The following is a 288358-nucleotide window of genomic DNA, read 5'->3' as shown; positions in this document are numbered from 1 at the left end:
TGAGGGGATTTGTGAAGTGGTGTTATTTACCACAAACCTCCCACTACCCACTTTTTTGGTGGAGAGTGAAATAGAAATATTTAATACATCCCCATCCTAACAGGAGTGGTGACAACAGGTAATTCTTTACTACCATGCCCCTGCCACAGTGATAGCCTCCCAGAACTCAAGATAAGTCTGTCCTCCCCCTACAAATGTTACTGTGTGTTTTAGAAAGTCAGGTAAAAGTGCTGTTCCTTCACAGCCTGTGGTACTTCTGACGTGTTTTAAAACATGTGACTCTAGAACATGGTGTAGTTACTGCTGCCATAGTGCTTTGGGGTATCAACAATTTCCCTTTCTCTCAGTAGCAGAATGATCTGATGCCATGAGATACTAGATTTTTTAAAATTTTATTTTATTTTATTATGTTAGTCACCATACAGTACATCATTAGTTTCTGATGTAGTGTTCCATGAGACTAGTTTTTTAAAGCACCTTCCCTCAGGTTATTTTGTAGCTGCAGAAACAGACTTATTTTCAGTGGCTAATTTCCCCCCAGAAGTCCCTGAAATGGACTCGTTAAGGACTGGGGGGTGGGGGTGGGGGTGGCGTGGGTGGGGAGGGCAACCTGGCTCTTTCCATTCTTACTGACCCCCTCCCCAGTCCTCCTTTCTCACCCAAGGGAGTTTATTATTGACCGCAGGTAGGTTTGAGGTCAAGCAAGAAAAAATGAAAACTGAAAATATATTTAGTATAGGAGAAAAACACACACAAGCATTCCAGGGAAGAAGATCCAGAATGCCTGGAGGAATCTTGGGTCCACCTACGTCATGTGCTAGCTGAGTCACCATCAGGAGTTACTGCAGCTTTCCAATCCTCAATTTCTTCATCAATAAAATGAGAATTAAATGGGACAGTCTTCTTTAGAGTCTTAGCATGTCAGCATCCCGTGGAAAGGTTGAACATGGATTTAAATATGAAAGAAGCTTTGACTGTAGAATTTCTGGCATCAGAGCATTTCACCACATTTGAACCACTATTCTGACCCTGATAGGCCTACCTAGTGTGTCTGAATGAGGAAACAAGTAGGCTTTCACTTTGTCCCCCATTTCCAATGCCTTGTCACCTGTTTCACTTCTTCCTACCTAGGCTCTCAGGGACTCTCCACCCTTGGCTCCCAGTCTACATCTGCCCTCTGAAAAGCCACAGGAACTCACCCAGACTTTTTGACGCATTCCTAAATGTTTCCATGATTATTTTAGTCTTGAGTCTTGAATAATAAACCTTCATAGCCAAGATAGTGACAGGATCCCATGTGAATTGTGCTGTGGCCATTCGAACATACAGATACCTCAACGAGAGGTACCATCTGAACTGTAAGAGGATAGAGTCAGATGTATTACTATCTATAGAAGAGCATTTAAATATATATTTTTATTTTTTTCTTAGTATTTCCATTCTTTGTTAAGTCTGAAGGATATGAAGTAGAAGGAAGAGAGAGAACGTGCATAGAACACAAGCACAGATTGACATAATATGGACACCTTCTGCTAAACAAGCAAAACCAACTTATAATTCAGTTACATTTGGATATGGCAGTTTTTTTACTGAAACAAAACCATTGAGGAATATGATAACATTTAGTCAAACTCATGAATGAATGAGGCATTGAAAAAGGAAAAAAATTAACAACAGAAAATACCACCTTTTATTTATATAGCACTCTGCATATTTTAAAGATTTTTTATGACAAATAAAAGACTGAATCCCACATTACTTGTGAAAAGAAAACAGGGAGGGGATTTTTATCCCAATTTATGGATAAAGAAACCATTTCAGGGTCCAAGGTTATGCAATAAATAAGAAGTTCCTCTCTGTGGCAATTAGGCTTATGGAAAAAGTGGTCAACAGAGTCTAGAAGGTTGGTGTTTTTGTTTGTTTGTTTGTTTGTTTTCCAGACTGGTCGATCCTAAATTCAATCCAGAAAAATAAGATAGGGTAAAGCAAGTGAGTGCAAGAAGAGAAAAAGAACATTTCTTTTTTTGAAATGAATTAAATGCAACTACAGTTATCAGAATCTGAATATGCAAAATCTGAAATTAGCCAGTACTAGAAACTCACAGTACCAATTTGGATTTCTAAGACTCACAAAACAGTGAAACCTGTTTTTGTACTTTTAGATTAATATACTAACTTTGTTTTCATAAGTTTAAAATAGTTGAATAAATACATGTCTATTGACATGGAATGATATGGTGATGTTCATTATATATTTTTAGGGAAAAATATGAAATGAAATGTGATTCTGTTCCTGTTTAAAATATATATATTTACTTATATTTGGCATTCAACAATAGAAAAAAAGCCTGAAATAGCAACATGAACATTTTTTTCAGCTTTACTGACGTATAATTGACAAAATTGTAAGATATTTAAAGTGTACACTGTGCTGGTTTGATATATGTAAACATATAGATGTAAACATTGTGAAAAGAGCACAAACATTTAATATTTCACTTAGCATAATATTTTCCAGTTTCATATATATAGTTGCAAATGACAAAATGTCATTCCTTTTCAAGGCTGAATTAATATTTCATTATACATATACACATCACATTTTTTGTTCTGTTCATTAAAAATGTTAACCTCAAATATTTCACAGTCCAAAGAGAAGACTGCCTTTGCCTGATCATTTTATTCTGGAGGTGATAATATGATTTAGGGGCTGAAGTCACAACAACTTTCAGATCATGGAGAATCATACTACAAGAAAACATTGTGTTCTTCATTGGTTATTGGAATTCCTTTTGTAGAGATTCATCTATACAGACTTCCTTTTCCTTCCTTTCCTTTTCCTTCCTTTTCCTTACTAGTTTTGTGCTTCAGGCAAGTTTTTCAACATTTCTGTGCTTTAAGTTACTGAATTATAGTAACTATCTCCTAGGGCTCGGTGAAGAGTACATGAGATAATGCAGAGTACCTGAGTGAGCATGAATAAATGCTCAATCAATTTCATTATCAATTGGCAGGTCTGATGACTTGATTGCAAGCCCAAGACAATGGTAGTCCTTAGGAGAACAGAGAAAGATGTTGGATTAATAATTAATAAGATGAATTGATGGAAAGTAAAAGAGGCTTTAAACAATGTTGGTATTTAATATCTCACTTATTACACAATCCAATGCTAGCATTTCTAGAGTTGGTGCTTAGTGCTGACACCAAAGACTCAGGAGCTCTGTTATCCTCAAATATTATTTGTTCTGTGTATGACGTATGCTGCGGCTCTATATAGAAAGCAGATGATGGAAACCAAATCATCTGTAAGGAAAAATTTTCCTAGGAACAATACCCCATCCTTCTTCACCCCCAAAGATTTTACTTTATGCCTCACTGCCCAGAAATGGGTTGTGCAGCCACCCATAACTGTGGAAGAATCCAGAAAGCAAAAATATGGTAAAAGAGAACTAGAATGCGTTATTCATTCTCTTGAACTGGACACGTTGTTGTCTGAACAGAGTAGAGGTGACTTGAGCATGGATAGAGGAGGATGAATGGGACACTCTGGATATGCAGTGATTGTCATTGAAAGACTTAATTGGACATAAAATCTCAGTACCACTATGGCAGACATTTTGGATACCATTGATCCCAGGAGCTTGATATTCAGTGGTGGACATGGCCTGTGAATGTCAAATCATTAACGCTGTGGCATATTTTGCCTTGCCTTTTTGGAAAAGGTATTACAAATGTTATTCTTTACAATATAGCTCAACTTGTGTAACTGGTTATAAATTCTGGGCAAGGTATACTTCTAGGTGGTATGGAGAAGTACCTACAATTAAATAAATGCTTTTAATAATAGTGCCTCAAATATGATCAGCATATCTCAGAGGATTTTACAAAGAACTTTGGGGTTTTGGTGGGGACTCTTTTTCTTTTTTTTTTGCTTACTTAGGTTTTACAGTGAAGACTAAACTTTTTTAATTGATTTTATTACTTGTTTCACCAAAATCTCATTTTGCAATGCTTTGCACATTACCACATAGCTTCAGAGCCTGAAATTATCCCTAATTTAGATTTATGGGAAGAGTTTGCATATTTTACAAACATGGATTTTCTTCTAGTTCTAACAAAGTGCATTTATTTTGTGTACAAACAGTATATCTGTTTTGGAATGCTTTTATTTAAATTCTAATGATTTATGGGCACTGGGGTTTGGCTGCCCATGTAGCATTTTATCTGGCCCTTCCTAGAACCTTAACTCTTTAATTGGGCAAGGCCATACTGCCGAAGCTCATTGATCACTCTCTTTTGGCTTTGACATTATCTCTATGGGGGCAAAGGGGGGAACAAGGTTCTATTTAGTTTTTGTTTGCTTTTATTATTTCCTTCAACTCTCTGGCTGGTTATTGCATTCCTGTATCATTTTGAAATTTATAGTCTATTTAATAGCGTTTTTATTTTTTATGATTATGTCAGTCTTACCCATAAGAGGATCTTAGGGAATATGTTTTCAGTTTCTTTCAATAGCAACCACATCTAGAAACTACCTAACTGAATTATGAGTTTTATTTTTTTACCGGAGGGAGCTATGAAACAGAAATGATTTTAGATGTAGATTATAATAATAATTTAGAGGCATCTTTATGATATGTGAGTTTCATATGACTCTCAAGCCTAGTGCTCCTTTGATTATTACTGTTCTAATAGAGCACTGCAAAACTTCTAATAGAGCACTGTTCTAATAGAGCACTGCAAAACTTCTAAACGTATCCAGTAGCAATCTCCACTTCAGGGGTAGGTGCAAGGAAGCAGGGTATGCTTAATACTGAGTCGTTCACGAAAATGTCAAGAACAGTCTGTTCAAACTGTCCCAAAAGGCCGCACAAATTGGTATTTCTTCTTCAGAGATTAGGTGTTTACAAGGATGAAAACATTAAACCATCATTAGTTGGGGGGGGAGATAATTTATTAGAAGGGTACAGGGATGTTTCAGGGGAGCACAAAGTCCTGTTATGGAAGACCAGATCAAGAAACTAGTAAGTTATCTGGGAACAAGGTGTCCTCCTGTCTGAACCTCCTCTATAGAAATGTGAGAGTGGGTCATCCTCATAAATGGATACAGACATATAATGGTAGATTAGGAAGTCATAATGAGTCATAATTAGAAGTAACATTATAAAATGTATACCATGTCCCAGGCCCCCTTCCAAGTGCCCTACCTATACTGGCTCATTGGATCATCACAATGACCCTCTGAAAGATTAAATTGATCAGGGAGAAGTTCAGTAACTAGCTTAAGGTGGCATAAGTTGGTAAATAATAAAAAGTGGAGACCTGATTTGACCCCAGCTACCTAGCTTCAGATATAAGTTCTGTTTCTTCTGTTTTCTTCTCTCTCTGCTGACCTTTCTTTTCTATTTTTTTCTGCTTCAGCCTGTGCCAGATTGCCCCAGTCCCAATACTGCACATTTTCTGGTTCAGATGTCTGACAGAGATTGACTAGATTCTCTGGGTTCTAATTCTGAATTTCTGAGAAACACAGTCTGTTTGGTCAGTCGGGTGAACAGCTCAATTGACTCTGGAGAGGGCAATGGGTCATATGATTCGGACCTAGATGCCTCGTTTCACTGTGAGTGATGAGGACAGATCTTATAGAGGGGATATGGCTGAGTAGTCCCTTGCAAAAGCTGTGTCTTATAATTTATAACTAGTAATATAAACATCCACATCTGGGGAGGTCATTCACATGGTCTCCAGTACTTCTTTATATATCTTCAATTATTAATTTTAAATCAATTTAATCCATATTTCCCTTATATTACTCTAGAAAATCATTTTATTTCTGCCTTTTTTGCATCCATTGCTCTCCAGATTAGAGTAAGTTTAGAAACCAAATAAACACAATGAAGATCTAGCAGTCTCAAGTTACCCTTAAAGATAATAGCTAAAATCAATTACGTTATTTAATCCTCACAACAAATCTATGAAGCAGAATCAGTACTATTCCCATTTTAATGATGAAGAAACTGAAGCAAAAAGGTTCAAATGAATAATCCAGCTCACACAGAAAGTGACAGAACCCAGGTCCAAACCTAGTCTGAGTTTAAACAATTATACTACATTAACACATGTGCTTGTTTTTACTTATTTCAGCCAGTATTTGCAGGGTGGGGGGCAGGCCCCCATCTAAAAATACCATAGCAATCTCAGACATAAAAGTGGTTCGTAAAACAAGATCTTCCCATGTGTTTCTGCATCTGCTCACTCTCAGAGGAAGTATCTGCCATGAATCTTTACAACTTCTTGCACATCTGGCAGCACTTGTCTCATCCCAGAGAAGCTTTGGGAGCTGGAAGCAGTTTACCTTTGTGGCTGAAATGGGAGATGGGGATCTGAATTCAGGCCACCAAGATTGGAATGCTAAGTACATTTCTTAAGCGCTGTGTAAATTTCAGCAAAGAACCAAACTGCTCTAAAATTCATTTTTAAAATCTGGGTGTTGATGCCTACCTCCCAATTTCTGTGAGGATTAAATGAGGCATGATACACATTTAGTTAATTTTGCTGCTAATTTTAGGGCATACTCATTGCTTAGTCTCAACTGCCTCCTGTCTCTTCCTTTTCTCCACCTACCAGTGTTTAACACCATGGTCCTCACTGGCCCTCGCACATTTTAACATTAGAACTTCTACTTTGTGTGGCTCCTCAGTCTGCTGTCCTGTATATCTTCTGCTGTCAAATTGTAGCTTCTGTAATAAGTGAATGAAACTCAAGAACTCGTAAATCTCTCTGATTTCTCTGCATAGGAAGACTCAAGAGGCAATACTGTGATATTTTAACTGGTCTTTGGATTTGCAAAAAGCCAAAGAAATCATCCACTGGAAATAGCTTCCAAGGAGAATCCAGCAGAATAGAGAAATGTTAGGTCATCTCTGGCTTTTTTGAGAGCACTATGAAATATATTCAGCCATCACTGATTTTTCGTGGGTGGAATATTTAGGAAATATGACACTTTACGTTCTAAAATTGTATTTTATGATCAGCAGAATCTGTGAAGTCTTAAATCTGCATTAATAATAATACAGATCTAATTTCTATTGCTCTTAGTTTTTGTAGAATACTCTTATATAAATTTTTCCATCAGCCCTTACAAAAATGAAGTATTTGTTATTATCCCTATTTTATAGATAGGAGAATTGGTTTCCAGAAAGATTAATGGCTTCTCACTTCATTGTTCAAACCAAGGGCTCCCATGCCTTGCAGCATATGGCTTGACAGCACAGAGTTTGGAATCAAAGGGACTGGTTTTCATCTGAGCTTGCAGGGTAGCAAAAATAAAGATAGTAACACCTCCTTCATAAATGGGAAATGTGTTTGGCTGCAAGTACCAGAAAGCCAATTTACAGAGATGCAACCGAGTTGGGGATTACAGATATCACACAAAAAGAGATGTGGGCCCAGGACTGGTTTCCTCCTTTGACAGTGTTGTTGACAACCAATCTGCAGTTCCCTTGGCTTTTCCCTATCCTTGTCACCTCTTCCAGAGCTGCAGACATGCTGCCTGTGTCTCGGGTAGAAATAAGAAGGATGAAATTTTCAGTCTCTTTCTTTCCTTTCATAGACAAAGCAAAAGCTTTGCTTCCTAGAGCCTCCCCATGGACTTTGCTGTTCTGCCACAGTGTGCACTGTTACATCACCACCACCTGCTGCAAGGGACTCTGGGAAAAAGAGTGTTGACCTTGGGGCTGGCAATGTTGCTGCCCACAACTAGAATGGGGTCACTGTTAGTAAAAAATGGGGGGGGTGGATCTTACCAGGACCAGCAAGTGTGTCTATCTCACATAGCTTTTAGACATATTTTATTTAGTGTATATTATTTTGTTATAGAATAGGTATGTAATAAATAGTATTATATGTAGTAGCATCTATAAGATTAATAATGAAAAAAATGACAGCACTGTTTTTTTTTTCTTTCTTCTCCTAGTCTTTTATTTGTTAAACAGTAGCCTTTAATAATAAATGTCAGAGGAAAGCAACAAACAAAAGCAGGGGATTTGCATAGTGGATGGGAAATGACTGTGAGCCATGGCAGACCAGAAGTTCCTATTTTTTGTTCTGTGGGGCCAGAAGTCTGCAAAGTGGTGTGCTCATCTTTCTTCTCCCCCACAAAGGTCTCAAACAGCTTAGATGGGAGGCTGAACGCGATGACTGGTCCTAATTTTTGCTATTCAACCATTTTTCTTGATCTTGCTCTCTGACTCCATACATTCCAGACTGTTCAATGGATTTGTAATAAATTTCCAAGATGAAGGGAAATTTCTTGCTCATTGTTTGCCAGAAATCTTGGCTTGTGTTCATCTTATTAAACAAAAAATATGCTCCAAAAACGCCCAAGAGTTCAACTACTAAAACTCCTTTAAAGATCTTCTTTGCCACTGCTTCCATAGTGCAGGCCATCCTGAGGTGCTTACACGCAGCTGTTTTTTTCATAGACAAAAAACACCTTTGAAAGAAAAAAGTGGTAGTTGCTAATAATTATCAAAGTCGAATGTTACCTTATATTTTTTATTGTGTTGAATTCTTAATATCTTTCATCTTGTTTTAGCCTCATAATATTCCTCTAAATAATAGTGGATAGTATAATTATTATAATTTACATGGGGTGCCCGAGTGGCTCAGTCGTTAAGCGTCTGCCTTCGGCCCAGGTCATGATCCCAGGGTCCTGGGATCAAGCCCCGCATCAGGCTCCCTGCTCAGCGAGAAGCCTGCTTCTCCCTCTCCCACTCCCCCTGCTTGTGTTCCTTCTCTCACTATGTCTCTGTCAAATAAATAAAATCTTTAAAAAATTATTAAAATTTACAGACAGGAAAACTGATCTCCACAGAAGTGAAGGGAATTGCTTAAATTAATGGCAGGGCATGTGTTTTTACTTCAAATCTTGCAGTCGGATCTGAATATCATGTACTAGTACTCAAAAGACACTCTTTCCTCCAGACTGATAGAGGCAGTTATAAATGATAAGTAATGGTCATTTTGTTGTTGATTCGTTACTGAAAAATTAAAGATAGATAATATTCTCTAGTAATATGATCCCTTGCAATTTAAAAAGTATTTTACTATTTGACATTCAAAAAACACAAAGTAGACGTTTGATTTGTATTTTTGCTCTCTATAGGCAAGTAAGTTTGTGACTCCTAATTAACTTGTAGAAAAGCCATTTCCTGGTACCAGTCACTGGAGCAGATGATAAAGCATTTTCCATTTTCATTTCTGAGATTTCCCTCGGTTCTTTATACATTCACGATATGAAAGAACTGGTTGTTCTCAACTGGTTGCCTTTAGTCTTTTGGGCAGTGATTGGCGTACACTAACTGCACTCAGTAATGACTGGCTAGAGATTTGACCTTATTAGCCTAGTCTGGGACAGAACAGAGATGTTGAATGAGACAGCTAAAAATACAGCGAAGGATGTAGATTTTTGTATGAAACAGGCCGATTCCGCACAGGCTCATCTGCCACCAGAGCTCAGATTTAAGCCGACTGAGAACCACTCCTTGACAGAGAACTCCGTACTCACCCACCATTAATAGTAGAGGAGGCCTTCTTCAAGGAGTTGACTTATCACTTCTTTTCCCCCATATAAATATAATTAACTATGAAAGGTGGTGATGGCAGCAGAACATCTGTCTTTAGCTTTCAGATTTTTCACAGTCTGTTGATTAGGTTATGTTTTGTATTATTCCAATGTCCACAGCTGTCAAGTGAAATGGGAGCAGGCCTGCCTGAATCAGGGAGCGGAGGTCTGCAGCGGCTCTTCACGTTCCACGTGGTAATAGCCAGTGACAACTTCTACTCCGAACAAATTGTTTTCCGTTGGTTGATGGGTCTCAGCTGTTCTAACCTGGAAAGTGATGAGTTTTGCTTTCATTTGGGCAGTAAGATCTGTTCAAATAGAGTTGCTGGCTTCTTTGGGTGTTACTGTTTGTTTGATTTTGTGTTTTTTTGAGCTATGTGTGTATGCACATGTAGTGGTGCTTTGGTCCATTTTGACAGCAAGTTCCAAACTTACCAAAGCATAATCCTATGGAGGCTTCCAAGGTCTGTGCTGTTCCTGATACATGGGAGGGAGTGATCAACCAAAGGCAGAGGAGCGTTTCAGACAGTCTCACTCCCACCAGGCTTTCTGAGATTGATTTCCCATCTTGACTCAAGAGCATTTGTTCTTGGGCTGATATGTTTTCCTTGTAAGTGAGGTTCGCTCACACCAATATCCTTGGTAATGCCGAACAGTGGAGTGGTAATTAAAATAATAAGATGGAGAAACACAGAGGGTCTTCCTTCAGGGTTATCAGATCTACTGAATTTATATGCTCTAAGTGTGAGCACATAGCATGGGAGTTGAGTATGTTTAAAATGGAAAAGTCGAGAAGATTTTTCCTCAGTGCCTTCAGGTTCCCTTCCCTTTCTACATATCAGAACATGGCCTTAGAAAAGGATCTAAATATACTTTGTCCCAAAGGTATAAATAATGCATGAATCCTTGGTTAGTGCACTTTAATAAGAAACAATGAAAAGTATCTACTGCTATTCAATACAAATTTCTGTGATGCTAGAAATGTTCCATAGGAAATCGCGTAGTATGCCAGAGGGACTCAACTTTTATTTTTATTTCATTTCAATTAACATAACTTTAAAGAGCCACATGTGGCTAGTGCCTGCCATATTGGAATGTGGAAATAGACCATTAATGTTGAGCTTTAAAGCCTTCAGCTATTTCAAATGAAGTGTGTTTTTTTAAAGAGGGTTTAATTATCCTGGCATTCCTGAAATGGTACCATTGCCACCTAAAATAGTAACACTGACCATTTCTAGTATCTAGCACAGCAGTATTAAATCATAGGCAACAGGAAGAATGAATGTATGAGGGGCGCCCGGGTGGCTCAGTCATTAAGCATCTGCCTTCGGCTCAGGTCATGATCCCAGGGTCCTGGGATCGAGCCCCGCATCGGACTTCCTGCTCTGCAGGAAGCCTGCTTCTCCCTCTCCTACTGGCCCTGCTTGTGTTCTCTCTCTTGCTCTGTCTCTGTCAAATAAATAAAGAAAATCTTTAAAAAAAAAAAAAGAATGAATGTACAATTATAGTACCTTAGATCTCCAGCGTCCCCTTCCTTTATTAACTTGATGATTACATTTAAAATAAAATGTCTGCATGCAACTGGCACAGAATAAATACTCCATTAAAGACAGCTATATTCCTTTTTACTATCATCATAATTATATGACATTCCTATACACTCTAATTGTACATGTGGTTTCAATCAGAATGGTCCTTGAATCATGGATGAATCCCATAAGTGATTCTGCACTTAATGTCACCAATGATAAAAGTGTCACAAAATTATTGTTCTAAAGATATAAGGGTCCCAAAGAGAGTACTAAAAACGTTGCATCCCAATCAGAAGAGCTTTTGCCGTATGTGATTCTATTCTCCACTCAAAATCAGCAATACTACTTATGAATACAGTTACCAATATCACAGAACTTTAAACTTTTAAAAAATCTTGTACCTCATTGTCTAAGTAACTAGTGCATGGTGAATTTGGTGGGGACAAGGAGGGGGAAGTTGACTGTAAACTATATTGATTGTTAATTAAGGGTGAACTGAATCTACCATCATTTCCACTGAGTACAGCTGTAATTTTCTGCCATTCATTCTCCCCGAAATGTATTTCCTAGTGTTTCCACCCATAGGACTTGCCAACCACTGCTCCAGGCACTGAGATTGGTGGAAACTTATCCACTGGTTATATTAACATGGGAAAAAATTCTACCACAGGCACTTAGCTGTCAGCCATATGATCTGAAGTAAATTCAATGGAATTGATTTATTTTAATTCTCAGTATTTCTAATTGGCCCCAAGCTGATTGCCAGTTAATGTTTATAACATTAAATTCAGGTTAACATTAAATTACTCTGTAATTTCGGGGCTCCTCAAATTGATTGTAACTTCTTGGCGACCATATTAAGATTTATTTTCTATTTCTCTGTGATGTATAGAATGGTTCTGATGACACAAAACATACTCAGTGGGCCTCTAGTAGATTAGCAAAGTGGCTGAATGCCTGGGAGAAGGGGTCAAGGTGATGAACTTTTTTGGTCCTATAGCAAAGACTTGCAGGTATTGTCTGCTGTGTACTAAGATGGAAGTCAGAAATTGCAATAGAGATCATCAAGTTTGTGAGGCCTGGAAACTGGTCACTGGGCAGGAGTATTGCTGGGCAGAAGGCCAGTGTTGGAGGTTGAGCCTTGAGAAATGTCAAACAAACCAGTAGGGCGAGGAAAACATGGCAGGCCCAAGAATCTCTTTAGGATAAAAAATAGAGATGAGGCAGAGTGAAAAGATGAGTTTGAGTCCTCCTCTGCTAGAGAGCTGAGCTTTGCTTCTGTAAACCCAGGCACTGCATCTGAGACTGGATAAGTAGGACGCCGGATTCAGTTTATTTTGTACATTTTTTTCCTTTGATAAAAATATAAATCTCTATTCACTCATTTCCTTCATTTACATTCACATTGATCTGTTAAGACAAGCAGTTGAGATGGGGATAATTTTCCAGTTGAGCATGTGTCAGCATGATGCTAAAAAATGTAGTTGGTGCATTGTACTCAGCGCCCCCAAAAAGTTGGATATATTTCCTTTTAAGTGAACAAGCCATAAGAGAGGAGATGTTAATAAATAATAAGGAAGGAAGGGATAATAACCCTTGAAAAAAATTAAAGCACGGGCTAGATCAGCAGCATTTCATTGAGCAGAATGATGGTCCTTCTTCCTTTTTCTGTTATAGGTTATAGGGAAGGAAAATCACATTGACTTGGTTCTGAAATTCTTGTTAGGGAAACCTGTTCATCTGAGGCCATACCTTTGTCTGTAGTGAGTTTTTACAAACAAATGAATTATAATCAGGAATTAAAGGAAGGCAGAGGTGGGATGGTTATTAAATAAATTGTAATCAGAAGTTAAATGAGTACAGGCCAGAGATCAAGGTTTGAATATTGGGACCTTGAGGAGCCAGAAGCTGCCACATAATACAATCACAACTTCATGCTTTGAGGGGGTCAGTTGAGTCGATGGAGAAATCAGGCAGCAAGGGCGTAAAAAATTCTGCATAAAACATTCTGTAATGAACATTCTCTGCTACAGGTCTTCGTTGTGTTTGTTCAATAAGCAGAATCTAATGCATGCTCTCAGAGAAAGCATAAAAGTTTCAAAGAAAGATCATTACAGTCACAAAACAACTCTCTTTAAAATACATATACATATGTACATGTGTGTGTTTCTTTCAAAACAGTATCTTATTTTTGTACTGTTTTATGATATGCTTTTCTCACTTACCAGTATATTCCTTATATAAATATTGAAATCTAAATTCATATTCATGGTTTTATATGGTTCCTACCAAGAAAAAATGTTGTTTAGTTTGTAACTGCCAGTTAATTTTTTTGACCTCATGATATCTGATAGATCACCATTGGAGCTAAAGACATAAGTGACCCAAGATTATCTCAAAGAAGCAAACTTTCACAAAGGTTTAATGGGCATCAATATACAGCTTTTCTCTATTCTAGTTCCAATTCTGCTCACACCTCTTACCGTGACACTCAAAGGCTATAATGAACAAGTATAAACATTAACAATGTTAGGTTTGAGGAGGGAAGGGTCTATGGTTTATTGGGTCTGGAGCCTCAACTTTTTCTGTGCTATTACATATTTGTAGGGTTTATTTCAGATTTCATGGGTTTTTATTTAAACATTTTATTGAGATAATTATAGATTTACATTCAGGTACAAAACACACACACACATACACACACACACAGTGATTCTTTGTACACTTTTCCCAGTTTCCCCCAAGGGAACCATTTTGCAAAACTTTAGTATAATATCACAACCAGGATATCGACCTAAATACAATTCACTGATCATACATAAATTTACCATTTTACTTTTACTGGTGTGTCTTGTAAGAATACACAATTATATTTTTTACTAATGTATATTTAGCATTTTTACTCTTTGGTCACATTTTCTAAATTTGAATATTTAATGCATTTTACCATTTTTTGATGTTAGATAGGATTTATGGTTTTTTTGTTTTGAGTATAGTTGAAATGTAATGTTACATTAGTTTCAGGTTTAGTTCTATTTTCCAGGTGTTTAGCCTTTTTTTAAAATGCCCTTTTCCCTTGGATTTGAACCGTTTACTTGATTGTATACTATAAGTGTAATATATTCTTTCCCCTGATTTTTCCAACAGGTGGCCCTGATGCCTCTGCCTTTTCTTGGCCTTGTCCCACATCCTTTAGTTACTATAGCTTTAAAATATGTTTTACTCTGTGGGAAAGACAATCTATTCCCATTACTCTATTTAAAATGAAAACTTATTTGCAATCCTTAGACATTTATTCTTCCATATAAATCATATAATTTAGCATTTGTTTTCATTTCTTAAGGAAATCATGCCAGTATAAAATTAATTTGTATTATGTTTGTAAATTAATACTTAGAATTTTTTTTTCTTCTTACAAATTTTACCATGTAAATTCTTGCCATTTAGCTTCATGCTGTAGCTTTACTTTTTGTTCATCTTTTTCATGGACCTTAGCAAAATTACTCAGTTTGCTCTATATGGGTTCTGCACATTTTGCAAGAGCTTCAGAGAAGTTTCCCTAGCTCTTAGATTGAATCATTAAAAATGGGTCTTCCCCACATGCTTCAGTACATTTCTCTTCTTCTGACTTAGTGACATGGTGGCCACGACTGTTACAGTGTTACCAGTAAGTGAAAGGAAGAGTGAGTAACATGACTGTTTCTTTCTGATGGAAACTCGGGGTCTTATTTGGATGAGACTCAAAGGTGTTGCTCAATGATTCCTGAATAGGTTAAATGATCTAAGAAGAGTACACAGCTTTCATTATAGGTTATATATCTCCCTCATTGTGTTCTCTCTGCAATCCCATGTTCTCCAACTCCATCTATGCCCTCATAATACAGAAAAGACACAATTAAGTGTGCTATTCCACTCTTAAATGGCAGCTCAGAGAAGTAGGCCAATGACTTAGGGGGGAAAGAGTCAAAGATAATTTAAGTAGACCATATCAAAGCAAACAGAGGATTTGGAAGAGGTTGCTTGGAATAAAAGCAACATTTCCCCACTACTTTTGCCACTTAAGTGTGACCATAGGACTAAGTTTTGACCAGTAGGATGTAAGCAAGAAGAGTGTGTGTGAATTGCAGGAAATATAGTCAGAGGAACATGGTTTGCTCATTTGTCTGCATTTCTCCTTATGGTTCTTAGAATACTGACGTAGTGGCTTCCTCCAGATTTTTTTTTTTTTAGTATGAAAGGAAAATAAGCTATTATCTTGTTAACTCACTGATATTTTGGATTTTGCTGATAATTGCAGCTGAATTTGATTTTAACAAATATAGGATGTGTCTTTTGCAGAAGAATTCATACATTAACAGCTACTGCCACAACATATCCTCAACAAATTACTGAACTTCATGAATGGAGAAAGAAATTTTCAGTCATCCAAGCAGAAAAACAACTCTCAAAGTGAAAAAAAAAAAATCAGGTTCATTTTCTAATTTTTTGCAACAATGTTGAATTTTTACAAAAAAAGGCCTAAGTCTACAAGTTCAGCATACAAGAGTTTATGACCAAACTATCATGACAAGCTGAGTTATGTCTTGTATCCAAATGTTAGAAGAAGACATTCTCAAACAGGGATGAACTTGGGAAACTATTGTACCTGTGAGAGAATCTTGGGGATAATTTATTTAAAAAAGACATAAAAGTAAGAAAATAAAAAACAAGAACACCTGACCATGAAATCTATCCATAATCATGAATGGGAACACCATGCTAAAAAGGGCTGATGCTGAATACTGGTGCTATTTAAATATTACACTACAAAGAAATTACATTGGAAGAAATGACGTTTTTCAATCATATGCATAATAAATGAGTAACAAAACTCCCACAGTGAGAAAGGGAAAAGTGGGAGAAATCATAAGCTCTACTTTTTGTTCTAGACCTATATATCAAGTCTTCTTGATATATTATCTTGGGCATCTTAAAGTCAATATATATAAAACCAGATTTGTTGTCTTTCTCCCCAAATGTGGCCCCTTTTCACTATTCCCTATCAGAGAATAATCATATCATTCATTCACAAACTTGTCTGAAAGACTCCACTGGTCACTTTTCATAAGCGGCCAAGTGTTCTTGGTGCTCAGCCTCAGGTACACATACATGCTCTTCCCTCTATTTATATCTTTCTATCTCTCACCTTACCCCTGTTCTCATTTCATCCCTGTAGACCTACAGTAAAGGTTTCTTTCACTTCTACTTCCCGGGACATGATCATAGGGCCACGACTCCTACAGATACCTTCCTTGAGTGGATAAATTCAATTCAGGTATTAAAGCTATGTCCTCAATATAATTTTACCAAAATAGGCACTGTATTGTGCCTCTTCTGTACTCTTGAGTAAGTTCTCAGTGTAGTTCAGAAGCAAGAGAGAGAGGCTTATAATTAATCTCTGCCCCCTCAAATCATATCATTATCTATTGTTTCTGCCCGTGTGGGTGAAGGGCATTTTACCAACCCACTGTAATTTAAGACTTTGATAACCTTTCTAAATCATTTGTTTTAAATATATCTCTTATATGGAGTATATAGGGTTTTGATTTGTGGTCCAACTGCTATTGTTTCTTTCAATTGGTATTGTAGCCAATTTATGAATGTACATATATGACAGATATGTTTAGGTTTAGATTTTTTGTGATATGTTCCTAAGTTTTATAATCTTTACATGGTGATTTTCTTTGCTATGCTTTGTGTATGTGTTCTGATAATTTTGAAGGTTTATACATTTTCTTCTAGTGGATTTCTAAAGGTAACTATAACTTTGTGTAATACTTTATATAATTAGCACTTTTAAAAAGTAATATCTATTTAACAATAATAGCATTATAATTTTACGTTCTCTTCATTTTTCTTTCTGTGACCTCCTATATTTCACTGAACTTCAGTCACAAAAAATTAAAGAATTAGTATCTATATTCTATTTCCCACCATTTGTTTGGTTACAGCATTCCTGCACTCTCAGTGTATATAACTAAATCTAAAAACAAATTTTCTGACTAAATTTAACCATAATCCCAACATTTCTTCTACCTCGGTAGCACAATTAAATGAATTCAATGCCACTTGTCTGTAGGCTTAGTTTTAATATTCAGTATGTTAATAATTAAAAAAATACAAATCATTGGGAAAATCATCTTTAAGTTAGCATTGGGATACTTGGGCAGCTCCCTAAAAGTATTAAAGTAGCAATTTCAATAGCCACCATAACATAACTAAAATATTTTAAAATTCCCCTCTATTCCTGTGTTTGGTTTGTGAATTGCTCGGTGTCTGTAGAGGAGATATGTTCATTACTAACATGCAGAATTCCAATAGAGAACATAAAATAAACAAAATGGTGGTTAAAATAATGGCTAAGAGTTGTGGGATCAATGGCCTGCTTTGAAGCCTAACTTTACCACCTACTATTTGAGAAAAGTACTAATATTTCCTATAAAATGGAGATTAGAAATAAGACCACAAGTTAAATGAGGATTATAAAAAAAATAAAGCAGGTAGAAAAATGTCATCACATAGTATGTACTCAACAAAGGCTGGCCATTATGGTATTATCCATCTTCTTAATGTTTGCTGGTCTGCTAGATGAGAAATGGTAGCTAGTTTTTTGAATTTGCAGCTTCCAGATCAATAATAAATTAAACATCTTTTTTAAAAACATGTTTATTAGCCATTTGTATGCCTTCCATGAGTTGTTTGTTAATGCTCTTTGCCCATTTTTCTCTTGGGTTATTTGTCTTTTTCAAATAAATTTGTCAGGATTTTTTTGTTTGTTTTTACATTAGACACAGTAACTTTTCTGGGTATTGTATCTTTTTTGCAAACTTTACTCTTAGTCTTGTGTTTATACTTTTAAAGCATTTTTGAATTAAAGTGATTTACATTTAGGAAAAGGTACATCTCAATGATCTTTCATAATCTGAACACACCTATGAGCTAGCACCTAAATCCCAGAAAAAAAGAAAATAATCCAGCAGTCCAGAAACCCCCTTCTTGGTCCATCCTCAGCAGGACCACATCTAAGTGTAACTATTATCTTCACTTCTGACAATATAGATTAATGTGTTTTCATGTTTTTGTACTTTAAATGAATTTGAATCATATACAGTTGAACTCTTTTGTGTCTGACTTCTGTCATTTGTAATTTAATTTTGTTTAATTATGGCACCTTTCATTCTAGTAGGATTTTTTGATGTTTTACATAATTTAATCCCTTAAAAACTCAGTGAAGTGAATAAAGCAAATACTTTTACATATGGTTGTAGAAAAGGGTGGACTAGTAAATTTTAGTATAATGTGATGTGTTTTTTTTTAGTAATTTCATCTCCTAAACCAATGTTTCTTAGAAAAGAGAATAAAAACCTTTTAATCATTGGGATTCTAATTTTCAACAATATTTCATCTAATCTTCATTATGTAGTCTTTAAAGATTTCTATAGTCTGGTTCACCTGACCTTTGCATCCATATTATGTGCTACTTTCTGAAGAAGTCTATAAAGGCAGGGCTGTCATTATCTTCCAAACCTGCAGTCTCTTTGCATCTTTCATTCTGTCGGGAGTTGCCCTCTTGGTGCCCCTTCACTATTCAAAGCCACATTATCCCTTTACCTAACTCTACAGTCATGGTGTCTTCAGGCCAATGCATATTTATTGAGTAACTCCGGTGTTTCACAGAGGTCCTGAGGTTAAAAAAAAAAGTGCTGAGAAGTCATTGTTATTAACGTGATCACAATCTAATAGGAGACACATTTAAATGCATATTTATAATTAAGTAAGTTTGGAAATAGGGATAAGTTATAAAATTTGTATAAAGGGAAGAGTGGTTCACTTTGCATACATCAAAACTCATTGAAAACTAAGAAGTGAAACTTGACAGTCAGAGTGATATATGATGAATGTGGAAAACAATGTCTATGAGTCCACATACAGGGGGAAGAGTGTTTTAAGAAGAGGGAACCGATTGTGGAAACCCACTGAGGACTGAACCATTCTAGCAGTTACATGTGGAAGTCCTTGTATCCTAATGAAGAAAGCAGAAATTGTTCCCCGTTTGGAAAAGAATCCACAAAGCATGAAGCAAGATTAGGCAAACAGGCATTTATTAAGAGGTAAGGTTGAAGAAGTTGATTGTGTCCATATTGTGAAGGAACAATAGCATCCATATGAATTTTCTCCTATTGTTGGTGAGGTGCCTAAAGAATATAAGGGATGACTCTACTTTAGGTAGATCACTCTGTACTTATGACAGGTACAAAGAGACAGGGTCAGGGGAATAGCTGTGCCACCAACTGAGTAGGGTGATGCATCTGAACTCTCTTACTAGAAACATCAGTCTTCTTGCTATCTGCCACCTGTCTCCTGGCAGCCCAGTCTTGGAGGGGGCGGGGGGGTGCCATGATCTGTACTCTTTATCTTCATGCCTAAGTGACTGTTAAATTTTGAAGAAAACACCACCATGCCTGTAGATGACAACTAAATCCGTGTCCACTATTGCAAGCATCTCAGTATCACTCAGCAGTCATTTCAGTTTTCTTCCTAGGAAGGATTGCTCTTATTCTTCTCAGTTACTTTTTTAAAATTTAGATCTTCTCTTAAACCTGTTATCCAAGTACATAATTTTATTCTCAGCAAACAAATTTACCTTTTGTTTCTTGAAGAATTTTGGAGACTTCACAAACAATTTCTCTAAAAACTTCCTCTCTTCCACCAAGATAAAAACTATTGCTTATTACTACTAGGTATTACCCAAAGGATACGAAAATACTGATTCAAAGCGGCACATGCACCCTGATGTTTATAGCAGCATTATTAACAATAGCCAAATTATGGAGAAATCCCAAACATCTACTGACTGAGGAATGGATAAAGAAGATGTGGGGTGTGTGCATGTGCGTGTGTGTGTGTGTGTGTGTGTGTGTGTGTATGTAATGGAATATTACTCGGCCATCAAAAGAATGAAATCTTGCCATTTACAATGACATGGATGGAGCTAGACTATATCATGTGAAGCGAAATAAGTCAGTCAGAGAAAGACAAATACCATATGATCTCACTCATATGTGGAATTTGAAAAAACAGATGAACATAGGGAAAGGGAAAAGAAAAAGGAAAAACAGGTAGGCAAGCCATAAGAGACTCTTAACTACAGAGAACAAACTGAGGGTTGCTGGAGGGGAGGTGGGCAGGGAATGGGTTAAATGGGTGATGGGTATTAAGGAGGGCACTTATTGCGATGAGCACTGGGTGTTATATGTAAGTGATGAATCTCTGAATTCTCTAACTAGAATTTAAAAACTTGAAACAAACAAAAAAACCTATTGCTTATTTATGGCTATATTTAACTCCTTCTCCTGGGGGAAGATGTCCCTTCTCCTGTATGAAAAAATCCCATCCAATTGTACCTATAATTCCATATCCCTGTATTTACCTGTACTCACTCATGTTCTCTGCTAGAGCTTCAATGTCTCATGTCCATTTTATTTACTTTAGCTTATATTATTCAAGACCACATCCTAAATTTAAACCTAGCACTACTGACATGTTTTTTTGCTAGATTAGCATTCATGCTTTATGTAAGGTGGAAGCAGTGAGCTCTTCTCCCAGTTGAAGAGACTTTCTTCCATGTGTCCTTTGCTCCCAGTACCGTTGGATGCCACCATAGAAATGTAATACTCTTCAGTTTACATGCTATGCATGGGAAAAGTTACATGTGAGTGAGGACCATCACCTGATGCTCCATTTATAAGCTTCTGATTAATTTCCATAAGTTGCCAGTTAAACATTTCCCCATGATGTGTCATAGCTAAATCTTGATTTCCATGCTGTCACTTGGACCCTAAGAGTACAAGTGGGATAACATTAAATGACCTTATTCATTTACCCCTGTGGACAACTCTTTCTTTGTCTGTGGGACTCTTGGGTAAATTAACCCTTTTCTTTCTCAAGCTGAACCTGTTTGCCCTTGGTTTCTCCTTGATTACAAATGCTAATAAATATTTCCTAGTTTTTGTATGTTTTTGGTCAACTAATCCAAATATGTTTCTTGGAAACCTTTGTGCCATGTACTGGTCTAGATTCTGAAAATATAAATATGAATAAGACAACTTTCCTGAACTTGTGGGTCTTAACATTTGGAAGGGTGGATGAGAGTGAGTGGCATGCAAACAGACAATATATTTTTTTAATAAATAAATGCACAAATGGATTTTTTTAAAGGAGCTAGGGCTAGCTAGGAGTAGCTAAAGTAATTTTGTTTTCTTCATATCATACTGCCTGAATAGTTTTCATATTTCTGTGCTTCCATTCTTTGCATCTTTGTGGGTATGTTCTGCAGACCTCAGCACGGGTCTCATTTATACCACCAAGGTTTTGCAGAATAATGTGATCATCTTTGACTTTGGGAAAATGTCTCTTAGATCATCGAGGTTCTATGCTACAAAGGGTCTTGTTTTGTTTTCATATCAGTTTGTCAATCTGTGTTTCAAAATACTGAAACTCTATTTCATTCCATTAAGCTAAGCTGGGATGAAAGCCCTTTCCCTTGTGAGAACCTCCCCACCCAGTTCTTGGCCTTAACTTTTGGTTTCCCACTTGTGCTCAGTATCAGTAGGATGGACAGGACCTGTGTTGTCCTGGCATCACGGTGCAGTGTTGAACAAGGTCTGTGATAGATGGGGCAAAGGACTTTTTTTTTTTTTTTCATGGAAAGGACTCTACACTGGAAGAAAGCAGCATGCTAATTTGGCAAATTCAGAAATCAGTCAAATCAATTAGGCAGCAACATGAGGACCAAATCTCTAGCTTGATGAACCATAGTTTGTCTTCCTACCATCTGTGTTAGCCTCCTATGTTTCTGTCAGTGGGAAAGATTTAAGTGGCTTCAGGAAGCTGTTTTTTCATCTTTTGTTTTGCTAATAGCGAATGAAAGAGCTTTGGCAAGGAAGTGAGGCTGATAACAATATGCTCAGATAGATTTCAGGCTTCTATCCAACATGAACCAGGTCTATACAGCAGAAGAAGAAAACCTTCAAGCAGATGATATGTGGAGCTTTAGAGATTTCAACCCCAAAATGGAACATTAAAATAACTCTTTCAGGCCATTTCTCTCTGGCCTTTAATGAGCCACTGCTGAGGTAGGTTTTGTCATTTCCACCTAAGGCTCACAATAGGCACTGAGTGGCCAGCAAAAGATTAATAAGATACAGAATGAAAAGTTGAGTGTTTACCAACAGCCCATATCCAACCTTATATTCAGGAATAGGTGGAATAAAAAGTGGATTGTAGAGAAGGCATATTTCACAAACATCAAGTCTTCACTGGACTTCTTTCTCTGTGCACCTGGTGAGCTAAGGCAAAACTCACTCCAGGTACTGGCGCAAAGCCCACCCTAAAGGAGTAAAATTTCTTCTTCTACTGTCAAAGCACTCACGTCATCTACTACTGACGGTTGACATTCACGCCTGTTTATACCTGTGATAGTTAAGTTTTTGTGTCAGCTTGACTGGGCCACAGTCCAATTGCTTAAGCCTTATTCTGGGTATATGTGTGAGGATGTTTCTGGGTGAGGTTAATATTTGAATCTATATACTGAGTAAAGCAGATTGCTCTCCCGGTGTGGATGGGCCTCATCCAGTTAGTTGAAGGCCTGAACAGAACAGACAGTAGAACAGCTGAACCTCCCACAAGTGAGAGGAAATTCCTCCTGACTTACTGCCTTGAGCTGGGACATCAATTCTTTCTTGCCTTTGAACATGAACTGAAATACTGGCTCTTTCTAGGTCTCCAGGATGCTGAATCAATCAGTCTTAATCAGTCTCTCTCTCCCTTAACTATTGGATCTGTTTCTCTGGAGAGCCCTGACTAATATAATACCCACATGGTTCTGTCCTAGGGCTGGTATATGTATTTTGAAGGGAAGGAAAATGGACATGAGGAGACTGAGGAACATTTCTGAGTTTTTAGAAGGCTCATCCCTCCCTCTGCTCTTCTTTGTTTCTCCTCTTCCCCCGACAAAGGGCCCTTGTTAATTTGCATAATGATCTCAGCAATATCTCTTTTCACCAACCTCCTCCAACATATTATAAAGCTAGCAGTTTTTATGTTACCACCAAGGCTCTATAACTGGATTCCTACTATTGCCCCCAAATACCTAACATTACACACAGAATAATGGCAAGTGTATCCAGAAATCATCTCAGCAGATTTCTGTACAGACCCAGAAGCCCTCATTCTTTTTATCCAGAAAGACAGTAAAATATATCCAAAGATTTCAGTAAACCAAACAATGATATGGTGGAGCATGACTCCGTACATACTGAAAGGGAAAGAAAGGAAGGTGATAAGGCAGAGAGAGGGGAAGGGAAGGAGAAAAGAAGAGTTTGCTTGCTTTACAAAAGCCATTATCACAGTGACATAATGTCACTATGGTTAGTAAGACCTAGCATCTTACTTTCAGGAGTTAATAAGCCAGTGATGGATGGGAATTGTACACAATTAACTCCAAGCATAAAATAATACTCTTAAGAAACTCTCTCAGCCAATGTGCTTGCCAGTGAATCTAGATCATTCCTAGTTTTCAGTAAGTGAAACATTCCAAACTTCAGGAAAGCTCTTCTTCTCTAATGTAAGTAGATAGCTGACTCTGACTCAAATAGCTTTCATGCAGCGTAGTATTTCCAGTGATAAAGCCAACAATTCCAGAAAACAGGGCTTTTTTTTTTTTTTTTTTTTTTTTTGCTAAAAAGAAGTGTAGGAAGAAGGGAGAATACTTAAGAAAGTGTACTTAGATTGTGTTCCCCTCTGTTCCATGTGTTTTGACATGATGACTGGTGTCTCAGGAGCTTAGAATTCAGAATTGGTCTTCCTGCATATCAGAATCTAAATCAGTTATTCCCATAAACAAGAAACTGTAATTCAAACTAATTTACATTTATTAATAAAATGCACTGTGGATAGACATTTCATTTTTTTCCTAGTAGAGTTGTCTTCCTAGTATACCTAAATTTAATATCAAATTATAATGTCTCAAGCACTAGAGTACTTTGCCAATTGTTTCTTATTCAGTCTTCATAATAAAAAGGAAAGATGAATGATGTTTTCTCTGTTTTACAGATGAGAAAACATGAGGCTTAGAGTTAAAATGATTGCTCAGTTGGTTAAGTATCTGACTCTTGGTTTTGACTTAGGTCATGAGCTCAGGGTCCTGAGATCAAGCCCAGTGTCAGGCTCAGTGCTCAGTACAGAGTCCCCTTGAGATACTTTCCCCTCCCTCCCCTCCCACTCTCTCTCTCTCAAATAAATAAATATATAAAAGATTTACCAAGATTACCCAGCTGGTAAGCAGAAGCACTAGAATTTAATCTCAAATTTGCTGGGCTTTGGGACATGGTTCTTTCTTTCTTTCTTTTTTTTTTTTAAGATTTTATTTATTTATTTGACATAGAGAGACAGCGATAGAGGGAACACAAGCAGGGGGAGTGGGAGAGGGAGAAACAGGGTTCCCGCTGAGCAGGAAGCCCGATGCAGGCCTCGATCCCAGGATCCTGAGATCATGACGTGAGCCGAAGGCAGACGCTTAACGACTGAGCCACCCAGGCGCCCCAGGGGACATGGTTTTGAAATCAAACCATGGAATCCTAAAGTCACACTCACATTGCAGTGGGCATCTAAGGAAGAGGTGAAGTGGTAGATAAATCAAGATGAAAAAAGTCCAGCTGTCCTTTCCATTCAATCATTTATTCATCAATTTGTCTATTCATGTATATTTAGCCTCACGTTGTACCAGTCATTGAGCAGGATGTCACAGCATATATATTAATGTAGTCCATGACTTCAAATAACTCACAGATGTTTCTTTTGAATTGGAAACATTTTGCTTTTACAGTTCTTCTTTCCCTCCTCAGCTTCTTCACTGCCATTCCCGTCCTTTGTTTACTCACCTCCCTTGTCCCCTAATGTTTAACTCTCTCCAGGTAGAGTTCAAACTTCATCTTTTCCAGAAAACCTGCCCTGAGCATACATACCCTGGACTACATGAGATGCAGCCCAGTAGTTAATTGCTCTCTAAATATTCTGTTGGATTTTTCCAAATGGACCTTAAGCTTATGGACAACAAGATCTGTGGATAAGACATTTTCCCCTCTATTAAAAAACACAATGCTAGACCCATAATAGCTGCTAAATAAATTCAGTATAATTTTAAGCTAGGTGCATTTCTTGAAATTCAGCCATACATTACTAGGGCATCACTGAAGTTGCCCATTCCCTTGTTTAAAACATTGAAATGCAAAAATAAATAGATAAATAGATAAATAAATAAATAAACATTGAAATGACTTTCATCCTCCGAGTTATCTAGGTCCTTCCTTAACTCCTGGTAGATATTCAGTCTCCAATCTTCTCTAATTTCTCTCAGTTCCAAGGAGAAGGATTCCATTAATTTGCAACCACATTTGTTCTCCATAACAAGAATGAACTCCTAAAGTCCCACTGGAAAGCAGGTAGCTGATTATCTAAATTGTTCTCATGCACAGCGATGTAATTTTTCATCTGGGCTTTAAAAATTGCAAAACATGATACTCCACACACAAAACTGCTGATGTACATTTTTTGTTTAATTTTGCCAAAAGCCTTGGGCTCAAATCTGGAAGAGAATTCCTCCTTTTTTTTCTATCAGCCAAGATTTTCTTTCATTGCTAGCACTCCGGAACCTTGTATCTCGTTGAGATTTGATGGTGACCTCACAGGTACCTTATTAATAATAAACCAGAGGGGCTCAGCAGAGCTTGGGTTTGGTGTAATAAATCATATTGTAAGTAAGTGCCGTGTTTGCAGTTTTGGAATTTAGAGGAATATAATAACCGAGATTGAGGGTCTGGCAGGTGGTAAGAGTTACTAGGGGTGGGGACTGGCCTTTTATGGGTCTGACACATGCTTATGGTTATTAATTACTTTTGCCTTTTACATTGTTAATTGCCAGTATTCTTTCCAGTTACAATGTAATTGAATTTTAAAAAACGAAGCCTCAAATATCACATCCAGATATTACATTGTGCCTTGACCTAAGGAAGTGTATACAGTTTAGGTTACTTGAAATAATGGATAATAAAGGTAACTAATGATATCCAAAGCAGCAAATAACCTAGTGTGGGAAATGCCAGGGGGTTGTAAAGGAGAAATAAGATCTCAAAAAGTTAACATGTGGATTTTTGCTAGTCAGTAGACCAGCATGCAATTCAGTTGTTCTGTTTATTAGAAAAATCCTTTCAGTCATTAAGGAAGAGCACTGCTAGTGTAGTTCCAAGTCCATGTGTTTTTAAAACACAGTCTATTTTCCATGCATTTTGTGCCCACACTCCTAGGTGATGATGGTGATAGCATTTGTTAAAAGCATGCAGTCATATGAACATTGCTATGTGGGCTCCTTAGAATAGTTCAGTGTTTTCTAACAACTTGGATGTGGACTTCTTGGACAGTCTAAGGAAAATGTGGACTTCTTTCTCATGCACATACATATAAGCATAGATACACTAGAACCTATCAACAAATTGGTAAGCACAGGTAGGGGATCCTTGGGTCTTCGCTTTGATGGATCCCAGAATAGTAATACCTGGTGCAGGAGTGGGCTGACTGGTGACCCAGCTATGGTAATGGATTATCATAATAATGATCCCTGGTTACTGTGAAAGATTAAGCCATGTCTTTTGTCCTTTCTTAAGAAGGCAGGTAGATGGGTGATTAATTTGTTGGTTAGAATTTTCAAATAAAGTAACTGTTCCTTAATTAAGCTTTATAGACCAAACTTTAATAGTGAAAATGCTATTTATTATAATGACAGTTTACTCTTTGACAGTAATTGCTAAATAAGGAGCTACTGTAAATCGAAAGACCACTTGCCCAGAGTTACCTTCTGTACATGGGAGGCTTAGAGCAAAGGAGCTGTTCTGTCAATCCTGCTACCTCCACTCGTGAAGTTAGAATGCCCTGCATGATTAGGCTGCATACATTTCTGAGAAAGGCCAAATTGCCCCACACTGTACTTATTAACATCTTGAAATATCATACTTTTCCAGCATCCCCTTACTCATCACACAGGCTACCTGAGACTTCATCGTCATCAAAGAGGAATTTGATTGGAAGCCCGAATTTCACATAATCATAAATTTCTCTTTGTTAAGATGAGAGAACAGAGGCTCCAAGAAGGAAGGGGAGTGATTCTTCGAAATCTCCACTAAGCATGAGATTGGAAATGAAAGTCAATCCAGTGTTCTCTCAGAATTGGGCTCCATGTAACTACTGGGAGTACAGTTCCTTGAGATTTAGCAAACCTGTGGTAACTGCTTTCAGGCAGAAAGCAGCCTGAAAACAACATTATTGACCTCTGTTAAAGAAAAGTCTGCTCCCAGATCTAACAAAAGTTCATGTCTAATGGATGTGCTCTTCAGTGCCTCTCTGTAAGGCAAGATGCCTTTAACAGCATCTTTGAAATTATAGTACTTTGTTCTAGTTTCACGGTAAATGCTCCGATGGCTGTGTGGGCTCTCTTGGGTTTCTTCTTTCTCTGCTGTGCTGTGAAAACACACACTGCATATACATTGTTATTATCATTGTTGCTAAGAAGTAAGAGAGCATGAGTTTCTACCCCATCATCTGTGCAGAGCAGAGCAGTGAATCCTACTGGAGCGTAATAACAATCTATAAGTAAACCAGTCATGGTAAAATCTATCAAAAATGTGGCAATTTACAAAAATATGTCCCTCAAGCACACCAAAGTTGTCATCAAAGTGAGTTAGCTGCCAATTAACTTCTACATCTTGCGCAAAGGGCACAGAATTCTAGTGTAAAAATAAAACCAGTTAAGGCATATCTACTGTCTATGAACAAATAAATCAGAAACAAAAAATGAACATACCACTTGGTGCTTTTCAATGTATGTTATCACCTTATGGAATGCTACTGTTTAGGCTTCTGATTTAGGAAATTACTTTCAAAGGAGACAATGATAAAGATATTTTTGCCTACAAATTTGAGCTTCAAATTTCAGCCAGTGAGCCCTTAATTGATTACCAAGTATGTTCTAGGCACTAGTTCACAAAAAGCAGGACAATTTGTTAAAAACTCTTAACACTACTATTCATTTCTGTCACAGATTACAGTCAGTATATTTATATTTTCAACAAATCATTCACTTTTCACACTGAGCATTCGGTTAATTCACTTTTGGCAAAATCACCTATATCCCAAATAGAAGTGTATAGAGGATGCTACATGTGCCTGAGAGAGAATGAAATGTTCAGGAAAGGAGGAGATAGTTGTACTGGCCCTTGAGGGATACTTAGGTTTCTATCATTTCCAGCCAACCTATTAGTGTGTTCTTGTTCTGCTTCACTTATTCAGCTGAATTCTCTCAAAAACAAAGAAATAAATAAAAATAACAGCTACCACCTCGGTAACCTGCCTCCCAACCCTGAGCTTACTCACTTTGATGAGTTTCTGCAACACTTGTCTGTGGCACAGAAGGTTGCACATCTTTCCAGCATTCCACTGTCCCGGTATCATGGGGAGTCTCTTGACACCTTATGACTGACTTTAGTACAAGACTTTCACATCACACTTCAGAGCTCATAAGCAAAGCATGTAGTCACTGAGGGTACAGAGTAATTTTCCTCTGCCCACATTTATTCACCCAGCTCTCAGCCCACCACTTACTCACTCATCTTGATGGTGACACCATGCATCATGGGCTCTTCCTGGAAAGGCTCTATGCACACCTGCACATCTGCTAACCAGTTTACCATAAAACCTTCCCTGGTCCCCTGTGCCTTTCAAAATAATGTTCTCACCTAAAATCACATCGCTCATCAGTTCTACTTCTTTTACTTTTTGATCATTTTCTTCAGTCACATAATTCAATAAATATATATTAAGCCTATTGTATTCTAGGTATTATTGTGGAAGCTTTGAAACAGCACTGAATCAAAAACAAAGATTTTGCCCTCTTTGAGTGTACAGTGTATTGTGGGGAATGAAATGATAGACAAATAAGTAGCATATATTATAATAAGTGCTCTGGAGAAGACCAACTTACAACAAATAGAAGGAATGCTTGAGTCCTGTGCAGTAGTAAAGAAGATGATCAGGGATGCTTCATGGAGAAGGGAATATTTGAACAAAAATCTGAAGGGGGTATAATTAGACAAGCATTTATCAAGCAGCTATTGTTTTACTCCTCCCTAAGATTATAAAATAAATAGATGATAGATCAGTCTCTTGATTCTATATTATTTCAATCCTGTATTAGGCATTAAACAGCTTGAGACCTATTCATTATTTTTATCTTTAGCATCCAATACAGAATCAGGTACTTAGTACTTATAAAAAGAACGGATGAATAGTTGAAGGCATGAGCATAAATGCTGATCTATCTTTTCTAAGCTTTTTAAGTCTTAGTCCCTTCCCCCCAAAAATGCTATGGAAGAGGCAGTAAGGTAAATCCAGTATTTCATGAGCTCCTCCATATTTCCCAGCCCCCCTTTGCAGTTAGCAGGGACAGATGCCTAGTTTTATCCAATAAAACACAAGCAGAAGTGAAATGTATCATTCCTAAGCCAAGGCATTTGGGAGACAATGCATGGCCTCCAGTGTTCTCTTCCCTCTATTCTGGAGATCTTGAAGGTCACATGTTGAAATGAGATTGTCAAAAATAGAATACTGTGGGTCACTGGATGGAGAAGAGTCTTATTAGCTTGCCTCAGATTTTAAGAGAGAGAAATAAACTATTTTGCTAAGTCACTAAGATGTTATAAATTACTTGCTACCATAACATTGTCTAGTTTATTCATTTCAAGTGGGTGTGAGCATATCATTGTTGGGAGTATGTAATCAGTCTTTTAGGCATCAATGAAAATGTAGCAGAACTAGGACTGAGTGCACTGAAATGTCTCAGTAATTATGTTGAGACATTTTAGTTAGTTGAAAAGTCTTAATATTAGTGTCAGTTCTAGGAAGGTAAGGGGCTCTTCTGAAGATATCCACGTGGCATCTGGAGACTCTATAATAATAGGGCCCCCACCTAAGTTTCTTTGATCCTTTAGTTGCTGTTCTATCCACTGTGAGTTGCATGGGAGAGGGGTCAAGAAATAGTAGCTTTGGCTTTTTTAAAATCTTGAAGTGCTTCTAGGGAAATGAGTGGACATGAAGCACTGAAACACTGCCTTGGGAAGGCTCATGTTGAGTATATACACTGCAGCTGACAGTTTATTCTCACAGTTTTCACTAGACTACCTTGCTGTCCTACGAACTCCTGGATAATGGGAGCTTTAATCTGTTACTCCCCAACATTCCTCACATCACTGAGCAAGAGAAGGATCAATAAACTATTGATAACTGTATTTGGTTGGTTAGTTCATTAGGTGGTTGCTTACTTGGGTAGTTGAAAATCCATGAAATGAATGGATGAAAGAAACCAGACTGGTGAGAACACAAATTTACTTTCAGATTATTTAGATATCTGAGTTTGAATCTGGACTTCTCAAATCCTAAATTTATCACTCATTTATTTTTCATTGGTATAGATGCTGAAGACCAAACCATCAGTAGGCATACTCATTTGCAAACAAAAGAAACTGACTCTGGATGATTTAAGCAGAAAAGATAGGTGAGTGGACAGCCAATATCAAGGACATAAACCCAAGGGCATGCTCAGATCACGTGCAGACCTGATATGTGAGGACACCAAACCCAGACACCACCCTGGGCACTAAGTGCTACAGTTTACATCACCAATACTCCCAGCCTTGTCCACTGGAAAGCACAACCAGCATCACTGTCACTGCTGCCCAGGCTATTCTCTCTGTAACCTCTTCCTCTCAAAGTTATTCAGTATCTCCTGTGTGTTCTTGATAGTCAATCTTCTAAGTATACTATTTGCTGCATTCATTTGTTTACCTCACCTTCATTTAACAACCCAAAACAATTGGCTTCTTGCTTCATCACTCCACAGATGCAGCCCCTTGACTAAGATCTCAGTGACTTTCTAATAAGTGCAATGACCACTTTATCCAACTAAATTCTCATAGATTTAATATTCTTGATCACTCCCTTTGTCATCAGCACCTATTTTCCTGCCCATGCCTTAAAATGCTAATATCCCAAGGGTACAGTCTGCAACCCAGATCCACTCACTATAAACTTCCCAGGGATCCCATCCACTCTTGTGATTTTAACTACCACCTACATGGTGATGACACCAATTATCAGCATTTCTAATCATGTCTTCTGAGTTTCAAACTTGCATATAGAGTTGCTGGTAAACATCTGTAATTGGATATTTCCCAAGAACTTTAAGATTAACATATCTTAAATTTAACTTACCATCCACCCCCAAAAATGATTTTATTTTTATGTTCCTTGACCCAATGAATGATACTTTCCTAGATTCCAAAAAGGTAATTATTCACCCAGTTTCCCAGCCAGAAACCTGGTAGTCATCCTTTTTCATTTTGCTTACCCCCAACATTAAATCAAACAACCTCATGTACAGTAGTTTTGTATTCTCTTGCGCCTGTTTGGTGAAAATGAATAACCTCTTATTTTAGGCTTCCACCATAAATTTCAATAAGTTGTGACATAGTCTTTGTTAGGTGGGACACATATTGCTGAATGGAGTGCCACTTGCTGTTCTTCTAAAGTGAAATCTTATTTAAAGTGGTAATATGGTTGAGTTTTTTGCCTCTGTGAAACTGATTTCTCTGTCTGTAACTGCAGATTTGGTCTTGAAATTAGGCATTCTAGGGTGCCTGGGTGGCTCAGTCGTTAAGCGTCTGCCTCCGGCCCCGGTCATGATCCCAGAGTCCTGGGACTGAGTCCCACATCGGGCTCCCTGCTCAGCGGGAAGCCTGCTTCTCCCTCTCCCACTCCCCCTGCTTGTGTTCCTGCTCTTGCTCTCTCTCTCTCTCTGTCAAATAAATAAATAGAATCTTTAAAAAAAAAAATTAGGCACTCTATGCTTATTAATTTTCACTGAAACAAATTATACTTCTCAGATCACTTATTTATCTGGCAAGTGTTGTTTGAGCATATACAATGGACAAGGATGTATGCTTGATAGTTGGGGGAAATATAAAACAGTTCCTGCCATCAAACAATTTACTATCTGTAGAGCCAGGGACAGATACATGTAACTATTTACGTAGGATAAAGGCCATAAAGGGGGTCTAAACACAATACTGTGGGAATTCAAAAAGGAAACCCTCTACCACAATAAGATCAGGGAAGGCATTGCTGTGAAAATGTCACTCTAAGTGGGGCCTAGGAAGATAGTGTTGAGTGGCTCAGTGGGAAACAGGCAAGCCTGTACGGAGTGAGCTTAGCAAAGTTTTTGAAGTTTGACTTGAACTTCAGCCCTGCCTGGGCCCATCAGCTGAGGATCTTATAGTCCAACCCCATCAAGGCTTACATGTTCCCAATGATATTAGTCATTCCTCCCCAACTCTCAGATCCGTCTGCCCTCCCAGGAAAACCCACAAATCCTATTTACTGTGTATACAAGGCAACAGTCCTGTCTCAGGTGTGAAGTGCAATCACACACATACACCAAGATTTGGCATTTGTTATTATAAATTATAGAGTATTATAACCTACTGCTCTCTCCCTAGTAAAACTGTCTTTGTAAATAAGAAAATGATTTAGGTTTTAGTCCAAGAGGAAATTATTATGGAGTTGTATAGAAACGTTAAAAAGAAAGATGCATGGTTTCCAGAAATGATCTGGATTTAAACTGTTTTTTCCAACCACTCTTGTTTCTCTAGGACAAAGATGGGGGAGGGGGGTCAGGAGGAGGCAATCTGAAACCAGCCTTGGCCAAGTTATAGCTGATTCTCAGTATATTTGATGAATGAATGAGTGTGTCTCTTTAGTATTTTCCAGAGACTCAGAAGTAAATTTGCCTGGTTGAAAAAGCAAGTGGGAACAGGAGCTAGAGTTAGGTGGGGCAGTTCCTGGGAACTTGGGGAGGGAAGATGTAGAAGAAAGAGTATCTCCTTGAAAACAACTCATTAATAGAATTAGCCTTGGGGAAAAAATAACTCAGGGTTGCAGGATGGTCTATAGATCTTGACTTGGGCTCCCACCTACCTCTAGACTCTTCAATATGTTATGGGAAAAGACCACTGGAAGTTGGCATTTGTTTTATTTTGCATCTGGTTAACTGACAACAAAAGCAATCTAAAGCCATAGACTTGAATGTTTTTCTGCTACCTATTGCACTCATACAATCCTCCTGCGTCATATGGGCCATGTTCACATTGGCGGGTCAGAAGTGTTGGCTGAACTGACAAAACCAGTGAAAGCCAGAGAACATCTAATGTGAAGGGGTGGGCGGACAGTCTCCCTCCTATCCAGTCTCATTCCTGTATCCTTGTGACAGGGTGATGCAAACTTGACCAAGTGGGAAAGGTTGATAGAGATTTATGTGCTTGTTTTACACTGGATCTCGTGCTAGCATAGCCTTGTCCAGTGATAGTGATCAAGACCTTCTCTAGGAGTACCGAGGTGACTGGGGATCAAACCACTCTGCTGTGGGTTAGCCCTAACAGACTCATGCTGCTGGACCCTGACCTCCAGGTGAGAAGCTCTCCAAAGCGACACTGACTCCATTCCCCTTCCTGACAGCTCCAAGGAGTCCCAGCTGTGCCTGTGATTGATTTCAGCAGGGCTCTCCAGCCACATTCATTTTGCCCAGAATCGGATGTTCTTGTTCACCATCCTGTGTTAATCCTCAGCACCAGAGAAGATACTCTCCAGCTGAATGCAGGAAACATGTTGAATTTTTGAATTAAAGTCATTTCGCAAAATGGATGCTGAGGAGGACCCTCTCTAAAATAATAAAAATGAGATAACCTTGTTAGTGATAAGTTTGCCCCCGGGCCAGTTCTCTGAAATGTTACTATTTAGCAAGCAAACTAGTCCTGGGTAAAGTGAGTGAGATATCTTTGATCTAAGTGTAAAATCTCCCCTTTTTCCCTTTTATAGAAGCTATGACAAAGCATCTGCAACAATCTGGCAGACTTTTGTTTGTGTGTAAAATATATATTGAATATTTAATTTTGCCAGTAAGTATTATTTATTTGTTTGTTTTTATGCTAAAGATGTGACAGTATTTTTTCAGCTTTATTGAGATATAATTGACATATAAAATTGTAAGATATTTAAAATGCACATCATGATGATTTGATATACATAAACATTGTGAAAAGTTTCCTACACATTCATTACCTCACATATTTATCTTTTTTTTTAGAACATTTAAGTTCAAGCCTCCTAAAATGTCAATTATGCAATATAGTGTTATCTACTATAGTCACCAGGTTATACATTAGATCCTCTGACCTTATTCATCTTAGAGCTGACGGTTTGGACCCTTTTATCAGCCTCTCCCTAATTCCCCTCTCTCCCAGCCCCTAGCGACCACTTGTCTGCTCTCTGGCTGGTTTATTTCATTTAGCATAACTCCCTCAAGGTCCTTCTATGTTGTTGCAAATGGCAGGGTTTCCTTCTTTCTTGTGGCTGAATAATATTTCATTGTGTGTATAACTTCTTTATCTGTTCATTCGCTGATGGGCGCTTAGGTTGTCTTCCAATCATGGTTATCGTGACTAATGCTGCAATAAACATGGGGGTGCAGAGATCTCTTTGATATTCTATTTTCATATCCTTTGGATATATATATCCCTAGAAGTGGGATTGATGGAGCACATGGTAGTTATATGTTTAATTTTTTGAGGAATCTCTATACTGTTCTCCATAATGGCTGCACAAAGAAAGTTTCTATTTGAGTATTTCAAGGGAATCCTCAAAACAGCTGCTAGACCATTAAAGAAGCAGAGCAGTGCGGCTGAGCATCGGGTTTGAGCCCTGCCTTCACTATTGACTGGCAATGAGAGCTTGGTCAAGGTACTCATTGTATTTATATATCAAAATTATTATAATAACAACATGTATTGCTTACAGTAATTCACACTATTATGTCTATGCAATGAGCTATCCATGGAAAGCACTTTTAAAATGCTTTTTGCAAATATAGAAGGGAGGGGGGGTGGGGGGTTGGGTTAGCCTGGTGATGGGTATTAAAGAGGGCACGTTCTGCATGGAGCGCTGGGTGTTATATGCAAACAATGAATCATGGAACACTACATCAAAAACTGATGATGTAATGTATGGTGATTAACAAAACATAATAAAAAAATCCTTACATTTAAAAAAATCTATTATTACAGTAGCTTTTTTAGATAAAACATTTGGCTACAAAATACCTGAGGGCTTCCTTTGTTCAATATTCAGAACAGAGTAATATGTAAATAGAGGCAGGTTAAAGGAATTTGATGTTGATGGACTAGAGAAAATAATCATTTAAGCATGTTTGGGGTGATGGGATAAAAGGAATCCAAATTCTTTTAAGATTCTATTCAGTGAGAGTTGGGTGGGGGAGAAGGGGGCTCTTATCCCAGCCTCAGCATGCCCATAAAGAACTTTTGAGGTCAGCAAAGAAGGAAAGCAAGAGTTTTTTTTTTTTTTTCCCTAAGATTTTATTTATTTATTTGAGAGAGAGAGAGAGAGAGAGAGAGAGAGCACACAAGCGGAGGGGGCAGAGGGAGAGGGAGAAGCAGGCTCTCAACTGATGGAGCCCAATATGGGCTCCATCCCAGGACCCTGAGATTGTGACCTGAGCTGAAGGCAGATGCTTAACCTACTGAGCCACCCAGGTGCCCCAAGAGTTTTTGGTTTTGTTTTGTTTTGTTTAAGCTTGAGCTTTAATCTCTGACAAGACTGACCACTTCCAGATCACTGTTGTTATCCAACCAGATGGCAGTGGTCTTGAGGACAGGCGTCATTTCATCTTTTCTGAAGCAGAACAGTAGAGTTCACAAGGTAGGTGTTTGATAATGACCTGCTGATGGATTCTCTTGCTTCATTTCAGTTCCATCCTTAAACAGAATGTAAAATGCCATTTGATGCCTGCAACATAGCAACACTAAATATGTTTATAGATTCGGTACCATGGATCTTGTGATATGAGGACCCAGTAAATTGCCCTAAGGAAACACTACCATGCAGGGCAGTGCCTCTGACCTGCTTTGGCTTGCTCGCATAAGCACAGACCCCATCCTCCAGCACCTACGTTTATTAAAGATGGAAGAAATACCTCTTAGTGCTTGTACCCAAACCTAAAACTACTGCTGCACTGCACAATAACGGTCTAGTGTTCCTTATCTCTCTTCTATTAATAATACATTAAACCTCAGTTATAAAAAAAACTCAGAAAAAAGAAAAAGATAATGATTTCTTGACAGATCTTGAATGAAAGGCTTTAGCACAGCTTTAACTGAGCTTGACACACCATTTTTTAATGTGCACGTTCCTTCTCTTTCCCAATCTCTTCATACTTAATTGAGAAGTCCCACTTAGGGATGAAGCAAAGAGTTTAATGAACCTCCTCCCTAAAATCATTAATTCAAAATATCTGATGTTGATTACGCATTTTTTTTTTTTTGGTAATAAGTACTCTCCCTGGTGATGTCTGCATAGAAATGGGCTGAATAACCATGTTTTATGAATAGAACCCACACTGTTCAAATTGGAATGTTTTATTAATCACAGTTCTTAAAAGATATTGAACATTGGAGGGGGTAGATCAGGAAATAAATAATACATACTCTTGAAATGGCCCTGAGATGAGTAGCTGTTCTCTTTATAAATATTACAAACCTCACATAATTCCTTAGGTAAAGACACAATATTCAACACACATAATGATAAACAACAAAAAACCAGCATTTTCATTTGAACCAGAGTAGCCCTGGTTGTGGTTTGCTCATCCTGTTAATACAGTATTCCCATAAGTCTTATTAACTAGGCTGTTAGTAGCCCCAAATAATAGATGATTATCCTGAGATACAGCAGTCGACCCACATTGTAATACATTTGGTCACTGTCAGTGATTAAATGATATGAAATTGGAGAGATAATCCATATGCAGGGAAGGTGATGGTATCATTTTCTGATCATGTCTAGTACAAAATTTGTTGGACATACATGTTTTCATAGCTTCTTTAATCATTTACTTATACAAATAGAATCTGGGTGTTGCTGAAATTTCAAAAATATTTTTTATTGCATTTATTCTTTAGTAAGAATTATTGTGGCATACATTATCACTGTGAAACTAATTGCTCTAATTAGCAACTGCTATCAGTGACAAACTAACACAGAGTATTCTCTTTTCCACAACTGTCATTAATAATTTGTTTTTTAAAGAAAAAGAAAGGAAGAAAGAAAAAGAAAAGTTTTCAAGTAACCATTGGTTTCTCTTAGACCAGAATGACCCATGTTTCTTTTTCCCTGACTTTTGGCTCCAGCTGCTGAGATCAGGGGTTGGTACTGGGGTACCTCAAATCCTGGGAACCCCTCCTCCCCAGTAGTTCTTACATTTCTGGCTTCTATTTTCACACGGATCTCCTATGATCTTTATAGCTAATTATCTGTTGACATATTTTAGGCTTGTCTTTTCAAGTAGAATGAGGCTGGCAACTATGTCTAATTCATTTCTGTAGGACCAATATTTGAGCCTGGGGTCATGTCTTTTTACAATGTCTTCATACAATAGTACATTCACAAAAAAAAAAAAAAGACAAGCTGGTTGGTTGGTATTTGAATGACAAATCAGTTTAGGATAAGCAAGTTTTTTCCTCTGAAAAATCAGAAAAGAAAGCATATCTGCTTACATTATGCTTAAGTAGAAATGATGTATCATATGTTTGCAATTCCTGATCTTGTTCAGATTGTAATAATTGTAGGTAGCCCTTCAAGTTTCTCTTACAGAGAATCGTACTTATGAGGAGACAGATTCTGCTTCATTTTATGAAAAATTTTTGAGGACCTACTATGATCAGGTCATGGAGGATGCAAAAATATGTAAGAGAAGGCACTGTCCTCAACATACACTTTGGAGAACACAGAGACATATGATAGAAATAAAACAGATATGATAGAATGAAAATAATTTTAAATAAGCACACAATAGGCTTGCTCCTGTCTGAAATTTAAGGTTGTTACACACACACCTGTTGAACTCACAAGCTCCTTGAGTACAGGATATATGTTTTTATTTTATTTTTTTATGTCTCAATTCCCAGCAAGTCCTACAAAGGAAATCATATTATCAGACATTTATCTAAAAAGGATACTCCCTATAAATTTCTCCTCTCTTCTGATAGTCTTTCTTATAATTCTACAAGCTAGTAACTGGCTCATATAGCCAACTCATATGGTAAGATTAACAGATTTATATCTGTATTTTACTTCTCATTGTGTGACTGGTACCTCAGTAGGAATAACACATGGAGGTCAAGAGGCAGATGTTCTCTTACAAATTGCTCAGCTTGCTCAAAAGGAACAAGGTGTTTGGCAAGGGAAGAAGTCAATTTAATAATAATTTATTTAATAATATTCTGAATATTTTATCTGCCAATGCTTTATTTTCAAATAAATTGAAAGTTCTACAAAAGTAAAAATATAGTAATAAATTGAATGAGTGACTGGATGGATCAACACTTTCTATTTTGTATATAAGAGCCAACCACAATAATAGGCATGAAATAATTACAAAAATGAAATGAACTTTGATTAATTTACTGCCAAATTTGCATATCTGTCTTGCTTTTTTATTGGGGCAGGGGAGAGAGGATTGTGTGTTGGAAAGGTGAGGTTATAAATGCAGTTACAGTAGCATTGCAAACATCACAAATCAAAGTGCTTTTTTCTGAAACTGGTCACTGGTGTTTGGTAAAGTTAGTCCTACATTATCATTTCCAAGCATTTCATGTTGAGTTCTGTGTTTGAGTTGGTTGAAATCCTTTCCCCATCCCATGTGTGTTTGAATGTATGTGATTTAGGGTGAGCAAACCCACCCCAGGAACTAGGCTAGAAGAACTGGACAGAGAAACTCTGCCCAGAGTGTGGCAGAAGCTTCTGGAAGGTACCCTATTTCACAGTAAGTTAAAATGCGTGGCAGTAACTGACAACCTAGCAAATCCCCACTTGATTTGTTCTTTTATAGAGTGAGTGCTCCCTGGGAATGAGAAAACTTATCCCCAAATCTTTTGTTAAACTCTTCCTGGGCTGTGCTTAAAGAGCATGAGCTGGTGTCTATTCTTGGGTTTTCTTGGTTTGTGTATTGTGCTGAGAACGTAGGAGATCTGGGCAAGCCACCTCCTCCCCCTGCATTAGAGAACATTACTTTCTGTAGACTCCAATAACATGCACACCTTCTCCCACTGCTTCACAAAGCCCTTTACATCTCCATGTAGTCTTCATCAGAGCTCCCTCAGTGAAGAAGGCAAGGAATGGAACCCTGACTTCATTTTGATTTATGAATCTGAATGTCCATAGAACTTCAGATAAATCCAAGTCTCTCCCACTACTGCAGTGCATTCAGCACAGTGATCTTGGGCAAGTCCCCAAACCTCCTTCTGCCTCAGTTTACTCATCTGTAAAATGGTGCCAGTCATGTACCAACCTTAGAAGATTGTTGTGAAGAGTGAATGAATGAGCATATGGTAAGGGCCTAGAACATGCCCTGGCAAATAGGGAGCATCGGATATATCTAAGGCATGGTGCTGATACTGCTTCCTGGGCAGCTGTATGGAGTTCCTTGGAGATCCACTGTGTCACTGTAGGAATGGGGACTGAGAAACCTGCATCCTTGGATTCCTGACCCAGGAGCTTGACAAGTCCTTTCCTACCCCACCTTCAGTAAAGGGCATCTTCTGGTTGTTCATGTACTGGGGGGGCACTGAACCCATCTTCTCCAGGACACACTGATCTTCTCTCCCCTGCTGCCCAGTGCAGGTACCCTGCACAGCTCACCACATCACCTCACAGGGTTCCTGTGCTTCTGCCCTGCTGTCCCACCTAGACTAGGAGGTCCCACCAGTTCTTGGTGTTTTATTACCTTGAAATTCTTTAATGTTACAGTTCACACATACAGAGTATATAGAGGCTTATTAAGGCAGTATCTGGTGGGAAATACATTTGTGTGTGAGGGGTTGCTACTGGGGGGCTGCATATTACTCTTCTCACCATGTGGGCACCAGAATTTGATGGTAATTGTACACTGTACCCTCCTTACCCTAAAACCTATATTTAGCAATCCCTGAAGGGGCTCTCAGAACTGTACATAAAGGCAATAAAGATTAAGTAACAATGGCTAAACCCAGTTGATAGAAATAACTCTGTGTAGTTTTCTAACTTAGCATAATTATGTATTTAGCAAACTATAAATTGATGTTGGACGTGTGCAGAGATGTTTCTTTCATTGTTAAAGCACTGCAGAGGCTTTCAAACTACTTTATTCTATTCTATTCTATTTTTAATATATTACTTTTTTTACCTACATGCCTCTTTCTTTAACAAAATCTTATGCTAAGAACCAAGTACCTAAACAAAAGAGAGAAGAGACAGAGAGAGAGACAGAGAGAGAGAGAGAGAGAGATGTGTGGGTAAGAGCAAGGGGGTGGAGAGCTGCTCTGTCTAAAGAGGGAGCATGAGTGGCAGTCCTAAGCTCTCCCCAGGCATCTCCTGGGCACCATCCATGGATTTTTAGGGAGTAGTGGAACCTACCAGCTTTAAAGAGAATGAGCTGTGGAATGGAACAAGTCTTGGTCTGTCACTTACATGCAAGAAAATTATGGAATGGATAAGTCACAGGAATAAAAGGCATGGCATGAGAGATCTAATCAATGATAATGTGGTAGCATTGTGTAGTGACAGGTGGTAGCCACACTTGTGTTGAGCACAGCATAACATATAAACTTGTGGAATCACATGTTGTACACCTGAAACTAATGTAACATTGTGTATCAAATATACTAAAAAAAAATGGAAAAGAAAAGTACTGGAAAGTCTAAGATCTGTAAGCTACAAGATAAAGATAATAGTCAATATATTACCTTCAAGTGTTGGAAGAATCAACCAATATGTGGTAGAGGATAGAGCATGTCCTCCTACAAGACAGAGACTATTCTTTTCAATATTTCATGTCACGGGAAGCCATGTGCTAGCCTGGGTTGAAATGGCTGCTTCCTTCCGTAACATGGTTGTCGCAGGCCCTAGTGAAGAAGACAGAAAGAGATCTTTAATCATTTACACCTGATGCTCATTCTTCCTAATGCTCTACTTGCATTACCACAGCAAGTCCACAAAGTGCAGACTAAAAATTCTATCAAGCAAAGGTGTGCCTCCTGGCTGGTATTCACTGCTCTAGAGTAAGCCTCACCTCCTGAGGGTGATGCCAAAGTGGTGAGACACATCTGTACCTCTGCTCACTCCTTATCTGTTATTTTTATTTTTACTCTCAGATTTCCTTGAAAGTACTCTAACATGGATGATGAAAGCACACTATAAATGGACCTCAATGTAAGAGAAAACTTTCACTACTCAGGCAAAGGGAGGCAAATGGTTTCATTACTACTTGTGGCTAGAGTTCCACAGAAGAGCTGTCTAAATTGGTTAATAGTCATTATCGACATGACCTGATGATCCAGGTAGCCTGGGGACTCAGGACCATGCTGGGACTCAGCTAGGCAGGTCAGAGTTCTGCATTCATCATCATTTCTGCCTCTAGACCTCCGCATGTCTTGCTGATTTCAGAAAGTAAGTAACACAGTGTGCCTTGGTTGTGCTCAGACAGGAATCAGGGCAGGGTTTCTTGCTCTTTAAAGTGCCCTAACATTGAATGACAGCTCTCAGTAGCCACACCCAGTTCCCTCCTTCTGGGTACACACAGCCAGCTGGGAGGATCTGAATGACTTCTGGCTTGAGGTGATATACTGAATCCTGGAAGCACAGTCACTGTTAGGATATGGCCTATATCATTGTTTGATCATTTTCATATACAGAGCACACTAACAGTTTTCATGCTTACTATTGTAGAGTACATGGGCCCTGGGCAGGGCACATAGCAAAGCTCACTTAGGATTTAAGAATGGAACCATTTTAAATATGACTCAAGTGTGCATTTTTTGCCATTAGAAATGCTTCAAATGAGGTTTCCTTCTCTCTTTCTCAGGTGGTTCACTGTGAGGGAATTTGGGGTGGTCTACAAATTGCAATCTGCCCTCTTTCCTATTTTCTTTTAAGTTCCCAAATGGAAGTTTTTCACCTATGGACCTGTTGGTAACCTTGGGGCTCTGCCAGGGGAGAAAGGAGAGAAATTAGCTCAGAGTTCTCCTCCGGCCACCAGAGCAGTTCGCAGAGATGCAAGGGTAGGCAGAAAGTCACCCTGGGCCCCATAGTCCATCCTATTACCATTGGACCTTTCTTTTCTGACTGCAATTTTCACCTCACCCAGGTGCGAAAACCTTTCCTGGGGAGAGGAAGATGCAAGTTCCTCTATCGGCAGCAGGTTGAAGTCACTGTCCTCCTTGTTACTGAGCAAGTGGGTCTGTGACTTGGCCTCTGATTTTGCTCAGACACTTGAACTATTCATACTCTATTAGACACATATGAAGGAAGGAAATTGGACTTTCTCAGGTTGCAGATGTATCAGCAGGGATGTATGACTGAAAATTAATTCCCTGACACAGACTGATGAAGACAGCAGTTTCCTGAAATACTGAGAGGCATTTTATATTTTTTATAACACATGATCTCAATGTTACATATTTTCCCTAGTTCAAAGTGCTATTGATATTTTGACAGTGGGACCTGGAATATTCCATTTTCACACACACACACACACACACACACACACACACACACACCTTTCTTGTTAATTAGTCAAGATGTCAAGAAATTGGTCAGTGTGTCTAGTAATGAAAATACTTCAATGAAATCTATGGATCTTTTAATGAATACAGAATGTCACTTAACTATGAAGTGCTAGATGAACTTATGCCTTTTGATATCTAGAGTTTAGCTACAACTGAAAACTAAAAGTCCCTTCTCTTAGTGTTTTTATGTATTGCTAAAATCTACTTTTTTACACATGAATAATAGTGTAAGCATTGCTTATCACTCAAGATTCATTCATGATGCACTTGGTGGATGCCATTCTTAAGCCAGCCATGCTTATTTTTAAATCTGATCTTGTTTTTCATTCTTACTCTTCCTATGCTAAAGTCTCATGAAATCTCTGGTCATTAAATTTTATATGGCACTCTTATCCATGGCTTCTAGAGTAAGTCTCTTTATTTTTCTGATCCCTTGTCCACTTAGTTGAAAGAAAGTAACATCTGCTTTATCTTACATCATTGTTTTGATGAACAAATTGCTGACATATGTTAGAGAACTTCAAAACCTGTGAAATATTATACAAATGTGTAGGACTATTGCTATTACTGTGTTATTATATGCACCCATATTGTGCTTTGTGGCAGAAGCAAGAATCTAATCAAGATGATTAAAATCTGTAACATGGAATAGCATTCGGAAGATGCTCAGCGTATTGGCTGAAAGACTGAAGGATTTAATAAAAGTTGGCAGGATTCTCTTGACTGTGCCTCAAGGCCAAATAATTGGGATCTTTCTATGCTGCAAACACTTGACATCAGAGAGGACTTTTAGAAACCACGAAACATGTTGGAGAAAAAAGGCAGAAACAAAATCAGCAAGACACAAAGGTTACAGACATCCCCAAAATGCATCCAAGAACAACTTCTCTTCAGCTCTAGCAACAGCCCATAGCAGGGCTGAAGTCAGAGGTGCAAAGCAGTAGTTCTTTAAAATACTGAGTAATACTGGTGATGTGAGGCTTGTGGTCACATATAAGCTAGATCTCTGCATCTCTCTGGGTTTTAAACAAATTGCTTTGTAGAATGAGTCTTGAAAGGGATTAGAGCAAACCAGCCAATCTTATTACAAACATATGAAGCAGCTCATTGAACCCCCAGTAATGGCTTTTCAGAACTGATTTTGGGGTGTGTGTACATGTGCACACACACGTGTATGCCCTTCTGAAAACCAAAGGCATTATAACCATTGGCTAGTGTTTCTGAAAGCAATTCTCTCTACAAGTTAATTCATTTTGTTTAAGATAAAATCTGGAATGGCAATTAAACAAAGCACCCTGTAGTTGTTGGAACAATGACAGGTTACTTACATTATGCTTATTGGTGGATAGAATGGGGAGAGAAAATGTGGATAAATGAAGCACCAATGACAAGGGAGGAAGTAACTGACAGCACTCTGACTTTAGACTGTGTTATTTCGGGGTTAAAATGATCACTGGGAGAACCAATAGGAAAAGGAAGTGGACAGTTGCAGCAGAATCTAGAGAAAAAGGTCCTCCTTTGAGCTATTTTCAGATACTAAGGTACTTACTCATTTGTTAGAGTATGGAGATTTGCAGTGCAGTGGCCACTGATGGCTTTCAGAGTTAATAATCCCTACAAAGCTTCAGAATATATTACCTTGATCTTTGAGTATGCCAGTGGGGGACGGGGGGCGGCGCTCAATCTCCCTCTCTGTCTACAGGAAGGAGCTATTTGGAAGTTCTCAAAGCAATCTCTTGCATATAGGCAACTCCTTAATTGTTGTTCTCCTTCTCTGTTTAACCTGTTAATGTGAAAATAGGTATAAAAATATAAAAACTGTTTTATACTGTATCCAAACATGAAGTAAGCTTTCTTGAATCTGTCCATCTCTATTTTGTCCTAGGCATGTGGCACCATAATTGGAGATGCTAGAGTAACAGTATAAGAATAAATTCCATGTCTTGAGCTTGAGGAATTAATGTTGTGTTGACACCTGTGTATAAATGGTAAAAATAAATAAATAAATAAATAAATAAATAAATAAATAAATAAATAAATAAAAAGGGGATGCTACAATATCTATTACACATGTAGTACACTCCAAATTACCTAAGGGTTAGTCAGGCTTAGAGTCAGGTATGTGAGGGGAATTCAGGGGACTTCAATTCAGTAAATATGTGTCAAATACCTCTCCTGTCTCTTCTTAAACACTTAGGACATCAAGATGAGTCCATTGCAGCCCATGTTTTCTGCTTGCTTATAAATCTTTAAGAAAGGATTGGACAAATAGGAAAATGAAAGTAAAAGTATAATTAGTAGGTGGGCTATTATTTCTATATGAGGGAATTGGAAATGAATTGAAGTTGACTCCAGAAACAGCCTGCCTGCAACATTTTAACCCTGATGCCATTGCTTTCCTAAATGAAAGGTCCAAATAGCCCGGTACTTTCCATATTGAAAGTTGGGAAAGAGATGAGCTGGGTCAGCTCTATCTGATAACTGACTGGGTTTTTTTCTCTAATGCTCTTTGTCTTTTTTTTTTTAATTTTTTTATTGTTATGTTGATCACCATATATTACATAATTTGTTTTGGTGTACTGTTCCATGATTCATTGTTTGTTCATAACACCCAGTGCTCCACGCAGAATGTGCCCTCCTCAATACCCGTCACCAGGCTAACCCATCCCCCCACCCTCCTCCCCTCCAGAACCCTCAGTTTGTTTTTCAGAGTCCATCATCTCTCCTGGTTCGTCTCCCCCTCTGACTTACTCCCCTTCATTCTTCCTCTCCTGCTATCTTCTTCTTTTTCTTTTTTCTTAAAATATGTTGTGTTATTTGTTTCAGAAGTACAGATCTGTGATTCAACAGTCTTACACAATTCACAGCGCTCACCGTAGCACATATCTTCCCCAATGTCCATCACCCAGCCACCCCATCCCTCCCACCGCCCCCACCACTCCAGCAGCACTCAGTTTGTTCCTGAGATTAAGAATTCCTCATATCAGTGAGGTCATATGATACATGTCTTTCTCTGATTGACTTATTTCACTAAGCATAACACCCTCCAGTTCCATCCACGTCGTTGCAAATGGCAAGATCTCATTCCTTTTGATGGCTGCATCGACAGATGAATGGATAAAGAAGATGTGGTATATATACACAATGGAATATTATGCAGCTCTTTGTCTTTTTGAAATCTCACTCCCATGGGTTGAAACATTCTGGAATGCTTTCCATAATGCTTTCCATTATTACTCAAAAGACCTATTGTTCACAGAGGGCAAGAGTTAGAAAGAACAAGTTTGGCAATCTCACTGGTATGGAAACCAAGACCTACTATTCCTCTTCATTTTCCTCTCCTTGACGTGCCAACAAAGTATTATTAAGCACTATTTCTCAGAGAAGTGAGAAATCATGCTTGGCTTGTACATCAGGAAAGACTTCACAGGGTAGTTGGAATTTGAAAAGAAATCTAAATACAGATTAAGATTTTCATGGGAGACAGAGTGGAGAGAAGATATTTCACTTGCAGAGAGTATGAATGGAGATACAAAGATAAAATAGTGTGAAACATGATAGGGACAGTGTGTAATTATATTTTGCGGGAGCTTAACTATGTATTGATGAAAAAAATGAAGTAAATTCTGGAATGTAGGTGTCAACCATGCTTTGCACAGTTTTAAATGCCAAGATGTATGTAAAAGCCAGTAGACAGGGAGAGAGTCATAGAGGTTTTATTGGAGATAGTAATGCGTTTGAAGTTTATCTTCACAAAATTAGTATGGCTGTCATACGTGAATTATCTAGAATAAGGCAAGTAGGTATTAGAGAAACCAATTAATGAGCTATTAAAAGAGCCAAAGCAAAATATAATAAAAGTCTAATTAATTCGATGGCAATGGGCAGGGTGACGGGTGGGTAAATGAGATGAATATCATGAAGGTAGAATTCTGCATGACTTGGCATATAGATTTGGAATATAGTGAGTGGCTCTAATGAATGTAAAGAAAAATGGAAGGATAAATGAATATGACTCCAGGAATTGGTTGTTTAGGAACAAGAAAGTGCCATTATTGGAAACTAGATAATCAGGTGGAGAAGCTGGTTGTTCCAAACAATGAATACCTAGCTACATGGAGGGCTAGATGTTTTAGGAACAGGAGTACATTACTTGCAAAGGCATATTTTAGAATGATCAGTTTGGTAGGAGTGAGAAGATGGATTGAAAGGGGTGAGTGCTTTGAAGAGCAGTTGGTTTATCATTATTAGAAGCTTCAAAAGGATCACCCCAAAATGGCGGGATACATAGCTAGGAAATAATGGGGCATCATAATAAACAATGATGATTTGTGAGTACAAAACTAAACAGACTTTATGTCTAGCAAGTGGTTATTCCCACTGATTTTTAAGAAGAATTTTCAGGGGCATAGAACCTACATAATTTACATATGGAAGTCAGTTTTCACCAAAAAAACAAAACAAAACAAAACAAAAAAACAGTCCTTACTAATCCTTCTGGAAGGCACACACGTATCCACAGGAGAGGAGGGGAGAACTCCATGTATTTTCATTGAGGGCCCCCCCATAGTCAAAGGATAAAGACAAGAAAGACACATATTGATAAAGATATTTTAATAACTGGAAGGAAAGGATAACACTTTTCAGCTTACAGAACTTGAGTACAATTACCTGACATCTATTTTTTAAGAAAGAGAAGGAAATTTAATTGAATGCACAGTTAGACATCTATCAAAATGAATTTTCTTTAAAAACCTCATATAACAATATCCCATTTCTCTCTCAGCATAATGATTTCTTACCAACAAAGCCTGTCAGTGTTTCCTAGAAGCAATATTGAAGTGACTTCTTGCTGGAAATTCAGCAAATGAACTTTTTCTGCTCCCAGAATCTCTGTCCTCATTAGGCTAGTTAGAAATTCGCCCGGGGCTCCCAGCCCTTCTTCTCTCTGATGGATACTAAGTGTAGAGGAGCTAATGGACACTTTAACTGTTAGGGGGCTTTCGATTCAATCCCTTGCAGCTTGGCAGCTCATTTCAAGTCCTTTCAGAGGAGCGGCAATCATATGCTCAAATATGACGGTTAGATATGGGCTGGAAGGGAAATAGCATTTTTCCCCCTCATCATGAGAGATGCTTTTTAAAAACAGGAAGTCATTCCTAAGTTTTCCAACTGGTTGGAACCCTCACCCATTCAAGAAGTCCCTCCCACTGGATGTCCCTGTAGCAATTTGGTCCTTGTAAGGAGAAAAGCGGGGAGGAAGGCCCTTCTCTAGTTCCATCTATGTTGACACAACCTCCTCCTATGGGCCGTGATGTCATATATTTCTTCTTTAAAATACCATCTAATAGCAATTGCTAATAGAATAAAACAGCCTGAAAAGTTTGAATTTCAAATAAATGAAAACTGACAAGCACCCTGTGAAATGAACCATGTTTCCAGGTAAATGTGTATTATCTGAATAGGTGTAATTAGCAGTTTTCCCAGTTACCTTACCTTTCACCCCTACCCTTCTTGTCCCAATATCAGCACCAATAAAGTGGTCAGTGATTGCTCTCTGATTGTCTGTGTCCCCTGTTTCAGCATTTAGTTGGAACGTTTTTAAGTCATTGTTTCTTTTCTTCTACTTCTCAGTTCTCCCCCATCCAGCCTGGCACTGAAGCTCAATTTTGCAATTCTTGACTGCATTCTTAATCTACAGGTTAAATTTGGTTTGGGGAACATTGCCTTGATGTTTCAGATGGCTTAGATTCAATAATCCACAAATGTCTAGACATTCAAATGAGGTCAGGGAAAAAAAAATCTATTCTTTGAAATTTATTTAGCAATTTCAGACATTGATTTGGAGAGTGTGTCTTCCACAGGCAACCAAAAGAGAAATTTGTACTGGTTCTAAATATGAATCAAAGTGGCAAGGCCCAGATTGTCTTATCTTTCTAAATATAAGCCTTTTGGAATCTATAAAGATGCTCCTGTGAATTTGGCTGGTGCTGAAGTGTCAAGGCACAATTTATCCAAAATGACTGCCATTGCCGGGAGTCCAGAGCTGAATGTAAAGAGGCACTGTCTTGCCGAAGCATTGGGGTTCAAAATTCAATATTGATGGGATTGTTTTCTCCAGACTGTTACCTCATGATTTCTTCAAGTCTACTGACTATTTTTTCTTGGGAAAAAATATGATATGTTTTGTCTGGTGGCTATAGAACTTAATGGTACAAGATCCAGCTCATGTGTCTCCCAAGACCGTATAAAAATCAAAGGCTTTTGAATCTGTGGCAATCTATATGCCACTGCTCTGGCAATAGCATGTCTCATTGTTAACTCTGATGGCATGACCTAACATAATATGACACACAGTAGAAGAAGTAATGTGACAAGTGGATCACACAAGCAATGCTGCACATGAGAAATATGACATCTTATCTGAAACCAATCCTGCTTTTAGCAAAGATACTACCTCAAAGGGCACATCACTTTTGTCTACATCCTTCATGCTTTTTGATAATATGAGATTCATGTAAAGACCGTATTGGCTATGGACACAGAAGTAAGCAGTCTTTAGGCAGTGACAAAAGTCAGTCTATGACAGCTGACATGTTCCAGCAATCAGTCAGAGGAGGTGTAATTAGGCAGTGGGCATAAAGAGGGGCTGCCGAGATCCTACACTACCAGGTCTCTAGGACTAAGAGCTACAACAAAGCAGTCAAATTATTCCTGAAGAGGATAGTTGGGATGAATGCTGTTGAGAAAGCATTAATCTGTTCTCTAAAGATTTCATTGCAGAGTTTCAGAACTTGCTCCTAGTTCATTTCCTCATTCAATTAATGTAATTCATGTATATATTACATGTATCAGTCAAGGTCCTGTCACAAAGATAGAAACCACTCTTAAGAATTCCAAACGGAAGAAAATTAGGTATAGAAACGTATTTACAAATTGTTGGAAGAGTGAAGGGGGGGATATTGGAGGGGGAGACGGACCATGAGAGACTATGGACTCTGAGAAACAAACTGAGGGTTCTAGAGGGGAGGGGGTTGGGGGGATGGGTTAGCCTGGTGATGGGTATTAAAGGGCAGGTACTGCATGGAGCACTGGGTGTTATACACAAACAATGAATCATGGAACACTACATCAAAAACTAATGATGTAATGTATGGTGATTAACATAACAATAATAAAAAAAATTGTTGGGAAGGGTTATAGGGAAATATAGAAAAGAGTGGTGCTACCCAGAGATCAGAAAGCAGAGGAAGTCACTACCCCCTCCTCTCAGGGCTAGAGAAAGAAAAGTGAGAAAGTGGAATTAATTCCTTAACCCAAGCCCCAGATGTTATTGGAGCCCACATTTTCCCTTTCTTTGGTACTTCTGTAACTAAGACCCAACCCCAGAATCCAACGGATAAAGGAGTCCAACAAATGTAGTTTCTAGACTTCCAGCCCCACAATACAGAGCAGAGGATGCTTGTCAGGTGTTGCAGGGGGTGGGGAGGGGGTGTTTAGTACAAGACAGTATCTGTCATATTATGCTTTAGTCGTTGTACTAAAGGTAAGTAAGGCGATGAGATATATACATACACACACAACAAATTGTGAATGCACTGTAGGTAAGTAACAGGTAAATGCTCATTTATTCTGAGCTATCTTCATACATCTGGGATTGGACAGTAATACCTGATATGCATTTGCATTAGTGGGATGCGGAGGATGCAGCATTATCTAAAGATACGATACGCTTAGCTACAGTGCACATCAAATGCTTTAATATGGCTTATACTTTAATCCTATTTGCCAAAGGTTTGCAAATCATTTTAGCACTATAATTCTCAAAGTTTGGATTTCAAATAGTGGGTTAAAACTTATATTTTGTTATTTACTGTCTTCTCAACTGAGTCACAATAAATACTGGATATTTAACTTAAAGATTGACCCTAATACCCATGGAAGAGAGACACATATTTAATATGTTACTACAAATCTTGTAGAACACCACATTTTTCTTTTTAGAGCAGCAAAAAAATAGGGGAAAAATTATGGAAAATTAAAGAATTTACATTTAAGTCGCAAAAAGAATTTCCTACAAGAAGCTTTTTTTTACATGGCGCAGAAATGCCTCATTAGATTGATCATCAATGGGAAGTGAGGTGTTCCACTTAGCTGGTTTCTTCACATAAGCAAAGACTACCTTTTTAATTTATTTTTAATCATTGCAATATTTTTAGAGTTTATTATTTTCCTGCATACAAAATTAATATGTGACAAAGGAGTTGGATCAAGATTGCAAACTTAGGTCATTTTTTTACTTCCACTCCCACTGAAAGGGAACTGAAATGATAGAAATACTCTTAAGAAAGAATGTTTCTGTATAAACACTAAGAAATAAAGTATCTGAAGCATAAACATTCTTCACTTCAAAGTGCAAGGTAAGATTATCTTTATTCTGAAGATACAGAACTTTTTTTTTCCTTTAAAGCAGTGCCACAGTTTTAAGTATTTTGTCAATGATCAAACAGCATGTAAAGTGGTGTATCCAAGATTTAATCTAAGTCTGTTTGCAACTAAAGGCCATGCTCTTTATTTATTTCTCTTTTTAAAATTTATTATTGTAGCTTAAATCATCAAGAAGGCATGATTTAAACTAGGGCTTAAAAAGTGGAAAGAATTTTCACATTCAGAATGACAAAGGTAGGAATACTAAAAGGTGAGAAAAGTTGGAAAACAATTCAGAAGTAAGAAATCACATAACATTTGGGAAGGCAGTCATAGTGAAGATACTGCACCCCAAACTGATGGAGGTAGACATGCTTCTGTAGGAGTTGAATGTCATTAAAGCTGACACATCTTTGTAATCTAGAAATGCATTTTTGGAATGGAAGAGATTATAAAAGTGGTAAGGCACAGTAAGAGAATTTGTTGATTGGAGGTGAGTTGTATGGGGAATAAAATCAAGCTTCATTTAGGGGAATTTTTGAAGAAGTAGATAAATGCAACACAAAGACATATATGGCTGATTTAAATAACACTCATATTACTAATTATCACATTAGTCTAAGAAGTAAGTACACTCCTATTTTCAGAGTAAAATGATAAGTTTAATTTTGAATATGTTGAGAATGAGGGGATTACAGGTTACCCAGGAGATGATGTCCAATAGACAATTTGGATTTAGAGCCATCAGATAGCTGAGGGCTGGATTTTGGAGTATTCTATAGAGAAGTGGTCCTGTATCCAGTACATAGTAATTGCTCAGATATTAATTAAACTGAATTGAATTGCATTGAACTGAATTGAATTGAATAGGGTCATCAAGTACATCAGAGAGAAAGCAGTCAAACAATTAGCAGGAAACCAACATAGTTAACTTGTTGTGTTACAGAAGTATAGCGGGAGTAATAAGGTATTCCATGGGGTAAGGCAGGGTACATGCTGGAAAGAAGGCTCTGGAAATGGGGACACAAAGTGGTCAGTATGGTAGCCATAGTTCAAAGAATTCTGGAATGTGCGAGTGATTTTGCATTAAAAACCTGTTTATTGAGTGTCTACTATAGTAAATAGAGCAAATAAAATACTGAGATGCTTTCACATGGATGTAGATGCTTCCAGTTTGCAAGGCAGCCAGGTGCTAATACAGAACTGAAGTGAATCCATCGCAGAACCTGCCCTTGAGGAGCTCACATTTGTCTATGGGAGATGGAACACATGCAAGAGTAGAAAAGTAAAAATGTCTGAAGAAAAGACAACGAGTTTGCCTTTTCCCCAGACATTCCTATTCTAGTAACATCTGGTCTGTCATCCATTGCTGATGACTTAATGAGAGCTTAAAATACACTCCTCCTTTGTTAAGACTGTAAGCTCTATGAGGTCAGAGACTGTGTCTGCCTTGTTCATGCTGCTTCCTTGGCACATAGAATAGAACCTGGCACAAGGTTGCTCAATAAAACATTTTTCAATTAAAAAAAAAATGGATGGATGGTTGGATGGAAGGATGAATGCATGAATAGACAGATCCCTGACCACTGTTTATGTAAATACTGCTTCACATCACTCTGTTTCTTTTTTTCGTTGTATTTACCCATCGACATATTTCTCCTATTATTTCAATACTTATTTTTGAAAATACAAAAGGTAGTAAAGTACTCAGCAGCTCTCCTGTTTGAAATCTGCCACACTGTATCTTTCAACCTTGTGTCCTTGATTTGTTCCTTCAACATCACAGCTGTAGCTAAGGTACCTTAAAATACAATAAAAGATAGTTAGATTCTTTTGAAAGATAGAAAATGCAATTTTCTTCACTTTCTCAAAATGATATAGCTTTTGAAAATATTAGACTTTTGACCAACTTCTGAATTCAGAGCTAAAGAGTTGCCTTTCAATTACTTCCCACATGAACATAATGTGATTTGATATTGTCACCTGGTTTGGATAAATGGGAAGTTATTTGCAGTTAGTCTGAGAGGTACTGAAGGACTCTTTTTGGAGAGTTGATCAGATTTTGCTAGACTTTGAAGTCCTTGGGGTCCTTGCAACCACCCAAGTACATCAAATTATTTGAGGTAGATGAGAAAACTTGTTTTGATTAAATTGAGACCGTTCTCTGACTTTCTGAGCCTTCAGATAAGTTAGGGACTAAGGCACACTGCACGTGTCTCTTTCTGAAATGTTTTCCACCTTAGTTTTTATATGACAGTGAAAGCACAGCTCTGAAACACATGAAGAAATCTGAGGATTCTGTAGAGACAGGAGTGGTGTGACATAAATCTCAGGAAGGTATCTTCATAAATGTCCCGGTCGATTTCTGCTATCTTGTGAGGCTGGGCACTGCATTTCTATCAAAATCCAGTCAGGAAACCTTCTGAGATGACTTCATGAGAAACCAATACTCCTGCAGATTGGCCCAAAGAAGCCATACTCCCATGGGTCATATTATACTTTTAAGGATTGTTGTGCTTTAAAATTATATTGTAAATGCATGACTAAATTTATGTACATTTAGCATCAGTACTAGGTGTTAATAGGCTTCATGTGAGAAGGGACATTGAGCCCACTCCTGGGAAGTTTTTGTCTAGGGACGTCAGATAGTCCTATATCTACAGAAGTATATGGTAAAGAAAGGGCAGAGAATAGGTTATGTTCTGACATGTCAGCATTTTTTTTTTTTTCCCCAACAAATTCCATGTCCTGGAGAAAGGAGAGAAATATTTATACAATAAGCATGTGAGTGTCGAAGGCCAGGTGTATTCTAGATAAATAGAAGAATTCTAGATAAATAGAATTTCTAGTGATAGAAACAGTGTTGGGGCAGACATCTAAGGAGGGTAAGGAGGGAGAAGGCAGTGAAGCCATGTCTAGCAGGAGTGTCCGGGGAATTACCACAGGAGAAGCAGAGGCATCTGGATATGTCCATACTCACAGATTTTTCTGTTTACCTTTTGTTTGTTTGTTTGTTTGTTTGTTTTAATACTTTTTATTATGTTATGTTAATCACCATACATTACATCATTAGTTTTTGAGGTAGTGTTCCATGACTCATTGTTTGCGTATAACACCCAGTGCTCCGTGCAGTTTGTGCCCTCTTTAATGCCCATCACCAGACTAACCCATCCCCCCACCCCCTCCGCTCTAGAACCCTCAGTTTGTTTCTCAGAGTCCACAGTCTCTCATGGTTTGTCTCCCCCTCCGATTTTTCCCCCTTCAATTTTCCCTTCCTGCTATCTTCTTCTTCTTCTTCTTTTTTTTTTAACATATAGTGTATTATTTGTTTCAGAGGTACAGGTCTGTGATTCATCAGTCTTACACAATTCACAGCGCTCACCATAGCACATACCCTCCCCAGTGTTTATCACTCAGCCACCCCATCCCTCCCCCCCACCATTTCAGCAACCCTTGGTTTGTTTCCTGAGATTAAGAATTCCTCATATCAGTGAGATCATATGATACATGTCTTTCTCTGATTGACTTGTTTTGCTCAGCATAATACCCTCCAGTTCCATCCACGTCATTGCAAATGGCAAGACCTCATTCCTTTTCATGGCTGCATAATATTCCATTGTATATATATACCATTTCTTCTTTATCCATTCATCTGTCGATGGACATCTTGGCTCTTTCCACAGTTTGGCTATTGTGGACATTGCTGCTATAAACATCACGGTGCACATACCCCTTCGGATCCCTACATTTGTGTCTTTGGGGTAAATACCCAGTAGTGCAATTGCTGGGTCATAGGGTAGCTCTATTTTCAACTTTTTGAGGAACCTCCATACTGTTTTCCAGAGTGGCTGCACCAGCTTGCATTCCCACAACAGTGTAGGAGGGTTCCCCTTTCTCCGCATCCCCGCCAACATCTGTCGTTTCCTGACTTGTTAATTTTAGCCATTCTGACTGGTGTGAGGTGGTATCTCATTGAGGTTTTGATTTGGATTTCCCTGATGCCAAGCGATTTTGAGCACTTTTTCATGTGTCTGCTGGCCATTTGGATGTCTTCTTTGGAAAAATGTCTGTTCATGTCTTCTGCCTATTTCTTGATTGGATCATTTGTTCTTTGGGTGTTGAGTTTGATAAGTTCTTTATAAATTTTGGATACTAGCCCTTTATCTGATATGTCATTTGCAAATCTCTTCTCCCATTCTGTTAGTTGTCTTTTGGTTTTGTAGACTGTTTCTTTTGCTGTGCGAAAGCTTTTATCTTGATGAAGTCACAACAGTTCATTTTTGCCCTTGCTTCCCTTGCCTTTGGCGATGTTTCTAGGAAGGAGTTGCTGCGGCTGAGGTCGAAGAGGTTGCTGCCTGTGTTCTCCTTTAGGATTTGGATGGACTCCTGTCTCACATTTAGGTCTTTGAACCATTTTGAGTCTAATTTTGTGTGTGGTGTAAGGAAATGGTCCAGTTTCATTCTTCTGCATGTGGCTGTCCAGTTTTCCCAACACCATTTGTTGAAGAGACTGTCTTTTATCCACTGGACATTCTTTCTTGCTTTGTCGAAGATGAGTTGACCATAGAGTTGAGGGTCCATTTCTGGGCTCTCTATTCTGTTCCATTGATCTACGTGTCTGTTTTTCTGCCAGTACCATACCGTCTTGATGATGACAGATTTGTAATAGAGCTGGAAGTCCAGAATTGTGATGCCACCAGCTTTGCTTTGCTTTTTCAATGTTCCTCTGGCTATTCGGGGGTCTTTTCTGGTTCCATACAAATTTAAGGATTATTTGTTCCATTTCTTTGAAAACAGTAGGTGGTGTTTTGATAGGGATTGCATTAAATGTGTAGATTGCTCTAGGTAGCATTGACATCTTCACAATATTTGTTCTTCCAATCCATGAGCCTGGAACGTTTTTCCATTTCTTTGTGTCTTCCTCAATTACTTTCATGAGTATTTTATAGTTTTCTGAGTACACATTCTTTGCCTCTTTGGTTAGATTTATTCCTAGGTATCTTATGGTTTTGAGTGCAATTGTAAATGGGATCGACCCCTTAATTTCTCTTCTGTCTTGTTGTTGGTGTATAGGAATGCCACTGATTTCTGTGCATTGATTTTATATCCTGCTACTTTACTGAATTCCTATATGAGTTCTGGTTTTGGGGTGGAGTCTTTTTGGTTTTCCACATAAAGTGTCATATCATCTGTAAAGAGTGAGATTTTGACTTCTTCTTTGCCGATTTGGATGCCTTTTATTTCTTTTTGTTGTCTGATTGCTGTGGCTAGGACTTCTAGTACTATGTTGAATAGCAGTGGTGAGAGTGGACATCCCTGCCATGTTCCTAACCTTAGGGGAAAAGCTCTCAGTTTTTCCCTATTGAGAATGACATTCACTGTGGGTTTTTCATAAATGGCTTTTATAATATTGAGGTATGTACCCTCTATCCCTACACTCTGAAGAGTTTTAATCAAGAAAGGATGCTGTACTTTGTCACATGCTTTTTCTGCATCTATTGAGAGGATCATATGGTTCTTGTACTTTCTTTTATTAATGTATTGTATCACATTGATTGATTTGAGGATTTTAAACCAACCTTGTAGCCCAGGAATAAATCCCACTTGGTCGTGGTGAATAATCCTTTTAATGTACTGTTGGATCCTATTGGCTAGTATTTTGGTGAGAATTTTTGCATCCATGTTCATCAGGCATATTGCTCTGTAATTCTCCTTTTGGATGGCGTCTTTGTCTGATTTTGGGATCAAGGTAATGCTGGCCTCATAAAATGAGTTTGGAAGTTTTCCTTTCGTATCTATGTTTTGGAACAGTTTCAGAAGAATAGGTATTAATTCTTCTTTAAATGTTTGGTAGAATTCCCCTGGGAAGCCATCTGGCCCTGGGCTTTTGTTTTTTGGGAGATTTTTGATGACTGCTTCAATTTTCTTAGCGGTGTTAGGTCTGTTCAGGTTTTCTATTTCTTCCTGGTTCAGTTTTGGTAGTTGATACATCTCTAGGAATGCACCCATTTCTTCCAGATTAGCGAATTTGCGGGCATGTAGTTGCTCATAATCTGTTCTTATAACTGTTTGTATTTCTTTGGTGTTGGTTGTGATCTCTCCTCTTTCATTCATGATTTTGTTGATTTGGGTCCTTTCTCTTTTCTTTTTGATAAGTGTGGCCAAGAGTTTATCAATATTATTAATTCTTTCAAAGAACCAGCTCCTAGTTTTGTTGATCTGTTCTACTGTTCTTTTGGTTTCCATTTCATTGATTTCTGCTCTGATCTTTATTATTTCTCTTCTCCTGCTGGGTTTAGGCTTTATTTGCTGTTCTTTCTCCAGCTCCTTTAGGTGTAGGGTTAGGTTGTGTATGAGACCTTTCTTGTTTCTTGAGAAAGGCTTGTATTGCTATATACTTTCCTCCTAGGACCGCCTTTGCTGCATTCCAAAGATTTTGAACAGTTTTGTTTTCATTTTCATTTGTTTCCATGATTTTTTAAAATCCTTCTTTAATTTCCTGGTTGACCCATTCATTCCTTAGTAGGATGCTCTTGAGCCTCCATGTGTTTGAGTTCTTTCCGACTTTCCTCTTGTGATTGAGTTCTAGTTTCAAAGCACTGTGGTCTGAAAATATGCAGGGAATGATCCCAATCTTTTGGTACCGGTTGAGACCTGATTTGTGACCTAGGATGTGATCAATTCTGGAGAATGTTCCATGGGCACTAGAGAAGAATGTGTATTCCGTTGCTTTGGGATGGAATGTCCTGAATAGATCTGTGAGGTCCATGTGGTCCAGTGTGTCATTTAAAGTCTTTATTTCCTTGTTGAACTTTTGCCTAGATGATCTGTCCTTTTCAGTGAGGGTGGTGTTAAAGTTCCCCACTATTGTTGTATTGTTGTCAATGTGTTTCTTCGCTTTTGTTATTAATTGCCTTATATAATTGGCTGCTCCCATGTTAGGGGCATAGATATTTACAACTGTTAGCTCTTCTTGTTGGATAGACCCTTTAAGTAGGATATAGTGTCCTTCTTCATCTCTTAGTATAGTCTTTGGTTTAAAATCTAATTTGTCTGATATAAGGATAGCCACCCCAGCTTTCTTTTGGTGTCCATTAGCATGCTAAATGGTTTTCCATCCCCTCACTTTCAATTTGGCAGTGTCTTTGGGTCTAAAATGAGTCTCTTGCAGACAGCATATCAATGGGTCTTGTTTTTTTATCCAATCTGATAGCCTGTGTCTTTTGATTGGGGCATTTAGCCCATTTACATTCAGGGAAACGATTGAAAGATACAGGTTTAGTGCCATTGTATTGCCTGTAAGGTGACTGTTACTGTATATTGTCTGTGTTCCTTTCCGGTCTATGTTACTTTTAGGCTCTCTCTTTGCATAGAGGACCCCTTTCAATATTTCTTGTAAGGCTCGTTTCGTGTTTGCAAATTCCTTTAGTTTTTGTTTGTCCTGGAATCTTTTTATCTCTTCTTCTATTTTCAATGGCAGCCTAGCTGGATATAGTATTCTTGGCTGCATATTTTTCTTGTGTAGTGCTCTGAATATATCATGCCAGTCCTTTCTGGCTTGCCAGGTCTCTGTGGATAGGTCTGTTGGCAGTCTAATGCTTCTACCATTGTAGGTTACAAATCTCTTTCCCTGAGCTGCTTTCAGGATTTTCTCTTTGTCTCTGAGACTCATAAGTTTACTATTAGATGTTGGGTTCTTGACCTATTTTTATTGATTTGGAGGGGGGTTCTTTGTGCCTCCTGGATTTTGATGCCTGTTTCCTTCCCCAAATTAGGGAAGTTCTCTGCCAAAATTTGCTTCAATATACTTTCTGCCCCCCTCTCTCTCTCTTCTTCTTCTGGGATCCCAATTATTCTAATATTGTTTCATCTTATGGTATCATTTATCTCTCAAATTCTGCCCTGGTGATCCAGTAGTTGTTTATCTCTCTTTTTCTCAGCTTCTTTATTTTCCATCATTTGGTCTTTTATATCACTAATTCTCTCTTCTGCCTCATTTTTCCTAGCAGTTAGAGACTCTATTTTTGATTGCACCTCATTAATAGCCTTTTTGATTTCGAGTTGGTTAGATTTTAGTTCTTTTATTTCTCCCAAAAGGGTTTCTCTAATAACTTCCATGCTTTTTTCAAGCCCAGCTAGTATCTTTAAAATTGTCTTTCTGAACTCTAGTTCTGACATCTTACTAATATCCGTATTGATTAGGTCCCTGGCAGTCGGTACTGATTCTTGTTCTCTTTTCTGAGGTGATTTTTTGCATCTTGTCATTTTGTCCAGAGGAGAATAGATGAGTGAGAGAACAAAATGCTAACAGGGCACCAACGTCCCCACAAAATATACACTAAACAAATCAGAAGAGACCAGAAACCAGGGGAAAAGAAGGGGAAAGAAAGAAAAAAGAAAAAACAACAAAAACAAAAAGATAAAGATAAAAAAAACAGAATATGATCAAATATGATCAGGCTGGTGCATAGATCAGTGTCACACACTAGAGTTTGGGTGTATTTTGGTCTGTTAGAAAAAAGAGCCTCCCAAAATTTTAAAGAAAGAAAAACTTATATATGTACAAAAATAAGGATAAATATGATGAAGGGATGGAATATGACTGTAAAGATTAAAATTATAAAAGATTTTATAAAAGGTATTGATAAGATAAGAAGTTGCTTGAAAAAAGAAAGAAGAGGATTAAAAAAAAAAGGGAGAGAGAATGTGATCGGGCAGGAGACTAGAACAAAGCCATACACTAGAGATTTAGGGTATATTTTGGTCTTTTTGAAGGAACTGTATCCCAAAATTTTAAAGAGAGTAAAACTTGTATATGTGTGTGTGTGTGTGTATGTGTGTGTGTGTATATATATACATATATATATGTATATGTATATATACACACACCAAAAATAAGGTTAACTAGTATGAAGGGATTGAATATGATTATAACAATGAAAAATAAAAAATATTTTTTAAAAAAGGGTTGATAAGATGTGGTTGAAAAAGGTAAAAAGAAAAATTTAAAAAAAAAGAAGAGAAAGTTAAAAAAAAATTAACTTTGAAAGACTAAGGAATCATGGGAAAAAAGCCATGAATTCTATGTGCAGTATTTCCCTAGCGCTGGAGTTCTGCCGTTCTCATTGATCGGTGAACTTGGTCTTGGCTGGCTGTTCTTGCTGTTCTTCTGGGGGAGGGGCCTGTTGCTGTGGTTCCCAAATGTCTTTGCCGGAGCCAGAATTGCCCCTCCCTTGTCGGTCCGGGCTAGGTAATCTTCTCGGGTTTGCTCTCAGGAGCTTTTGTTCCCTGCAAGCTCTCGGTACAGCTTTGGAGGACGAGACTGACCATGGCGGCCTCCCAATCTCCCCGGGAGGAGCTGAGAACTCGGGGCCCTGTTCCTCAGTGCGCCCCCAGAGAAAAGCAGTCTGTCACTCCCGTCTCCCTGGTCTCCGGCCGCACTCCGTGCTCACCCGGCCTGTGACCGAGCATTTGTATCTCTGGCACCGGACCCCGTATGGAGTCTCCAAACCCAGCAGATCCCTGTGGTGTGCTCCTGCGCCGCTCTTCCCCGGGGAGGAAGGTGAGTCTCCCTGGATCTGCCGCTTGTTGGGTCCCTGCTGGAGGAGCAGTGACCCGACTGTCACCGATCACAGTTTATGGCAACCCCGAGCTGAGAGCCCGCGCCTCGGCTCCGTCTCTGCAGCCAGCTTCCCCGCTCCGATCCCTGGGAGCTCTGCTGCACTCAGGCACCCCCGGTCTTTCTGTGACCCCGAGGGTCCTGAGACCACACTGTCCCGCGAGGGTTCCACCCCCCACTTAGCCACTGGAGCGACGTCCCTCAGCGGAGCCAACTTCTAAAAGTTCCGATTTTGTGCTCCGTGGCTCTAGCACTTGCCAGAAGGGTCGACGGAGGCCCCCTCCCCCACCGTCCATCCTCCTGAATATCGCCTCGGATTCACTTCTCCATACGTCCTACCTTCCAGAAAGTGGTTGCTTTTCTTGTTCAGAGAGTTGTTGCTCTTTTCTTCAATCTCCTGTTGAATTCGTAGGTGTTCAGAATGGTTTGATCCCTATCCAGCTGAATTCCTGGGACCAGATGAAATCCAGGTCTCCTCTTTCTCTGCCATCTTGCTCCTCCCTCCTGTTTACTTTTTTATTATCCAGATGGTTTTCTGCTAAGTGAAAATGCTAAGACTTGATCTCTACACATTCAGAATCTACTTTATGTCCTTGATATGGAAGAACATTATGATAAAATAATGTTTGAAATTAAATCTGTAATACTTATGGTTGACCCCTAACTTTATTTTTTTTTAGCACATAGCTCGTGCCAGTTCTATGCCTTTATATTTATGAACTAATGTAAACCTCAGAACAGTTTGATGAGATTACTACTATTACCTCTATGAATAAACTAAGGATCAGAAAAGGTAAATAATTTGCCCAAGAATACTCAGGGAATCAAAGGCAGTGTTAGGAACCAAACCCAGGCATTTGTACTCCAGAGTACTAAATCACTATGCTGTGATTTTAGTTTGTTCAATATCTCTGTCACATATCTTTAAATAACAATGAAGTTTTTACAACAAAATAACTCTTAATAGTTTCATATTATTGTTTGTTAGGAATATATAACGTTATTTACTCAGCTCTCTCTTTGGTCAACAGTTAGATTGTTTTCCATTTTTGAAAAATGCTATGATAAACAAACCTGCATGAATTTTTATCTTTGCAAGCACACCTCCAGGAAAACTCAGTTCTTAGCAGTGAAATGACTGGATCAAAGGATATGCATATTTTTAAGGATTTTGACATATGCTATCATAAATCACTCTCCAGAAAGATTGTCTCAAATTGCATTGCACCATCAGAGACTGAGATGATCAATATCCCTAAGCACCAGAAATGATCATCTTTTCTTTATCTTTGATAGTTGCTAATCTCAGTATAACTCACTGTAGTTTAATTTTGGAATTTTTGATTGTTAATCAAAAAAGTTGAATTTTTTCATGTATAATGTTAATTATATCTCCTTTTTTAGGAATTAAGTGATCCCATTGTTTAATTTATTTGCAGTAATGTTTGTAGAGTACAGTTATCATCCCTTTATAATACTTACTGAAAATATTTCCCTAGAGATTTAATTTTATATTTTTTAGATGTAAAGAAGCTTTTTGAAAATTTACACAAGTACATCAGTATTTTTCTTCAGAGTATAGGCACTTGTTTGAATGGTTAGAAAACCTTTCTCTAATCTCAACAGTATATAATTGTTTGCTCTTACTTTGTATTGTTCCTTACAGTCTTTTAAAAAAAACTATCTGTGACTTATTTTGATGAATGAGCTGAAGTTGAAGTAGGCAGCTTGCTTTTTGTTTTTCTTCAAATAATTAGCACTTGTCATGTTTATCAAGTGACTTTTTAGCCACTAGTCATTATGATCGTAATTTTTATTCGTACTATTAACCTGAATTATTGTGTTATTAACATATAATATTAATGTATGGAGCAATGTTGAAACACACAACATTAATTTAGGTGCTAATATGAATCAGCTCTTTTCCTTGAGATATTTATCTTAATTATCGTGGTGTTTTTATTTGGCAACTAGAAAATATCTTGCTTTTAATTACACGAATAATGCAGACTTATTGCAGAAACACATCAAACACAGTAGAAGAAAAAAGACAGGCAATCCTTGCTATTAGGTTTTTACATTAGACCCTTCCATCTCTGTTGACTGTTGTTTTTGACATGCATTTTTCAAGACACTATACATCTTGATTTACAATCTAATTTTAAATTCAGTCATAGCAGAGTTTTTTTTCTCTACCTAGATAAATGTCTTAAAACATCAAGTATAATAAGTATATAGTTTGACACACACACAAATGCACTGCAGTCTATTCAACCAATCATAGATTTTTTACATTTTGTCATTTTCCAGTGTTGCTTTTATAAACAATAATATAGCCTTCATATATCTAAATCTTTGGGGAAGGGTACGCTTGATTTTAAGAAGAATAAAGCATATTTTTTCTTGGGAGTTCTAACACTTTTCCCCTTCATTCTGCATAGCATACCTCAACAAAATTCCTCTTCCTAAAGCATTGTTTTTAAATGGAGGAATAATTTATTTCCAGTGAGGTGCATTCATTTGAAGTGCACTGCTTTTGAGATCCTATTTACATATAAGCCTGTGTAACCACCACACAGGAGGCTCTGTCTGGCCTGTGCCACTCAGGATCTATCTATCCTCAGATTTGTCTCTCAGCTTCCCTGCCTGTTCCCCAATTTTCCTTAGCTGGAAGCCTGGAGTGCTGGGACTTAGGATGTCTTTGCTGCCCTTTGCCCCATTTCTCTGAGGAAGGAGGATCTTCCAGCACTACTTTTCTTAAAGCCCCTTACCTTTTGGATACTCCTCCAGTGCTCCATGTAGGGACATAGGGATATGTTGGCAAGGTGATGGATTCCTGCTTGGTGGCTTGCCATTTGGGGATTCTACACTATTACACCATGTCAGCTCACACACACAGTCAGTTCACAGCCTGATGGATAGTCTGTTGGTCTATCCCCTTTTTTTCCTAATTGGATAAATTTGACTTGTAACATTGTGTAAATGTAAGTTGTACACAGTGTTATTTTTAGTAACATCTATATATTGCAGTACGGTTGCCATTGTAATGATATTTATCACATTATGTACTTATGGTATAATATTGTATATATTCAATAAACTGTACATTAAATCTCTATGGTTATTTGAACACTTGAAATACATCTGTACTCTGAAACACAATTAATGTTATCCTACCACCCCCCCATCCCCTGGTAACCACCGTTTTACTGTTTATTTTTCTTTAACATGTTTGATTTTTTTACGATTCCACATTAAGTGATATATAGTACGTGTCCTTCTCTGTCTAGCTTATTTTGTTTAGCATAATGTGCTCGAGGTCCATCAATGTTGATGTAAATGGCAGGATATCCTCCTTTCTCATGACTTAGTAATATTCCATTTTGTATATACCATATCACTTTTATCCATTCATCCATAGATGGGCATTTGGGTTTTCCATATGTTGGCTATTTGTGAATAATGCTGCAATAAACATGGGGGTACATACATTATATCTCATCAAATTCATGTTTTCATTTATTTTCTCTATATTCCCAGAAATATAATTGTTGGATTGTATGGTAGGTCCAATTTTAATTTTGTTGAGGAACCCTCCTATTGTTTTCCGTGGTATTTGGACTAATTCACATTCCCATCAACAGTATATAAGGGCTCCCTTTTATCGCATCCTTGCCAGCACTTGTTGTCTCTTGTCTTCTTGATGATGGCCATTCTTTTTTAAAGTAAGCTCTTTTCCCAACATGGGGCTTGAACTCACAGCCCTGAGCACATGCTCTACCGACTGAGCCAGCCAGGTGACCCTTTGATGATAGCCATTCTAACAGATATGAACTGATATCACATTGTGGTTTTTATTTGCATTTCTCTAATGATTACTGATGTTTAGCATCTTCTCATTTGCCCGATGTCCATTTAGATGTCCTGGTTTATCCCTTCTTAGAAGATTCCTCATCTTTCTGTATTGGCAAAGATAAGAGAAATGGTCGCTTCCTTCTTATAAGAAAGCCACTCTCATTGTTTAGTTCATTTCAGTTTCTTTGCATCTTCAACTCTCAAATGTTTTTCAAAAACTATGATATTATAGCTTCTCAGGCTTGTTTTGGTGTTTGGTGTGAACTCTATTGTTTCCTGTAATTTTCTACATCAGAACCTAGCACAGGACTCCTAATGTTTTAACCTTGAGATATAGATATATATCCTTAACTTTGTCTATCTAGCCATATATATACATACATATATATATATACATATATATACATACATATATATATATACATATATATACATACATATATATATATACATATATATACATACATATATATATATACATATATATATACATATATATATATAGCTATGGTTGTAGCTTATTTCTCTATTTCTCATTTATAATGCTAGGAACAGTATATTCTCTCATTTCACTTATGATTCTTGCAGGAATTTGTTCTGTTATATGGCTCTTTTAAAAATTTTAGTTATTGAGTAAATCAGTTTTACTATGACTTCTTTCTCTCATTGTATCAATCATGTTTCTATCTTAAACTCATTTATTCTGGTATCATAATATTTACTGTGTTGCTTTTTTCTAATCTTAATTAACTTAAATATTTTATAAGCTTTAAAAATAAAAGTATGTAAATCTATAAAATTTCCCCTAGTTATACTTTTGTTTCTATCTTAGAAGTTTTGGTAAAGGTTTCTCACAGTTCTTAGTTTTAAATAGATTTTTTTTCACTGTTTTGTTCATTTTTGGATGAAATAATTATTTAGCAGAGTGGGTTTTTTTTTCATTTCCTAGTTATTGGGTATTGGGATATATACTAGTAAATAATTACATTAGTGTTTCATTGCATGTAAAGTATTTACTGCTTAGAGTTTAAGTTTTCTTTACTGAGTAGAATATGATCAGTGTTACTCCTAAATATTCTGAAGGCAACTGATAAGCATGTTTAGTTTTGTTTATAAGACATAGATTTGAATATTTACCAACTAAATCAAGTCTGGTAATTTATTCAAATTCTCTCTATTTTTATTCTTATATACCATGTTTCTCAATGAAAGGAAATTATTATAAGCATAACCTGGTGACCAGGTGATTTAGAGAGCAGAGGAAATGGAGGTGAAGCTAACATTCAGACACCTGACAGAGAATAGGATAGAATACTAAACAAGAGTTGTAGTGATGGAAAGGTGATTCAAGCAGTCGATAAATTATCAAACTCAAAAGATAAAATTTTGACCTTATATTGATATATACTTTACCCTTTCAAAGTTATTTTGTATGCATTTTCTCCTGTATTTAGAAGAACTAAATGTTTGGTTAATATAGTTTCTTTTTTTTAAAGATTTTTTATTTATTTGCTTATTTTAGAAAGAGAGAGAGAGAGAGCAGGGGATAGGGGCAGAGGGAGAGATAGTCTTAAGCAGACTCTGCGCCGAGCATAGAGTTCAACATGGGGCTTGATCCCATGACCTTGAGATCATGACCTGAGATGAAACCAAGAGTCAGATGCTTAACCAACTGCACCATCCAGGTCCCCCTGGTTAATATAGTTTCAAATTCATAGATGTGGAAACTTACAGAAATTAAGCAGTTTTCGATATCACACAACTTTTAAGTGGCAGAGCCAAGGACTAAACTAAATTTTTCTAACCATTAATTGTCTTTCCACAATTTTGGAATTGTCTACATAGTTTAAAAGGTCTTGTTACTAAATGAATTGGAAAAAAATTAAAAAGGTGTAGAAGGCTAGAGGTTGGGTTAATTCAGTAGCTCTTCCAGGATCCAGGTTATTTTCATTTTTCCCCTCATCATTCCCAGCAAAGTTGACTTCTGTTCTTAGGCTTATCCCCTTACATCCTCAAGATAGCTATCATGGCTACAAGCATCACATCCTCATAACATCTAAATAAGCCCCTTTCCCCAATAAAAGCTGTCTCCCTTCCTCGTGCCACCTTTTAAGAATGAAGAAACCTTCCTAGAATACTCCTCAGTGGCCAGAATTGCATAGCATGCCCAATCCTAACTAATTATGGGCAAGTAAAATGAAATTACTGTCATTAATTTATACTTACCAAGGTTTAGACCATGGGACATTAGAGGCCGACTTCTGATCCCAAAGAAAAGAAACAGAAAAGAAAAAAAAGTATACATTTCTATTGTCAAGAGCAAGGCAGAGGAGTGGCTTTGGGTAGATGACAAACAGTGTCTGTGGCACAGATACAAAGATTGGAGATAAAGTGAGAGGATGAGCCAAAAACTATTACAGACCACACATCTGGGGAAATGAGAAAATAGATTATTATTGAGAGAAATATGAAAGAACAAAGAGATGTCAGTCTTGACAGAAAGATGATAGCTTTGGTTTGGCACAAGTTGGTCAGAGATGGGATTTTTAAAAGGAATTGCAGGTGCATAGTTACAAAGATTTGAAGCACACAGCAGCAGTCAGAATACGATATTGAATCTTGAAAACTTCTTTATAGATACGTTTGTCAATGCCATGGAAGTAAGATTACAGAGAATGACACTGGAAAAGAACAAAGACTAAGCATTAGGGATTATCCCTAATTAAGACTACAAAGACTGAATAAATGAAAAAGATAAGGGTGAAAACAGCGTAGATATTATTTTTAAAAAGCCGATGCCCCTCTATCGCAAACATAGACTACCAGACTCATCATTGAATTATTAACATCCTCCATCGTTTTTCTTCTCTATAAGCAAATATTTTAAAATTTTTAGGTGTTCCATCTTGTGGCTCTACATCATTTATTTAATCATTCCTCTCTTTTGGGATATTTACTTACTTACAGTTATGTTTTTTTACATCTGCTCCTTTAATCTAGTTTCAGTTTTCCACCTCAGAGTCTGAGCCAAGAGGTATATAGTCCCAGAGCAAAAAAATAAAGATATTTCTAGCAAGACAATTGCCTTGAAAACAATGATTAATATAGAGGAAAAACTGCTTGAAATTCCTTTGGTATATGATGAAATAAGCTTGATCTACTGAGGTCATATATTCTCTCACTCAGTTCAGAGTGATACATTTACACTCACTAAAGCTTAACCACAAGGTTGGATTCAGGAAGGAGAATGTGATGTAAAGAAAATAAAAGTAAAATCCTATCCTTCTTGTTCTGAAGTATTGTGCAAAGAAAAGAAGACAATGGAAGAAAAAGTAGTTGATCAGATGGGTTTCCCAATATTCCTTATTAGATTTAAACCCACAGAGGTCAAAATGAGTCATATTGATTGAAAAAAATGGGGGGCTCAGGAGGCAACGCTTCTTCATTTGGTCCTGTACAAATATGAAGGAACCCTGAATAATGGATAAACTTTTTACTCAGAGAGAGAGGATTCTTGTTTGCTTTCCTAAGCTTCCCTTAATTCCTATGTGGCCTGGACACTGTGGCAGGGGCAAGGTAACCTTATGACATAAGCTGAAAATGGACTAATAATATGGTAGGTTGTGTGACAGAGAAAGTGACATAAAATTGGAAATATCTAGAACCTGAACTAGATCTGAACAATTAAGTTAGCAGAGAGATCATTAGGGTTTAATTGAAATCCCAAGGGACTGATTTACATTTTATCAACTAAAGATATCAGCAATAAGTGCCAGAAAAAAATGCAAATGGAAATTATGATTGCTGTCTCCAAAGTGGCCACTGTCTATTTCTTTTCTATATCTATTTCTTTTCTCCCTGTATATGCGATTACTTTGTTAAGAAGTAGAGTATATGACTATTCCCTTTGAATCTGGATTTTCCTCTGGGAACTTGTTTCACCAATAGAACGTGGTAAAAGTAATGCTCTAGGATTTCTGAGGCTACATCATTAGGGGCTTTGAAGCTTTCAACTAGGTCTCTTGGAACTTCAGGTACCACATTATGAGAAGTACAAGGCACATAGAGACGGTTACCTGTGGGCTTTCTGTCTCACAGCCTAAGGTGAACCTCATCCATGGACAGAATCAGCTGTCAGCCATGTGAGTAAGCCATCTTGGACATACATTCCAGATGAGACTTTAGATGGTCCCAGCACTGTAGCTGCAATCCTGAGAGACCTGAGGATAGAACCAATCTACCCACAAAACTAAGAAAGAGACTATCAATCTTTATTTTAAGTCACTAAGTTTTGGGGTGGTTTGTAACATAGCAAAAGATAACCAGGGCAGATGAGATCAGTCCAAACATCCCAACAGAGGCCTCAAGAGCTAAGCTCAAACTGGATCTTGGGGATGGCATTTTGGCATGAGGACTCTTTCACCATATAGGCAAGAGGTCATGAAACCATTTTCCCAAATGCATTTTTAGTAGAGCAGGATTAGGGGACAGGCATAAGGAAAACTGAATATTTTTCCCCAGATACTAGACATTACCTGAAATAATTTTGAAATTACCATATTAGGTTAAATACTAATGAAGATTAAATATAGTAAGTGGAAGCACTGATGAGGAAGAAGAGATCATGTACAGGCATATAAAGAAAATGTATTTTATATAGGTTGCACTGTAATCAAATAGAACAGGAATCAGTCCATTGCAACCTGTTTTTTGTAGATAAAGTTTTACTGGAACACAGCCATGCCCGTTTGTTTAGGTATCTTCTGGAACTGTCTTAGAGCTATTAACAGTTGCAGCAGAAACTGGGCTGCAAATTCTAAAGTATTTACTCTCTGGCACATTAAAGGAAAAGTGTACTGACCTCTATATAAAATGAAAATTGGAGCCGCAATTCACACACAGATTTTAAATAATTTTTGCAATTATATTTTCAGGGTAAATTTCTAGATGGAGAATTGCTAGGCCACAGAGTTTGTGTAACATTAAAGTCTTTCATATATTTTGGTTCTAATTTATCTCCAGAAAAATGGTGTCAGTTTACATATAATTGTATCAATATGAGATGGCTAAGTTCTCTATATCCTCATCAGTCTCATAAAATTTAACTTTTGAGTCATATAAAAAAGGAGGAGGAGGAGATAAAGCTCTTCTATGCAAATCTTTATCATTATTTAGGATACTTCCTACAAGCAAAATACAGGGTCAAGGGACAGTGTATTAAAAGTGTACTAGGTCCCTTTTTATATATTGCCAAATTAATTTCCAGAAGAATTATACCAATTTATGCTCCTCTTTATAATGTATGAAATTGATGTATTTCACTTAACTAATAAATACATTAGATAAATGGACATATTTATTTCATGTAGTAGTGTCAATTGAGTTGTTCACATGTCAGGCAAAAACTGTATCCCATATTGGTTTTTGTTCACCCTTTATTCCTCAGTAAATCTCAATATTTCCTATACGGTTATTAATCATGTTGATTTATATAAAAGTTCTCTTATGGTTTTCTGGCCAGCTTTTCTTTGTTTTCCTAATTGTGTTTTCATATATAACACAAATTCAAGAAGTACATTTTTAAAAATATGCATATGCATTTATTGCTGGACTTACTATTCCATTTCTGTGTTGATCTACATCTATACTAGTACTAATCAGAAATAGATATTATAGATTATTATATGTTTTGGCATCTGGTAAGGCTTACATTTATTCTTTTTAAGTTTTGGGTTATTCGGATGCCTTTTCTCTTTCAGATTATTTTAGAAACACGCTGTCAAAGTCCATAAAAATCTTTTTGAGATTTGCATGGATATTGACTTGGTATGTTTGCAATTTTATCCAATTTTCTACTGAGATGTTTGTCACAAAAAATATTTTGAGTTGATTACAAATTAAATAATTATTAATATTTGTGAGAATTATAACTACCTTTTAATTTTTAAAAGTTTTTTGACACAAAGTTTTTATCTTGATTAGTTCATTATATTGATCTTTTAAATTGTGTATTTTTTCCTTTGTTGACATATTTTACTTTCTTGACATATTTCAGATGGCAAATACTCTACTGCATAAGTGGTTAAATAAAAGTTTTACCTTCAGAGAAAGAAAAATGATTGTTTTCTATAATATAAATATAAACCATAATGAAAATATTAACTAAAAATAAAAACTATAATACAATCTGTTGGGATTTTTTAAATAGTGAGGCTAGGTTGGGTATAAATAGAGTATTTTGAGGAATTCAAAGAGTGCACATAAATAAATTTGATAGGGAAGAATTGTTTTAGGTCCAGACTTCATGGCACTCAGGCCCCATTGGTATCTGACACTGAGTCTGGGGTTCATGAATTCATGGTGTTTCTGACTCATTTATATATCAACCCAGTTGTATCCAGGAGAATAGAAGCAGGCTCTCATTCTCAGTCCTACTGTGAGTTTTTTATCTGTAGGTTATGTCTAAAGATCCTGGTCTCTCTTAAGTATCAGCTGCCATATATTTCTTTCTACTGTATCAGATATTTCTATGGCCTCTTTAGTTGACATGGTTATCTTACTATATAAAAATTACTTTGATTTGAGATATAGATTATCCGTTGCCTCTTCTTAGTCTGAATATAGACTTGTGTGTGTCACTTCAGAAGCCAGGAGGAATGGGGCAATCTAACAGTAGGATGCTATGAAACTCAGAGTAAATCTGAGCACTGCTAATGGAAATACAATAGCAGTAACAGGGCCTTCAGTAGGCCTGTAGAGATTAAGCTATCAACCAGCAAATGCTCATCTTAATTCTCCTTAAGATTGGTCTGCCAGTGCAGCTGATATCAAGATTCCTAAAAACTTCTGTGAAGACAACTAAAAGTTAATATTAGCCTTTGCAGTAAACAAAATACAACAAAGCAAAATACAACAAGCTATGCAGCTTGAGATGCAAGGACCTAGGGCCATCAACCCAGGTTGCTTTTTTTTTTTTTTTTTTAACATTCTTCTCCCATCCCTACCAAGGATGAAAGGCAGCCATATTTTTTTCTATTTTTAATTTATTTTTAAATTAGCTCTTTAATCCATTTTGAGTTTATTTTTTTTATTTTTTTTAAGATTTTATTTATTTGACAGAGACAGACAGAGCAAGAGAGGGAACACAAGCAGGGGGAGTGGGAGAGGGAGAAGCAGGCTCCCCGCTGAGCAGGGAGCCCGATGTGGGGCTCGATCCCAGGATCCTGGGATCATGACCTGAACCGAAGGCAGACGCTTAATGACTGAGCCACCCAGGCGCCCCAATTTTGAGTTTATTTTTGTATATGGTGTTAGACAGCGGTCCAGTTTCATTCTTCTACATGTAGCTGTCCAGCTTTCCCAGCACCATTTATTGAAGAAACTGTCTTTCCCCATTGAATATTCCTTCCTCCCGTCTACAGCCATACCACCCTGAATGCACCCGATCTCGTCTGAATATTCTTGCCTCCTTTGTGATAGATTGACTGTATAATCATGGTTTTATTTCTGGGCTCTGTTCTGTTCCATTGTTCTATGTGTCTATTTTTTGTCCCAGTACTATACTGTTTTATTATAGATCTCTCATATATCTTGAAATCTAGTATTGTGAAACCTCCAGCTTTGTTATTCATTCTCAGAATTTCTTTGGCTATTTGGGGTTTTCTGTGGTTCTATGAAATTTTAGTATTATTTGTTCTAGTTTTGTGAAAAATGCTGTTGGTATTTTGAAAGGGATTGCACCGAATCTGTAGATTGCTTTGGGTAATATGGACATTTTAAGAATGTTAATTCTTACAATTCATGAGCATGGGATATCTTTATATTTGTGCCACCTTCAATTTCTTTCATCAGTGTTTTATTGTTTTTGGAATACAGGTCTTTCCCTTCTTGGTTAAGTTAATTCCTAAGTATTTTAGTGTTTTTTGGTGCAATTGTAAATGTTTTCTTAATTCCCCTTTCTGTGACTTCACTTGGTGCAATTCGGTACGTTTGGGGCAATGTAAATGTTTTCTTAATTTCTCTTTCTGCTACTTCATTATTAGTGTACAGAAATGCAATGGATTTCTGTATTTTGATTTTTGTATCCTGTGACCTTTCTGAGTTCATTTATCAGTTCTAGTAGTTTTTTTGGTGGAGGCTTCAGTGTTTTCTGTGTATAGTATCCTGTCATCTGCAAATAATGGCAACTTCTTTGCCAATATGGATGCCTCTTATTTATTTTTCTTGTCTGATTGCCGTGGCTAGGAATTCCAGTACTATGCTGAACAAAAGTGGTGAGAGTGGACATTCTTGATACTAAACCAAATACAGACACCACAAAACAAACAAACAAGCAAACTATTGGGCAGTATCTATCCCTGGTGAACATAGATACAAAAATTCTCTACAAAATATTAGCAACCTGTATACAACAATATGTCAAAAAGATCATTCACCATGATCACTTGGGATTTATTCTGGAGATGCAAGTATGGTTCAACATTCACAAATCAATCAACATCATACACCACATCAACAAAACAAAGGATAAAAATCATATCTCAATAAATGCAGAAAAAACATATGACAAGATTCAACATCCATTCATGATAAACTCTCAAGAAAGTAGGGTTAGAGGGAACATACCTCAATATAATAAAGGCCATGCGTGAAAAACCCACAGCTAACAACAAAGGCAGCCATCTTTGATGATGATCTTGGCACCATCCTATAGTCCCGAAATGTAAAAACAACTTTGCCCAGGATGCCAGAATTATTTGACTCTCTGCTATAACTGTTATGTTACAATCCACATAGCCTTTGAGCATTTAAAAAGCTTATTGGAGAAAATGGAGCCTCAGTACTTTCCCTAATTTTAGGTAAAAATTAGTGTCTTCCTCTGACTCCAAGCTGGACGTTTAATGTTCTTATTTTGGAAATATCAGAACATGTGCAGTGTCCCAAATGGCCCTGGCCTTCACTTTGCTACCACCTTTGCTCTGATGTCTCCTACCATAGCTTTCTTCTCTCGCTATTGTTCTAATTCATATTTCAGTTTGCCTATGTCCTCATTCCCTTAACTTTCTCTCAGATTTGGATTCCAAGTTATTTTAGCTCTAGTTTTGCAGTCTTCCCAGGCATAGCACACCGCTATGAGTATCATCTTTTTTAACTAGCTCATGAACTTGATAGTGGAGGTACAGACATTAAACAGTCTTATTTTTCTCCAAAGATTATTCCCAACTGTGCTGTGAAAGTATTTTCTTCCTACTAGGAAATATATATCCTAATAATATTTTGGGGGAGATTTGGTAACTACCTTATCACTTAGTCAAAGTCAGTCCCCTTCAGTTTAAACCTAAAACCACATGTCTGCATCAAAGCTGGTTCTTTTCCATTGCTAGCCACAGTTGTGACTCAGAAGCCCTGAAATGGGGAGAGGTTGTGGCCCAACTCTGTCCTACAACCATTCAACAATATTAATTGAGTAATTATTGTATGCAAGGATCGGATCTAGGCAATTAGAATTCATCAGTTACTCTTAGAGCAGGGCCTCTTAATAATTTGTGGGGCCCAGTGCAAAATGAAAATGCAGGGCTCTGTCCAGGGACTCTCTGTCTCATGAGTCCACTGCACCAACTCCTCAGAGATAGGTAGACCAAGGGCTTTAAAATTCTGCTGAGAGGGGCTCCTGAGTGGCTAAGTTAGTTAAGCATCCGGCTCTTGATTTTGGCTCAGGTCATGATCTCAGAGTTATGAGATCGAGCCCTGCATCAGGCTCCATGCTGACTGTGGAACCTGCTTAAGATTTCCTCTACCCTTCCCCTCTTCTCTCCCTCTCTTAAAAAAATACACTTAGAAATGTCCTCAGTACGTGGACTGGGAGGTGGGAAGCCCCACATTTGTTCAATGAATGTATCTTGCATTGCCAGCCCAAGGCAAGAACCTCTGCTGGCTCACCTAGATATTCTGCTAGTCTTGCATCTGAACCCTCCTGATACCCAGGTTCCTATTGGGCTGGAGGGCAATGGTGAAACACAGGCTTCTGTGCCACCACCACTCCCCCAGGGTACAGGAAGGCCAGGCAGTGCCAAGAATGCCAGAGACTAGGAAACAGGCAGCCTTAAAACTTACTCTGGAGGCAGTAGGTAACAGGAGTCAGGGCAGCACGTTAGGTTAAGAACATGAACTCTAGAGCCAGACTACCTGGAACTGGAATATGAGCACTTACATACCAAATGAGTAGCCATGGGTAAGTCATAGAACCCTTCTCAGTGTAACAAAAGGATGAAAATAATATTTCCAAATTATAATGTTACAACATTGTTGTGAGAACAAAATGAGCTCATATACAAAGAGCTTAGTATAGCACCTAGAATCAAATAGATGCTATACAAATGTTATTGCCTTATGATTATTACCTTTATTATTGTTTGCCACCTACCATATATTGCCTTGTGTCATTGTGACTTGCCAACATTTAATTATCTTAAGCTTCTTGAAGCTTAAAATGTCTCATTTTCATTTCAATAATTATAACAATTCCATCTATTCAACACATGTTTATTGGGAACTACATTAGGCACTGGAGAAACAATGATGAGCAAGATAGACATTATCTCTACTACCTGGAGCTTACAGTCCAGGAGAAATTTGTTTAAACAAGTAAGTATAATTAGTCTAATCAGTGTTAGTAACTATAATAGGAAACACAACATACTGTGAGGATACATAGCAGTGGAATCCAGACAAGGGGTTACTACCTACTTTGAGACTCTATTTACTCAAAAATATTGTTGAATGGTTGTATACCAGAATCAGGTCACAACTTCTTCCATTTCAGAGCTTCTAAATCATAACTGATTAGCAATGGAAAAGAGACATTTTCGATATAGATATGCATTTCAGGACTCATATAAAAAGTGGTATTTACACCAAAATGGGTAGGATTTGGAAAGGCAAATAGGAGAATAGAGTAGAGGTTGACTTGGGAAAGAGTAGTCCAGGAAGAAAGGAGATAAAATTTTAGAGGTGTGGGGAAACATGGAATATTGGGTAAGATAGCCATCTTTAATAACGATCTTGGCACCATTCTATAGTCCCCAAATGTAAAAACAACTTTGTAATACCATGTAATTGAAGTCAAGTCAAGAACACCCTTGGGGTGCCTGGGTGACTCAGTCAAATGTCTGACTCTTGATTTTGGCTCAGGTCATGATTTCGGGGTTGTGGTATTGAGCACTGTGTCAGGCTCTGCACTAGGCATGGAGCCCACTTAAGATTCTCTCTCTCCCTCTCCCTCTGCCCCTCATTGCTTTCCACCCCCACTACTCATGCACATATGTGTGCTCTCTCAAAAAAAAAAAAATTTATGAGACATTTTAGTGGGTTTAGACTATAACTTAAAGAAAGACACTATTGAATGATTCAACGAAGGAATAAAAGAATCATATTTGCATCACAAAAGGATCATTCTCTCCTCTTTGTGAAAAAAAATGGACTGAAGAGATGCAGAACTATAGGTAGAGACAAGGACTAAGAATTAGTAATCTAGTCAGTGGAACTGGGCTGTAAGGATAATTATAGCTAGAATGAAAAAGGAGGGATTGATTAAAGTTAAGTAGTAGAATCGATAGGAATTCTTGATTAACTGGATAGGATTATTGAGGGAAAGTAAAGACTCCAGGATTACATCTGGGTTTCTGTTGGTGGTGACAATTACTGAAATAAGCACAGAGAGGAAAGTTTGGGGGTGGCTAGTTGGGAGCTCAGAGTAAATGGCAATGGTTCTGTTATCTCTGAGTGGTAATGTCCAGTAGGGAATTTGTTGTAAAAACTTAACAGTATATAACCATCTCATGTACATGATATTATCTGATTTCCAGAGTCCTCAGAAATAAGACTGACATGACATTTTAGGAACTAAACTGAAATCTAGGCAAATGAGATAATCATCCATGTTCACCCAGAAAGTAAAGGGGATGGGCAGGAAAGAAACTGCCCCCTATTTCTTGTCTAATGCTCTTTGCTCTGTGGCTTATGATCTCCCAGAAGGCACTACGCAAGAGCTTGCCGAATGGGTGAATTTTAATTCTTTATATAGAATATAGAGTAAAATACTATTTTACCTCATATATTGTACAAGGTTATTTGTAGATATTGAAGGATGAAGTGAGCAGACCATGAAAAATGAGAAAAATTATAAAGGACCTGAAAATAAAACTTCTACTTCATTGGAAAGGCACCTCCATTATTTGGCTTTCAGCACATTTAATTCTTGAAGAATGTGTGTCAGTGCAAAATGATGTCAAATTGCATTTTTCCCCATGCTGTTGTTGGAATGCTGCTTTTTAAAGTGCTGATTACACATTAATCAACGTTATGTAAAATAAATTGTGGGAGGTGGTCAAAGAAAAGCAGAAATAATATTTCCTGAGTGGTTGCCCTCAGTATCATCACAAAAATGACATCTCATATAAGGTTAGAACAAGGAGCACATTTACAGAATAAATTGTAAACAAGATTAAAGGAAATAGCAGTGAAGAAAAATAGGGGGGGGTTATGACACAAGGAAGAGAAAAATGTTGGACAAAAAGTGAAAAATTATAAATGGTGGCACATAAACATTGCAGTTTAGGACAGGGAAACGATCTGAATATAGAGAAACAAGATTGGAAGATGGTTGGAGAAATAAATCCCAGGCAAGGACAGGAGAGGGCTATGTGACTGAAAAATGTCAGTCTGACGTCCTTCTAGAAGAAGTCGGTCCCTCCCAGGACCTGACACTGTGCTGAAGTGGACATGGCCAGAGCAGCTGTGACAGCTCTTCTGGTTTCCATCATTCCCAGTACCATCTTCTAAGCCTTGTTAATTGCATGTCTACAAGAATATTTTCTCTTTTGAGGTAAAAAGAGAGTTCAAACTCTGTCAATGTTAACTTAAAATCTTGTTTGTAGTTCTTGTGTCTTTAGACTATGATCTAGATTAATCTAAGGCCCAATTACTAGAATACAGATGTGTGATCTGAATGAGGGAACTATCAATCTTAGGACTGTCATTGACTTTATCTATGTGATTAGCTTTGAAAATAGCTCCTTGCTAGGTCTCTGAAAGGCAGGAGAAAAGAAGGAAGACTTTTTACCTGAAAACTGGCAGTCCTTGGCTCTTGCTAATCACAAAGACTCCAAAGATGTCATCATGCCCTCAAAAGGAAGGAACAAGATGTGCTCCAAAACCTGAGGATATGATTTCCACAGAGCCCTTTCAGATTCTAAGCCCCAGTTACTAGTCACTTTGCCCTTTCTGGGGATCCAGATATAGTGGAGGGACATCAAGTCCAGGAAATAGATGACAAGAGCTATTTTTATCTGTGGCTGGAAAATTCTGATTCCAAGGAGCTTCTTGATTTCACATTGATAAAATACAAAATGATCTGTGAATGCAGTGTGAATAGAGAATACAATATTAGTGCAAATTCACATAAATACTTTAAAATGGTTCTCAAACTTAACTGTGCATCAGAGTCATCTGGAAAGTTTGTTAAAACATTGCTGGGCCCCACCTCCAAAATGTCTTAATCAGCAGGTCAAAAGGTAAGGACTGAAAATTTGTATTTCTAACAAATTCCACGGTGATGCTGATGCATCTCAAAGGACCACCTTTGAGAACCACTCCTCGGTATCATACAGTGATGAGTGGCAGTGCCAGGACTGAAGCTGGCTTAACCTCACAGCCAGCACAGACCTCGCTCCATGGCAGTATGCCCCTTCCCCCTGCATGCTACATGGTCTGTGCATTCATCAATCTATTTGTTCATCTGTCCCAGCATTTCCTAGTTTGGCTTAATTAAGCTATTATTCAACAAGACAGAGGAGGTCCTGTGACCTCTAGCCAATTCTGTCTGCTTCGTTTTCAGCATCACAGTCTTCAAATAAACCACATACACATGTATGCACACTATTTAAACTGGCTAAGCTCTGCCAGTGGATTACTCTTAAACTGCCCGACCTATGGGGTCAGATAAGTTCAAAGGTGCAGAGTAACAGAATATGGTCTACCCCTTTGGGTACTCTTGATCTACCCACCGTAACCCATACTCAGGAACATGTGAAAAGCAAACAGTCATCACACATGGTCATTTCCATGAACCACCCTGAGCGTGATTCAACCCCATCGGCCCTGTTACTCTGCACTCTCAACTTTCATATTTCAGCTCCCTTTAATCTCTGTACTTTTGCCCTCACCTATGCTCATTCTTGTATGTCACCTATTCAGAAAGTGGTTCTTTTGATTTTTAGTTTTTGAGGTAACCTACTTTTCAAACAGGATTTTTGACGTTTACCTTCTGGAGCCACCCACTCCCATGTGGGTAACAAACCTAATGACAAACAGGGTGCTGCTGGCTACCCACCTGTCACACCTGTCCTTCTGCAGATGGGTGCTGGCTATAGAGGAGGGTCAGAGAGAAACAGCACGTTGTGCCCACAGACAAGACACTGGTGCTAAAAGACAAGACTCCTTTGAGAATGCAGCTTCAACCCCGTTGCTTTCACTCTTGTTACCAAACTGAAACCAAATGGGATACCCAGGTAAATCTAAAGTTTTGAAGCCACTCCGTATTTACCTCTTGAGGGACGCTTTCTAAAGCATCACAGCCCCAAAATCTGCCATGTGAATTTCTGATAAGGACTGCAGTAGCTGTGAAGTGTGAGCTCTTGCCAAGCCCTGGCTAGAGCACTTCACTTGTATTACGTCATTTAAGAACTGCAATGCCTTTGGCGCCTGGGTGGCTCAGTTGGTTAGGCGACTGCCTTTGGCTCAGGTCATGATCCTGGAGTCCCGGGATCGAGCCCCACATCGGGCTCCCTGCTCAGCGGGGAGTCTGCTTCTCCCTCTGACCCTCCCCCCTCTCGTGTTCTCTCATTCTCTCTCTCTCTCAAATAAATAAATAAATAAATAAATCTTAAAGAACTGCAATGCCTTTATCAGAGGAGTATCCCCCCCCGCCACATTTCACATGTGAGGAAGTTAAGACTTAGATGTTAAGTAACCCGTCCAAAGTTACCCTGGTAATCAGGGTCACAGCTAGTATTTCAGCCCCATCCGTCAGATGCCAGGCATCACACAAGCCAGGGTGTGAGGTCTGGTTTCCTGTGGCACAGACAGCCAGTCACGTGGCACTTCCACAGTTTTTGATTGACAGATTGGAGATGAATATCTTATGAACACATGTACCTCTATTCAACATGGACATGTGGTACAACAGTTGGGTTTCCAGCCAGCTGTGTGCAAGGATCCATTGCAGTGCAGAGGTGAGAAAAGGAAACCATGGAACTTGGTCCCTACCTGAGGAAAATGTGTATATGCAAATAAGCTGTTGCAGAAGTGGATGGAAGAACCTATGACTAAGAGGCCAAATGTATGCAAAGCAAACTATAAAATATGTATTTTAGCTAAAACTGAGAACTAAAAAAAGAGGCTAAGTAGGCTAAATAGTATAAAGGAAGATCTTCCAAAATCAGTGGCAGAGCTGCCCCCAGCTCAAATGGTGACAGACTGACTGCCTAATGTCCTAGGGACTTAGGCATGTATCTGTTGCACTGGGGGTATTTACAATGCCCTCTCATTTTAATATTTATTTAGAAGTTAATTACTGTCACTGTCAGCTCTTTTATCTCAACAGCAATTCAAAGAAATGTATTCAGGCATTATGTGACTTGTAAGTAAGATTAACAAGAAAGTTCAGAGGAGTGTAATAATCAAGGGATTTGGCTGTTAATAAAGAACTTAATGAAAAACAAATGAGTTAACACCACATTGAATCTGAATTTGGCTAAAGCAAATTCCAGAATTACATACAATACGCTTTCTTAAGCGTATGTCATTGTACACCTAGAATCAAAAACTAACGACCAGTGACCACATTCATGTGTCAATGGGCAATGAGAATACCGACTTTGAGGATTATTTTAGACTCAAAACCCAGGGCTTTGCCTGTATTACTTAAACCTTTAAGTCAACACAAATGTGCTTTCAGGTGGGTTTCATTGGATGTATTATCTGCATTATGCCCTCATGCACACAGACACACACACACAGACAAACTGACACTCTACTGATGAGTTGATAGAGTATATTACTCTTGCTCTACAGATGGCTAAAGGGATTAAGCAAGTATTGTTGCTGCAGCATGAGGCTGAGCCTTTGTATTCATTTATAAAGTTAGGGAAGTCACTGAAGAGAAAGAAAAATCATGCAACTGGAATGGAGAAGAAAAGCTCCAATTATAGTTCCAGAATTGGCTTGCCACCTTTAGTGTTAACAGAGTGTGCACGTTTCTCAGAAGTGACACCTGCATTGTCTATTGGGAAACATTTAATCCCTGAAGTTGCATTAAGGAGGCTGGTGAGCATACAAGTGAATAGAAATGATGTCAGTTCTTTCTGATAGAAGAAGCTGCACTAATTTAAATAGGAGCACATCAGAGGGTTCTCTGGACCCCTCTTAATTTGATTTCAGTTACAATGTACCATTCTGCCCCTGAAGAATACTGGAAATTGCATAAACATGACTCTTTGAATGTAGGTATAGTTCTGATGTTCCCACTGCCCTTTGTATATGCCTCTATCCATGATTTGATTAGCTTGTCTCTCTTCTTCCAGAAGGGAAGGCATTTTGTTTTATTTAACATAGTGTGGCCACTGACCAAAGTGTGCTGAATGCATATGGTTGGCACCTGGGGAATGTTTGTGTCATGAATGGCAGTACAGTTACAAAAATACCTCTTTGTCTCAGGGTCACATCCCACAGCTTCACCTACCATAGACCACAGCTGAGAGGCCATAAAAAGTTACTCTGAACAGTTAGAATCGAGGTGACGGTGAGGCCAGTGATTAAAATCTGTGCTTTACCTGAAGGAAATTCTCTTGAGCCTCCCCATAATATCCAACATCCTGTTCTTATTTCTGTCCCTGGTAATCATTGCAGTGCCTGAACATAGTTGGTGGACAATATATGAGTGTTGCACCAAGACAGCATTTTATATATATTGAGAGATTTCAACTGGAAAATGTTGAATGTGCTTAATGTGTGGGCACTTAAAAACATAAGTTCTGGTAATCTGATAAAGCATTTCATGGTACTAGCTGATTCTCTTGTGATTTAAACAAAGAAACAAACAAACGAAAAAGAGTTTTCATATTGACTACTTCCAGGCAGCATCATTTTTTTTTTTTTTTTTTTGGTTCCAATCAGGAGGAGACCTGGGTTGCTCAGCCTGCTGCTGAGTTTGGTATGAGAGTATAAAGTCAAGACAGATGCAGATGCTAACAGGATGCTGACACCTTTTCAGATAACTGGCTTCATCTGTCTGCCTGTTTGTGGGGAGAACTGATTATCAGCCATGTGCAAATGCAGGGGAAGCGATCTGATCTCTGTGCTGTTTTACACCAAAGGCAGAGCCATCTCTCTATCCCACATTCACTCAGCAAGGCAGGAAATATAATTAAGCTTTCATGCATATTCCCCCAGTACCCTACATAATCATTCAATCATTAGAGAGAAAAAAAAATGAGTCCGTGTCAGCAATGCTTGCTTGTTTGAAGACACTACATAAAACTGAAGAGCTCTGGGAGGCAAAAGAGGGGATGTGAGGCATGGGTGTAGATAGTGGATTTCTCAGGGAAGTAAAAGGGAGGCTGAAGACAATTGTGGGCAGTTATTCCACAATACACACAAAGTGTATTTAGTCAGTTAAACATAATCCAGAGAGGTTTTTAATTTAAAAAAAATTAACCTCAACATTGAACTGCTTAAAAGAGTACAGAGTCCTTGGCCTCGGTTGGGTGGTCAGTATTGCTAGGGTATGGTAATCACTAGTTAGCTGGACCTGGAGTGGCAAGGGACTTCACTGAGTTTATTTGTAGAAGCTCTTCACACAAAGAAACGTTACTGTACCAACAATCATAAGACCTGATTTGAATTCTAGGTTTGTTAATTATCATGTGAACTTAAGCAAATTATTTAACCACTAGAGCATCAATTTCCTCATCCATAAAATGCATGTGCTAATACCTAATCATAGTATGATTGTGTGGATCGAATCAAACAATGTATTATATTTAAAGCAACCCATAGACTGCCTAGACCTCTATAAGCCATGATTGGTTTTACCAGCCTTTTGTTGACATTCCCAGAATGTGCTCCATGAAACACTAGTTATACCAAATGTAAATATATAGAGAAATACATTTAGAAAGTACTACATACTAGATCTTCTTTTTGATGGTTATAGGGCACGCTAGAATTTTAAAGGCTCTGAAAAGGCCTGAAATTAAAGCAATAACAAAAAACACCTGTGTGCCTAACCCAGCATTTTACAAATGTATTTGGCAATCTGCCCTGTGTTTCTCATATTTAATTCTTACTAATATGTCTAATTAGTCATTAATTGTGACTCCTATGTCATGGAAATGTGCCACAGATTATATTTTGGGGAAGTCCACTTTGTCCAAATTCTTTCGTTTCCAGGTCTCTAAAGTTCCTGAATAAATAAATCTTTACCTTATACAGGTTTCCCCTGCTATCTGAAAGTAGAGCATTCCTGTGAAATCTTTCATAAGTTATAATGGCAAAAAGCAAACAAGCAATTGCCATTAATTTTTATGGACATTTTTTGAGTGTTCCCAAACCCAAAAAATAACCTTTCTTAGGTTTTTCTGGTATCTTAGGACACATCTTGCTGACAGAATCACAAAATAAATTGAGATAAAACACACATGCTCACAGACACAGTTCGGAGCCTTGGCATCTTGAAGCTGAGATGTTGAGTGTGATTCCAGAGGAAGGAGCTGGGTGGTACCCCTCTCACTGCTCGGGCTATGAGCTGCCTCTATAACAGCTTGCTACAAAACAAATGCTGAATACGATTTTCGCTTTTAGCCTTTTTTCGTAAAAGCGAAGAGCATCTTTGAATTTCTTTCAGTTAGCAAGAACAGGTACCAATGTTGAGTCTTTCATAAAAGCAAAGTGGTGTAACATGAACTTTCAGGTTATGGCCCTTGCCACGGGGCACTTCATATCACATTGCACTGGAAGACAGACTGCTCTATAACTGCATTTCAAATCTGGCTTCATGGCTGCAATCAGCTAGGGTGCTTTAAAAATTACGGATGCTTGGGCCCCATCCCTAGAGATTCTCAAATAATTGGTATACATGGTGGACTGGGAACACTGTTTGAAACACAATAGGTAATTCCAAAATGCAGCCAAGTTTAAGAACTAGTACCAAAAAAAAAAAAATCATCCCAGGGCTATTATTTCTAACACTGTTGACATATTTTTCACTCCAATCTGAGAGTAAGCCTGCAGTCTTTCTGACAAAGCTCAAGGGTATGGTAAACATTCAGTGATTATAAACACTATTATTCATGTTTTAATTAATTCAGTTAACACGCATACTCTGGTCACAAAGTCAATAGCCATGTTCAACAGGTTTTGTCCAGCCTTTACTTCTGGCTGCTGCAGTTCTCAAAGCTCTCTTGTGTCTCTGAACTACTACTCATCTGATTGTCTTTTACCATGCAAAATAGCATATGCAGCATTCTGCCCAGTTACTTTTTTTGTATTTGTCTAGCTCACTCTTCCCTCCACCTAAGCTGAGACCACGAACTTTTAAACTCAGACACCAGCTATGAAGCATGAAGCCAGAGATAGCATCACACAGGAAAGAACAAGAGCTTTTGGAGTAAGATAGACATGAGTGTAAACACTGAGTCTCCCTCTTATCAACTGTGTGCTCTTAGACATTTTCTTTAATTTATCTGAGCTCAATTTCTTTATCTATAAAATAGGGCTGATAATATTGACCTGGAAGAGTTGTTATGAAGAGCCAGTGGGATAAGGTCCTCAGAGTTCATACACGAGGGCATAACACATGAGAGAGAATCAAACAAAGGAAGCTCTTACTACTATCCATGTTGACCATCTTGAGACCTCAGTTGATTGCACCCCCATGTGTAGTGAGCAGGAATGTTGACTCTTCAGAGGGAAATCTTGCAAAATTCCTAACTCTGGGCCCAGAGCAAAGACTTCTGGCATTTTATACAGAGTGATTTTCCCTGAATTCATTATTTTCCTGCTACTAAAAAAAAAAAGAAGAAGAAGAACTGAGGGGGAAAATTAATGTGGTCACATTAATACATGAATATGGAGAGGGGTTATATTACTATTTTGGATAAGTGATGTCCTTAAATAGAAATAAATCTGATAAAATTTTACTTCCATTGGACTTGAAGGTATTCCCAGTAAATACCATTAGAAGCCAAGAGAGAGAAAACATGAAAAAGATTGGAACGCAGTATAATGAACACATTAGCAAGTTATTATTCATGCTAATGAAAACTATAAAGAAACTGCCTTTAATGACACAGGGAGACCCCAGAGCTTGTGGGGGTGCATGTGGTTACAGTATGGCCTCAGAGGCTTAGGGCTCTAGCTGGATATCTGTGCCAGACCCAAGAATGTAGTCATTTGGCATTTATACTTCATTAGTCATTACCTTCCCATCTATTAGTAGCTCATTGAATTCAATAAACATGCTCCATTTCTGTTTTGGTTGGGCCTTATTGACTTATTCCTGGACTAGCTATATGGAACTTGCTCCCTAGAATGGAACCAAAGTTGGGTGTAAAGAAGTGGCCTTATGGCCTTAGCTTCAGCTGTTCTCAGTATGGCCACACAAGGTTCAGAGCAAAGGTTATCATGTAGAGAAGCAGAATGGGAAAGGAAGGCAGGAAATCACCAACCAATCTCTGGTGACACGTGTGGGGTAGCATGCCTGCATCTTTGATTGCCTGATGAGTTAGTCTCTAATATTCTGAGGCCTTTATCTGGGGACTGTGAGCCCTTCCCAAAGATACCCAGGCAGAGAGGGCAACAAGATCAGAGTCTTGGCACCACCAGCAGAAGGGTTTGTAATCAGTGATGTCCTCTTCAACAGGGTATCCAGGATCTGTAGGTATACAGAACCTCAAGAGGACTCTCCACTCAACTCCTGCTATATAATGGGTACCCTAGTCTAGTCATCGGAGAATATGCCAAATTCGCATGTCAGAAAAAAACAGAGTGTTAATGCTTTTTTAGCACAGTGTCTGGCAAATATTTAACACTCAATAATATTAGCTATTATTATTATTATTATTATTATTATTATTACTATGAAACAAAGGGAAGGAAGTATAATATCTAGTGATATAAAAAGGTCTAGTAAGATAACAAATGGTCAAATGTCATTGGCTTTAGCGATATGGAGGTCTTGGTAACCTGATAAAAGCACTTCTGGCAAAGTACACTGAGTAGTGAATGGAAGGGAAGGAAACTGGATGGAGAGTAGAAAACCTTTTTAAGAAATTGGCATGAGAAGGATCTGCAAAAGGCTAGGCTGCATCTAGGGAGGGAACACCAGGCAGTAAAATCATTTTGTTTTTTAAAAATTTTTCTCCCCTAGGATAGGGAGTTTGTGGTGATGCTGAAGTATGCATGATTCCCAGCAGTTCACCTGCACCTCCCCTACTACCTGGTCTTGTCAGCTTGAGGTCCCAGAGGCATTCATGACTTTCCTGTTGTCTAGGTACCCTCCAAAAGCAAGACCTTCTGGAAGAGTTGGATATCTCTGTTTAAATTGCTAGTCCACAGGAAAGATGCAAGAAAGGAGCAGAATGATGAGTTTCTTTCCTCTGTGTTCTTTACACGCAGTTGTGACCTGAAGCCGAAATGTTAGCAGCCTTTTCTTTCTTAAGTTATGACTCATTTACTCCTCTTTCTGGAAATCCAGAGGGACTGGGTAGATCATTTGGCAGAGGCCTGATGGCCTGAGTCTGAAAAAGGCTGTAGAGTTGCATGTAAGGCAGCTGTTCCAAGGGTGAGCAAAGAGCAGTGTTGGGTTGAGCTCCCTGCCCTGGAGAATGACAACTCTGTAGTCTCTCACTAGAATCAGGCTTTCTGGAGGCTGCCTGGTCTTTGTTTGAAGTCTTAAGTCTTAAATAGATTCCTAAGAGGGGCATGTGGGTGGCTCAGTTGCTTAACCGTCTGATTCTTTTTTTTTTTAATTTTATTTTTTTAATTTTTATTTTGTTATGTTAGTCACCATACAATACATCATTATTTTATTTTATTTTATTTTATTTTATTTTATTATGTTATGTTAATCACCATACATTACATCATTAGATCCATGATCCATTGTTTTCGTATAACACCCAGTGCTCCATGCAGTACGTGCCCTCCTTAATACCCATCACCAGGCTAACCCATGCCCCCACCCCCCTCCCCTCTAAAACCCTGTTTGTTTCTCAGAGTCCATAGTCTCTCATGGTTCATCTCTCCCTCCGAGCTCCTCCCCTTCATTTTTCCCTTCCTTCTCCTAATGTCCTCCATGCTGTTCCTTATGTTCCACAAATAAGTGAAACCATATGATAATTGATTGTCTCTGCTTGACTTTTTCACTTAGCATAATCTCTAGTCCCATCCATGTTGATGTAAAATTTGGGTATTTATCCTTTCTGATGGCCGAGTAATATCCCATTGTATATAAGGACCACATCTTCTTTAACCATTCACCTGTTGAAGGGCATCTCAGCTCTTTCCACAGTTTGGCTGTTGTGGACATTGCTGCTATGAACATTGGGGTGCATATGGCCCTTCTTTTCACTCCATCTGTGTCTTTGGGGTAAATGACCAGTAGTGCAATTGCTGGGTCATAGGGTAGCTCTATATTTAATTTTTTGAGACACCTCCACACTGTTTTCCAAAGTGATTCTTGATTTTGGCTCAGGTCATGATCTCAGGGTCCTGACCTCAAGCCCTATCTTGACCCCGCATGGAGCTCAGAGTGTGGTTTTCCTTAGGGTTTATTTCCTAAAATTCTCTCCTGTAAGTGTGTTAGTGATTCTTTTCCCCTCTTGTTGGTCACATTTGCAATGTTTCCTTTTCTATTTTTTTCCAATATTTTCTTATTGACAAAACAGCTGTTGAGAGCCCCTGAGCTTTTGGGCTCAAGAGTGTATAAGTGAATCCCTGTATTCTATGATTATCCAAACCTGGCTGGTTGGCACAATGGGCAGTGCTCATTATCTAAATGATGTATCTCTGTTTTGAGAAGATAACATGACTGAGACTTTGGAAACTTCACAGATGTTGATTAAAAAATGAACCCTATGCAAAGTTTATTCAGTTTTTAAGTTAAGATGATATGTTCTTTTAAACTCTCCTAGCTCTCTACTGCCTTTAATCCCAAGTCCTCTGACATAGCAAAAAACTCTCTTACAACCAAGTCCTGACATACTTTTCTAACATCATCTTTTGAGGTTTTCTGAACGCTGTGTTCTAAGCTATAGTCATACATATTTTCTTTGCATTTGCAAATGCTATTTCCTCTGCCTAAGTGTCCCTAGTTCCACACCTAAATCTAATTGGAAATTATTCCTAATAATTTTATATATAATTCAAATATTAACTCTCTTGTAAAATTTCTAGCAAATCCCTACATAGAAATCTGATTTATACATACCTGTACCTCAGTTGTATTACATTAATTTTAATTGGCTGGTTTCATTCACTGTGGGCATCTTACATTAATATCTGATTCCAAATGTCTGAGTTTCTTGTAAATAGCAGTTAATAAATGAAATGCTTAAATTATTTATTGCTTACTCAAAGTAAATTGATCATATTATTTCCAAACCTTATTTAAAATGCTATGGTCACCAATCCTTGACCAGCTGGTTGTGTCTGACATCCTCCCAAAGGAACATCCTTAATTTAGGTCTTTGATTTCTTTTAAGAGAATGTCCATTGCCTTCAGAGAAATCAGAATGTGAATGGTTAGCTTCTGATTTCTTGGTAAGCTGATGATCCCAAATAAAAATGTGGATAAAACAACAACAACAAAAAACAAACAAACAAAAAAAACAAAACATAAAAACAAAAACTTAGTGCATATCTGTCTCATCTTATTCTTGCTAAATATGGAAAGAATCAAGGAAGGGGTAAGCAGCTGGTCCAAGCAGTGATCTGGAATCCATACAGGACTAGAATGTAGGTCTCCTGATCACTATTCCTAGGATTATGGAAAAAAAAATTAGATTAGGATATCTCAGTCCTATTTTTGGTTATGCCATCAATAAGCTGGGTAATTTAAAGCAAGGCTCTTATATTCTGGGTTTTGGTTACTTAATCTGCAAAATGAGCAAAACCACACCTGTATTATAAAAATGTTGTGAAGATTAAATGCGATAAAGGAGAGGCAAGGAACACTCTGTAAATCACAAAATTATTCTAGTTAATGCCTTTATGGCAGATAAAGAACCCTGTAGGTCACAGCTCTGATTGACTGTCATTGGCTTTGCTTCTTCCATAATGGGAAAATTTTCTCATGGAGTAATCATTACAGCTTGTCAGGAATATGCCTATATGTCCCTCCCATTGTACCACGCACCACTCAAAGGAGTGGTATCTGAATGACTGGATTTCAGGTATCTGGGGGAGAAGAGAATGAAAGGTCTGGGGCACAGTGGTAGAGTGATTTTCAGGGAGCTCATTATTCGCGATGTCTCATCTGATCCCAGCAAGCAGTCACCCTTTCTAGGTTATGCTTCACACACCCAACCAAACCTTCTCTCTAACCACCAGGACTGCTGGGCTTTTCCTTTAGCCTTTCTGTTGCTGATAAATACTTGTACAAAGATGGCAACAAGGGTAGGACACAGATAGCTTCATAGCTTTCTGTGTTTTGTAGTGAGGGTGGTGGGGTAGAATACTTTATAGAGAAGAATTTAATATATGTTCATGTACAAAACCTAGTTTTCAAATCTATCTGTAAAACCCATGCCTCTTCTACCTCTTCACACCGAGAATAGTATATATTGATATCTGTATCTATATATAGGTAGTATATTCTATCTATCTGTCTGTTTATCTATCCTTCTAACCACAATAAAAATACAGGGGCAACATTGCATTTGCCTTGGCAATCACTATGCAGAGCTGGCCAACTCTTCCGTACCCTACAGATTGTAGTCTTTAATCACCTCTTGTCCAGATTGCTAATATTGACAAAGGTATATATGCTCTCTGTGTGTGTGTGTGTGTGTGTGTGTGTATGTGTGTCTATTAGCTAACACTTCCACAGATACTGCCTGATGGAAAGGGACATTACTTGGTTGATACCTTGTTATCTTCTTATTAATGAGATGCCCAAAGCTCATATTAACTCCCTAAGACTTTGAAGATAACCTCAATAGGTTTTTCTGAAAATCAGAGCATTATAACCACTAGCTTTTAGCAACCTATATTGAAATTTGGATATAAAAGTGATCCCATTTTCTTGCCCTGTTTTATTTCCCCCTTGTGGCTCTATTATCACCAAGGGACACCCGGATTTATCTGCCTTAATAATATATTTCATTGTTTTCCATAGAACTAGAGATAAATGGATTTATAAAGAGAAATGGAATTGGATTTTTCTCCTTCTTTTGATAACTTAGTAGGAATTCCAAAATTATTACTTGGGAGATTTTCCTCACTGTGACTAGATTATTGTCCGTGCTACATTTTAATTTCTTCTGCCCATATCAACATATTTTTTAAAGATATGACTATTTAAAGATACATTGTATTCTCTTTCTCTGGATATGAAGAAAAAGAGTTGAACAAGTTTCTGTTAATTAAAAGTGTGTGCTGACATATGTTAAGAAAAAAGAAAAAGAAGAAGATAGCAGGAGGGGAAGAATGAAGGGGAGTAAGTTGGAGGGGGAGATGAACCATGAGAGACGATGGACTCTGAAAGACAAACTGAGCATTCTAGAGGGGAGGAGGGTGGGGGGATGGGTTAGCCTGGTGATGGGTATTAAAGAGGGCACATTCTGTGTGGAGCACTGGGTGTTATGCACAAACAATGAATCATGGAACACTACATCAAGAACTAATGATGTCATGTATGGTGATTAACATAACAATAAAAAATTTAAAAAAATTGTGTGCTGGAGGGAGTGAGATACTTGTGGGTCATTCTTTTGGTGGTTAATTTTGTGGTCAGTAAGCGGTGCCCTGTAGCACCTCATGTCTGATTCACTATCACTCTGGACATTTAAATGTTAGTTATCGGCATTCTTAAAATTATTGTATATGACTTTTCCATGCCTGGTTCCCTGGACATTATAAGCCATGGCTACACTTGTGTTCATGAAGATATCACAGCTCCTATTTCTTTTCTGATGGTAGGATACATACTTCATGCAGAAGTACACCTAGTTGATTGATAGTGTTTTCCAATCTGCTGGGTTATTAGAGGAAGGAGCTATAGAATGAAGAGATAGATGGAGGGACTGGAAACTCAATGTATGACAGGGCAAGGAAAGAAGGGCCAGAAGTGGGGATATGGAGCCCTAAAGGAGCCACAGAGAGGCTAGCATTTTAGATTCTGCTAAGACACTTGGACATGTAAGGGCAGACAGTCGGCTGGAAAGCTAACTGGCACACCAGAGTATGCTCACACAAAATTACCTTCTTGATAATGAACCTTAACAGACTTCCCCCAACTTGGGTGTGTGTGTGTGTGTGTGTGTGTGTGTGTGTGTGTGTGCTTGTGTGTGTGTTTCATGACTTATTAAATAGATTAGCTACATTGATTTTTACTTTGAGATTTCCAGGCAATCACACAATACTTGAATTTTTCAATCATGTTGCTACATTGTATGTTAATAAAAGCCAATAGCAAACATTTAAAAAGTTTTCCTAGATTAAGGCCCTTCCAAAAATCAATAATCTCATTGACACAGTTCAAAAAGCTATCAATTCTGAGGACCACTAATGGCTGAAGAAAGCATGCATGTAAACACCACTAGAAAAATCAATGTTCTCTCCAACTCATCAATAATTCTTGATGGAAACTGGAATTATAAAAATGTAACATTTGTCTCACACCTTAAGCAGGAGAAGTATCCATATCAAACTATCTGATGTCCTGGTGTCCAGGACAACTGTGGGTTAGGTCTTGTTGATCTGATAACTTTTGCATGGATGATACTTTATGGGTTCTAAGATCACAGCGTCATATGTACATCACTCATTTGATAGCCAGAGCAAACCTGTGAAGTTTGGTATTCTCACCTTATTGCTGTAAGACAACAGAAGAAGGTATTCTCACCTTATTGTTGTAAGACTTCTCTTAAGTCTCAGAATAAGAGAAGTTGTACATTGGCTGAGACACTTAGGGGGTAGCTGGGAGTAAAGCTCCTCTGATTCCTATGTTTTTGCCCTTGTTGGTGATGGGTGCCCACGCTACTGCAATGGGGCATGCAATAATTATTTCTTATTTACCAGTTCTCAATAGGCTACAGGTAAGCAGTTTCCAGGGAAACCTGGAAACTAGTACAGGATCCAGAAGGGTCAAAGACACAATGCACCTCACCTAGGTTTAAAGAATTAACATAAAAGAGTATTCATTGAAGGATAGTACTTTCTCATGCCCTTCTGTTGTCTCAGTGGTTACTGGAGTATGTCTGCTCTCTCAAGTGGGAGGTATTTGGCATTTCTTCCCATACATTCCTATTTTAGAGGAGATCATGATAAACAGAGCTCACCTTAGTGAGATAGCCAGCTACTAGCCACAGTGCTGCCTCTTCTAGCAATGAAGAAATTTTTTATCCTCTAACAGTGTAACTTCTCTGTAGCAGATTCTGTCTTTGGTTGAATATTTTTACAATAGAAATTTTTATTAAAATGAAAAGAAATGTTTACAAATGAAATGAAGCCTCACCCTCAAAGAAACAGAAGTAATAGGCGAAAGAAACGATCCTGGGAACTCCTCAATGTAATAATGAATTCAACATTCTTCAATCAAATTTAAAATTTAATTATAGGTAATTGTTCTTTTTTTAATGAAGTACTTTTGACATAATGCTCCATTATTATATAATTAGATAATTAACTCCATTAATCACCTTACAACTTATTTTTCCCTGTTTTCGTTAAATATTTATATACTGTGCCCATTTTTACAGCGACAAAGCTCACCATAATCAAGAATGTGAGTCAGGGTGAGCAATAAAAGAGCTTGGTGAAGGACAGTCACTGTGATTTCCCCAAGTGTACCTTTCATGCTCCTTGATTTATCAAAAATTAAATGTTTGCAAAGTACCTTCTATATTCTCAAACCTGTAACAGGCACTCAACATTTCTTTTACCATTTGCTGACCATCTAATATGTGTCATTCATGCATCTCACTGGCCTGGATTTGAAGGAAAGGGATAACAAGAGATGACTAAGGCATAACATTTGACCTAAAGGAGCTCATAATTTATTGATGGAGAATCCATGAGGGATGTTCATGGCTCCTTCTCTTAAGAAGTTCACAGTATAAAGTAGGAAGTCAAGTGTAAAATCTGTCACAGATAGGAGAAACATTAGATTTAGTGCCCCAAAAATGGCAGGAGAGTTTTTCTGGCTGTATCCAATCTTCTGGTGACCTTGACCTGGTTACATTTTACATATTGAGTTAACTCTGCATCACATAGGGGTCCTTGCAGGTCTGTGGTAGACAGCTCATGTCCCTGTTCACATTGTTGCTTCTTAGTTGATATATTAGCATGGCATGATATTCATTTTCCATGTTTGTATATGACCAAAGAATTATGTTTAAAGTGCTCTTACTTTGAGTAGGGACAGTTATCTAACCCAGCTCTGCAGCCTTCCACTGTATAATCTTAGGCAGCTTACTTAACCTTTCATACCTCAAGTTTCCTCACCTGTAAAATGGGATATTCAAAGAGCATGAAAATTTTAGAAGTTAATAAATATAAATCACATCAGTTTCTAGCACATAGCAAAAATGCAAAATAAGAGATATTATTTCTACTCTATTATTTAATTAGTATTAACCAGGGATGTAATGAAAACAGACTCCATCAATATCTTCTTTCCTATCCCAAACTTGCATCTGAATATCCACGAATGATTTTCATGGGAATGGTTTAAGGGGCTGTGTGTATTGAAAACCTTCTTGTTTTTAGGAGGAAAGAAAAAGAAAAGACATTTGAATTGACTGTTGTCTTAATGTATCTTCTTCATTGTTTTGATTGTCTTAATGGTTATTTCCCACTAGTGAGCATTCTCACGGCTAAAGCAGTCTTACAAAAAATAATAAAAGAAGAAAAGTAAAATGAAAAGGATGAGCAAGAAAATAGGAAAGTAACCTTCTCTTATTGCTGACTTACTAGAACTTTATTGTTTTACTGCTTCAATTCTACTCACGTGGTTACTCTAGATTCTGTACAACTGATTTGTTGTCATTTTAGAGAATCCTTCCAACTTTGGTAAACGAGCTGAAACCTAGGTATTGAGACTCTCTTCTGGAGGAGCTGTCTGCTTTGGGAGAAAGTTCCTGAAGAAAGCCTTTAGGAATCTCAACATTAGTTGAGAAATCAAGTGATTAAATATTGTAGTAACAAATGTTTTCTCTTGGAACGGTCCCAGAATTTTTTTTTCTTTTCCGTAGTTAATAAGAAAGAAAAAAAAATCATACTCTCAAAGGAATACCATAATGAACACCTTAATAGAGTGTACTGTGGGCTTTGTGCTAGGTTCTCCATGATGTGCTGAACCATGATGAGCGTGGTAAAGGTAGGTTTACTGGGAAAAGCGAAGCTTCCCTCAGATTGGCCCTCTCCTCACACACCAGTGGAAGCTGCTACTTGCACAAGAAAATACAGCCCATCAGAAATGAGAGGTAGAACTGGATATTTCACTAGGATACTGGGAGAGATTGGACAAAAATTGACCCAGGGCTTTTTATTTATCTTGTCTCTAAAAGTACTAAAATTTCTTCAAAGTTGAGGTTCACGTATTCTTTCTTTTATCCAAGTACCTAGCTCACTGGTGATGCTCAGCAAGGAATTATTAATTTGTTGATTGGTCATGGGTAGAAACTAAGGTGACAGATGCTGAAATTTAATGATGAGTATGTGGCAAGAGATCTGGAAGTTTCTATACTTTCCTTATGTGACTTAATCCTCACAGCAATTCTCTCAGGTCAACAGCAACACTCCCAAGTTGTGGATGAGCAAACTGAGACGCAGATAAACTAACTAAATTTTCCATAATCAAAACTATGTTTCTATCTCAGTTCTATCTTTGCACATTACCGGGGAGGGGCACAAAAATGAGGTTTATACTACAAAATAATCACACCTTTTGCTTGTTTATTATTTCTTTCCCTGTTAATCACTAATGTTAGAGCCCTACATCTTTTGCGTACAATTATTCATTAAGGTAGCAGAATTCTTTGAGGATTTAATAGGAAGAAGGGCTACAACCTGACTTAAGAATAAAAAGTCCAAGAAAATACTCCAAGACAAAAACATACAAATAGTATTCTGGAGGCATTCTTCCAGCTTAACCAAAATGGATCCACCTTTAAATCCAGCTGCTGAGGATGCTAAATTATGTTCAATTAACTGCACAGATTCCAACAGATCCCTAAGCTTTTAAGTTGTGCTCTTTTTAAATTGCTTAACGACCCCAGGGACTTCTTGGGGGGTGGGGAAAAATGGGAATGGATATTGATTAAAAGCAGTCATTTATAACTCATCAGATGACTGAATGTAGAGCTGTTGGGAAAAACTGAGACCTCCTTTCCACAGGCGTTTATAATCTAAGCTGATGGGAGACACCCAGGGCTCAGAAGCAAAACCAATCTCTATGAACCTCTGTTTCACAATCTGTAAAATAGGAAAGCAAACAAATGCCGCCCCGCCCCGCCTTAGCAAAAGGAGAAAAGGTGTATGACAGTCACATGTTGAAGCTCAGCAGTTCTGAGTTCTCTTCCTTTCCCTCCTAATCTCATCCCTGTCCCTTGGTTATTGGTTGAGGTGCTGTTTGCAAGGCAATACTGTTTGTGAAGGTTACTCTGTCAAGCAGCCCTTTTCCTCTTTTCTACTCCATGAAAGAGTGAAACAGGCCCTTTAAATCCACAATTCCTACCAATTTCAAAAAGCACTTTTCACAAATGGGTAGAGCTTCAGGTACAGGGAAGGGCCGATGGGCCAGAATCATTCAGTAGAACCCCGTGGGGGTTGGGGAGGTGTGAGGTTTTACCTAGGGTTTAATGAGGAAGTCTAAATGTCTGATGGTCCTGTCCTGGCTAAGTTAAGTGCAAGCCAGACTGCCTTGAAGGGGGACCCTTATATCACACCAGTTAGTCGATAAGCAGGGGAGAGTTAGTGATGGGAAAGACCAATTTCTCTGCATGGAATGGATTCAAATGCACAGGAAGTACCAGGTCAAAAGTGAAAAGTGGTGCTTGTTCATTCCTCTGGCAGAAGTAGGATCATAAAGGAGGAGGAGTTACACTTTGCAAGAACTGAAAAGAGAAAGGATTCAGAAGACATATCAACCAGCTCCAATGAAAGGCAGCTGCACTGCACTAGACTCCTATGACTACAAAAAGTTTCAGGCTGATGGGATAGCTTCATTCTGATGGGGAAAATAAAAATTATTTCCTCTAGTTCTGGCAGCCCAGCAAGGAAAAAGAGGTATTAGCAGAAGTCTGAGCCTTCGGGGGTCTGGCCCACATCCCAGCCATATCCTGAGAAAATGGCAGGACTTCCAAAAATTCTTGTGGCAGGCATTCTCATTTCCTGTCCTAAATGGTTAGGCCATCTGGAATGTCTATTATGGAAGCATTAAACTTATGGAACTGTCCTCACGGGCTCTCAAAACCACTTCAAGTATTCTACAGAATAAAAATAAGTCGAATAAACATAAACTATGCAGATTACCAACTCTTCTAGAGGAGGAGGCACAAATGTACTGAAGTCATATGGAATTATCAAAATATAAAAACTAAGAATTTTAAAAGTGAATTTCATTGAGTGATTTCAAAGGGTAAACTTAAGATACAGAACTGAATCTAAGATCAGGACATTTTGGCCATGGTCTTCTGGAGTTCCTAGAGCTACCTGACTTATGTATGTTAATGGTCTCCACACAGGCAGGACAAGCCCCACCTCCCAAAAAGCAGCCAAAGTGCTTTAACAATGGAGAGGCGGCATATCATCTGTCTATACACAAGACAGCATTACTCTTCTTTAGATGTCACTGCCATTTTAGATGTACATGTAAAGGAACTGACAAGTAAAAATATGAAACAGGAAAATCTAGTCATGGTGCAGACATGCCCACACATAATATAATCGTTTTCTCTGTATAACAAATTACCACAAACTCAGTGACTTTACACAATAACATTTACTACCTCCCAATTACATACATCAGAAGTCCAGGCAGGCCTGACTGAGCTCTCTGCTTTAAGGTGCCAGAAGACCAAAATCACAGTATCTTCTTGGCTGGGCTTTAACCTGGAGCCTCTGGGAAGAGTCCAGTTCCAGGCTCATTATGGCTGCTGGAAGAATTCAGTTCTGTGCGGTTGTAGGACTGAGATCCCCATTCTCTTGTTGGTTATCAGCTGACTCAGGTCCTTAAGGCCACTTGCATTCCTTTTCATGTGGCCTTTTCTGTCTTCAAACCAGTAAGGGCCACTGACTCCTTCTCACCCTTAGAATCTCTCCTGACTTTTCCTTCTGCCTGCAGTCTGAGGAAACACCTCTGGTTTTAAGGTGCTCACATTACATTACTCCCACATGGATAATCTCCCTTTTGCCATATATGGAACATATTCACAGGAGTAATGCCAGGAGGCAAAGATCATGAGATCACCTTAAAATTCAGCCTACCATACATAGCTTGTGACTCACTGTAGAGACAGAAACAACTCTGAGCTTTCCTACCAAATGACGACTCTGGTTAAAGAGAACACCAGAGAGGAGGCAGCCTGCATTTTTGTGTGGAATGTATAATCACAGGTAGTGTGATATAGGGTGGTAGTTGTGGTTGTTAATCTCACATGACTGCTGCTTAGTATCCTTTAAAATGATCTCGGGCATATGTTCTACCTCTGCCCATAGAGTTCCTCCACCTCTTGACTGCCAACCTTATCCCATCCCCCATCAGAAAAGTGTCAGGCCTGAATCTTGAAGAAACCTCACTTTCCTCTGGCCACAGTGCTCTTCTGAACACAATTAGTGCTGTTGATGTTGCTCTGTCCACATTGATTTGCCTATATAAACCTTTTCTCTTCCAGTCTACTCTGAGCACCTCAAAGGCAGTTAGAGTGTCCGAGGAGATTGTACTCACCTCTGAATCCCCTTGTAAATCCTGCCCAAAAACTGACACTGACCCAGAACAGGGGCTCAAGGAATGATTGTAAGATTGAGATAGGTAGTGCCATTACTCTGTACTGTGTTATGTATAGGCAGTAAATTATATGCCCAACAGCTTTGCATGCTGTTATGTTAGTAAAACAGATTAAGGTTTTAAGTCCCACAATAGCCAATCAATATATATTGCAACACAGAATCCATACACTTCTAAATGAGTTTGTACAGTTCAGTTACCTTCTTTCCCCATTCAGGTAATACAATTCTCATATTTAATCTGTTGGCTGATATGTGAGCCCTCAGAAGCCAGGGGATTATCTTCTTTGCTCCTGCAAATGATATCAGAATTAGCTACAGTGAATATGTCAGTCTCACTTGTCCTACAGGTAACCACATGATGTGGGGAGTAGGCAGCTATGGTCAATGAAGTAGCTCTTGTCCACTCAGGTTATTCCAAACACAAATCAAACCATATCAATGTCATTTCAACCCAATGAACAGGAAATTCAGGGCCACCTATCAAAATGTGATGTGAAAATCTAATAGGTATAGCCAGATCTATGACAAAGGACTGGATAGGGGACATACCTACAGGGCTTCAGTGCCAGGTAGCACTTGGGTGTGCAGACACTTCCACCCAGAATATGGCATTTAACTGCTGCCCATAAAGCATAAGGAGCTGCTTCTCAGATATACAGGGTCAGAGTGGGAACATAAGTATGCATCATCGGGGCAGCACTGAGGAACCCCCTGATTGCAGAAACAGAATATCTCCAGTGACATGCACTTAAATGTTGTCCGGAGGCTAACACAGACCCAGGGACTTTTGTAGAATAAAATATGATTGGAGAGCTGCCATGTGAAAGAAGGGGTGGGGGAAAACTATTATGACTTTGAATCATAAATGATCTGTCCATGGAGGGTCCCTGAGACAGGCTAGCCAGACTCTCAAATGACCTGCCTCTACATTTCCAATAGATTAAACAGTGGACAGATGTCCCAAGGAATGAGAAACAGTGGCCAGATTTGGATACTTAGAAGTATTAAACTCTGTCTTCATTGGCCTTTCTGGTGCTTCAGCAAGGTCACTGAGGGCAATGTAGTAATTTGACACTTGGTATAGATGCTCTCTATACATTGGTTAGGCATTAGAATATGCTAGGCTATAAATGTAAAAAAAAAAAAATAGATGAGCTGTATATAAACTGATGCTATAGGGAAAAACCAGAAAATGAAGATGGCTATGAAGGTGATGTCTTTATTGTTTACCATTATTATAGCTTACCATCTATTCCATTCTAAGAATAATCCCTGGCTTTATGCTTAAAAAGTTACAAACTAAGTAAATGGACTTCTTAGAACTTCAGCATGAGCCCCTTTACATAGGGCTCAAAAGCTGTTCAGAAAACATTGCAAGTGTATTTTTCAATGAATAAACACATCATTGAAGTAGTTCTACATAGACCAAACTTTATAATATTTTGGTTGAAGTGTTTGGGTTTTGTTTTGTTTTTTTTCCCCCAGGGAGCCCTCTTGTGGGTAAAAAGAATATTACTGAAACATAGATTATCAGTGACTTGGTTGGAATTGAGTTGGGAAGAATGCTTCGTGTTTCATTCATGATAAGCCTGAATATGTATGCACTTTTCTGCCCCCATGTTGTTTCTCCATTTTTAACTTCCCAAATTTAATTTTAGAATCCTTGACTTCCAAGCTTTCAGAGAACTTAAGGTCATCTGGTCTGGTGGCTCCCAAACCAACTAATCATCATTATCATCTAAGGAGCATTTAAAAAGTACATAGCCACATATCCTCGGGTTACACTCAAAGATATTCTGGGTTGGTGTGTCTGGAAAGGGGCTGGCAATAACTAGTGTTTTAAATACCCCCCTGGTGATTCTGATTAGTAATCAAACTTAACACTGTCCAACTCCCCTTCTGATTATACTTGCTGCAACACGAGGGAAATTCATCCTTAAAGTTATTCATTTTCTCACCAACTCAACTGTGAATCTGACAGGGATAAGGTCCTGCTTGACTTCCTGTCCCCTGAGAACCTAGTGTAGTGATGAGTAAAGAGTAGATACTCAATAAATGTTTATTAAATTGAGTTAGGTAATTCTAATCTACTAATCAATAGTGTTAATATAATTGAAACCATAGTCCCAATAGATTTGTACTTTGGAAAAGCTTAAACAAAGAGATTTCAGTATAAAATCTAACAATAATCAATCAGTTCAATGACCTTACAGAATCCAGGAGCATTCAAACAAGTATCATGTGTATTTGGAGTCCTTATGTTGAATGGTGGGAATAAAGTTGATATTTGTTTCCCCTCACTTATATTTTAAAAGAATGTGGTGTTATATTTCAGTTAAAGTTAATAAAGTTTTTCAGCCCTTCTCACCATTCAGTGTAATGTACTTGTATGACTGCTGTAATGGAAAAAGACAATCATGGGTACTCTCAATTATATGCACAATTTTGAATTCCAAGAAAATAGGAAGCAAGTTACCATGCATTTACCTTTACAAATGCTGGGATGAGGCAAGATTGGATATAAGCAATTGGATCTGACGATAATATATTCCATTTGCAATTGTTAGAGATTTATGCAAGATAGCAGGCAACATCTTCCTTTTGAATTTCAAATGCTGTATAACCTTTTGAAGATAACAAGGTATATTCAGCCGAAATAATGGTAGGAAATTTATAACACAGACCACATAATTAGTTGTTATTTTTTGCAAGAATCATATACTCTGATAGGAACATGGCTAGGAAAAAATAATATATGCTCTTTAGTAAAATGTAAGCTCCTCCCCCCTCCCTTCCCCTCCCCCTTCCCCTCCCCTCCCCCTCTCCCCTCTCCTCCCCTCACCTCCCCCTCTCCCCCTCCCTTCCCCCTCTCCCCCTCCCTTCCCCCTCCCCTCCCCTCACCTTCCCCCTCTCCTTCCCCTCCCCTCCCCCTCTCCCCCTCCCTTCCCCCTCTCCCCCCCTTCCCCCTCCCCTCCCCTCACCTTCCCCCTCTCCTCCCCCTCCCCTCCCCCTCCCCCACCTCCCCCCTCTCCTCCCCTCCCTTCCCCCCTACTCCCTCCCCCTCCCCTCTCCCCTCCCCTCCCCTCCCCTCCCTTCCCCTCTCCCTTCCCCCTCCCCCTCCCCTCCCCTCTCCCCTCCCCTCCTCCTTCCCCCTCCCCTCCCCTCCCCTCCCCTCCTGACCAGTCCTGTCTTGTCCTGTCCTGTCCTTTAGCTGAACAGCTTGGTACATAGGGCACCCAATAATTTAGAAGAACATAAATTAAATGTAAAAGCATTCTGAAATGTTTATGAGCTCTGTTGGATTCTCTGGTTTATTTCTAATGTGTATCCTTACCAAAATAGAAAATTATATGGTTCTGGGTTAAATTCTTTGGCATGATAGGCATCCATCAGTCCCAAACCTAGCAATTCAGTGTAAGAAGAAAGAAACATGAATTCATTTATCTTAGAGTGACCATTCTTTACATGATATTTTCCAGCAGAATTCAACACCTTACCTTCAGTTTCAGAGTAAAGCTACTTCCAAGCAGCTTTACTCCAACAGGAGTAACTCAACGGGTCTTCCCCTAGAACCATGGCCTGGCAATTCTGTTCATCTAGGATAATTTTAAGCTGCTATTTCCAGATATGACCACTAACTCCTGGTGTAGCTGAGAGCTCATGCAGAGTAAACTACACTGAGTCTTCACATAGCTCTAGAAAGTTCTCCAATGTGCAGCAGCTACTACTAAGTGATTTTATCCATCTCTGCCATTTCAACTTTGTCTGGTGTTCAGAGAGAGAGAGAGAGAGAGAGAGAGAGAGAGAGAGAATCTTCTGTCTCATTTCACCAAGCTCTTATTCTTGGTGAAATGAGGTAGAATGATTCTCATTTTGCTCCCTAGAAGACCCTTTCAATTCCAAGGGCTGAACCAGTAGCTTTAAAGGCACTTCTTTTATACCAGACCCTTGGTGCAATTTCAGAGGAAAACCCCTTGACTCCTTGGCTATTCCCTGGCCACCTTTCTCCCGCTTGTATATAGCCAGAGAAAACATATTCCTAAACATAGTCCCAGCTAAATAGTCATTTACTTCTCTTTACATTCATCCAGTGACTTATCTAAGTCCTGCTCTGTTAAATATTAAATGAGGGATGTCTGCCTCCCTCCCCACAAAACAAAACACCCTCTTCCTTGAGGAGACAAAAACAAACAAACAAACAAAACGTGCTAATAGTAATATAAGTTCTCATAAAATAACAGCAACAAAAAATACTGTATAGACAATAAAGTTCTACACACATGAATGGGAATTCAGCACATGACATGGTTAATGTGGTTACATGTTCCAGAATACCCAAGGGAAGCCTTGGGGAGAAAGGGAGATGTGAGTGGGAACTTGGAGGATCAATGAATTTCCATAGTAGAAACAAGAGGGGAAGCATCTGAATATCTTTTTTCTGTGGAAAACCTTGCCCTCTCAAGCAAGAGGAAGTCCAATCTGGATGCCGCTCTTTAAAAGGAACTGATCTCTCGGCTGTTCAATATTTTCACATACATAGTTGTTGGCTGGGTATACTCAGTCTTATGTCTGTCCTTAAATTAGAACTTAAATGTCAACATTAAGACAACAAAGCTTTAGTTGAAAATGGTTGGGCACACACTACTGAATATAAATTATATACTGTTTGCCAAACACACGACTTGGGAGCATACAGATACTTTCACATTACAAGTGACATCCAGAAGTAACTGCATTATAATTCTTGTGTTAACTGTAATGCTGATGTTCCGGAATTGAGTGATTGAGATCTGGACTTTACTCCTGTTTCCTAGTCCTGGTTCTGTAATTCTCTAGTTGGAAGATCATTTCTTTTGATGAGGGTTTTTCTTTTCCTTCTTCTCCTCCTTCCCATCTCCTTCTCCTTCCCTGTTGCAGAACACTGGTACTACAAAACTTAGTGTTTAAAGTAAAGACCCTTTTAGTTTCCATAACAGCCCCCCCATTAATATTTCAATTCTGGCTGTTTCTGATATTATTTGCTATTGTGTATCAGTGAGAAAACTCAGTCAAGGCCTAACGCTTCCAGTGCAAACATTCTGCTATTGCTCTCCACAAATTGCTTGTAGATGGGTTTTTACAAAATGTTTTCTGTTGCAATAGTAGAAAAGGTATTGAAAAACTTCCTGGCTTTAGGTAGAACAAAATATCTTTTATCCTGAGTACCCAGGGGAAGGTGTGTTTTTCTTTCTGTAATAATTGGGCTCTTAAAGTTTGCAAGGACGAATACTCTCTGGTTACATTAGTAAGGGGGGTTCCTGCATGGATACCAACGAATAGTTCATGTCATGAGACTTAAAAAAAATCACCTAGGTAGGGTACCAAGAAAGAAATTGTGTGATACCAAGTATTTTGTCATGAGTCACTTAACAGGCACACCTTCAAAGAGAGAGGATCTTTATGGATCAGTCACTCTTCAGTATGAATCACCCCAATGAATAGAAGTTTTCACCAGAACTTTTATTTGTATTAATCCAAGAACCTATTATGTGCCTGACACTGTCCTAGGTACTGAGGCTTCATTGTTCTTTAAATAATACCCTACCTTCTTTGAGCTTACATTGTAGTAGTCTTTCACTTAAAAGAAATTTAGGCTTTTTTTTTTTTTTTTTTTTTTTGTAGCTGGCAGTACTTCAGTACTACTGCTCAGGCAGTAATAACCAGAATAGCACAACTGGTTTCACTTGACCCAAATGGTGGTAGCCACTATAATGTTATACAGACAAGACCTCCAAGACATCTTTTTTTTTTTTTTTATTAGAGGGTATTTTAGCTTTATGAACTCTATGAGCATTGCTCCAGGGACACATTCTACTTCAGAACTCTTTTCTCTATGGTCTTTCATGCCCTCAGCCTCAAATGACCCTCCAAGAGGAACTGGAACTAAGTCTGGATCTTTTCTGAAAAATAGTAATGTGGTTTCTTACGTATTTTATTCCCATAGTCATAAATATTAGTAACCTAAAAATATATAGTAAAGATACAAAATAAGCAATGATTTAATCATGAAAAACATGACTAACATAGTTTTACTGAAAATAAAATATTTTTCAGATACACAGACACATCCCTTTACAATTCAGAAAATAAATTTATATGCATTTAATTTCACCTCATAACAGATCTGGGAGACTGATTCTGGAAGCATTACTGTTCCCATTTTACAGATGAATAAACAAAGCCTCATATTGTGGAAACAGAAGAGTTAGAATTTAAACTGTACTTGCCTGGCTAGAAGCCCACTTCTATTTCCATATTCTGCTGCCCCTAAAACTGCTAATTTGATTCAACAAATATTTATTAAATGCATGATTGAGTTTTATTTCCCCCATGCTTGCTGCTTGATTGACTAGTGGTTAGAACTGATTGGTGTAAGTAGCAGATTCTACTAAGCAGCTTTCATAAAGGAAAGGGGCATTTCTGTGCATGATTTTAAGCGATAATATTTAAACAACAACAGGCTTGCCAACATATTAAACACTCAGAGATAAGTACCCCATAATAAATTTATACCCGGAGTTATTTGAACAAATCATTTGATTTGATTAGTACAGATATAATTTCAATGCTTAGAACAACTAGAAGTGACTTTTATGAAGGACCCCGGAGCTTGGAGCCTGGAGGTAATAGGAACAATGTGTGTCTGAAATCTCTAATCTTTACCTCCCCCCATCCTCTCAGATCCCAGAATTCTGTTGGTGGCACCTTTTGGCTCCCTCACCTTTCTGATGATCTATAAGCATGTATTATGAGGCATCCATTTTGCTTTTTTATCACATTGCATTTTTCATGATTTATGAATACATAGTATATCTTATGCACAGTATGATTAGGAGTAAAGAGTGTTTTCCTACTTCTTGAGGTACCCCCTTAGCTTTTAGCACAGTAGTGGTACTCACTACATTTGGGGAATAAGATTAAAACATCACCAAGCAATAGAAATGCCCATTATGGAAGTAATATAAAAATGCCAAAACCCTAGTTCTCAATTCACTTCTCTGCCGCTGGAGTCTATTAATTTGGCTGATTAGGTTCTAAACATGTGCACCCATGTTTCTAAGGAAAAAAAACATGGAAAGAATTTGTAGTCTTTTTAAAGAAAACATTCTACTTATTGATTCACTAAAATACTCCTTTTCCCAGAACACTTTCCCATGTTTGTTCTAAGGGAGAAATGTGGTATAAAGTCTTCAGGCAGAAATTAAAGAGAGAAATATGCTTCCACTGGGATCCATTGACTATACATTTGAATAATTCTGAAATGGAAAGAAAAGTGTTCATTATTATCCTAATTCTCAAGTGTTATGTTTCTTCCCTTCAGGGTTATATTAGAAGCAGTTTCTTATGGGTCATGAAATGGTAGCCTGAGTCTCAGGAATAGGCTTCCACAGGGTCAAGGCTGAATGTCCTTGAAGAGGAATTAGAGAAATTTTACACTTGGCATCCAAAGAAAATGTGGGCAAGCCAGTGGAGGTGGATATTAAATGAGCAACATCTATGGAGCATTTTCTGTGTGTTAGGCACAGTCCCAGTTGCTACATATCCAGTATTTTATCCAGTATTTTATCCAACCTACAAAAGTCCATTGCAAATAACTTACTGGGTTCCTATTTTACGACTGAAGAAAATACCTTTTGATGATTCCAGTTATTGGGACACGAGTATAGTACCTCATTATAATCTGTGCTTCTACAGACTGTCTTAACACAAACTTCCCTGTCAGCCTGACCAAACTGAACAAGGTTTGTACATCTCTTAATAGCTTATTTGCTCTCAGAAGTGCTTTAACTCCATCATAGTTGAAGTTCATGCCTTATTGTGATGGTATATAGTCAGAAATATAATGTGCCTCATTTTGGTACTTTTTAATTTTGATCTGTTTTCTAATTAATAGAAAAGTTGCAAGAATAGTATGAGGAACTCATGTATAATCTTTACTCAGATTTCTCATATATATATATATATATATATATATATTAGTTTTTATTTAAATTCCAGTTGGTTAACATACAATGTTATATTAGTTTCAGGTATACAATATAGTGATTCATCACTTCCATACATCACCCAGTGCTCATCAAAAATGCACTCATTAATCTCCATCAACGATTTCACCCATATCCCCACCAACCTCCACTCTGGTAACCATCAGTTTGTTCTCTATAGTTAAGAGTCTGTTTGTATCTCTTTGTATCTCTTTTTTCCCCATTGCCCATTTGTTTTGTTTCTTAAATTCCAAATATGAGTGAAATCATATAGCATGTCTTTCCCTGACAGACTTATTTCACTTAGTATAATACTCTCTAGCTCCATCCATGTTGTTTCAAATGGCAATATTTCATTTTTATGGCTTAGTAATATTCCATATACATATATCACTTCTTTATCCATTCATCAGTTGATAGACCCAGGATGATTCTGAAATTTGGCTGTTGTAGATAATACTGCTATGAACATCAGGGTGCATGTATCCCTTTGAGTTAGTATTTTTGTATCCTTTGAGTAAATACCTAAGTAGTACAATTGTTAGATCTCAGGGTAGTTCTATTCTCAACTTTTTGAGGAACCTCCATACTGTTTTCCAAAGTGGCTGCACCAGTTTGCATTCCCACCAACAGTGTAGGAGGGTTCCACTTTCTCTGCACCCTTGCCAAAACCTGTTGTTTCTTGTACTGTTGATTTTAGGCATTCTGACAGGTATGAAGTGATAGCTCACTGTAGTTTTGATTTGCATTCCCCTAATGATCAGTGATGTTGAGCATACTTTCATGTGTCTATTGGTCATCTGCATTTCTTCTTTGGAAAAATATCTATTCATGTTTTCTGCCCATTTTTAAATTGGAGTACTCATTTTTGGGATGTTAAGTGTATAAGTTCTTTATATATACTGGACACTAACCCTTTATTGGATATGTCATTTGCAAATATCTTATCCCATTGTACAGGTTGTCTTTTAGTTTTATTGTTTTTTTTACTGTGCAGATGCTTTTTACTTTCATGAAGTCCCAGTAGTTTGCTTTTGTTTCCTTGTCTTAGGAGACATATCTAGTAAGAAGTTGCTAAGGCCCATGTCAAAGATGTTACTGCCTATGCTCTCTTCTTGGATCTTTATGGTTTCAGGTCTCACATTTAGGTTTAATCCATTTTGAATTTATTTTTGTATGCTGTAATAAAGTGGTACAGTTTCATTCTTTTGCATGTTGCTGTCCAGTTTTCCCAGCACCATTTGTTGAAGATATTGTCTTTTTCCCATTGAGTATTCTTCCCTGCTTTGTGAAAGATTAATTGACCATTCTTTGCTTTTTCAAGGTTGCTTTGGCTATTTGGGTCTTTTGTGGTCCCATACAAATTTTAGGATAGTTCCGTGAAAAATGCTGTTGGCATCATGATAGAAACTGTATTAAATGTGTAGATTGCTCTGGGTAGTACAGACATTTTAACAGTATTTGTTCTTCCAGTCCATGGGCATAGAATGTCTTTCCATTTCTTTGTGTCATGTTCAGTTTCTTTCATCAGTGTTTTATAGTTTTCAGAGTACAGATCTTTCACCTCTTTGGTTAGATTTAATCCTAGATATATCTTATTGGTTTTGGTACAACTATAAATGGGGTTGATTCCTTAATTCCTCTTTCTGCAGCTTCGTTATTGTGTATAGAAATGCAACATATTTCTGTATGTTGATTTTGTATCCTGTGACTTTACTGATTTTGTTTATTAGTTTTAGCAGGTTTGGTTTTTTTTGTTGTTGATTTTTGGGGGGTTTTCTACATATAGTATCATATCATCAGCAAATAGTGAAAATTTTTCTTCTTTCTTGCCAATTTTTTGTCTTTTTGTTGTCTGATTGCTGTGGCTGGGACTTCCAGTACTATGTTAGGTAACAGTGGTGAGAGTGGACATCCTTGTCATGTTCCTGACTCTAGAGGAAAAGCTCTCAGTTTTTCCCCACCGAAGCTAATATTAGCTGGGGGGGGTTCATATATGGTCTTTATTATGTTGAGATATGTTCCCTCTAAGCCTACTTTATTGAAGGTTTTTATCATGAATGGATGTTGTACTTTTTCAAATTTTCTGCTCTATTAAAATGATCATATGGTTCTTATTCCTTCTTTTTATTAATGTGATATATCCTGTTGATTGATTTGTGAAAATTGAACCACATTTGCAACCCAGGAATAAATCCCACTTGATCGTGGTGAATGAGTTTTTTAATGTATTGTCAGATTCAGTTTGCTAGTATTTTGTTGATAATTTTTGCATCCATGTTCATCAGGGATGTTGGCATGCAAGTTCTTTTTCTTTGTGGTGTCTTTATCTGACTTTAGTGTCAGGGTAATGCTGGCCTCATAGACTTACTTTGGAAGTTTTGAAGAATAGGCATTAACTCTTCTTTAAATGTTTGGTAGAATTCACCAATGAAGCCATTGGACTTTTGTTTGCTCGAAGTTTTGTTGTTGTTTTTTTTTTTTTTTTTTGATTACTGATTCAATTTCTTTGCTGGTTATCAGTCTATTCAAGTTTTCAATTTCTTCCTGTTTCAGTTTTGGTAGGTTATATGTTTCTAGGAATTTATCTATTTCTTCCAGGTTGTACCATTTGTTGGAATATAGCTTTTCATACTATTCTCTTATAATTGTTTGTATTTCTCTGCTGTTTGTTGTTATTTCTCCTCTGTAATTTGTGATTATATTTATTTGGGTCCTTTCTCTTTTCTTTTTGATAAGTCTGGCTAGAGGTTTATCAATTTTATTAATTTTTTCAAAGAGCAAACTCCTGGCTTCATTGGTCTGTTCTATTGTTCTTTAGTTTCTATATTATTTATTTCTGCTCTATCTTTATGATTCCTTCCTTCTGCTGGTTTTAGTCTTCATTTGTTGTTATTTTTCTAGCTCCTTTAGATGTAAGGTTAGATTGCGAGTTTGAGATTTTTCTTACTTCTTGAGGTAGGCATGTATTGCTATGTATGTCCCTCTTAGTATCATTTTTGCTGCATCCCAAAGGTTTCTGACCATTGTGTTTTCATGTGTTTTTAAATTTCTTCTTTGATTTCCTGGTTGACCCACTTATTGTTTAGTAGCATGTTGTTTTACTTCCATGTATTTGTGGTCTTTCCAAATTTTTTCTTGTGACTTCTAGTTTCATAGCATTGTGGTGAGGAAAAAGCATGGTATGATTTCAGCCTTTTTGTATTTGCTGACACCTGTTTGTGACCTAATATGTGATCTGTTCTGGAGAATGTTTCATGTGTACTTGAAAAGACTGTGTATTCTGCTGTTTTAGGTTAGAGTGTTCTAAATATATATGTTAAATCCAACTGCTTCAGAGTGTCATTCAAGGCCACGGTTTCCTGGCACTTCAGAAAGTATCTCTGATAAATGCTGCATTCACTCTGCTGTTGTGTTTTGGCTGGTCTATCTTTCAGGTGAATTGTCTGCAGAGGCTCTCCTTACCTGCAGGGCGCAGTTTGGTCCCTGGCCTGAATGTGATGAGTTTTAACTAGATGTGCTCTGGTCTGCTTGTGAAATGAGACCTTCCACCAATTCCACCAGAACTGAGGCCCCGCAGAGCACTCTGGTTGGGAGATGTGGTGTGGGCACGGGTTTGTGCTGGTCTTCTGGGGGAGGGGCCCACCATACTGAGACTGAGGCAAGTTTTATTGAGAAAAACAGTCCCACCAGAGCACAAGGGGGTGCGTCTTGGTTTAAGCAAATTATGTAGCCAGTGTCTATGCTGTGCTGCTTCCCACAGATAGCTCTGGGTTTATGCTGAGGGGCAGGGGAGGGAAATGATACCAGCCAACTCCTTTGTTCCTGGTGAGGTATCCCCAGAAATGCTGCCTCTCAGGGATGTGCTCTGAGAAGAGTGAATAATCTCCCCACTGTGTACCCCAGGCATTCTTCAGATAACTGTTTCCACAGCGTCTGCCCTCAAGTTTTTTTGCCTGCCTTCTCTTCAGGAGCAGTGCAGTGCCCTCCAGGCTCTATCCAAGCCAAGCCTGCCACTGACCTTTAAAACTCCAGGCTTTAAGCCACAGTGGTTGCAAGAACTCACAAAAGTCAGACCCTCTTGTTTTACAAGCCAATGACTTTAGGGAAATATTCTCCATGTACATTCCCCTGTGTATTCCTTTCTCTCTCACCCTTCTTGAAGACCATGGCTCCCTCCTCTCTGCAGCACCTGTGATCCATTTATCCCCTAAACCACATTTCCACACTCTCTACCTTCTTCAGTGTGGCTCCTTCTGTCTTTTTAGTTATGGAGTTTGTTCTGTCAGTCTTCAGGTCAATTTCTGGAGTATTTAGGATGATTTGATAATTATCTGGTTGTGTTTGTGGGACAAGACTGACCTATGGTCCTCCTATTCCACCACTATCTTCCTCTAGTCTCTCATTTGTATTCTGACCCATTTTTGGGTCAGAATGATAAAACAAATGATATTTGTTTTATCATTCTCTCTCTCCCTCTATCCCATGTTTTATATTATGTGCATATATGCATATTTCTTTTCTGATTCATTTGAGAGTAAGTTCAAAAACTTCATATCCATTTGTTCCCATATACTTTAGAGTGTATTTTCCAAAAGCAAGGATACATTCTTAAATAACCATAGTATAGGTATCAAATTCATAAGATTAAGAATTAATGCAATACTATTATCTAACTTGTGACCCACATTTAAATATCATCAATTTTTCATGAATCTCCTTTTAATTGTTTTTCTCAGTTCAGGGTCTAATCCAGAATCATATGTACTTTTAGTTGTCTTGCTTATTTGTTCTTTAATCTGTAACAGTTACTTATCCCCCCGCCCCCCACCTTTTTTTTTTGGTCTTTCTTTGGGCAAGTTTGAACACACACATGCTGATTATTTTGAAGAATTGCCCTTCATTTTGCTTTGTCTGATATTTGCTCTTTTTTAGATTCAGGTTACACATTTTAGCAGATATATTATACATGCAATTTTGTGTCTCTCTCAGTGTGTCATAGCAAGAGATACATGATATTGATTCATCCCAGTATTGATATATTGATGATATTAGCTTTGAATCACTTGTTAAATTGCTGGCCTTCCCTATAAGATTACTATTTTCCTTTGTAATTAATGTAATTTATAAAGATATACTAAGTAATTTATGGTTGAAATGATGTAACTACTCTTTTATCAGATTTTTCACCTGCTTATTTTAGCATCCATTACTGATTTTTCTAACTCCATTACTTCTATAACTATTAGGTAGAATTCCACTCTAAGGGAGACTTTCCTCTTCTTCATTTATTTATACGTTCATTCATTTATTTATACCACTCTACGGACCCGTGAATTCTTGTTTTATTCATTAGATTACAATCCATTCGTTGCTATCATTCTTTATTTTGAGGCTCAAATTGTCCCAAATTTGATCAATGCAAGCCCCTACAAGCTGGCTCCTGTGTCCTTTTAACATGCCTTGTGGTTCCTAGAACATCCATCACTTTCTGGTTCAAGTTATTCTTTTGTACTGTCTTTTAAAGGGCTGTGTCAGACTTTCTCTAGTTACCCTAGATGTACTTTCTCTTTATTGCTCTCTTGTCTCAGTTTACTACTTGTGGATACTTTGAAAACACACTGTACTACCTGGACTAGTCTTTCTCTCAGTGACTGAAGTTAAACATGTTCCTAGTTCCCTGGATCATGTGAAATGGCAGGCTAGTTCCAAAATCAAGTCCTCTCTGTTCTGCATGTGCTCTAAAAATGTGAATGTCAGCATTTTGGACAGTGCTTTAAATTTCTAATTTGCATCCTTGCCTCTATAACCTCCCCTTGTGGCAGATGTAGTGCTACGTGGCTCAGAATATATTTCTTATGAGTTAATTAAAAGGCCTGTAGAACAAAGGTTCTGTACTTTCACCAACAATATGAGTAATGCAAATACAAATGATAACAGCAGGTTCAGAGCATATCATGTGAAAATGGAGTGCCAAGGAGAGGGTCCTAAGAACTTCTACATACCACTGACTGATTCAGTGGGAACGAGTAAAGTATATCTTGATACTTGACACCTGTTACTTAATTGCTGCGACTTTAGAAGTCATTCACCATCTCTGATTTTTAGTTTTTTCATCTGCAAACAATGGAAAATGTGACACTTGTACTTCCGAATTTGAAGAAGTTCTTAATAGAATGCAACTGTAAAGATAAATAATGTGTTGCTAAAATACATACTCAGTTTATTGAGTTCATTTTGATATTTACTTTGTCAAGTTAAATGCACTACATAAACATGTGTAGGGCTGTCTAGAAAAAAATGTAGAACTAAGTGGCAAGTCCATCAGCTATCGTGATATTGACAAAGCTGCATAGATTTTTTATATGACAAAGGGGGTCACTATACTGATACATAGTCTGTGCAATATAGCATAGGTATTTAGTATGAAACTATGTCAGCAACTCTTCAAGCATTCAGACCCTAGTGCTTTCAAGACTGGGGCCAGAAGAGAAACTCAGTATCACTATTCCCCCTGATAATTATTCTGCCTCCTTACTAATCATCTAGATGTAATGTTTCCACCATGAGAGGAATTGATTGGCATTGTTTTTCATAGGTCAATGAGAAGAAAACTTACTGAGTAGAATTTGATCCCAGATGCCTCAGAGACTGCCGCCATCCACCTTCTCTAGGTTACATGTTACCTTTATAGTTCACTTTGGCCAGGATGAAAGGGGTAGTTTTACTGAGTCACTGTGGCAGGGCATGTAACCTAGGAAGAAATAAACTTCTTAAGTTCACTTTCCTTAAGGGAAATGGAGCATAAATGGAGCACCATGGGGTGTGAAAAACACTAGGGTATTGCTCCATATTGGTTCATAAGCACAGAAAAATGTTTCCCAGAAGACAAACAGACAAAATCCACTATCCTGCCAAGTACCTTGGCTCTGATTTGTGCCTTATTTTAATGATATACTCTCTTACAACTTCCTCCTTGAAACTGAAATAGCTTTGCTTTTGGATATTGTGCCATCATGTTAATTGATTATGATATGTTGATAACATAGCAATGAGAAGATCCATAACAAATGAATTGTACCATGCCTGATAAATATTTACTGCTGGTGTAACCAACTATCTCACTGCATGCCATATAGCAGATGCTCAATAGATGCTGGATTCTTTTATCTCCTTGAACACATCTAGTTTTACATATGTGCTTTGCCTAGGATAATGTTTTCCAAATTCTAGAAAAATAAAATCAACAGAATCAATTTTATCATGATATAGTATGGCTTTTCTGAACTGATCATGTTATGTGAATTAAGAGTCAGAATTCTGAAAATTATTTTCCACAGCCAACTACTTAGTGCAAAGTGCACCTAAAGGTGTGTTCAAGGATTCATGTTATCTGACCTCAATTCTAAATGACAAAAGTAAAACTCAACTGTAATTTGTTTGCTACATATTATAAGCTAATGAGAACAATGACCCAAAAAAGTACCTAAGGCAAGCACTGTGCCAATAGCAATAAATTCCAAGACAACATGCCTCCCCATAACTAGACCAGTCTCAAGCCATAGAGCCATACATTAACTATGTAAGCTAATAAGCTATTCAAACATTTTTTTTAACCTCAAACATCACAAATCTCTCGTTTTTCCCCTCTTCTAAGAATACATTCCAAAATAGAGTGCCTTCAATAAGAAATCTCACATTTGTTTATATGTTACCAGAACATATTTTGATACATATTTAGTTATTAAATTACTTACATTTATTACAGTATATGAATGATATAAAGTAATAATATTCACAGTTTTGAAATGTCAAATAAAACATTTCCCACAAATATACCTGCTTCTTAGGCATACAATCTTAAACTTTATTACCTTCTCTCATAAGTCAAAATAAACATGTACAAAAGTGCTAAAGTCTTCATATATAAAGTCTTGATATATAAGGGAATGTTATAAAAATGTTATAAAAATATAATGAATGATTTGTCAACATTATACTGAGAACTCTTTACTAATGCTGCTACAGAGAGCTAAATCTTTTTCATAATCTGTAGGTCAAATCCCATAATAGTTAAAGTCAAAACAATGTATCAAAGTGAAATTAAAGGAAAGTTCAGTCAGTTTTATTTTCCTTATAATCAGGACTTTATAACATAGAAAGTGAAATAACATCTTATGAAAGGAGAATCAAATTATACTTTTGTTTTATTAGCAGCCCTGTTTTAAGATTTCACATCTTACAGCTAATTCACTGCAACTGATTTTTATGCAAAAAATATCTATTTTTAGATCCTCCCATTAAGCTACATTGAAACATCATACTGGGGAAATGATTATTAAAATATGATATATATGTATAATTTTTCAAGTATAACCTAAATTTGCTAATTTTGATATAGTTGCTAATGGTAACTAATGTGTTTTGTCTGTGTTTACCATTCTGCCATTTAAATGAAGAAAGCATATGCTTTTCTCATTAGGAAAGTTGGCATGAATATAATTTAAATGGCCTTACCCAAGGCTTTTTAGTTGGAAAGGGTAAATATCTTTAGGCAGTCTCTGGATTAAAATAAAAAAACCAGCTCCCCCAAATGCCTCAAAGCTGGATCAGTGGCAAGTCAGTCTTGATGAGCTTTTGTAAAGCCGGGCTTTTATTCTTGGCAACAGGAAGAAGGCCTTACTGGACTTATCTTTTTCATTTAAAAATACAAACAACAAGGCTATAGCAAACAAAGCCATTTCCAGTAAGCACTGACATGATTTAATAATTGAGGGCTAAACACTATAAAATTAAACTATTTTTTCCTATTCCCTCCACAAAATATAATTGAGCTTTTAGGCTTAACATTGACAAAACAGATCCATGAAATACATAAAATTCCTGACAATAAATTGTACATCAGAGATAAGAAAAACACATTCTACTTAGGGGCCAAGATGATTCATGAGTAATGGACATTTGGGACTTGCAATACCTTTGAATCACCTGGTTAAGGATGCATAATCTCTTGATGGTGTCTTTGCTTCTGTCTTGCCTTTGCACACAAGTCTATTATTCACATAGAAGCTAGAGAAATCCTTTTAAAACAAAAATCAGTGCATATCTATCCCCTGCTCAGGGATTTTCCATGAGTTATTTTCTCTTTGTGGGACACTCTTCCAGAGATATCAGTATGGTGGACCATTTCATGCCATTTAGGTCTCTGCTTAGATGTCACCTCCTCAGAAAGTTCCCTAAATGCCCTAAGAGCAAATGTTACTCTGGCTTACTCTGCTTTATTTTTCTTAACACTTTCCAGAAACAGATACTTAAGTATTCATTTGTTTATCTGTAATGTAACATACATAGTCACCACTGTATCTCCAACACCCAGAACAGGTCTAGCACATTCTGGATAATGAAAAATATTTGTTGAATAAATGAAGGAATAGATACTCAAAATAGACCAGTCCAAGAACATTAAACTCACTAAGAGGGTGCATTGAACAAAGGAGGCGTAGCTACACAATAGTCAAGACTTGGCAGGAGCCAAAGAAATGATCTAAACCATTTCTAAAGTTGAAGTGGGCAAGTGAATGTTTCAGTTTGGGGAGACAATTAGAGAATATTTACAGTTTATTAGAGCAATCCAAATTACTAAGGAAATGAGAAAATCTGCAACTGTTCCTTTCCCCAGTCATCTTTTTTTGTAAGATTTTTTTTAAAGCATAAGTATATGAAAACTAGACTATTTCACAGAAATAACTTTGCAAAGGTTTTGCTGTATATATAGTCTCCTTCTTGCCATTTCTGAAACAGTCTTCATCTTTATGGCAGAAGTAAATTTGAGATCAGTGAGTCTTTTCTTTTAAAGTTCACTTGCATTTTGACCATGATCTCTTAAGGCAAAAAAAAAAAAAAAAAAGCTTTCTCCAGTGCCAATTTTTTTTTTTTAATCTCATGTCATAATTACACAGTGATCTCCTTAAGTAAAGGAGCTGTTTCATTCTTCTCTGTATATCCTCTTATTGTAGCACACTCCCTCATATAGAAACTGTGGTCAAGAAATATGAGCTTTTGATGTTGTTGGATGAATGATTCAAGACTTAGGTGCAAGGCATGTACGTTAGCAGTTCCTGGGTTGGAAGAGGAGAGATAAGGAGAATCTTGCAAAAGAACTTCTTACCAATTCACTCTAGGACAATGGAGACTAAATGATCCAAAGATCTTTGACTCTAGAAGTGTAGTAAGGTGGGCAAGTCAAAGTTGAAGAAAATTCATTAAATTCAGGTACTTCTTGTAGATCAATATTAATGCCTGCAAAACTGGATGCTGCAGTCTCGAGTACCAGGTTCATTTTTTTCAAGGAAGCCAAAGGAAACTTTCCCATATAAAGAATATAAATTGTACAGAGTAATGAGAAATAAAGCTAGAACCAGGAAAATTATAAATAGTCCAGGTCTAGGGACAAGGCAGTCCTATGTTTAGAAGAAATGAGAGATTCAGGACAGGCTTGACATCAGTGAGACAGTGAATGGTAGAAAGATGATTCAATTACTGTAAAATGGTGTAAGGGTCTTAAGTAGAGAGTGGTCCAGACTGCTTCAAAGGTCTGTGTGCGTAATGGGTTCAGCCACAACTCAGAAGATAGTAGCTGTTGGAACTACAGGGTAGGAAGAACACAGTGAAAGTGTGGACTATGAGTCTCATAACTCTAGTCACTTGCATCTGATATTCCATTAATGGGCAGCAGACAAGGATACTTAGAAAAGAGTTTAGATCTGAGTATAAAGACCAAGCAACAAGATCTGGAAACATAGGCTGGGGGTTGGGAAAATTTTCTATTAAAAAACAATGCAAATTGGGTGCCTGGGTGGTTCATTCAGTTGAGTGTAGACCCTTCCTTTCCCCTCAGGTCATGATCTCATGGGCCTTGAGATTGAGCCCCCTGTTGGGCTCTGTGCTCAGACTGGAGTCTGCTTGAGATTCTCTCCCTTTGCTCCCCCTCCCCCACCGCTTGTGCTCTCTTGCTCTCTCTCTCTCAAATAAATAAATAAAAATCTTAAAAAACAATTCAGGACTTCCTCTTTTCCGGCTGGAACCATGGAGGGTGCAGAAGAGAAGAAAAAGAAGGTTCCTGCTGTGCCAGAAACCCTTAAGAAGAAGCGAAGGAATTTCGCAGAGTTGAAGATCAAGCGTCTGAGGAAGAAGTTTGCTCAGAAGATGCTTCGAAAGGCAAGAAGGAAGCTCATCTATGAAAAAGCTAAGCATTACCACAAGGAATATAGGCAGATGTACAGAACTGAGATTCGAATGGCAAGGATGGCAAGAAAAGCTGGCAACTTCTACGTACCTGCGGAACCCAAATTGGCATTTGTCATCAGGATCAGAGGTATCAATGGTGTGAGCCCAAAGGTTCGAAAGGTGTTGCAGCTTCCTCGCCTTCGCCAGATCTTCAATGGCACCTTTGTTAAGCTCAACAAGGCTTCAGTTAACATGCTAAGGATTGTGGAACCTTATATAGCATGGGGGTACCCAAATCTGAAGTCGGTGAATGAATTGATCTACAAGCGTGGTTATGGCAAAATCAACAAGAAGCGAATTGCCCTGACAGATAACACATTGATTGCCCGATCTCTTGGTAAATATGGCATCATCTGCATGGAGGATCTGATTCACGAGATCTATACCGTTGGAAAACGTTTCAAAGAAGCAAACAACTTTTTATGGCCCTTCAAATTATCTTCTCCGCGAGGGGGAATGAAGAAAAAGACCACCCATTTTGTAGAAGGTGGAGATGCTGGTAACAGGGAAGACCAGATCAATAGGCTTATTAGAAGGATGAACTAAGGTATCTGCCATGATTATTTTTGTAATCTGGCCAGTTAATAAATGACTACTCTCATGGAAATGTTCTGTTGTCTTGGTGACTTTTTGCTAGCCTGACTGCTGTCCCTTAACTATTAAAGCAAATCTTGGTGTGTGATAAAAGTCATCAGCCTTTGCATGCAAAACTAGGGTCTAGTTTGTATCTTGGTGGAAAACATTCCTTGGGTTTATTAAAGACTCTTCTGTACAAAGAATATATCTTAATTTTTCACTTTTGAATTGTGCCACTGAGTTAGCCAAGATGGGTCTGTTCTAAGAAAACCTATTTCATAGGCCTTTGCATGATTTACAAATAAAAATACTGTTGCTGAAAGAAAAAAAAAAGAAAAAAAAGAAAAAAAAGGAAAAAAAAGGAAAAAAAAAGAAAAATAAGAAAAAAAAAAACAATTCAAATCTTGGTTAAACTATAGAGCAGAGCCACCCAATAGACCTTTCACAATGGTGTCTTCATGGCCACTAGCCATGTGATTATTGAGTATTGAATTGTGGCTAGTGTGACTGAGAAGTGAACTTTTAATTTAATTGTAATTTTAATTTAAATGACCATGTGTAGCTAGTGGCTGCCATATTGGACAGCATCAGGTCTAGGGTTTAACTGACAGCATGGAGACTCAGAAAGCAGTGGCAGACCACTGATGAGGTAGAAATAGAGATAAAGCATTACAGGATTGCTTAGAAGTTTTAATTTTCAGCAATACATATGTGTTTATTCACATTAGTCCTATTTCATATCTAGATTGTTCTAGGAACTTGGAAGGAACTAAGCCTTTAGGGACATCATTGTATCATTGGCTTTTTGGAGGTCTGGGGAAAGGAGAGGCTTCGATACACTTAATTGTGAACTCCTTGAAGTCAGAAACTGGTTTTGCTGCTGTTGTTTTTTTACTGCTATATTCACAGCCCCTAGGAAGTAGGCACTTAATAGATAATTTGCTTCAATAATGAATAAAATAGCATAGTGTCTGATATTCCCTGCATCAATGAATTTGTGGAGATGGATTCTGGGAATCATGGAGGCTTTCTGTTGGCTCTGTAAAAAAAAACTTAAATGACAAAAAACAGGCATCAATTTCCCCTTTGGATAAATTTATTCCTGGTTATTATGGCATCTTAATATTATTATTACTAGCAAGAAAGAATAATCATTGATATTGCCATTTGCAGCATGGGGGAGATTTGACAATCTTGACAACATTGGTGAAGGAGGGACTTCAAACAGGGCTTGCTTTTGAAGGAATGATGTGCTCCCTTACCTACTTCACAGAGATGTTGTGAGAATTTATAAATATTTGGTCACTAAATGCTCATAAAAATGCCTGTTAAATGCCTCCAGAGTCTGTCACAGAAGATGCTTGTTTGAATGCTTAGTGGATGCAGTGCTGTCAGTGAAAAGGCAGACACTCACTGAGGAAAGGGCATTCATACTTTTTTAAAAAATTTTTAATGCTTGTTTTTCCTTTTCTGACTATGAAAACAGAGGATGCCCATTAAAAAAAAAAACAGTAAAAGCTGAAAAGGTTAATGAAAAGAGTGAACAATAACTTCAAATCAATTATATATATTTATATATATATATATCTACGTTTCTGTATAATATATATCTCCTTTTCTCCTTGTCTATACATACTCAAACACACAGTCAAGTGCACTTTGAATATTTTGTACTATTTTCTACAAGTATTTTTCTGAGTGTGTATGTGTGTTAAAATGCTTAACAGTTCTGTATTCTACTTTTTCACTTTTGATGATGGTGGACAGTCATCTACAACATGAATTTTAATTAGTGCTTATCAGTCTCTCATGCAGATATTCTGTAGTCTCCAACTGTCTATTGTTAGATACTTGGATTGTTTTCATTTTTACACTACGATAATTTTAATGCAATAATTATTTTGCACAACCTCTTGCCTATATATCTCTTTCTCTCTCCCTTTGTCTCTCTCTCTCTCTCTCTCTCTGTTTACATAGATTACCTAAAGTGATATTGTTGGAGTAAAGGATAAGTATCCATTAAGGTTCTTGGCGAATTTTGACAATTGTTTTATAGTAGGTAACCCAAATTTATACTCAATTTAAGAGTGTATAAAACTGCTCATAAAATTCATTCTCTCTAGTATTGAATATTTTAAAAATCTATTTTAATATAGTGAATGAAAAAATCAATATGACTTTAATTTGCATCACTGATTACTTGTGAGGCTGATCTTTTTAACACATTTTCTGGCCTCTGTAAATTGTTCATGTCAAGTGGCCACTTTTTTAAGTTTTTATTTTAATTCCACTTAGTTAACATAGCCTTATCAGTTTCAGGTATACAGTATAGTGATTGAACAATTCCATACATCACCTGGTGCTCATCACTACAAGTGCCCTCCTTAATCCCCATCACCCATTTAACCCATTCCCCCACCCAATTGGCCTCTGGCAGCCATCAGTTCTGTAATTAAGAATCTACATCTCAGTTTGTCTTTCTCTTTTTTCCCCAATGCTCATCTGTTTACTTAAATTCCACATATGAATGAAATCATATGGCATTTGTCTTTCTCTGACTGATTTACTTCGCTTAGCATTATACTCTTCTAGCTCCATCCATGTTGTTTTAAGTGGCAAGATTTCTTTCTTTACCATGACTGAATAGTATTCCTTTGTATATATATGCCCCACGTATTCTTTATCCATTCATCCATTGATAGACACTTGGGCTGCTTCTATAATTTGGCTATTGTAAATAATGCTGCAATAAACATAGGGGTACATGTATCCCTTTGAATTCATGTTTTTGTATTCTTTGGGTAAATATCAATGTAATTGCTGGATCCCAAAGTAGTTCTATTTTTAAATTTTTGAGGAACATCTATACTGTCTTCCACAGTGGCTTCCAAAGTGGCTGAGCCAGTTTGCATTCCCACCAACAGTGCATGAGGGTTCCTTTTTCTCCACATCCTTGCCAACACCTGTTGTTTCTTACATTGTTGATTTTAGGCATTCTGACAGGTGTGAGGTGATGTCCTATTGTAGTTTTGATTTTTTTATTATGTTAATCACCATACATTACATCATTAGTTTTTGATATAGTGTTCCATGATTCATTATTTGCATATAACACCCAGGGCTCCATGCAGAGTGTGCCCTCTTTAATACCCATCACCAGGCTAACCCATCCCCCCACCCCCCTCCCCTCTAGAACCCTCAGTTTGTTTTTCAGAGTCCATCGTCTCTCATGGTTCATCTCCCCTCTGATATCCCCCCCCTTCGTTCTTCCCCTCCTGCTATCTTCTTCTTTTTTTTTTTAACATATTATGTATTATTTGTTTCAGAGGTACAGATCTGTGATTCAACAATCTTGCACAATTCACAGCGCTCACCATAGCACATACCCTCCCCAATGTCTATCACCCCGCCACCCCATCCCTCCCACCTCCCACCACTCCAGCAACCCTCAGTTTGTTTCCTGAGATTAAGAATTCCTCATATCAGTGAGGTCATATGATACCTGTCTTTCTCTGATTGACTTATTTCTCTCAGAATAACTCTCCAGTTCCATCCACATCGTTGCAAATGGCAAGATATCATTCTTTGGATGGCTGCATAATATTCCATTGTATATATATACCACTTCAATGTTTCTTTATCCATTCATCTCAGGATGGACATCTTGACTTTTTCCACAGTTTGGCTATTGTGGACATTGCTGCTATAAACATCAGGGTGCACGTACCCCTTCGGATCCCTACATTTGTATCTTTGGGGTAAATACCTACTAGTGCAAGTGCTGGATCATATGGTAGCTCTATTTTCAGCTTTTTGAAGACCCTCCATATACTGTTTTCCAGAGTGGCTGCACCAGCTTGCATTCCCACCAACAGTGTAGGAGGGTTCCCCTTTCTCTTCATCCCCACCAACATCTGTCATTTCCTGACTTGTTAATTTTAGCCATTCTGACTGGTGTGAGGTGGTATCTCATTGAGGTTTTGATCTGGATTTCCCTAATGCCGAGCGATGTTGAGCACTTTTTTATGTGTCTGTTGGCCATTTGGATGTCTTCTTTGGAAAAATGTCTGTTCATGTCTTCTGCCCATTTCTTGATTGGATCATTTGTTCTTTGGGTGTTGAGTTTGATAAGTTCTTTATAGATTTTGGATACTAGCCCTTTATCTGATATGTTATTTGCAAATATCTTCTCCCATTCTGTCGGTTGTCTTTTGGTTGTGTTGACTGTTTACTTTGCTGTGCAAAAGCTTTTTATTTTGATGAAGTCCCAATAGTTCATTTTTGCCCTTGCTTCCCTTGCCTTCGGCAATGTCTCTAGGAAGAATTGCTATGGCTGAGGTCAAAGAGATTGCTGCCTGTGTTCTCCGTTAGGATTTTGATGGACTCCTGTCTCACATTTAAATCTTTCAACCACTTTGAGTCTATTTTTGTGTGTGGTGTAAGGAAATGGTCCAGTTTCATTCTTCTGCATGTGGCTGTCCAATTTTCCCAACACCATTTGTTGAAGAGACTGTCTTTTTTCCATTGGACATTCTTTCCTGTTTGGTCGAAGATGAGTTGACCATAGAGTTGAGGGTCCATTTCTGGGCTCTCGATTCTGTTCCATTGATCTATGTGTCTGTTTTTGTGCCAGTACCATACTGTCTTGATGATGACAGCTTTGTAATAGAGCTGGAAGTCCGGAATTGTGATGCCGCCGGCTTTGCTTTACTTTTTCAACATTCCTCTGGCTATTCAGGGTCTCTTCTGCTTCCATACAAATTTTAGGATTATTTGTTCCATTTCTTTGAAAAAAGAGGATGGTATTCTGATAGGGATCGCATTAAATGTGTAGCTTGCTCTAGGTAGCATTGACATCTTCACAATATTTGTTCTTCTAATCCATGAGCATGGAACATTTTTCCATTTCTTTGTGTCTTCCTCAATTACTTTCATGAGTATTTTATAATTTTCCGAGTACAGATTCTTTGCTCTTTGGTTAGATTTATTCCTAGGTATCTTAGGGTTTTGGGTGTAAGTGTAAATGGGATTGACTCCTTAATTTCTCTTTCTTCTGCCTTGTCGTTGGTGTATAGGAATGCCACCGATTTCTGTCCATTGATTTTATATCTTGCCACTTTACTGAATTCCTGTATGAGTTCTAGCAGTTTTGGGGTGGAGCGTTTTGGGTTTTCCACATAAAGTATCATATCTGCAAACAGTGAGAATTTGACTTCTTCTTTGCCGATTTGGATGCGTTTTACTTCTTTTTGTTGTCTGATTGCTGTGGCTAGGACTTCTAATACTATGTTGAATAGCAGTGGTGATAGTGGACATCCCTGCTGTGTTCCTGACCTTAGGGGGAAAGCTCTCAGTTTTTCCCCATTGAGAATGATATTCGCTGTGGGTTTTTCATAGATGGCTTTTATGATATTGAGGTATGTACCCTCTGTCCCTACACTCTGAAGAGTTTAATCAAGAAAGGATGCTGTGTTTTGTCAAATGCTTTTTCTGCATCTATTGAGAGGATCATATGATTCTTGTTCTTTCTTTTATTAATATATTGTATCACATTGATTGATTTGTGGATGTTGAAACAACCTTGCAGCCCAGGAATAACTCCCACTTGGTCGTGGTGAATAATCCTTTTAATGTACCGTTGGATCCTATTGGCTAATATTTTGGTGAGAATTTTTGCATCCATGTTCATCAAAGATATTGTTCTGTAATTCTCCTTTTTGATGGGGTCTTTGTCTGGTTTGGAGATCAAGGTAATGATGGCCTCATAAAATGATTTTGGAAGTTTTCCTTCCATTTCTATTTTTGGAACAGTTTCAGAAGAATAAGTATTAATTCTTCTTTGAATGTTTGGTAGAATTCCCCTGGGAAGCCATGTGGCCTTCGGCTTTTGTTTGTTGGGAGATTTTTGATGACTGCTTCAATTTCCTTAGTGGTGATAGGTCTGTTCAGGTTTTCTATTTCTTCCTCGTTCAGTTTTGGTAGTTGATACATCTCTAGGAATGCATCCATTTCTTCCAGATAATCTAATTTGCTGGCATAGAGTTACTCAAAATATGTTCTTATAATTGTTTGTATTTCTTTGGTGTTGGTTGTGATCTCTCCTCTTTCATTCATGATTTTGTTGATTTGGGTCATTTCTCTCTCTCTCTTTTTTTAAAGATTTTATTTATTTATTTGAGAGAGAGAGAATGAGAGATAGAGAGCATGAGAGGGAAGAGGTTCAGAGGGAGAAGCAGACTCCCTGCTCAGCAGGGAGCCCAATGTGGGCCTCGATCCCGGGACTCCAGGATCATGACCTGAGCTGAAGGCAGTCGCTTAACCAACTGAGCCACCTAGGCGCCCTCTCTCTCTCTCTTTTTTTTTTTTTTTTGATAAGTCTGGCCAGGGGTTTATCAGTCTTGTTAATTCTTTCAAAGAACCAGCTCCTAGTTTCATTGATCTGTTCTGTTCTTTTGGTTTCTATTTCATTGATTTCTGCTCTGATCTTTATTATTTCTCTTCTCCTGCTGGGTTTAGGCTTTATTTGCTGTTCTTTCTCCAGCTCCTTTAGGTGTAGGGTTAGGTTGTGTATTTGTGACCTTTCTTGTTTCTTGAGAAAGGCTTGTATTGCTATATACTTTCCTCTCAGGACTGCCTTTGCTGTATCCCAAAGATTTTGAACAGTTGTGTTTTCATTTTCATTGGTTTCCATGAATTTTTTTAATTCTCTTTTAATTTCCTGGTTGACCCATTCATTCTTTAGTAGGATGCTCTTTAACCTCCATGTATTTGAGTTCTTTCTGACTTTCCTCTTGTGATTGGGTTCTAGTTTCAAAACATTGTGGTCTGAAAATATTCAGGGAATGATCCCAGTCTTTTGGTACTGGTTGGGACCTGATTTGTGACCTAGGATGTGATCAATTCTGGAGGATGTTCCATGGGCACTAGAGAAGAATATGTGTTCTGTTGCTTTGGGATGGAATGTTCTGAATAGATCTGTGAAGTCCATGTGGTCCAGTGTGTCATTTAAAGTCTTTATTTCCTTGTTGATCTTTTGCTAGATGATCTGTCCATTTCAGTGAGGGGAGTGTTAAAGTCCCCCAGTATTATTGTATTGTTGTCCATGTGTTTCTTTGCTTTTGTTATTAATTGCCTTATGTAATTGGCTGCTCCCATGTTAGGGGCATAGATATTTACAACTGTTAGCTCTTCTTGTTGGATAGACCCTTTAAGTAGGATATAGTGTCCTTCCTCATCTGCTATTATAGTCTTTGGTTTGAAATCTAATTTGTCTGATACAAGGATTGCCACCCCAGCTTTCTTTTGGTGTCCATTAGCATGGTAAATGGTTTTTCACCCCTTCTCTTTCAATCTGTGGGTTTCTTTGGGTCTATAATGAGTCTCTTGCCGACAATAATTTGACAGGTCTTGTTTTTTATCCAATCTAATAGCCTGTGTCTTTGAGGCATTTGCCCATTTACATTCAGGGTAACTATTGAAAGATAGGAACTTAGTGCCATTGTATGGCCTGTAAGGTGACTATTACTGTATACTGTCTGTGTTCCTTTCGATCTATGTTGCTTTTAGGCTATCTCTTTTTTAGGGAACTCCTTTCAATATTTCTTGTAGGGCTGGGTTGGTTTTGCAAATTCCTTTAGTTTTTGTTTGTCCTGGAAGCTTTTTATCTCTCCTATTTTCAATGACAGCCTAGCTGGATATAGTATTCTTGGCTGCTATTTTTCTCATTTAGTGCTCTGAAGATATCATGCCAGTCCTTTCTGGCCTGCCAGGTCTCTGTGGATAGGTCTGTTGCCAGTCTAATGTTTCTACCATTGTAGGTTACAGATCTCTTGTCCTGAGCTGCTTTCAGGATTTTCTCTTTGTCTCTGAGACTCGTAAGTTTTACTATTAGATGTCGGGTGTTGACATATTTTTATTGATTTTGAGGGGGGGTTCTCTGTGCCTCCTGGATTTTGATACCTGTTTCCTTCCCCAAATTAGGGAAGTTCTCTGCTATAATTTGGTCCCATATACCTCCTGCCCCTCTCTCTCTTTCCTCTTCTTCTGGGATCCCAATTATTCTAATGTTGTTTTGTCTTATGGTATCATTTATCTCTCAAATTCTGCCCTGGTTATCCAGTAGTTGTTTATCTCTCTTTTTCTCAGCTGCTTTATTTTCCATCATTTGGTCTTCTATATCACTAATTCTCTCTTCTGCCTCAATTTCCTAGAAGTTAGAGCCTCCATTTTTTATTGCACCTCATTAATAGCCTTTTTGATTTCGACTTGGTTAGATTTTAGTTCTTTTATTTCTCCAGAAAGGGGTCTCTAATAACTTCCATGTTTTTCTTCAAACACTGCTAGTATCTTTAAAATCGTCATTCTGAACTCATTTCCAACATCTTACTAATGTCCGTATTCATTAGGTCCCTGGCAGTCGGTACTGCCTCTTGTTCTTTTTTTTTGAGGTGATTTTTTTCCATCTTGTCATTTTGTCTAGAGGTTAATAGATGAATGAGAGAACAAAATGCTAACAGGGTACCAACATCCCCACAAAATATACACTAATCAAATCAGAAAAGATCTGCAACTGGGGGAAAAGAAAGGGAAAGAAAGAAAAAAGAGGAAAAAAAAGATTAAAAACAAGCAAAAACAAAACAAAACAAAACAGAAAATGATCAAATATGGTTAGGCTGGTGTATAGATCAGTGCCACACACTAAATTCTGGGCGTATTTGGGTCTGTTAGAAGAAAGTGCCTCCCAAAATTTTAAAGAAAGGAAAACATATATGTACAAAAATAAGGGTTAATATGATGAAGGGATGGAATATGACTGTAAAGATGAAAATTGTAAAAGATTTTATAAAAGGAATTGATAATTTGGTTGAAAAAAGAAAGGATTAAAAAAAAAGAGAGAATGTGATCAGGCAGGAGACTAGAACAAAGCCATACACTAGAGATTTAGGGTATATTTTGATCTGTTAGAAGAAACTATATCTCAAAATTTTAAAGGGAGAACAACTTTATATATATATACCAAAAATAAGGGTAACTACTATGAAGAGATAGAATATGACTCTAAAAATGAAAAATTAAAAGGATTTTTTTAAAAAGGGATTGATAAGATGTTGGTTGAAAAAGGGAAAAAGAAAAATTAAAAAAAAATAAAAAAATAATTTTGAAAGACTAAAGAATCAGGGGGGAAAAGCCATGAATTCTATGTGCAGTATTCCCCTAGCGCAGGAGTTCTGCCGTTCTCATTAATCGGTAAACTTGGTCTTGGCTGGCTGTTCTTGCTGATCTTCTGGGGGAGGGGCCTGGTTCCCAAGTGTCTTTGCCGGAGGTGGAATTGCCCCGCCCTTGTCAGTCAGGGCTAAGTAATCTGCTCAGGTTTGCTATCGGGAGCTTTAGTTCCCTGCAAGCTTTCCATACAGGGTTGGAGGAGGACAGTGAAAATGGCGGCCTCCCACTGTCTGCCCGGAGGAGCCAGAACTCGGGGCCCCGCTCCTCAGTGCACCCCCAGAGAAAAGCAGTCAGTCACTCCCGTCTCCCTGGTCTCCGGCCGCACTCCGTCCTCACCTGGCCTGTGACCAAGCATTTCTGTCTCTGGCACCCGAACCCGTGTGGAGTCTCCAAACCCAGCAGATCCCTGCGGTGCGCTCCCGCGCTGCTCCTCCCGGGGGAGGAAGGGGAGTCTCCCCGGATCTGCCGCTTGTTGGGACCCTGCTGGAGGAGCCATGGCCCGACTGGCCCGCGGATCACAGTTTTTGGCAACCCCAAGCTGAGAGCCCGCGCCTCGGCTCCGTCTCTGCAGCCGGCTTCCCCGCTCCGATCCCTGGGAGCTCTGCTGCACTCAGGCACCCCCGGTCTTCCTGTGACCCCCGAGGGTCCTGACACCACACTGTCCCGCGAGGGTTCCACCCCCAGCTTAGCCACTGGAGTGACGTCCCTCAGAGGAGCGAACTTCTAAAAGTTCCGATTTTGTGCTCCGCAGCTCTATAACTTGACAGAAGCGGCCGACGGAGGCCCCCCTCCCCCGCCGTCTATCCTCCCAAATATCGCCGCGGATTCACTTCTCCGCACGTCCTACCTTCCAGTAAGTGGTCGCTTCTCTGTTCAGAGAGTTGTTGCTATTCTTTTCTTCAATCTCCTATTGAGTTCGTAGGTGTTCAGAATGGTTTGATCCCTATCCAGATGAATTCCTGGGACCAGATGAAATCCAGGTCTCCTACTCCTCTGCCATCTTGCTCCAGCAGTTTTCTGTAGTTTTGATTTTTATTTCCCTACTGGTAAGTAACAATGAGCATATTTTCTTGTGTTTGTTGATTTTCTGTATGTCTTTGGAGAAATGTCTATTCATGTCTTCGGCCAGTTTTTAATTAGATTACTCATTTTTGGGGTGTTGAGTTGTTTTTTTTTTTAAGATTTTATTTATTCATTCATGAGAGACAGAGGGAGAGAGAGAGAGAGAGAAGCAGAGAGAGAAGCAGGCTCCCAAGGAGCAGGAAGCCTGATGCGGGACTCAATCCCAGGACCCTGGGATCACGACCCGAGCCGAAGGCAGACGCCCAACCATCTGAGCCACCCAGGCGCCCCTGGGGTGTTGAGTTTTATAAGTTCTTTATATATTTTGGATAATAATCCTTTGTCAGATATGTCATTTGCAAATATCTTCTCCCATTCAGTAGATTGCTTTTTAGTTTTGTTGACTGTTTTCTTTGCTGTGCAGAAGCTTTTTATTTTGATGTAGTCCTAATTATTTATTTTTTGCTTTTGTTCCCTTGCCTGAGGAGTTAGATCTAGAAAAAAAGTTACTATGGCTAATGTCACAGAAGTTACTTCTTGTGTTCTCTTCTAGGATTTTTATGGTTTCAGGTCTCACATTTAGGTCTTCAATCTACTTTGAATTTATTTTTGTGTATGGTGTAAGAAAGTGGTTCAGTTTCATTCTTTTGCATGTTGCTGTCCAGTTTCCCAATACCATTTGTTGAAGCCTATCTTTTTCCCATTTGATATTCTTTCCTGCTTTGTCAAAGATTAATTGACCATATAACTGTGGGCTCATATTTGGGTTTTGTATTCTGTTCCATTGATCTGTGTGTCTATTTTTGTGCCAGTACCATACCGTTTTGATGACTAAAGCTTTGTAATGTAACTTGAAGCCTGGAATTGTGAGGCCTCCAGCTTTTCTTTTCTTTCCCAAGGGTGCTTTGACTATTCTGGGTCTCTTGTGGTCCCATACAAATTTTAGAACTGTTTGTTCTAGTTCTGTGAAAAATGCTTTTGTTATTTTGATAGGGATTACATTAAATGTGTAGATTGCTTTGGGTAGTATAGACATTTTAACAATATTTTTTCTTCCAATCTATGGGCATGGAATGTCTTTTCATTTCTTTGTGTCATCTTCAATTTCTTTCATCAATGTTTTATAGTCTGTAGAGTACAAGACTCTAATAATTTTTGGTGCAATTGTATGTGAGACTGATTCCTTGATTTCTCTTTCTGTTGCTTTATTATTGGTGTATAGAAATGCAAGAGATTTTTTTATGTTGATTTTGTATCCTACAACTTTACTGAATTCATTTATCAGTTTGAACAGATTTTTGGTGGACTCTTTCAGTTTTTCTATACATAGTATCATGTCATCTGCAAATAGTGGAAGTTTTCCTTCTTCCTTACTGATTTGGATGTCTTTTATTTCTTTTTGTCGTCTGATTGCTATGGGACTTCTATTTTTTTTTTTAATTTTTTATTGTTATGTTAATCACCATATATTACATCATTAGTTTTTGGTGCAGTGTTCCATGATTCATTGTTTGTTCATAACACCCAGTGCTCCATGCAGAACGTTCCCTCCTCAATGCTATGGGACTTCTAGTACTGTGTTGAATGAAAGTGGTGAGAGTGGACATCCTTGACCTTGACCTTGACCATTCCTGACCTTAGGGGAAATGCTCTCAGTTTTTCCCTATTAAGGATGATCTTAACTGTGGGGTTTTTATATATGGCCTTTATTATGTTGAGGTATGTTCCCTCTAACCCTACTTTGTTGAGGATTTTATCATGAATGGATGCTGCATTTTGTCAAATGCTTTTTCTGTATCTATTGAATGATTATATGGTTATCTTTTCTCTTATTGATGTGATGTATCATGTTGATTGTTTTTTGAAAATTCAACCACATTTGCAACCCAGGAATAAATCCCACTTGATCATGGTGAAAGAGGTTTTTATGTATTGTTGGATTCAGTTTGCTAGTATTTTGAGGAGGATTTTTGCATCCTTGTTCATCAGAGATAGTAGCCTGTAGTTCTCTTTCTTTGTGGTATCTTTTTTTAAAGATTATTTATTTATTAGAGAGAGCAAGAGAGCACAAGCGGGGGGTAGGGGCAGAGGGAGAAGGAGAAACAGGCCCCCTCTCTGAGCAGGGAGCCCAACATGGGGCTCAATCCCAGGGTCCCGTGATCATGACCTGAGCTAAAAGCAGAAACTTAACCGATTGAGCCCCCAGGCACCCCTCTTTGTGGAATCTTTATCTGGCTTTGTTGTCAGGGTAATGCTGGCCTCATAGAATTCAGAAGTTTTCCTTCCTTTTCTAATTTTTGAAATAGTTTGAGAAGAATAGGCGTTAACTCTTCTTTAAATGTTTGATAGAATTCACCAGTGAGCCATAAGATCCTGGACTTTTTCTTGTTGGGAGTTTTTTGTTTGTTTTGCTTTGTTTTTATTACTGATTCAATTTCTTTGCTGGTTATTGGCATATTCAAATTTTCAATTTCTTCCTGTTTCAGTTTTGTTAGATTATAGATTTCTAGGAATTATCCATTTCTTCTAGGTTGTCCAATTTGTTGGCATATAATTTTTCATAATATTCTCTTATAATCGTTTGTATTTCTGTGCTGTTTGTTATTTCTCCTCTTTCATTTGTGATTTTATTTACTTATGTCCTTTTTCTGTTTTTCTTGGTAAGTCTGGCTATCGGTTTATCAATTTCATTGATTTTTTTTAATAATCAACTAGTTTCATTGATCTGTTCTATTGTTTGTTTGTTTTGCTTGTGTTTGTTTTGTTTTGTGTGTCTTTATATTTTATTTATGTTCTAATCCTTTTTATTACCTTCCTTCTGATTGCTTTAGTCTCCATTTGTTGTTGTTTTTCTGGCTTCTTTAGGTATAAGTCTAGGTTGTTTATCTGAGATTGTTCTTGCTTCCTGAGGTAGGCCTGTATTGCTATAACTTTCCCTTTTAGAACGGCTTTTGCTGCATCTCAAAGGTTTTGAATCATTGTGCTTTCACTTTCATTTCTTTCCATGTGCTTTTTAATTTTTTCTTTGATTTCCTGGTTGACCTATTCATTGTTTAATAGCATATTATTTAACCTCTATATATTTGTGGTCTTTCTAGATTTATTCTTGTGGTTGACTTCTAGTTTTCTAGTTTTATAGTATTGTGATCAGAAAAGATGCATGCTTTGGGGAAAAAAAGATGCATGGTGTGATTTTGATCTTGAATTTGTTGAGATTTGTGGCATAATATGTGATCTATGCTGGAGAATGTTCCATGTGCACTTGAAAAGAATGTGCATTCTGCTGTTTTAGATTAGAATGTTCTGAATATATATGTTGCATCCAACTGGGTCTAGTGTGTCATTCAAGGCCACTCTTTCCTTCTTTATTTTCTGTTTAGATGATCTGTCCATTGATATAAGTGGGGTGTCAAAGTCCCCTACTATTATTTTTATTATCAATTAGCTTTTAATTAATTGTTTTAGATATTTTGGTGCTATCATGTTGGGTGCATAAATATTTACAAGTGTTATTATCTTCTTTTTGGATTGTCCCCTTTATAAGCACATAATACCTTTTTTTTTTGTCTCTTTTTATAGTCCATTTTAAAGTCTAGTTTGTCTGATATAAGTATTCTACTCTGACTTTCTTTTGAAAGCTCACTTGTGTGATAAATGTTTCTCTACCCCATCACTTTTGATATCCAGGTGTCTTCAGGTCCAAAATGAGTCCACTTGTAGGCAGCATATACATAGGTCTCGTTTGTTTGTTTGTTTTATCCATTCTGTTACCCTATGTCTTTTGATTGGAGCACTGAGTCCATTTATATTCAAAGTAATTATTGATAGATATGTATTTATTGCCATTTTATTACTTGTTTTATGGTTGTTTCTGAAGATTTCTCTGATCCTTTCTTGTTGTCCTGTAATGCTCTGCCACATAGTGTCCTGTTCCCCAGGGCCTAGCACTTTCAGGAGTGTTTCCGAAGTGTGCTACATGTGCTCTGCTCTTTTGTCCTAGGAGGGGTCACTTCTGTACTGTGGTATTTAAAAAAAATTGTTTAAGAATTATTTACAAAGTGGAAATAATATGTTGCAGTAATGTCTTAGTTTGCTATTTGCTTCATAAATTTATTTTTGTTTTTGGCCTATACATTGTATATGGTACATATAATAATCATTGTATGATGCCATCAATGAATTTGTTCATTTATCTTTAAAATTAGTTTTAATTAAACAATCAAAATTGATCTTCCTCACTGTAAAATATTGAAAAACAAAAAGCAGAAGTTTATCTTGATTTTTACATAATCCCATTGCCACCCCCTAAAATCTTTTTATTAACCTTTGTGTATCATTGCAGACATGATCTATGTATTTAATTATCTACATATACATGTAATAGTACACATTCCCTTATTTTACATTAACAAAACTGCAATTATGTTTTAGTGAACTACATGTCTTGAATATCTGTTGGCTGATTTATACTTTGAAAATCTATCTTCTACATACACACACATGCATAGGTGACTCTAGCCAATTTTTTGGAAGGATATCTTTATTTTCTACATCAATTCTTTGATATAGATAATATATATGGTATATATATATTAATGGATTGCATTCAAATCTAACTTTATCATTTCCTATGTGTTTAACTAGTCTCCTGAAATCATATTCTGAATAATTAATTAGTTCCCCATTGGTGTATGTTGCTTTATCATCATTAGACCCTAATAAATTCTATAGTGGCATTTAAGGCTAACTAGTCTATTCAATTAGCATATATTCTTACACCAATTCAACCATCTTTTGGTTGTTGTAATTTTATAGTTACATATCCATTAAAACTTGGGTAATTTTTTGCCACTTATCATGACTTTCTGTTTCAACATTATTTATGTTTCCTTTTATTTATTTATTTATTTATTTATTTATTTATTTATTTTTATTATGTTATGTTAATCACCATACCATACATCATTGGTTTTTGATGTAGTGTTCCATGATTCATTGTTTACATATAATACCCTATGTTTCCTTTTAATCAAACTTTCAAATAACTTTTTCATGCCTCCCCTGCTTTTGCCAGAAAGAATGAAACAACCTAATTTAAATCTTTATCAGGAGACGAACCATGAGAGACTATGGACTCTGAGAAACAAACTGAAGGTTCTAGAGGGGAGGGTTGTGGAGGGATGGGTTAGCCTGGTGATGGGTACTAAAAGAGGGCACGTACTGAATGGAGCACTGGGTGTTATACGCACACAATGAATCATGGAACACTACATCAAAAATTAATGATGTAATGTATGGTGATTAACATAACATAAACAAAAAAGAATTATGTTAAAACTACAAACTGATTTAGGGAGACAGAACACTTTTAAAATATTTTATATTCCTATCTAGAAACATGGTATTTCTCATCTTTTTTATGCCTAGTAGTTTTGGTTTTTGTTTAATTTCTATAAGTTCTACATCTTTCTTAGCAAGGTGTTCCGTGTAGTCTATGTTTTTTTGCTCTCATGAATAGCACATTTTCCCATGGTATCTACCAATTTATTTCTGGTGCATTATAAAGGTTTTGACTCACTTTATATCTTGAGTCATATTTCAGTTAATTATCTTGCGTTTCCACAGAAGCTGCTCATAAATATTGCTATTTCTCTTCTTATTACCAATAGCTACAGATTTATGTTTCCTGTTGTCTTAACTTGGTCGGTGTTTTAAAATGATAAGAGATAGCCAGAGGGATAGTAGGAACTTTGTCATAATCTTCATTTAAGTAAAAATGCTTTTTATAGTATTTTCCAGTAACTATAATATTAACTTTAATTGATAATTCATAGTGTTTGTTAAAATAGATGTCATATTGAACAAAATCATTTATGCTTACTTTTTAATAATTAATTTCCTAATATCAACAATGAAATAAATTCTTGGTTAAAATTCTTCTACTAATATACTATTTGTCAATAATTTATTTAGAGTTTTTGAGACTGCATTCATAAATTTTATTAGTCTACAATTATGGGTGATATTATTCATGGTTTCCTTCTCAAGGTGATATTTGTACCACAAAATAATTTGATAATCTTTCTGTATTTTTCCAAGTGATGAAATATTTGACATGACATTGGAATTTATTAATAATCTAAATAAAATCCATAGTAAAACTCAGACCCTAGTAAGCCTTTGGTTATTTTTTATTCTTTCCAGTAGCTATTAGACATTTTGTTTTCTAAGATTTCTTGAATCACTTTTCATCAGTTAAAAATGTCCTGTAAAAGTATCTTTTTCATTAAGGTTTTGAATTTATTGATGTAGCTTTTTATTTATTTATTTTTTAAGATTTATTTATTTATTTTGGAGAGAGACAGCAGGAGCTGGGAGAGAAGCAGAGGGACAGGGAATCCTTAAGCAGATTCCCTGCTGAGCACAGAGCCCTGTGCAGGGCTCAATCCCAGGACCCTAAGATCATGACCTGAGCCGAAATCAAGAGTTGGCTGCCCAACCAACTGAACCACCCAGGCACCCCTGGTGTAGTTTTTTAAATAAAAATTCCTTACCCTTTTAATGACCACTCCGTTGAAATCCTTTTCATTGTAATGCTATATATTTATGTAATGCTGTATATTTTGCTTTTTTTCATAATTAAAACAAGCTATTTGTCTATTAATTATATTCTTTATTACTCCAAAGAGTAATTCATCAAATTTATTCTTCAAATGTCCTTTTTGAATATAATCAAATCAACTAATTTTGATTTTTTTTCTGCTGTCCTTAGACGTGTTATTTTATAGACATTGAAAGTTTAGCTTATTGCTGTTTCTTAGTGAATAATGAAATCAGGTAGGAGCATACATTTGTCTCTAGCAGAACTCTGGATACAGTCTACAAATTTTTATAAAAATAATTGTTGCTGCAGGTTTTCTCCCTCTAATTTTTTGAAAATAAATCTGTGTTTTTATTTTGTTTTCATCTTTCAGTGTTGTACTTCAAAAGCTTTGATATCAGAGAATCTTGTATGTTTACTTTCATATTTTTATAATACTTTAGTGTTTAATTTGTGGTCTGTGATGTTTAAAATAACTATTTCATCAGATCTTAAAAAGATACACCCTGTATTTGTAGGATATATATTTCTGTAATTATTTTTAATTGGACTTTATTAATAATTATGTTCTGTGTTTAAAGAGGCAGAGTTTGAAAATATTTTATTCTTTCCTAGTTTTTATAAATTTATTTCTTTTAAACTACTTATCCATTAAAAAGCTGAATGTTTCTGTCAATTTAGACTTGTATTCATAATAGCCTTTATTTTATATATTTGAGGAAAAATTATTCCTGCATAGATATTTAGCTTCATTATGGAATTATTGTTATTTTTCAGTGGAAAATTCCTCTTTATCTAATGTAATCTTACGGTTAAAAATACATTGATAAATTTTGTCTTATTTCTGTCATATTGTTTTATAATTTTAAGATTACACTTGTTCTATGTGTCCTCTTTCTTCTACATATATTATTTAAAATTACTAGTGATTATTACAAATTAGACATTTTAAAAATAGAACTGTAAAGATAATTTGATTTACAAAACCTCATCCCTAATGTTAATTTCTAAAATTATAAGAGTCATGAATTAAATACTGCCTTTTGTATTCATCATTTCAGGTAAGTCACCTTTGTCGTTCGTATTTCATTTTGAGGTTTTAGATACAAATCACTGTTCATAAAGGATGACTTACCATTTAAGAATAAATTTAGTATTTGAATTCTACTTTGTTGACAAAATTTAAATAATTACAAATACAGTTTATCTGTTTCTAATATTTGGCTAAGCTTTTTATATCATGGCTATACTAAGTTATTAGTTTTATTTTTTTTTCTTTCATGTCTGGGATGATTAGCACTTTTTTAGTTGAAAACATGGGATAATAGTACCTTCCCTTGCATGTCTAAGGATTGTTATTTATTGGGTACATACTCATTTCCCTGAACCTTTTTCCTTAAGTTCCTATAGACATTGCTCCATTAATTTTTGCTTGTTCATTTGTCTCTGAGGTGCTGGCTTGTTTGTTTTGGCATTTTACATTGCACAGGGGAAATCTGAGGCCAGCTTGGGTTTTATTTAATGAAGCTATCCTTGTTTTACGCCTGAATCTTTTTTTTTTTACCACTTTTTGTTACAAACAAGAAGATGTCTTTTTTAACTAGACAAAATTGGTCTTTCCATTGTAATTTTTTGTCTATTATATACCTCTTTCTTCATTTTTTTCTCTCTATATACCGATTTTTCAAAGGTTGGATCTCACCTCTTCTATATAACGTATTCTTTGTAGCTATTTTCTGTTTCTCTTTTGAATTAGTGGAGAGGTTTTGAATCTCATCCTCTGCATAATTCAGTTTCTTGGAGGGTTACTTCTGGTAATCAATTCCTCTGATTTCTACTAATGAACCTTCTTTTAGAAGCAGAGTTTCTCAACCCCAGAAGTATTGGTGGCATTTGAGCCAGATGACTCTTTGATGTGAAAGACTGTCATGTGCATTGTACAATATTTAGCAGCTTTCCTAGCCATGAGATAACCAGTTCTATCCTTTAAGTCGTGACTATCAAAAATGTCACCAGACATTGCTAAATATTCCCTGGGGGAGACAGGTGCAAAATCACTCAGTTGAGAATCACTTCTTTACAGTTTAACATGTTTTTATATCTTGCTTTCTCTTTGTATCAGTCTTTACGTTAGTGCTTTACCTATAGATCCTTGGTTTGGTGCTTTAATCACCTGTTTGTTTGTTTGTTTTTGCCTAGTCAGTATTTCTATGGTGGACTTTTCTTAGGCTACAAGGTCTGCTTCCTCCCATAGTATGGTAAGGAGACATGTTTAATCTGTAATTCTTTTTGTAATTCTTAATTCATGTGTAATATATTCAAGAGAGCAACCATAGCATCAAGTACTTTAAGATTTTTCTAGGGCGTGCCTGGGAGGCTCAGTCAGTTAGGCATTCGACTCTTGATTTCAGCTTGGGGTCATGGGATTGAGCCCTGCATTGGTCTCTGTGTTCAGCATGGAGTCTGATTGTCCCTCTCTCTCTCTCTGCTCCTCACCGCCACCCAACTCAAATAAATAAATAAATAAATAAATAAAATCTTTAAAAAATAAAAAAATAAAATTAAAAAAGATTTTTCTAGAAACAGCTCTTGCTTTGCATTGTTAGCAAGGGGAAACAGGATAATATGCACCAAGCGATGCATGCCCTGCTTTTCAGATCACAATCTACCCTGTGTACCATCAATCCAATTGGAAATTATATAATCTCTATTTCCTCACCCTCCCTCTGCCTCCTCTCTCTTTTTCTTTTTCTCATCTTTCTTCCCTCCTTGTGTGTGTGTGGGAGACGGTGGCAGGAAGAACCATAATAATATTCGATAGATGATAAACAAACAAGAATGGCTATTGAATACTTACGTGTGCTCTTGGGCTAACTATGCCATGTGTACTGCCTCAAGCATCACAATTCTTTGAAATAGGTACTGTTACTATCCCCATTTTGCAGATGATAAAATTAATACTTAGCGTAAGTAAAATGCCTAAGCTAGTAAGTGGTGGAGCTAAGGTTTAATTCAGGTTCTGCTGACCTCAGATACTACCCACCACATTATTCTGCACAATGATTTATTTATTTTTTTTGGTCCAGGAAATAGTCACCATGACATGGAGGTGGTGTAGAAGTGAGGATGAGTAGCTGCTTAGTTTTCTACTTAAATAATTTTCTCTGACCTCGAGCAAGGATAAGACAATGCAATGAGTCAAAAACTTTTGTTACTACTTCCTGGCTGGATGAATGTTTTAATTCAAGTGGCAGACCATTTTCCCCATACGAAATGTATAGTCTCATAATCTGTGATTATCATTGCCATATTTTGGCCTGAGTTCTCGTTTGCCCCCAAATCCCAGGGGTTTTTAAGGTTTTTCTAAATTATATGATTCTGTTTTTTTTTTTTTTATGGGATCTTAGAAGAGACTATTAGTCATTGATAGCATGAATGTTAAGATTTTAACTAGAAATTTTAAAAGTGTTTTTATTAATCTTTTTGAGTACTAACAAGAATATTAGTGGTCCATCAAATAAATATATGTATATTTATGTATTAAATTAACTTTAAAAATTAAACAGGTTATTTCAATTAAGCAACAAATCGTTTTTAAAAAGGGCCTAGAACAATGTTTGAGTACTTCTCAGAAATCTAGGTGGGAAATTCTGGTTTCTGAGACTTTTACATTGTCATGGGGCAGCCTTTATATCCTACTTTGGCTCGAGAGTTATAAATACACATGGGAAACTGAATGAAGATTTTCAACTTCTCATCCGCTGACTGACATTTTTATTTGAAAATGTCTCTTATTTTTAACAAGATACTCAACTTGGAAAAAATAATTCTTCAAATTTGTATCCATACAATAGACTTATATTTTTCCAGAGAATAAAATCCTTCACAGAAGAGCCGTAAAGGAAGCACCTGTGTTGTAGTGGGATAGATAAACTGAATCCCAATTCTGGAAAGCTGATTTTTCATTCCATGGCAAAGGTTAAAGTCAGTGCATAACTCTGCACCTGAGCTACCTACCAGGACAGATATAACACCAGAAACTCAAATGGAACTTATGCCCTGTCTACACACACACACACACACACACACACACCCCAAAATCGTGTTTGATTCCATTTAGTCTCTAGGATATCCAATACCCATTACCTCTTTGTCGTGGTTAATGAAACCTTGGTTTTGTTTGGAATAGCAACATGTTCAGCTCAGACTATAGACTAAAATTAGTCTAAAGTAGTCTTAATGGGCCATATGGAACATTTCTGACCAATGAGCTCTATGGAGAACTCACTGGGATTCATTTCTGGGAAAACATTCCTTTCCCAATCCTGACAGAAGAGGACAGACACTATGAGTATATTTCTGTGTCCTCCCTCCGCACCTTTTTCATGAGGTCTGGTGCTTGCACACCCATCTTGTATCTATGAGTCAAAAAAAATTAATTAATAAAAAGATAAGAGTATAAGAGCTATCACTGAGTTTGATGGAATGGAAGGATAGGAGAAACCTTGGTTCTACCCTGAGCAGCTATGCCAGCTGCTCACGTTCAAACCTCTTGTTATGTGGGAGTAACGAAGTCTTGTGTTAAAGGCCTATAAGTCAGATTCACTTTACTTGTGGCAAAACAAATTCTGAACTGGTACCATTCCAAAGATTTCTTCTCTACCTTACTTTTGAATTTTGGGAATGACCTTTACATATAAGAGTGGAGGATTAAGAGAGAAAATTTGAAGACAGTTATAGTTATTTTCTAGGCCATGGAGACTTTATGAGGAAAGTTTACCCTTCCTCACTCTCACAATCAATAATCTTTAGAATATACAGTTGATTGCCATTATTCACTGTAGTTATATTCTGTAAAGTTCCCGAGGAACACTGAATTTCTAAATACTGAACCAGTGCCCCTGAAGGAAATAGACAGATGTAGATATAGATATCTCATATATTATAATCTTAAATATTAAACACTTGATTCTGGTAGATTCTATTTTCTTTATTTTACAAAAGAATAAATTAAGTTTAGAAATTTTAAGGGACTTGCCTGAGACTGCTTCATTAACAAGAACCAGTGCTAGATTCAAACGCCATTCAGTTGGACTCACAGCTTGCACCACAATGCACTGCCCCAACCTTCTCCATCCTCTGGTCATCTCTAAAGCTGAAGCAAGGAGGCATAGTGTTGCCTTGGTTGATCTCATCTCAGAACACAGGGGAGGGGAACAAGGGTACTCACATTTTTCACTATTCTATGCAGGTCTGCAAATGACTGCAAAACCATGAGTACTGATCTGGGGCTTACAAATAACAATTTTTTGTTTGTTTGTTTTAAAGTTTTGTTGTAGGCTTTGCTGCTGGATACAAAATAAAAGGCATGCAGCAGTCACAAGTAGAGCAGTACATACAAAGCCTAGGCTATAAAAGCCATTTCAAAATACAAACTCATTTTATGAAATATATTGTGTCAGAGGTGCCCACATTAATACCTTGTCTATAAAATGATAACATTTCCCTTGTAAAGCAAACCAAACCCATCCATTACCTAGTAACTACTCTACCTAGTCTGTTCTGTACCACCCAGTTAGTCACAACTCACTTCTGTCCCTTCACAGACATACAGGAACTGGGAGGTAGGTAACCTAGAAGGTCCATCCTCCACAGTCACCATGCAGTCAGCCTGGATCCAGTGCTGGCTACCTGTGCCCCACAAGCACACTTCCCCATCAATAGTATTACACATATCCCTTAAACAAATATGAACATGAACATGCTGACAAGACCCCAAAGAATCTTCACACTTGCTCAGTCTGCTCGCTGATGGGCATTTCATTTTAGCAAGTGGGTGAATTGCAAATACAAAATCCCTAAATAATGAGAATCCATGTAACTGTATTTTTGTTCTTTTCTCATTACAATTTCCTTTTCTCACTAAGAAGTAAAATCTTGTTACACCCATTTTAAATACCTCTGCTGACAGCTATTGCTATCAAAGTGTAAGCTGACTTCCAACCTTTGCTTCTCTTCATGAATGATTTCTTGTATTTCCTTTAGCCTCTGTGCATGGGCACATGAACATAGGTGCTCATACACATATAGCCATATAATAGCCATGCCATATCGTGTTCTCTAATTCATACAAGTGCCATTCGATTATTCCCTGGCCCAATTCACAAAGTAGCAAGCATATGGGAGTCAGTATCTCCTAAACCAAAAATGGAGTAAAAATGAAACATCGTAAGGATTCTTTCTGGGGAGATGGAAATGTTCTAAAATTAGTTTGTAGTAATCATTGCACCACTTTATAAATATATTAAACATTATTGATTTGTACACTTTAAGTGGGAGGATTGTATGCTATGTAAATTATATCTCAATGAATCTGTTAATAAGAACAAAGTGATGCATCAGCTACACATGCACAGGCCTGCAAAACAATGGGGAACATACTGTCACTGCTCAGGAATTTACACTCTCTAGGGATTTTCTATGTACAGTTGTGACGTTCTTGGGAGCCTTTATTATTCACCTGTCACAAGAAAGCTGCAAAACTCCATGTGCTTGCATGGGTTGGAAATGTCTATTAACTTGTCAGTAAATGAAAAGGGTGAAGGGTTTTCATCTCTGCAGATGAATTGGAACAGGTGCAACGTGTCTCCAAGATCGCTAATTAAAACTACTCAGGACTTGTATTTATTTTACATGAAAAGAGTTTTACACATGTTTGAAAACTGTATGGAAATACAGCTTTTAAAAATTTGACTATAGAGTCAAGCTTTATTTCTGCTTTATATCACTTAATGAATGGAACCCTCGCTAGGGCATTTCTCATTTTTGGATTAATATACAGGTTTTATATTCCACATACCAATGTAGCAAATCTAAGCTGTATTTATTAGCAAGAGGATTTTAGTTAGTGTGGGCATAAATATATGCTTTCAATTTGTACCATTTGTATTTGAATCCATGGAATGACACTAATATATTTTTATACATAACTTTGGAGAGTCTGAGGCTCTTGTCCTTCCAAATTGTGCATATTTCTTTGTAGCTCAAGGAAAGAGACATACAGTACATGGGGAAAGAAAAGAACAATGAGATGGATGTATATTATAAATTTTTGAAAAAAGTCTGAATCTAAGTATAAGAAAACCTGTATTTGAAGAACTTAAAATTTTAAACAAGACCAATTCCAAGGTCTTTAGTATAAAGATATTTTATTGTACAACAGCTGTTCCAATGCCAGGACCCTCCACACCTGCCCGTTATCTGGCTATAAGCCTATCTGTTCCTTAGATACTTAATCTCTTAAGGCCTAGCTCAAATGTCACTTCCTTCACAAAGCTTCAGGAGATCTCTTTAGCTGTAATCAATATTTCCTTCTTCTATCCTCCCATACAACTGTGCACCTTGAGTATATATATCATATGGCATAGAGGAGGGGGTGTGGAGAAAGCAGCAAGTGGAGAGACGGTAGTTTTGTGATGAAGGTTTGGATTCTGCAACCAGAGTCAGAGTATCTGGGATGAAAGCCTAGTCTTATCCCTTACTAGCTCTGTAACCTTGGAGAAGATTCTTTAAGTTTCTTGTCTACCGAATTAGAGTTATAATGGTACTTGCCTTACCTAGCTTTGTTGGGAGGGTTAAATGGGAGAAGCCAAGTAAAATGCTTTGAATTGTGCCTGGTAGAATGTAATTGCTCCAGAAACAATGGTTGTTGATATTATTTACCAGGAAGGCAGTTTAACATAGTTAAAAAAATGAAAAAGGAAAATTGGATTGAGTCCTGACTCAACAAGTTGCTAGCCTTGTGATCTGGAAAATCAGTTAACTATTTGTTAATTCCCTCATCGATAAGGTTATTTATATATATGGATGATAAGGTTCCAACACAATGGAGTGTGTGAACGTGTTTTACAAGTGATACAGCACTGTTCAAGTATTAGACATTATTTGGAGGAAATTAGGTCTTAAAAAATCTGTAGTCAATTAGACCTGGACTTAAATTCAGGAATTGTCCTTCACTTTGTTTCTTCATAAATTACTTATCTCTGTGCAACAGTTTCTTAATATCAGTGAAGATTGGATTGTTATTGAAAGCATTAAATTAAACAGTATTTTAGGTACTGGACCCACCATGGTGTATGTAGCAGGAATCAAATTGCACAATGTCATTTCTTAGCACAATTTGTTTTGTTATTTGTACATATGTCTCTCCAGTCTCCTGGACTAAACAGTGCTCTGTTTTGCACATTTAAAGCCCCTTGAACAAACCCACACAACATAGGAAGATTTCAGCCAAGTCTTGAGTTGCTGGACAAAAATAGCTTACCTTCCAGGCCTTAGACAGAAAACCAATAGATTCGGGACAGGTTTCCTTTGTCATACCTAAGGTTTTTTGAACAGAAAATGAAATGAATCAACAAATACAAAAGTACTCTGACCAATTCCAAGGACTTTAGTATAAAGATATTTTATTGTACAACAGCTGTTCCAATGCCAGGACCCTCCACACCTGCACGTTATCTGGCTTGCCCTGCATTTTTCTTTAGCCTAGCCACTAGTTGGAGTGAATAGAATCTCCTGGCATTGTGTGGGTCATGGCAGGAATGAGCAGTCAGCCTCCTTATTTATTTTGAAGAAAGCAGGCCAACTTGAAGAATTATATTGTTACTTTAGTGTAACCACCAGTCCACTAGCTTTTAGGGGGTCTTGAGCTTATCAGTGCTTCTCCCTTTTCTTGCTACTTAGCCCCAGTGGTAGAGAAGCAGTGGAAGGTACAAGGTCCAGCCTTGCCTGAAATGGTTCCTACCTGGCTAGATAGATTCTGTCTGGTGCCTGCCTGCATTTAGCAGGCTTAAGAAACAGTGTGGCATGTGGAAAGGAAGATCATAGGGGTGGTGGTTCGGTTGTGGAGAGGAATAAGGATAAATATGCAAATCATTTATCAGAAAAATATTTAGTTTTTCTACATAATTTTCATGATACTAGGCAGTAACTGAGAAGTCTAGACTGGCAATGGAAGATTCCTGGGCCCAACGCAAAGTAACCACGGGTGGCTTCCTCTAGGTAGCTCTGCAAAACCAAGCATCATTTTTGTCTGTCTTTCTGGCATCTGTCCCATGGTTACTCTTCTAAACCCTTTACCGTGCCAGATCTGCCAGTTACCTACAGCCCCCAACACTTAGCTAAAATGTAAAACAAATAGAAGACTCAGCAAACAGTAGCAAAATAATTCAGTGGCAGTGGCTCTCTGTGACACTGGCTGGTGTCCACAGAATGAACGATGAAGTAAGAGTCAGAAAGAAAAAAAAAAGAGAGAAGGACAAGAAAAACTGTCCCACTTAGTGATATGTAAGAAGCATGGGATGAATTCAGATTCAACTGGTCAACCCACATCTCTCCAGAAGAAGAGACCTGGACCATTTTCAAGTTCTGTTTATGCGCCCACAGGAAGCAGGGTTATAAATATCCCCTGATGCACCATTGGAGCAGCTGGCCAGTCCCAGGGACTTTCAAACATTAAACATTAATTTCCCCACCTTCTGGCTCTTCCTATTCTGTGTCCTCTCCTTGTGTTTGTGTTCTGCCTCTTCCTCTCAAGGCAAAATGAAACTGGGTTCTGAGTTGCACTGTGGAAAGACAAAAGAGTTTCTGCAGCTTGCAGCTAATTCCAACCGGGGAAGCAGCACAGACTTCAGGTGCTGGGGGAAGCCATCTGTAGCTCTTGAGGCGACAGAACTGGGCTGAGAATGAATGCTTTCTGGCTGCTCTGCCTCCAGCTGGAAAGACCACTGAGGAAGCCCATCTTGCAGCACTGCCTGCAGAATTGTCTTTATCCATCCCATCTGCTGTTTCCCAGTAATGGAGAGCTGCCTGAAATGTCCCAGAAACTGAAGGAAGGGCTGCCAGGCTTTCCTCCAGAGGGGCCTGGGGAACTGTGTTTTCCAGGTGACTCACGGAATGCTGCAACATACATGCCATTCGCAGGCTGCCTGAGCCTGAGTCTGAGGCAGGGGCTCAGATACAGGTATGAGCATCTCAGGTGAAAAGGGAGGGATTGTCTCAAGTGTACCAGGAGAAGAGAAACAGAAAAAACACGAGGCTGCTTTTGAAGTATGCAAACCACAGACCAAACGCTACTCCATGAAATCACAAAACAAGCCACAGCAACTTTTAGCTACAAATGTGGTTGTAATCTGACTGAGATGAAATAGAAATCTCAAAGGTATACACAAAGGAAAGCCTAATAATGTCCTGGGGAATGTGAAAAAGAAATGAAGAGGAGCTAAGGAGAGAGAAAGGAAAGTGAGCAAGGAAGGGAGGGAGATGTACTTATCCTGTGCAACACAATCTCTGGGGAACAGGTACCTTCATCTCCCTGCCCACTGCTTCATGAGAGAAGCAAAGCACAGTGTGCTCTTTGTGTGGTTTTTCATCATTTTTTTCAGTATGTTCTGATTGAACCAAAGCCTCCATGTGGCACGCTAACAATACCCTTCACCCTCCTTTTATCCAGCCTGTTCTCTAGATGTGTCATTATTTCTCAGGCCCCACGTGTTGGGTCCCTTTCATCTTTTCTCAGAAATGATTACCTTCAGACCTGTTATGTGAAAAGCTATGACATAGCACATAATACCCAAGACCTTTCAAACAGACCACCTTGAAAAATCCTTGTTAGTACGACACAGGGACCTTCTGGATTAATGTTTGCTGTATATTATTACAAGATGCGTAGGAAGGTACCTCCAGGCATATTTACCTGTAAGACCTTGAGGAAGAGGAAGGGAGAAATCTGAGAGGGGAAACCAGTTTATGCTTTTGTAGAGAATAAGTATTTTTCTTTTTGGTAAATTTATATATAACCTACTTCTAATAACGACTTGGATGTCTTATTAAAAAAAACCAACCTTGTTCAGCAATAGGCACAGATAATTAGAATAACAAAGATGGAGGAGGATATTAATATACCAAAAAGATGAACTATTATAGTAACAAAACATTGCATTTAGCTTCCTGGAAGCCAAAGCAAGAAAAAAATTTATATATATATATATATATATATATATATATATAATATTTAATTAACAGTTGAGGAACAAAATTATAATGGTTAATTAAGTGGGACAAATATCTGGAAATAAATTCTAAAATATGTTTCAATATATTTAGATACCTTTAGTTAGATAAATTAGCATGGGAGGTGAATAAAGTCATGGAAATATCTGTGTGTGTGGCTTTGAAAACCACCTTACCACTTCAAATTTATTCCTCATTTGTGCATATATGCAAAGGCTCTTAAAACACAGTGGTATCAAAAAAAAAAAACACAAAACAAAACAAAAAAACAGTGGCATCAAGCTGGAAAAATTATATTTCAGAATTTCCATGGGAGATCTTTTAAATGTGCCTGTTCTTCCCATCTCCCAGAAAATTCTGATCTGAAGGATATAACAGTAAGGGATCTGTTCTAAGGAATGTTATTGAAATAAATCTTTCCCATCCATATCCGACCCTGGTAGAGAATTTGCTGGAGCAGCAGGGAGAAGTGCAAAGAAGGTAGCAGTCACTGGGAACAGCCTTGTTGCTCTTTAAACAAAACAGGTATGATCTGTAGGATATATCTTATTTTAGCTTTCTTAGGAGACTTTCAAATGTAACTCATATCCCAGGTTTGTCCTGTCCCATAGGAATCTTTTAGTTTCTACCTCATTGCCCTGATCACTACAAACTTTATTTTCTTTTTTCTGAGCTGTACATCACTGATTTGACTCAAAATGTTCTTCTAAAGAAAGAGCAGAAGAGGTTTCTTCTTTCTTTAAATGGTCCTTTGACACAAGTTCTCTTCAATGTCAATTCTTGAGTGAGAGATTTGTCAATGCTTCAACCGTGCCATCACTATGGGCTTTCAGTACAGTTCTACAAATCTAATCTAGCAGAGGATGTGACTGTAGGCACTGAGGCTAAAATTTAATAATGATTGTCATTTGTTGATGTCTACGAATGGCCACGAATATATAATTTCACCAACAAACCCTAAGAGACCAGTATTACTATCTCCCTTGTTTTACAGATGAGTAAACGAAGTGATTTTCCCATGTATCAGGCACCAAATAGATGACTGCGGACATTCTGGACAGAGCCATAGATCTCAGCAATTATTAGACTGAACTTGGGCTACCTCATGTACCCTTAGTAGTCATGGTCTTATTTACTCACCAAATAGAACCTATTTTGGAAAGTACCTTAAAGCCGGGTCAAGGGCCTTGCCAAATCTGTGCCCACATTCTAAGAATATCCCCACTGATCATCAGTGAAAGGCAGGGTCCTGTTCATTGAGTTAATTTCTCAACTTGAGAGTATCTGTAGTTAAACTGTAGCTTTGCCACTAGAGAAACATAGACCCAGGAGTCATACTGTCCATGTTCAAATCCTGCCCTGACACTTGTTAGCTTTGTGACTCTGTATCTCTATGCCTCAGTTTTCTGTCTGATAAAAAGACAGTAACTATGGTGCCTCTTAGGTTTCTTGTGGGGATTGAATGTGTTTTTACATGGACAGTATTTATAAAGTACTCAACACAGAGTATGCTTTCAATGAGCACTGTTTTTAGTATTTTTATCTATTGAAATTAATCTATTTGCATCTTATTTGGACATCACACTAGTCATGTTCTTTTTCTGAAGAACATACTTTTTTTTTAAAGATTTTTTTATTTATTTATTCGAGACACAGAGATATAGAGGGAGAGAGAGAGAGAGAGAGCATGAGCAGGGGGAGAAGCAGAGGGAGAAGCAGGCTCCCTGCTGAGCAGGGATCCCGATGCAGGGCTCGATCCCAGGACCCTGGGATCATGACCTGAGCCGAAGGCAGATGCTTAACCATCTGAGCCACCCAGGTGCCCCTGAAGAACATGCTTTTTAAGGTGAACCTGTGAGTCCAGTGACACTTGAGGCAGCATCAAAGACAGCCTCCCTTCCAGGGCTCCCAAAATCAAACCTTTACCAAGCTACAAAGGAAAACTCTATCTCTACATTTCTCCTCCAAGCATTGCTGTGCCTCTGGCTCATAAGTCAGAGCATCTGAATGAGGGAAACTCTCCCTGGCTCAGTCTCTCTCCTTTTCTCTCACTCTCTCAAACAGACACACACAATTTCTTACAAGATATTTTTCTTTCTATATTGCAGTCTCCTTTTTTATGTTTCCAAATTTTAAATTTAAAAGACTTACCTATGCTGGGAATTGTGCAGTGACGTTGATTAATGAGACTTATGCAAAAAAGGACAGTCTTACCGACGCACACATCTCTTTGGCAAGGCAGAAGTGATTTGTAAAAAGACAGGCTGGTGACACTCATATAAAGGCAGCTTTTGTGTGGCAAGTGTAAAGGCAAAAAGAAAACCTGCTACCAATTGAATGACAAAATCTTTTGCTATTTTAAGAGGAGAGTAAATGCCACCTGAGCTTCAACTCGAAGTCCACCTGTGGGGAATGTGCCATCTCAGTTGGGGCTCCCAGGGTGAGCTTGTATTAACTGTCCGTGATCTCTGAAACTCAGCTTCAGGTTAGGTTGGCTGTTTTTTGTCTAATCAATATTTATGGGTCTGCCAGTCTTGAACTTCTCTCAACTTCACTGAAGCTCTATACATTTTGTAGATTTTTTTTTTCATCTAGATGACCCACTGGGCAAAGAGTATGTGATATCAAGCTTCTTTTATTTATCCTAGAAGAATATATTTCACATTTTGTAAGACATGTTCTAAGAAAACTAGACTTGGGAAATTGGACTTCACTCTTGGGCTTTCAGAACTATTTTCCAGTGCACTAGCCTCAATCATTATTGGTCTTGTTCCTGAGACTCAGTGTAGTTCAGCACAAACAGGAGTCCAGCTTTGTCTCCAGACCTTTCCCTGGCAATGCACAACCTATCAGACAGAATGGCTGTGGTGAATTGTCAAACCCTTTCAATGACTACAGAACATTACACACATTGCACGGAATGACTGTGCAAATGCTTCCACCTGTCACATCAGTTAAAAGTTCACTCTTGCATTCTTCCCACCTGTATGTGTCAAGATAGGCTTGGTGCCATAGACTGAATGTTTAGGTCCTCCCATCATATGTGGGTTAACAACAGTTGCAGCAATTTACATCAACAAAGGTTATCTCCCGCTCAGGCTGCCTGTTCGTAATGGGTCAGGTGAAGCTCTGTTCCATATCAGCTTCACTCTTAGGGCCATGTTAATGGAATAACCTCTATCTTGAATCTTGCCTGTCTTGTGGTAGACGGAAAAGGAATCATACTAAAAACTATGAAAATGGCTTACTCAGAAGTGAGAGACATTTCTGCTCAAATTAGCTTTAGCTGAAGCAAGGCATATAGTCAATATGTTCTAGTCAATAACCCTCCCTTAAGGAGGGAGGACCAACGGGAGGGAAAATGGAATCTTTTCTATGACAGAGAACTAACACGATCCCTCAGGTTATGATGAGAACACAAAGAAGCAGGAGTAAAGTGGCCACTGAAGCTTCCTAAAACTGGTCCTTTGGGTAAAATGTGTCTGTGTAGTGGACTGATTGGGGAAAACTACTTTGTGATGAAAATAAACGCTGGACATTTCTAGAAAAGAGGAGAGCAGCAGTACCTATTTACCGCATGTTCATTATGTGTACACGTTAAGAATTTTAGCAGAGCAGGACAGAGATAATGAAGGGCTTAAACTGTTAGACCCTTGGAGAATCTTCCCAGAATAGTTTTTGTAGAGGACAACAGGCATCAACAAAATCAGAGAGCCTGAGCTCTGCTTGAAATCAACTCTTCCCCAGGCTGAGGATCAGCAAAGTAAAGGATGGTCTGCCTTTTGACAAGGAAACTGCCCTGTATGGTGAGCAAGAGATAGGACTGTGCATGGGACTGATGGGGGGAAATGTTTTTCAGTGAACAGAAGCACCAGACATTTCCATGCAGAATGGAAATTCCCTTTCCTCCCAAAAAGGAAAGCAGCAGCTGAGAGTGGGTGAATGTGAATTGCAGAGAAAGAAGAACAGAGAACACTAAGAAATGGAAAAAATAAAGGAAATTGAGAAGCTTAAGTTGAGGGGGGTGGGAAGGAAATTGCAGGTGGGATGAAGGCAGCAGACAGAACAAAGCTTGGATAAGAATTGGAAGATGATAAAGAATCAGGTGAAGGAGAGATTTTACTCAAAAAGGTTGGCAGTGCTAAAAAGGGGATTATGAGAGGTAGTGAGAATAGCAGCCTTACTTTCTCAAGTCAACAAAATCTTCAGATCTTTCTATGGCAGGCTCTGGGCAGGTCCTGAGAATGGAAAGTTGAATAATGCACAGATCCTTACCTCCAGAAGCTTATATTGTAATACGGATGATGGTCAATAAATAGAAAAATTCAATATTGTGTGATTAAGAACAAACAGAATTAAATTCAAGATGGTAATAGAATACAGGAGAATGGCATCTAGGCAAACAGAGACAAAAGTAATGGAGGAAAATCAAGAGAGATTTCCTGGGATGGTAATACTTGCCTATCATATTGAAGGATAATTAAGACTTGACTATATGAGGAAAAGTTAGAAAATTTGCACCTCTTTGCATGGCAAAGAGCAGATGCAAGTGCACAGAGATATCAGAGCCACTGAATGGAAGGCCATATTCAGGGAACTCAGCACAAGATGTGTTGTGTGGCTGAAGCTGAGGGGGTGAGTGGAGAACACTCAAATGTGAATCACAGGCTGGGGTCCTTGTGTCAGCTCTGCCACTAATAAGCTGAAAATTGAGCGAAGATTCAACTTCTCTGGGCCTCAGTTTTATTTCTGGGAAAAAATGATGGTGTTGAAGGAAGTGGTGTCTAAGACCCCCTTGATACCGGACATTATAAAAGGTCAAAGTCAAGAGTTTTCAGTGGAGGGCTAGACATCTGCAGCACTTATTAATTAGCTGTTAGAGCGAAGGCATTAAGAGGAGAGATATTAAGTCCTGAAGAAGGAAGCTCAAAGGTTGTTCAGGTCATTTATTGTTTTAACTCCAACTTCCCACATTCAGTATCCCTTCTGCTCCCTTCCTGATAGAATTGTGTCTGAAAGCTCATCACCACTGGGGGCGGCCTTTTTAAATGACAGGACATTTTGATGTCTGGAAATGCTCCTTAGACTGTGCTGAAAGATCATAGATGAGGCATGACAGTCCCTGTGGCATCTCCAAACTCCCCTGCAGGTGCTTGAGAGATGTCACTGATTGCAGAGAACAGGTGCACTGGACATTTCCACCCAGAAGAAAGAAGGTGCAGCAAGAGTGAGCAAACATGGGTTGCAGAGAGGAGAGGAAGAATGTTAGGAAGTGGAAAAAGAAAGGAAGTCGAGAATTTGAGGTTGAAGAAAGAAGAGAGGACACCGATTAAGGTAAGGGTAGCAGAGAGAATAAAGCTAGAGAAAGGGTGGATGGAAAGGAACCAAGGTGAAGGAGAATGTATTTTTCACTCATAAAGTTCAGTAATGCTTTTAGAATTGCAAATATGCATTTAAATTTAATAATACAATTATGGTATATTAAATGTCAAATGACTGTTACAGAAAAGCACTTAAAATTAATACATATGCATGAGATAAATCCTGTCTAGTTGTCAAGGTCTGAATTCAAAGTTACATAAGCCAGGCTTTTGCACTGAATTTTCTTAAAGCTTAAGGTTGCAAAGATCTATGAATTTCATTGGTATTTAACAAAGAAGCCTGAGCAAAGCTTAGAACCAAAAGATGGGTGTCCAGACAGTGAACAGCCAAGCCCAGATGCTATTAAAATCAAAGTAAAATTGAAGGCAATGATGATCTTCATCACTTGTGATCATCATCACCATCACGACTGACAAATGGTTATTGAGGTCCCTAAGTATAGCTCTTTATTACCAAGGAGTCACTCTTTCCTTCCTTCCTTAAAAAAAAAATACCATGTTAACTATATAAATAATATATAATTAATAATATAAACAATAATTATAATATATTACATATTATTTCTATATTACTAATTATATATTAATATATAATTTATAAGTATATAATTTTATAAATATATATAAAGCTAAATATATTTATACATATTGTATATTATATATATACAACATATACATATTGTATATATTGTAAATATATTGTATATTGTATATATACAATGTATATACATATAGTGTATATAGACTATATATACATTGTAAATATATGTATTTATGTATATATTTAATTTTAGTCCTAAAGATCTGCAATAAATATATATTCAGGAAAGTTGTCACCAATAATATCCCTCCACCAATTCTGCTTTTCAGAAGTAACTACTTTGTGACCTTCTGAACCTTTTTTCTTTTTTTTTAAGATTTTTATTTATATATTTGACAGAGTGAGACACAGCGAGAGAGGGAACACAAGCAGAGGGACTGGGAGAGGGAGAAGCAGGCTTCCCGCGGAGCAGGGAGCCCGATGCGGGGCTCGATCCCAGGACCCTGGGACCATGACCTGAGCCGAAGGCAGACGCTTCACGACTGAGCCACCCAGATGCCCCTGAACCTTTCTCTTCATAGAAATCTTTTTCAAAAAATTTGTGGAATACTTCTAGAGGACCCATAATTTTGTTAAGAAGCTAACAATGGACAGTGGAAGACACAACAAGCATACTTCACACACATGTATTCTGTGCACAGTGGGGTTCTGTGAGAGGGTCATCATTGGAAAACATCCCTCCTGGGCTTATTCTTTTTTTTTTTTTGGAGTAACTCAGTTCCTCACAGTTGTGGAGCTATGTCCCTATTTCCTTGCCAGTTGCCAACAGGGGGCTATTTTCAATCCCTGAATGATACCTATATTCCTTGATACACGATCCCCTTTATCTCCTTATCTAAGGTAAACTGTGCTGTGTACACAAGGAGAGTGAGTAAAAAATCTTGGAGGCCACCTTAGAATTCTGCCTACCACAAATCTTCTTTTGACTTTGGAACCAATACAAAATAAAATACAGGAAATGATGAAGCTGATTACAGAATGTGATCTTTGGACTGTGACAGAATGGGCTTACAGATATTCCCTTACCAAATTAACCACTTTACTTTCCCCATCCCTGACAACATGTACAATTTCAGGCCTCCCCAGGACAGGAAGGTGAACATACCTCATGACAGAAGAATAATCCAGAATGCACTTTCTCTGTAGCCAGGCAATTCTGAGAAGAACAAAAGTGAGAGTTGGGACTGAATCATTCTGCTCCCTGAAATAGTTCATGTATTCCTCCATGTTCTCTCTTTCATCATAATTGAGCAGAGCAAGAGGGAAGAATCAGAAAATGGAAGAAGTATGAATTGCCAAGTCCAATCTGACCCACAGTGGGCTTTTTGTGAGTAAAGATTGAACTTTCTTTTTTTTTTTTTTGCATTCAGCTACTAAGATTTGGGGTAGTTTGTTATTGTAGCCAATGGTGAGTTCTCTGACAAACAGCCAAAAGATTCTTTATAAACTTAGCATACTTTACCAGTCTTATCTCCTGTCATACAGCCCATATGTTTTCATTAATGTTGTTACCTTAATCATCACCTGAAAAATATTCAGCCAGTGAGTGACACCTGGAATGTTGTTTCTCCCCATTCTCCTTATTATCTCTTTCTGTGTGTATCATTCAGAATCAAAATGCAGTATAATTGTATTAGTGTTGTATGGTGATAGATGGTATCTACAGTTGGGGTGGGCATAGCATAATGAATAGAGTTGCCAAATCACTATGTTATATACCTGAACCTAATGTAAAATTCTGCATCAACTATACTTCAATTAAAAAAAAATGCAATACCTGGGACCTCTGGGTGGCTCAATTGTTAAATGTCGGACTCAATTTTGGCTCAGGTCATGATCTCAGAGTTGTGGGATTGAGCCCCGTGTCAGGTTCTGTACACTGGGTGTGGATCCTGCTTGAGATTCTCTCGCCCTCAAAAAAGAAAAAAAAAAAAAATGCAATACCATTAAAAAAAAAAATCCCAATTTTTAAAAATTACCTGCCCTAAAAAATTAATGTTTCCAAGTATTAAAATATACCATAAATCTGTGTTAAAATATATGAAAAAAATCATGAAAAAAATGGACAGATAAAAAGACTATAATCTTTAACATCTGAATATATATCAAAATTTATTGTACGGCAATAATAAAGACATTTCAAATCAGTGAGTAAAAATAATAGTTAACACATTATGTTGAAAATAAATAGCCATTTGGGTAAGCCACTTGGATCATTTTCATAATTATAAAACTAAGTATTTAAATACAAGGTTAAACATAAAACTACCAGGAGTGAATAGGTACCTGGCTTATTTAAATCTTAGCATAGAGAAGACCTTCCTAAGCATAATTCCAACACAGAATAGAGAAATGATAATTCACAAAGACTTCATGAATCATTAGAAAAAATTAAAACTCTAATAGCAAAATAGGCAAGATACAAGAAAAGCAAAGCACAGATTAAAATGGTCCCAAAACATGTGAAAAGATTTTCTTCATTTTATCTGAATTTGACCTTCATGAAGGCAGGATTCTTTTCTTTTTTTTTTTTTTAAGATTTATTTATTTATTTGAGAGAGAGAGAGAGTACATGAGAGGGGGGAGGATTAGAGGGAGAAGCAGGCTCCTCGCTGAGCAGGGAGCCCGATGCAGGACTCGATCCCGGGACTCCAGGATCATGACCTGAGCCGAAGGCAGTCGCTCAACGAACTGAGCCACCCAGGCGCCCCGCAGGATTCTTTTCAAGTCTGTTTATCAAGATACCCTAACAACTTAGTTTAGTCCCTGGTAAGCATTAATTTGATAAGTAAATGAATATATGAATCAATCAATAATTAAATAAATATAAGTCTGTGGTTATTTTTTGTTTTTGCTTATTCGGTTAGCTTTACTTTAAAAGATCTGTTGCTATACAATGCCAACTTAAATTTTCTGAATAAGAATTTCCAAAACGCTTTTACAAGTAGGAGTCATATAGGAAACAATTAACAGAATAAATAATCTAACAACATAAATATTTGTTTTATAAGCTTGGGTAAATATGAAAAATAATCATACTTTTAAACACATCTGTGTACGGTATGTGGAAGCAACAAAAACTAGATGAACTAAAATTCCAGAATGAGAACTACCTCAAAATAAACTATTACCAGTTGCCTTTCATTTTGTTCCTTGGGGGATTTATCAAATCTGGGCATGTATTGAGCCAAAGAAGGGACAATACTATGGGAAAGAGTAATTAGCAAAGCTTTTAGTGGTGATACAGGAATAGAAAACTATATTGGGTATTACTTTTGACCTAACTGTCCTTTGGTTTTGTAATTTCAATTATACATGTATTGCAAAAGCAATATCTAAAGCCATATATTTTGATTCTTTATTTTCTAAAAATACTGAAAGACATCAACCCACAGATTCAATAAGCTCTGAGAAACGCAGGTGGAATAAGTGTAAAGAAAACCACATGTTGGCACACTATAGTAAAGTTTCTAGAAACCAAAGGCAAACTCATATATGTTCAGCAGAAGACAAGCATCCAAATGTTCAGATTTACAGTATCTGAAATAGACATTGAAAACTACCTAACTGACCTTGAGCAGCATAATGGAATACTATAAAGCAATGAAAGTGAACTATACATAATAATATTGATACGACCTATAAACAGTGTTCAACAAAAGTATCCAGTCACAAAGATTCGAATATATATGATCCCATTTATAAATACTATAAAGTTGTCAAAACTAATTAATTAACACAGGTTTTATTTTCAGAGAAGTAGTGACTAAATGGATATCTGGGTTGCTGGTAATGTTCTTAATCTCATGCTGTTGATACAGATTGTTTAGCTCAGAAAATTCAGACTATACATGTATGAAATATACATTTATGTGTATTATACTTCCATTAAATGTTTTAAAAATAATTCTGGGAATTGGAAAAGTCCAATTTTTGACCATAGGAATAGATAGCAGAATTAGAATAGAGGTAAAGTTCATTGGAGTTGAGAATTTCAAGAATATAAGCAGCCAAATGTTGGATACACCATTCAAATGGACATTGGCTCCTCCACATAAGGGCAGAACTTGAGAAAGCCTGTAAGCCAGCTGTTAAAAGGAATAGAGTGGAATGAAGAGGTTGGAATGCAGTATTCCTGAAAATATTCATAGGGTAGGTTTGGGCAAAGAGTAAGAGCTTTGAACAGACAGTGAAAAGTAAAGATTTGGAATTAGAAATGTGGAAAAAAAAGAGAGCCTATCTCTCCAAAACATGACAAATGGGTTGTGATAAATAAAGATCCCTCACTTTGGAAGAAGGGAGGTCAAACGAAAGACTCAAGATAGAGCTATATTTTTGTTAGAGTAGGAAACAGAGGAGTCATGTAGAAATACACTTAGGAATATAGGAAATACTTTGTATCATAGAAAATGGGCTCCAGAGACTATACTAGAAAGATTTGAGAGGGAAAGGAGTAAAAGGTAGTATGTAGGGTTAGAGGTGAGAGACAAGGACACAGCAAGAATGAATAAACAGAGGAGCCAAAATATTAGATGTTACCAAGGATAACAAGCTTCTGAGGATATCTCAAGCCATGTGAGCCTAACCTTGATTATTCAGTTTGTGGCATATACTTTTCAAAGTACTTGGAGATAGTGACATATGCTGATAGTGGTATGCATGGGGAATGAGAGGGCAAAGTGGTGCCTTCTCTTTATACTATAGCTCCAACTTTATATAAAACTTAAAAGAGGGGTACCTGGGTGGCTCAGTCAGTTAAGTGTCTGACTCTTGATCTCCGCCCAGGTCTTGATCTCAGGGTCGTGAATTCAAGCCCTGCCACAAGTGGGCTCCACACTCTGTGTGGAGTCTACTAAAAACAAACAAAACACAACAAAATGAAAACAACCTTAAAAGACCTCAATAACTTTGATCTGGTATGATAGATGCATTGGAGATAACTTACTCCAGGCATGCATAATATAAGAACGCTTCTATAACATCCTCGAAAAGAAATCCTCTACTCTCACCTTTAATACTCCAAGCAATGGAGAATTGACTGCTTCATGCAATTTTTCTCTTCAAATAATTCCAATTATGAGAAAGTTCTTCCTGGGGCACCTGGGTGGCTAAATCCGTTAAGTGTCTGACTCTTGGTTTTGGCTCAGGTCATGATCTCAGGGTTATGGGATCAAGCCCCATGTCGGGCTCCATGCTCAGCATGGAGCCTGCTTGTCCCTCTCCCTCTGCTCCTCCCCCTGCTCTCTCTCTCTCTCTCTCATAAATAAAAAAATAAAATCTTAAAAAAAAAATGTTCTTCCTAATCTTGAGTCCACATCTGCCTCCATGTCATTCCCATATATTAGTTCTAGTTCTGCCTGCTGGAGCCAAACAGAGCAAGCCTGCTTCCTGTTTCACATGACAGCACATCAAATATTTATTGACAGTTTGCATGTCACTAGTGTTTTCTCCAGGCCCAATTCCCTTAGGTCCTAACTGTCTCAGAATCAATGGACTATGGCAACACAGATGATGTATTGTTCATTTCGAAACTACTAACACCTGTTTCAGATACCAAATGGCAACAAAATAAAGAAAATTCTGGTCAGCATTTACACCTGGGGTTCCACTGGCATACTGTATATGGAAAATTAAATGATTCATCTTCAAAGTTATACAATTGTGCAGTGGCCTCCAGTACCCCCAGTGGATGCATGAAACTGTGGATAGTATTGAATCCTATGTATAGTGTGTTTTTCCTGTACATGCATACCTACGATAAAGTTTAATTTATGAATTAGGCATAGTAAGAGATTAACAACAGCTAATTATAAAATAGAACAATTATAACAATATGCTGTAATAAAAGTTATGCAAACATGGTCTCCTCTCAAAATAGTTTATGGTACTGTACTGACCCTTATGATGATGATGATGATGTGAGATGATAAAACGCCTATATGATGATATAAAGTAAGGTGAAGGACATAGGCACTATAATAAAGCATTAGGCTGCTACTGACTTTCTGATAGGACAGAGCAAGGATCATCTACTTCCAGACTATGGTTGACGAAAGGTAACTGAAACTATGAAAAACATAGTGTGGATAAGTGTGGACTACTCTATTGATAAATGCATGCTCCACTTCTATTATTCAAATAGAAAATATATTATACCCTACAGGTGTATGTTGATTTTCAAGGATCACAATTACAGTTTCATGGTTGATAAGTACCAGTTATAAAACACTGATTTTATGAGAATTGTAGGTCAAATGAACTGAACCATGAAATAGCAAATGTGTCTGAAGATAATATTCTGTCACAAAGTTAAGTTATATTTGTACTCCAAAATTTTACTTTTGAAAACTTGGGAGTAAGGAATTGCTTTAGGATGTTCAAACAATACCAAGTTTATCCAATTAATTTCTACTTGTTTTCAGAAGTGGCCTTTAGACTCACTTGAAGCAAGAAAGGCATGGGAAATTTATTTTTTCTCTCTAGTGAGATGGGATATCTACATGGGTTGAACAGTATGGCAATTATTGACTTTGGCTCTTTTTGCTTGCATTTCTAGCATGATTCACCACATAATACAACTTTTCCCAACCAACAAACTAAAAGTACCTTCTCTGAGCAAAATGCTTAGATGTTAGAGTGAATTGTGCAAGTGTGTATTCCACCATGCCTTCTTAAAATAGCTTCCAATATGTTTGAGGAGATAAGACGGAAACTTCAGTGTGATTAGCATAGAGTGATCAATTGTAGCAACAGTGAAGGCATGGATATATAATATACATCATATATATACATTAACAGAGCTGCATGTGAATCCAGGCTTTACCATATATTAGCAGCATGGTCCTTGACCAATCACTAAAACATTATAAGCCAATATCAGGAGGATAATAGTGACTTTTATATTACGGTATTACATAGCCTCTTCTCTAATCATCTTAGTCCCAAAATTACATGGAATATCACTGATTTCTCCCTCATTATTGAAATTGGTTTTTGTCTAGGTGTCCATAACACCATATTCTTCTGGTTGTTCTACTCCACTGGCTGCCCCATCGCAGTCTATTTTGCTATTTTTTCCCTCTTTTCCAGAATTCTCAAAGTTGAACTGCTTCAAGAGTTGGTCCTATAACATCTTACCTTCTCTGGTTATTTTTTTTTCTATATGTAATCTCATACAGTACCACAGAATTAAATATCATCCATATGTCAGTGATATCCAAAATCGTATCTCCAGACTTTATCTCCTAATTTGCAAACTCTAGATCTAATTACCTTAACATGTTTAATGAATGCTATATGTGTAATACATATCTTAAGATTTCCCCAACTTTGAATCTGTTCTTCCCTGACTCTTCCACTCTTAATAAATATAATCCTGTCCACAAAGTTCCTAAAGCCAAAGATGAGGCATAACTCTTGAATAATGTTCTTCTTCCTTTGGAGGATATCTATGAGAAAATCCAAACTATCAGAAAGTCATGTTGCCTCAATTTCTAAAACATTCCCCAGATGAGTTAACTCCTTCCACTTCCACTATGACTATAATTGTCCAAGTCCCAGCCTATCTTCTCTCACCTCGACTAGATTTTCTAACTAGCCCCCTTCCCCCACTCTTATCCCACACACAACAGAGATGCTAATCTTTAAAAATATTATAGCTAGGATAAGTCTACTCACCTGCCTAAAACAACAACAATAATAACAACAATAAAAACACAAACATTGTAGAGGTCTTGGTCCAAGATGTCAATGTAGAAGGACCCTGAAATCACCTCCTCCACTGGAGACACCAAATTACACCTATTAATAGAATAATTCCTCCTGAAGAACTGAGGACTGAATGAATAGCTACTGAATAACCAAAGAGAACAGCGAGAGAGACAGAGACACAATAACAAAGTGAACTCCTACCCCACCCCCCAACACTGCCAACAGCAGTGGGGAAAGATACTACTGAGGGACTAGGAACAAATTCTTTTGTCCTTGGGCATATAAAAAAAAGCTATGGTTTAAAAGAACAACTACCATAAAAAAAGAGACAGCACTAGAACTCTGTGAATCATTGAAGGAGCTTGTGGGAATGCTGTCCAGGCCAGAGGGACTGGAAAACAACACACTTTACATTCCCACTCCACCTTAAAAGTCTAGGCTGGAGCAGGGTCTGGACACCATAATGGGTGGGTTGACTCATTACTGTAGGCTTGCGACCTCAGTGAGCCCAGAGTCCATAAGCCCACACCAGCCCACATTGCACTGGGACATAGAAAAATAGCCAAGGTTTAAAAGGGCCAAGAAGCTGCAATAACACTCTCTCTCCATCCACCTTAAAAGACCAGGCTAGATCCCTACATTTGTATCTTTGGGGTAAATACCCAGTAGTGCAATTGCTGGATCATAGGGTAGCTCTATTTTCAACTTTTTGAGGAACCTCCATACTGTTTTCCAGAGTAGCTGCACCAGCTTTCATTCCCACCAACAGTGTAGGACGGTTCCCCTTTCTCTGCATCCCTGCCAACATCTGTTGTTTCCTGACTTGTTAATTTTAGGCATTCTGACTGGTGTGAGGTGATACCTCATTGAGGTTTTGATTTGGATTTCCCTGATGCTGAGCGATGTTGAGTACTTTCTCATGCGTCTGTTGGCCATTTGGATGTTTTCTTTGGAAAAATGTCTGTTCCTGTCTTCTGCCCATTTCTTGACTGGATCATTTTTTGGCTGGGTGATAGACATTGGGGAAGGTATGTGCTATGGTGAGCGCTGTGAATTGTGTAAGACTGTTGAATCACAGACCTGTACCTCTGAAACAAATAATACACTATATGTTTAAAAAAGAAGAAGAAGAAAGAAGAAAGAAGAAGAAGGAGAAGATGATAGCAGGAAGGGAAAAATGAAGGGGGGGAGATCAGAGGGGGAGACAAACCATGAGAGACCATGGACTCTGAGAAACAAACTGAGGGTTCTAGAGGGGAGGGGGATAGGGGATGGGTTAGCCTGGTGATGGGTATTAAGGAGGGCATGTATTGAATGGAGCACTGGGTGTTATACACAAACAATGAATCATGGAACACTACATCAAAAACTAATGATGTAATGTATGGTGATTAACATAACATAAAAATAAAAAAAAAAAGGACCAGGCTGGAATGGGGTCTGGTTCATAGTGAGTTTGCAACCTCAGTGAGCCAAGGGTCCTCAAGCCCACACCAGCCTCTGTAGTGCTAGTGCACAGAAAAAAAGCAGTGGGTTTTTTATGAATTTTGTTGTTTTTTTAATTAAAATTTTATTTTTCTAATCTAGTTTTGGTTTAATTTTTGTTCTCTTTGGTATTGTTCTTTTCTGTTTTCCTTTATCTTCCCTTTTCAACTTTTTTCTTCTCTTATTTTCTTTTTTCTAATATTATTTATTATTCTTTATGTAAAAGCAGCATTTTAAGAGAGTAACTAGAATATACAGCCATAGTTCCAGGCAGCCAGCAAAAGTCACCAAGCACACAGTCTACATAGGGGATACTAACACAAGACCACTCCTTCAAGTTTAAGAGAAGTTGCCATTCCACCTAATCATAGAAACACACACAGAAATTCAAGCAAAATTGGAAGACAGAATATGTTCCAAAATAAAGAACAAGAAAAAAGAACTCAGAAGAATAACTAAATAACACAGAGATAAGCAATATGCCTGGTAAAGAATTAAAGTAATGATCATAAAGATACTCACCAGGCTGGAGAAAAGAATGGAAGATCCCAGTGAGACTTTCAATAAAGAGGCAGGAAATACTAAAAAGAATCAATCAGAGTTGAAGAATTCAATAATTAAAGTTAAAAAAAATAGTAGAGGAAATCAATAGTAGACTAGAGGATGCAGAATAACATATCACCAATCTAGAAGACGGGGTAATGGGAAGCACACAAGATGAACAGCAAAAAGAAAAAAGGATTAAAAAATGAGGATAGATTAAGTGATCTCTTGGAGAACATTAAATGAACAAACTCTTGCATTATAAGAGCAAAAGAAATGTATAGCGAAGGTATTTGAAGAAATAAGAACTAAAATCTTCTCTAATCTAGGGAAGAAAAAAAGACATCCAAGTCCATGAAGCATGGAGAGTTCCAGAGAAGATGAACTCAAGAAGGTCCACACCACAGCAAATAATAACTAAAATGTCAAAGGTAAAGATAGAGAATCATTAATCAGCAAGAGAAACAAAAAGTTACCTACAAGGGAAAACCTATAAGGCTGTGAATTGATTTTTCAGCAAAAACTTTGCAGGCCAGAAGAAAGTGACATGATCTATTTAAAGTGCTGAATGAAAAAGCCTACAACCAACAAGACTCCACCCAGCAAGAGTATCAGTCAGATTTGAAGTGAGATAAAGAGTTTCCCAAACAGACAAAAGATAAAGGACTTTATCACCACTAAAGCAGCCTTATGAGAAATGTCAAAGGAAAAGAAATGTCCATAATTAGACATAAGAAAATTATGAATAAAAAGATCTAAAATGTGGCAACATATACATAAAATGTGGAGAAGGGAGTAAAAAGGGAAGAGAAGAGGAAAAAGAAAAAAAAGTGCTTTTTTGTTTATTTTTTAGAATGTGTTTGAACTTAAATGACCATCAAATTAATATAGACTGCTATTTACTTAGGATGTTATAGATGAAACTTGTGGTAACCACAAACCCAAAACCTGTGATAGATACACAAAAAATAAATAGGAAATCCAAACATAACACTATAGAAACTCATCAATCACAAAGAGAGCAAGATAAAAAGAAAGGAACAAAAAAGAACAACAAAAACAACCATAAAACAAATTTTAAAATGGTACATACCCATCAATAATTGCTGTAAATGTAAATGGCCCAAGTGCTCTAATCCAAAGACACAGGGTGGCAGAATAAATAAAAATACCAAGATTCATCTATATGCTGCCAACAAGAGACTCACCTCACATCTAGAGACACATACATACTGAAAGTGAAGGGATAGAAAAACATTGACGCTATAAATGGAAGCGAAAAAAAAAAATGGCCAGGTAGCAATACTTATATCAGACAAAATAGACTTTAAAATAAGGCTGCTACATAATAATAAAGTGATCAATCCAACAAGAGGAATTAATAATTATAAATATTTATGCACCCAACACTGGATCACCTAAACACATGAATCAAATATTAATGGACAAAAACAATAATAGAAGGGGACTTTAACACCCCACTTACATCCATAGATAAATCATCCAGGCAGAAAATCAATAAGAAAACATTGTCTTAGAATGATACATTGGACCAAATGGATATAACATATATACAGAACATTCCACCCCAAAACAACAGAACACACATTATTTTCAAGTGCACATGGAACATTCTGCAGAAGAGAAAACATATTAGGCCATAAAGAAACCTTAATAAATTTAAGAAGAGAAAGCATACCATGCATCTTTTCTAATCAGAATGGTATAAAGCTAGGAATAAATCACAAGAAAAAAACTGGAAAAACCACAAACACATGGAGACTAAACAATATGATACTAAACAACGAATGAGGGAATTAAGCAATCAAAGAACACATTTAAAAGTACATAGTGACAAATGAAAATGAAAACACAACAGTCCAAAATCTTTGGGACAGAGAGAAAACAGTTCTGAGAAGAAACAAGAAAAAGCTCAAATAAACAATCCAACCTTACACCTAAAGGAATTAGGAAAAGAAAAACAAACAAAGCCCAAAGTGAGAAGAAAAAAGAAAGCAATAAAATCAGAACAGAAATAAATGACATGTGGGAATTGGGCCCCACATTGGGCTCCCTGCTCAGTGAGGAGTCTGCTTCTCCCTCTCCCTCTGTCCCTCCCCCAGCTTGTGCTCCATGTCTCTTTCTCTCTCTCTCAAATAAATAATAAATAAAATCTTTTTAAAAAATGTCCATATTACCCAATGCCTTCTACAGATTTAATGCAATCTCTATCAAAATACCAACAGCATTTTTTTTAATAACACTATAACAAAGAATCTAAAAATTTGTACTGAACCACAAAAGACTCCAAAGAGCCAAAGCAATCCTGAGAAAGAAAAACAAAGCTGGAGGTATCACAATACAAGTTTCCAAGATATACTACAAAGCTGTAGTAATCAAAACAGTATGGTATTGGCACAAAAACAGAATAGGGAAAAAACCCACAACTATATGGTCAATTAATCTTTGACAAAAGAGACAAGAATATACAATTTGGAAAAGACAGTTTAATAAATGAGGAAATTGGACAGCTACATGTAAAAGAATGAAGTTGGACCACTTTCTTACACCATACACAAAAATAAGCTCAAAATGAAGTAAGGACCTCAAAGTGAGACATGAAACCATAAAATCCTAAAAGAGAACATAGGCAGTGATTTCTCTGACTGTAGCAACATTTTTCTAGATACATCCCCTAAGGAAAGGGAAATAAAAACAAAAATAAACTATTGGGACTACATCAACATAAACAGCTTTTACACTGCAAAGGAAACCATTAACCAAACAAAAAGACAGTCTCCTGAATGGGACAAAATACTTGCAAATGATATGTCTGGCAAGGGGTTAGTATCCAAAACATGTAAAGAACTTAGTTAACACCAAAAAAACCCCAAAAACCCAATTAAAAAAATGGGCATGGTGATTAACATAATAACAGAAAAAAAATGGGCAGAAGACCTGAACATTTTTTTTCCAAAGACAGAGGGCACATGAGAAGATGCTCAACATCACTCATCACCAGGGAAATGCAAATCAAAACCACAATGAGATATCACCTCTAGAATGACAAGAAACAAGATAACAAGAAACAACAAGTGTTGGTAAGGATTTGGAGAGAAAGGAACCCTTGTGCACTGTTGGTGAGAATATAAATTAATACAGCCACTGTGGAAAACAGTAGGGAGATTCCTCAAAAAAATAAAAATAGAAATACTATATGATCCAATAATTCCACTATTGGGTATTAACCTAGGGAAAATGAGAACACTAACTCAAAAAGATATATGCACCCCTATGTTTATTGCACCATTATGTACAATAGGCAAGACATGGAAGCAAACTAAGTGTCAATCAACAGATGAATGGATAAGGAAAAAGAGGTATATATACATAATGGAATATTGCACAGCCATAAAAATGATGAGACAATGCCAGTTGAGACAGTATGGATGGAACTGGCGGGTATTACGCTAAGTGAAATAAATCAGACTGAGAAAACCAAATGCCACACGATTCCATTAATAAACGAAAAGCAGAATCAGAACTATAAATACAGTGAACAAACCGATGGTTGTCCAAGGGGACACAGATGGGGGACTGGGCAAAATAGGTGGACAAAGGGAAATAAGGTCTCCAGTATTGGAATGAGTAAGTCATGGGTATAAAAAGCAGAGCATAAGTAAGATAGCCAATGATATTTTAATAATAATGTAATGGGACAGACGGTAGCTGTACTTGTGAACATAGCGTAATATATAAATGTGTCAAATCACTGAGTTGTATACCTGAAACTAATGTAACATGGTGTGTCAAGTATGCCCCCCAAAATAAATAAATAAGCATATAAAAAGCAGAATCAGATCTATAAATATAGGGAACTGACGGTTGTATGTAATGTAACACTGTGTATCACCTATACTCAAAAGATAATAATTTTTTAATTAAAAAAGAACAGTCTGACCATGCTACATTTTATACTAAATACTGAAACTCGTCACATGACCTCTGAGGCCCTACAGTATCTGATCCAGCTATTTCTCAGACATCACCTCCTCTAACTCTCCGTTCTCTTGCTGTTTCTAGTCACACTAGCCTCATTGAACATGGTGAGGGCTCAATTAGTCTTGGAAACCTTATAGTAGATGTTTCCTCTACCTAACAACTGTGTTCCACATCTCTTCATGGCTGGTTCCTTCTTGTCACCCATATATCTTCTAAGAAAACTTCCTTGAGTGTAAAGTAAATGTGACAAGAAATGAGAATGCTCTCAGACACTCAACCATAGGGAACACAACTGAACCAACTGTTGTGTTTTGGTATTCATCACTGTCTTTGCACCAAAGTCATGCCTCCTCCAAATAATGATTGAGTTTGACAGAGACACTAAGGCACACTCATTGCTAGGAGACATGGAACTCCCCTGATAGCCATCTTTAGCTTGAAGACTCACAAATGGCTTTGCCAGACCATAGACTGTACAACAGTCTATGACACATTTGCCCAAACTTCCTTCACTCAGGGTCATACTTGCATCAAGGTATTCAGTTCCCTCAGCTTTCCTCATCTCCCTCCCTATTTTCCCTGACATATGCATTTCCACCAGTAAAAATCTTGCAGATTTAAGCCCTTTTTTGTACCTGTTTTTCAGAGAACCCCAATTAAAACCCCAATAAAAATATTTGATTCTGAGACATTAATGATTTTTGAAATCTGCGCATCATAACTTAAAAATCATTTTATTGTTACATTATTCAGCCCACCTACAACATTGTCCCCATTTTTTGCATTAGGAGCTGAGGCTCAGAAAGAATAAATGACTTATGCTAAGGATCATAATAAGCAAATGTAAAAATAGAACTTGCCTTCTAACCCTAAACACTTTCCACTATATCTACCGTATGACCTCCTATGTACCAAGGAGGGTTTCAGAGATGCCTGGAAAGACTGAAAACTCCACCAGATCTGCATCCAAATTATGTTCTAAGGGCTTGTACTTTGGTTGTGACTGACCCTAGGGTTATGCATTTAGTTGGGGAGGACAGAATGCTTAGCATTTTTATTATACATGACATTCTTCTGCAGCAGTAACACATACAGTCTTTACATTATGCAAATGCATTTTCTTCTGGCCTCTCATTATTTTAGTGAGTGAAGTCTACCAAAGGTCAATGTCTTTTTCAGCAGTAGGGTGGATGCCGGCTGGCAGCGTGACGGGACAAAAGCTGCAGTCCGTTAGCAGTCACTGTCAGGAGTAAGCTGTGATCCTACCTCTACTGCCCCAGCAGAGCCATTTTGCTCTCCCTTCACACCAGCCTGGAGGAAAGAATTTCCCCTCCTTTTGATATCTGAAAGCCAGATCCACCTACTTGTCCAAATGCCCAGCAGAATTGCTGCTGGCTGTTTGGAAGGGTCACTTCATCAAAACTGTACTGTAAAGACTTTCCACTCCTTCACTCAGCTGTCATTCCTGCACCAACACTCCTGCTTCCTGCTTCTCAAGAAGATTTAACAAACCTCAGAGAGGCCAGGGAATGCAGCCACCAATTTGCAAATCCTGAAATATCTAAAGTAACAGGAGTTCTCAGTAGTACCAGTTCTACTCCATGAGATTTGGGTGGCAAGCCATCATCATTTCCTTTGGAAAACCCTGATCTGGAATGCCTGGGTGGCTCAGTTGGTTAAGCATCTGCCTTTGGCTCGGGTCACGATCCCAGTCCTGGGATCAAGTCTAGCTTCTCCCTCTGCCTGCTGCTTCCCCTGCTTGTATGTGTGCACTCTCTCTGACAAATGAATAAATAAAATAAAATAAAAAAGAAAAGCCCTGATCTTCCAACATAACACACATATAAACTTTGCACCATTTCTTCCAATACAAGTTTTCTTCTAAATTTTATGTTTAGGTGTATTTTCACTTGATATATAGGCATAGCAGGAAACTATTTTTGGGGAAAAAAACCATGTAAGGAAAGAAAAAGCAGTTTGCTGTCAGAATCACAGGAAAAGTGCCATATATTTAAAGGACGAATACATGGTGGGATTCTAAAATAATGAGACTGATTTTCAAGTGTACTTTATATATACCTCCTTAAGAATCTGATTCATTTTTTATTTTTTAAAAATATTTTATTTATTTATTTGAAATAGAGCAAGAGAGTGAGAGCGAGAGCTGGGAGATAGAGGGAGAGGGAGAAGCAGGCTCCCCGCCGAGCAGGGAGCCCGATGCGGGGCTCGATCCCAGGACCCGGGGATCATGACCTGAGCTGAAGGCAGACGCTCAACCAACTGAGCCACTCAGGCCTCCCTGACTCATTTTTTAAAAATTTGCATCAACACTACTAATTTTATTATGTTTATCAAAGTTAGAGGACACACTGTAATTTTATACAAAATCTGGTTAATATGAAATGCCACTCTTCTAAAATTGAAAAAAAAATAAAGTTTTCTGATAGAAACTTTATATGAGAATCCATTCACTCATACAGTATTATCTTTTTGCAGAAAAAACTAAAATGCAAAGAGCATAATTAAGTTTCCCAAGGTCATACATCTGGTTAATGACTGAAAAGGGATTAGAATCCAGATTTGCTAGTACATAATTACGCTCAAGCTCTGTACTCATCTTGCAAATATCTGAACACCATGGTATAGTCTAATTGGTTCATAATAATATAGTCCATATATGTACAGCAAGGTAAGATGACTTTATCTTGGAAGTGTTGTGGTTTTGTTTTACTAGAAGTGTTCAAAGAGCAGCTGGGAGCCAACCATCAGAAAGTTTAGGGAGATTTCTAACCCTGGTTTGGAGAAGGTAGGACTTGAGTTGACCTTTGAAGAATGGAGTGAGACCAACCAAGAGAAGATAAGGGACTTAAAGTATAGTCCCAGAGAAGAGTGTGAACATTTGGGGGTAGTAACTGTATCACTATTTACATACAAGAGGCTGCAACACAGGCTGGAGAAGTCAGGGAGACCAAATGTGGGGCTCTTGAAGCCTTACTGGAGAGGAGATGCTAGTTAAGTGTATTGGACTCAAGTGGGAGCTGGCCTAGACAATGGCCAAGGCACAGAGTGGTTGGCAATGAGAGAGAGATCTTGGAATTTTTCAGAATCTGAATTTTTGTCCAGCCCTATGTCTGACACAAACTTGCAAGTCAGAATTTATATGGTCTTGCTGTACTCACAGGTAGGTTCACATTCCCTGTGACTTCTAAAGGAAGCTTGTGGTCACATATGGGAAGGTGGTTCCTCTGAGAACCAAATGTACTTGAGCAGTAACACAAAATGCAGACTCAGGAATCATAGACTTGACCTCCTGGAACTGCTCTGGAATAGACAGAAGTAACGTAGCATGGATTGATGCAAGAAGGAAGCTGAGGACCATGAAAACAATCAGGGCGACTCTTAGCAAGGAAAAGAAACAGTGAGAGGTTTACAGAGAGGGGACTTGAGGAGTCCAACACTACAGATAAGTAAAAAGAGTATGTAAAAAACATTTCCTCTTCCTTCTCCCCCTGGGTCTACTTCCCACTTGCATGTAAAAGGCTCAGGTACTATCATTCCTTACAAACACCTTTAAAGCAGATGAAAACCCAACTGAAACATGTGTCTCAGAAGCAGATACATCACAGAAGTTCAAGGGCCCACAAATGACAACACAGACGGTTACCAGCATAAAACATGTAGAAAACCATCAAAACTGAGAGGGAAAAAAAAAAACCTGTTTTCATATTTAGAAAAAAAAAAAAAAGTAGGCCAATAACTTAGGTATTTAAATTGATGCATGAACCCCACAGGGCAGGAGGAAATCCAATGTACTCCAGAACCAAATTACAAGGTAGAAAAGTTCAATTCACATAAATACATGGATTAACTGATCTGAGAACTGGGTTCAGTTGTCACCTTTGGGAACATAAAATCTGTCATATTAATAACAAGAGTATTAAGATGATCCTCCTATTCAAATGCTAATCACAATAAGGGCTTTTCTACGTGTTATCAAGCAAAATAAAACATTTTTCAAATATAAAGATTCTACAAACTTCATAATACCTCCAGAGCCTTATTAAAAGTGTTCACACATTTAAGTAAAATTAAATTCCAGCCTAATCACCTCAGGCAGATATCTTTCCATGTGAGGTAGCTTGCCCCCAGAGTCACATCTGAACAACCATACACAGGGGATTTCACAGTGATTTATCTCTTGTGGCATTACATATATTGAATTCAGATTATGTATGTTGCAAAACTAGTGGTTTAATGATCTAGAGGCCATGTCCACAATCTTAGCACCTAATCACTTTGACCAGGGTGGAAGAATGCAGATATTAAAAAAAAACAAAAAAACAGAAAACAGAAAACTTCCTAGAATAAGACTTATTTCTGGAAGGCAAGGCTGCCAAGCCCTTATACCTAAGGAGAATTACAGTTTATATTCAGAACACCACAGCCTGGATTCTTCAGGTAGTTTGGAAATAAATGACATTCGTCACAGAAGCTTACAGTCCTGTGCCCTCTGCACTCAAGCAACAAAGCCAAGGCCTCAATCCCGGATTGAGTTCCTTAAAGATTTCATTCAATTATTTAGTCTAGTGATGTGCATCACGCAGTATTTAGCAAAGTCCTATGGATTTATTCTCATCACCGTATAAAGTATATTAGGAGAGTGAACACTCAGCTGCAGAAACTACCAATTTCTCAATCTCTGAGATTTAACACAATAGAAGCATATTCCCCCTTATCTCACAGTCCCTTGACTTTTGTTGGGCAGGATCCTGGTTCTTTACAACTTGTGTCACCATCACATCTGAGGGCCTTTTTTCACCCCCCCCCCCACTGAATTATTTACATTCACTTAGCCAACTAGTAAAGAGAGTAAGTATGGAAAATAAGGGACAAGAGAAAATGGATTGATAATCCAGTCTCTGCTATGTAAACGGCCTAATTTGTGTTTAAATTCAAAAAGAGGAATTTCATAGGAAAAACATGGGAATGGTAGGACAAATTACAAAATTCCCTAGGTGAGGGCGCCTGGGTGGCTCAGTCGGTTAATCATCTGCCTTCAGCTCAGGTCATGATCCTGGAGTCATGGGATCACTGTCTGGGCTCCCTGTTCCCTGGGGAGCCTGCTTCTCCCTCTCCCTCTTCTCCACCCCACCCCACCCCCTGCTTATGCTCTCTCTCTCTTTCTCTCTCTCAAATAAATAAATAAAATCTTTAAAAAAATCCTCTAGGTAAATTATAGCTTCAACAGAGAAAATTCAAAATAAAAAGTTTATGCCCCACGCATCAATTCCCTCAGCCAGCCACTGACACACACCTTGTCCACCTGGTCTTTTTCACATCCTCAGGGCTGGATTTGAGCCTCTGCAACCACCCCCATGTCCAAGAGCATGCAGGATACTGGGAGTGTGTTGGGAAGGGGAAATAATAAATAGAGGAACACAGTGTGGTGGGAGCAAGAACAGAGACATATTAAAAGGTGCTGCCTCGGGTGCCTGGGTGGCTCAGTTGGTTAAGCGACTGCCTTCGGCTCAGGTCATGATCCCGGAGTCCCGGGATCGAGTCCCGCATCGGGCTCCCTGCTCGGCGGGGAGTCTGCTTCTCCCTCTGACCCTACCCCCTCTCGTGCTCTCTCTCTCTGTCTCATTCTCTCTCTCAAATAAATAAATAAAATCTATAAAAAAAAAAAAGGTGCTACCTCTTCTGGATTCTTCTTTGTGTCTGCTTAGTCTCAGAACTTCTTTGTGACAACAACACATTTGCCTTTGAATTGCCATTTCTTGGTCTCCTGGAAAAGGTGTGAGGACCTTGGAGTATCTGTGTAAGAGCAAATAAAAGAGGGAAAATGCTTAAATAGACTGACTAAGAATTAAACATTAATATCTAGCGTATAGCAAAAACCATTAAGGTATTCATTCCCTCTAGTCTAATCATTGTTTTCGTGAGAACGTATCCTAAATAAATCATTCAACAGAAGCAAATTGTCTGATAAATCAACAGGTCTATTGAAGAGTAAGTTATAATAGTTTAAAAATAGAAGAAGGAAGAGCCCAAATACCCAATACTAAACATACATTTACTTGATGGAATATGATAGACTCATTAAAATCATACTAAGTTGCCACGTCAAGATGTTTATGTCACTGTTTTAATACAAGCAGACAATGAAATGTTTCTTTCACATAGAGTATAATACACATAAAGAATGAAAGTATTGCTTTATTGTGATGAAATGACAGGTAATTTTTTAATTCAAACATTATCTTTAATATTGCTACATCACCTCGGTAATTAAAACATTTATACCATCTGCATGTGGGAGGCTAAACATACAATTTATTATTCATTCAGAAAAAAATTGTCATTTCACAAAATTACCAGCATTTGTCATCTAGGATTTTTTATTTGAGTTGCATGTCCCCCTTTTCCCCAACTGTATTGCTTTCTTCTTCACTGGATCCTCCCCCAAATCCTTTCTCCTGTTTTCTTCGAGCACATTTTCTCCAGAATGGTAACATCCCCTTTGGCCCTCGGAGGCCTGGATTCCTGGGTAAAGGACAAAGCCCACAGCCATACCCATTCCCAGCAGTCGTGGTTTGCCATCTCTTCCCTAAAATCCAGAAAATCCCTACACTCTGGGGCAGAAGAAATTGTGTTTGCTCTGAGTCATACTTGAGGCAGGAGGTAAACAATAGTTTGGGAAGACACAACAACAAATGTCCTCTAGGGTTGTAGGGTTGAGAATTAAGTAAGATAATATATGTAAATTCTCAGATTAGGAGCTGTTCCGTAAATTGCTTCAGGTCAAATTCTGACGGTTCATCTCATTGTGATATTGGGCAATTTATCTAAAATTTCTATGCCTCAATTATTCCATCATGTGAAGGACAAGAAGCGGAGAGGAGGGGAGCTGCTAGCACACAAAGGCAGTGTAAGGATTAAATGAGATAATGGATGCACTTGCTTAGGACGATCTTGGCATATTGTGTTTACTCGGATGGGTTAGCTGTTTTCTCAGTAATAGTTATGAGGGTGGAAAGAGATTGTGTTTTCATTTAAATATGGGTGAATTATGTAGCACTGACGAGGTGTAAAATTCCTCCACTTTCTGACCTCCCTTCTGTAAGTGTCACCCGCGTGTCAGATGACAGGGGTCCTTGTTCCTACTTGCCCCACCTGCGTTCTTGTCCCCATCTCTTCAAATCTTAAATATAAACCCATAATTTTTCTCTCGTATTTTCTTTATCTTCAACCAGTCCCATTTTGATTATCTTTCTACCCAAGCTTGTAAACATATTCAAATCTCTATCATTCTCTGGGGAAAAAAAAAAAAAAAAATCTTTCCCAGATCATTTTTAAACCTACTCTTTCTTTCTCCTTCAATTTTAAACTCATTTTCCAGTGATAGCCATTTGCTCTGTTACACTCAGGTTTCAATCTACCCGAAAAGTTTCTGGCCAGACCATTCCACTGAAACTTCTCTAACTAAAGTCATCAATGAACTTCATATCAGCAAAGAATATTTTTCATTACTTATTAGATTTCTCTGGTAAATCTAATATAATTTTATGATGTATTTCTGTTTTTTATGTTTGTTTTCTTCAGTCTTTCATTCGTATTATCTGTACCTCCTTGGCTTCTAGGATTCTAACCACATCTTTCTATCTGCGCTCACTACTCTACTACTTTTTCATTTCCAGATTCCTCCTCCATCAACCACCAAGACTCAGCATTCCCCAAATTTTGAGCACGGCTCTTCTCTCTCACAAGAAATGCTCAATAGTCAACCTAAAGTGACTGTTGGTTTCACCCATGATGCTGAAACTGATAACTTCCAAATCTATATTTCTATCCTTGACCAGTACCCTGAACATATCAGACTCAGAGTAAAATAGCACCCAGCCTGTACATATTGACAATAAATACTTGTGGAAAAAATAATAAAAAAGAATTTTTATTACACCATTTCAATGTCCCAGACCTGCCCCAAAGGCTAAAATTAACCTAAGGAGAAATTCCTGAGAAGGAGCAAAGCCTTCTCTGTATTACTGGTCTCTGAATGGCTACAACATACAGCCATTTACGCAAATCAGGGATGTGGAAGTCATCAAAATTCTTCAGTCTATCCTCTTTCCATATTATTCTCCTTCAAGATATCAGCAAATATTGATTTCACTCCCTGGTATTTCCCAAATCTATTTTTTTTCCTTTCTATTTTACTTCTGCTGCTCTAGTTGATGTCATCAGTTCCTACCTAAAATATTGCAGTAAGGAGCCATCTAATCAGTCTTGCCTGAAACTTTGCACTGTCTGAAATCCACTCTGCCCTCCAGAAAATTTACCTAAAACACAACAAATGACTGTACCACATATTTCTCTCTTTGCAGAACTTCAGTGGCCTTTGATTACTTACAGGATAATGTGCCAGATATTCAGTGTGCCATGCCCCTTCTACAATTTTTGCTCTTTGACTCACCTAGCTATGAACTTTGCCATTTTTAAGACCTATTTCCTGTAGTACAGCATAGTAGATAATGAAAAGTCTCAGTCTGAAGATACGCAGGCATTCACAAAAGCAAACACAAACTCTGTACCCTCAGAACTTTCCTTCAAAAACAGCCTCAAATTAAAAAGATTTAGATTATGACATCATAGGCAAAACTCACTAAACATACAAGAAAAGAAGGCATCATGCACAAGAGTAGACAGAAACAACAGATCATAGAATCAGATGTCCAAATACCTTAACTGTGGAATTATGAAACACTGAATATAAAAAAAATATGTTAATAAAAGGGAAATTTTAAGTGTAAGAAAATATAAAATGCCAGGCTTATTTGAAAAAAAAAAAAAGCCAAATATGTCTTTTGGAAATAGAAAGTATAGTATTAGAAGTTTTGAAAAATCTATAATGGAAGATTTAAAGGTAAATAGACATGATTGAGGAAGTAACTGATGAATTGGTCTAGAATGTAGCTTTAAAAGATGGGAAATATGAGAAAGAGTTTATAAGATGAAGTGAGAATATCCATAATGTAGCTAATCTGATTCTAGAATGAGAATAGATAAGGAATGAATAGAAGCTATATTTTAGGAGATAATGACTAAAATTTTTCTAGAACTACTAACAGTTATAAATCAATAGCTTCAGGTAAACCACACACCTATTTTACATATCAGAAACAAGGAGATGACTCCAGAAATAGCTATAGTAAAAATACAGATTACTTACAGAGGAAAAATTATTGGAATGGCAACTGCTTTCTGAGCTGCAACAATGAAAACTGGAACAGAGTGTAATAAAATACTCATTGTCTAATAGGCAATAACTGTCAATGTAGAGTTGTGTTCACAGTAAATGTATCTTTCAAGAATGACGTGTAATAAAGACAGTTTTTGAGAAGAAAAAAAGTGTGATTTTGCTGCCAACAGATCTTCTCACATACCACTGGTGAGAATATAAATTTATATGACCAATTTAGAAAACAGTTTGGGATTACCCAGTCCAGTACACTTGGACATGGACACACCCTTACAGCCAAGTTTTACCCCTACACATGTTCCATAGGAAAAACTCTCCTATATGTGCACTAAGAAAAACATCCTAGGATATTCATAGTAGACACAATGTCAATAAGCATGATATTAAAATGGGTAACTATCATTATAATATAGTTAATACAGTGTAACAAATGGGTAAATCACAAACTGAAACAAGGCATAGAATATATGTAGTATGACCAATTTATATAAATTTTCAAAACACATGGAAAGTTAATAATTATTTAGAATCTGAAATATATGGTAAAAATACAAAAAAAAAAAGAATAAAGAAAACCAAGAATCTGATAAATACAAAAACGAGGACAATGTTATCTGGGTGGGGTGGAAAGCAATGGAATGGGAAGGAATATATCATGGGCTTCAAGAGTCATGATCAGGGGAGCCTGGGTGACTCAGCCATTAAGCATCTGCCTTTGGCTTGGGTCATGATCTCAGGGTCCTGGGATCAAGTCCCACATTGGGCTCCCTGCTTGGCAGGAAGCCTGCTTCTCCCTCTCACACTCTCCCTGCTTGTGTTCCCTCTCTGGCTATCTCTCTCTGTCAAAAAAATAAATAAAATCTAAAAAAAAAAGTTATGATCATTTTTAAATGGAGCATGGGATACATGAATGCTTGCCTTATTGTTATCCTTTATATCTTACCTATATTTTTATAAATATTCAAATGTATCTACCCAATATTTAATTTGAAAAGTTAAAGTGAAGGAAAGGCATCCACTCCACACTCTGAGTTTTCTTCCAAATTGCCTGTACACAAGCTTGTCCTTCTTGGAATACTGCTCTCGCCTATTTTTGCCTGGCTAATACTTGTGCTTACCTTTACTCTCAAAACCCTTTTATCAAACCCATGGTGGATCTAAGGACTGCCTTCCTCTACCCTTCCCCCAAATACATATATACACACCTTCCTTTGTTCTCTGTGAGTGCAAACCAGTCTACCATGCTTTACATAATATGCTGAAGACACTTTACTTCCCTCTCCCCAACACATTGCAAGTTCCTATAAAGTGGGCATTTTCTCTTATTTTGCATGCCCGGTGTCCAGTTCATAGTAGATGGTTAATGAAAATTACATGGTTTGTCACTTGGAAGTAGAGTTATGTCCTTCTATCCACCAGAGTCATTCTGGTGGAGGTGAAAACTGAACAAGGTCTGAAAGGAGAAAGTAGAGGAGAATGAGGAATTTATTTATTTTTATTATGTTACATTAGTCACCATACAGTGCGTCATTAGTTTTTGATGTAGTGTTCCATGATTCATTGTTTGTGTATGATACCCAGTGCTCCATGTAATACATGCCCTCCTTAATACCCATCATTGGGCTAACCCATCCCCCCAGCTCCCTCCGTTCTAAAACCCGCAGTTTGTTTCCCGGAGTCCATAGTCACTCATGGTTCCTCTCCCCCTCTGATGTCCCCCCCTTCATTTTTCCCTTCTTTCTCCTAATGTCCTCCATGCTATTCCTTATGTTCCATAAATCAGTGAAACCATATGACAATTGACTTTCTCTGCTTGACTTATTTCACTTAGCATAATCTCTTCCAGTTCCATCCATGTTGATGCAAAAGTTGGGTATTCATCCTTTCTGATGGCTGAGTAATATTCCATTGTCTATATGGACCACATCTTCTTTATCCATTCATCTGTTAAAGGGCATCTCGGCCCTTTCCATAGTTTGGCTATTGTGGACATTGCTGCTATGAACACTGGGGTGCGTATGGCCCTTCTTTTCACTACATCTGTGTCTTTGGGGTAAATGCCCAGTAGTGCAATTGCTGAATCATAGGATAGCTCTATTTTTAACTTTTTGAGGAACCTCCACACTGTTTTCCAAAGTGCCTATACCAAGTTGCATTCCCACTAACAGTGTAAGAGGGTTTCCCTTCCTCCACAACCTCTCCAACATTTGTTGTTTCTTGCCTTGTCAATTTTTGCCATTCTAACTGTTGTAAGGGGGTATCTCAATGTGGTTTTGATTTGAATTTCCCTGATGACTAATGATGATGAACATTTTTTCATGTGTCTGTTAGCCATTTGTATGTCTTCTTTGGAGAAGTGTCTGTTCATGTCTTTTGCCCATTTTTTGACTTGATTATTTGTTTTTTGGGTGTTGAGTTTGAGTTCTTTATAGATCTTGGATATCAGCCCTTTATTTGTAGTGTCATTTGCAAATATCTTCTCCCATTTCCTGGGTTGCCTCTTTGTTTTGTTGACGGTTTCCTTTGCCATGCAGAAGATTTTGATCTTGATGAAGTCCCAAAAGTTCATTTTCGCTTTTGTTTCCCTTGCCTTTGGAGATGTGTCTTGAAAGAAGTTGCTGTGGCTGATGTTCAAGAGGTTACTGCCTATGTTCTCCTCTAGGATTTTGATGGATTCCTGTCACACACTGAGGTCTTTCATCCATTTTGAGTTTATCTTTGTGTATGGTATAAGAGAATGGTCCAGTTTCATTCTTCTGTATATAGCTGTCCAATTTTCCCAGCACCATTTATTGAAGAGACTGTCTTTTTTCCTTTGGATATTTTTTCCTGCTTTGACAAAGATTAGTTGACCATAGAGTTGAGGGTCCACATCTGGACCCTCTCTTCTGTTCCATGGATCTGTGTGTCTGTTTTGTGCCAGTACCATGCTGTCTTGGTGATCACAGCTTTGTAATATAGCTTGAAATCAGGCAAAATGGTGCCCCCAGCTTTGTTTTTCTTTTTCAACATTTCCTCGGTGATTCGGGGTCTTTTCTGATTCCATACCAATTTTAGGATTGTTTGTTGGAGCACTTTGAAAAATGCCATTGTTTTTTGACCGGGATGGCATTGAAAGTATAGATAGCTCTGGGCAGCATAGATATTTTAACAATGTTTATTCTTCTGATCCATGAGCTTGGAATGTTTTTCCATCTTTTGGCGTCTTCAGTTTCTTTCATAAGTGTTCTGTAGTTTCTAGAGTACAGAATTTAAAAGTTGAAATGATGGGGAATTCCATCAGGATTACAAATTATTCTGATGTTGCTTCTACAGCTATGGCCAGAAGTTCTTACTGCCCCATTAAGATGCATGTACATCTCTGCTTCCAAGGCCTGCTTCAATCCTTCTTTTCCTTGGTATGTGGAATGCCTCCCTTTGCTCATCTTACACTCACCCAACTCATGTATTAAAAAACTTGATCCTAGGGGGCGCCTGGGTGGCTCAGTCGTTAGGCATCTGCCTTTGGCTCGGGTCATGATCCCAGAGCCCCGCATTGGGCTCCCTGCTCAGCAGGAAACCTGCTTCTCCCTCTCCCACTCCCCCTGCTTGTGTTCCTGCTCTCACTACCTCTCTCTCTCTGTCAAATAAATAAATAGAATCTTAAAATAAAAAAAGGAACAAATAATAGTTAAAGAAAAAGCTTGATCTTAGAAAGACAACTTTCCTCATTCATATCCAGTACTCAGGAATCATTTAATTAAATTAGAAATCATTGATTGAGCTGGTGACTAGCTGGTCACTTTACATTTTCAAGACTCCTGTTACCCTTGGAAAGATAAATAGCCCTATGTGATAAGTAAGCCATTTAGGGCCTGACTTCTGTAAGATTTTTTTTTTTTCAAGGAAAACATTTGTCACATAAGAAAACACATCAAGAATAACTTTAGTTATGGATGAGGGATAAACAAAGGTACAAGATTCCTAGAACCAGTTCTCCTGGAAACTAAGATAATAACCTTGTTTGTCAGGATCAGCAACAGACATTTCCACAGTAATGTTCTCCAGGGGATATAGTCCCTCAGGGTCAGAGGTTTTATTGAGCATCTAATATGCATTCAACTTGAAGAAACTAAGGAAATAATGCTTTGTCTTAACCTTTATGATTTAAAAATTATTTCATTGAGAAAACAGTAAAACACCCATATGGCATTAAATAATTTAAAGAAGCTATTCCATTTTATTACAAATATTACTGAACATCTATGACATATCATTCTTCTAGGCATGGGACATAACTAAGAATGAATTATGTTGTGAAATCTATTTTTCCATATATTTTGAATAGCCATCAAGGCTTCTCTATTTTCACTGCCTCTAAGAACCTAGAATGGTGCTTTAAACAGGTTCCATGATCAATCAAGGTATGTTTTAGAGGATCATGGCAGCTATGTATATGTAGGATAAGTTGGTGGATAGTTTATAGTATTAGAATACCTTAGTGCCTTTGGGACTGCATAGGGCAAAGACATGGTGCCATGTATATTTTATGTGTATTTATTTTAAGTGTATTCTGACTATTGCCTCCATGGTGGTACTGTCCCCTCTCTACTCAACTCAGCTGCTTCCATTAGCCTGAACTCAAATGTTGCTGAACACGCTATTGATCTGAATTAGCATGAAGTAGGCTATCAGTTAAAATGGTCCTATGAGCACTCATCCATTGTCCACCATCAACTATGTCTGGATCACTATCTAAAGAATTGCCTGAGGACTAAAGGGACCAAATGTGGAAAAAACAGAAGGGTGGAGAGTAGGATGACTTTCCTCTGGCTTCCTCAGAATGCCTAAGGTTTAGAGGAAAATTACAACCGGGTCCTTGAGCTCTCCATCATCTTTACTACAGGAAATACAGGCTACTATTTCCTTCCTGTCTGAGGACTTACGTAGCTTATGCATCCCCTTACTGTCAGCCATTTCAGTTCCCCAGTACAATGGTCAATTCTCTTTTATAATAACTCTTTCCTTTCTTACTACTCCCAAGAGATAAAACTGGTTTATTATATCTTCAAAGATCTCGTTTCTCAGAAACTCAATATTCCTCATTTAAAGCCTGTCTTTTGGCTTCATGCTCTCTTCCATTAGTGATGGAAAAACAAACAAAGGGCCAGACATCTTTGGATATGTACCACAGGGGCCAGGCAAGAGCTAGCAGCTCATAGACATGATCTAATATAACCCTCATAACACTGAATCAGCTGTTATTATTCTCTTTATTTGCATAGAAGAGAGATTAAGTGCATCTTAATGCACATCTGAAATAAACCAACCATTCAAACTTTCAACCAAATTGTATCAAACCCAACCTTGTGTTGTTTACACTAAACCTACCAAAACCTTTTGTTTCTCAAGGAAATAGGAAATAGTGCCAGTCTTGAGTAAGGGAGATTCGACTCTCTTCAAGAAAGTTAACAGAATTTTATTGTGAGAACTTTGCTAGGGAATATTTTATATTCCCTATGAATATATGAATATAAATATTTTCTAGGAAAAGTTTTGTGTTTGTATGCATACATGTGCTATATCCAAGTTCACTATAAATTATTGACCCTTTTATACTCTAAAGAATTTGAAAATATGTATTTTTTTGCAGATTTTAAGATTTTTTTATTGTTCTCACATCATTAGGAATTAAGAAAAAAGAGAATGGTCTCCGCAGTGTTCATTTCTTTAGTAATCCTCAAAAGAAACATAAAATGTGACCTATACTTCCTTAGCCAAAACTAAATATAAAATCTGCCACCCTGAGCTGAATAGTCCTTATGCTAACTCTTGGAAAGGAATGGCCTGTTTCCTCTCAATTCCATCTGGATCTTTCTATTCAGCTGAGATTAATGGATTCAGCTAATGAGTCACCCTGTCAGTGTCTAGTTGTTTAGCACTGGAGTTAAAAAACAAAACAAAACAAAAAACCTTCCACCTCTCCTTATAGCAATTAAATTTCTTAGCTGAATAAAACATTCAAAAGGAATATATAAAGTTAGGAAAAATAGATTTGCCTCTTTCCAAATAACAGTAGGGGTATTTTATAAGGTGTAATTCCAAAATGGCCACATTTGGATGGGTTCAGATACAACAGGGTATCTACAAATTGGATTTGGCATTTATTACAGCAGTTGAATGAGATATTATGACCTTTCCTTTACATACTTGGCTGCCCATTATATTACATATGTGATTAATGTGTGTGAGTGTGTTTATGTGGATGTGTGTGTTTACCAACTCTGCCTATTTCCTTTTTGGAACACAATGGATGATCATAAAATGATTACTTGTGGACTACAAGAAATTAGAACACCTAAAATACAGGAATCCCAACTTTGTGCCCTTCTTTTTCCTGTAATTGGCTTCCTGAAGTATTAGACTTACAGTGAAAAAAAGGAAGGAACAGGACATTTCTGAGTGCCTCTGATTCACAGGAATAGTTCATTATGTTGGTTGTAATTATGTCAGGTGAGGAACCAGAGAGACAGAAAGAAAAGAAAGGACCAGAAGAGACACAAACAACATTTTAGGATAGGTGTAATGGTGAGTACAGGTGATGACCTAGAAATAAGGATATCCAGGAGAAAAAGATCACAATGAGGCACTGAGAAAAACTGTAGACAAATGTGGCACAGATAAAAGAAAGTTGTATTTTACAAAGCTTCAGGTACCTGGAAACAAAATCCCAGTTTATGGCCTTTGAGAATGCATGGTGTAAGAAGATAGGAAGCCAGGACATTAATCTGAAGCACTTTCAAGAACATTCAAAACTAAAAGTCTCAGCAGTTTTAATAAATGTCACGTGTGTTAGGTTAAGATGTTCAGAGCCAGCTTTTGGAAGTACTGAATGGTTAAAATATAATAACTTGCATCTCCTAAAGAAGTACAGAGGATAACCCTGGGATACACTTACCAGAAGAATGGCTGAACTCCTGCATCTTTAGATGTGACCCTGGAAAAATTATTTCCAACAAAAAAGACATATTTCCTAAGAAAGGAATCATCTCCAGGAAGGCTGGACCAGCATTGACATGGAAAGAAAGAAACCATGACAATTATTTTCCACAGCCTTGAAAATGGAGAGAAGCCTGGGGTGTTTAATACTTCAAGGGACTCCTTTGGTGGTGGGAAATGAAGTGGATGACTTTAAAAAATATGAGGTTGTTTACATAAGACTTATATCAGGGAAAGTATAATCTTATAAAGAATATTAAAAATCAATATGATATTTATTTGAACAGTTGAATGACCCATTTGATCATAATGTATTATTTGTTTTATATATTTTTGAATCCAGTATGCAAAAATTTTCTTTAGAATATCTGCATCTATGTCATAAAGAATATTGGTCAGAATGTTTTTTTTCTTTTTTATTATTTTATTTTTTCATCATGATAAGCATACTCTTTAATCCCCATCACATATTTCACCCATCCCCCTGACCAACCTCTCCTCTGGTATCAGTTTTTTCTCTATAGTTAAGTGTCTGTTTCTTGGTTTGTCTCTCTCTCTTTTTTTCCTTTGATCATTTGTTTTGTTTTTCAATTCCACATCTGAGTGAAATCATATGGTGTCTTTCTCTGACTTATTTTGCTTAGCATAATACTCTGTAGCTCTATCCATGTTGTTGCAAATGGCAAGGTTTCATTCTCTTTTATAGCTGAATAATATATTCCATTGTGTGTGTGTGTGTGTGTGTGTGTGTGTGTACACCACATCTTCTTTATCCATTCATCTATTGATGGACACTTGGGCTGTTTCCATAACTTGGCTATTGTAGATAATGCTGCTATAAATATAGGGGTGCATGTATCCCTTTGAGTTACTATTTTTGTATTCTGTAGGTAAATACCTAGAAGTGCAATTGCTGGATCTCAAGGTAACTTTTTTGAGGAATCTCCATACTGTTCTCCAGAGTGGCCGTACAAGTTTGCATTTCCACCAACAGTGCAAGAGGGATCCCCTTTTCTCCACATCCTCACCAATACTTATAGTTTCTTGTGTTGTTGATGTTAGCCATTCTGACAGATGTGAGGTGATATCTCATTGTGGTTTTAATTTGCATTTCCCTGATGATAAGTGATTGTTGAGCATCCTTTCATGTGTCTGTTGGACAACTGTATGTCTTCTTTGGAGAAATGTCTGGTCATGTCTTCTGTCCATTTTTAAATTGAATTATTTGGGTTTTGGGTGTTGAGTTGCACTGGTTTTTTAAATATTTTGGATACTAATCCTTTATTGGATATGTCATTTGCAAATATCCCCTCCCATTCAGTAGGTTGACTCTTAGTTTTGATTGTTCCGTTAGTTGTACAGAAGCTTTTTATTTTGATGTAGTCCCAATAGTTTATTTTTTATTCGATTTCCCTTGCCTCAAGAGACATATCTAGAAAAATGTTGCTATAGCCTGAAGGTTTATTTTCTTGTAACATCTTTGTCTAGTTTTTTCATCAGGGTAATAATGGCCTCAAAACATAACAAGTATTCTCTCTTCTTCAATTTTTTGGAAGAGTTTTTGTAGAACTGGCAGTATTTCTTCCTTAAATGATCAGTAGAATTCACCAATGAACCCATCTGGGTGTAGAATTTTCTATGTGGGAAGATTTTTCACTAGAAATCACACTACTGTGGTTGATACAGAGCTATTACATTTCTTTTTAAATTGGGTTTTCTAGTTTGAGTCACTCAAAGAATTTGTCCATTTCTTCTAAGTTGTAGAGTTCAGCATAAAATTATTCAAAATATTATCTTATTAACATTTCAGTATGTGTAGAATGTATACCAATGTCACCTTTCTCAATTCCAACACTGACAATTTTGTATCTTTGATTCATTTTTCTGATTAGGTTAAAGATTTGTCAATTTCTTAAAATTTGTTTCAAAGACCAAAAAAGATCATTTGGTTTTAATGTCTTTCTCTATATTTTTCCTTCTTTCTAGAATATTGATTTCTGCTCTGATATTTATCCTTTCTTTTCTCTTACTTACTTTGTACTTAATTTGCTCTTCATTTTCTAGTTTCTTAGGGTGAGCTGAGGCCATTGGTTCGATACTATTCTTGTTTTCCAATATAGACATTAATGTGATAAATTTCCCTCTAGCTACTGCTTTAGCTTATCCCATAAATTTTGAAATGTTGTGTTTTCATTTGCATCCAGGACAAAATTTTAATTTCTTTTTTGCTTCTTTTTTGACATGGGTTATACAGAAGCATGGTATTCAATTTCCAAATATTTGGAAACTTTCCAGAGATCTTCCTAGTTTGTATTTCTAATCTAGTTCTCTTGTAGTCAGAGACCATATTTTTGAAAAATTTACTGAGACCTACTTTAAGGCCTGAATATGTCTTTTCCTGGTAAATGTCCATGTGCACTTGGAAAAAAATGTGTATTTTGCTATTGTTAGGTGGAGTGTTCTATTAATGTCAAAATTTCAGGTTGGTTCACCTGTGATGATTAATTTTATGCATCAACTTGATTGGGCTAAAGGATGCCTAGAAAGCTAGTAAAACATCATTTCTAGGTGAGTCTGTGAGGGTATTTCTAGAAGAGGTTAGTATTTAATAATCAGTAGACTGAGTAAAGATCACCTTCACCAATATAGGTGAGCATCATCCAATCTGTCAAAGGCCTGAATAGAACAAAAAGATGGAAGAGGAATGAATTTGCTCCCTGCTTAAGTACCTAATTCTGCCCTTGGACATCAGCACTTGTTGTTCTTGGACCTTTGGATTCAAACTAGAACTTATACCATTAGCTCGTTGGTGCTCAGGCCTTTGGGTTGGACGGAAACTGCACCATCACCTCTCCTGGGCTTCCATCTTGAAGATGGTAGATCAAGGGACTTGTCACCCTCCAAAATCATGTGAGCCAACCCCTTATAATGTCTCTTTCTATGTATCTCTTCACAGATATTCTACTGGCTCTATTTCTCTAAAGAATCCTAACTAACACAATTGTGTTATTCAAGTCTTTTATATACTTAATGATATTCTTTTTACTTGTTTTATCTACTATTGAGGTAGGAATATTGAAGTATCTGAATATAATTGTGGCTTCTCTATATTTCTTTTTCAGTTATATCAAGTTTGCGTGTGTATTTTGAAGCTCTGTTATTTGGAATGTAAATGTTTGGGATTATGATGACCTCTTGATGAACTGACTTTTTCATCATTATGAAGTAACCTTATGTTTCCCTAATAATATATTGTTTCTCTGCAGTCAACTTCATGGGATCTTAATATAGCCAGTATAGCTTTATTTTCATTAATGTTAGCATTGCTATACTTTCTTTTTTCTCCTTTTATTTTCAACTTACTTATGTCATTATATTTAAAGTGCATTTCTTTTGGGTCTTGCTTTCTTATTCAAACTGATAATCTCTGCCTTTTTATTGGGATTTTTTTAAAAATATTTATTTATTTATTTGAGAGAGAGAGAGAGAGAGAGAGAGATCACGAGTTGGGGAGGCAGAGGGAGAAGGAGAGAGAATCTTAAGCAGACTCCATGTGGAGCATGGAGACTGATGCGGGGCTTGATCTCACAACCCTGAAATCATAGCCTGAGCTCCAGAGTTGGACGCTTAACTGACTGCTCCACCCATGCACCCCTTATTGAGATTATTTTTAAACCATTTACATTCAATATGATTTTGAAATGGTGAGGTTTAAGTCCAATGCCTTGAAAACCATTGTTTCATACATTTTATCTGTCTTTTGAATATTTGGAGGATAAATTCAATTACTTTTATTCCATGTTGACCTGATGTGGAAGTTGCTATATTGGAATTTAAGTACATGTTTACAGTTCTATCTTATATTCTATGTCATTAATGCATTACAAGCAGAAAATGCCTTATTCATCTTTCTTGAACTTTTGACATTATTGGTATTTTACAGCTAGAATCTAAAATTGCTTGGCTATCTTTTCAACAAATAATGGAATGAATACATCCATTCATTCTTCACTAAGGAGTATCAGTTGCAAATGGGTGCTTCATCCTAAGGTTAACTTCTCATTACAAGCCCATAAACATCATCTGGGTTAAAAGTTGTGCTTCTGTTCTATGATCTCAGACTATTTTTAACTTTAAAGCAGGGTGGGGGGAGGTAACTTAGAACTGATTTTATGTACTTTTGGAATCAATGGGTTTATTGGATATACCACCAGTATTCCAACGGGAATGTTAGTGTGTCAAGTATATGTTCCAACAGGATGTAAGAGAGAAAACTAGCATTAAAATTACTTGCCTGATTATTTCTTCTTGTCTTACAGAATAAGATGCTTATTTTAAGTGTCACAAATGCTATTAATTCAATACTGGAGAGAGAAAAAAATGAATATTTGACCAGCACAGTTAGTGCATTCAATTAAAATACTGGTTTTAGCCCTTTCCAAATCACAAATGTGGAAAAGTCCAGAATAAGATGAGCAATTTGACCTGTCTCAATTAGTCAGAGTTTTAAAAACAGTGACACTAATTTTAAAAACCATCTTCAAATATTTAAAGAGCGATTGGTTCAAATTAAGTTAAAAAAATACTACTATTTTCTGAATTCAGGTATTAAGATTAGTTGAACTGGATCAATACTAATGCTGTAAACATGCTTTTAAATTTGTTTTTTAATTTACAACTTTTTTGTGTGTTCATTGCAGTATAACAAATATAGAAGATATTTGGGTTTACTTATTAAGTCACAAATCCAATTTTCCTGTAAATTTGGACTAGTACCTAACTAGAGATTTTAAAGGGAAGAAAAAAGCAGGCACATCTTATATTTTGAAGAAGTTGTGGAAAATATATCCTTAAAAATGCTTTTTCCCAAAAGAAAAAAAAGAATATGACCTCCCCCTTTAAAAAGGTTTGAGAATTTGAGTGAAAGATGAAAAATGATTCTTTCTCCATACAGTGAAACCACAGGCAAAACAGAATAGTTTTGGCATCTTAGGAGCTGTAGAGCGAAAAATGAGTACCCAGAAGTAGGTAATTCTATTTTGGTTGTACAGTTAAAGAAACTTAAGGGAAACACTTTTTTTTTTTTAAGATAAATAGATAGATAGATAGATGTGTATGTATATACCTGAAGTATTATAAATTGGCCAACATATAGTTAAGCTGCTATAATTCAAAGTATGTTAAAGGCAAAATTATAATTGGGCATCTTTTATCACAAATGACTTAAAAGTAAGATTGGGTTCCATAGAATATGAATCGTCTGAATACTTATATATTCTGTTACATCAACTTGGTGAGCTATTGCCACTACTGCTCTAGCATGTAATTTATTAATAGTAATATTAAGCAATATTCCCTTGATTTCCATAACTGTAGTTTCTCCGGACAGTGTGATGCCACAAATAAGCTAGGATAATGGTTGTTGTCATTTGTATTCATTATTTTGGAAGCTGCTCCCAAAATAGAACTACTGGTAATAGTTACCATGTCTGATTTTGTGTTCAAGAAGGTTATGATTTTAAGAAATGCTTGCCCTGTTATGAACCACAGTTTGTTGGCCTCCTATCAGCAACACTGAAGTTTACCTAAACCAGGTAAGTGTTTAAGGGACTCTTCCCGAAGGCTTGAAATTACCAAAGATGCACATAATAATTTCTCTAGGTGAAGTTGCACTGCAAGGCACACTGTCCCAACCAGCCACACAGGCTGGCAAGATAGTTTATATGCACAGGAACTCACAGTCCCAGAGTTTATCCCCTGAAGAATGTTTTTCAAGTTTTCCTTTAAGCACATCATACTGTTTTCCATTTAAAGGCCTTGGCCTCCTACCACTGGATAATAGCATGTTGTTGAGTAGAGAAGTGACATTGGGAGAACTGCTCTTAAATGAGGAAGACCTGAAGGATTGTTGGAGGCAGGGTATTTTACAAATGTCAAAGATGATTATTCCCCAAGACATAAAATAAAGGTAAATAGAGAACATAAATCTTGTCTTTCCACACTGAAGGTTTTATTGTGTTTCCCCTAGTTATTGCAAATCCAATTTTCATTGGAATCCCATTGGGAGTGTGGCTCACACTAATTTTTGAGTTTGGAAGAATTATCAGAGAACAAAATCATTGTATTGCTTTTGGACTCAAATGCAAATCTAGTATGAATATGGAATAGGCATTTCTGTACATTGAGAAAGTGTGTTTCTTTTCACCTTAAGAAAAAACAAGCTACAAGAGACATATTTCTCTCCAAACATTAAGAAACAACTGAACTAAATTGCAAAATACCTTCTCTTCCTAGGTTGCCAGAACATGAAAAATTGCAGAGTTTCTAGGCCTTGAGCCAACCTTATTCAGGACTCAGGAAAGAAAAAAAAAAAAAAAACAGTCTGGATAAATTCTCAACGTAAACTGCTATGGGATCATGCTACCATGTAAGCCTGAAGAGAGGGTGTTACTTGTACCTCTGTCTTGCCTTTCTGTTATTCCATCCTCAGCAAAAGGCAAACCAAGTTAAAATGCTACCACCAACCTTCCTTTCACTCAGCTCATTCAAGTCATCTTTGCAGACTGCAGCCACACCTTGTGTCTACACATATTTCCTAAGTATTTCCAAAGCAAGTGGTCAGTTTTATCAATTAAAAGAAAAAAATAGATATTAGTCACATTACATGATTGAATTTACAAGGTCTAAAACAAATAATTCCACAACAGCTCTGGTTTTCTACCTGTGTTTTGTTCCAGGTACATTTCATCAGTTGAAATAATCCCCCAAATCCAATATATTCAAATGAATAAACCAGAGGTCTCTGGCTGAAATGTTCATGGAGATCTCTGAGCCAGCCCTCCCTGGCCCAAGAGCTTCCTCTTCCCTGAACAATTGCCAGGATCCCTCAGAACCTCTATGGCTTCACCTGGCTCAGTGTACAAACCTCTAGCATAAGATCACCCAACTCAGATGCAAGCCACTTGTACCCCAAACCAATAATCATCACTAAGATAAGGTATGTGTTGAAATGGAACAAGATTAACACAAGAGATAATAGGATTTGAGTATGTGTTAGAGAATCTAAAAGAAGCCAGATGAAGCCAACTCTGATCTTCTTGATGTCTGTCTAATGATGACTAAATAAAATAGTAAACCCTTCCTTGTAGTCATGATCGTCTCACTTTTCACTAGTTCTTTTTTTTTCAAAGATTTTATTTATTTATTTAACAGAGAAAGACAGAGTGAGAGAGGGAACACAAGCAGGGGGGAGTGGGAGAGGGAGAAGCAGGCTTCCCGCCGAGCAGGGAGCCCGATGCGGGGCACGATCCCAGGACCCTGAGATCATGACCTGAGCCGAAGGCAGAAGCTTAATGACTAAGTCACCCAGGCGCCCCTTTTCATCAGTTCTTGAGGCTACCTGTACATGATTCTCCTTCTGAACCTCCAAGGAGATGGAACTTCTCACATCAATATGCCAGAGACCCCCAGATCAAAAGGTCATTGTTTCTTCCCAGACTTACACTTTCTGCCCTGTGCTTGAGGCTCTGATGATACCTTGAGCCCCTCTGGCCTTCTGCAACCATCTTCTAGCAATCACCTATCCCAGGTAAATATGAAGCTCAAGAAGGCCCCTGTTAGGATTGAAGCAGGTTCTTGTTTTACCCCGGTCACCCAGGTCATGGACACATTCTGGTTTGCTCTTCAACTTTAACCCTAGTCAAATATTTTAGCTAGAAGGGACTGACCCACATCGGCCAGCTACTCGTCCCAACTGACATCCCTCCATGAATCTCTAGGTCTCCTTATAGCAGACAACTTTGCCCTGTCTTCCACTCTCTACATTTCCAGAGGCCACTAGAGATGCCATGTCCCTAGACAAGTGACAACCTCTTTTACAATGGCAAACTTAGAGTGGCCCTGGACTACATATTAGACCCTAGGAATGCTGGTTGCTATGTAACATTCATGCCAATATTTTCTAAAATAACCCATCTAACTTATGTAATAGAATATTCAGGGAACAAAAAGAAAGTAAATCTTTTCCTAATAGGTTATATACCTTGCTATAAAAATAATTAATTTTTGAGTTTTCAAAGATAAAAAAGAAATGACTAGAGGCTGTGCATGTGTCCAGGTAAGGAACATATGGGAAATCTCTATACCTTCTACTCAATACTGCTCTAAAAAATAAAGTCTATTTTTCCAAAAACATCAAACTAGCTCTAAAATAAATACAAACATCTGGAATAAAAGAAATTTAAAAAGTAACTCTTAACCTTTTCCCTGTCAACACTATTCTGGTTTTTACATTGTTTTCTAATTTTAAACATTGTGATAAAATATATGTAACATAAAATTTACCATTTTGCTATTTTAAGTGCACAGTCCTATGGCATCAAGTCGGTTCACATCATTGTGCAATCATTATTGCTATCCATCTCTAGAATCTTTAAATCTTTCCCCAATAAAACTCTGTCTTTATGGATTTGGCTACTTCCTAGGAACTTCATCTAAGTAGAATAATACAATATTTTTGTAACATGTTTTCATTTAGTATAACATCGAGGTTCTATGTTGTTACCTGTATTAGAAATTCCTTCCTCTTTAATAAAAGGCTGAATAATATTCTGTTGTATGTATATATCACATTGTATTTACCCATTCACTCATTAATGAATGCTTGGAGTGTTTCATTCTGTCTCTTAACTCTATATAATTTTGAAGTCATAAACAATAAAGAGAGAACCTTATATCATCACCATTTCCTTAAAAAAATTAAGCAAACGACATTCATGAAACACATGTTGACAAGAAAAAGAGAAAGAAAAGAAAAAGAAAAAGAAAGTGGCCATATCTTATCAGCATGAAAAGGCTTAATCTCAAAATTCAAAGCAGAAGACATATGAGTTACAGATTCTAGGATGTTATTATGTGACTATTATAAATTTAATGGAGCTTTATACAATGTCTTTATTATAATAATGGTTGATATTATGCCCACATTTTTCACCTTCTCTAACTGCTCTTCTTGTTTTTATTTCTCTACTTCACTTAGGATAGCTGCCGTCTCCTCCAAGCATTTTTCAAATACCTCAAATCCTATCTCTTGCAGAAAGTCTGACAGCTACAGTTATCCACACACCCTGATCTTGCCTTCATTCTACAAACATATGTTGATAACTACATGTGACAAACTCTTGTCTAGGTAATCAGGGCTAAGAGCTCTAACTTACTTGATTTCCTTTTGAATGTCCGCATACATCGAGAAAAATGGATTTTCCATACACGTATTTGCTAATGGCTTCAGGTGTCTTAGTATCTTTTGGTCTCTGCTATAATGTCTTGCCTAGAACTGGCCACAGAGTTCGTGTTCAACATACTTAATGATGGTTAATGGCATGTTTGCTCAGCATGTGTCCACATGCCATCTCTCCAATAAACAGCACACTCTACTGTCAAATGGGTATAAAACCTAGAGCAGGGTTGTGCCCGGGTGGCTCAGCCGGTTAAGTGTCTGCCTTTGGCTCAGGTCCCACTTCAGGCTCCCTGCTCAGCAGAGAGTCTGTTTCTCCCTCCCCCTCTGACCCTCCACCCACTTGTGTAGGCTCTCTAAAATAAATAAAATCTGAAAAACAAAAACAAGAAACCTAGTGCGTTACCTCATGTGGTAACAACAGAATGGTTGAGCTGAAGAAACTATATTCATTACCCGAGTAACAGCACAAAGGTAAGTATCAGATTCCAAAAACTACTACAAACCATTAGAAAGCATATGGTAAGTGACTCACAGCAGTTCAATGCTTTGGTCAGAGCTTGAACTACAGAAAAGAACTCTCAAATCTGATGCCTTTTGTGATGGCCATCACAATCTTTACCACATAACACTAACTGCACCCAGCTAAGGGTAAATAACTCAACACTAGTACTCCTCTTTATAGAAAAGGCTGTGTACACCTGACCCCAAGCTCTAGGTGTATGGAATGGGATAAAAACCATAAATATCTAAGTTTCCACAAACATTTGACCATACATACACCTCCTAGAGGAGCTCCAGGTTTCTGGCTATTTCTTCGAGGTCCCTTTGCAGAGAGGAGAACAGGGAAAAAGTATGCTACTAGAAGTCAGAACATCTGGGTTGATTTCACATCTGCCATACTCAAGCTATCTGAATTTAATTCATTTTCTCTCCAATCTGAGAATTTGTTTCCTATTGAAAATAAGTTCAGTAAGTCTTTTTTACCTTTTGTGAAGTCATGCAATATTACATGTATAATCAATGTGGGGTTTTTTTGTAACGGTGAATGGCTAGATATACCCAAGCAAAGTTCGTTCACATACTGTCTATGAGGCAAAAACTTATAGCATGGAAATACTGGGGATAATACTAGAGATTTAAAATCTTTTTCTTTCTTTCTTTTTTTTCTATTCCACCAAGATTTGATTTCCTATCCTTTCCTAAACAATACCAAAGAAAAAATTTCAGATCCCTGGGATGGTTAGAGGCACAAATCATAGCAGGAAGCACATGGAAATCCTGGAGATTTGAAGTGTGGGTGCATCTTGATAGTAACTTGTGCACAGATTCAGATATGTCTATGGATATGTGTAAGCAGTATGCAATGATAGACATTTATTGAACATGTACAAGTGCTGGGCCTGTAAGGATAATGATAGCAAATGTTTAGTAAGCCCTAATTTGTATCAGGTACTGTTCTAATAACTTCATATACACTATCTTATTTAAATATCACAGCAATCCTAATAGTCAGTGACTATTACTATCCTATTTTACACACAAGGATACTGAAGCACAGAGAACTTGAAAAACTTGTCCAAGGTCCCTCAGCTAGTATGTAGAAGAGCCAGAATTCCAAACTAGGCACTTAGCAGAAACCATACTAAGCATTTTTCTGCTCCCAAGATAACAAGGCAAAGCAGAAGTCTGGCTGAGTGAAGAATGGATAAAAAATCTTTATGAAACAGCAGCTGCTGAGCATTTCCATCTTCTCTTCTAAACCCTAAATATAGGCAGTTACAACCAGGAGAAAGAAATTCTTAGAAAACTTCTAGATTTCCCAAAGGAGAAGGAAAGTGACACAGCAAATGGGTATGTTGAGGCTGTCCAACACTAAACTCACCAGAGGGAGCAGAAGCCCTTGTCCCGTGGTAAACATGACTAGCTAAGGGAAATGAGCTTGAAGTAAACATAAGAAGCTATCTGAGTACAGCCTTTAAAATAGGATGTCAGCACACAGAACAATGTATATTCTGTGATTCAGAGATCAATGTTTAAAAGCAAACATAAATATCTTAAAAGAGCTAGGCTAGGATATACTGATGACATTGAGCAACAAAACACAATTACCAAGAAGAAGCAAATAGATTAATTGGACATAAAAATATAAATACATTTTAAAAATCACAAGAAATGGATAGTTAATAGAACTAACAAATCCACAAATTAGTTAACAGTAAGATCAGATCCAGGAACTTATTTAGAAGGTACTAGAAAGCCATAAAGCAATGGAAAGGATAAAAGAGAATAATAAGCATAGATAATAAAAACACAATAGCCATTTATAGCAATTTCAGAATGAAATTAAATAAATGAAGATGTTAAAGGCAATAAAATAATATCCTATCAATATTTCCCAGGATTTAAAAATATGAACACCGAAGCTAAAGGACCTTGGAATGTGCAAAATAGTGTAGATAGAAAAACCTCTGCACATATGTGCATTTTAAGGAAATTTAACAAAATGTTCTACACGCTTTCAGAGAGTGAAGTTATTTTAAAGAAAAAGGTTTCAGACTGATACCAAATTTTTCGCTATCAACATTGGAAGCCAGGTGACAGAGGCTAACATTTTCAAAGTGTTAAAGACCTTTAAACCTATTGTTTTATTTATTCATTTTATTTTAGAGTGCAGGTGATTCCTTGAATAATAAAACCCCTCTTTGAAAAAAGTAAGAAAAGAAATGAATGTTAGTGATATGTGAAATCTGGGAAATGAGTGTAATCAAATAATTTGGTAAGGTTTATGATTGTCTAAAAGTAAAGAATATAATGAAAACTTAGGAGAGGTGGTGATGAAAACAGAAGGGAGTTTACGAACCATGTGGGGGTATCCACTGGGTTTCTCCATCTTTCTCAAACATTTCTGTTAGTTATTTACAATCTAAAGCAAAACACTCCTCTCAGCACTTCCTTCCTCCAATCATTTAAAGACAAAAATCTGCCCAAAAGTGTTGCCTGGTGGTATGGGAGCCAAAAGGAATACTCAACAGAAGACCAAGGATATACTGGTTTTCTATTAGTGCATAACAAACTGTCACAAATTTAGAGGCTTAAAATAGCACACATTAATTATTTCCCAGTTTCCGTAGAAGTGTGGACACAGCTTAATTAGGTCTTCTGCTTTAGATTCTCATCAGGCAGCAATACAGTTTTAAGTGGGGTTTCAGTCTCATCAATGGCTTGATGGAGAAAGATACACTACCAAGCTCTCTCAGGTTGTTGACAGAATTCTTCTCCTGAAGCTGTGGGACTGAGGTTCCCATTTTCTCACTGGCTGTCAGCAAGTGCTGATTTCCATTCCTAGAGGCCACTTGTGATTCCCTGTCATGTGACTTTTCCATAGGCAATTCACAATATGTCTGCTTTCTTCTTCAAGACCAGCAGGAAAATGTCTCCCTCCAGTCTGTGAAGATGAAGTCATATATAACAAAACATAATCATGGGAAGACATTCCATCACATTTGCCAAGGTCTGTTGCTTAGAGGCAAGCCACTGGTTCTACTGGCACCGAAGAGGGAGGGGATTTACAGGAACATGATCTGTAGTAAGTGACCAAAAGGTGTGCCCACCACAGGTGCCCAGGGGTTTCCACCTTGGAACTTATTTCCTCTTCCTATTAGACTGCCAAGGTAGGTCAAACTTGATCCTGTCCATTACCGCAAGAGATAACATTCAGGAAAATATGAACTGGCGTGCCAACTTTTCAAGCACCTACAGAGTACAATTACTATACAAGAAAGACTACAAAGCAAACAGCAGATGCTACATGAAGCAGAATTAGTGAAACAGATGGCCTGCAGATATAAAACAAGCACACTAAATATTCTCAAAGATAGGAGGGAGTATACTATTAATATAGAGCCGGGGCAAGAAGTCATAAAAAAAGGTTGGAAATACTGTGTGCAGGATATAGGAGCTAGAAGTTTTTAAATTGTCTAATTAGTATGAGTACAACTGAAGAGTGAATGAGAAAGCTGAAAGATCAGATTGAGGAACCCTCTCAGAAGACACCAAAAAAGGAAAAAAAGAAAAAAGAAATAGAAAATGTAAGGGAAAATTAGGAGAATACGGAGGTTAGAAGTAGGAGTGCCAATAACTGTAATAGTTTCGGAAGAACAAAAAATAATAAACATGAGAAAGAAGGTATTTGCAAAAAGAATGAAGATAAATCTCCTAGGATTAAAACTTTGATAAGAAACCTCAGCCTGGAAGGGTCCATATGGTGCCAAATAAGGAAAGGAAACATCTGTAAGGAATGTAAGGTAAAGAAACATCTGTACCTATACATGTGAGAAACATCCAACACACATGGACATTATCCTCCAGAAAGAACATAGGTTACCTATAATGAAACTGAACGAGACTGACATCAGATCCTAGAATTCTTTGTTTAGCAAAATTTCCATTAAAATATGAGGGTGAAAAAAATATCTTCAGGCATGTTGATCTCAGAAGATTCAACATACAAAAATTCCTTTGGAAAACACTCTTGGAAGAAGCATTCAAGTAAGAAAAAATACCTCTTAAAACAAGGATAAAAGAGGAAAGCAGTACTCTGTACTGTGTAATAAACTTAGAACTAAAATGTAGAGGAAGGTAAGTGGGAGAAAAGACCAAAACATCCTAAGAATGTCATAATTTTGTTTCTTTGGGGGAAAGATGCAGCTAATAATAAATTTAAGACATCAATATGGATATAAACAGGAGGATTCTTTACTGAAAGAATAAGGAATAAGAATAAGGAATATAAAAACAAAATAAGCACCTGAAATTTCAAAACCAACAGAAGAAAACCTAACATGACCAATGTTGACCAAAGTGAACAAAAATAAAGGGTATTAAAGGGAAAACATTAAATAAGATCACAGAAACAGTTTCCCATGTAATTATGAAAATAAGATTAAACTCACCAATAAAAGAAAATAACTCAGACTGAAAACAAAAACAGTTCCAACAATATATCATCTGTAATATTTGAAAATAAAGTAAGAGCTGAAAGTAAAAAATGAATGAGAGATATGTCATAAAAATATTAACCAAAAGAAGTATGGGAAAGTATTCTCAATATCTAGCAAAATATAGTTGCAAACAAAGAAAACCACAAGAGATGAAAAGGGATCATTATACTGGCAAAAAGTGCAATTGAACAAGATCATAAAACCATGATAAACAGCTATCACTACAACAATAAAAATCACAAAATATATAAAACCAAAATGGGAAAAACTAAAGAGAGAAATAAATAAATTATCAATTGTTGCTAGAGATTTTATTATACTTCTCTCAGAAATAGATACAGAAGGCAAAATAAATAGAGATATAGAAAATCTGGAGAAATGAACTTCTGTTCCTTGAAGGACACACTTAACACAACACAGAAATACAACAGTAGGGACAGGGCAGGTCATAAAACAGTATCTATAAAGTGAGGCCCCCAAAATAAATGTGAATAAAGATATTAATAGGTAATAGAAGAAAACAAAATTGACTAATAAGTGCAAGAAGAAAATGTCAGACTCACTAGAAAGCAGAGACATGCAAATGAAAGTATGATACATGACTTTACATCATAAGAAAGGCAAAAACAATTTTTTTAAATGACTAGTACCTATTAGGAAAGATGCATACACCTGTGTACCAGAGATGGCAATGCAATGTCCAACATAAACCCAGGCTCCCTTGGCATTAGCACTAGTATCCAATGAGGGTCCGATCTCAGACTGGAGACATGCCAGCGGAAATACAGTAAGTGCACAAATCCCAAAATCAGTTCATCCTAGGTGATCTCGGCTGGCATTCAGAGTGTGCTTTAATTTAAATCTAGAAGCGACAACAAAAGAAAAGACAAAAGTCCCACTCCCTGCAGGAGGAAGGTTGGGATAGCCCTTACCTAATTCACCCCATGGCTGTCCCAGATGCCCAGAGTATCTTGAGGACCTCAGATCCTGTCTTCTTGGGAGACCTCACTCTCCAGTGCTGCCCAGTTATGTCCTAGGTTTGAGTGGCTTAATCTCATGTTTTATTTCCCAAGAGTAAACCCCTGAATATTAGCTGTTTCTCCCTTCTTAAGCCACAAACATTGGACTCCAGATAAACCAACACACATCATGTAACTGGATATTACAAATCAATAATAATCTTTTACTGCAAATTAGTTTCTGATTAAACATAATATGATAATTATGATCTGTTAGCCATTGCCAATTTTTGGTTGACTAAATGCTAATATATCATAATGATCAATTAAACTTGATTCTTAAAATTACTTCAGCAAGTACCTCCTCATCTAATGCCTTTCCAACACAATAATAATCACCCAACAATTTCTCTGTGTGTATTAGCCCTGTGTGATCTTCACATAGACAGAAATCCTTTTTGCCACATATTCATGACACTTTGTGATCAGTTTTGTCAGATTAAACATAAGACATTAGTTAAATTTGAATTTGAGTTAAATATTTTTTTTTTTAGTATAAGTTTGTCCCAAATATTACTTACACTAAATCTGGCAACTGCTTGTGATTCCACATTAGCCTGGCCTCTAAATAGCAGGGCTGTTGATATTTAGTATTTTCTTCTTTCTGTTCACTTTTGTCAGAAAGAGTCTCATTCTTCTGGTATTTTTTCATTGCCTGTAAAGTGAAATAGGGTTCCAAGACAAAAGAAAGGAACATGGATTTTTTTCCCTTAATTGTAATAAAATTATGATATAGGTATTATTATCCCCAATGTATAAAGAAGAAAACTGAAGTTGATATGTTCAAAATTGCCCCTGGGATCACAGAGCTACCCAGGGGAGTCAATTCTAGAATATGGAGTAGTCTGAGTCCAAAGTCATTCCCTTTCCACTTAAACATACTATTAGGAAGAATAAAGGAGAAACTCAAAGACTTGGCATTGCATTGGGGTGGGTGAATGGGGCAATATTTTTGCACTGATTGAGGAGTTTTGACCAAAGTGGGATAGTATCCAAAATATATAAAGCACTTATAAAACTCAACAACCAAAAAACAAGTAATCCACTTAAAAAATGGACAGAAGACTCGAACAGACATTTCTCCAAAGAAGATACAGATCCAACAGACACATGAAAAGATGCTCAACATCACTGATCATCAGGGAAATACAAATCAGAACTACAATGAAATATCACCTCATGCCTGTCAGAATGGCTAAAATTAACAACATAAGAAACAATAGGTGTTGGCAAGGATGTGGAGAAAGAGGAATACTCTTACACTGTTGGTGGGAATGAAAACTGGTGTGGCCACTCTGGAAAACAGCATAGAGGTTCCTCAAAAAGTTAAAAGTCGAACTACCCTGAGATCCAGCAATTGCATTACTAGGTATTTACGTAAAGAATACACAAATACTAATTTGAAGGGATGCATGAACCCTGATGTTTGTATCATTATCTACATTAGCCAAATTATGGAAAAAGCCCAAATGTCCATCAACTGATGAATGGATAAAGAAGATGTGGTGTACATATACAATGGAATATTATTCAGCCATAAAAAAGGAATGAAATCTTGCCATTTGCAATGATGTAAATGGAGCTAGACAGTATTATGCTAAGCAAAATGTCAGTCAGAGAAAGACAAATACCATATGATTTCACTCATATGTGGAATTTAAGAAACAAAACAAACAAGCATAGGGAAAAGAAGAGTGAGAGAGACAGACCAGGAAACACACTCTTAACCTTGGAGAACAAACTGATGGTTACCAGAGGGGCGGTGGGTTGGGAGATGGGTTAAATAGGTGATGGGGAGTAAGTAGGGCGCTTATGGTGATGTTACATGTGTTGTATGTAATGAATCACTACAATGTACACCTGAAACTAATACCACACTTTCTGTTAACTAACTGGAATTTAAATAAAAACTTAAAAATAAATAAATAAGTAAATAAATAAATAAATAAGAACTCCTGATACTGATGTTGGGATCTCAGACTGGGTTAGAGCAATGGTGCCTGGACCTCTGTAAGTTGCAGAGCTGAGCTCACTACGCTGCTTCTTATAAGTCATATATAGGAAACCCAATGGTGAAGAGCCATCTTGGACCTGCAGGGAGAAGGAAAACCCAAAGCAGTGACTTGAAACCACATTTACTTGTCCCTATTCCCAGAGCCCCCAGAGAAGTCATTTTACATCTTCTTGCTTTAGTCACTATATACAGAATACAACAAAGACCAAATTCTAAATCCTAATTCTAGGAACCATTTACAAAACTCAGTGCCCTTTCCTCCATCTGTCCTCCTTCACTGAGAAGACATAACTCGCCTACATTTAGGAAAATCACCCAAATTATATGAGCTAATTATCCAAATCATTTATCTCTCTCTCTCTGTTTCTCTCAATTATGGTCACCTTTAAGAGAATCCAATTGCTTTTTTTAAGCAAAAGATTAAACCACGTTTTGAAATATAAAAGAATGTGCTAATTGGAGTTCAAATCAAATAAGGGGCACAGTCTAAATTTATACTTATAAAACAAATTATCCTCACCTTTGTACCCCTAACTCCATGGACTTTTCAAAACAGAAGAATGACCCAGAGTCACCTTGAACCTGTCCATCCTCACAACCTGACAATGATCGTCTTGTTATTGTTGTTTTGCTTTGTCTCTTTCAACCAGAAGTAACTGCTCTTAACTGTGAGATTATGCAGCTCTGTTTGGGAAGTTTTTGTGAGTCCCTGTAGTATAATGACTTTCCTTTAGAGAGCATGTAATTTTAAGTTCTTGCATAACAGCACAGATTTTTATGGTATTACTAAATTTGTAATTTTATTTCCCTCTGACAATTAAGTGCACATTGATGTTACGGAATTTTTTCTTCCTTCCATCACAGTTGGATGAAATTGGAAAGGCAGACTGTGCTGTGCTGGGAGTGCTCATGTCTAGAAGTGTAAACGTTTTGTGATTCCCTTGTTGAAGATCCATTTCACACATAGGCAAATCCATCACATTGCTACTGTTTGCTTTCAGTTACAAACAAGCTGTAACCCAAAACACACAATGCACCAACCAAAAACAATCACTGTGCCATTTATACATTCCCTTTGTTTAGGGAATAGTTTAACAGTTTACAGTACATTAGCTCAGATGTTTAAACTAACCTTTCTGCAGAAAGTGAGCATCTTCCAAATAAATGCATTTTTTTTCTCTTGGAATTCATCATTTCTCATCACTAGCCATTTCACTTTCTTGTCTATTGCACCCAGACCTGAGCAGTAACACCTGTCTTCTATAGAGACCGTCACTGCTTCCCTTTGCTATGTAAATGAGACACATCTCCTGTTCAGATCCAGGCAGCTGAATGCAGATGATTGTGAACTGATCAAACTTATTTGGACATGTATGATTCACTCTGTCCCTTGGAGGCAAGGTGAAGATTTCTCTACCACAAAGATCAGTATTCGGTACCCATTAGTCATATGACAATTAGCCCCTGAGTTCCTCTAAACTGAATTTTGTAATTTATCCAAGAATCTCTAAGAATGATAATGCTCTTTTAATTTTCATCTGTTGGCTTTAATCCATTCCCTGATGATTAGAGTTTTGTAGGCTTGCTAGGACTTAATGATGCCTCTCCTAGAAAGGTTTATATGATCAATAATAGTATGATACCAAGACAGGGTGGATGGAAACTCTGAAATTCAGCCTGGCTCAGCCTCTACTCTATGGTCAGATGCAGGCATTTCCCACTAGAAATCACTTCCCGTAGTTGGCAGATGCCACGTCCTTATACTCTGTCACTCAGATTTGTGAAACGGAGGTACTAGACAAATGTTTGTGATCTTCACTCCATGCAATAACTTTTTTTTAAAAGATTTTATTTATTTATTTGACAGAGAGAGACACAGCGAGAGAGAGAGCACAAGCAGGGGGAGTGGGAGAGGGAGAAGCAGGCTTCCCGCGGAGCAGGGAGCCCGATGCGGGGCTCGACCCGCACCCTGGGATCGTGACCTGAGCTGAAGGCAGATGCTTAACGACTGAGCCACCCAGGCACCCACTCCATGTAATACTTTATCTTAAAATCTACCAGTGGCTCTTACTCCTTCCCTAACACCTGGATATACTCTCATGGATTGAGTGTTCACACCCCCACCAATTCATATGTTGAAGCCTTAACCCCTAATATGGCTGTATTTGGAGATGGGATCTCTAAGGAAGTAATTAAGATTACCATGTGTATGTATGTGGTAAGAGCACCTGAAATCTACTCTCTTAGCAAGTTTCCAATATACAATTCAGTATTATTAACTACAGTCATCATGCTGTACATCAAAACATCATATTGTACTCCTTAAATATATACAACTGTCATTTAAAATTTCTTAAAGAAAATCTCTAAAATTGTTTTTATTTGAAAAAAAAATAAGGTTAAATGAGGTCACAAGGGTGGCCTGATCCCATAAGATTAGCATCCTTCTAAGAAAATACACTAGAGAGCTCTCTCTCCCAGCACACATGCATAGAGGGAAGGCCATCTGAGGACACAGTGAGAAGGGGGCCATATACAAGCCAAGAAGAGAGCTCTCACCAGAAACTAACCGTGCTGGCACCCTGATCTCAGAATCTGCCTCCAGAACTGTGAGGAAATAAATTTCTGTTGTTTAAGCCCTCTAGTCTATGATTATGGCAGCATGACAGACTAATACATACTCGTGTGTGTAAGTTATTCTAGAAGCCATCTTAATGTTCTTGGGGTTTTCACCAAAGAAGTTGCAGATGAATCGGGACTCATTTTCCACACACAAAACACCATCTCCAAAATTACACAATTAAGAAATTAATACATATAGATGTATGGTCTTGGATTTAGCAGCCTGGGCAAATAATTATGGATTTATTCCCTCTAAACTTTGAAGCTTGCTTCTATGAGCTATCCTGATTAAACCCAAAATAGTCAAGAAAAGAAAGGAAAAAAGTGTTTCCCTGTTAGTGGTCTGTCCACTAATGTCCAGAATGGTATGTCTCGCAGCAGTATCTCAGAGCTCAGAGATTTTGCTGAGGTAAGGATAAAATGGCAGTCTGTTCATCCTTAATTCCCTAAATACTCACTTTTCACGTTGATCAAACCCACCAATCACTCATTACTTTTTCTAACAGAAGTTTTTCCCAGATTCAGGAACCTCAATTGTTAGGCTGATTAGACTACAAAGTTTAGTGGCTGTGCTTGCCTAAGTGTGAACACACAGAATAGAGCAGGCCCCACACACTGCCATGTGAAGACGACCCTTCTGTGGCCATTCTGTCCATAGTCATTCAAGAAATTCTCCAGCAAAACTGACTCATGTCGGTTTCATAAACAATTTAATTGGGTCCAAGAAAATAACCAGGAAACTTTCCCTGGTGTATCAATGTAGATTGAAAATCTATAGCTTTCTTGTGTGTGTGTGTGTGTGTGTGTGTGTGTGTGTGTGTGTGTGTGTGTGTGTGTGATGTGGGCTAGGAAGCTTTCATTGGAATTGTTATTTTTAAGAATGCATGAAACATCCTGTGTACTGAAAACCGTAGAGATCTGAAGATCCAAAATGTACTTAAGTGAGCCATGCCCACTTCAGGAGCTCAGTCAGCATTAGATTTCTTCCTTCTCACAAGTGTCCCATGCCAGCTGGTTCCCTACCCCTCACTCTTCTTTCCTTCCCAAGTTCAGTGCTTTCAGCTAAACCTCTGGGGCAGTCCCTGTACTATGAGTATTTTAATTGAGACTAGGGATAAATAAATGTGAGGGAGGGGATGAATTTAGCCTCCTCTTTGAATGAGGCACCTATTCAGTGAAGATTTATCCAGTAAGAACTCAGTGACCCAGGTTCTCAGAGCAGGGAAATTTTTACCCTGTGATGTGACTTGCTCTTCTTCCATTTGGTGACTACAGATTGTGATTAATGACTCTCTCCCCACTCCTCTGGCCCAAATCCCCTCTAGACCCTCCTCCAGGACTATGTAGTGAGACTAGAAATGCATTTCTCCTCCCCAAACTCCATCTCCCATTCCTGGAAGGACTCTGCAGCTTCCTGTTGAACAGGGCTAACAGGGGAGCCTGTGTATATGCTGGCCAAATTCCAAACAGGATTTATGAATCCTGAACAGGATTTTCATGCTGTCTATACCACTGTGAAATTATCTGCTGACTCCATTTAGTGAACAAGGCAGCCGGTTGAAGCCTGCCATTCCCAAGCCCAGCAGAAAGATTATGTGGTCACAATGCTAATGTGATAATACAGAGACTAATGAACAGGACTTCTACTGTGGAGGTGGGCTTATCCAACCCAGCATCAGTTTTCTAGTGCCTAAATAAGGAGGCAAATGAAAGAAGGTATGTTTGCATACTATTTCTCCACTTACTACTTATGCACAGTGTATATTATTCAAAATAAGCAATTATCCCAAAGAAAACAAAACTATTTGCATTTCCCAGGAGAGAACTTGCCCCTTTGAGGAAATTAGTGTCAGAGAGTAAGAAACCACTGCTTAGAGCATAAATAGTACCATATTCCCTCTGCAGGAAAAAATCCAAATGCTTCAGCCTGGCGAGCCCAATCTTCCACATCCTGGCCTTGCCCAGTCTGATTTGTTTCACTTCACTTCCAATGCCCAACATGGTCCTTGCTCTTGAGCTGGACTTAGTTCTTGTTCCAAATAGAGACCAGTATTTTAAGCACCAATGTTTAAAAAATTATGTGTGGGAGAGCCTCCACTAAAACCGTTCCCAAGATCTTTCACTTTCTGGCTCTTTTCTTGGGATTTCTCAGCATTGGTCTCATGTGTGACCCATGACTTAAAGAAAATGTTCTCAATATGTTCTTTTGGTAGGCGGACCACCAAGTACAAGATAGTTCTCAGCCAGTAGCTGATAGACCCAGGCAGTAGACTGGCCAGGAGAGCGAGAGATAGAGAAAAGACGTAGAGGAAAGATAACTGTGTTCGGGGGTGAGGGGCCCTGTTTCCAGCAACTTCTTCTCAAATATCTTTAAAGGTGCTTGAAAACAACTCTAATAACATGTATTATTTTTCATAAAATCCATATGGTTACCTCTGGACAAAAAGGATTTGGACTTGCATCACAGCAGAGGCTAAAGTAATTCAGAAGGTAAATATTTAAAGTAAAAATTCGTTGTTTGCCTTAGCTCCAAATCACAAACAACAATCATTCTCTCTTATAAATTGATTTTGGGATTCTCTATGACAGCGTTTTTACTCTAGCTGGACTTTCTCCCCCAAACTCTGATCTGCCCTGTAGATGACAGAGCAGGACTAAATTATTATCCCCTCCCCCCAACACTATCTAAGGTTGGATTGCTTGGTTATGTGTATGCATATGATGAGGCTGCACTCCTTAGGGAGGGGCTATGTAAGTAAGAGGCATTGTTGGGATGTCTTTGTTTTATTATTCTGCATTGTTATTCCCAAACCTAAGCAAAGAGTTTTCTCTGCTGATGCAGAACCAGAAGAACGCACTGTTCTTACAAAGTCATTTGGCAAAGATACGCTTCAGTAGGAGGGTCAAGAAACTATCCGTATCATATTCTTGTGTTGGAGAATCCAGCTCAAGCTAAATCACTCTTCCTTAATTTCATAAATATTCATTTTATAGGGAGGAATGTATCCAAGTCAAACTATGGTACTCTTGTAAGTGACAAAGGACAGGGGATAAGCACGGCTGGCTTCCCCAAATCCCAAGCTTCCTACCCTGTCAAGTGACGGCATGACCTTGAACTGAGGTAGTTTCTCCTTTCTGCTTGCCTGTACGGTAGGTAGCTCAGAGAAACCGATTCACTTAACATAAAATATTAGCAATCGTCAAGGTATTTTTTTTTCTCTACGTGATTAAAACACTGTGGAAAGAAATGTATTTCCCTAAGCGAGGTGTGAGTGTGCTGGCCTCAAGGAAAACCCTAGGCATGGAAATGGGGAGAAAATTTCAAGTAGACATGGAAAATTTCTCTCATTACTTTACTATAAGAATCTTAATTAGTCCCAAAGGTTTTTCTCACTCATTTTAAAGCAAACTCAGGTAGATCAGACAATGAAATATGTGTCAATCAATCTCTGCTGGAGTCAGCCACTCTTACGCAATCTGACCCTCTATACTTGCAATTGTGAGTTGGCTAGGATTTTGTTCCATTTGAAATAGCAGATATGTAAGTGGAATTGTGCCGATAAATGAGCTTTTCTAATTTAGTTCATCCTTGTAAATTAATAAAAAATTCCTGCCAATCAAACATGTGCATGTTTGCAGGAATATTATCAGTAGGTAATGGAGATAATTAATACTTCATGACATCAAGGTCTGAAATTAAAATCAAATCTGAGACTTAACTGCGATTATTAAATCTGAGGAAAATTATCTTTCAGATGACAAGTGTCACAACCTTCAGCACCTGAATTAATAACAGGGAGCGAGCCTCCAAAAACACACTGCACACTTCTTTTTTTCTGTGTTGCAATAATTACCACTTCATGACATCAAGGACCTATATGTCTGGCTCAAGATAATATTGCACATCAGTAAAATGTTACTGAAGCAGAAAACACAAACTTCAGACAATGTATCTAGTTGCAAAATATTACTGAAAGGGTACAGGGTGGGGAGGTGGGAGACACTGGCTATAGTGCTGACTTTTTGAGACCTGAGTTCTCGCCCAGAATCTTGCTGATATTTCTCCTTTTGACTCTAGTTAAGAAAATCATTTTACCTGGCTGATTCTTAGTTCTTTCATCATGTGAAGTTAATTTTTGCTCCATTGAAAAGATGGATCAAAGAGGAGTGTTTTTGAAATAATTGTTTTCTTTTATCCATTCATCTTTCCAAGATGTACTGAGCTCCAGCCATTATGTGAGGTATTTAGGAAAAAGAAATTAGAAAAGACAAGACACAGTCCCTGATCTCAAAGGACACCATGACCTGGTGAGAGATTTATCTACAGAAAGTGTACCAAGACTGAGAGAGAAGCTTGGAGTCCATGGGAGGCGTGTCTCATGTTGCAACCCTGAGGGTGGGTTCCTGGCAGGGAGACCTGGAGAAGAGAGGATGTTGGGCTGAATCATGGAGGACATGTATCTTTTAACAGACAGATGAATGCCCAAGGGAACAAGATAACTGTTCATCAATTATTTTTCCCACCATAACTAGGTTGGAGTGGTTGATTTTCAGGGTATAGTTACATACTAATGTGTGACTATCATAGGTGCAAGCTGAAAACAAAACACTGTTTCTCAAATCACATCAGCATTCTGGAAGTAGAGTGGTGGAGTGTTATGGTTTATAAAAAGGAAAAAAAAGAAAACTTGCCCGAGGATAGCCGACTAGAAAGGATTGGAGCTAGGATTTGAACCATGTGGCTTAACCTGTATATGTAAGATTCTACTTTTGTTGCTATTGTAAAGGTCCAAGAATTACTGGAGTAAGGCCGTTGAGGACACTTTCTTTCAGGGGCAGGACCCAATAGAACAGTTGGGTTGAGGACTGATCTCAGACCCAGAGAGGAAGCCCAATGCCCCGCAGGGAGTGCAGTCATGGAGACCAAGTTTGTTTGCAAGAGTGAGGAGAGGTGTAAGGAGTGAGGAGAGGGATGCGGCTGACCAGGGCCCATTAAATCTCAGACTGAAGGTTGAAGAGTAAATCCTGACACAGTGTTGGGGTGTCTGAGCTGGCTCTGGCCCTGGCTTCCTCTGCCAGGACTAGGCAGGAAGGTTATAGCTTCTTATACCTGAGAAAGGGACGGGAGAGGCAAGTCCTAACCATACCCAGGGGTGACAGAAGCGGAGTGAGAATCCTGTGTTCATCTGGATCTGGCAACACTCTCCCTGTCAAGGGTTAGATGTACGATCTACAACTGTCCCTGCTGCTGTTCGGACCTATACCTTCTGACATCCAGGCCCTGAGGCTTCCCCTTCTGTTCAAGCTGGGCTGAAACTCAGGTGGTATGCACCCACACTGGTGGTTAAAATATGAAGAATCTTCCATCCTGGTGTGTAAATAACCATGATGCAAGCTCCAACCCCTCCTCCATGATCTTCCAGGGCTCCCCTCTGGGGACCTTCAGGGCCTCTCTCCACAACTCGGGCCACTGTCTGTCCAGTGGCTAGGCCCTGGGCCATATACACTCTTAAATATTTTGAATGTCACCACTAAGTTGAAGAACAGTGCTACCCCCCTCCATGCCCCGGGGGACACAGTATCCCCTGCCCCTGGTCCCACTTGCTGCTCAAATGTGAAATCTCCTCTCAGCCCAGATGTGGCTGATTGGAAACTGTTGGAAAACACAAGACTTAAACTCAACCCTGGCCTAGCATATGCCCTTCTCCAGCACACACCCAGCATACACTGCTCTTTCTTACTCTCTGGTCTGATTAAAATCCTTCATATATTACTTTGTAGCTGAGACATGAGATGTTCAAATTGTGTTAAGACAAAGGGTTGCTAACATACAATTTCCTCTTTACCCATCAGAGCTTGCCATTTGTTATCTCACTTCTTCTGAGCCTGTCAGATGCCGGAAGTCTAATTTGGGACACCAATTATCACTTTGGAAGTGACAGTTGCCGGAGGGTAGTAGGGTCTTATGACTGAGCACAAAGGTTAGTCAGAAAGACCTGGTCTGGAGTCCTATGTCAGCTACTTAAAAGATAAATGACTTTGTATAGGTGATTTCATCTCTTCAAGTCTCAGTTGTTCAACTATATATATAATGGAGACATTAAGAGGATCTAACATATAAAGTTGTTTTGTGGGTTAAATGTGATCCTGGATATTAAATGTTTAGAATGCTTTAGTGCAAAGTAAGTGCTTAATAAATGCTGGCTGGTATTGTTGCTTATTAACACCTTTGCAGTATAATGTGCTCCAACTCTCAGAGAACAAGTGTGTTCAGTCCTAATGTGAATCCTTGAAAACCAGACAGAATGCAATGGAATATCATGGGAATGTCATAAACCATGGGAGACTGCTGACAGGGCTCTGCAGCGGGGGTGCTTATCCTGCTGTCAGCCACCTTCCCATAGTAAGGATGTGGCTGAATGTTTCCACAGACATTACAAAAGCACTGAGACCGACTCTAAAATCTGGGTCTCATCAGAGCCCTGCAAAATGGGTGTTTGGAATTTACTTGTAAACAAACATGTGCTGCGGTTGAAAGGTAGCTGAATTTCCAGGCCATATCTATTCTTCTGGGAATTCGGTGTGTATTAGCAGAACCACAGAAATCATTTTTTAAGCAACCCTTCAATGGCCAGAGTTGCAGTGGACTCCCTGTTAGCACAGTGAGCCCTGGTGTGCTGCAAGCTTTCTGTGATCCAGACAGAAGGATCTGGAGAAGCTTACCCCACCCCCCACCCCCCCACCCCTGCCTTGGAACAATGTTTATTCCCTGTTTTATCCTCCAAGTGAAGGCATATGTTTCTTCGATTTGTTGTTTGCAGCAAGGTGCAGCTTAGAGGGGAGTGTGGATGCGCTTGTGTTTGCCATGAAATTAAATAAGAGCAATGATACATAGCCAATGTGCACCCATAAATTTCAAGAAGGAAAATTCCAATGTGGCATGAGGATAGAAGTAGCTGATATATTAGAAGGGAACGACACTGAATCTTGTGCAAAACGAGAGAAATATAATTTCCCTGCATTATCTTGTCCTTTTCTTAATTGCCTACCAAGATGCATTCATCAACTAGCTTCCCTAGGCTCAAGCTTACGACTTGCAGGCATTTTTATATAAAACCAGCTTGTGTTTTAAGTATAAAACACACTGCTTGTGCTATCACACCAGACACAGCAAATGGATAAAAATCTTCACTTGTCAGTTTCTAGATACAACGCACTTTGCATTTCAAGACTGGGAAATAGGCTGCAAACACCGAGCACTGACAGTAAATATGGAGCTCTGGAGTATCAGCTGGACCATATTTACTGTGGAGCAGGCTCATGCCACTGCCTGGAGCTTTGTACAACCTTGGAGTTGATAGAGGGAAAGGATGGCTAGCCATCCAGGTGCTTCCCATCCCGCTAGCAGGCTCAATGCCCCCTTCCAGACTCGGAATTAGTTGCTGAGAGATGTACTCAAGCTCCATCAAACCCTAAAAAACTGAAAGGAAGGCAAATTTGGAGAATGCGGGCTAACCAGCAAGTCAGGACTCGATGTGGAAGAGACCATGAAAACCACACAGAGAGGGCACATACAAACCATAACATCTCCTCCTGACAATAAGGCCCTCTGGCACATACACCCCCAAATGGCAGAATATAGCTGATGATGGTCCCCACACAAGAATGCCAATAGGTGGAAGAATGCTAAGTAACCTTAAGTCCAGTGATCCCTGAGGTGGCAGAAGCCACACTTCTATCTGTGTGTGCTTTAAAGGGCCCTATTCCATTCCTTGCCACCACCTCACCGTGCAAATGGTGTACAGTAAGAACTTGGCACAGAAAGCCAGAAACATATGGAAGCAATTCTTAGTTCTGACACTAACTGTGTGATTTTTGGCAAATTATATAATCTCTCTTAGCCTCAGTTTCTTAATTTGTAATTTGGGGATAATAATAATATCAATCTCATAGAGTTATTGTGATTATTGAGTCAGATATTGCCTGTTAACAACTTATCATCATGCTTGCTATATAGTAAGTGCTGAATAAATGTTAAGTATCATTATCGGCTTTGACTGATGTTGCACAAAAGCAGTGTGTATACATAGAATTGCAGGGAACTTTGTTTAATAGTTTAGGTTTTGAGGTCACGGAAGAGTCTGTGACTTTACCCAGAGCCACACAACTAGTCAAATCTTTTATTTTTCATCATTGTTTGGGGGTTTTTAGTATAAGGATCTTGCACATATTGTGTTAGATTTATACCTGCTTCATTTTTTTGGTGCGGTTGTAAATGATTTTTAAAAAAAAATTAATTCCAATTGTTCATTGTTAGTATAGAGAAATATAACCGATTTTGGTGTTATATGTGTGCTGTGACCTTGCAAATCTCATGTATTAGTTCTAGGAAGATTTTTATTGATTATTTGGCATTTTTATATCTTCTATGAATGGATACAATTTTATTTCTTCTTTTCTTATGTGTTTTTTATTTTTCTTTCCTTATTGCACTGGCTAGGGCTTCCAGTACAGCACTGAAAGGATTAGTGAAAGAGGAAGTCTTGCTTTAATCCTAATATTAGGTGAAAAATATTCCCTCTTTCATATTATATATGATGTTAGCTGTAGGTTTTTGGTAGATGCCTTTTTATCAAGTCAAGATTACTCTTCTATTTCTGACATGCTTGAAGTTTTTATCATGAATGTGAATGTGAAACTTTTTCAAAAAATTTTTTTCGGGTGGTTGGGTGGCTCAGTCAGTTGAGCTTCCAACGCTTGATTTCAGCTTGGGTCATGCTCTTAGGGTCCTAGGATAGGGCCCTAACTAGGCTCCATGCTCAGTGGGGAGCCACTTTCTCTCCCTCTCCCTCTGGCCCTGCCCCTGCTCTCTCTCTCTCTCTCTCTCTCTCTCTCTCAAATAAATAAATAAATCTTTAAAAAATGTTTTGCATCTATCGAAATGATCATATGATTTTTCTTCTTTATTTTGTTAATATAAATTATGTTGATTTTTTCAGATTTTTTTATTATATGCAAACAATGAATCATGGAACACTACATCAAAAACTAATGATGTACTGTATGGTGTTTAACATAACATAATAATAAAAAAAGATTTTTTTATTATAAAACTAGAAGAGTTATAACTTTAGTGGAAATATTTTTATTTTTCCAAGGATAGATATTTTGATTTAGAGAACTTTAGTAGGGAAACTGGGAAATAGCTGTTTACATCAGTGTTAAATTTAATTAGTGGATATCTCCTGTAGGTCCAGAGGGTAGGACGTCTGCTTCTGAATTCAGAGAGTGGTTGTGGATTTGTCCAGGGTGTTCCATGTGAAACTGGCTTATGCCATTATTTTTAAAAAATAAACTCATTTTAACATGTTATTTTCCCTAAGCTGAATATTAAACACTATGTAATTCAGCTGAAAGGCTGAAATGTGCTCTAATAGGCCCTGAGGAGAAGGTCCATATAGAGACCAGCCAGGTCTGTCACAGCTGAGGGCTGGGAAAGGTGCAGAGATGGCTGAGCCAGCATGGGCAGGCCACAGCAACTACCGTAACACCTGCCCTAGAGGTCCCAAGACAGAGATGATAAAAGATAAAATGATTTAATACCCAGGCATTGGTTCCAGAGCTTTCCAGCCTCCAGTTAAAATTTTATGTGTGGGAGTTTAAATGGGTGCTTTAAGAAAATATTGATTCATTTGGGTCCTGATTTTTTATAAAGAAATAGGTCTTTTGTCTCCTAAACAGCACTTGATCCTTTCTAAATAACATCCATGCCAAACTTATACTTTGCTTTCATCATTCAAGTCTGATCTGTCTTAGACTCTAAAGAGTCTTTTGGTACTATTGTTCTTGGCCCCTTTGCCCGTTGTCTTTTTCATCTCACATCCCTCCAGCAATAGCTATTCCATGAAATGGAGTTAAAACAACAACAACAATAAAAAAAAATAACCCATTTTAACAAATAAGTGCAAGATCTTTTTCTCCTTTTAATTTCCTCCATTGCAGTTTGGTGCAGACAGGAGCCCTCACAGCCCCAGACTGCAGCAGATATTCTGGTCCACATGTTCCATACGAAGGAAGCCATGTATTAAATTGGGATGAGCCCTTGCATTTCATCACAGAAAGTGAGTGTTGGCTTGAAATGGAGGATCAGCTCATGTGGGGAGGAGATGGTGGCTGGGATCATCAACTGCTGCTCCTGGGCAAAGGACCGAAATATTAAAACTGTTGTTTATGGCCCTTATCATTTACAAACAGGTGAACAGAGAAAAAAGACTTTCAATTTCCCTAAATTAATTTGCAGTTGAGGGTTCTCTTGTGTTAAAAAGATAAGAAACTTGTATGGAATTACAGAACAAGAAGTTTACAGCTGTCTAAAGGAACTGCAAGTCTAAGGTTATCTAGCAAATATGGATAAAAAATGACTGTTACTCTTTATGACACATTTGAGAAATTGAAATAGCTTTGAGACAAATAATACCCTAACTCGTGATCCCATCGCCTAGGAAAAACTACTGGGTAAGTTCAGTAAAGTTGGCTCCAAGACAGTAACTGTTGGCAGAAGATGTAGTCAGGACATTGATGCACTGGGAAGCCCAAACCAGGTATTATTTTTGTGTTTTAATTTCAAGAAGTCCTTCCCCAAACCAGTGTCATTGGCTAAGTAAAGGACTGCTCAACATTTCAAAGTGAAGAGGTATCAGCTTTTTTTCTCTCCACTGACTGGTACTACTACTGCCTTGCGCATAAACATTCATCCACACATATTCACTTCTATATTAATGTTTATATACCTCTGTCTCCAACATTTTATATATATATATATATATATATATATATATATATATATATATATATAAGGACACTCACAAAACCTTTTGTATCTGTATAATAATGATGATAGTATAAAATTTATAATACTAATAACTTGCATTTATTGGATGTTACAATGTCCACATAACTTACCAAGTATTTTATATATATTAGCTCATTTCCACCTCACAAAATCCCTACTTGATACAACTATAAGAACCAACCCATCCTACTGATGAGAAAGTTGAATTTTAGGGGTTGGGTAACTTGCTCAAGTTCCCACCAATAGCAAAGAAAGGACTCCAAAGTATAACTTCTCTGATTCCAGTCCATAGTACTACCTGATATAACTCATTCAACAACTATTTAGTGTGTGTCAAGTACAATGCTATATGCCTTCCTAAATACCTTGCGCTTCCAGTCGTATACACAGTCCTCTCCCCATTTCCTGCTTTGAAATTTAGTACCACTCGTGTCTTATCAATAATATTGGAGTATATTTCTTATAAGAATTCTCCTGGTTTTTGTCTTTTGTTATTTAAGATAGTATTTATTTTCCCTCCTCCATGTATTCATCAATTATGCCACGACAAATTATTCTGAGATAAATTTAAATTTCACCTCAGTGTCGGATTTCTCCTCACCTTCCCCAATGTATAGACATTCTTCCCACATTTGAGATAATGCTATTTCACTTCACAATCGTCAATTTGAACCATATGTCTTTTTGTCCATTCTAGTTGTAATACTGTATAGAATATATTTTAATGTCTTTCTTGAGCATAAAACTGGGCACCCATTTAAACTTGGTGAATTCCTATTGAATGATCACATGATTAAACAAGTACCCCAAAGATTACATGCTCAAAACAGCAATGAAAACAACTGCAAATAATACACAATAACAATTTTTAAAAGCAAGTTTTGATGCCTCTTGGGAAAATGACACCATATATCAAAGCCAAAGGAATGATTCCTTTGAATCAGAAAGGGTCCAGGGCAGAGTAAAGTCAATAACTCCACTTTTACCTTAGGGAAAATTCCTCTAACTGGAGGCTATATAGCTTAAGCTAAGAAAAAGGCCACCTAGAGTTTTACACAAAGTGAAGTGAAACAGCTGTGCTTCATGTCAGGTGCCTTCTCTGGGCTTAGAAAAGTCTAGAATGTGACCTGGAGATCACAATTCATTCTTTCACAACAGTGTGGGGACAGATCTGTCTGGGTGAGATGTTCAGGATTTGTTTGTGCAGGACCCAAGATTGATGTTCATTACTTTCCCTCAACCGTTTTACTCTCATTGTGCACAACAAGGGCTTAGGTTAGCAATGATTAAAGAACAAATTATTCTAAAGCAAGAAGCTCTAGCCTCAATACATACATATAGAGAGAAACTGGCTTTAAAAAAAAAGAAACAATGTAGGATTAGATTATGAACTTGTTCACTGAACAGTTACACGGCAATTTGCTAAGGTAATTATTACCATTAATTCGAGAGCCAATAATTATAGCAGTTCTACTATTTCATCTCTCATTTATTCTGAAATCCTAGAAGCAGATTTTTTGTTTTTGTTTTTGTTTTTGTTTTCAGATACCTGGTTTGCTTGGCTAGTCTGAAAGCCTCCATTCCAATGTCTTTTACAATTTTAGGCATTTTTTGATGGGAATCACAGACTTTTCAGAAAGCCTTCTTACATTAGTTAAACAATGCACTGAGATCCAAAAGGTAATTAATCTTGGTCACTTCCTTCTGTAGAGCACTCCAGCCTGAAGGTTAATAGAAAAGAAGGCAGTGGCTGCCATTTTGGATCTCATTCTGTTTCAATTTTCTGGTCACAAACACCAGTGATTTTTCTAGCCAAAAGGGGTGAACAGGAGCATATAACTCTCTCCTTGATGCCTTTCCCTCAGGCCCTTCAGTCTTTGGAGTGCAGGACTTGGTGCTAGTTTAATTGAACTGCTGTGCTTGGCTTCTCCTCTGAAAGAGAGAGATATATAGTCCCTCTGGTGACTTGTTGCAACAGATTTCAAACACAGCTGGATTTAACTCTGTGAATTAAAAATACTGCTTGAGATTGGGAGCCTCACGAGAAGAGTAACTCCAGATACCAGCAAGTAAAGAAACACTTTACAAAAGGTGTATAAAAGTTTTGGCTCCTCTTCCACTTGACTAACATAAATTTGCATTGCTCAATTTTTCTTTTTTAGACTGTAATAATGGCTGGTTTGGGGTGTGCATAGTCATGGTGCATCTTGGCGGAACATCTAATAAATCTGTACTTAGGAAAATAAAATACCAATATCCTTGCCTTAGAGAAGATATTAGCTTCATAGTTTTGAAAGAAGACAATCATCAGCACTGTTGCATTTGCTCACAATAGGTTAGAATAGGCTCATTTAAATCTAAATAACCTAATTACACTGATGTTTTGAGAAGAAGAGCTAGAATCAAAGACTTACAGAATCTAGGAACTGTAGAGTATCATCATCAGAATAATCTATGCAGCTACTTGAATATAAAAATGAAAAAAAAAAAAAACACAAAAAACTGAGGCCCAGAGAGTTTGAAGTGACTTGATTTATTGCTCAACTAGTTGGGGAAGGATGGAAGCAATATTCAAAGGCTTTTAGGTCTTTCATGTCCTAAGACTTTTTCTCTCCTCTACATAACACCACCTCAAAGCACTGGGGGAAGCTCTGAAGCCTATTTCCTAGCTACATTACACAAGAGAAGGTGTGGTAGATTAAGGCTTTATAAAGCTCTAGTAAGATAGTAAGATACGATGCTTGAGCTGGATGACAAATAGCAGCCAAATAAACATGCACATGTTTCTTCCCATATTTCATCTCAGAATCCAGCCTTCCCTTCTTACCCTTGGGTTGAGCTAATGATGGAACCAGGTAGATAAGAATGGGCATCAGAAACCAAGGTTTCAATAAGTTTGTATGTAGGGCTCATGACCAGAGAAAATTTCTCAACAGACAAAGAGGAAAGGAAGCTATCCAGGAAACAGGGAGAAAAAGTGGCAGGGAATTCTTGATCGTGATAGGCCTTATAATTGGGTCTTAACAGAGGGTGTTGGGCCTTTAATTCGTTATTGCTCTTCCAGACCCAGGACTGAAGGACTAGCATGGAGAATATTGCAAAGCAGAGCCTTAATCCAATATTCTACCTAGCTAGTTCACAGCAATGAAATTTAACCACTTATTAAATCTCCTAACGTTTGGCATGCCCTGTGCTGGGTGACAGATGCAGAGATGAATGGGCCACACTCCCTGCCCACAAGAAAAAGACAGATATGTACAGTGAGAACTTCAGAGCAATGTGGTACATGGTAGAAGCAGCATGCGGTTCTGGGGAACAAGACAGAGATCTCATTTCTGACTGTGATTAAACATCCCAGATAAGGGAATGGAGTGATCTCAGCCTTTGTGTAGGAAGAACCTATGTCCAAGGATGATTGAATAGAGCTGAGGAGAAGGGACTATTATTACAGGAGGTGAAGCAGTCCTTCTTTCAAAGACAAAAGCAGGGCAATAGGAGGAAGTTCACTGGCCACGATCATCTTTCAGTATGAGCGTGGTTTGTGGCCCAGGAATGAGCTACGGGCAACATTGGCTCTGCCAACCCAAAAAATCTATAGCTAATGAAAAATAGCTGAGATGTGGCACAGGATACTAAGGCCCTCCTCCACAGGGAAAGAACAAAACTGAGACAGGATCCCACTGTGCTGAGAGCAGCAGAGCTGTCAGTAACAAGTGGACATCCAACAGATCCACTGCATTGTTTGAGTTTTCAGCCCATGTTTAAAATAGGCATGATGGCTGCAAAGAAAGAGAGCTCAATTTTATAGACAGCTGCTTCTGTTATGAGCTCCTACTCTGCTTTTACCTGGGCCCTCTCTTCGCTAGTCACACCCTTGTCCTACAGGTACATTCCCCCCATGCTCTGTATGGTAAATCACTATGAGTCAAGACCCTTTAGGGGTGAAGCAATTGAAGAATGTAACTGAACCTGACTCTGCTTTTTGAACCTGGGCAGGCTCTTTCTTTGGGCCTTAGTTCCTTCCTGATATCCCCTGAGGACATGGTAGATGGAGTTAAGATTCCTTCCAGGAAAGCTGTAAAGAAATATTGATTCAAAGACAGCATCCAACTTTATGATTATAAAATGTAAGGAAGCAGTCTAACATCAGTGCTGCATGGGAGTGGGAGGGAAGAGAAAAGAGGTAGTAAACATGCAGTGTGTCCTGAAGCTGTTTTGTGTCTTCAGCGCAGTCAAGCAGACAAAACAAAGGAGAGGCTGAATCCTTCCACATGTGCCTTGGGCTCCACGGAGACATAAGATCATCATCATTATCCTGCTCTACCTCCGTGAAGATGAGTCCCTGAAACAGAAGGGATAACTGGTACTAGAAGCACAGTCTCCCCTGTTCAGGGAGTTTTGTGTCTCAGAATGCACCTTGCTGATGAACGTCTGCTGTCTGGAGATTCTGGACCCATACAATTACTGACCTGGCTTTGCAGCAAGACTAGCTACCTGGCTAGGTCCAAAATGACTAAGGAACATAAATAATATAGGTCTTTTTCTCCAGTGAAATCCCTCTGGTGACATCCTGGAGTCATAATGCATGCACAAAGATATTGATGTGGCTCTTGAACCTGAGTGCTGGCACCTTCTTCCACACAAGATAGACTTAACCTAAGGTAAGTCCAGAGATACTCAATGCATCAACAGGCAGATGTTGGTGGGATGACCTTTGGAAAGCATAATTCCTGGTGCCTCTGCTACTGGTTTGTTTAGCATACTTCCCAAGAAATGTGATCTGTGACTTTACTTTTCATGTGGTGCTATCCATGCATGCTCTGAAACATGGGGGGCGGGGAGGGCTCCATATATTAAATATCCACTTAGCACTTTTTCTCCTTGACAGTGTGCTGCTTCCTGCCATACTTACAATGCCCATTTCCCCACATATGCTCTTCCCAATTTTCCTGATGCCTCTCTGCTCTTTCATTCACCTCCTATTTCTGCCATTCCAGAACATTCTCTACCCACTTCTAGCTCCGTCATTTTGCTCACCCTGCTCCTCTCATGTTGAATGCTTGCCTACTCTAAATGCCCAGAAGAATTGTTTCTTTTTTTTTTTTTGAAATATCCCCCAGTGCTGTCAGAAAAATATCATTTCTCTTACTCTCAAACTCTGGAAATGTGGTGTTCTAGAGGTGTGCTACAGATCGTGCACATCTAGTCCCAATTCCACATTCAGTTAAATCAAGGTTGGTATCTGGAGACCAGCCTAGGTGGTGGGAGTATAGTATTTACACCATAGAAATTGGCAAATGCTACAATTCAGAGCTTTCTGCTACCCCAACATCAGCCCATTTACGAATAGCAAGTGGCACAGGAAATTATATATAGGTGGAACTCTAAAGTTTTACTAAATGGATTTTCACATGCTAAAGATATCTATTTTTTGTTTCTACCATGCAAGATATTTTTGTTTGTTTTTTAAAGAGTAAAATATTTAATCACTGTAGACAAAAGAACTTGGTAAAATTTGAAGAGTATATTTGAAAGAATGTTACTTTGTTTACAAACAGAATGCATTAATTTAATGGAAACCAAAGCATCACTGTCCTCTGTAAAGCCAGCAGACTTCCTGCTCTCCTCCAGCTGATAGATTTGCTCATTCTGAGGATAAAAGTCTCTCCTGCCCAGAACAGACTTCTGAACACAACTGTTGGAGCCACAAAATAACTGTGGCTCTTTATCTTTCCTTTATTTTTTTCCCCAAAGCAACAATAGCCTTAAAAGAAATTTCTGATCCAAGATACCCATTTTCTTGGAATGTTATCTTAGCCCACATGTCATCTAGCTATGACCTTCTTATTGATGAGAAAACCTCTGGAGGCGGAAGAAATGGTTTGGATACAAACTAGGAGGCAGAGGGTATATGGCTCAAAGATATCATGATTCTTCAGAGTATTAAGAAAGTGAAAGAGGTAGACGTATGACATTAATTTATGGTTCTAAATATCCCCCAGTCTCTTATTTTTGAAGAGAACCCTAATTGTAAGTATCCATGCATGCAATCACACAAACAAGATCTGGTTCATTTAGCTAACAAAGGATATGAGGTAGCTTACAGATTCCATAAAAGTCTAGTGAATCAGACTCAGAAAACAGGAAGGAATCAAGAAAACAAAGTGACAAAACACAGCCTAGGTCCTACCCCTGACAACTCATGTGTTAGAATCTCAACACTTCTATTATCTGTGGATAATTTCTCAACTGCGTTCTGGAGGTTTGAGCTTCTTCTACCTGATTTGAAGCCCTGGGCAGGAGTATTAGCTTAGTTGAGCCTAGATTACATGTTCCTATGTTAGCTTACCGATTGAACTCTTTAGACTCCTATAATGGGAAATAGGCACTGCCTCCCATAAGAATTCACTCTAAGGAATGCCTTAAAATAAAGAATGTGGAGCTAAAAGAGAAAATGAGAACTATACATAGAAATGTAAAAAGAAAGTAGATAGGGAGGAATAAAGCAAGACAACTCCTGATCTGCTTGTGTATCTGTCTTTCCAGGTAAAAATAAATCTTGAAAATCATGTAGTTTTGATATTGCTATTTAAGGTATATTTTGAAGCTATCTAAGCATTGAAATACTACATGATTAATTTTATAAATAATCCCATTCACTTACCTCTCTATTAAATCAGGTAAAGTGTTTGGGCCAGCATGTATTTACAAAGTGGGGGGAAAAAAGCATTTGAAATAAGGGATAACTGATTTAGTCCTGAAGAACCTAAACTAAGTCTTGTTTTGCTTATTCAATAAAAACAATTAATTAACTCTACATTGATTTTCCCATTACATCATTGAAGAGCAATGGCTCCATGGTGATTAAAGTTGTAGAAAGTCAATCTGATATTCAGAAAGCTACCAGAGTCATCGCTGTTGGTTGTCTTCCCCATTCTGTGCACACTTTTGGTCCTTTCTAAATGAAAATGCTTTTACTTCATATAACCATCTTTACTTCATATGACATGTCCCAACTTCACAATGGCTATCCCATTCCCCTTGCCAGGGATTGGCTTAGAGGGGGTATATGACCCAACTCTGATCATTGAGATTTGAAGGGGAGCCTATGGAGGCCCTTTGAGAAGACAAAGAAAGAATCATGTTGGTCCCTTCACCCCCTGTATGTTGTTAGGACCACATGTGATGCTCCAGTCACCACACTAGTTAAGAGGGAGGCTATCAGTTGAGAAAATAACCAGATGAAACATAGAGATTCAGGGCCAAATACATGACACACCTTGCACAGAACCTGCCCTACCTCTGGATTTCTTGTTATTTGAGACCATGGTTTTCTTTTTCGTGAAAGCCAATTTAAGTTGGGATTTCTTATTAATTGCCATCAAATGTGTCCTGTTATCACTAGTTGGAACAATGTGTTATTTATTTATTTATTTATTTATTTATTTATTTATTTATTTATTTAGGAGAAACTGAAGGCCACACTGCTCATGGTGTCCATTTTTTTTTAATGAGTTTATATATATATTTAACTCAGTGCATCTAAAATAGTATTTCTACGTATAATCAGTATTAAAAACGATGGAGCTCTTTTACGTTCTTTTATAGTCGTCAGTCTCTGAAATCTGGTGCGTATTTTCCACTTAGGGCACATCTGGATTCAGATGAGCCCCATGTCAAGTGCCCAGTGGCCACGTATGGCCGGGGGCTCTGCTCACGGTGTCTATTAAGAGGCAAAGCAAGACACGGGCAGAGAGACAATTGTTTTTCTTTTAGGAAGGAGGTAACAGCATACCCTTATGAAAAGATCATCCCAATTCTTTGGAATTAACTTAACGTTAAGAGCCAAACTGCATGCTCCTCCTGCCTTTCACAAAAACAAGTCCGTAATGATCACTTGCGCCGAAGTCAAAGTGAAGTCATTTCTCAGTACTGTGAAGCTTACTGAGTTTGTCATATATCTAGTAATACAAAGAGTAATGCAGGCTAGGAAAGGGCATTCTATTAAGGGTGTATGCTTTAGAGAAAGAATAAATGGACTCAATTAGTTGGTTTCACAGGAAGCAGGTCCACTTAGAAAGGGTTAATGCAATATAGTTACCATCCGTTGCCTGCTAACCACATGTCCTATGTGATTCATATTGTACCGGAATCATGTAATCTTTAAATAATTCCACAACTTAGGTTTCATTAAACCCATTTCTCTAGGAAAGAAACTAGGTTTCAAGGAGGTCAAGTAAATTGTCCAAGATCACACAGCCAGTAATTAACATGTTGGAATTTGAATCCAACATTCCTGACTTAAGAAGATAAAGTTATTTATCTTTTTTCTACATCTTGTTTCTGGGTTAATAAGCCTAGATTAAAAAAATACTGAGAAAAGCTTCTTTTGGTCATCTTTTCCATTTCTTCCTTTTTTAAAAAAATTTTCTGTTATCATCTTCCTTTTTTTTCTTTCAAGTTTTCTTCTTTCCTCATAACATATTTAGAGCAACTATGAAGGATACAAAGCTGACACAGAACAGGTCCTACTCTTGCTGTCTTCAAAAAAGCTAATCCACACATACCTATAAGTCAAAGTGGAAATTAATAAACAATGTAAGAGAGACAAATGAAGGATGATAGAAGTTTGGAGAGAAATGAATGATTTCATAACAATGAAACATTTGTACAGGAAGAATGCAGACAAGTGGTCATCTATGAAGACAAGCAATCTAAATGCATATTATACTTAGACATCAATGAGATCTTGACTTTTAGAGATGAGTAAATCTTGGGAAGACAATACACAAAGATAAACATTCCTCAGGTTCTGAAAATAGTCAGTTGTTCTGGCATATATGAGAGCATCCTAAATTCAACTTCAGTTACCCCAAGATGTACCGAGATGGAGTCACGTGGGTTGGTGGACTAGAGGAGTGGCGTGTCCCTCCATTACACTGGGTGTATCTTCTCTAATCAAGGATTCAGGATCCTTGGTTGATCATTCATACATGCTCCCTAGGTCAGATGTATGCAACAGCCTGCTGCTGAGTAGATATAAGGATCTTAAAAGGTTCCTTCTCTCTGTATTCCTTTGGAAGAACATATTTTGCATGGATAGTTTCTTCTTTGGGATGAATTCACAGTGCTTGAGAGAGTGAAATATTTGTAAAGGTTTAAGTATGTTAGGGAGCTAGAGGGGGTGAGTAATATTACATCCATGTTAATAATTCTCCTACAGGCAGGAAGGTAATTTATTATACTCCATTACTGAGATTGGGAGATAGGGTGAGAAAACTTAAACATTTCAGTCAAGATAACCTTCCCTTACCCCTGAAAAGTAAGTTCTCATTTATCTTCCTTCTACCCAGATAGCTTTGACTAAATACTATTATATGAAAAAAGAGTGTAGTAGATTTTAAATAGGAGGGAATAATGCTATGTTTAATATGGCTATATATCATCTGTGCTTTCCCAAAACTCTTGCAACAACTATTTGTTCATTCAAAATTATGTTTGAAAACACGCTTTTGCTGGTTCCCCTATTTCTTATCACACGGTACCAACAGACATAGGTGATTCATGAGTTTTACAAATATATGGATTCCCTAAAGTAACTGTTTCCATATTTCCCAGGACTGTCATAAAGTTACAGGCATAGACCAATAGAGATGATTTTATAATCTATACTTGAAGCAGAGGAACAGGTTATAAACATTCCAATCCACAAATTTAATAAGCAAATAATGTAAGTAGTAAGAAAACTGCCAGATCCCCTATCTCGATTCAATTCAAAATACATTTGGCACAATTTAGGAACAGACATTCTAGGAAAGTAGAGGCAAAGAGTTCTAGAACATAGTTCTTCCAGGAAGAAGATCACTGTGGCATAGAAGGCGGGAGCGGAATGGTTGATGTGAGGCAGAATATGGTCAGCTGTGCGACCGGTATGAGTGCCATGTGATGTAGAAGAGATGGGCTTCACACGTAACTGTAGAATCAGGAAGGGCTTCAGAAACACTTGATGGCTCAGCTGCACTCTGGATAAATGGACAGAAAGAACTTCCATACATAAAGATGGGGAGGAGTAAATGAGTGAAAGGAGGGCCAAGGATGGCCTCTATCAGTCAATGTGGAGACAATACAGTAGTGAAAAGATCAAGAACTGCATCAGACAAAAACAGATTCATATCCTGGCTGCCCCACCATCTAACAGGGTAACTAAATAAAGCCTACTTAATCTCTTAGGCATTATTTTTTTCCCTATGTGAAATGAAAATTTTTGCCTTGTAAAACTCATCTTAATTGTTTTGTTTTGAATATTAAATGATGATACAAGTGTTTAGCCCAGGCCAATGGAAAATATTCTATTATTCCTTCCCCTCTAGCCTCGTCCACTTTTCTCTACTTAACAAACCCAATCTATCACCACTAGGAAGACATACAGCCTGCATTCATTCATTCATTCGTTCATTCATTCCAAAAGTATTTACTGAGCACTGTCTATATCATTCACCTTCTTCTGCTAATACCTACCACACTTATTTTCAGTGTAGCAATTACCTGGAGAGCAGAGAAATGTTCACACTTTCTGTCCTCCCCAGTTTGAGAATCTCTGTTGTCCTGAGTCAGGACTAATTCATGAACTACGGGAGTGGCAGATGTGAGTGATTGCCATGTGTAAACAAAAATCAAGACAGGAAGCTCACCCTGGGATCAGTGGTTACCCTCTGTCCCTCTTTAGCACAGCGGGCCTGAAAGATTACTGACTTAGCCAGCTCTGGACTTATGTAGATGATGAACCCTCGCTGTGGAATTTAATTCCCCATTTTTTAGTTGTCACTTGAAAACACTGGCCTATTCCAGCTCTGGTTCCAAGATGAACACATCTTGGCACAGTGTGAGAGTATCATCAGGTGCTCACAGCCTGGTAAGTCCATTTGGAACAGAAGAAAGAATATAAATAAAAGAAACCAAGTTCATTACCAACTCACTTTTCTCCATATGTTAACATAATTGCCTCTTCCCTTCTTTCCTGCGTGGCCTTCAGACTCTTAGATGCAATACCTCATTGTTGTTGTTGTTTTCTTATTTTGTTTTCTTTTTTGTTTGTTTGTTTGTTTTCAGGATGTGCTACAAAGAAAGGAGAAAGTTGAACTATTTTCCCTATACAAAAATAAGAAAGCAACACAGTTGTAATGTCAGGGAGTCTATGAAAGTTTCTGATAAACAAAATCCCTGCTGAGAGTTCCCTGGAAGGATCTTTTACCCTGTGTGCCAAATGAGCAGGTCCTGAGCCCATTTACCTGTGTCAGGTTTCTTGGAACCAAGCCTTGAAAATCATACATGGAGATCATCATAAATAGTTTTATTTTTGCCATTTTTTTCTTTTACATTGTTATTTTTTTTCTCCCCCCACCCTGACCCCAATTCTATATTTGATGGTTTCTCTAAGGCCAGAAGGAGAAAGCCATGAATCCCCACAATTACAGAATCAGCAATGAGAAGACAGTACATGCTATTGGTGTAGAGCCCACTTAATGGAAAGACCAATGGAAACTCTACTAATTTGCTACAGCCTTTAGAGAGGTATATCCAAAAGCAAATGAATGCCCACAGTTCCACAGAAATAAACAAGTGATAAATATTAGAGGAGTTTGGTATGTCCAGCAGAGCTATCTTGTTTCTATTATTTCTCTCACCCTCCCTTACCCAGTTGAGTCACTTAGAGGATGCATTTAAGAAAAAAAAATTTCAATGTTCCTTTCATCCTAAATTCATCCACTGCAGATTCATAATGTCTTATAAAATATCTTTCCTTAAGAGTCCAGATATTCTTGAAGAAGAAAGAACAGTCAGAGTGTAAATTTAAGTCAGCAGATTGCTTCTCCTAACCTTACCATGTGGACAGAAGTTTTGAATGGCTGGAGGAAAGAGTATTATGGCATGTGGGTTATTTTGAGGGTTTTGGATTTGGATATGACACTGGAGTCTAGGATTTTAGCCAAGGAAAAAAAAAGGAGGGAAAGAGAGAGCAAACTCTGCCAGTGATAAACGAGGGCCAGACAGTAAAAAGAGAACATAAAGGAATTCAAGAAGTACCAAAAGCCAATTTCTCAGTCTATCAGACGCTAGATATTCAATACAGTAAAAACACTTTCAGAGGGTGGCAACTTTCTAATCACCATGTTTTTTTAGGATAATGTTGTTTATTATTAACAAAGGAAGTGTCTGGAAACACTTTCTGGCCAAGTAGATTCTTGGCTACAGCAACCTTCTCCAGATTTATCGTTTGATTTGTTGCTGTTGCAGTTTTCTTTTTTAATTATTGTGATGTGCTCAGTTTGAAAGCATTTTTATTTTCACACCGAGATATATCCAAAGAGCTCTGGAGTAAATGCTCCCTCAAAATTCTACTCATCAGCATTAGGTTGTGATGTGGGGAGTGCTGCCATCCACCCAGGTTTAGACACAGTTCTGAGCTACTATGTGTTCCCAGTCTTCAGGTCACAGGGCTCAACTGCACATTTCCTATTCTGTGTCTGGTTCTTTTCCTTGCCCCATATGATTTTCAGTTCATTTCTGCTTTTGTTTCTGGCATGATGGTACTTAGCATGTCTTCAGTAAATAAAGATTTGGCATGTTACAGGCTTTTTTTCACACTGCTGCACTCAACGAGAACTTTCTGTTGGTTCTTTTTCCAGTGAGAATGTCTTAAAGATTGCAGGTTAATTCCTCCTTGTTAGATGCTTTATTCAAGAACATCCTGATTTTGGAAGATTCAGCTTTCAGTGGTTATTTTTAGTACTCAATTGATTCAAGCATATTCCAAATTCTGAGAAAAAAAATCACTTCAACCAAGAGATCCTATCAATCACAGCGTGGTTTGCATGCTTATTTAGCTGGTTAGTAATTAAAGGCAGCTAAAAATACCAGGCATGCATGAATGGTGTGATTTTTATATCTTAGCTCCTTTCCAGAGAAGACACAAGTTCCATCAATCAAACAGTTGGTAGCTGAAGTCATTATCACTGAAATTAAGGCAATTATATACAAATGAATATTAATGAAGTATCTAGTCAAAATTAGGGTCAGTTCTTAACATATAAAAAGAAATTGTAGAGAATCTAGGTTCACTGTTAATCCATTATAAAATAACTTAAGACACACCTTCCATATTAAACTGCCACTACAGTTGAGAGGGCCCCCATCACATTTATGTTATCTCTTGTTTCAGAGACAAATGATTTTACATCCATACTGTAGCCTTTATTTTAATGTTTCAAAATGGCCTGTAAACCTACATTTAATATAATCACACAGCATCCTAATAAGAAAAAGGCACATTGGCCCCAGGCACTGTGATTTTATAACTGAAAAAAAATCTACATGACATTCATTGCAATTTATATCAGTTATTATTTATAAAATAAGGAGACTATACCAGATGATCTCAAAGGCTTTTTTAGTCTTAACTTTCTATTGTTAAGAGGATTCCAATGTGGAATGAGAACATATCACTTTAAGAACTTTGGAAAATCTAATGCTGGTATGTAGTTTACAGTTTGATCCTTTAAAATGCTATGACTAGGAAAGAAATTATGAGAATGTAAGAAGTCTGAATTTTCTAGATATGCTTGCACATAATTAAAGGCCCCCAAATGAGACATTCTTTTTAAAAATTTTTATTTACTTATTAGACAGCGAGAGAAAGCACAGGCAGGGGGAGGGGCAGAGAGAGAGGAGAAGCAGACTCCCCACTGAGCAGGGAGCTAGATCTAAGGCTCAGTCTCAAGAATCTGGGATCATGACCTGAGCTGAAGGCAGACGCTTAACCAACTGAGCCACCCAGGCACCCCCCAAAAGGGACATTTTAACTAAAAGCTGGTAGAAGCCCCCCAATAACCAGATGTGTGCTTCCAGGCATGGCTACCACATCCCAGAGCTCCAGGGACACCATTTACATTAGGGTCTATACAAGCAGTTCTCCTGGGATTGTGCAGTGCACAAAATGTGTGGCTGTAGATGCTAGCCCTGTACAGCAAATGATTTTGTATCACTTTATTTTTCTTATCTTCATGCTACCTATTTTATATACACAGGGAAACAAAAGAAAGAAAGAAAGAGAACACTGGGGGCGCCTGGGTGGCTCAGTCAGTTAAGAGTCTGCCTTTGGCTCAGGTCATGATTTCAGGGTCCTGGGATTGAGTTCTGCAGCAGGTTCCCTGCTTGGCGGGGAGTCTGCTTCTCCCTCTGCCTGCCACTCCCACTGCTTGTGCTCTCTCCCTCTCCCTCTGTCTCTCTTTTTCAAATAAATAAATAAAATCTTTACAAAAAACAAAAGAAAGAAAGAGAGAGAAAAAAGAAATAGAACACTGTTCTGTGACTATTGGAAGTGGAAAAATTTGGACTCATCAGGTCTTTGGGTTAGTCATACCTCAGCCAGAAAAATCAATGATCAGGGCTTTTCAGATGGTCTCTAAAAGGAGCCAAAACTTAAGGAGCCATTCCAACTTAAAAATATGTAGACCTTTGAAAACTGCTAAAGAGGAATGAGAATAAGAAGGCAGTAGGCTAACTGACCTAGAAGGATTCTAAAAAGGATGGATCTGGAAAACAATAAGGGAAAGTAAAAATGGTTGGGAGAGGCAGAGAAAAGACAGTTGTGTAGGAAGATACAGTCATTCTGATCGAATCCCATTGGCTCCCCTCTCCTCAGGTGCTTGAGAGAGGGGATCACTATAGATATTCTCATATTCTTTAGAACCCTGTGCAACACTAGAGAATGATTTATCTTTGTGAAGCAGTACTCAATATAGGGTAAAGTACTATGGTTCATCTGGTTAAGAACATATAGCTTTCTACCAAGATCAGGTACAACTCACCACTCTTTTTCAATATTTTACTAGAAGTCCTTGCAAATGCAATAAAGCAGGAAGAGGAAATAAAAGGTACATAGATTGGGAAGGAAGATGTAAATTTGGCTTTGTTTGCAGATGACGTCATCATCTATGTAGAAAATCCAAATGTAACTAATAAGCATTATAGCAAGGTTCAGAACACAAGGTTACTATATAAAAGTCAACTGCTTTCCTATTACCAACAATAAAAAAATTGGAATTTGAAATAAAAAAAATATAATATCATTTACAGTAGCATCCCCCCAAATTAAATACTTAGGTATAAATCTGACAAAATATGTACTAGTCTCTATGAAGAAAACTATAAAACTCTGATGAATTAAATCAAAGAAGAACTAAATAAATGGAGAGATAGCCACGTTCATGGATGGGAAGATGCAATATCGTCAAGTGTCAGTTATTTCCAACTTGATCTATAGATTCAATGCAATCCCAATCAATATCTCTGAAAGTTAACTTATGGATATCAACAAACTTATTTTATGTTTTTTCCTGGAGCTAAAATGTCTGGGTTTGTTTGATTGTTTTTATTTAAATTTAATTAGCCAATGTATTTTACTTTTTTAAGATTTATTTATTTGAGAGAAAGAGAGAGAGAGAAGTAGGAAAGGGACAGAGGGAGAGGGAGAGAGAAAATATCAAGCAGACTCCCTCCTGAGCATGGAGCTTAATATGGATCTTGATCTCACAGCCGTAAGATCATGACCTGAGCCAAAATCAAGAGTCAGACGCTTAACCAATGAGCCACCCAGGCATCCTTCAACAAACTTATTTTAAAGTTTTTACAGAGAGACAAAAGACCAGAAAATCCAACACAATATTGAAGGATGATAACAAAATTTGAGGACTGACACTACCCAGCTTCAAGAATTACTATAAAGCTACCTAATCAAAAGAGTATAGTATTGGAGAAAGAATACACAAACAGATCAATGGAATGGAACAGAGAGCCCAGAAATAGACCCCCATAAGTACAGTCAATTTTTGGAAAGGAGCAAAGACAACACAGTGAAGCAAATATATCTTCAACAAATTGTGTTGGAACAACTGGGCATGCACATGCAAAAAAATACATCTAAACAACGATTACAAAATTAAAAATGGATCACTGACATAAATGCAAAACTATAAAACCCTTGAAGATAATATAGGAGAAAACCTAGGTGACCTGAGGTACAGTGATGCTTTTTTAGGTATAACACCAAAGACAAAATCCATGAAAGAAATCACCGATAATCTAAACCTCATTAAAGTTAAAACATCTCCTTTGCAAAAGGCAGTATCAGGATAATCAGAAAACAGAACAAAGACTTGGAGAAAATATTTGCAAAAGACATATCTGATAAAGAAATATTACCTAAAATATATAAAGAACTCTTAAAGCTCAACAATAAGAAAACAAACAGCCTGATTAAAAAATGGGCCAAAGACTTTAACAGACACATCACCACAGAAGATATAGAGATGGCAACTAAGCATACAAAAAGATGCCCCATCATATCTCATCAGGGAATTTCAAATTAAAACAATGAGATTCCACCACACACCTATTAGAATGACCAAAATTTGGAACACTGGCAATGCCAAATGCCGGTGAGAATGTGGAGCAGTAGGAACTGTCATTTGTTGCTTATGGGAATACACAATGGCATAGCTACTTTGGAAGACAGTGTGGTGGTTTCTTACAAAACTAAATGTACTCTTACCATATGATCCAGCAACTGGGCCCCTTGGTGTTTACCCAAAGGAGTTGAAAACTTATATTCACACAAAAACCCGCACATGGATATTTGTAGCAGTTTTATTCATAAATTGTCAAAACTTGGAAGCAACAAAGATGTCCTTTAGTAGGTGAATGGATATATAAACATCTGGACAACGGAATATTATTCAGTGCTAAAAAGAAATGAACTCTCAAGCCGTGAAAAGACAAAGGATACTTATATGCATATCACTAAGTGAAAGAAGCCAATCCTAAAAGGCTGCCTTCTGTATGATTCCAACCATATGGCATTCTGGAAAATGCACAACTATGGAGACAAAAGATAAGTGGTTGCAGGTCTGGGGAGGGAGGAAGAGGAAGAAAGAAGACAAATAGGCAGAACACAGAATATTTTTAGGGCAGGGAAGATAGTCTATATGATAATATAATGATGGATACATGCCATTATACATTTCTCCAAACCCATAGCATATACAACACCAAGAGTGAACCCTAAGGTAAATTATGTACTTTGAGTGATTATGGGTTCATCATTGGTAAAAAATCTACCACTCTGATGAGTGATGTTGCTAATGAGGAAGGCTATGCAAGTATGGGGGCAGGAGACATATGGAAAATCTCTGTACTTTCCTCTCAACTTTGCTGTAAACCTAAAACTTATCCACAAAGTAAAGTCTTAAAAAATCATGTATGTAGGTATATTCACAGTGTAACTGAAATCATCCTTTAATGGAAACTGTCTAAAATACTCTAGAGAGATGGAAAACATGTATATATACATATATACACATATCCCCCCCCCCCCCAAGATTTTCAGTTTGCAGCTGGGATTCAAAATGACTGCACTGAACTGTAGGCTGCTGGTGAGTAAATGCTGTATTCTATTTTTCCCCTAACTCACACACAGTGAATTCTACATAAATGTCTGTTTTTAAATAAAAAGTTTGTTTTTAAAAAAAAATCAATGCCATACACAATCAATGGAAGAATCCCATAAATAAACCACATGCACAGTATCTGTGGTCAGTACTATCAGAGAGCTATTTTCAGGGTGCTATGAAGTTCAAAGGAAAGTCACTGCAACCACACTAGGCATCATGGTTATCCTAATACGGAGCCCATGCACATTTCCTCCCTGTGTATTGAGAACCTTCTCAGGGCAGAGAGATGCCAAGGAAATTAACAAGTGTATGAGTTTGGCAATTGGTTCAACACAAACTTTAGAACCTGCATTCTTCTCGCTCCTCTTCCAAATAGCCCCCTTAAGGAAGAGTTTGGTTAATTCAGCAGCATACCTCATTCAGAATATTTTAAAATACATTTTTCAGGAACTAAGCCACAAATGCATGTAGAAGTGATATTAAAAGAGATTCACCCTCAAGTGTCTTAATATCACATTAGGAATGAATCCTGATTGCACTCAGAAAATCCTGTGTGTCTCCAAATTCTAAATTCCAAGAGTAATTTGTTGTTCTGCTGATAGCATCCACAATAAGCTTTCCTAAAGTCATTTATTATAGAGACAGTCCTTCTTGGTATGTAGAGTGATACGGCAAAGGAAGTTATCATTAGGCAGTTTTCATTTTAATTATACTATTGTGAAACAACAGGGTAAATATAAAATTTACATGACTCGGAGGATGCTAATTCCTCCCACTTATCTACCTTTTCATTCATTTATTGTATTCTTTCAATTTTAAATAATGAATTATTTCAAAAATATAGAAAATCACAGGAAATTCTATCATAGCCATTTGTGCATTCAACACCAAGATGAAAAAGACATTTACATTCTGCCAAATGGCTTCAGCTCTCCTTGTTTTAAAATAAAGTAACTGTACAGATTCAGCAAAATACCTACCTATCTCTTCCCTTTCCTTCTTCCCTCTCTTGAGATAATCTCCTATGGCTAAGATGTGTATCATTCACTGTTTTGTATTTCTACAATACCCATAAACATGAGTATGGTTCTTCATACAAATATAAGTCATGCATTTTAATGACAATGTCCAACATATGTCCAACATATGAAAAAAATCAGCTTATTCATTTATTTTATTGTGGACCAGTTGGGTTGTTTCCATTTTCTTGCTATCACCAACATTTTTGCAGTGTTGCAACTATTGCAACAAGTCTGTTACGCATGTTTGAGAATTTCTCTGGAGAATACAAATACAAATACAAATATAAATACAAAGACATATATGTTTGTATATGCGTGCTTGCATGCAGAATCTATTCTGTCTTATTTTGTGCTTCTCATTTATCATGATTTTTCTTTGCTTCAATTTCCTCTTTCCATTGGATTACATTTTCTTAGTCTTTTTCCCATCCATTAATTTAAAGATTTATTTATTTATTTGAGAGAGAGAGAGAGAGAGAGAGAGCAAGTGGGAGGAGGGAGACAGAGGGAGAGAATCCCCAAGCAGACTCTCTGCTGAGTTCATAGCCCGATGGGGGCTCCATCCTAGGACCCATGAGATCATGACCTGAGCCGAAACCAAGAGTCAGATGCTTAACTGACTTAGCTACCCATCCATTAATTTATGTTATATCTTTTTTCACTTTTTGTTTTGTAGCATGTATGCTTGTCAAAATCTAAAGCTAATCACATTATTATTCTCTTGTATGATGCAGAGACCTCAGGATGGTTTAATGAGCCAAACTCCTTCTGGATTCCTTGCAATTATTTTCTGATAATACAATTTCAGTCTGTTTTTATGTCATAAAATAAGGTAATTTTACATTTATTTTTTAAATGAATGCATATATATTAACAGAATGCTTACTAATTTATTGCTCCCCATCCTTTTTTTTCACATTCCACTTTATCCATCTGTTTTCCAAAGTTATTTCTGAAGTGTATGCATTTAGTAATTGTTTCCATAAGAGTTTGTGAATAGGAAACTCTCAGACTTTACTTTTCTGAAAATGTATATTTTCCTCCTTCACTTTATCTAATCCTATGTTCCTTTCTTATTTTTGTTAAAATGTATTTAATTTCAAGTATTCATATTTTTTCGTATCTCTTTGAGGGCATTTAATGACAGTTTCTTTCTCTTTTCTTTTTTTCTGCTTCTTCCATATCCTGTTTCCTCCAAGTTGCTTGTTTGTTTTGGTAACAATGTTCCTTGTGGATGATCCCCTCAGTGTCTGGTGATTCTCCACTCTTATAACTAAGTGGATAGTGGAACACTATAAAGCTGATCAGCAGCACTGATGTGGGAAGACAGGATGCTGACTTCAGTTTTACACAGGGTGGTCTGGGTGACCACTGTTTACCCCATCCTACCCCCCACAGTATTTTCAGACCTTTCCCCTTGAGTTAGCTAGTCTGGGGGAAATCTCCCAATCTTCCCTTGATTCTGGGAGCCATGTTGGGGGAAGGGGCTGGGAGACTCAGGTTCAGTATTCATTATGCACATGCTCCTTTTCATCCCATGACTATGCCTGGATTCTCCCATTTCAGAGACCATCCATTTTACCATCCCTAGAGAATAAACCTCCAGACTTCCTTGGAGGTAGGATGGGTTAGTCCCCAAAATCATGGAATGAGGAAGGACATCTACATTCTCAAACAGATTATCCCAAATACGCTTTTTTTTTTTTTTTTTTTGCCTTCCTCATTCACTTCCAGTTTCAGAGGTATGTGGTGCTTCTTTGTCCTAGTCTTGTGTGGGTTGCTGGATTTTTTTCCTTTCCACTTTATACAGAGTGAGATCTGTAAAGGTCATGGGGTCTATGAAGGAGTCTTATATACACTATTTATCACAAATCCAAGTCTTATCAACCTTCCCATTAAAGGTTTTAAAAGCCACACTTAACAATTGCTCTCAGCCTCATACCTGCCCCCTTCCATTCTTTGTCCTGAGTGGCCAAAGACTGAATGGGGCTTGGTAGGTAAAGCCAGGAGAGAGCCCTTACCCTGGGTGGCCAAAGCATCAGCTCATGTGCTCACTGATCTTAATTTCAGTTTGTTCTTTACTTCTGGATGAAATTCTCAGGCATTTAATTTCTTTAAGAATCCATCTATGTATTTAAAATATTTTAATAGCCTTTTTGTTAAATTTTATCTAGTTTTTAAAAATGTTTATTCTAGGGGCAATTGGGTGGCTCAGTCGGTTAAGCATCTGCCTTCGGTTCAGGTCATGATCCCAGGGTCCTGGGATGGAGCCCTGAGTCAGGCTCCCTGGTCAGCAGGGAACCTGCTTCTCCCTCTCCTTCTCCCTCTGCCTCTCCCCCTGCTTGTATGCTTTCTCTCTGTCAAATAAATAAATAAAATATTTTTTTTAAATGTTTGTTTTAGTGGTGCCTGGGTGGCTCAGTCAGTTAGGCATCTGACTTTGGTTCAGGTTATAATCTAAGAGTCCTGGGATTGAGCCCTAGCCCTGCTTGGGGTTTCCCACTCAGCGGGGATTCTGCTTGTCCCTCTCCCTCTTCCCTCTGCTCCTACCCTGGCTCGTGTGCTCGCTCATTCTCTCTCTCTCAAATAAAGAAATAAAATCCTTTTAAAAAATGTTTAAAAAAATAAATTAAAAAATGTTTGTTCTAGGTGAATTCCAGTTAATTCTGTCTTATCATTTTCCAAGAACCACATAAAATCGACTCACTGAATACGATGGCAACCACTTATTGAGTGTGACTGTGGGCCAGGGACTCACAGATGTGGAAACAGCGATGGATGGAGGGCAAATTATTCTCTGAAGAATACCCAATTAACTGGCAGAGCTGGGATTTAAAACCAGGTTTGCCCAACTCCTAAGCCCATATAAGGTAAGCCAACCAATCTCCCGTGAGCATTAATAAAGACTATAGAGATGTGCTGGCAGCCTCCAGGGGAAGGACATGCAAAGCCATGTTTGTGGGTGTGTGCATGCATGTGCCCACTTATGTACAGAGACATAGGTGTGGGCAGAGAGTATTTATGACATAGTGCTATCATGCTACTTGGTTCAGGCAGTGTCACTTTTCACTGATTTGCCTTCTTTCTCTGTGCTCATTCAACAGCATCTAATAAACACCTTATTTCCCTTCTTACTGACTTTCTATTTATTCCGAACTTTCTGCTGAAAATGGCTATTGTGGTCTGGCAGATGAATGTCACAGCATGCACACTGCTTTGCAACACTAGAGACTGTGAACAAGACTTTTACTCTGAAGTAAAAAAGTAGTGGAGACATTGAAGATGAGAAGGCTGTGCAGAGTCAACACACAAAATAAATGTGTGTGACTCTGTAAGCTTCAAAAGGAAGCCACGATATGTGTAATAGTGCACTTTTGTTGAATAAATTGTTAAAAGCACATCTTTATGTCTTTCCAAGATAGAAACATCACCTTAAATATGCTCTTATTTCAAGGGCCTATCACAGTAGGTACAGAGTAGTCATTTAATAAATATTTGTCAAGCTGGAAGGGTTATAAATTGGGAAACCTTAAATTCATACTAACAGTGTATATTTTATCACATTTCCAAGTGAGCTAGTAGTGTGGTCTTATTTTATTCTTTATTTTTAATGAATCATAGACTTTACTTTTCCAAGATATCCTGATTCACTTTTATCCTCGAATGGAATAATCAAGACCATCTCTTAATATCAGGATCTGTATTTTATAGTTCTGATGCATTTATCATTCACCCAGTTTGATGACTTGTGCACAGTAGGTCCACAGTATGTACATCACTAAAGATAAGGATTCTTGTCTCTTTGTTAAAATAGAATGCACACTTAGTGACATTTGGACAGAAGACAGAGTGCATAGCAGGTACCAGAAGGTGCTAGAGGAATCTACAATATACAGTTCCTCCCCAGCCTCAAAGAAAGATGATTAGAAACACCTAAGAGTAAGGTTCTTCACATGACTGTTTTTGCTCATTTTTCACTTCTCAGATACATGTCACCTCCTTACAGAAGCTGGCCATGGCAACTTTAACTAAAATAGGATCCCCTTTCTTCTTTCTTCTCCCAGTTACTGTCTTTACACCTGCTTAAAACTTAGAGGAATTTGTACTATTTAATTGTCCTCTTAGTTGATTTCTGTCTTTCTAGACTTTAAGCAGCATGAAGTCAGGGACCAAGTCTTTTTTACATATCCCCAAAACGAATAGAGACCCAATGTTTACTTAATGAATGTTGACTTCAGTGAAGTCATTCCCTTTCTCCTTCCTCTTCTTTAACCCAGAAATGAGAACTGTCATCCAGAGCATAGAGTAGCCACTCAACTTGCCACTACTTCATTTCCATGCTTAGTTCAAGCTTCTAGGCTGTACATCCCAAGAATCGTGCTTCAGAGAGTTATAGAGTCTCTCTGCAGTTGAAATGCTCTTTCCATGTAAAATCCTCCTGTGCTCTCTATATTGTTCGGCAGCAGTTGAGAAGCAAGTCACTTGTGCAAACTCTGAAAGACTATTGATAAAAGCAAAAGGATGACATTTGCTTCTGGCAGTTGTACTCAAAGGTATGTGCCTGAAAGTCAGAGAAAGATATCATGAGCCATAGGAAGTATGAGAGATCTCTGAAGAGAAGGTAGGAAAAGGATGTTCACAGGGTAGGGGCACTTTTCCACTGTGCTTGGCAGAAAGAGCAGCTCCGAAATTGAAAGAAGAGTGAGTGGGGGTTAGTAGGTAAGGCCGGGAGAGAGATTGTAGCAAACTGACTCTCATTTCTTATGCATCATGACCTTGAGCCTTATTGGAGCTTCTGTGTGATAGAACTAAGGCCAGGGTTCACTGCAAACACTTGCACTGATACAACCCATCATGTAAACATCAAGAAAGAGTCAAACAGAAGTGAATGGATAAATCTGATCAAACATGTACTTAGTTTGACAAGAGACATATAAAATAGATAAATAAAATATTTCTAGGATGGATATTGGTTGGAGGATGGGAAGGAAATGGCCCTAAATTTTGTTACATTTTAACTGAGATTTCATGGAAAAATTCACCCAAGAAGTCAACCAATTCCCAATCAGTGTTTTAATGCAGCCATTTATAGAGCTTCATGCTGCTTCATTGCCCAGGTAATTACTTTTCATCAACCTAAAATTCTCCAGTATTTTCAGCTGGAAAAGCTAGTCCTCATTTCCCCATGTTGAAGTCAGTTGCAAAATGCTATTGACCCAGGTCTGCTGTCATCTTCCATCTGAATGCAGGTGTATGTGTAAGAGAGTCATTATTTACGCTTGCTTTCATGGATACTTAAAAATAGTGCTTAGCCGTAAGGATGGACAAATGGATATAAAGAATAAATGGATGTACAGATAGTAGGATGTGTTCTAAATGGGTAAGTAAACGAATAGTGTTGTGTACCAGGAATGACTTCATTTATTATATTCATTCATTAAGTCAGCAGACGTTGAAAGTGAAACATTCTTCTTTTTATTTTTAACTTCAAATGGGCAATTTATCAGCCAGGGTTTAATTAGAGAAGCAGAATCCCTTGCAGTGATCTAGACGAAGGGGTTGATTAAAGGGAGTTGACTACACAATTGTAGCAGCTAAACAGTAGGTAAATAGTCTATGTATAATTTCTGCTTTTGCATGTGGTGCTGGAGGCTAAAGTCCACATGGCAGGAGGTTGGGAGGGAAGGATGGATATAAAGCTCTGGAGAGAAAGCATGAACAGGAACCACAAGATGACCTAGAACCTGTGATGATGAACTAGAACCCTTTCAAATTCTCACTGCCTCTAAGCCTTCACATTTGATGATGCAGGTTAATTACAGAAGACGGTGCCCCTCTTCCTGGATCTAAACATACACTTGACCCAGGAGCTGGAGAAACGGAAGAAGGTAACCCAGTGGTTACTGGAGGCCGTATGCCTGGCTCTTAAATTTTGCTGCCGAGGTGAGTCAGCAGACCTATGACAACATGTGTTAACTTCAACAACATCTGAACCTACACCCACCTTCTGAACATAAAAATGGCTTGTACAAATCTCTCACGTGGTTAGTTCTATCCCAGAACCACACACTGAGAATTTTGCTAGACGAAAGGAGGATACCCGGTGGGAGGCCTAGCGAGAGAAGGATGGGGAGTGCTTGGGAATAACTCTTGGTGAGTACTGAGGCCCTGACTCCTATTCATTTCAGCCACAGATGTTCACTTTTTAAAATCTTTTTGTGTGCTTAAGCCAATTTCTTCTGCTTGAAAGTTAAAGAGATCTGATCAATGCATATATTGCATGATAAGTCAGAATTACTAGGTATGGAATGTAACTGGAGGAAGGTAATTCAACTGCGAAAAACAGAGTCTACTATATCTACATGCCCCAAACAATGAATTAGTGAATGAATGAGAGATTCTAAAATGAGAAATATTATGGTGTATATATGTGGAAAGTGCAAGGTGATGACTAGTACTGATTTTTTCCCCAAAAAATTCCATTTGCATGAAATAGCCTCCAGATGAGTTTGACTTCACTGTAGTTCCAAAATAGACTTTATGGCAAAATTCTCTTGTCACTTGTTATCATCACGGTGATTGTAGAAATTTCTAACAGTACAATGACCAAGGCTATCCACATCCAGTTTCTGCATTTGTTTTCCTTTAAATGCTCAGCAAAGTGCTAATATCATCATGGATCAATAATTATAATAAATTAAGATAAAATTAATTTAATTAAATAATTCATCACTTAAAGTTGATTCCTCTTACACTGTCAGTTCTGAGATGCCAATATTTCTAGAATGTTAAAGGAAAAATGAAGTCCCAGAAATTGAGTTCTTGTATTTATTTTCCTGAATTTAATTTCTCCCTTCATACACGCTAGTGTTTAGTCAGGATTCCTAATGTTCCACAATGAAACCGTCTGGAGACACACTCTCTAGCAGGTCTAATCGTTTGTGTTTTACTCTGGTAATTCATTAGAGAAAAGAAAGATCTCTCAATATGCTCTCTTAAAAGTTTTAAAGAGGGGAAAATATTATTCTCAGCACCCTGTAGAAGGTGCTGCACACCCCCTGATTCCAATTTGGCTGGCTAGGGAACACATTTAATTATTTTGCAATCTTGTCTTTAGAAGAGATAGCAAGTGGCATTGAATAGGGAGATAAGTGAAGAGATTTTAACAGAAAGTGCAAACTAACTGCTTGTGGTTGGAACTGCAGGTGTGCGGTAGCCCAGGGCCCGCAGGGCTTTCCTCACAGAGCTGCGGAAACGTTGCCCCACGTGTGAAGAAGTCCAGGAAAATCACAACCATTTTTCATCTGCACCACCTATATGGCTCTTCACTATGACCTTCTTGTGTGGTTGTTTAAGTTAATTTTCTCTAACATAGCAGTATATCAGTTAGACGCAAATACTAAAGACGTTATTTACGGTAGTCTAAGCAAGTTGAGGCTTATTTCCTTATATAACAAGTCGTCTCTTGGTAAGAGGTCAAGGGCATTTGTTTACAAGCACAGCATTTTCAGAACTGACACTCCTGTGATTTTCTTGACATTGTTCTCACGATCCACACATGAAAGTTGCAAGATGGCTGCTACAACCTCAACACGTATGCTCGTGTCAGGACAGAGAGGGGGGTGGAGGAAGCCATACTGAATGCATTCATTTACACTGATTCCTAAAAGCAAACATCTTTGCAGAGCATCTAGCAGATTTCACTTCTATCTCAATGGAAAGATTATGTCACATGCCTGCACATATGGCATGGGAGGCTGGGGTTCTGTAAGAAAGAAGGCATAAATGGATACCGGGCAGGCAACCAATGGCTTTGGCTGTATTTGCCGAGATGGTTATGAGTTCTTTGAAAGCAGGAACTAAGCTCTATACTTCTTTCACTTATCTTTCTGCTTTAAAAAGTTTCTCATATCCTCCTTTCCCTTCTCTGACCATAATTGGGAAGGAATTGGTCTTTGACACCTGATGACTCATTTAAATTAAAAATGAATCAACATTAGACATAAAGGCACTCACACATATGATGGCTTAATGTTTTAAATTGATAGGTTAATATAGACATTGCCCAGTATAAGATTAGTCAAGTAAGCTGGGAAACTGAAAGAAAAACAAATAAAACAGCAATAGCAACAACAACAGAAGGCTCAGATCTATGCAAAACTTGGAGAAAAAAGAATTTATCAGCAGCCAGGCAGGGAAAAACAAATCTTATGAAGAAAAAGAAGTCTATTGATATAGATGATTTTAAAGACAATGGAAGAATATCAAGAAATTTTTGAGGGAGTAAGAAGAGTAGAGTACTACAGATGCTCTTTTTCTTGACACTGATAAATATAGAAATATAAGCTTAAGTATCTGTGTTTAAATCATAAAATATGCTGGGATGCCTGGGTGGCTCAGATGGTTAAGCATCTGCCTTCAGGTCATGATCCCAGGGTCCCGGAATCAAGTCCCACATCGGGCTCCCTGCTCTGTGGGGAGCCTGCTTCCCCCTCTGCCTGCCGTTCCCCCTACTTGTGTTCTCTCTGACAAATGAATAAATAAAATCTTTAAAAAAAATGTAAAATATACTACCACCAGAGTTAAAATGTGCTATACAATTTTCAAGTTAGAAGAAGAAATAAGGAAGAACAAAAATTTAAATGACAGTAAATAGACAATAAAGTAAACTTCTAAAAAAGCAAAGAAACAGAAAGCAAAGCACAGGTTGGATTTGGACTTCTAATTCCCATTAGTTGTTTCTGTCAAGAACATCTAGTAAACTTGGACAAAATAGGAAAAAAAAATACTTGAAATGCATGAGAGTTGTGAAGTTTTCAGCACTTGAGGGTGCAGAAGAAAAAAGGAAAGAGAAAGAGGCAACATTCTGTAAGCTGCTTTTCTCCTAGGCTTTTTTCTAATTCTTCGGGGCAGGAGGATGGCAAACCAGTCAGAGCGTCTCAGCTAAGAGATTAAATTTACCCACTTTACAGACCAGGAAAGATAATCATTGGAGGAATCAGGGCCACCAAGGAGGGCAGAATACAAGAGGTCAAGGTTCCGGAGGAAAAGTAGATGCAGAGAAACTAGCCCAACACTGGAGTGGAGGTTTTCCTTCAGGAGGCATTTGCTGAATTTAAACCTATGCAGGGTAGAAGTTAGGAGGCCAAACAGAAAGCCACTGAAATGTAGTCTCGTTGTATTGAGGAGATGAAGATGGACCCTAGGGCCTGCCAAGAATAGAGGCACTAACAAACACCCTGGTCTCTCAGTTGGGACCCTTGTAGAGCTATATCCTAGAAGCATGTAGGAGCCACTTATGATTTGTAAAGTTTGTAAAATTTCCTTTATTTTTTTGTTAATAATTTATAAATAATTTACCAGAAAACCCCCACAAAAATACACGATATACACATTATCAAAAGAAATGAAAACAGGTTGCATCCTCATAATGAAGGCCAAAACTGAGATTGGTTTAAAATAACTCAACTTACAACTTTCATTAAAAATCACACCCCAATCAAAATAACAAAAAGGATGATAATTAAGAAAGGGGCAAATAGTAGGGAAATGCCTATACATAGGCATTTTCTATATACAACAGAAATAGTAATCATAATATCTAAAGTAAAATCATGCAAAAGACATTAACTCTGAAAAAGGAAATTATTTAATATAACGGACAATTCACAATGATGATGTAGTCATGGTTCTGTGTTCTGAATTCATTAATTCCAGAGTATATAAGAAAAAAACTCAGAAATATAACCAGCAAGCTGAAAAAAAAAAAAAAAAATAGGAGGAAGAGACTGACAGATATTGCTATATATATTTTTTAAGATTTTATTTATTTGAGAGAGAGTGCATAAGCAGGGGGTGGGGGACACAGAGAGAGGGACAAGCAGACTCAGAGCTGAGCACAGACCTTGGAGCTGAGCACAGAGCCCGGAGCTGAGCACAGACTTCGGAGCTGAGCACAGAGCCCGGAGCTGAGCACAGAGCCCGGAGCTGAGCACAGACCTCGGAGCTGAGCACAGAGCCCAGATGTGAGCACAGAGCCCAGAGCTGAGCACAGAGCCCAGAGCTGAGCACAGACCTCAGAGCTGAGCACAGAGCCCAGAGCTGAGCACAGAGCCCAGAGCTGAGCACAGACCTCAGAGCTGAGCACAGAGCCCAGAGCTGAGCACAGAGCCCAGAGCTGAGCACAGACCCAGAGCTGAGCACAGACCTCAGAGCTGAGCACAGACCTCAGAGCTGAGCACAGACCTCAGAGCTGAGCACAGAGCCCAGAGCTGAGCACAGACCCAGAGCTGAGCACAGACCTCAGAGCTGAGCCCAGAGCCCAGAGCTGAGCGCAGAGCCCAGGGCTGAGCACAGAGCCTGACCAGGGGCTACAGCCCACCACCCTGAGATCATGACTGCAGCCGAAGTCAGATGCTTAACCAACTGAGCCAACTGGGTGCCCTCTATTTTGCTATATTTTTTACAGCTCAATTAAAACAAAATGATGTCTACTGTATTAGAATAATATAATTAATATATTAAACCCAGTAGATGATATTGAAATGTGTCCCTAGCATTCCCTAACATTGTTCCAATACATTTATTTACAAAAGATCACAATTAGAATCATAAATCCTCTATTCACAATGTAATAAAACCAGACATGTATTACAAAATGATAAAGAAAACTAATCTAATCACTTAGAAATAAAAAACAAAAACCTCTGCTAAATAATCTTTGGATCCAAAGCTTAATCAAAGCTTCTATGACAAGTTATTAAAATTCACTACAATAAGATTTTATGTAGCATGGTAATCTCACTGTAGCTATTTAGTCATTTATAGGTGTGGTTGAGACTTTAAAAAGAACAAAATTCATTTTCTTAATTATATTTTTCATTAAATAAGAAATAATGAAATCAAATGAAATAAATATCCCACTCCAGAAACTAGAAAAGTTGAAGCACAACAAACCTAATAAATTATAAGTATTAAATCAGAACACAGAAAAAGTTTTAAACACATCTGAGAACTTTTAAAATTAAAAAAACCACTAATGTGTTTGCAAACATATCAAGTCAATTAATGAAAGATGAGAAAAATAAAATATAATTATGCAATATGATGAAGGCCAAAAGGCATAAAAAACTTGGTTATCTAAGAGACAACTAGATAATGGTGCTTTTTCCCAGAATGCAGACTTGTTAAGAGCTCTTCTTTTTTTCCTTCAATCTGATCAAACTGTGCCATACATAGTGGACTTTTTTTTTTTACCTTACTAGGATATCATCCCTTTGTTACTTACAGGGCTACTGCAAGCTTTTCCCTATTATTATTTTAATAATTCCATCAAAGACCGTTTTTGTTTTTGTTCTGTTTGTTGTTGTTACCACTGCAAGGACTTTTACCCCTTCTCTTTGTTCCTTTCCAAAGGAAGATGAAACACAAGGGGGGGATGACAATGTGAAGTCAACATGCTACTTTTTTTTTTTTAAGATTTTATTTATTTATTTGACAGTGAGAGAGAGAGAGAGAGAGAGAGCGAGAGAGGGAACACAAGCAGAGGGAGTGGGAGAGGGAGAAGCAGGCCTCCCACTGAGCAGGGAGCCTGATGCTGGCCTTGATCCCAGGACCCTGGAATCAGGACCTGAGCCGAAGGCAGACGCTTAACCAGACACTTAACTGACTGAGCCACCCAGGCACCCCAACATGTTACTTTATTACCAAGGTTACTTTATTATTAGTCAGACACATGCCTTCTACAATGCAGGACTTTCTGAGACCTATCTGGAGTGCTGGCTTATATCTAAGGCCTGGCAAGGTTTTGCCCAAAGGTCCCTATCTGACCACTGACCATGTTCTGGATAGTGAAAGATAAAAGAAAACCACAAGTGAGCAATCTATCCAAGTCTTGAGCCTTGAGTAGAACCACTTACAGAGGATCCCTTGAACGCCTATTGACCTTACCTATTAGTAAACAGAACTTCACCATCATGCTGATGTCTCAACAATCTGATATGCAACTCCATGTGGGGAGATAGGATGGTGAGAGGGGTAGAACACTGCTTCCAGAGACACAATGATCCCCCCAACCATGGGTATGGCTGCAGGCAGAAAGGGTTACAAACCAGCTAAGTGATACATGCACATCTTGCCTACGTGTCAAGGAACTCCAAGAGCAGGAATGAAACACAGGTCCTAGCCTGGTTAAAGATGTAGCTGCAGATTTTCACGAGCTCCTCCCGATGATTTATAGATATGCATAATCAACCTGTTTGGCTAACATATGTAAATAGTTCCTAATGATTGCTTAAGTAACAATGACTCTGCCAGGAGAGCACTTTATAAAAGCAAATTTCCTCTGAATACAGAGTGCCTTGAGAACAATATTTTTCTGAGCCTTGATACAGAATGGTGAGTTGAGTCCACTGTATTTTTATATATAATTGTGAAAAACAATTAGTTCTTTTCAGCAAATGAAAAGGCATCCACAAAGGAAATTCTTTAGAAAATAGTTCATCAACCAAAGCCTAAGGGAACTGAAGAGAAAACAACTGTTGTAGAGGATTTAGAAACTTTTTTTTTCTGTCTCCAATTAGAAAAATAATATATTTAATTCTTGTTCTTTACTGTTGAGCGAGGTCATTGGTTTTCTTCTCAATTCTATTCTCCAAAGATTTTCTGGGACACTGAGTGCTGAAATTATGAAGATGAATGAAAACCCTGAAGTTTGTCAGAGACAGATCTATAAGCATGTGTAATTCATCTTGTGGTTTCTTCTGCTGAGACTTTATTGCAGGGATTTAAAAATATCAGTGAGAATTCTGGCATGTGGAGTCATCAACCAGAAATAACTTTGCATCAAATCCCAAAATGGTCTTTCTGATTGGCAGGCATGCACAGGCTGAGAAGTAGCATTTCCTTTCTCTTAGACTTGCTCTGCCCTTTATATAAAGGAGGCAGCAGTTCTAACTAAAACTCTTGAAAGTAATAGATCTTAATGTGGATTCAATTCCGTATTCATGGCAGATTCCTGCACTATAGATAACAGGTGAGTTATAAACGACTCCCTGGCCATCTACAGTAGCTAAACTTAGCATATAAAATTTTAGGACTAAATAGAACTTTAGGAACTATCCCACTCATTCTTAATCCTCTCATTTTGCAAAAAAAGAAAAGAAAGAAAAAAGAAAACTAACTTAACTTAGATGTTTTGACCAAGGCCACAAAATTAAATAGAATTCTTGACTCACAAAGGTTATTTGTCTATGGGACCAATATTTTTATCAAGTTCAATATGATAATTTCACTAACTATATATATCGCAATGCTTTGTTTGATTATTGCTAAAAAAATAAATAAATAAACATCTTTTGTAACCTCTGGAACATGGGAAAAGTACCAGAAAACATGAAAAAAGATACTGTCTCAACTGTCAGAAGGAGATAGGAGATGTACTAGGGGAATATCTGACTGGTCAGCCTTGCTGCTAGCTTCAAAGATATGAAGAACAAGATGGCAGTGAACTTTGGTGAAAAATATGGGAAGAAAACATCAGCTTGTACTCAATTTGTCTTCTCATTATCCAGACAAAGTCTGTTAAAGTAGGTATATATTGGTTTTAGAAAACCATTAAAAATGGTGTGGTTTCTTTTTGAATTTTTTTAATTTTATTATGTTATGTTAATCACCATACATTACATCATTAGTTTTTGATGTACTGTTCCATGACTCATTGTTTGCGTATAACACCCAGTGCTCCATTCAGTGTGTGCCCTCTTTTTTTTTTCAGTTTCTTTTTTTTAAATTTTTTATTGTTATGTTAATCACCATATATTACATCATTAGTTTTTGATGTAGTAGTGTTCCATGATTCATTGTTTGTGCATAACACCCAGTGCTCCACGCAGAACGTGCCCTCTTTAATACCCATCGCCAGGCTAACCCATCCTCCCACCCCCCCAGAACCTTCAGTTTGTTTCTCAGAGTCCATAGTCTCTCATGGTTCGCCTCCCCCTCTAATTTTCTCCCCTTCATTTTTCCTTTCCTAATATCTTCTTCTTTTTTTTTAACATAGAATGTATTATTTGTTTCAGAGGTACAGGTCTGTGATTCAACAGTCTTACACAATTCACAGCGCTCACCATAGCACATACCCTCCCCAATATCTATCACCCAGCCACCCCATGCCTCCCACCCCCACCACTCCAGCAACCCTCAGTTTGTTTCCTGAGATTAAGAATTCCTCATATCAGTGAGATCATATGATACATGTCTTTCTCTGATTGACTTATTTCACTCAGCATAGAACCTTCCAGTTCCATCCATATCACTGCAAATGGCAAGATTTCATTCCTTTTGATGGCTGCATAATATTCCATTGTGTGTGTGTGTGTGTGTGTGTGTGTGTTATATATATATGTATATATATATATATATATATATATATATATACATATATATATACTGCATCTTCTTTATCCGGAAGTAAAAACCATTTTTATCCAATATGTCCATCGACAGATGAATGTATAAAAATGGTTTTTATTTCCATTATATTTTCTTTGATAGTGTGACAAAATGTACACCAGGGCACATATCTGTTTGTGAACTGGTTTTATAACTGCTTAAACAACAAGTTGGGATCACTTACTGGCTTCTTTTCAGCCTGGACAAAATTTCCAGTGGTCCCACTCAAGATTCCTCCCTTGGGTCTATTTGGCTCAATATTCTTAGCCCATTAACTGACCAAAAAAAGGAAGAATATATGCTTGTTACATGCAACCCTTGATAGTTGGAAGGGAGCACTTAGTATTGTTGATGGTGAAATCAGAGTTCAAGATTATCTTAAAAATTTGTAATGTTCTAAGCGAATAAAATGAAATCTGACACTTATAAATGCATAAAGTTCCATAGTTAGGATCAAAAATCCATTTGCATCAGTATAGAATGAAAGAGACCATAGGTTTCTGAGAGTTTTAAATAGGCTCAATATGAGCCTGTGATCTCATGTAGCTAATATATTCTAACACTGTATTTACATGAATTTATAAATAAGAGCTTACAGAATCATATGGAGTCTGAAGGTTAAACCTGCATTGGGAGTTCTTCAGTTCAGATATCGCATTGTTAGAGGATGGTTGGTCAAGTAAAGAGGATAGTCAATTAGAGAGGGAAAGAAGCAGACAGATTATAGGGAAGTTAATGATGTCAGAGACCAGAGACTCATATGAACAAACGTAATTTAAGGAACTGGTCATTCCTCAAAAACTCTTTCACACATTCAGTACTGATCAGTGTATAAGATCATGGAACTATAGAGCCTTACCTCCACCCTTGAAGAACTCACAGTCTCATGAGGAAGAAAGACAAATATTTCTAACATTATGTGTGGAATGGAACAGTCTACAGAGCACAGTAGCACAGAGAAAGGAATGTTTCTTCATGGGGACAGTAGCAAAGCAGTATCAGGACTGCTAATATTAAAATTGGGACTATTTCATTTGGAAGAGAAGGCTAAGGAAAAGAACTATCTAATTAAATCTAATAGTGCTTGAGGCATCCAGCAAATATGCTATATTCATTTTACTTCTGTATCTTTGCTCATTCTATTGCCCTTTCTGTAAGATCCACCTCTCCTAAATTCTACCTAACCTTCAAGACTTGGTGACAAACCAGTGTCTCCCATCATCCTGCCCACAGGATTATGTCAAGCTGATCCCAAGAGCAAGTATTCCCTTTACACTTGTTATGCCATTTGTCACATTTTCATACGCTGCTCTCATAACCAATGCACCTGACCCTGAGAGCAGAAGAGAAAACCTTTTCCAGTCTTGTGACTGTGCTTTGTACCAGGCTGGCACACAAAGGCTCAATAAGTACCCTGGAGTTAGCCAATTAGCCTACTTTCTTTAATAAAGATCAATTCTAGACCTCTGACTAGTGAGCTGACTTCCCAAGTTCCTTCCTTTGTGCATTGTTTCTCCACCTAAGAAAGCAGAATTCTTCCTTCCAATATCAACCCTGTGGGGGTGGAGTGAGAATGCATTGCACATCTCTGATGGGTCCAGCCTGGTGAGGTTGTCAGGTTAGGTAGAGCTCTCCATCCCAAAAGATGGCCCTAGATCCAGACCGATTTCTGTCCTAGTTGTACTGATTCGTCCATAAAGTTTCAAGCCACAAGGAAAACTGATATCCTTGTGTCCTTTATCCTGAAACTTGTGAAGGTATCATGATTTTATCTTTCTGATTTTTTTTTCATCTATTACAAAGCTGCTCAAAGCCTCAGGCATGGGCAATGTTTCTTTGGGCTCAGTTGTACACATCTCAGTGGCTTCTTCCCTTCTGAAAACCAGTCTTTTCTGTCAAACATGCCTTCATCTTTTTACAAAATAGGGCTCATGAATTTGGCCCTACCCAGGGAACAATCAGCATGCTGGTGATTGCTTTCAAAGCAGTATTATACTAACACAGGATCTCATTAGAACCCCTTTCCTGGGATCTGGGGGTTTCTTCCAAATCCAAATGGAGATTGTGGTGATCATTATGTGTTCAGAAGCGCTGCTTCTCTGTACCATCAAATGGCCTGAGGAGAGAAAATCTTTTGACCTTTGTAATTGCTACAATATTATGTAGGGTTCTTCCTCCATTTGAACAGAGGAATAAATATTGCAGAGTTGTACTTCTTTTTTTCCTCCTAAATGCAATATAAATAGAGGGGAAAAATTGTTCTGACGACATTCCGGTGGTGCCATGCCATCCATCCGCTGGGAGGGACATTTGTGGGGGGATTGTACTGCAGGTGGCAAAGCTCTGGGTCCATTTCGGATAATTTCTAACAACTGGCTCGGGGCTGAGGGTTGCAGAATTAGCTGATCCAGGGCTTCAGCTCCTGGTTTCAGACTCATTAAGACTGTCTTGTCAGGGTAGGTATGTGATCAGTTCCTGGACTGCAAACTAAGCCCAATAAATTGCTGAACTCGGCTTAAAAAGTTAATTACCAAATCTGGTGCATGTGGTGCAGAAAAAGGACAGAAACTACAAATTAATATGCAGAATAGCAGTTTAAAAAAAATTAACTTCAAAAATACAAATATTCCACCTCAACTGCTTAGGCCTGAGCATAATCTCAATTCACCTCCAAGTTCTCGTTTCTTTTTCACTTGCCAGCCTGTTTCCTTTTTCTGTTCTCACACAGGTTTGTGTGGGGATGCGCTCTGAAACTTATCAACGTATCTTGACAGATAAAGCACAATGCACAAGGCATGAGCAGCTTCTCCAGACACATTAAAAATGTCCACATTCAAGCTAAATATGATGTGCGTTTTTAGTAGAAATATATATTGGATGTCAGTTCATAAGTTTTCCTAAAGGGCCACCATTTTTAATGGAGGAAATTCTTTGGTATTTAATGATTTTCTTTTTCAAACTAGTAATATATAACATTAATTGCTGTAGGGTCCACAGCAGGCCACGTCATGCATCTGTGCCTGGCACTGTGGGAGCTGTAATAGGAGGCAATGGGACCACTGGAATAGACCATCTGCACTGGGGGCAATTTGGAATGGCTGGACCATCCACACCCCCCCATTCTCTTCCACCACGTCCCGGGTTTGATGGAGTAGAGGGAGGAAGTGGGCCTTGATCTTCTCTTTGTTTCCATCTTCTTCATCCTCTTGGGTTGAACATAAATATGGTTCTTTTCACCAGATATGTTTGAACAATCCTTGCTTTCCTGGGCCAGGCTTAAAGGCTTAAATATACCTAAGGAAGGAGAGTTGAGCCAAAGGTGCTACAGAGGATAAACTCTATAGAAGTGGACACCTATCTTTCCATTCTTGATTCCTATGGTGCCTGACACAGTGCCTGTCATCAAAAAATTAAGACTGGCAGTTAGTCCTTGTTGGAATGAAGGAAAAGTGAAGAAAAGAAACGGAATCCATTCACAGTGTGTTTAAGAGACACGATGCTCCAAGATGCCCGTGTGAATGTGGTGATGCCTTCACAGATGTCTTGCAAAGGGCTTCAGGATCACCAAGGATGCAGTGCCTGCAGGACCCAGGAGCATTTCAATAAATGTTGAAGCAATAGTTTGCAGGGATTTAGTTTCACACAGATCATTTTTCAGAAAGTCACACCATTCTTTATTTCTCCAGTCAAAAAGAAATAGCATTTCCAGAGTGCATAGTAGGAGATGAGTGCCATGCTAGGTGCTTCAGTTCACAGTATAATCCTTTAAACAGTTCTGTTCCGTTAAGATATTGTACATAAATATAGTTATACCAATTTAAAAGATGTAGAAATTGAGGCTCATGAAATGTAGGTCACTTCCCAAATGTATAGTAATCGTAAGTAGCAGAACTAAGACTTCAAATCTAATTACATCTTAAATACCCTGCCCATGATCCATCCACATCACCATGCCATACAATTGGAGAAGAGGAGAAAGAAAATCCTGTCTTCTCTGCTAGGAATAAAAAGTGTATACATTTAATATCCCCTCCTAATTCTTCAAGTGTTGTATTCCTTTCTTAGGTGCTTATTTATTAATACCCCATAATAACATTTATTTGCTTTATTAAAAATTAAGAAACAAAAGGAAAGCCTAGAAAATCCACATATCCAGGCAACACCACCTCCTCCTGTGTCCCCCAATTTACTCTGCAAAAACTTTGCAGTTGGCTAATGGTTACAACATCAACAAAATAACTTCTTTCACTTTCCTCATTAAACTAAAGAAAAAAAAATCAACTGATGCACTGCATCCTTGTTGACTGGTGGCTCATTACAGAGGCTAATAAGAGAAAATACATTCTCATATACTGATCATTGGAGCTCAGAGAATTTGAGGAGAGCCACCTGCTGAGTAAGTATCCATTTTCGCTTCTGACTTTGTATGTATTAGTCTGGTCAATTTCCCCTAACTGGCCTGATTAGGAAAGTTCTATTTAAACAAATGGAGATGAGACCTGAAGTTAGTGGAGAAAAACAGAAGCTGTGCCTGACCACTCAGCCAGTTTTCACCCTTGGCCAGATGTACTGACCACTTGGTGGACTTCCGTGGCAGAGACTACAGTGCATTCATCAGAGACCAAGGCTTTTTCTTCTTGCACACAGCTAGACCACATTTCTCAGCTTCCCCTGGCACCAGCTGCCCTCTTCCTTTTGCCATCCAACTGTGGGGAATGAAGTATGCTACTTTCAGATCCCAGCAAGAACACACCTCCCCATGCACATGCACTGCTTCTCTCCCACCCACCCCACCCATCGTCTGTCTCCGAAATTTTTTGGCTCCTGATGACTTTCAAACCACGTACCAAATACAAAAGACCTTTTTTAGACTGGGTTCCTGAATGACTACATGAACATCACTGCTTCACATTGCCAAACAGTCACTGATAGGACTTTAAATGAGCAAGAAGTAAGTTTATATGTGTTAAGCTCCTCAAATTTTAAGGGTTATCTGTTGCCATATGTTATGGACTAAATGTTTGTGTCCCCCCAAATTCCCATGTTGAAACCCTATCTCCCCTACCCCCCACCAACACACACACATAAGATGTGCTGGAATTAAAAGAAAAGGCCATTGGGAGGTAATTAGGATTAGATGAGGTCAAGAGGATGGAGCCCTTGTGAATGACATTAGTACCCTTATCTGAGTCACAACAGAACTTGCTTCCCTTCTCTGCTCCTGACCAAGTAAAACTGCAAGAAGTCTGAAGTCTACAACCCTGACGTGGACTCTTGCCAGAACCTGACCATGCTGGCACTTTGATCTCATATTTATAGCCTCCAGAAATGGGAGAAATAAATTTTTGCTGTTTATAATCCACCCAGTCTATGGTATTTTTACTATAGTGGCCAGGCTGACTAAAATCATAGACAGTGCTAATTTAACTAACATATACCCCTTAAAATATTTAGGTGTATTTGGCATATATGGATTTTTTCTTCTTTTTAGAAAAAGACTTTAAAATTCACATGTCACATTTTAAGACACTTAAATCTAGAAATGAATATATCAAACTGCATATCTATTTAAATGTATAGTTACAGATGTCAATATAGACCTGGATATGATATGGATGTAGATGTAGATCCAGGTGTAGATACAAATATAGACGTGTTCCCTAACAAAGATAAAGTGATATCTGTACACAAATTTGACACAAAGTTCATCACATAATAAGTTTCAATGAAGATTCTGTGAACTTGAAACAAACTGAAAATGTAATCTAATTGAATACAGTTGCCTGGAAAATTTATTTGTGAATCATTTAATATCATGTCAATAAGAACTTTGAGACACAGCCTAATTTATAAACAGAGGAACACAAAAAAAGAAACTAAGTAAGATAAATAGGGGAAGAAAAAGAAGGTCACGTTATAGTTATATTTGTAAATTCTCCATGAAATCTTTATCTTGAAAATCTAAGTACAAAAGTCTTAGGTTCAGGTAGGATGAATCAAGAAGAAAAATTCAGAACTTGACAAGAGGTGTCATAGTGGATTCTAAGCCTTGTAGAAAATAAACCCCTCAAGAACCAGAATATATTCAATTTAATAAAATGTTTTGAGGGATGGCCATGAATAAATCATTCTGCAAAATTAAAATATAAATAATACCTAGAGTATGACAGGAGATCTTCACAATGCAATGGAAGGACAGACTTAGGTAAGAAAATCTCGATACTTTATGTGGGAAACCCAAATGACTCCACCCCAAAACTGCTAGAACTCATACAGGAATTCAGTAAAGTGGCAGGATATAAAATCAATGCACAGAAATCAGTGGCATTCCTATACACCAACAACAAGACAGAAGAGAAATTAAGGAGTCAATCCCATTTACAATTGCACCCAAAACCATGAGATACCTAGGAATAAATCTAACCAGAGAGGCAAAGGATCTGTACTCAGAAAACTATAAAATACTCATGAAAGAAATTGAGGAAGACACAAAGAATGGAAAAAGGTTCCTTGCTCATAGATTGGAAGAACAAATATTGTGAAGATGTCAATGCTACCTAGAGAAATCTACACATTTAGTGCAATCCCTATGAAAATATCATCCACTTTTTTCAAAGAAATGGAATAAATAATCCTAAAATTTGTATGGAACCAGAAAAGACCCCAAATAGCCAGAGGAATGTTGAAAAAGAAAAACAAACCCGGTGGCATCACAATTCCAGACTTCAAGCTCTATTACAAAGCTGTAAACATTGCTTTATTACAAAGCTGTAAACATCAAGACAGTATGGTACTGGCACAAAAACAGACACATAGATCAATGGAACAGAAGAGACAGTCCAGAAATGGACCCTCAACTCTATGGTCAACTAATCTTCGACAAAACAGAAAAGAAAGTCCAATGGAAAAAAGACAGTCTCTTCAACAAATGGTGTTAGGAAAATTATACAGCCACATGCAGAAGAATGAAACTGGACCATTTCCTTACACCACACACAATAATAGACTCCAAATGGTTGAAGACCTAAGTGTGAGACAGGAGTCCATCAAAATCTTAAAGGAGAACACAGGCAGCAATCTCTTCAACCTCAGCCTCAGCAACTCCTTCCTAGAAATATTGCCAAAGGCAAGGGAAGCAAGGGCAAAAATGAAGTATTGGGACTTCATCAAGATAAAAGTTTTTGCACAGCAAAAGAAACAGTCAACAAAACCAAAAGACAACTGACAGAATGGGAGAAGATATTTGCAAATGACATGTCAGATAAAGGGCTAGTATCCAAAATCTATAAAGAACTTATCAAACTCAACACCCAAAGAACAAATGATCCAATCAAGAAATGGGCAGAAGACATGAACAGACATTTTTCCAAAGAAGACACCCAAATGGCCAACAGACAGATGAAAAAGTACCCAACATTGCTCGGCATCAGAGAAATCCAAATGAAAACCTCAATGAGATACCACCTCACACCAGTCAGAATGGCTAAAATTAACAAGTCAGGAAATGACAAATGTTGGCAGGGATGCGGAGAAAGGGGAACCTTCCTACACTGTTGGTGGGAATGCAAGCTGGTGCAGCCACTCTGGAAAACAGTATGGAGGTTCCTCAAAAAGTTGAATATAGAGATACCATATGACCCAGGAATTGCACTACTGGGTATTTACCCCAAAGATACAAATGCAGGGATCCGAAGGGGTACATGCACCCTGATGTTTATAGCAGCAATGTCCACAATAGCCAAACTATGGAAAGAGCCAAGATGTCCATCGACAGATGAATGGATAAAGAAGATGTGGTATATATATATATATATATATATATATATATATATATATATATATATATATATATGATGGAATATTATGCAGCCATCAAAAGGAATGAAATCTTGCCATTTGCAATAACATGGATGGAACTGGAGGGTATTATGCTGAGTGAAATAAGTCAATCAGAGAAAGAGACATATCATATGATCTCACTGATATGAGGAATTCTTAATCTCAGGAAACAAACTGAGGGTTGCTGGAGTGGTGGGATGGGAGGGCTAGAGTGGCTGTGTGATGGACATTGGGGAGGGTATGTGTATGGTGAGTGCTGTGAATTGTGTAAGATTGTTGAATCACAGACCTGCACCTCTGAAACAAATAATACATTATATGTTAAAAAAAAAAAAAAAGAAGAAGAAGAAGAAGGTAGTAGGAAGGGAAAAATGAAGGGGAGGAAATTGGAGGGGGAGACGAACCATGAGAGACTATGGACTCTGAGAAACAAACTGAGGGTTCTAGAGGGGAGGGGGGTGGGGGGATGGGTTAGCCTGGTGATGGGTATTAAAGAGGGTACGTATTGAATGGAGCACTGGGTGTTATACGTAAACAATGAATCATGGAATACTACATCAAAAACTAATGATGTAATGTATGGTGATTAACATAACATAATAAAAAAAATTTCAATACTGTGTGAAAGTACAACAGAGGTGCCATAGGATAAAACAGAAATTCGGGGAGATCATGGAAAGATTATTAAGGGAAATGAAAACACAGCTACTCTGGAAAAACAAGTATGTTCTGGATAAGCATAAACCAGAAGCAGACAATCATAGGAAAACAACAGACTAGGCATGTTTCTCTACAGTTTCATTCTGTTCCAAACCCCTCCAGGTCAGAAAAGTTGTATGTATAAATGTTTTATAATTGTTATTTAGATTGCATCTATTAAAAGGATAAGAATCTGAAAAGTGCCTTAATTAGATTAAGGATGAGGAATTCCTGGAAGATTAAAAAAGCAGATATCAGATCAATAGGGAAATACAATAGAAAATTATAGCCCAAAATACATGCAGAAAAAGAAGGGCTACTGCAGTAGTGGCATGTTCTGGAGTGGAGTGTGGTTTGGGCTGCAAATAAGGGAAGAGAGAAAAAAGTCATATAATCTGTTCACCTACAACAAAGTCTAGATATGGGCCATTCCAGGCTGATTCCCTGGGCCCCACTATAGCATCAATGACCTCGAGGCCCTTCTTGTATTCCTTCTCTACTAATACCTTCTGTTGTCAGGGTTGCAGAAAGTTTCTTGGGACTGCAAACACTATTTCCTGACTTGAAATCTCCCAAGCAGGAAAAAAGGGAGCAGTAAAGGAAAGACCTTTTTGTGCATCTCTTTCTTTTATAATGGAACAAGGAGTAAAACCTTTCCCAGAGACCTCAGCATACATGACAACCTCTTAGTTCTTATTTTCTTTGCAGCCAGATTTGGGCTACATGTTCACCTCTTGACCAACCACAGATAAAGACAACAGAGTCTGCTATCATCAGGGAAACTGATCATTATTCAAACTCCGGGGATGATGCATAATAGCTCCCCCAAAGTGAGGGTTCTGTTAACAAGAAATAAAGGGTACAATCTGATAGGAGGATAACTGCATATGCCAGGGTTCAAGTGACATAAGGAGCTGGAAAAGACCCAGCAATAGTTGTTAGGATGATTGTTACTAGAACTGTATTGAAACAACGAGGTCTGTGTAACCTTTCCGTCTCTCCAGCTTGCACTTCACAGTGTCCACTGCTTGCCTGGAAACTAGATAAAGCAGTGCGTACGAGCAGTTGGGCTAGTGGAGCAGGGCCCTAGATGGCTTCCTGATCCAAGAAGAAGCACAGGAGCCCTCACACTGGATTGCAAATAGTCAGCAAATTCCACTCATCAGCACATCCTTCCCCTATCAAACACAACCAAAGGTAAACTCCCACAGGCAGAGCTTCTGTTCACAAGGGGGCCATCAGAGATCCTCGAAAAGTGTGGTTTAAAAACCCTGGAAGAAAGGCACCAAACTAAACCAATGAACTAAAAAAGATTGAAAAGTGCAAGCATAGGATAAACACAAAGTAAGGAAATTCGATGTCTTTACAGAACTTGAAACAATTACCACATTCATAAAAAGAGAACAGGTTGCTAAAACAAACCAAACTAAATATGAACCAATTAGAGAGCCTGAACAATGAAAGTACAGTTACAAGTAAGGGCAAGACAAATTTAAATCAAGATGTTTAATTCTCTGTTGAAAATAAGGGCATGGACTTCCCTCCTCCCTTTTCTTAGAGCATTTTCTTTGGAAAACTTGTAATTCCAAGTTCTTCCTCTATATCTTTGGAATGTTTGAAAATCTTTTTAAAGGCTAAATAAGGCTTTTGCCAGCTTTACAACCCAAGAATGTCTTTATCAAGGACCTGAGGGGCACCTCTTTGAAATGTGATCATCCAGAGGGAAAGTAGCTCCAGCTCCCAGTTTCTGGGGGAGGGGAGGAAGCTTAACCTAAGAGGGCCAAAGCCCACCAAATTGTAAAACCACTTTCTGTCATAAAAATATGAGAAGTTTCTTTTTCTTGTGCATAAAGCCAATTAGCTAACACAGATGGTCACCCCAGTGAATTTAGGAGCATTTATGTGTGACAAGCAGTGCTGCCAGTCTTCCTACTTCAGGACCAGTAACTGTTTACCCTGAGAAGCTGTGTCTAAAGAGTTGTATCTGCTAGGCTATAGAGAAGGGTGGGATTTCTTTCTGTCTTTGAAAACTCTTAGCAGATTGCATGTGATACATACCCCACTCTGGTTTAATGCTTTACTTAATAATAAAATCATTCTCTTTTCTTCTATTTTGGTGCAGAAGTATTCTGGGGTAATAGGAAGTTTTGTTTTTAATTATATTCCCCGAAATATCTAAGGAACACACTGTAGAATGAAAAGAATGAGCCTAGAAGTGCCCCCAGAAGGCAGCATATTAAACAAATAAATGATAAAAAATTAAGTGACATAGAGGACAGATCCAGAAGTTCTAGAATATATTTGCTAGGATTTCCAGAAGAAAACTAATATAATCGAGGTGAGATATAGTAAAGCAAAAAGAAAAAAAAAAGAAATTTTTCAATGTCATAGAGAAGATATTTAAGTCTTCAAATTGAAAACAAACAAAACAAAACAAAATATGTTCCAAGGAAGATAAGTAGAAAACATAAATAAAAGACCACACTTCAATATTACCAAGTGAAATTTGAGAACTTCAATAAAATGATAAAGCCCAAAATATGTTCAGAGAAAAAAAGTACATTTGAATAAAAAGAATAAAACAAATCATTAGCATTATGAATACTAGAGGATAATTGAGTCATTTCTGTAAAGATGTGAGATAAAATGATCTCAAACCTGAAGTTCTGTACCTAGGCAAACAGCACTTGGGAAAGAACCAAACCCAGAAATTTTCACGTGGGCCTGGTCATAAATAGCTTTTACCTATATACAGGCTCTAAAAATCTTACTTGGGTATATATTCCATCAAAATTAAAATAAATCCAAGAGTGAGAAAATATGGGGTATAAGAGCAAAGACACTAGTAAACAATAAAGCTTGGTGATATATATTATTAAAAAATAAATCTTGAAATAAAATATCAAATGATCTTAATATAGGAAGTGATCAAGGAAGGAGAAGTGAGTATAAGCACTTTAAGCCTCTTCTCTAACCTAGGGGAAGATATAACTAAAAATTGACCATAGGTATTAATAAAAAATGGAAGATTGAAAACATATGTTAAAATTTTTATAATAACCACTAGGGATAATTAGCATATACAACTATTATGCTGCCAATAGGAGAGAATAAAACAATAAAAGAATCCATCTAAAAAAGAAAAGAGGGAAAAAAAGAAATTAGCAAAAATAAAACAAACTGGAGTAAACTGAAATAATATAAAAAACTAGATGGTAAGCATAAACCGTATTCACTAAGTTTAAACGGATTAAATTTACTTAAACAGAGACCCTCAAATTAAGTAACAAAGTAGTATATTTTAATTACAAGAACGATACCTAAAACAATATAGCAGCGAGCGTGTGGAAATAAGCAAATGCAAATAAAAAAAAAAGTGGGAGAGCTGTGTCAGGAAAAGACAAACAGTAAGAAAAATGTATTGTAAAATTCAAGTGAAAAGTAAGGAGCAATATAATTTTAATTCATTCAAGAAGGATAAAATTGAATAGACAAGTAACTATTTAAGATATTGGAAAATGTCAATAATATGTCAATAAAAAGTCACTAAGCATCATTTTACTGCTGTGTTCTACAAAATTATCAGGAAATTTTTATTACAGATCCTCATCCTAATCATCCAGTTGTATTACTGTGTAATATATTGATGGAAAGCCTCCCAACTTAATTTAAAAGATCAGCAAAACTATGATTAACAAGATAAAGGTAGCACCAAATATTAAAACTATAATATTAATTTAAAAATATAGATGAAAAATGCTAAATAAAGTAAGAGTAGATAGAATTTAGGGTAAAATAAAAGTATGAAATAATAAAACAGGAATAATACATTGAGATCAAATGGACTCAACCCAGAAATGTAAGTATTGGTCAATATTAGGATAAAAAAAAAACCCTGGAGTGTGGCTGATCACCTGGGGAAGTAGTCAGTGCAGAGAACAGGCTGACCAATAAGAGAAAGAACAGAAAATAAAGGAGAAAGCCTAGGAGTTCATAGGAAAATGTGAAATCCAGAGTCCAAGTGAAGATATGCCCTTGAGAAAGGAAGAGCTCATCCTCTGAGAGTATAAAGAAAGAAGCAGCTGTGATGGGAGTACATGTAAGTTAAAACGTAAAGCAGAAAAGCTGAAAGTTGAGGGTGATCATGCAAAACCTCCCCAATTCTCCTTCAAAATTAAAAAGAGATTTTGCATTGCAAATTCTGGGCTTGTGGTTTGGGTATGGGGGTCTCAAAAGAACAATGGACATTTAAAGTTGTCAGGGCAAGCGGGAAAGGATGCAGACCAATGCAAAGTAAAAGGATAGTCAGTATTACTGAGATTACAGGTGAAAGTGAAGGAATTTATTAACATGATTATTACTGTTATTAATCAGAAGAGACGTTTTTAAGAGCTATTTTTAAGACTACCTTGTAATTCATGTGACTAATACTATTGTGAAGTAGGGGCGCCTGGGTGGCTCAGTCAGTTGAGTATCAGACTCTTGATTTCGGCTCAGGTCATGATCTCAGGGTCCTGGGATTGAGCCCCACTTCCAGCTTCCCACTCAGTGGGGAGTCTGCTTGTCTTCCCCTCCCTCTGCCCCCCGACCCTGCCTTGTGCATGCTTGTTCTCTCCTTCTTTCTCTCTCAAATAAATAAAAATTTTTTAAAACATTATTGAGAAGTAGAAGTGAAAGCAGAATTTTTCTTTGGTTTCCTTTCATTTAGGAAAAATATTTTAACATTGCCTTGAAAACTACCTAAGGTTGAGACAAAGAACACAGAAAATGTTCTCAACAATAAACCAGCTCCCAAGTGGGAAGTTATGGACCTGGGTTAGTCCAGAACAGAAGACCCTGGAATTTGGCAGATAGACTAAGAAGGGAGGTCCAAGGATGGGGCATGTTCAAGATCATCTCTACTTCCCAAATCAGAAATTACAGAAGTCCCTGTGAAGAGGAGTGGGTGATGAAATCTAGGGGCTGTCCTACCCAACAGCTATTTTTAAGGTTTCCTTTTCTGCATTCTAATTTCATTATTTTATCTTAATACCTTAGAAATTAAACATAACAACCTTTATCAGTAATGCCTTGAAAAGAAATTGTCATACCTCTCTCCAAGTGCTGGGGCAAAGTGGACTAGAAAAAGTTCAGAAACCACCAGAGGCGATGAGAAGAGAAGGTAGAGCATAGGCAAGAGGAAAAGGTGAGGAAGCACTGTGTACATGTTAGCTCCCCATCAAGGTTGCACACAAATCCTAACTAAGGGAAGGATATATAATAATTATAATAATATAATAATTGCCTGGTCATGCAGAATGGGGGATTCAATATTTAAATAGACTTTCAGAGAAAGGGGTAATGCCAGAAGGTTGGAAACCCTGAAAGCTTCTTATTAGGAATGATACCAAAACAAGGCATGACCTGAGTTCAAAGAACATGTGTATTCTGTGGCTGACCATACATGGGATCATGCATATGTGATGTTAGGAAAAGGACAGCAGTTAATGAAGTCTCAATTGAAAGCATGTGCGGGTACACTAAGTTGCTTAAGTCACTCCCATGCCTAAGAGCAGGGAAGGAGATGCTCCATCTCTACCTGCACAAACCCTTCCTTAGAGTCATAATAGATTTTGCCTTATCTGAGAAAAAAACATAATTATTTTCCCAAATGATGTCTTCTTTGAATGCTATGTCTGTGAACCCAATAAATCAATTATAATATGGACACCTCTATGCATTTTCCTTAGAATAAGACCTGGGTCTCTGGAAAGTCCCAGGGTCTGCAATAGAAAAGATTCCATTCTCTGATCCCCAAAAGTATCAAGCTAAGGGAAAGAAAGGATTCCAGATCATTTTTTTTTAGAGTACCTTCACCCCTGCAAGTCAGCTGGGGTCTACTTGGGTCAACAATTCAAGCAGGGCCCTTAGAGCTTATCTTTTCTTTGATCCTAGCAATGCCATGTGGATTGATTTTAAGGCATGCCTATTCTTCAAAAGTCTTGATCTCTAGCTTAAGAATGTGAGTTAAGTAGGGATTTTATAGGAATTTTTTGGCTTTAGGAAATAAAACATAAGAGACCCCCTGCCTCTTATAGTCTTCTGTAAATCACCATCTCTAATTGTTTCTCCCCTTCAAAGCAAATTCCCATACACTTCATAATGTATTAGTAAAGTCTCCAACAGGCATGTGTCTAATTACCTTCCACCTTCCAGGCACAGTTCAGAGTGAAATGAGTAGTCGTATTTATTGTCAGTTTGATCTCTGAGAGATGACAGTTTATATCAAATCACTCTGGGTCAAAAATGTAAGGGTGTGCCACGGTGGAAATGCAACTCCACAGTTCCCACAGGTGGATGGAATCCCTGCTCCATGTGGGACTCCAATGTGTCTACAGCTTAGAGACTGGGATCTGGCCTTCTGAGCCAGCCAGCATCTTCCTCACATCCCACACAGCAGCTGACGCAGCAGTACTGCATTTGCCCAAAGCTGCTTGCTGTCATTGTCATATTCCCGACCTGCCCTCTTTCTTATCCAGTCTCTGTCGACCCGGAGCTCCCGGCTCCACCCCTCAATTTTGATACACCCCTTGGCCTTCTGGGCTTTTAGTCTACTTAGCGTCTGAGGAACAGCTTTCCCTATCAAACTCCAGCTTGAACTTGGCCCCGCCTCTTCTTCCTACCCCACCTTAGCTGTGACATTGTCAGAAATGAAACCCTTTCTCCAGTAGTTTTGTGTACAGCCTCGGCCACGTTCTCAAACTCCCCTGTGATGGAATCCAGGGTTATTCTTAAATACGCAAAAACAAGGGCGCCTGGGTGGCTCAGTTGGTTGGGCGACTGCCTTCGGCTCGGGTCATGATCCTGGAGTCCCGGGATCGAGTCCCACATCGGGCTCCCTGCTCGGCGGGGAGTCTGCTTCTCCCTCTGACCCTCCCCCCTCTCATGCTCTCTCTCTCTCATTCTCTCTCTCTCTCTCAAATAAATAAATAAAATCTTTAAAAAAAAATACGCAAAAACAAGGCAAGACTACCACCTGCTAAAAAGGGAATTACGGAGTTAGTCTCTTCCTGCTGTGCAGTTATACTTCCAATGTATTTGTCAGTACATCATTGTGACCCACTCTCAGGTAGCAGAATTATAGTCACCTCCTCTACTTAGAATGCCATAGAATGCCATTCTCTGTCCTCTGGTGTGTCCATTCTAGTCATATAAAAATAAATAAATAAATCATTCCACCTGATTGAATCTCCCCTCCAACCTGGATTTCATCTCTCCCCTATCATTTGGCAATCCCCTAATTCTGCTTTTCAATACATATCATCACAGCAGAAAGGGCGGTTGCTAAAAAACAGAATGATCTACCAAGATAGGATAAAGAGAAAGGAATGATATCATTTGCACTTTAACTCTTCTGACATTTTGGAAAATGGGGAAGGGGACAGGAAACACACAACATTTGCCAATACTTGTTCCACTAATCTCTTTGAGCATTCTCCCAATTCACAAGTGTTCCTGTTTACTCCCTCTGTTGGAATCACAACTATCCCCAAGATAGGAAATTCCAAGTAAGAAAATCATCATAAACGAGATCTATTATGATGAAATAGCCACCTTCAGTCTATCTGAGACAACATAGGGACTTCTAGATTGCATTGTATTGAAATTTGTTTGGAATTTGACCAAAGAATCAGTGGTTGAAATTCTGCAAACTGCAGGTTAAATTTTAGTGTGTTCGGGTTGATAACAGAATACCACAGACTGGTGGCCAATAAACAACAGAAATTTATTCCTTACAGTTCTGGAGGCTTGGAAGTCTAAGATCAAGCTACCTACGGATTGACTGTCTAGTGAGGGCTCACTTCCTTGTTCATAGATGGCCTCCTTCTAGCTCATATGAAGGACAGGGCTAAGGACCTCCCTGGAATATCTTTTATAAAGTCACTAATTCCTCTGCCCTCATGACTTAATACCTCTCAGAGGCCCCGCCTCTAAACACTATCACAGCATCACAGCAGAGATTAGGCTTAAACATATGAATTTTGGGGTGAGGAGGGCTGGGAAAATACTAACATTCATTCTATAGCAACCGAAGACCTATCCTTGAAGTCAGAGTTAATTCTTTCCTAATGGAGAGAGGGGTACCCCTCTATTACATACATTTCAAACCATTCCATATAGTTCATACCAAGACACATATATTAGGGATGCTTAATAGATCACTGTTCCTTGCAACGACTGAGATGTGTTTCCTGGCTGTTAATGTTCAGTATATTTCTTATTTCTGGATTTTTTTTTTCCAGAGAGAGAGAGAGACAGAGTGTGTGCACACGTGAGCAGGGGTGGAGGACAGAGGGAGAGGGAGAGAGAAAATCCCAAGCAGTCTCTAAGCCCAGCAGCCCAGAGGAAGCCCGACATGGGGCTTGATCTCACAACCCTGATGCCTCATCACTCAGAGAATACCATTCTTAACATATGGCATAAGATGAGGGATATTTCCTTCTGGCCTGAAATTATGGACAATACTGATGCCACTAAGAACAAGGTGAAAAAATATCACAGGGTATTTTTATTCTTCTTCATATTGCACTTGATTTTTCTAAAATGTATTGGGTAGGCCAAATGTGTGGCTCGTGTGTGTTCAGCATTCTGAACTCACTGCTGTGGATAATGGAGCTGAAATGACGTAAGGCAAAACACAGTTTGACGTCAAACTTTTGTCATGTGCCTTTGAGCCACCCCAGGTGCCATTTGAATCACTTATAGAACATATTATTGTTTGCTGCCTAAATCTGGTCATATAAAAGTAACAGAGTATTGGTTTTTTGCCCTTTGTGTTGTGAGGTTATCTAATTTCCACTCCCAGATGCACATCATGCCTGCTCTTTTTTTGTCTTTAAAATAAATCTGTTGCCTAAAGCTAAATATACAATACTTTGAACATGATAATGAAGCTATTTTTAATTTGTCCTTTCGTTTTAATTATGTTCTTGGTATTATTTAGTAGGTACAATTTACAACATTCTTGCTGCCACCTACAGGCAACCCTGTGCACCACCTAGGCGGATGGGAGGGGGGTAGGTGTAGCACTACCTGTTTATCTTGAATTAGAGATCCTCCTGTATTTCTAACCATTATTTGTCAGCATGGATATGAGTATGTTCAAAATGTTTTTTCAACAATACCTACATCTTTGTTTATTTCATGAAAATAAAAATATCTACAAGATCCTCATAAAATCAGTAAATAGGACAATCTCTGCAAACATAAAGAATTCACTTGGGACAATACAGGAGAAATTCTACACAAATGTGTTCTTAATTGTTTCATAAGTAATAAAATCAGCATGTTTATGAAAAACCTAAATACATAATTGATCAAAGCAATTTTCACAGTTTAAAATTTATTAGCTATGAAAATAGCTGATGTGAAAAAGAAGGTTAAGAGAAAAGAAAAACTAAGTCTATTAAAGAGCGATTCTCTCTCATCTTGACAACTATTGCTAACTGCACTGAGCTAACTCCGAAATAAGCACAGAGAAGAAAAGTTGAAATGGAGAGGGAGCAACTCTTAAGAGTCCATTTAACACACACAGAAAAGAAGAGAATGATGAAGTTTGCAGTAGAATCCTGGAACTCTGTTATGAATCTTAGTCCTCTATGAGGCAGGAAGAGCCCAGCACTTGTGGGACTGAAAGAATATTCTCTCTGGGAAGCTGGCCTCAAAGGTAAGAGATATTTACTTGTAGAATATGCCTGTGGTCTTTAAGTAACTCTTCAGGGATCACTCATTAATTTCCTTCAACTTTCTATTTTTTATTGTAATATACATGCCTCTTAGAGCAAAACTCATTATTCACAACGTGATCCGGAGTTGTATGCCACTTTCTCAGTCTTGAAGAACTGCATCCCCTGGCCCTAAAACCCCAGAGTTTTGAAACCCTTTCACATGGTACAAACCAACATTTGAGAGTGTGAGATGGAACCTGTATTTCTGTGGATTATCCATTTAACCTCACTATACAATTTTGATTTATTTATTGAAGAAACTAGCATTCATTCACCTACTGTATTCCAGGCTATATATTTGATACTAAGAATTAGGATTGAGCCCTTGCTTCAAGAATACTTTCTCAGAGGGGTGACAGAAGCAAATGTTGGGCCAAGGGCAAGTTGTCCCAAATTGTGCCACTTTGGCATCAGATTATTTCGAGCTGAAAACAATCAAGTCCCAAAGACTCGAAAAGCAACTTCAACCTTTCCCTAACTGTCTAAAAAGAATTTAGATAGAAAATCTGCTCCAGGAAGAGAGCTATCTCCATAAATAACTCCATTATAATAGAAACTAGGGGTGGTAGACAGGGAGGAATTTAGCAAAATATGTTTGTTAAAATCCCTCTGTATGCCCCAGTGCTTCTGTATGGTCTAGCAAACATTTGCTCATCATTCACTCTTTTTTTACCTTCCTGCGAATTGTTTTCCTTCCCTTTGAAGCCTCAGACCCCTATCTTCTTCTCCTTAGTTCATGATGACATTTATACCTCATTTTGCCTGATTGTCTTTGTCTGTGTGGATCCCCTGTACATAGGAAAGTAAATCTGATTTTCTTCTGTTGATCTGACTCTTGTCAATTTAATTCTTAGACCAGCTAGAATAAGCTTCGAAGGGTAAAGTTTTTTGTTTTTGTTTTTGTTCTTGTTCTTGTTGTTTTTTTCTTTTCCCTTCCTAGCAGTGACACAAGGAAGTGCAACTGAGCTTGAGGACTATTATACAGGCAAGTACTGGCACAATGACAGTGCAATAGCAGGAGGTCACCTTTCTGCAGGGAAAAGTCCTAGAAGGCAAAGGGGTAGGGAAAAAGAATAAATATACAAGGGAGAAAAGACAGCATAGCTTTGGCCATTCCCTTTCAGTTCTTCCTTTCCATTCCTTTTATTTCTTGCCAAGAGAAGGAATTTTAAAATAAAATAAAAATCTTAGCAGTATTAAAAAAAGAAATCTTAGCAGTACAGTTTTGACAGTATCAAGTAGGACCCCAGGCTCAGCCCTGTATTTACCACAAAGAGACTTCCATTAATAATTCATTCTCGATATTGTCCCCAGTCCTTTCACCTAAAATGCAAATCATCCAGAAATGTACAGTACACCAACCTTCTCCGTCATGCTTTCCTGAATGAGAGCAAGGAACAAAAAAGCAACTTGATCAGCAGCATAGAATTGTTAAGTGAACTTTATGTGACTGGACATCACCATTATATGATCCCTCTCATTCTTGTCCAAATACTAGATCCTGTTGGGTTTTCTTTTTTCCAACATTTTCCCTCTGAAGTTAAAAAATATATATATATCAATGTTGAAATTAAGTACAAACTACTATTATAACATTTCAGTTTTGGAAAACTAAACTTCTTTCACATAATAAAATAAAATAAAAATAATGAAAAGCATTTTATTTCAATCATCATGTTCTCAGAAATTTCTGTATACCTAAAACTATATGAGATACTGTAGTAGGTATAATCTTAGGATACATTTCTTCTCCAAAAAGAGTGTTCAAGTTCATAGAGAGAAAGGAAAAAACAAAAAACAAAAAACCAAAAAAAAAAAAAAAACCACACATATATAGAACTACACATAAAAGCAGATAGGTTTGGCACTGGGAATTTCTGAAATCCATGAAGCCTATCATTAATATCTTTAAATTATCTTTTTGTATTATTGCCTAATTTTCTCAAATTATTTTCTCTCGCTTCACTATGCATGACAATCTCCAGACCATCAAATAACAATGCTGCTCAAACTCCCAGTCTCTTTCACTGTGAAGGAAGACATGAATCGATGTGATGGAAGCTTTAATTTGCTATACTCCCTAGCATTATATGAGTTTCAATAATGAACAAACCAGAGAAAACACTGTTTACACCAATGGAATAATCGCTCCTGGTGGAATTTCAGACACCATAAACAAATACAGGCAAAGAAGACCTTTAGCAATCATGAAATCATTGGGGCAATGTCCCACTGGCTACTCCATACATATGTAATGCCTGCTCTGAAATCACAGAATAAAATGGTAGAATTTACAATGTAGATTATGAAGCAAAGAAGATCAGGGAATAAATATATCAGTGTATCCTCAAATAGCCTGGAAAAGCTTCCTAAAAAAAAAAAAAAGAGAGAGAGAAAGAGATTTGAATAGTTCTTTAAGAAGGGAGATGACTAGGACAATCAGAGCTTGGGAGTCAGGAGACAATCAGGAGCTGGGAAGAGAAAGGACATCCAGGTAGAGGAATAGCAAACACAAAGAGTAAGCATGGCAGGTATGGGAGACAATTTGCTTTTAAAGATCCATTTTAAAGACCAATCTTAAAAACCTTTAAAACATTTTAAGCTCACCAGTAACCTTTGTTAGATCTAGATGACTCTGAGAATACTCAATGTAGATTGACTACTTTTCTGATAAAAATGAAAAAAAAAAGTTTTCCCATCTTAAAAATCCACCTAAAGTACAAAATAGACATAAATGCTTATGATACTTGGTCATTTTCCTAATTATCTTCAAATACAGTATTTGATGTACTGTAATAAAGTTTAAGGACTGGACTTGTTTTTGAATTATTCAGGTTTGATCCCAAAGCAGGATTTTAATTAAGAACGAGAATTGGGGAGTGTTTGACATGAATTCTGGTGAGTGTTTCCACAGACAAAAGAAAACAGATATGCAATATTTTGACATTTTCCTAAAATTCCCCAGACCCACTGATCTCTGACTTAGATCAGTCTATTCTGATTAGATTCTAAGAATTCTCAACAAAGCATATTTCATTAGAAATGATAGGGATGCCTGGGTGGCGCCATCAGTTAAGTGTTTGGCTCAGGTCATGATCCCAGGGTCGTGGGATGGAGTCCCAGGTCAGGCTCCCCTGCTCAGCGAGGAGCCTGCTTCTCCCTCTGCCTGCTTGTGCTCTCACGCTCTTTCTGACAAATAAATATTAAAAAAAAAGAAATGATATTTATAGTTGAAAGAATAGAAAATACTAAATATGCGAAAGTTTTGTTGTTCTTTTTCTAAAGTATCTAGTCAGATGGTTAGTTTATTTTCATTCTTTCTTGAATATGAAGTATGTAGGCTATGAATTTTCCTCTGAGCTCTGATTTAACTCTGTCCCATTGGTTACTGTATTGCTGCTTTCTGGAAATTCTGAAATTTAGGGGTTTTTGTTTTCATTGTTAATGGAAGAGTGTCTGAGAAAGATTTTATTTTTTTCTACCTTGTTATCATGTCTACTTTATTGTACAAGAATACCTTTTAGATATGTAAAGGCTTTCTTTACAGTCTAGAATATAGTTTTTTAAATGTCACATAAGCTTGTGCTTAATTTTCTTTACTATTATTATTAATTTTTTAGAGAGCGTGAACAGCGGGTGTGCAGGGGCAGAGGGAGAGAGAAAATCTTAAGCATGCTCCACAACCAGTGAGTGGAGCTTGACCTGGGGCTCGATCTAATGACCCTGAGATCATGACCTGGGCTGAAATCTAGAGTCCAATGCCTAACTGACTGAGCCACCCAGGTGCCTCAGACATGTGCTTAATTTTTAAAGTAATGAGTACCATATACATCTTCTTGATAACATTGTTAAGGAATATAATATTCTTAAGTGTGTTTTGTCCTTTTGCTATATCTACTTTTGAAATTAATGACTAGAAGACTGATTTTTTTAAGCCTATTTTGTTATCTCTCATAATTTCCAATTTATGAAAGTTATTGCTATGCTATTTGGTACATGGGTATTTATAACTGTTATTCTTATTGTAACTTATACCACTTAATATTATAAACTGTTCTTTGTGTCAGATAATGCTCTTTGACCTAAATTCTGCCTTATCTAAAGTTAGCACCAAGACTTATACTTTTTCTGTATTTATACTAATGTGAAATAGCTTTACTCTACTTACCTTTGTTTGGGGCGGGGTTTTTCTAAGTAACCTTGTTTAAAGTGTGTCTCATACAAATTAGAGTAGGGTTTTGCTTTGTAATTCTATATACAAATCATCTACCTTTAAATAAGTGAGCTAAACTCATTTATATTTATATTTATTAATACAACAGGCATGTTTCCTTTTTATATTCTTTTGCTGTTTTTTGTTTATATTTATTAATGAAGTATTTTTTGTTTTGTCATTCTGATATTTGTAAAGTTTAATATTTTAAATTATAGTGCTTACATTTTGTTTGCATCTTTATGTAATACTTTTTGTCCTTTTTAAGCAGCAGCATCTCTTAAAATATTAAGAGATATCATCTCTTAGTTAAAATATTCCCTGGATCAAATCTATTGTAATATTTAAATTTGAAGAAAAGTGATGTGTTTAAATATTTTGGCTCACTCTTCTGGAATATCTTGTTAAGTGTTCTTTCATTGTTTCCTATCACTGAACATTACTGTCAAGAAGTCTGTTGAAAATCTTATTTTCTTTCCCTTAAGACAATAGTGACCATACACTTTTGTCTGACCACATTTTGAGATGAAAGAGACCACTATGTATATTGATTTATGTTTATGGAACAATAAGCATAAATATGGATTACCCCAGGGTAACTGGGCCATATGGTTTTGCCACCTATACATGGCTTGAGTTTTTGGTTTGGGAGCCTAAAATAACCTTTTTTTTAAATCATCTTATCTATAATATTCCTTTCCTTACCTATATTACATTGATCTTTCCTCTAAATAAAGATATTTTTCTTTCATTTTCACCTAAATCATGTTTCAGTGTTGACAATTCTTTTTTTACTTCAAGTATAATTAACAGTGTTATATCAGTTTCAGATGTATAATGATTCAACAATTCTATATATTACTCAGTGCAGTGATGACAGTTCTTAATCAATTTTTCTTAGTGACTTGTCAATATGTATAATCTTTCTCATATTTCAGAAGTTTTTTTGAGTTATACTTTTAAATATCTATGTTTCTTGTTTTTCATTCTCCTTTGCTTATATTTTATATACATCATTTGGTCCTCTGGTTTCTCTATTTTGCATTCACTTTATTCCATTTTTTAAATTTCTATCATTGTTTATGTGGCATATTGATAATTAGTGGTTCCCAACGGATCATGCTTCTTGACATGCATATTCTTTTGTTGTCCTCTCCCGTACTGACTCTTGACTTAGCTATGTGACTTGCTCTGGCCAGCAGGACATCAGTAAGTGTGACAAGTGAGGAAGCTTGATAAGCACTTGCACATGGGGACTTGCCCCCTTCACCATGTGAAGAAGCCTAGTTTAAACTTGTTGAGAATGAAAAACCACATGTAGATAGAAGTTCAGTCATTCCAGCTTAACACAGCTCTCAGCCAATTCAACAGCTAAATTCAGGCATGTGAATGAGCCCAGGCAAAACCAGTAAAAATGTGTTATTGGGCACAGCCAAGTCACAGAACCATGAGAAACATGAAATAATTGTTCTAAGCCACAAACTGTGGGGTGTTATTATGTATTATTAGATAACTGATAGAGAAATTGTGGCCTAGAAGTGTGGCATGGATGTGATAAAACCCCAAATATGTGGCATTGGCTTTAGAATGGGGCAGCAGATGGAGGCTTGAGAAGTTTAAGGAGTCTGTTGGCAAGGGCTGAAGCAATGGCAAAGAAATGTTGGCAGAGACTTGAAATGAGCTGAGGAAATCATTAGTGGCAGGGGAAAAAAAAATGGTTGTCCATATTCTATAATAGCAAAACATTTGACAAACCTGTTAAGTGCTGGTACACAGAAGATAGAATCATACCTGATGAACGAGTGGATCTGGCTAAGGAGGCCTCCTAGCAGAATGATGAAAATGCAAATTGGCTTCTCTTAGGTGCATATGGTATGACAGTAGAAGAGAGAGATAAGCTAAGGCGAGAACTATTTAGTTTGCAAGAAGAAACTAGACATGAAGAAAAGACAAAACTTTCTGGGTTGGAAAATAAAACAACATTTTCAGACCTTCCAGGTGGCAACTCTCAGTATAGTAACTGGCTTCAAGGTAAAGATGAAATCAAGGATATCGATGTAAACCCCAGTTTTTTAGACCTGGGAACAATTGAAAGTGATTTTTAGTAGATGCTCTCAGCTAAAAAGAAGGGCTTACAGGAATTTTACAAACATTATCCCATAGCATTCTGAGATAGTCAATATACAGCAAGGCCTATTTTAAAGAATTATGGATGTGAACTGGAGGCATGGGATGAATCCAGCCATAAACACAGGAAAGCATTAGGATTTTTAAGGTAGTTGTATCAGTTTGGACTAAAAAGAAGAGAGTTTAAAAAGAAAAGAGCTTTCTGGGCCTCTACCTTCCTACATACAAAAAATTCACTGATAAAGCTATTCAGGTATTTCTTAGAGAAGAAGAAAATTCTCTAAGAGAACTGAGCCAAAAGCCTACAGGACAAAGCCAAGAGCCATGGACAAGAATGGATTAGGAAACCATTCCAAGGGAACAAAATGAAATCTTAATCAAGGAATATTCCATGACCCTAAGTAAGGATTCCTAACAACATATGCTCAGCTAGATTCAGCATTGTTATGGACTGGTGATGGCTATAAACTTCCAATTCTTTCCCTTTTCAGTGGGAGTGTCTATTGTGGTCATATTGTTGCTGTCTCATGATTCGATGTTGGGTCTGTGGTGGAAAGCAGGGCAGATAAGTTGTCTTGTTCTTGGTTCTCTGGAACAACAGGAGCTATATCCAAGGAGCTACACCTGAGGAGCCTTTTCTGTATCCAAAGCTAATACACAAAAGCATTGCATTTGACTGTGTATAGACTTCAGCATGAATCATCAGGGCCAGAGAGCAGACTGTGTTATATTGTTATATCAATAGCCCTCAGTGAATCACACTTCCCTCTCTTTTCCTGTGTAGGCTTCTCCAACTTTGACTCTGAGCTTGCCATGTGACTTTCATTTCTGTTTTTGCTTTGTCTAGCTTTGTTACTGGGACACCAGAAAATATGACACAAGCAGAGGATTAATAAGTACTTGCGTATTTGGACTTTCTCTTAATGAATGTATCTATTTACCATTTTAAGAAGTCTGGTCTAGACTCCCTGAAGGCAAAAACCATACTAAGAGAGTAGCTCAATTGAACCAGCCATCCCAGTTGATCTCAGACCCCCAAGACAACCTACCAGCTGAATGTAGCTATGGGAATAGCCCAGGCAATACCAGCCGAACTGCTCAGCCAACCTACAGCATTTTAAGACATAATCATTATTTTGGATCTTTAAGATTTGAGATGATTTATTATATAATAATAAATAACAGAATTCCTTACTCTATTTCCCATTGTCTCCCTTTGGCTCCTTGAAATTTACTCTTCATTTCTTAAACAGTTTGTCGTTTTCTTCTGTTTTTCTTTCCAATATTCTTCCAGTATTAATTTCATCTCTTCTGTTAGTCTTTTATCTCAGGACTTCCTTCTCTTCCCTGAGTTCTTTATTTCTTTTTTTACATTTTTTTATCTAAATACAATTTAGTTAACATATAGTTTATTATTAGCTTCAGGGGTAGAATTTAGTGATTCATCAGTTTCATATAACACCCAGTGCTCATTCCATCAAGTGCCTTCCTTAATCTCCATCTCCCCAACCACCTGCCCTCCAGCAACCTTCAGTTTGTTTCCTATCGTTAAGAGTCTCTTATGGTTTGCCTCTCTGTCTGTGTTTATCTTATTTTTCCTTCCCTTCGCCTATGTTCACCTGTTTTGTTTCTTAAATTGCACATAGGAGTGGAATCATATGGTATTTGTCTTTCTCTGACTGACTACTTTCACTTAGCATAACACCTTCTAGATCCATCCATGTCATTGCAAATGGCCCAATTTCATTCTTTTGATGGCTGAGTAATATTTCATTATATATACATAATATATATATATCTTCTTTATATATATATTATACATATATATAATAACATTATATATATGTATGTATGTATGTATATATATATATATATATATATATATATATATATACACACCACATCTTCTTTTATCCATTTATCTGTCAATGGGCATCTGGGCTTTTTCCATATTTTGGCTATTCTGAAATTGCTGCTATAAACATTGGGGTGCATGTGACCCTTTGTATCACTATGTTTGTAACCCAGTAGTGCAATTTCTGGGTCATAGGGTAGCTCTATTTTTAACTTTTTGAAGAACCTCCATACTGTTTTCCAGAGTGGCTACACCTCCTGAGTTCTTTATTTCTTATGAGTAACTTCTTCCATAGAAGCAATGGTTTCATTTGATATTTTTAAAATTCTTACTGGACTATTGAATAACAAATTTATTTCTGCTTTCTAGCTACATTCTACTTTTTTTTATTGTTTTGTTTTTTGAAGTAGGTTCCATGCCCAGTGTGGAGCCCAATGCAGGGCTTGAACTCATGACCCTGAGATCAAGACCTGAGCTGAGTTCAGAAGTTGGACACTTAACCTGCTGAGCCACCCAGACACTCCAGCTACATTCTAATGTTACCTTTTGTTTTGTTTTTGAAGCTTGTAATGCCATTTTGCACACTTTTTCTATAACATAGTTGTATACCTGTTAAATTGGTGCCTTTAGTTTGAAATATCAAGTAGGATTTTCACTGAACCAGCTATTTTTAATAGATGAGGGATAATGCAGGGAAGGGAAGGGTCATCAATATTGGCTGCTAATAAAATTATTTTTAATGAAAAAAATGAATGTGTAATTACCTCTTCTTTGCAACTTAAAATCTAACTTTCTTAGGACTTCTACCATTCATCCTATGACTTATTTTTTCTTATTGATTCCAACATCATTTGCAGTCACTAAAGGGCACAGGCTCTAACTTTTAAGTCATCCAGTCATTTATAGTACTTGATGTTGTATGAGACCTTCCACTTTCTGCAGCACTTAAACCTAGTTTATTTGATCTCAGCCTTTCTCATAGTAGTTCCCATCTAGGGTGGGGACTCTTTCTAGAAGTGAGTAATTTCTGGAGATTTCTGAAACCTGCCCTCAAAATACCTTTTCTAGGACACCTGGGTGGCTCTGTCGGTTAAGTGTCTGCCTTCAGCTCGGGTTATGATCCCAGGGTCCTGGGATCAAGTCCCACATTCAGGCTCTCTGTTCTGCAGGGAGCCTGCTTCTCCCTCTGCCTCTGCCTCTGCTTCTCTCTCCCTCTCTCTCTTTGTCTCGTGAATAATAATTTTTTTTAAAAAAGTCTTCTCTATTCTTTCTGTTCTTCCAATACTTCAGTGTCTCCCCTTTTATCAAGATTTGTATGCTCTGGCTCTGCTAGTCCCAGTGCATTTAAAAATATCTAACAATAACTTGGAGTTGACAAATTTTTCTTTTAAAGATTTATTTATTTTAGAGAGAGAGAGAGAGAGAAAGAGAGTGTGCACGAGTGGGGGGGAGGGGCAGAGGGAGAGAGAGAATCCTCAAGCAGACTCTATGCTGAGCATGTAGCCCAATGCAGGGATTGATTCCAGGACCCTGAGATCATGACCTGAGCTGAAATCAAGAATTGGTTGCTTAACCAACTGAGTCACCTAGGGAGCCCTGAAGTTTAGAATCTTTACAGAAAACTTATTATTTCATTCAATATGAGAGTTTTGTTTTTATTTTCATTTTCTATGCATTTGTAGAGTTTTCAAGAGAATTGAGAAAGGAAGAACAAAGCTGCCTTCATGATCTTATTAGAAGCCCTCTCCTTATGGCTTCTAAGCATAGAAAACTCCCAACAAAATCAACAAAAGCAAGACATATTGCAATGAAAATGGCAAGGTATAATGATAAAGAAAAAATATGCTGCCTATAAGAGACTCATTTTAGACCTAAAGACATCTGAAAATTGAAAGTGAGGGGATGGGGAAACATCTATTATCAAATGGATGTCAAAAAAAAAAAAAAAAAGCCAGAATATCAATACTTATTGTCGGACAAAATAACTTTAAGACAAAGATTGTAACAAGAGAGAAAGGACACTATATAATAATAAAGGGGACAATACAAGAAGATATAACAATTATAAATATTTATGCATCTAACATGGGAACACCCAAATACATAGAACAGACAGTAACAAACATAAAGCAACAAATCAGTAATAATATAAGAATAGTAGGAGATTTTAACATCCCACTTACATAAATGGACAGATTATCTAAATAGAAAATCAACAAGGAAACCACTTTGAATGACAGTAGATGAGACGGATTTAACAGCTATATTCAGAACATTCCATCCTAAAACTGCAGGATACACATTCTTTTCAAGGGCACATGGAACATTCTCCAAAATAGATCACATATTAGGCCACAAAACAAGCCTCAACAATTTAAAAAAGACTGAAGTAATACCATACATCTTGTCTGATGACAATGCTCTGAAACTAGAAGTCAACCACAAGAAAAAATCTAGAAACACCACAACTACATGGAAATTAAATAACATGCTACTAAACAATGACTGGGTCAACCAGGAAATCAAGGAAGAAATAAAAAAGTACATACATGGAAACAAATGAAAATGAAAACATAATGGCTCAAAACCTTTTGGACACAGCAAAAGAAGTTCTAAGAGGGAAGTTTATAGCAATACAGGCCTACCTCAAGAAGCAAGAAAAATCTCAACCTAACCTTATACCTAAAAGTGCTAGAAAAAGAACAACAAACAAAACCTAAAACCAGCAGAAGAAAGGAAATAGTAAAGATTACAGCAGAAATAAATGATATAGAAACTAAAAATACAGTAGAACAACTCAATAAAACCAGGAGCTGGTTCTTTGAAAAAAATTAATAAAATCGATAAACTTCTAGCCAGACTTATCAAGAAAAAAAGAGAAAAGACCCAAATAAATAAAATCACTAACAAGAGAGGAGAAATAACAACAAACACCACAGAAATACAATTGTAAGAGAATATTATGAAAAACTGTATGCTAACAAATGGTACAACCTGGAAGAAATGGATAAATTTTAGAAATGCATAAGCTACCAAACCTGAAACAGGAAGAAATAAAAAAATTGAACAGACCAATAACGAGGAAAAAAACCTGAATCAGTAATAAAAAAGTAAAACAGAAACCAAAAACCAAAACGAAAAATTCCCAACAATCCAAAGTCCAAGACCTGATGACTTAACAGGTGAATTTCAGAAAACATTTAAAGAAGAGTTAATACCGATTCTTCTCAAATTACTACTACAAAAAAAAAAAAAAAAGAGATAGGAAAACTTCCAAATTCATTCTGTGAGGCTAGCATTACTCTGATACCAAAACCAGATAAAGACATCAAAAAAAAAAAAAGAGAGAGAGAGTGAGAGAACTACAGATCAATATCCCTGATGAACACAGATGCAAAAATCCTCAACAAAATACTAGCAAACCAAATCCAACAATATGTTTTAAAAAATCATTCACCACAATCAAGCAGGATTTATTCCTGGGTTGCAAAGGTGGTTCAATATTTGCAAACCAATCAGTGTGATACATCACATCAATAAGAGAAAGGATAACAACCATGTGATCCTTTCAACAGACACGGAAAAAGCATTTGATAAAGTACAACATCCACTCATGATAAAAATCCTCAACAAATTAGGGAGGGAACATACCTCGACACAATAAAGGCTTTATATGAAAAACCCACAGTGAACATCATACTCAATTGGGAAATATTAAGAGCCTTTCCTCTAAAGTCAGAGACAGGACAAGGATGTCCACTTTCCACTTTTATTCAATATAGTACTGGAAGTTCTAGCCATAACAATTAGACAACAGAAAGATATAAAAGGAATCCAAATCTGTAAGGAAGAAGTAAAACTTTCACTACCTGCAGATGGCATGATACTATATATAGAAAAACTGAAGTATTCTAAACAAAACAAAACAAAAAAACCTGCTAGAACTGATAAACACATTCAGTAAGGTCACAGGACACAAAATCAATCAACAGAAACCTGTTGCATTTCTATACACCCACAGTGAAGTAGCAGAAAGAGAAATTAAGAAAACAATCCCATTTATGATTTGCACCTAAAATAAGATACCTAGAAATAAACCTAATCAAAGAGGTGAAAGATCTGTACTCTGAAAACTAAAAACACTGATGAAAGAAATTGAAGACAACACAATGAAATGGAAAGACATTCCATGCTTATGGATTAGAAGAACAAATACTGCTAAAAGTCTATACTACTCTAAGCAGTTGACACATTTAATGCACTCCCTATCAAAATACCAATAGTATTTTTCACAGGCCTAGAACAAGCAATCCTAAAATTTGTACAGAACCACAAAAGACCCTGAATAGCTAAAGCAACCTTGGAAAAATAAAAGCAAAGCTGGAGGCATCACAATTCTGGACTTCAAGTTATATTACAAAGCTGTAGTGATCAAAACAGTATGTTACTGGTACAAAAACAGACACATAGATTAATGGAACAGAATAGAAAACCCCGAAATAAAACCACAATTATATGGTCAATTAATCTTTGACAACAGGAAAAAATATGCAATGGGAAAAAGACAGTCTCTTTAACAAATGATGTTGGGAAAACTGGACAGCAACATGCAGAATGAAACCGGACCACTTTTTTACACCATACGCAAAAATAAATTCAAAATGGATGAAAGACCTAAATGTGAGACCTGAAGCCATAAATATCCTAGAAGAGAGCACAGGTAGTAATTTATCAGATATCAGCAACTCTTTTCTAGATTAGGTCCCCTGAGGAAAGGGAAACACAGCAAAAATAAATGACTGGGAATTCATTAAGATAAAATGCTTCTGCACAGCAAAGGAAATTACTCACAAAACTAAAAGGCAATGGAGTGGGAGTGGGAGAAGATATTTGCAAATGGCATATCTGATAAAGGGTTGGTACCCGAAATATATAAAGAATTTCTTTTTTGGTTAAAAAACAAATAACTAAAATATGAAAAAAGAGGTACCCTCATGCACTGCCGGTGGGAATGAAAACTGGAGCAGCCATTCTGGAAAACAGTATGGAGGTTCCTCAAAATGTTAAAACTAGAATTACCCTATGATCCAGCAACCACACTACTGGGTATTTACCCAAAGAATACAAAACCCCTAATTCAAAGGGATACATGCATCGCTATGTTTATTGCAGTATCTACAATAGCCAAACTATGGAAGCAGCCAGAGAATTCATCAACTGATGAATGGATAAAGATGGTGTGTGTGTGTGTGTGTGTGTGTGTGTGTGTGTGTGTGTGTGTTTGTAATTATAATGGACTACTATTCAGCTATAAAAAAGAATGAAATCTTCCCATTTACAAGGACATTGATGGAGCTAGAGAATATAATGCTAAGTGAAATAAGTCAGGGAAAGACAAATACTGTATTATTTCACTCAAATGTGGAATTTAAGAAACAAAACAAGTGAACAGAGGGGGAAAAGAGAGAGAGAGATAGAGACCAAGAAACACATTCTTGGCTATAGAGAATAAACTAATGGGTATGGGTGTGGGGGGGTACTGGAGTATGAGATGGGTGATAAGGATTAAGGAGTACACTTGTCATGACAAACACCAGGTGATTAAAAAAAATGTAAAAAATAAAATGAGGCTTTCTTGAAAACAGCATAGGTTGTTGAGACCTTTGAAGTATGGAAAATACAACCTGTCAGCCAAAGTTCTACTGGTTGAAAAACTGCACTATTTTGGCCACATATGGAACAACTTTAATTTTGACAGCAGTACAGGGCTATTGCGCTGATGAAGTAAGGAGCTACATCAATCACCTTGGTACACTGCTTCCTAGATTGGTAATTGGGGTCTGAAAAATCTCTGCCATATGCTGGAAGAATTAGCACCTAAGGCCATGAAGGTTGAATAACTTTATCAGAGCCAGGGCCTTAAATTACTGCCTGAAGGCTTTTGGGAAAAAAAAAAGTCAAACTTTAATATTGTTACTCTTTTTTACAAAGAATTTTATTGTTTCTTTTTTTTTTTTGCTTTTTGTTTGTTTGTTTTTTAGAAAAGATATTTAGAGTACCTCACTGAATTTTAGGAATTTTTTTTCACTTTTTTTTGCAAGTAAAGTAAAAGCCCATTCTCAGAATATTTATCAGAGAAAGATTTATTCATAGAATCCTTGGAAGATATTTTTGGCTATATGAATGAAGCAAATCTTCTGAATCAAGGCCTTGGATTAACTATTTAAAACGGCACTAAAACTCTGTGAGCAATTTTGGATAAACTGCCATTTTAGAAAAGGAGTTTGGAGGCAAACAACTTTGCAAACTTTCAAATATTGGAGGAAGAACTTCAGAAGACTGGAGTCTCAAGTAACTGAGGATGCCAACTTTCCTGCAGTCAAAAATCTGCATAAACATTTTATAATTTTTAATGTCAATGCTACTCAGAAAGCTTTAATTCCCTTATTATGAGGTTGGCAAGATTTTGCACTATTAATATTTTTTAAATATTTAACTTTTTTGCATTTAACTCTTTAGAATTTTTGGAAATTATTTTGTTCTATTACATGAGAAGAACATCTAAATTTCTCCACAGAATATGTGTTCTTATTTTTGAACACTCTCTTTGTTTTCAGATGCTTCAATTAAACATCACATGCCAAGTTATCACATGGTAAGACAGATCTATTAAATATTTTTTATATGAAAGAACAGGAGGAAAGAAAAAAGGATGAAAGGAGAGAAGAGAGAAGGGAAGGACAAAGATAAACTTTGAGCACTGTGTTAAGTAATTTCACATAAACTATATATGAGTTATTCTTAAATTAACTCAATGTCATATATACTTTTATGAACATGTTTTACAAATTGGGAAAATAAAGTTCAGAAAATTTAGTAGCCAATGGTTTTGGCAGAGATATGTGGAGAGAGTGGCTCAATAATTGATTATGAAGAACTAAACCAAGTAGTGGGAAATTGGGTATAATCTAACCTATATGCACACAATTTCCAGAGTTTTAAAATACACCTTGAAATTTTATAGAAATGAAGATTAAATGTGAGCTTTTATTAACTCAAGTATGTAACATAGTGGCAAGTCCGTTGTTAACATTATATTAAACTATTCCAACTTAGCCATTACTCATCCTGGCCCTTGTTACCACCAACCAGTGTTTTATTGGTTGTATCTCTCACAAAGACCCCAGGTCTACACAAAACCATTGCGACTATGCTTCTCTTACTGCAGATGGGTAACATTCTGGGGATTGGATTGAAGAATTATTTTTTTTTTGATGCTATGATATCCCAATCTTTCAAATTAATGTAGTCATGCTGATGGCATATACTTAAAGCTAATCAAAGCGATATTTTAGAAATTGTATGATTTTATTTGAAATGTTTTATTTGAAATAAAACAGTTATTGTTGAAAAATCTCTTTGAACTTTCCATATTTCTCCAATGCCTCCTCATGTCAACCATAATCTCTCCTCATCTGCTACATCCCTCAAAGATCGATTCAAATAGTCCTCTAGTGAAGTGTTTCCCAGATCTGTCCAGCAGAGTTTGGCAGTTTTGCCAGAGTTTTGTGAGAGTTTTGCTCTCTCACAGCACTTGGTTCATTCCATTATTACCACACTTAGTACAGTGAAGAGTGACTACATAGTACCACCTGTGCCTTCACCACTAGACTGGGTACCTTGAGCCAGTGGCTATGGCTTATATCTCTACACCTCTCAGTCTAAAAGTATCGTGTCTAATCCAGTATAATATAATGGTAAGAAGAATTTAAAAAAATAAACACAAAACTATTACTAACATTTTAATATGCTTTAGTCTTTCATATATATTCAGTATATATACTTATATATGTATAAAATATCAAAATATTGTTTTATAATATATGGTCTAATATATTTTTTAAACAACAGTATGCTGTGAAAATATTTCACGTGAATAATTATTCAATAACAATTATTTTTACTTGTCATTATGGACATTTCAAACATATACCAAAATAAAACAAAAGCATAACCAATCTCTATGTAAATACCACCCAACTCAATAATTATTAATATTTGGCAATTTTTAAAAATATATATCTCTACTTTCCCACTCCTCACTCTGGGTTATTTTCAAGTAAAGTCCAGGTATGATATTGTTTCATTAGTAAGTACTTCAGTAGGTACGTCTAAAAGATGAATGTTAAGAAAAAAGCACAATGCTATTATCACCCCATTATTTTACAGATTTATTTATTAATTTTAGAGAGAGAGAGTTTATGAGCGGGGGGAACAGAGGAAGAGAGAATCTCAAACTGACTCCATGCTGAGCACAGAGCCCATCAGAGCCCCTCAGAGCCCCACATGGGGCTCAATCCCATGACATTGAGATCATGACCTGAGCTGAAACCAAGAGTCAGACACTCAACCACCTGTGCCATCCAGGAAACCCCACCCCAAGTTATTTTAAATAATTCTTAATATAATCAAGTATCCAGTCAGTATATAAGTTTTCCTAATTGTCTCATAAGTGGTTGCTTTATGGTTGATTCATTAAATCAGTGTCCAAAGTCTTCATATTGAATTTGGCTGATTTGCTTCTTAAGTCTTTTATACTCATGCTATCTCATTTTATTTTCTCCTTGTTATTATTTTATAGAAACATTTCAAAACCTTCATCCTATCCCATGCTATGGCTACAAGACAATTTATTCAAAAGGCTTCTATTACTGAACATTTAGCTTATTTCTAATTTTTTCTCCTATTAAACAATGTCCTAATGAATATGCATATAGATAAATCTTCAAGCACACCTAGAATTATTCTATTAGGACTAATTCTTAGAAGTGGAATGCCTCATGGGTTTTTTTTTTTTAAGCTTTTGATACAGCTTGTCAAATTACTCTTCAAAATGATTGAGCTAATTTACACTCCTACCAGCAGTATGAACATATCTGTGCCCCCACACCCTCATCAACACTGCATAATATCTTAATTTAAAATATTTGCCACTTTGATAGACCAGAAAGATCTTGCTGTTTCAATTTGCATTTTTTTTAGTTAATAGTAAGAGAAAGTGCCCTGAATCCTTGAATCCTTATTCAGTGCTTACTGTGGCCACAAAACCCCTTTCTGGTAAGTCCATAAAGGAGATATATGTGTTTAAGGGGCAAGGCCAAGAAAATGCAGATTTTTATTATGAAATTTAAGCAGAAATTCTGGCTCTGGTGAATATGAACTGCAAGAATTCTTTTTTTCTTAGTCAAATGTAGCATTTCCCTTATGTGCCTTCATTAGGACGATGATACTTCTCAATTGGGATGCAGCTCCAGACCCACTGCACTGTCTCAGGCACACAGTTCCAAAAGTACATGGGTCCTAAATTTCCTTTAGCCTCTTAATCACACATGTACATAATAACTCCTTATACCACGGCCAAGCTGTAGCCTTGGCATATTACCGTCCAGCATCAATGTTCCTCCTTCCCAGGGTAGAATTCCTGGGAGGTAGGAGGTAAAGCAGGGTGGTACACATGGAGTAGCAATGAACCAGCTCCCCTTAGAATAGGGGATGTGAAGCCAAAGTAAAGTTAAACTTTTTTCTCTAACACTTTTGGTCATTAGAGTATGTCTTTTGTGAATCACATGTTCATTCCCTGCCAATCAATGAGTGATGAACAAATGAAAGAATGAATGATCACATTTGGGGTATAATCATTCAACTAGTTACAAATCAACCAAATTGCACTGTTTTTTAGTCCATATTTCATTTTCTTGTCAACCTTTATTTCAGGAACTATCCAGTCTGGTAGACATCTATTTTAAAGCAGGATTTTATGTCTAACTTCTTTCTCAGAATTCTTCAAAGTAACTTAAATAGTCCGGGTCTTATCTCTATACACCCTTTAAATGAGGCCAGTCAAGATCTCACTGGTCTAAAAACCAATGGATCAAAGATCACAGAATTATTGATCGTGAGTTTGCTTTCTTCACTGTGGTGTCAAGAAGAGGACCCCTCCTTTCTGAATCACCTAACCATGTGTCCTGCATTTTTGTTCTTTTCTCCCCCATCAGGCCCTTCTCCCACTCATCTTCTCTTCTCTCTTACGTCATCAACCCTACCCTGAGAACTGTGGTAACAAAGCCCTTTATCCCGTCTTTTCACAAGAGACTTAAATATGAAATTGTTTTTTGGTTCTTACAGTGCTTAGCTTATGCATAGGAGTGGTGCTCTTCAGAAAATGTAAATTTGGAAATCCGCTGGCAATTAATGTCTTTACAAATTCATATTGCATACTGTCAACAGAATTCAGATGGCTAGCTAGCTAGCTAGGTATGATTCTCCATGGCCTGTAGAACAACATTTCTTTCCTAAATGGTGCCCCATGAAACCACAGAACTCGTAAATTGTTAGTATGCTCAGAATTTTTTTTTTCAAATACATTTTAGAAATGTATTTTGCATTTGTTTCATTTAAGATTCATAATACACATAAATATTAGTGTATTAAACTCTGAGGAATTTTGCGTTGAAGAAACTTTATCTCTTTTAATAAAAAATGTATTTGATGACAGAATCAGGGTTTTTGTTTGTTTGTTTGTTTGCTTTAGTGAAGCATCCATTAATATTTTTTGCAGAATTGTTTGGGACACACACAAAACACAGGTGATGATACACAAGTGAAAGCATTTGGAATAGCATATCAGAGAAGCTAGATTCTGCATAACTTTTTGGTCCCTGTTGCTCTCTCCCAATCTCTCCACTTTCAGTGCAGATACACTAGCTTCATTAATATCAAAAGTCCTATGCTTCCTTGAACACAAAGTGCTTTAGAATATTCACAAGCCTTATCACATGCTGTTGTTCGCTATCTCGAAAACATTCTTGTGCAACTTCACCTGCAAATTCCCACATATTCCCTAACATGCAGTTCATATGATAGCTATTCAGCAAGACCAGTCAAGATTCCAAGTTTTATACTCCTTTCTTCTTGGCTACTCCAGAATTTTATTTTTCCCTTTATAATATTCCATCCATACTATATTACCTATATATCTGTCTGCTTCCCTCTTTAGACCATTTTCTCCTATAGGTCAGGCACATAAAAGGTATTCCATGTCTATTTTAGAAGTTAATTAATTTGCTTATCCAATAAAGTTCTTTTCATTGAGTCCTAAGGAGCATAAATATCATGTATCCTGCCCTGACTGTGCATCTCCATGCAATATTTTAAGACTGCATTGTGCCGTCCTAACAGAAAACAAACAAGAATGGTTTGATTGTTCCCTATCAAAATGATGACAGGTCTGTTTGCCCAAATGTATGGGTCCTTCTGTTAATTTGGTGGTGATGGAGCCATGGAACCACGAACGCTCAGAATTAGAAGAGCCGTTCAAATCATCTAGTTCTGCCACCCTTGTTTCTTCATTTACTGTGGAGCCTGTCTGGAGTTTTCTATCTTTTAGATAAAATATTTTAAAATGGAAGTTTTACTGTGCATTTTTTTACATTCATTGAAGTACATAAAAAGTCTATAAAAACAAACTACCCATCAGTCATAAATTCATGAGCCTCAAGGCCTCTTAAGGATCATTCATCCTTCCTAGAAATTGTTCTCTATCCTCATGGAGAACAGAGGGGAGCTCCCTCATGGGCAGTAAGTACAGGTTTGTGTGGGGGACACTATCAGATGTGGCTCCAGCATCTATACTAGTTTATACTTCTCTGTTCTTTTTTTTTAAGATTTTATTTATTTATTTGATAGAGAATGAGAGCGAAAGCAAGAGAGAGAGAGCATGAGCACAGAGGGAGAGGGAGAAGCAGACTCCCTGCTGAGCAGAGACTGACTCGGGGCTCAATTCTAGGACCCTGGGATCATGACCCGAGCCAAAGGCAGATGCTTAAGTGACTGAGCCACCCAGGTGCCCCTATACTTTTTTCGTCCTTAAATTGCTTCTCAAAGATTTCAGGGGTATCATTCACCTGGCATCATGATGACACACAGAAGACACAAATGGATACTGCATACCCATGAATAATGAAGGAAATTATTCAGTGTTCTGTCTTTTAGTCACCTTGTTATTAAGGGCTAGTATATCTGACAAGTCACAAGGAAATCAGAAGTCTTTGCTAAACCATTTGAAAAATGTACTCCTCAACTATCATTATCAACTCAGATATTCAGAAACCTGAATCCCACCCAGAAGACTTCGTTTTTAATGCTCCTATGTCATCTCTTGTGTGAATCATTTGCATTTTGTCTGCCTGGAGTCAGGAATAAGAATTTCAGGAAGTTAGAGCCAGTGACACTCACTCTGTAAAGTTATTGAGCATCATACAAGTTATATAATTTCAATTTAATTGTTTCATTTAGAACAATTCTAACAGCCAATCCCCACTGTTGATTTATATCCATTCATTTATCTAGTACTTCATTCAACCAATTATGCAATAAAAATAGGTATTGAATACTGTTATGGACATGATGGTGTATAAGGCACATGGAGCTTATCAACGTAGTCCTTAACCTTCAGGAGCTTGAGGTTCTGCACAGGTCAAGTGCACACATGAGAAAGAAAATGCCTTATAGATATTTTCAAAGACAGAAAAAGGCATTAAAGCTTAGAGGAACTTAGTAGAATTGTTCCACTGAATATATATATAAAATACAAACACTAGGTAACTATATATCTTTTCTGTCCAATATGGTAGCCTCTAGCCATACGTGGCTATTAAACACATCAAATGTGATTACTCTTCGTGGAGATATGTTGCCTATATACAATACTCACCAAAATTTGAAGATTTCATGTGAAAAAATAATGTAAAATATCATTTATAAATTTACCTTGATTGGGGTGCCTGGATGGCTCAGTCAGTTAAGCATCTGCCTTTGGCTCAGGTCATGATCCCAGGGTCAGGGAGGAGCCTGCTTCTCCCTCTCTCTACTGCTCCCCCTGCTTGTGCTTTCTTGCTCTCTCTGTCAAATAAATAAATAAAATCTTTATTTTATTAAAGTTTATTTATTTATTTATTAAAATAAATAAAATAGATAAATAAATAAATTTACCTTGATTACTTGTGAAAATTGTAAGATTTAGTATATATGGATTAAATAATAAATTGCTTAAATTAATTTCATTTACTTTACTTTTTTCATGTATGTGGCTATTACACACACATTTTGCATTATATTTTTATTGGCTGCTAGTGGTAGAGATGATTTGTGTGCATACACACTACAGGCTGAAACACAGGCACCTACGTATTCTTACCACTTTCTTATACTGCAAGGGCTAAAACTAACAATCATCTCCCCCTAAATCCTTTGCAGCTATGGATTTAGAGACAATTTACTCTCATTAATTAGAAGCATGAGCATAACACTTGACCTAGGGGCTAAGAAGGAGAGATACAGATCATTTTGCTGGTTCAGACTGTGAGAGAAGTGGCAAGGCTCTGAAAGAACAGCTGCATCACTGGATTTCCAAGTCAACAGGGAAATTTCCTGATTGTGGCAGAATAATCAACTCCCCTTGATGGTTCATTTGTACCGCGTAACTTCAGAAGTCAATCCTAGAATGTCCTTTTTAGCTTTGTCAACAATTATACAAGGTACTTAAGAATCTATGTTAATGCTATTTCTTCTTAAATTAGCTAAAGTTGATTCTGTTGTCTGCATTTGAACACTTTTCAATTCAGGGTTGGTGGAATAGGTATTAACTGATTTAGCATAAGTTAAAGCACACATATATACAAGTCACTGGTTAATATCTATTTCTCTGTTGTCTCCTATAGGTACAGATGCATAGTAGGAGAGCATTTAATAACTGTTGAATGCATTTATATAAAATAAAGAAATCTAATGTAACAAATGACAAGTCATATATTATATATTTTAATATGATCTCTTTATCATCTGATGTTTAAGTAATGTTATAATAAGGCCCAAAGAATTGCAAATATCATACTATTTACTATAATGTGTATGCCAAGATTTTTTTTTCTTTGTAAGTGGTTCATCAGCTGGGATTTTAGTGTTCTTCCTTATATCAGAAGTGTGTCTTTTTTCTGTTTCTATCCTAAGGACTACAGACATTGCTTTTGATATGACAGAACTAATTCAAACCGTTTAGAAACTGCAACAGATAAGGACATGCCCCTGATTTGTCCACCTAAAGGCTTGGGACCTTGGTTTATCATTAAGTTCATGGCTTGGCATTTTACCAAGAAAATCAAGAAATCATCTGTGATTGCTCCAAAAAGTTCACATCAAGGTCAATGAAAGCTAAGTTTGGCCATGATCAAGCATCTGTAAGGTGGAACAAAGGTCAAATGCACTGGGGATTGAGATGACCCTGCTCTCCCCACTAGCCAAAGTCCACAGAAGTCACAACTGCCTTGGGACCTCGAGGGCTGCAGGTCAGAGGAAGCACCAGAGCATGCCACAGAGTTCTAAAAAAAACAAAGATTTTCTGGCTTAATTTTCCCAGATAATTAACTCTAGAGGACGCCTTTGAATTTTCTATCCTTTACCAGTATGCAAATTTTTAGCTTTCTAAATCAGTGGTGATCATACTAATAACTACTATGCAAACAGAAGAGATGCTTCTATAACCATTTGCAGTCTCAGTCTGGCCACTCATTTGCATAAGTCTTCCATTTTTAGCTATTACTCCAATTTTAGTGTCACTGCCCAACTCTCCACATGCACACCACCTATTATCACTGAAGCAGAAAGAGTGAGCTAAGAAATACAACAACAACAAAATCAATGTGTAGAATTTTTTTTGCCTCTAAGTACTAAGACCTTATAAAGTGGAAGGGAAACAGAGAGAGACCCAGAAGAGGATGCAGTATTAAGTGAGAGATTCTTGGAATGAGTGTGTATGTGTGCACATGCATATTTGTGTTTTAAGATCAGAGGTGAAAGAGCAAGTGAGATAGATAAGAACGATGCAAAAGAGAGAATAAAGAAGGCCTTGGGGAATAGAGTGTGACCACACTGGTTCATGTCCTCACCATGCTATTATAAGATTCTGCTTTAATTCAGAGAAATAGAACTTTATGAAATGGACTTTCAAAAAAAAAAAAGCCATTTCTATCTTCAGATACCTAACTCAGCCCTCAGGCATGATTAATGCTCCAGTGGACCTGATCCAAAGTGAAATCATTACAGCCTATGCAGTTCATGCCTTCGAATGATTCATTCCTTACAGGAAATTAAAGAATAAAGAGAATTGTATAAGTACAATGATCAACTCAAAAGAGAAATTGGAAAGTTTAAAACTCATTTTTGGCTCCCAGGTGGAGGCCATCCATAGACCCCTGCCCTGAGTTTAATGAATCTGAGTCTTGTTAATGCAGAGCAACAGTTCTCTCTGATCCCATGGATCTAGTTCCTACGTGGATTCAGTGATGCCATGGGAAAACACTTCAGCATTACCAACCACCTGCAGAGGCATATAATAGCTATGCCAGTAAAATCCTCAAAGACCTCTTACCTTACTGCCATTAATCACCCTGAAGAGCTGGAAGGTGTGAGGCACATCTTTTGTCAGGGCACATTTTGAGAATATAACATTTTTCCTTTGCTTCCTCTTGGCCCCTCAAACCACACTTTGGGTCCCTCTTTCATGTAACCTGGAATTTCCTCCAATAAGCTCCATAGTGTCAGTATCTCCAGATCTTTTTCAAATGTCTACCCAATTAGGACGATCCCACCCAATCCCTAACAACTGAATCTTTCACCCCTTTACAAACCAAGACTCCATTCATCATTGCAGTGCCTTTAGACTGATATTAGAAAGAAAGCAATGTTCTGAAATCTCCTTAGAGTAGGACTGATTTTTAAGGAAATTGGCTCTGTCACTGGAAGTTCTCAGAGATTTGAACATTTTCTATTACAAATGCTGTAAAAGGGATTCTTACCCTTGGTGGGAGGTTAGACCAGACCCCTAAGGTCCTTTCAATCACTGAAATTGGAAGTTATGGGTAACCTGTGGGCCACTCAACTCTCCCTGTGTAATACATGTTTTTAAATAGAAGGTTGAGGTGATGAATACAGAGTTAGGTTCCAGGGGCCCATTCCTAGCTCAGAAACTGTTGGAGGCAAGACAGATCCTGTTTCTATTGCTATTTCCAC

The 288358-nt window shown here is 37.6% G+C and overlaps 2 protein-coding genes across 2 annotated transcripts; one reads left to right on the top strand and one right to left on the bottom strand.

Annotated features, from left to right (window-relative positions):
* Positions 1 to 8125: 8125 nt before the first annotated feature.
* LOC113938534 (protein CEBPZOS-like) lies at positions 8126 to 8445 on the bottom strand. Its single transcript, XM_027623920.1, has one exon. It carries the CDS (start codon positions 8443 to 8445, stop codon positions 8203 to 8205), a length of 243 nt encoding a protein of 80 aa, XP_027479721.1. The 3' UTR covers positions 8126 to 8202.
* A 108854-nt stretch (positions 8446 to 117299) lies between these two features.
* Positions 117300 to 118125, top strand: LOC118357254 (60S ribosomal protein L7-like). The gene has a single exon (XM_035728826.1). The coding sequence runs from the start codon at positions 117318 to 117320 to the stop codon at positions 118062 to 118064; it is 747 nt and encodes a 248-aa protein (XP_035584719.1). The 5' UTR covers positions 117300 to 117317; the 3' UTR covers positions 118065 to 118125.
* Positions 118126 to 288358: the final 170233 nt, after the last annotated feature.

Source organism: Zalophus californianus, chromosome 8 (assembly GCF_009762305.2).
Source record: "Zalophus californianus isolate mZalCal1 chromosome 8, mZalCal1.pri.v2, whole genome shotgun sequence".
NCBI classification, from domain to species: Eukaryota; Metazoa; Chordata; class Mammalia; order Carnivora; family Otariidae; genus Zalophus; species Zalophus californianus.
This window is presented reverse-complemented; position numbering and strand designations above follow the sequence as displayed.

Coding starts and splice junctions, on each gene's coding strand:
- LOC113938534 (XM_027623920.1), bottom strand. CDS start 8,445: ATGGCCTGCACTATGGAAGCAGTGGCAAAGAAGATCTTTAAAGGAGTT.
- LOC118357254 (XM_035728826.1), top strand. CDS start 117,318: ATGGAGGGTGCAGAAGAGAAGAAAAAGAAGGTTCCTGCTGTGCCAGAA.